At 41.7% G+C, this 273,934-nt stretch overlaps 4 protein-coding genes across 20 annotated transcripts; 1 reads left to right on the top strand and 3 right to left on the bottom strand.

Annotated features, from left to right (window-relative positions):
* The first annotated feature begins 31,051 nt into the window (after positions 1–31,051).
* Positions 31,052–183,684, top strand: Epb41 (erythrocyte membrane protein band 4.1). 17 transcript variants are annotated; one of them, XM_077109945.1, is made up of 22 exons: positions 31,059–31,213; positions 86,643–87,120; positions 90,367–90,576; positions 93,720–93,824; positions 102,252–102,294; positions 111,721–111,796; positions 114,140–114,358; positions 118,465–118,552; positions 121,494–121,646; positions 123,953–124,050; positions 124,724–124,896; positions 133,201–133,391; positions 137,319–137,375; positions 137,540–137,581; positions 138,880–138,942; positions 144,023–144,199; positions 146,322–146,372; positions 167,259–167,387; positions 175,584–175,685; positions 176,888–176,968; positions 180,016–180,120; positions 180,963–183,684. In XM_077109945.1, exons 2-21 carry the CDS (start codon positions 86,650–86,652, stop codon positions 180,112–180,114), a joined length of 2,628 nt encoding a protein of 875 aa, XP_076966060.1. In that variant the 5' UTR covers positions 31,059–31,213; positions 86,643–86,649; the 3' UTR covers positions 180,115–180,120; positions 180,963–183,684. The 17 variants fall into 17 exon arrangements, with proteins under 17 accessions (XP_076966066.1, XP_076966072.1, XP_076966071.1 ...); XM_077109946.1 differs by having other exon boundaries at positions 31,060–31,213; positions 133,198–133,391; positions 146,322–146,357; XM_076860912.2 differs by having other exon boundaries at positions 31,060–31,213; positions 133,198–133,391.
* Positions 183,137–186,371, bottom strand: Tmem200b (transmembrane protein 200B). The gene is made up of 2 exons (XM_076860921.2): positions 186,263–186,371; positions 183,137–185,761 (listed from the first exon to the last, which is right to left on the bottom strand). The coding sequence occupies exon 2, from the start codon at positions 185,739–185,741 to the stop codon at positions 184,821–184,823; it is 921 nt and encodes a 306-aa protein (XP_076717036.1). The 5' UTR covers positions 185,742–185,761; positions 186,263–186,371; the 3' UTR covers positions 183,137–184,820.
* Positions 186,372–206,091: 19,720 nt separating this feature from the next.
* Srsf4 (serine and arginine rich splicing factor 4) lies at positions 206,092–233,100 on the bottom strand. The gene is made up of 6 exons (XM_076860930.1): positions 232,817–233,100; positions 215,050–215,192; positions 214,054–214,166; positions 211,457–211,671; positions 207,833–207,922; positions 206,092–207,588 (listed from the first exon to the last, which is right to left on the bottom strand). The coding sequence occupies exons 1-6, from the start codon at positions 232,921–232,923 to the stop codon at positions 206,754–206,756; spliced, it is 1,503 nt and encodes a 500-aa protein (XP_076717045.1). The 5' UTR covers positions 232,924–233,100; the 3' UTR covers positions 206,092–206,753.
* Positions 233,101–238,833: 5,733 nt separating this feature from the next.
* Mecr (mitochondrial trans-2-enoyl-CoA reductase) lies at positions 238,834–273,126 on the bottom strand. Its single transcript, XM_076863088.1, has 10 exons — positions 272,909–273,126; positions 260,208–260,305; positions 259,661–259,792; positions 250,020–250,163; positions 246,917–247,019; positions 245,838–245,940; positions 244,663–244,736; positions 242,302–242,362; positions 242,066–242,138; positions 238,834–240,544 (listed from the first exon to the last, which is right to left on the bottom strand). Exons 1-10 carry the CDS (start codon positions 273,079–273,081, stop codon positions 240,387–240,389), a joined length of 1,119 nt encoding a protein of 372 aa, XP_076719203.1. The 5' UTR covers positions 273,082–273,126; the 3' UTR covers positions 238,834–240,386.
* Positions 273,127–273,934: the final 808 nt, after the last annotated feature.

Here is a 273,934-nt window from a genome sequence, read left to right as displayed (position 1 = left end):
CAAAAGACCTCTTGTAACCATCTCCTTGAGTTTCAGAAGGAGGGACAGCCTACACAGAAGAAGCAATTTTCAAGAGTGTGTTTTCTTACCAGTTCCTTGTATGTGACGGTCCTATTTAGTCCCTCCCAGGGACCCAACAATGAGAGAAATCCTAGAAGGGAAGAGGAGTTTCTGGTGGCCCTGGCCTGGGATTTTTGGCCTGAATATTTGAGCCATAGAGATGGAGTCCCTTGGTGGGTGTCAGTGAAAATGACACTGGGAGTCATCTTCTAGAATCTCCTCTTAGAATGAATCATAAGGTAAGAGGACAAGTGGTTTTGACTCTTTGTCCTCCATTCTCTGCTCTGTGGTGTTGGGTAGGCTTCCGTCTTCTCTGGGCCTCTGTACACTTGAAAGGCAGAGGTGGGAGTGGATAGATTCTGAGGCCTCTGCCCTTCTGAAAGAGAACTGAGGTCTCTCCCTCATGTTCCTTGATCTCAGAAAGACATCTCTTGGTAAATCCACTGGACATTTGTCCAGAGACAGAACCACGCCCGGCAGGCTGATGTTTGTGATTGTCTCTTGGGGGCTGAGGGAGGCAGGCATGTTGTCAATGAAGCTTGCTTCCCACCTGACCTTTGGCCCACTCCACGTCCCATCTTGGTATCAGGACCCAAACTTTTGATTTCCCGAATAAAGCAAGCACTGTTCTCAGTGTCCACATTTCTGCGTGCTTCTTTCCTTTACCTTCTGTGGCCCCATCGGGAGGGGGCCCCAGGCTGGCGAGGTGACAGACCTGCCTGCTCACAGTGGAGGAAGCCTGAGCTCAGGGCCTGCCTCAGGAAGATGCGGCATGGTTCCGAAGACCTGCTCTAGCCTCTCGGTGGTGCACACCTGTAATCCCAGTGGCTTGGGAGGCTGAGGCAGGAGGATCACAGGTTCAAAGCCAGCCTCAGCAATGGTGAGGCACTAAGCAACTCAGTGAGACCCCGTCTCTAAATAAAATACAAAACAGGGCTGGGGGTGTGGCTCTGTGGTCAAGTGCCCCTGAGTTCAATCTCTAGTACAAAAAAAAAAAAAAAAAAAAGACCTGGTCTAAAGGGACAGACAGCTGCCATGATGCCCGAGAGCCTGTGTCAGGCCACCCAGGCCTGGCTACTCCCCAGCCCGCCCCTACCTTCCACATGCCCCCTCCTCTTCCCTGCTCCCCATCTAGTCCCTTTCCCCCCACTCCCAGCCGACATGTCTCTGAGGCTCCCTCTAGCTCCCTCTTCCCTCTCCAGCCTCCACCTCCCTTCCCTCTCCCCTGCTCCTCAGTGACCCTGCCTTTGGCCATAGAGTCCCCGTGCATTGAGGGAATTAGAGATCTTCTCCACTCCCTTGGCGTCCTTGAATACTTGCCGTTGCTGATGGTTAGGAGGTAACTCTCCGGGGAGGAATCACTGCCTGACCCGGGTAAGCCTCCCTAGCAGCCCCCCAGGGCCTGGCCCTCCTGCCATCTGGGGCAGCTTCCCCTCAGAGACCCAGCCTTAGGGAAGGCCTGCCAGGGCTGCCCACCCAGGGCTGCCTGCCTCAAGGTGATGGGCACCACGCTTCAGTGCAGACTGTGGCAGGGGCACTGCAGGGCCACCAGGCTGCCCAGGGTGGGCTGGGTGTTGACTGTTTGTTCTCCCCCCAATTAGAAAGGAGCTCAGATCAAGAGGATGTCCTGGAGGCCTGGAAGCTCTTCCCAGAGCAGCTCCCACTAAGGCTGGGAAGGATGGTCCTGAAGATGAGTGTGAGAGTGTGAGTGTGTGTGTGTGTGTGTGTGTGTGTGTGTGTGTACAGCATATGTGAGAATATCCACTGTTCCTGCAAGTGTGCGTATAGAATGCTTTTTTAAAATTTATTCACCTTTGTGTGTTTCCTAAGGAAAACACATTCTGGGCCTCACTGTGCCCTTCTGTAAAATGGGATAAATAATTATTATAACCAGGACTCTTCTGAGACAACTGCTGTGCATGATAACTAGGGTGCAGTATTATTAATAGGGAAAACACATTCTGCCTTTAATCTTCAATAGGTCCCACTTGCCTGGAAAATCCAGATGACCTCTCAGGCCCCTTCCCAGTGGGAGATTCCAGGAATCTAATTTCAGACTTGCCTGCTTGAAACCTGAATCTCCCTGAAGGGATGAGGGGACCCACTATAGGAAGAGCACTGTCAAATCTCAGCTCAAGATGGCACTTTTCAGAAAAGTGGAGTGGGAAGGGTAGATTCCTGTCCTGTGCCAACATGATTACCCTTTGAGGTCAGCTGCCTCCAGGAAGACTTCTCTGATTGCTCCAGCTGCACCACTGGATATCTGCTTGGATCTTCTACAGTTGCTATCAGGAATCCCACCCTCACCCCCTGACCAAGACCTGCTCTTTCTCAGTAGGCTACTGAGAGCATCACCATCACCAGGCATGTGGAACCCTGCTGCTGCCGAGGGGGAAGGGAAAGATCAGTGGAAAGGAACATTGGGTTGTTTTTCTTCAGTAACATTTTTGGGGTTTCTTGGTCCCGTATTAAATTAATATGTACTATTATAGAAACTTAGAATTCTGGTAAATATGGATAAAAGAAAAAAAATTCATGTAAATTTCCTATTCTATTAACATTTGGGGAATTTCTTTGCCCCAGAGTCCCATAGATGATTCTAGAGCCCTCTGCAATAGGGCATGAACTGTGCATCTTACTGCAGGATCATGAAACTTCATTTGATGCTCCAGAGGTCCAGGACCCCAAAATTCAAGCGACTCTGCACTAGAGGGTTCCACGTGCACCATATAGTCACATGTAAACAGACCCACACCTACCTGTAGGCCATATACCCACACATCTGACTGTATTGACTGTATGCACAAACATTCCCACACCCTCCACAGCTTGGGTGTATTCTGCTCTTGTGCATAGACTGGCTGTTGACCCCTAAATGCATATATCTCACATACACGTACACATATGCTTTTTATACACTCTACTCCCACAGTGCACACGTTCACTTATACTCCTGTTGTTGGTACACATGAACATGATCAATGGGTTTGGCCTAAAGAAATTTAGGATAGGCTTACAGAGGACAGCTAATTTCTCAGACGCTGCTGCCACCTATTGGCCACATTTTGCACTAGCGTCCTTATTCCATTCCTAGTCCTTCTGTCCATCCTTTATAGTTCATCTGCCTATCACACTATCATTCTCCCTCCTCACTGAAGCAGGGCTCTGGAACTGGCTCCTGAAGGAGGGACATAAATGAGGGAGGCAAGGTGTCAAGGAGGACTCTCATTGATAACCATCCATTATCTGTCAAAAGTTCTAGTAAACATTTTAACTGAATGAATTAAAAACACTTCAAAGTGAGTCTTTTGTACTTAAGAGGCTGGGTCTCACTATGTTGCTCAGGCTGGCCTGGAATTCCTGGGCTCAAGAGATACTCCTGCATCAGCCTCTGGAGTAGCTGGGACTACCAGTGTACCTGGTATTCAAATTGAGATCTTTTTGACTTTTTTGCTGTGTTAATGATTGAACCCATTTTTGCCTCGGAGGTACATCCTCCGCCTTTTTTAAAAATTTGAGACAGTGCCAGGCGCGGTGGCCCATGCTTCTAATCCCAGTGGCTCAGAGGCTGAGGCACGATTGTGAGTTCAAGGCCAGCCTCAGCAATTTAGTGAGGCCCTAAGCAACTCAATGAGACTTCAAACTAAGAATTATTACAGAGACCAGAAGGAAGGCCAGCCTGATTTCCACTCCAGGGAATTTGGAGGCACACCCAGAGGTAGGTGAGGTCTGCCTGGGGGGATGGCTTCCTGACAAGGTCCCCCTACCCTGAGTTGCTGCCTCCCCTTCATTAATTGACTACACTTATTGTTACAGCATGCCAAGGTGTGTGCTCAAACTGAAGATACACAGTGAACAAAAAAAGATTAAAGTCCAATTCCTGTTCTCATTTCAGTGAGGGGGCTCCAGACAAGTCCCTTCCTTTTTGTCCCACTCCTAAAGGCTTTGGGGACCCCTTTGAGCTTCTATTTACCTCTCAGCTCTGCAAGCAGGGAAGGGGGGAAGGGATGTTTCAGCCCTCATCATCGGGCATGAAGGCTGAGCTTGACCTGGAGTTAAGCAGACCTGCATCTGAATCCTGCCTTAGTTCTGTGACCTTGGCCAAGTCTTTTATCCTTGCCGGGCCTGAGTTTTCTCAGTTATTGAAGCAATGAGCTGGAGATAGAGCAGTGGTTCCAACTTACAGTTCCTTAGAAGCGCTGGGAGAAACCAAGCAGGGAGCAGGAAGTGGGGAGGCCAAGCACAGACCTGCTCCCTCCACCCCCTGCGGCCTCTCTCAGAGCAGCCCTGCTTTCCTGTTTCCCACATGGGGCTTCTGTGGTTGAGTTCAATGGCCACTTGGACTAGATGAAATCTAAGTTCTTTTTAGCCCTAAAACTGTTGAGTCTCAGTTCATGTCTTAACTGACCACCAGATTGTGAGTTAGCAAAGGGCTGGGCCTGGGGCTAGGTCTAGCACAGGCCTGGCTGCCAAGGGAGGGCTGAGGATGTGTCCATCTGCCCTGACTGCACTGAGGGCTCAGCAACAACTACACTGACCGAAGGGTGGCATGCACACCCTGCATTGCCTAGGGAGACAAGGGCAGGCAGCGATGTCTTTGGTGGGCTTAAGAAGTTGGCTCTTCAAACCTCGAAAGCAAAGGAGGCTTTCACGAGTTGGAAGTGAGGATCCCTGAACAGACTACTGGAGTGAGCTGGCTCGTAGGATGTGGCCACAGGGAAGAACAAGGAGTCCGGATTCAGTTTCAGCTTGGAAACTGGGAGAAAGGCCTTCCTTGGCAGGTGGTTGGACACATGACCCCTGAACCTGCTCTTGCTTCAGAGCCCCCACATCTCCTGTGGAGCTTTCACACTTGGCTCCAACGTGCCCAGCAGGGGCCTCACATAGCACAGGCCCTAGGAAGGACCCTGGCCTTGGGTTTAAAAGGTTATGTGTTTCTGCACAGTTTGGAAAAGTGAAATATGTTTGTACCCAATTTCTTTCCCACTCTGGTGTTCCCTCCTTATCTCCTACTTTGTGTTCTCCAGCTTTGAGTGGCTACAGGCATTTTGTATTCTTAACTTTGAATTCCTTTTTTTTTTCCCTTTTTGTGGAGATTAAACCCAGGGCCTGTGCATTCGAGGGAAGCGCTCTACCAAGTGAGCTATATCCCCAGCCCAAATTCCTTTTCTTTCTTTCTTTCTTTCAGACAGTGAGAGAGAGAGAGAGAGAGAGAGAGAGAGAGAGAGAGAGAGAGAGAATTTTTTTTTAACATTTATTTTTTAGTTTTCAGCGGACACAGCATCTTTGTATGTGGTGCTGAGGATCGAACCCGGGCCGCACGCTTGCCAGGCGAGCGCGCTACCGCTTGAGCCACATCCCCAGCCCTCTTTCTTTCTTTCTTTCTTTCTTTTTTTTTTTTTTTACATGTATTGTTTAGTTACAGTTGGACACAATATCTTTAATTATTTATTTATTTTTATGTGGTGCTGAGGATCCAATCCAGGGCTTTGCTCGTGCTAGGGGAGTGCTCTACTGCTGAGCCACAACCTCAGCTCCCAAATTCCTTTTCTTAAAGAAAGTAAGCTGCTGACCTCACAGTCTTGGGTCTGCCCATTAGGTCCTGAGTTTTCCCAGCTGTGCAGGTTTTCATAGCGAAAGGATGATCTATCTATCTATATAAAAGATTATATCTAAGGTGCAGTGGCTCAGGGTAATCCCAGCAACTCAGGAGGCCGAGGCAGGAGGATCTTGGTTTTAAAACCTGACTTAGTAAGGCCCTAAGCAACTTAATGAAACCCTATCTCTAAATAAAACAAAAAGAGCTGGGGATATGGTTCAGTGGTTAAGCACCCCAGGTTCAACATTATATCTATCGATAGATTGAAATATAGTTATATATCAATCATCAAATCTATCTATAGCTATACAATCTTTTATTTGTATATAAATATTTATATGTATCTAATTATATATATATATATATATATATATATATATATATATATATTTGTAGTTGCACATAATACCTTTATTTTATTTATTTACTTTTATGTAGCGCTGAGGTTTGAACCCATGTGCTAGGCAAGCATTCTACCGCTGAGCCACAACCCCAGTCTCCTATATTTTGTTTCCCACCCTGCAGTGCTGCAGATCAAACCCAGGGTCTCACATGTGCTAGGCAAACACTCTGCCATTGAGCTACCAACCACTTAGGCACTGAGACAATGACACGGGCTTGCTGGGGGCCTCATAACATGTAGTATGGGCTAGGTTTCCGATCTAAGATGGTTACATTTGAAAGCCCACCTTTCACTACAGCCCCTGGCTGGAAGCCGACACCTGTGTGCTCCAAGTCTCCCTTTTCCTGGGCTGAGAGCTTGCTTGCACCCTTCAGCTGCTCTATAACCACGAGGTGGCAGCAGACACCACTTTTCTCTTTCCCTTGAGTTGGTCCCAAGTACTCACATCCATTCCCTCTTGCCCTCCTTGCAATTGAGTAGCTCCTCCTTCAAGTCCTAGCTTTGCTGTTTATAGGCTGTGACAGTGAGCAGGTCACTTTGCCACACATATTTAAATTTCTTCAGTCTCGTATTACTCACCCATAAGATACATATATTTCATGGGAAGAGAAGAGTGAGCCACCTATGTAAACTCATGAGCATTCGAAACCATGGCTGTTTCAACAGGGGTATCTGGAGATGGCACCTCCCCCGGGAAGGGGTTTTCCTGGCAGGATTGGCCTCAGCCCTACATTGAGCAGAGCCCTTACACATTCCATGGTGGGCACCCTCTGTGTCTATGCATGGGACCCCCATGGACTGGGGTCTTGAACTCATCTTTTTCTCCCTCTTTGTCAACTCCCACCTCTCCCTTGGAGGGACTCTGCAGCTTCCTGCCCATATTAATGCCATCTTGGGGATCAGGCTTCAAATGGACCCTCCTGGGAAGGAGTCCTAGACCCTGATCCATTGCCTGCCACCAATTCTTCCTCTCCCCTTGACCTTAGCCATGACTGACATACCCCAGCCAGAGTGTGTCTGGCTCCACCTTAAGGATTTCCTGATCATCCCCAAATCTGTCCCTCTGTGTCTTAAATTGGCATTTGAGGCCTTCTAAAATTTGATCTCCTGATTTACTCTGTGCTTCAAATATACCAGGCCATTTTCTGTTCCCAGGGCACATCTTCACTATCCTACCTCCAAGCCTCGTGAAGCTGTTCTTCCTGGAATGTCCCTCCCATTTCCATGTAGTAAATTCATCCTTCAAAATCTGGCTGGAAGGTCACCTCCTCTAATCAAGGCATCACATTGCTCTTTCTGGGCTTTGGGTGCCCATCATGCATCACAGAAGGAATGTCCATTATCTACGGAGAGCAACTCAGTTTACAAATGGCTTCACCTTCTAGTAACCTGGGTTACTAGAAGGGTTGGGAAAGGCAGCAGGACTACAGCCATTACCTCATTTGGCTGATGAGGTGACAGGCTAGGAAGACGTCATACACCCTGAAAATGGTGGAGGCAAGATTCAAACCTGCAGCTGTTTCTAGCCACATCCCCTGCCTGAGTTTTCCCTGCCTCTCCATCATGCTTTGTGGCCTGGTTGATACCCTCTTCCCACCTTGGACTAAGTAGAGTATTGGTCAATCTTTATGCTTATGAATTTTTTGAGGCAGGATCTATCCTCCTGCCTCAGCCTGGGAAAACAGGTATTTGTTTTGTCAAAGTTTAATAATGTGTTCAATAACGTTCTGTTGAAGAAACAGATGCTCCCATATGCACACACACTACACTCCCTGCCCATGCTGTCTGTCCCTTGGCCTCCTTATCACCCAACTCAAGCCTACTTGACTGTAATGGCAGTGCCCAGGCTCTGGCAGGATAAGACTCAGCTGGAGGCCCAGATTCTCTCAGGAGGGGGAGAAACAAACAGCTTCCTTCCCCCACCCCCAAGCTTATCAGTCCCCTGCAGGCCCCATCAAATGGGGTGCTCAGCCTCTGAAGGCAAGCTGCCCCTGCCTGTCACCTTCACACTCTCTATTACTTAGAACTGTGTGACTTTGTGCTCTCACTTCAGCTCTCTGAGCCTCAGACCCTATTCAGAAGATTTTTTGGCTGGAAGAATTCAATGAGATAAAATGAGAAGATGCACTTAAAATAATAGCAATGACTCAATGTGAGCTGCCTGTTCAGGAGGTCACCTCTCACAGGGAGCATTTGGGGACCAAATTGCTCTCCCGGGTCTGGCAGGGAGGTGGAGGCTAAGAGTTCCCTGGCAGGGGCAGGGGGTGCAGGGGCCTCAAGTTCAGGCTTCCCTCCCTTCACAAAGTGACTGGCAAGTCTCTTTGGTCCACAGGACTGCACAAGTCACCTTGACAGGAAATACAGGTGCCTGGACAGAGAGGCCCCAGGGGCTGGGCAGAGGCAGGTAACCTGTTCACACAGACTCACAAACATGGGCTTACCCTTACACACACAAATACACAGAGACAGGAGACACTCACACGATTACATATTCCTTGATGTCCTTAGGATGCACAAACTCAGAAACATCCCAAACACACACACACACACACACATACACACACACACACACACACACACACAGAAGCACACACACTTATCAGGCTAGGGCAGGCACTGGCGCTGCTGAGTCACCCCTGCAGGCAGCTCAGCCCAACGGAGCTGGAGCCACGTGCCTGCTCCCAACAGGCAAGGGGTGGGGCCTGCAGCCTCGCTTTAGAATAACCCTGTCTATACTATTGCTGGGTTTTCCCTGCTCCTGGGACCTTTGATTGAGTCAGGGATGGTGGTTGTAGGGGAGTCCCTGTTTGCAGAAGCCAAGCCAAAGAGTTCCCAGCCTGCTCTCTCCTGGGTGCATGAATGCATGTGGGAGCAATTAAAAAATAACACTGGATCCATTATTGAATATTTGCATATATGTTTTTACATACTTATTTAATCATTACAACAGTTTCATAGAAAGTTGGTACCATTCTTAATCCCATTTTATGCTGAAAGGGAAATGGCTTTCCCAAATGCACAAAGCTGGTGCAGAGCCGGAGCTCCACTGCCTCTAAATCCCTAGCTCTTAAGTTCAAGGCAGTGCTGTCCTACTGAGCAGCTGTGTACAAAGGCATGTGAAAGGTGTGTCAGTGCGATTTGGAACCCTGATGAGTATGCACTAGGGTTTTTATGACCAGGGACTGAAAGGATTTCAAGTAGCTCGATTTCTGGTCAAAGGATACAAAGTTTCACTGATACATTAGAGTGGCCCTCCTCTTCCAGAATGCCCCAGATCTAGGGACTCAATCCTGCCTTTCTCTGCTAGTCTATGGGCTCCTGGAAAAGCAGGGACCAGGGCCCTGAAATCTAAAACAGGACCTGACTCAGAGAAGAACTCAGCAAAGGGAAGAATAAATGGATTTATGATTTTAAATTCATTTTAGTAGTGATATAACAATAACACCGTCAATCAATGCTAACACTTTACTGGAGACTTACCCTAGCACTGTTCTCAGCACTTTACACAGATTCTTTCATTTAATTCTGGCAAAAGACCTTGAGGAAAATGCTTTTATTAACACAATTTTACAGAGGAGCAACTGGGTTTGAAGAGTTAGTAGCTTGCCCAAAGTAATGCAGCTAGTTAAGTGTCAGTGTCGGGATTGGGAGGCAAGAAACCACTTGTCCTCAGTGGGCTCAGTTTCCCTCATTTACCCAAGAAGGGATTAACTCTCCATGGCTCTCCAGTATGGAGTAGCCTATGATTTTGTGATTCTGTGATTCTTCCACAAGGAACAGGGATTATGTTTGTTCTTTGTGGGCCCAAATCCTGAAGGGCAGATTTGGCCTTAATCTGATGAAGAGCTTTTGAAGTCTCAGAATGGTTTTAAAATGAAAGTCCACCCTGTGAGGTGGTGAGCTTCCTGCTTAATGGAAGCAAACATAGATCTGAAATGAGGTGGAGGACAGGGATCTGGACCGGCAACCATAAAAGCCCATTATAGCACGAATGGGATGGACCATCAGGAGGGTGAAAGTCACCAAGGATATTGGGTAAAATGGGGCACAAGAGAAACCAGAACTCTCATTTATTGAACAACTCCCTGTGTGCCAAATCTGTGCTTGGCATATATCACTAATTCTCAGGAAAACACTTTAAGAGTTATGGCTGAGGAAACTCAGATTCAAAGAAGTAACTTGCTCAAGGTCGAAGAGGACAAAGTGGGAGAGGTGGTCCAGGTGAGCCTCGTCAAGGTCACTTCCCTAGATCTTCTATGACCAACCCCCGGTTCCAACCTAGTACCCTTAGGGACAGCACCACGTGGCAAACAGCCTCATACTTTTGCCACATGACGTCAGAGACCACACCAGCCAATCCAGGAACTCCTTGTCCTCCCCACCCCTGACCCTAGGTCTCTCAGAAGCTGCCCTAGAAGGGGCGGGGTTAGGCACTCTGGCCTACCCGCACCTGCAGCCCCCGCCCCTTCCCGGTGGCGACGCCCGTCCTCCTCTGCCCGGTCCTACCCGCCGCCCCACAGATTGGCAGTTGCCTGCACCAATTAGAGGACCTCCCGGGGCAGGGGCGGGGCCTCACGTCAGAGTTGCCCTGTCAGTGCAGGTGGAGGCCCGCGGCGGGGCAAAGTGGCAGAAACCTCTTAAAGGGCGAGGGCAGCGGAGAGTGAGAACGCGGCCCGGCCCGGCCCGGCCAGGTCCCCGCCCGGTCCAGCCCAGGTGAGCGTGGACCACCTGGGGGGGCGCAACCCCGGGACTCTGGGAGGGACAGGGAGAGGGACAGACGAACCCACCCCCAAGGGCCGGAGCCTCCCGGGAGGGGCCAGACCAGGATCCAAGGGTCCGGGGAGGGGCTAGAGGTCCGGAGTTCCAGGGTCCGAACTCGGGGTCCAAGGGGCGCACAAGGGGAGTTCGGGGTGCACAGGGGACTCGGGCGTCCGAAGAGGGGGTCCAGGAGCTCGGGTCCGGAACTACACTCATGCTGCCGGCGGTCCGGGTCCCAGGTTCGGTCTCCGCAGGCGGGTCCCTGCGGAGCCGCGCAGCCCATGGCCGCCCCGCCCGCCCCGCTTGCTCCTGCCGGGCCGCCGCAGCATTGGCCGGCGGCGGGCGGCGCAGCGGGAGGGGGCGCCGGGCCGGGAGCCCCGCGCACCGCCGGCCCTTACGTAACTGACTGAGTTTCCGGACCCAGGGACCCGCGAGCTGGGCGCCGGCTCTGCCGCCAGGCTGGCCCTGCGGTCGTCGCCTCGCCCCACGCACTCCCTGCCAGGCTAGGTCTAGAGCACTTCCCTCTGCCTCTGTCTCCCGGGCTCTCGGTGGCCCGGGTTCCTGCTCCTCTCCTCCCGCGGTTCCCCGTCTCATCGCTCATCTCTCTGGCCCAGGCTCTCCCTCTGCCCTCGGTCTTTCCCCAAGAGCTGTCTCGCCCTCACCTCCACTTTCCCGAAGGCCCCACCCTCTTGGTGTGGGAAGGGACCCCTTCAGTCCAGCAATTTGGAGGCGGGGACTTGTCCAGACAGACCCCATGCCGAACTTGTCCGCAAGCGGGAGGGGGACTGTCGCGTAGGGTTGGGTAAGATTATTCCAGGGCCCATATCTTTCCCTGGGAGGGAGTGGCTGCATGTGACCCCCTGAAAGTTCCTGCACTAGGGCGGAAGGCAGTCTCTGGGGTCCTTTTCTTCTGGAGGAGGCTTGGAGAGAGTCTGGCTGGGATTTAGGGCATTTGGGAGTCCCTTCAGCTACTGAAGGTGAGAAGGAAAGACCAGGGAAGGGCCACAGAGCCCCCGCCCCCTGCCTTCAGTGAGCTCCCACCTCCACCCCAGTTACAGACCTGGAGGACTGTGCTGGCAGGAGCCTGGGGTGGGGAGGGGACTGATGGGAGGAGGCCAAAGAGACTTTTGCATGGGGGTGGGGGTGGGGTGAGGGAGTTGGAGATAGAAGTGATAGACCATCAGGTCTAAGGAACAGGTTGGGAGGGAGGTCACTTCCTGCCATCAAAGACCTCCTGAGAGTCAGAGACAGACACCTCAGAAATAACTTCTGTACCCTGCAGCCTGTGGTTCTTGCTGCTGTCAGATGCATGTAAATAAGGTGTTATAGCAGTTGTGAGGTGGGAATTATTAACTCTGACTAGGAATGGGGGAGGGGAGAATGTAGAAGGAGGTGGAAGGTCTGGGAAGAAGGGGAACTAGAAACTACAGAGAGCCAAGAGGGAGGGAGGAAGACATCAGTATCCTGTAGGCTTTGCATGCAGCAGAACTGGGTTTGAATCCTGGCCCTGCTATATCCTTGCTGTGTGACCTTGCATGAGTCACTTCACCTTTCTGAGCCCCAGGTTCCTCTTTGTCAATAATCTGGACCTTTTGGGCATTAGCAGAATCAACTGAAGAAATAAATATGCACTTGGTCTGAGAGCAGGCCAGTGAGGCTACTTTAAGAAGATAATGGAGTGGGGAAGCCCTGAGATTTCCCTGTGTATACAGGAGAATCAGGCCAGGCCTGCCAGGGCCCAGCAACATGGAGTGCCTTGGTGTGTGGGTAGCACTCAGTGAGGCAAGGAGATTCCACACCCCATTGTCTCCCGATTGACCCATCCCTTCACCACCTAGACCAGGCTGGCCTCCCTCTGTAGGCCCCAGGTGCCAATAGAAGCTCTTAGGGCTCCCAGGCTGCCCCACCCCTTAGGCTAGTGGGGGTGGAGCCCTGGCAGCAGAGGGCTAGCACCCTCTCTGCAGAGTGGATCCTGGCCAGGAGTCAGGCTGGCTGTGCCGGGCAGGAACATCCCAGCCTGGCTGGGAAGACGCTGACACTGTGCAGGCCTGTGGAGGCCCAGAACTTTATCACCTGGAGCCAGGCCCAGTGGATTGGACCTGGGCTGCAGGGTGAGGCAGAAGCTGGGATGGGAATGAGGAGGGGAGATCCTAGGAGAACATCCTGGAAGGATGTTGGCCTACAGGGTGGGGCAGTCTGGGAGCCCTGAGAGCTTCTGTGTGGCCTACAGAGGGAGGCCAGCCTGGTCTAGGTGGTGAAGGGATGGGTCAATTGGGAGAAAACAGGGTGTGGAATCTCCTTGCCTCACTGAATGCTACCCACACAGCCGGGCATCCATGTTGCTGGGCCCTAACAGGCCCGGCCCGATTCCCCTGTATACACAGGGAAATCTCAGGGCTTCCCCACTCCATTCTTGAACACAGATATGAAACTAGAGAACTTCATTTTTGGTTATTTCTTAAGCCTCTCTAAAGTGCCTAGTGTGTGCCATATTCAGGGTTGCCAGCCACAGAGCTAACGAGGATACTCACAGAGGCTCACCATGGAAGTCATGGTAGCCTGGTATGTGTTGGGGATTTGCAGATGAGGTCTGTATGACAGTTCCCTCCCTGGTTGGGAGGGGAGGTTGTTCAGAATCTTCCCAGGGCCTAAGATTCTGATATTTATTAAAGGGAGCAGAATTCTATCCCTTTATAGTCTGTAGGTCAGGCGCTTTTCTTCCTGGGTCTCAGTTTCCCTTCTTGTGAAATGGGGAGAGAGGAGCCTGGAGTCTCTATGAGTCTTCTGGCACAGATTCTTATAGCCTCAGGACCTGGTTTGGATCTTAGTCTACCACATGCCCTTATCCCATGAGGGGGTAGGATGGAGCAAGATTGGGTTGAGTATGATGAACCACAGAGCTTATTCTTGACTTGTGCTCTCTGATAATAACCAGGACCGCTGCCTCTTAAGCAGCCTCTAAGCACTTACTGTACACAGTGTTCTGTTCTAAGACTTTCTTACACAGCATCAACTCATTTAATCCTTACAACTGCATGAGAGGAGAGCTATCATCCCTGTTTCATAGGAGTTCATGAAGGCGAGTTGACTTGACCTGTCAAACACTGGGATTTGAACTTAGGTCCAACCCCAAAGCCCAGACTTGACTAGGACGGGAGCCTCTACCTCACAGATACCAAGGTGTTTACATTGCTTAGCCCTTACCTGTGGAACTGCCTGACCCTTGCTGGAGTGAGCTCTGAGCTCTGGGGTGTTCAGGCTGGGGAGCTGGGAACAAGCTGTGCCACTTGCACTGGGTGCCCCCTGGACCCAACACAGGGGAAGAGGGGTAGAGGGCACAACCTGTAGGTCAGGGTCCACTGGAATTTTCCCCAGAGTGCCAACCCCACCCAACTACTGTTCAGGTACAAGAGCTGAGCTATGAAAGGCAACTTTGGTATGTGGTTGACTTTGGGCCTCAGTTTCCCCATCTGTAAAACTTGGATTTAAGTGAGTACAGAAATTCCTTGATCCACAGGTTAGTGGCTGAGGTAAAGAGGTAGAGGAAGGGTCAGGGTGGCGATGACTGAGTCTGGGGAGGAAGAGTTTGGATCAGGAACAGCGCGGATCCTGGGCTGGCTGTTTGACAGCTATTTTAGATGAAGGGACTGAAGTTAGAGGGATTCTAACCTCTGTGGGGCTAGTTGTACAGACACCCAAGGGAAACATCAAGGGAGAATACAAAGAACAAATTCCAGGCAGATGTGAGCTGGGATCCTGGCTTGACCACTTATGTGGGCTCGGAAATGATACCCCCAAAGGCCCACAGAGAGGAGTCCCTTGGCCTCACTGTCCTCACCTGTAAAATGGGAATAGCAATAACTGCACCTTTGTTGCACCTTGGGTTACTATGAAGGTCAAAAACAGGGCATTTGTAGAATCAGGGGAAGAGTGTGGTTTCTAGTTATTTTTTAGTACAAAATGGTAATTTGGGGTATATGTGTGTAGCAGGGGACATCTCCAAAGCCCCTCTGCTTAGATGCTTTCCTGAGGGATTATGCTAGAGAATGTCCCACCGTCTTCACTGAGCAGTGACCTTGTGCTCAGGCTTCGCCTCTCATTGTCTCATTTGGTCCTTGGAGCAACCTTGTGATGCAGGTAGTGGCCTCGCCCATGCCTACAGCCCCCTGCAGTGATGACACTTAGGAACAGCTTCCTGTGTGCCAAGCATTGTCCACAAGGTTTTTTAGTATGTGAATTCATGCAATCGTCACACCAGTGCTGTGAGGCAAATAATAATCCATCTCCATTTTACAGATGAGTAAATGAGATGTGGAGAAGTTAACAAATAAGCCCAAGGTCACAAATGGTAGAGCCATAAATGATAAGGCCAGGATTTGATCCCAGGTTCTTAAGTCTCCTTGAGGCGCTCACCACAGTTGTAATTTGGTAACTATTTATGGGATTGCCCGGTCCCTGCATTGCAGGCCTTAAGGGCAGGGATGGTGTCTGTCTTCTCCAAAATGAGTCCTTCTGTTGGCATACAGCAGGTGCTCAGTGAATATTTGTCCACAGGGATTCCGCAGCCTCTGGTGGGTGGGCTGGGCTCTGGGAGGCCTGGTGAGCTCAGGATGGATTATCAGATTATTGCTGACTGGAGGTTGTCTACCCCAGCAGAGCCCCAGCGGCAGAGGGTGGGCAGGGTTCTCTCCCCACTCAGGCCCCAGCTGACGAGGGGCCCCAGAGAGCTCATCTGTTGCTTGTGCTGTGTTTCTCACTGCTGTCTTTTACCTCCATGTGCCGTGGCGGTGATGGCTCCCCGTCCTCTCTCCGACTGGCTGCGTGACTCCAATGGCTGCTTCTGTCTGGGTGAGTACTGGTTCCATTCTAATGCATGTCTGGTGGCTCTGAGACCACTGAGAGGTGTAAGAAGCTCAGGGTGTTGGGCGGAATGTTCAGAGAAGGCACTCTGTGAAGTTAGAATCCTACCACAAACAGGGCTGAGATTTTTCCTGTTGTCTGACTTCCTGGATAGTGACTTTGGGATCATATGATACATTTAAAGGTCTTTGGGGTTTGACTGGCCTGCAATAGAGTCTTTATACTGCCACTTACCAATGGTAGCTCTTTGCTTCTCAATTTTATGTCTAAAAAATGAGCATATTAATACCTACCAGCTCTATGAGGAATGCTTTTGAATGAACGAAGATATTTGTTGAGCATCTACTATGCATTGGTCAATGTGCTTTGTGTTGCATTAGATGGTTAATTTTATGCCACACATCATAGGGGCTCAGTGAACATCTGGACTGAGTGTGGGACCAAGTACCATATAGGCATCCGCCAGTAGAGAGAGGGACCTAGGTAACTGGAGCTCCTGGGGAAGGATTGGCAGATTCTTTAGCTCTTATGAGAAGAGTTGGACAGCTGGGAGAGCCTGGGGGAAGGTGGGAGTGGGGAGGAGGAATTTTTGCCTTCCTGGTACTGACACTTTCCTAACTGTGTGACCTTGGGGGAGCCTGTGAACTTCTCTGTGCCTTGGAGACCACATCTGTGACATTCATACACAGCACTTTTACTGCATGGGTGTAGGAAGGGGCTGATGAGAAGTGCCCAGCACAGGGGCCCATTCCTCCCCAGGCTGGGGATGGAACCCAGGGTCTTGTGTATGCAGGGCAAGTGCCCTACTACTGAGCCACATCCCCAGCCCTCCCATTTGATAACTGATGGTTTCCTCTAGCCTTGGGCTTATTTGGGGAGGGGATTCAACTAAGTGAAGTATCCATTTTTTTTTCTCCTTTCTCCCATTTTAAGTTCCCACCTGGAATCCAGGTATCAGATTTTGAATGTCTCGCGGGCTGACCAGGCCCTGTGACACAGGCTGTGTTGTGCCTGTGTGACTGTGGCTGAGTGGAGGTTCCAGCTCAGCCACTTTTGTGCTGTGTGACTTGGTTCAGTCATCTACCTGCTCTGCCTAGGTGGCCTCACCTGTCCAATAGGGTTAGTGAAGGCCACTTCCCCTAGAGATTGTTCACTTAGAACAGAGGCAGTTGGCATTATTACCCATATTAGTATTTGGCTCTGGCTGAGGAGGATGCAGGGATGACCCTGGAGAGTTACGTCTGCCTAGGCCTCGGGGTCCTGAGAGGCTCCTGTCATCACACACAGCCATCTGTCGATGTTTCCTATATGCCGGGCTAGTTGTCACATGCTACTTTAGACGCACTGCCTCACATCTTCTTCCCAGTGGCCTTCTGAGCTAGGCATTTTCATCCTCACTTTATGAGTGAAGAAACTGGCGCTGGGTAAGTCACGTGAGTTACTCAGAGTCACGGTTATTGGTGGTGGTGAGGGACTCAAAACACAAGCCTGTTGACCTCAAGGCCCAAATTCTTAGTGTGAACCTCTGTTATCTCCCCCAAGGAGACAGGAGTACCTCTAAGACCTCTCTGTCCATCTCCATTGTCCAGTGCAAGGCCCTGGGAGCTGTTGCGATGTTTGTTGGGTGAAGAAATTCACACATGTGCACTCACACCACACTGATCCCCTCCCCAGCTCTGGTGCTTTAAGAGTTTTGAAGAAGGGAGACAATAGAAAAGCAGGAGAAGGCTGGACAGGAGAGTGGCTGAAAGTCAAATAATTGGTCTAACTTTCTTTTTGTTCACAGTTCTAGTGATCAAACCCAAGACCTAGTGCATGCTAGGAAAGTGTTTAGCCACTGAGCCATAGCCCCGGCCCCAAGACCTGGCTTTGAATCCTCATTGTGGGACCTAAGATAGATATGTAGACTCTAAGGGCCTCAGTTTTCTTACCTATAAATCAAGGATAATAAAAGAACCTTCCTCCATCCCAGGGTTCTTGTTAGGATTAAATAATGAGGCCCATGGTGAGTACCTAATCAATGGGACTAATGAGCATTATTCTGGGATTATAAAGATGTTCCTCTTGATGCCAGGCACAGTGGTGCATGCCTGTAAAACCAGCAGCTTGGGAGTCTGAAATAGGAGGATCTCAAGTTCAAAGCCAGCCTCAGCAATGGCGAGGCGCTGAGCAGTGAGACTCTGTCTCTAAATAAAATTCAAAATAGGGCTGGGGATGTGGCTCAGTGGTTGAGTGCCCTTAGTTCAATTCCTGATACCAAACAACAACAACATGATGTTCCTCTTGGAGCTGGGTACTGTGGGGCATGCCTATAATCCCAGAGGTTCTGGAGGCTGAGATAGGAGCATTACAAGTTCAAGGCCAGCCTTAGCAATTTAGTAAGGCTGTAAGCAATTTAGTGATATCTTTAATCAAAACAAAACAAAAAGGGCTGGGGTTGTGGCTCAGTGGTAAAGGGACCCCAAGTTCAATGCCCATAGCAATCTGGTCTGACACCTAACAGGTTCACAGGTTCTGAAAGGTATTTTTTTTTTTTTTTAATTAGAGATTGAACCCGGGTGTGTTCTACATTGAGTCACATTCCCAGCCCTTTTATACTTTTTATTTTGAGGCAGTGTCTTGCTAAGTTGCTTAGGCTGGCATCTAACTTGTGATCTTCCTGCCTTAGACTCCTGAGGAAATTCATCTGCTTTTACTCATGCCTACTTTGTGCCAAGTCTTGTGTGGGCATAGGGTCTGGAGATGATTCTGTGTATCCTTTTCCTTCCTTCCCCCTGGGGAGCTGAGAGTCTAGTTGGAAAGAAGGACAGGAACCGACTCTACCTTCGATTGATGCACTAAAGTGAGAATAGGTGTTCTTAGGCTGAGACCAGGAGAAAAGACATTCGTAGAAGAAGGAATTGTGTATGCTAAGGTCCAGAGCCAGAGCCTGCACTTGGGGGAACGCAGCTGGAGAGAGCGGCTCAGGAGAGTTAAGGGAACTTGACCCGTGGGCCATGGTGGGTGGGCATTAGATATTAAACAGGGCAGAGCAGAGACAGGGCTGCTGTCCAGGTGAGGAATCCCTGTGACTATGCTGTGGAGCAATGGAGTCGTGGGAAGGTGCGAGGCCTGTTTGGGAGGCAGAGCCAGGGTGATGTGAGAGTGGACCACAGCTAGCAGGCAGGAGAGCATCAAGGTGAGGATGGGATCCTAGGGCCAGGGGTAAATGACCCCTGGAATCTTGGGTGAGGGAAGCATCTGGAGGAGGAGCCAGAGCTGGGTTGAGGGGAAAGAGCCACTCATTTACTCCTTGTCACCTTCAATGGCCCCAGGAGCAGCTATGTCTGAGCTGGACACTGGATCCAGGGTTCCCACTCCTATCTTGGGGGCTCCCTGTGGTGACCTTGGTGGGTCTGGCAGGGATGAGAACACTTTGGGTTAGGGGCCCTCAGTGTCTGTGAGAAGCCCTGGGTTCGGGGCCTATCAACTGTGTCAATGAATGTCTGCGTCCCCTCAGAAGTCCCTCCCTCCCTCTCCCCCTCCTTTTCCTTGTCTTGTGAGTGAGGATAAGAAAACCTGTTTTGCCTGACTCAAAGATTCAGTGATAATGCACAACAAGACAGTAAACATTGGTGCGCACTAGCTGGGGCTAGGTTCCGGGACACAAAGGTGACTCAGACAGGATTCCTGCTCCTCAGGTGTGCAGTGAGCCCAGGGGAGCTGGGGGAGCTGGCGGTTGACTCTGTAGTCATGGGGGGCTGGGGCAGAGCGCTAAGATGGCACTTGAAGGATGCACATAGCTGTCTAGGCGAGAATGGTATAGAGCAGCATGCTCAGGTGGAGAAGCTTGTAGATAGGAAGAGGCAGGCAGTGGTGGGGGGCGAGGCTGACCAAGGAAGCGGGCTGCTCCATGCAGGGCTTTGGCCATTGGCTCCCCTCTCCTTCCTGCATCTCCACAGCTGCCTGCTCTGCTGCTGGAGACCCCCAGGGCCCTTCCTGCCCTGCTCCTTCCCCATCTCCCCATTCTTCCCCTTCTCACCCCTACTGCAGTCAGACCCAGTGGCTCCCACTCCCAGGAGTCAGCAACCTGGGTTCCCTGCCTGTGATCTTTAGTCACTCGCTCACCCTCTCTGCACCTCAGTTTCCCCCTCAGTAAAATGGGTACAGCAGGCCTTCCTCATGTGGAAGGGCAGAGGCTTCTCTCAGGTAATCCTTGTGAATCTCCTGGCCCAGTGTGTACGTGTAGTGTGCTCCCATAAATAGGAGTCTAATGAAATCATCAGTGTTGGGATTCCTCCATCTCCCCGGCCCCTCCCACTGCTTCCCCTGCCTCTCCTGGCAGCCTGCTCTGGTCAACAAAGGAAGGAAAAGATTAAGAAACAAGCCCAAGTCTCCAGAGGGGTCCTGGCCCACAGCCAAGCTGGCTCCCCTCCTGCCCCTTGGCCTCCTTGGCCTCAATCCTGATGCCAGGGAAACCTCCCAATTGCCTAACCTACAGGACCCTCCCCAACTGGAGGCCAAAGCCAACAACAGCCCCAAAACAGGGACAAATATTTGTAAACTATGTAACTTTATTTTTTTCCTCCCCTGGAAGTTGATAACGAGGCTCTTTCCTGGTGCTTGGGAGAAGAGTAAGTGTGGATATCCCAGATGTCTGGAGGTCCCGTGGTCAGGGCAGAACAGGGTCCCTGAACTTCCTGGCGCCTATGACAGATACTGGCTACCAAGTCTCTTTCCCACCGATGTTAGAATCTAGTTCTTTGGACCCTTTTTGCTCTGTCCCATGGATGGGGTGGTATGGGGATGTTGGCTGTCACTTAACCTGAGTCGGTTTCCTTGGCTGGGAACTGGGCTGACTTTGCTGTGAGGGTCAGCAGTCCCATAGGAAGAGCTGGTGAGTCCTCACTGTCATTGCTCCTCTAACTGCTGCTGCTTAAGAAACTCCTGCCCTATTCTTTTCCAGTCTAGGACCTCAAAGTGTTTGATATGGTTTTCTATTCAACAAATGACACCTGGTGAACCAGTTTGAAAGACAGAGGCTCAGCATTTTCCCCTTTTATCAGTTGGCCGGGACACTGTCCTCACCCAAGACAGCTTCCCTTCTGAAAGGTCTCCTCTGATTGATGCGACCGTAAGCATTTGGAGAGCAGAGGAGGAAGGTTCCTGCACCACCCAGGCCTGGGCTGAGGGGCAGAGGTGGACAGGGAGCTCCTTGGAACTGCCCGCCAGGACTAGGACAACACAAAGATTTCTGCAGAGGCCAGGAAATAGGCCTAAAAGAGAAACCCTGGCTCAGAGCCCAAAATGCAGGAGAGTGGAAGGGCACGCTGACCCTGCCAGCGCCTCCTCTGGGAGACCTTAGACAAGTCCCTGCCTCCCAGAGCTCTGTTTTCTGGCTTATAAAAGGAGGGGGAGGATGGATGTCAGAGGGTTCTACTGATACTTTAGGATTAAAAATAGGGACCTGGGCTGGGCACGGTGGTACACACCTGTAATCCTGGTGGCTCAGGAGGCTGAGGCAGAGGATTTCGAGTTCAAAGCCAGCCTCAGCAAAAGTGAGGCACTAAGCAACCCAGTGAGACCCTGTCTCTAAAAAAAATATAAGACAGGGCTGGGGATGTGGCTCAGTGGGTGAGTGCCCCTGAGTTCAATCCCCAGTACCAAAAAAAAAAAGGGACTTGGGAACCGATTTCCCAGCTTCTCCAGCTATGGGACCTCCGGCAGGTGTCTACTTTAGCAAGCTTCCGTTTCCTCACTTATAAAATGGGAAAAGTATTAGCACCTTCTCATGGGATTATTTAAGGGCTAAATTAGATGTAAGTGCTCAGCCCATAGCTGACACATTGAAATTGCAGGAGACAGTTCACTGAGGCCACATCCACTTGGTTGCATTTGTTCACTCATTCACCCAATTAATATTTAGAATTTCCATAGACAGGGCAGAGACAAAAGGAGCAGGGAGGTGGCCGAAAGCTAGAGTCAGATAGACCTGCCCATTCTAGTTGTGTGATGTGGTCATTTACTTCTCTGTGTCTCACTCGCTCATGTGAAAATGTGAGAACAGCGAGCAAAACAAAACCTCCAGAATTGTCCTATCCCTAAGGGAGTCTCAGTACACAGTGGGTGATTAATCTGTGGCTGATTCTCTACCTCCTCCCCCCACCAGCTCTTTTAATAAATACAGGTATGATCTCAGGCAAGACATTTAAATACATAGCAAACTTACACCCCGGGGCCTTTGCACTTGCTGGGGCTTTGGTCTAGAACAGTCTAATTTCTACAAGAACTTTCTTGGCTTGTCTCATCCCCTTAATTTTGTTGTTCAAATGTTACCTTCTTAGTGAGGCCCTTTTGGACCATCCTATTGAAAATTGTAACACCCTTTCTTCTCCAAACCCTGGCACTCCCTAACTGCTCTTCTGGCTTATTTTCCTCCATAGCACTTATCACTCTTTGATATACTATATTCTGTCAACTATTTGTTTATCATCCTCCCTCCCTCCCATTAGAACATAAGGTCAGTGATGGTGGTGGTGGTGGTGATTTTCATCTGTCTTATTCAGGGTTATGCCCATTGTACCTAGAACAGTGTGTATGGCAAATAGTAGGTGTTTAATAAATATTTGTAAGTGAATTAGTGAATAAACGAAGTCTCTTTCCCTCTCTGGGTTTAGTGTCGTGCTGAGTGCCTAGTAGTTTCTCAGTAAATGATTGTATGAGAGTGTATGAATTGTAAGGAGAAAGTGAGTGGTCATCATCTCTTCCAGTGGTCAGATAATACAGTGCTGGGTCAACTCTGAGGCCCTTTTGCTTCTGCTATTTTCTGCCAGGGCATCAGTTTCAGTTGGAGTGCCCAAATCTTTTGTTCCTGAGCCTGAGCTATGCAGAATTTCTAGTTGGGGCTGTTTGGCTGTTGGGCCCACAATGGTGATTATGTCATTATTGTTAATTAGCAGTTAGGCCCAGATTATTGAGTTTTTTGTTTTTCAGCAGAAATCACAGCACAGAGCTGTGTTAGCAGGTGGGGGTGGGCAGCCTGGAGCGGCTTCCTCTGGCACTCCCCACTTCCCAGCTCTGAGCGCTTAAGACCAAGACTGTGATGCTCAGAGCTCGGGGCCCTGCCTGCTGTCCCTACCTGCTGTCTTCCCAGGACAATGTCCTGCCAAATTTCTTTCCACATTTTCTGCCCTCTTTGCCTGACCTGGTCTAGTGGGGTATAGCCTACTCTCAGGGGAGCTAGGCTTAGGGTTTCTAAATGTCCATTTGACAGGGACCTTTTCTGATGCTTAGGGTTTAAGTATTATAAGTGGAGGAAAAAACACTGGGTTTAAGACTGGGAACCTGGTTTAGTCCCTGCTTTGGTGCTTACTAGATGACTTATGTGCATCAGTCCCTCTTGCTGGGCCTCAGCCCTATCATCTGTCAAACAGAGATAAGGACGCCTGCTTGGCCCCACGGGGAGAGACAGTAAAGCAGAGTGGGCAAGGATTGAGTTCTGGAGTTAGACATACCTGGCTTCCCAGCTGTACTCCTTCCTAGCAATGTGACCTTGGGTAGATGACTTTACTTCTCTGATTCCAGTTCTCAAAGCTAGAAAATGGGCTTAAAATATCAATACCTACTCTGTAGTGTCATTGTGAGATTTCATTAGAGAATGTGGGTGAAGTACTTGGGCACACAGCCAGTGCCTTGCACATCTTTGCTGGTATTATTATAGTGATCATCATGGAAATGAAGACAATCTGTAAACTGTAAAAAGACCAGTAGCAATAGGGCTAGGCAGATGTGGATTTGAATCCTAAATTGAACACTTATTAGCTGGGTGATCTTGGGCACAATTTCATTCTTCTGAGATTCTGCTTCCTCATCTGTAAAATGGGAATGATAGCCAGATCTTCCTCTGGGGGATGGTGGGGAGATATTGCATATACCATATTTGGGACAGGGGTTTTATAATCGGCAGAACCTTTTTAGACATCTGACATACTTTGATCCTTCTGGCCAACCTGTGGGACGGCCTGGATAGGCACAACCATCTCCGTTTGATGTGAGGAAATGGGAAGTCAGAGTGGGTATTATGGACTGAATATTTGTGCCACCCCCCCACCCCACCCTGCACCACCAAATTCATATGCTGAAGCCAGCCTTTGAAGTGATGGCATTTGGAGATGGAGCCTTTGGGTGGTAATCAGGGCTAGATGAGAATTTGAAGGTGGGGCCCTTGTGATGAATTAGTGCCCTTAGAAGAAGAGACACCTGAGAGCTCACTTTCTTTTTGCCATATGAGGACACAGCAGTAAGAACATGGCTTTCTACAAGCTCTGAAGTGAGTCCTCACTAGAACCTGACCATGCTGGCATCTTGGACTTCCAGTCCCTGAACTGTGAGAAAATAAATCCTGTTGTTTAAGGCACACAGATTATGATTTTTGCTGTTGTTGTTGCTAGGGATCAAACCCAAGCCCTTAGCATGCTAGGCAAGAGTTCTACCATTAGCTACGCCCTCAGCCGTGTATTATGGCAGCCTGAGCTGAGGGAGGGTAAGTGACTTGCCCAGAGTCACCAATAAATTTATGGTCCAGAGTGAAGGTTGCAACTTATTTGTAGTATTTCTTTTCATTTCTTTCTTCCTCACTAAAATGTACTTGGAAATTGAGGTCAGCTGAATAGTAGCTGGGCGGCTCAGGAACTGTCTTGCCATAGCTGTTTGGGAGGATCTTGGGGCAAATTAAACCTGGCCATGTCTGTATACCTAACCCACTCCCTACTTCCCTGTATCTCCTCCTCTGACCTGCCTCTATCAGGGGAGGGTTGGGCCAGGCTGCCTTTACCTGTTTTAGAAAGGCCTCACTTAGCAGGTGGCACCAGGCCTCTCTCTTGTTTCTTGGGAAAGCTTCTAGGACTTGAGTGCTAGGGAGAGAGAGTTAGTGGGTTAAGCTTGAGTGAGCAGGAGCCTTTACTGGGCTTTCTCCAGCTGGTGAGAGAAGGGGTTTGGGATGGGTCACAGGAGGCCGGGTCCTTGGGTCCCTCCTTGGATATCCCAGGGCTACCATCAGAAAGCCACAACAGCCTTTCCCTGGGGTTGTTGGATAGATGTTGGTATTTCCCATTCATATCATTTCTAAACTGTGTTCCTTAGTGTGATATGAAAGCAGTATGGACTAGAGGATGGTGACATCAGACAGTGATATTGGGGAATTCACCCCACATTCTAAGTTGTATAACTTCTTCAAGGGTAATTGAGGCTAAGCCAGGTATGGTGTCACACACCTGTAATCCCAGAGGCTCAGGAGGCTGAGGCTGGAGGATCACAAGTTCAAGGCCAGCCTCAACAACTTAGTGAGCCCTGAGCAACTTAGTGAGACCCTGTCTCAAAATAAAAAATAAAAATATGCTGGAGAGGGCTGGGGACATAGCTCAATTGGTAGAGTGCTTGCTTTGCATGCACAAGGCCCTGCCTGGGCTCAATCCCCAGCACCATCAAAAAAAAAAAAAAAAAAAAAAAGTGCTGGAGATATGGTTCAGTGGTTAATCATCCTTGGGTTCAATCCCTGGTACTAAAAAAAAAAAAAAAAAAGGGAGGTTGCTATGAGGCTAAATGCAAAAATGCAAATAAAACACTTAATATGTGCCTAGCGCATAGGAAATAGCTCATAAATGTAGTGTTAACTATTTTTAGATTTTCCTTTTTATTTTGTAGTCCTGGGGGATCAAGCCCAGGACCTTGTGCATGCTAGGAAAGTGCTCTCTACCATTGAGCTACATCCCAGCCACTGAGCTGCTTCTCAGTCCCAGTTGTTACTATTTTTATTAATAAATTATCTCTAAAGTCTCTTCCAGCTCAGATAGTTCTAGGTTTTAAGATTGTAGAATTTAGCTTGGCTTCCAGCTTTAAAAAGTAAATGTAGTTGTACTTGTAAAGAAGCTATGAACACTAGACTGTGCTGTGTGTCCCTGGGCAAGTGTCTTTCAGTTTCTGGATCTAATTTCCAAGCACCTTGATGATTTCTAAGGGACTCACCAGTTTTAACATTAGGTGAATCTCAGGCAACTGTCCACCAGGTCCTCTTTTACAAAGTCAACTTCCTTTCCCCTCTGCCTCTTATTTCTTGGTATGTTTCCTTAGCAACCCCAATGTATAGATTTTAATCCTATTTAGATTTTTTTTCTTTTATTGTACACAGAAAACTCTTTAAGAGAATATTTGTAAGAAAAGTGCATTCTGGCTTCTTGCTCTTGAGATAGACTGCATTCTCTCTTGACTATGTATCTACTTTCTAAATAAACCTTTGTCTATCCCTTCAAAAAAAAGGAGAGCATTCTATCAAATAAGTCAAAACATGCTGTGTGTTTTCCAATATGTAAGAAAAGGTATTGTACAAAATGTACTGCATTCGATAGTTTCTTCTGCTTTTATATCAAAAATGACCAAAACAGGCAGCACTGTGCACTTTAATTAAAAAAAAAAAAAAAAAAAGCCTGGTATGGTGGTGCATGATGTAATCCCAGGAGCTCTGGAGGCTGAGGCAGGAGGATCAAGAGTTCAAAGTTGGGCTGGGATTGTGGCTCAGTGGTAGAACGCTTGTCTAGCACGGGTGGGACCCGGAATCCTCAGCACCACATAAAAATTAAGGCATTGTGTTATGTCCATCTACACCTAAAAAAAAAAAAAAAAAAAAAGTTCAAAGTTGGCTTTGGCAACTTATCGAGGCCCTAAGCAATTCAGCAAGACCTTGTCTCTAAATCTCAAGGCTTAATGGATTGTTAGCAACTAAAAAAATATAAAAATTAATAAAATATAAAATATATATTTTATCTATATTTGTGTCTAAATAAACTATAAAAAAGGACTGGGGATGTGGCTCAGAAGTTGAATGCCTCTGGGTTCAGTCTCTGGTACCAAATAAGTAAGTAAGTAAGTAAATAAATAAATAAAACAAAACATGGCACATTCAATGCATTATAAAAAAAAAATCATGGGTATGATTCAGGTAAAAGATGTTTGTTGAGTATCATTTATAAGAGATAAAAATGGGAAACAACCTAACTATCCAACAATAAGGATAAACTAAATTATGGAACACCCACTCGATAGCATTCTTAAAAATGATGATGTAAATGTTCACAATATATCGAGAGAAGGAGGTCAGTTCCAAAACAATGTGGTTTGAATTAAAAAAAACAAAAAACAAACACATTAGGTTAGGTATGAAATTGCTGATATTGGACTATTATTAACTAGAAAATCAGCAATTTCATTTCATTTGATTTAGAAAGGAAAGTCTCTCATCAAAATACTGATTATAGTTATTTCTAATTGGTGGCTTTATGATGATTTGCATTTTTCTTTAAATATATTCTTTTTTTTGGGGGGGAGGGGGGTACAGGGACACTTTACCACTGAGCTACGTAATTATATCCCCAGACCTTTTTATTTTTTTATTTTGAGACAGGTCTCACTAAATTGCTTAAGGCCTCGATAGATTGCTGAGGCTGGCCTTGAACTTGTGATCCTCCTGCTTCAGCCTCCCAAATTGCTGGGATTACAGGCATGTGCCACTGCACCTAGCTCTCCTTAACTATATTCTTACTTAACTATATTTTCTAAAATTTCTATAACTCAGGTACTCCTAATAAAACTATCCCCAGAAAGGCATTCCACTCTATGAACAGTAATTTCCATCCTGTTAGAGCTTTTTTGATTTATCATTTGTGTTTACAAGGTCTAAATGACTGCAACTTTATGACCACAGGGAGGATGGAAAGCTACTCTTCATGTACTTTCAATACCAGGACTGCCTTTTATTCAGAAGTGACTGTTCAGAACACTTTGCTGATGGACCCAGTTTTTCAAAGCCCTCTTCATCTCTCGCTGCCCTCCACACAGACAAACGTTTTCCATGGGCCCCATCACTGGGGCTTCGGGCCAGCTGTGTCCCTAATCCGCCCATGTCCCAGATTTGGGTATGGTTCAGGCTCCAACTGTTCCCCCACCCTTTGCCCTCTTCCAATCTCATCTTGTCCAGGCCATCAGAGGCCTCATCTACCCTTCCTGTCCCTCCCCACTTAATTTCACCAGCTAATTTCACCCTTTTCCCCGCAGCTGGTGTTTGCTGTAGCTGGAGCTCAGTTTGCAGTGGGGAAGGATTAAGACCCTTTTATGCTGTCTTGGTTTTTTTTTTTTTTTTTTTTTTCTTAGTGCCCTTGACCACTCCAGGGGCTAACAGGCAGCTATCAGGGCCTGTATTCCCTAGGAAGGAACAGGAGGAGTGGTGGGGGAGGGAGTGGTGGGCTCAGCTGGCAGGCGGAATAGAGCTGGCCCCTAGAGATCTCATCCTGGGCCCTGGAGCATGGCACAGTCGTCACCCAGATGTGAGCAGGGAGCCAAGCTGTTTCTTCCCAGAAAATTAGCCTCAGAGATGGTGCTTGGGACCTTTACCTTTGATACCCAATGGCAGTCTCTGCAGGGTGAGTGAGCTGGGACTGAACGTGTGGTTTGGCAGATGGGCACAGGAGTAAGTGTGGTTTCTCTGCTTTTAGATTGGGTGGTATTTATATCCCCACTTCCTACTACGGGATGGGTCCAGCTATACTTGGAGACTTTTTTTTTTTTTTGGTGCTAGGGATATAACCCAGGGCCTCATGCATGCTAGGTAAGTGCTCTACCTTTGAGCTACATGTGCTGATGTGTATTTAATAACAAAAGTCCTTAATGTGTGGATACTATTTTACAGTTAACAAAGCCATTTCACCTCCACGTTAAGAATTAAAAGTCAGCACAGAAACGAGGACTTTGAGATTCTAAAACTTGGGCCAACTTGGTGTTGGGGCACTCTGAATCTAAGAGTGATTTATACCTGCCTTGTTTCTAGTCTTTTTCTGTTAGCCTGAGACCTCGGCTTATATTCAGAGTGATGATTATTAAATGCTACAAATTCCATGAATCCAAACAAGTATCTTTAAATATGATATGCCATTGGCTAGCACTTCAAAGCACAGAGAATACTTTCATAGCTCTGAATTTGCTTGATAATGTGGTGGTGGAATTGTGAGCTGTCTGGTGACTGATCTTCAATATTCATCCTTCATGGAACCAGATTTCCCTGTCTGATAGGTAAAGGAAGCCTCTGCAACCTGGAAGTGGTAGGACTAGAGTTCCCAAATCCAAAGCATAGTTGAACCTGAAGACTTGAAGCAGGGAATCAGAATGTTTAAGAACAGGTGCTTCACCCAAAGAACACAGAATGATCCTAGCCAAAGTCACCTAAACTTACTAAGCTCCATTTTCTTACTTATAAGATGAGGACAATTCATTCACTCATTCAACAAATATTTATTATGTGTGCACTATTCTGGGAGATGAACAAGAAGAACAAAGTCCCTATCCTCTTCTCTTGTATTCTCTTGGGTGTAGACTGCAACAATTTATATGAGAGGGACAATAAAGAGTAGAAAATCAGGTAGGGGTAAGTGCTATGATTAAAACAGGGAAAGGGGAAAAGAGTATGTGAATGGAGGCTTTTTTAGGTAGAGTGGCCAGGTGATCCTTAGGGAGTTCTTTTTTTTTTTGGTACCAGGTATTGAACTCAGGGGTACTTAACCGCTGAGACACATCCCCAGACCTTTTTTTGTATTTTATTTAGAGACAGGGTCTCACTAAGTTGCTTAGTGCCTCACCATTGCTGAGGCTGGCTTTGAACTTGTGATCCTTCTGCCTCAACCTCCCTGCTGAGATTACAGGTGTGCAGCATGGTGCCTGGCCTCAGGGAATTTTATGTTTCAAATAGATATTATGTAATATGCTCAGCTCAGAGCTGATAATTGTGCTTAACAAATATACTGTCCCCCCCACCCTCCAGTACTAGAGATCGAAACCTGGGGCTTTCTACTACGTAGCTACATCTCCAAACCCTTTTATTTTGAGACAAGTTCTTACTAAGTTGCCCAGGCTGCCCTTGAATTTGGGATCCACTGTCTTCAGCCTCCTGAGTTGCTGGGACTACAGGTGTGTGCCTGGCACAAATATACTATTATATCATCCAGTTTCACACAGTCCATATTTTAGATGCAAAATAATAAACAACACTTATTAAGATCTTACTATATGCTATGTTATAAACCCTTTACATATTTTTAATGAGTTCTTTCAAAAACTATGAGGCAGGAACTATTACTGTCTCCCTTTTATGGGGGTCAGAAACTGAAGCACAGAAAAGGCCAAACAATTAGGGAGGGCTGGAGACTTAGCACTGCACGGAGGCAGTCTGATTCCAGAGAGAGCAGAGATTGTGAAGGGGTTGTGATTAGACACCAAGAGACAGTGTAGCTGGCAGATGCAGCTCTGATGTCAGTTTGCCTGGTTTCTTATCCTGGGAGGTCTAAGCCTCTCTGATTGAATTTCCTCATTTCTAAATTGAAATACCAGAACCTATTTACCTCCTGGGTATCATGCCTAAAACAGAGCCTTCTTTCTGCTGTGGAGCTGCAGCCTGTTCAGAGACCTGCCTGGCAAGGAGTATGAAGGGTCAAGGGGCCTCTAAAACTTCTGGAGGGAAATAAATGCACACCAGGCAATTGTCAGAGAAAACCTAAACTCATTTGGAAACCAGACCTTGGAAGCTAGCTTTTTGTTGTTGTTGTTTGTTTTTTTCCTTAATGATTCTGAGGGTGCCAGGGTGAAATTAGGTGAATCTTGAATGCCCCAGAAGTGGAATCTTGGCGCGGTCTCAACATTTAGCTTCCATTTCAGCTTAGCTGCCAAGAGAGGTAGAGTGTTGTCGAATGTCTGGGTTGGAGAGGCGCCTGGAGAGGTCAAGCTAGTAGATGGGGAAACTGAGGCCCAGAGAAGCTGAGTGTCTCACCCAGGGTTACTAGGTACATTAGGGGGCAGTCCCTTGGGGTGGCCTGGCAGCGTCTGTAAGTTTAGAGTTCTGCTTTAACTGGGACCTCCGAATCTCGACCTTTAACACGGCCCTCCTCTAGGGGGAAAAGGCCTCACCTTGTTCCAGGATACTAACTGCCTCATTTCCCACGTGGGTGCTGCTGGAAGCCCGGAACACCAGACCGGGTTCGACTCGCGCGTGCGCTCAGCAGCTAGCCCCTCGCCTTTCCCCCCTTTTTTTCTTTCCCCTCCCCTCTCCTTACCGGCTTAGGGGCGGGGGGAGGCCAGAGGAGGCCGAACTCGGCTTCAGCCAATGGGCTGGCGGGCCGCGGGCCCGGCCCCCTCCTTCCCTCCCTCGTGGTCCAATAGAAGTTTACTACAATGTTGTGGCGAACCGAGGGGGAGGGGCGCGCGCGGGCGGGCGGGCTGCGGGACAGGCCGGCCTCCCCTCGCGGAGGAAAGGCGGGAGGGCGCGCGCCGGGGCTGCTCGCTCGCTCGCTCGCTCGCTCCCTCCCTCCGCCAGCGGGTTTAGTCAGCCAGTCAGCCAGCTAGCAGCCGGCGGGCCCGCGAGCCGCAGAGGACCCGAGCCTCGGACGCCGGCGCCGCCTCCTGCCATTGTTCATCGGGCTGCAGCAGCTGCAGGCGCGGGATCCCGGGCCCGGGAGCTACCGGTGAGGCGAGGCGAGACGGCTGCGGCGGCGCGCGAGTCCGGGGGCGCGGCGCTGTCCCCGAGGGGACGGTCCTGGCGGCCGCGGCGGCACCGCAGCCTCTTTGTCTTCAGCCCCCAGCAGGCCCCGGGCTGGGGGCGCGGGCTCTACCGCCGGGGGGCCTCGTCCGCACGCCCCAGCGCAGAGGGCTGGAGCCAGGACGCGGCCCGAGGAGCGCGGGGCGGGCGGGGAGCTGCTGAGGAAGGGGCAGGGGTGTGCCGGGGCGGCGTTTCAAAGTTAGGCTTGGGCTGCGTTTCTGCCCCGGGGAACTCGGTCCCCTCGGGCCTGTCAGTCATTGCACGGTGGGCCGGAGCCGTGGAAGGAAACCAGGTGCGGAGAATCGCGTGTTTCCGACGGCGAAGGTGTTGGGTGCAGCTGCGGAGCCATGGGCTGTCTCGAGAAGTCAGGCAGAATCTGAGCCTTCCCGCCACAGACACCTGCATCATTAAAAAAAAAAAAAAAAAAAAAAAAAAAAAAAAAAAAACCCTCCAAACCCTCAGGATCCAATGCTTTCCCCCCCTTCGTCTTCAGGTTCCCAGTGAGCAAAGGGTTAAATCTATTCTCTGAGCATCGTGACCTCCTTTTTCAGTTCGCGCATCTGTCGGCTTGGAAATATTTCCTCATGCTTGCTGGGCCGCTGGTACCTGTGGAGAGACTGGATCTAGGCTCGCCCTCTGAGATTCATCACCAGGCCATTATTCCTGGGGAGGTTTTGCCAAAACAGGGTCGTTTTCCCCAGGAACAGGGATTCTCTTGAGAGAGAAAGTGATCTCACGTGAAACAAATTGCTGACGGATTGGTTTCTGACCACATGATAGCGACTGTCATCCTGTTGTTTCTCTAACTGTACCCTACCATAAATGACTAGTCTATGGAGATGTCTTTTGGCATGTGTTGCTGATTAGGAGATTTTTTTCTTCCTTTTTTTTTTTTTTTTTTTTTGAGATGCTGAGCTTTTTTTAGTACTCTGGGTGATTTCACAGCTGCTATTTTGTTCCTTCTGTTTTTAGGGAAAATTGCAAGAAATGGTTATGTCTTGTGTCTTAGATATTATTGTAGTAGATTTATACTCTCTTGAGGATATACTGTACTCAGTACTGTTGCTCATTACTGTTTGTTGTATTCTCAGTCCTGGAAAAATTTTTTAGTTGGTTTGATCCTGTTAATCAAGCAGGATATGCATATCCTTTATGTAATTCCCATCCAATTTTGTTAATGTAGAATTAACCCTTTTTAAGGAGACACGTATTCTTTGTTTTCTTTTTCTGTAAATTGAAGATGGTACATTCTTTGACAGCTGTAAAATTTTTGGTTTTATAAGCTAGTTTCTTATTAATACTATCCATATATTGGACATGACAGAATATCTGGACACAGCAAGCACTCAATAAATGGCAGATAAAAAAATGGATATAAGGGGGCTGGGGATGTGGCTCAAGTGGTGTCACGCTCGCCTGGCATGTGTGCGGCCCAGGTTCGATCCTCACACCACATACAGACAAAGATGTTGTGTCTGCCAAATACTGAAAAATGAATATTAAAAAATTCTCTCTCTCTCCCAATCTCTCACTCTCTCTCACTCTTTCTTAAAAAAAAAAAAAATGGATATAATAGCTGAACATCAGATTGCTTTGGAATCTAAGTGCTAATTCAGAATGCTTTCTACCAGAAACTTACAATTAAAGTAAAGATAGGCATAATTCATATCCCCAGGGAAATAAGTACATTATATCTTTGCCACTATTAAAAATAAATTCATTGTTGGATCTAAGTTCAGCACACTAGTCTTCTGATTCTAATAAAACTTTATTCAAAACTTTATTCCCCCACCTGTATAATTGTATTTGGGTTTATAAATAAATGTTTTTAATCTTCAGAACTCACCAAAAATTCATTCAACAGGTCCCGCCTGTGCTAGGCAGGTGCTCTACCGCTGAGCCACAATCCCAGCCCAGATTGACAGGTTTAATACTTGGAAACTCTAGCTGTCTGCAAATAGACCAAGCTAATGAAAAGTTTTATTTTTTAGGTCGATCGTTGCTTGCTTTCTGTATCTGTTCTTTTTCTGCCTGTTTTAAGGGCCAATATCTTTTTAAAGTTTGTTGAGTACCCAAGTTGTATTTATAGTGTTCAAGAAGTAGATATTAGGAACAAACATGTTTTTATTATTATCTTTTTTTTTTCCCCCTGTGGTGCTTGACATTGAACCCAGGGACTCATGGATGCTGGGCAAGTATTTGACCATTGAGCTTCCTCCCCAGTCCTCAAATATAAGTTTTGAGGTATGGTTATCCTTGGTGGGACACTGGTGTGTGAAGATGATCCCAGCTACTTGGGAGCTTGAGGAAGGAGGATCACTTAAGTCCAGGAGTTTGAGGCCAGCCTGGGCAATATATCTAGATTCTGTATCAAAGGGGAAAAAAAAAAGAAAGAAAGAAGAAAGGTGATACAGTGTTTTATGTAAGAATAACAAAAAATGTTCAGATCTTTTCATATTTATGAAATGATGAAGGTACTTTCATCTTTTCTCCTTAAGAAATAGTTCTTAGCAGGGGCTGGGGTTGTGGCTCAGAGGAGGAGCACTTGCCTACCATGCGTAAGGCCCTGGGTTCGATCTTCAGCACTGCATGAAAATAAAATAAAGATATTATGTAAACCTATAACTAAAAATAAATATTAAAAAAAGAAATAGTTCTACGCAATACCTAACAAATGATTTGAAATTATTACTATTTCCTCTGAAAGAAGTGGTTGTGGCATTTTGTTGAGCTATGACCTATATATTTTTCTTGTTATTTTTGTCAGGTTTGTGCCCCACATTTGAAGTTCACCAGTGTGATATTTTCTTGTAGATAGCTTGAGTTTAACATTTTTGAAAATTACATAGCTAGCTTTCAGAGTTAAGCTCATCACAAGCATTGCCTAAAAGCCACAGGATTCTTGAATTCTCTGCAGGTACTTTGATATGCTTACCATCAGATTGTGATCTAAAGTATGTGGTCCGTAATTTTTTGATGTGATTGCTAGGGTTTGCTCATTATTTTTGAATATTCAAATATAATTTAATATTGGTGATCTGATTTCATAACTAAAATATCAATGGCTATCAAGGTCTGAGTTTGTTTTTGAAATCATGGGTAGCATACGTTTAAATCACAGTCTGTTTTCTTGTTATCTGAGAAGCAGGCCAGCGGTGACAGTGCTGCCAGGGTAATTTTCCAAGAGTCTCATCAAGTTCGTGATTGGTCAAATGCATATTCAGATGTGCATTCATCGATACCTATAAAGGACTTGTTTTTTTCCCTGATTGCTTGAGCAGAGAATCACTTTATTTTGCTTGCAGAGAATCACTTTATTTTGCTTGCGAGCTAAACAACAATAATTCTAATCTTTTTTTCTTTTGAACAACTTTGCTTTTTTCTCTGAATAAAGCCCCCAAAGGTGAAACTTTTAGAGTAGGCCTCTGTATTGATCAGTTATAGGTCTTACTTACACAGGATCCTGAATTTTGGGAAGGTATAGCTTCATTGAACTTAGCTTTTAGCTAGAGGAGAGGCAGATCCCAGATATATTTGTTACTTTCTATTGTTCATTTATATTTCTTGGTTTGTTACTAGTGGCTTACTATGTGTCTTTTTTTTATGTGAGGAGATTCATGGTGTGTTCAGTAAAATGCAGTGTAACAAATACTCTGGTGTACACACTGGGTTAGATTAGTATTTTGATTTCCTCTGCTGCTATTTAATGAATACACAGCGAGAAGGATAAAGGGAAAACTATAGCAATGAACAGTATTCAGAAATTGGAGGCATTAGAAAGGAGAACTTGGGGGCTGGGGATGTGGCTCAAGTGGTAGCGCGCTCACCTGGCATGCGTGCAGCCCGGGTTTGATCCTCAACACCACATACAAACAAAGATGTTGTGTCTGCCGAAAACTAAAAAATAAATATTAAAAAATTAAAAAAAAAAAAAGAAAGGAGAACTTGGGTATTTTATATTATGTACTGATCTCATTTAGAACTGTCACACTGTACTTCAAATATTGGTTTTAGGAAAGTTTAGTAGGAAAATCTGATTGTGATGAAAGTCTGTTATACTTATTTTTGCTAGTTATTTTTATTTAAATGAATTGTTCCCACCTTGAAGTATATGATACTCTTTGACCTTTGGAGAAAAGCAACATGCCGTGTGTGGCCAAAATAATTTTAGGAATGGCTTGAAGGGACTTTACTATCTCCTACCCCCAATCTTTATCAGCCTCCCCCAGTTACCTAAAGTAAACGTGCAATCTGAGTAGGGAAACTGACAGCTTGATGTGCAGATATTTTCTTTCTTTACAATTAGATTATAATCCCTTAAAGTCCATTCTACATAGACTTTCTGGCATTATGTTCATTTATTATTTTATTATTGCATTTATGAAGACAAGTTCTCTTTTTTCAATTATCTCTTGGTTATCTCCAATATAAATCCATATGGATTAAACTGTGATTACTTATTAAATTATTACTCTTCCCCTTCCATGGCTGAGGACTCTTGGGTCACTTCTATCCAATTAATCTAACCCCTCTTGTATTATTTTTGATTCCTAGCATGAGCTCTATTTGTAGAGATTAAGGTGGTTTCTGAGCTATGTGAAGTGGAGCTCAGGAAGGGTTTAAGTAATCTTGGCAGAGTGGGTAGGAAGGGGCAAGATTGATGGACTGGATAGGAAATATGACTATGAGTTTATATTGATAAATAAGGTGGGAAGAAGCAATAGATGCTTTTAATATTATTATCTAATTCTATATTCAATATGTATCCATAATTCTGTTATCTAATAATATCTATTAATAGGGACAGGAACATTTTTTGGAAAATAGGTGAAAATAAAATAGGATAAATATGCTTTAATAGTTAATTGTGATTTTTATTTTTTATTTTTTGTGGTGCTGTGGATTAAACTCAGGGCCTTACGTATACTAGGCAAGTGCTCTGCCACTGAGCTTCATCCCCAGCCCTAATTATGATTTATAAATGCAACCCCACTTCCTCCTCATATCTTTCATCCTCCACAAAAATCCTAGTGCAAATCCTCAATATGCCTGAATTGTAATTTACAACATAGACTGAGATTTACTTATATTAATTATATTAAAAGCTTGTATTTATGCATTATATTTTGAAAATGTCTTAATTATGCCATATAAAATATGATATAAAAGTTTCAAGTGAGAAACTCTTAGTGATATAACTACCTTAAAGCATAGGGTTATTGTTGTTTTATTTATTTATTTTTGGCAGTGCTGGCATCCATAGGGTTATTTTGAATTGGTTAAATTTAAAGTAGAACCCACAAGTGGAATAGAAATGTATATTTAAGAACATTCAGGGGACTGGGGTTGTGGCTCAGTGGTAGAGTGCTTGCCGAGCCCACATGAGGCACTGGGTTCAAACCTCAGCACCACATAAAAAAAAAAAAAAAAAAAATGAAATAAAGATATTATGTCCACCTACAACTAAAAAACAAATATTAAAAAAAAGAACATTCAGTACAATGTCAAGGATCAGTTATTGATGTACAGTTACTAGTGCTTACACAACTTCTTGAGTAATCCTCTTAGAATCATTTTAATACAATGAGATCTTAATGATTTATCTTTCAGTGTATCATTTTGTAATGAAATGGTATTTTAATTTATGTGCCAAATGTGTATTATAATTTGCCGGTTTAAAGTTCCACATATATTCAAGTGAAGAGTGTTTCACCTTGATAATACTTGGTACAGATTGTTGAAATTCACCCCTCTCCAACCCTCCATTTTTTTGGCCATATGGACACAGGCAGAACTGTCGAGAGCTCCAATGATTTAAGCCCTCAAATTTTACCTGCCAACCATTTCAGCATGCAAGAGAGACACATGGAAGATGGCTTAAAGTGAAGGCTTTTTTTTTTTTTTTGCTACCACCCACTTGCTGTCTCTTGCCCTTTTCTCTCTCTTTTTTTAATGATTCAGAGAATTGACAGGGTAACTGGCTTACTCCTTGCAGCATTCTGCCAATCTTGATAGTATTATGTAATTATATAAACCTTTTGCATGATGTCATATGATATTGTATATATGTCCTCCTACACATGTGTCTTTAGAGTAATTTCTTTCCATCTGCTATTGGACAGTGCGCTTTGTTAGGTTATTTTTGAATCTTCAGGCTTTCTGGCATCCTTAACACTTGAAATAACAATTGCTTTGGGAAGCAAGAAAATCCGCATAGTATATTAGTGGCTTTTCCAGTGGAAATGTAAATAGTGTTTTATTTTAAAAAATTATATCCTGTGTTCCAAGTAGGCAAAACATGCGTTTTAGGTTTAGGTTGTCTCCAGATAATTTTGTTAGGTAGAAAATTATCAGTTGTTGCCAAGTGGAAAAGTAAAACAGAGGTACTTGAGAGAAAGGAGGCCAAGAATAAGAAGCCTGCTTGAGAAGAGATTTCAAAGATGTCTTATTCTCTGAAGGTTTATTGGTGTCTTCTTGTGAACTCTTTTTTTTTTTTCTTTTCTTTTTTGGTACTGGGGATTAAACCCAGGGCACTTAACCACTGAGCCACAGTTGCTTAGGGCAATTAAATTGTTGAGGCTGACTTTGAATTTATGATCTTCTTGCCTCAGCCTCCTGAGATGCTGGAATTACAGGTATGTGCCACTGTGCCTGGCTTCTTAATAACTCTTGTAATGCTCATTTAAAAAAATTGTTTTGATTAGTTATACATGACAGTACATTGCATTTATGTAATTTGATATATCATACATAGATGGAATAGAATTTCTCATTTTTCTGATTGTGCATGTTGTAGAATCACATTGGTCATGAAGTCAAATATTTACAAAAGGTAATAATGTCTGTTTCATTCTATTATCCTTCCTATCCCATGTCTCATGTCTCCTCCCCTCCCTTCTCTTCACTCTCCTCTACCTAATCTAAGGTAACTCTGTTCTTCCCAGTGCTGCACCCTGCCCTTATTGTGAATTAGCATCTGCATATCAGAGAAAACATCCTGCCTTTGGTTTTTGGTGGTTGGCTTATTTCGATTAGCATGATATTCTCCAACTCCATCCATTTACTGTCAAAAGCCATAATTTCATTCTTCTTTAAAGTTGAGTAATATTCCATTGGAAAAAAAAATATATAGAGACCCCATTTTCTTTTTTATTTACTTATTTATTTTTGTACTAGGGATTGAATTTAGGGGCACTCCACCACTCAGCCACATCCCCAGCCCTATTTTGTATTTTAGAGAATATCATATTTTCTTTATATCTATTGAAGGACATCTAGGTTGGTTCCATAGTTTAGCTATTGTGAATTGAGCTGCTAAAAACATTCATGTGTCTGTGACTATCACTGTAGTATTCTGATTTTAATTTCTTTGAGTATAAATCAAGGAGTGGGATAGCTGGGTCAAATGGTGGTTCCATTCCAAGTTTATCTCCATACTGCTTTCCAGAGCAGTTGTACCAATTTGCAGTCCCACCAGCAATGACAATACTCATTTTTTATATAGCAGATTTGACATATAAAACTGGTACTCCCCAATGAGATTGTATTAGCTTCTAGAAGGCAGAGGATAAATATCATGTCTTTAATTACCCTTCATATTTCCCCAAACGCAGACATTGTTTAGTACATTTGCTACAACTGTAACTTAAGGCACACTATAGTGTTAGTGAGAATATGAACTCCAGGATAGTTAAGATTTAACACCTGGGTTCTGATACTGACTCTGCTTCAGATAATCTCTCTCTCTCTCTCTCTCTCTCTCTCTCTCTGATATTTTCTTAGAAAATAAGTTAAAGGTCTCATACGCCTTGGTATGCATCTCCTTTGAATAAAGCTATTATATTGTATAACCACAACACTATTATCATACCTAAGAAAATTAACATTTCTATAGTATCAACCAATATTCAACTAATATACAACTCATATGTATATTTCCTAGTTAGTTTTGTTTAAAATATTTGTACCTTTTTTTTTTTTTTTGCACTGGAGTTGAATGCAGGGACACTCTACCACTGTGCTAATCCCCAAATCCTTTTCATTTATGGAGACAGGGTCTCATTAAATTGTGCAGGCTGGTCTTGAACTTTCCATTCTCCTGCCTCAGCTGGGATTACAGGAATGCCCACTGAGACAGGCTGATTATATCACTTTTGTTTCCTTTAGTCTAGAACAGTACTTGTTATCTCTAATTGTCGTTAGCTTTGATGAGTCCTGGTGCCAGTTGACTTGTAGAGCGGCCTGTTTTGGATTTGTCTGTTTGTTCCCTTAGGTTTTAATCTGTTCCCCTATCTGCTTTGTTTCCTGAAAACTGGAAGTAATCTCTGTGGGTTTGATTAGACTTAAGTTAAGCACTTTTGGCCCGAGTTCTTCATAGATGATGCTATGATTTTCATTCTGCATCACATCAGGAAGTTCATGTCAGGCTTTCCTACAATTAGTGATGCTAATTTTGGTCACCTAATTAAAGTGATAACCACCAGATTTCTTTGTGGTATAGGTAGACTTTAAGTATTTGTGGTGATACTTGGACATAGTAAATATCCTGTTCCCCAATTAGTAAATATCCTATTCACCATTTCCCATTGGTTTTAGCATTCATTGATCTTTGGGGGTTACAAAAAAAAGTCAGCTCTTAAAAATTAACCTGGAAGATTTAAATTAGGGAAGAAAAGGAAGATAATAGGTACCTTTTGCTCGTATATTTCATAGGCTTTCCTCAGTTTTTGGTAAGTCTGATGTCTTGTATTATTTTTTGTTCCTAAAATTAGATTTACAGAGTTACAATTTACTTGGCAGTGGAACATAATCACAATAAGGATTATTTTAGGATTTGGTTTGTGCTTGGTTAAGGTAATTTTGGTTTTATTTTTTGGTGATACACTTTTTTATTCTCATCATTAGGTATGTATAAATAGCCTTATTTCTTAACTATGGTGCTTAATATTTCCTCTAACTTACTAAATATTTTTGAACTTTTATTAATTTCTTTAAAATAAAAGCTGATGTTTTATTAAGTGCCATCCCATCCCCTAAAGACAATACCTATGTAATTAAATGAAAAAGGTTTGTGTCAATCTACTGGGCTCGCTGTGGGTATATATGATCATAGAAGATTTACCCAATAATGCTTTTTTCTTTAAGGTACTTTTTTGATTTACCCTTGCTAATTGTTGGATCTCTAAAATGACTGTAATAAACACTGGTTAAAGAGAAATGTTTAGTAGTTCACATAATCCTGCTGGTATTTTGTAAGATTGAAAAGATTAGCATGGAGATGAATGATTGTATAACTAAAGAATATGTCAGGTAGACAAAGGGCAGGGCTTAAAAAAATATTTTTTTTTGGGTGTCTACTGTGGTGGGTAGCCTTTAAGATGGCATGAATGATCCCTGCTTCCTGGTATTCATGCCCTTGTATGATCCCCTCCCCTTGAGTTGGGTGAGACCTAGTGACTCCTTGTGAATGGAAAACAGAAAAAGTAGTGGGATGTCACTTCAAGATTAGGTTATCATAGGCTCTTACTGCTGTGTTGGCACTCTCTGGCTCTCTGCCTCGTTGTTGGGTCACTAGCTGCCATATCCTGAGAACATTTAGGCAGTGTATGGAGAGGCCCCCACAGTGAGAAACCAAGGTCTGTCAGTGAGCTTGAAAGTGGATCTCCTGAGGCCTGATATCGGCCATGTGAGCGAGCTTGGAAGCAACCTCTGTGGGCAGAGATGAGTCTTAAAATGAATGTGAACCTGATTGACAACTCAACTGCAGTTTCACAGGAAACCCTGAGCCAGAGCCATTTAGCTAAGTCATTCCTGGGTTAGTAACCCAAGGAAACTGTGAGATAATAAATGCTTGTTGTTTTAACCCATCAAGTTTTGGGGCAATTCATTGTACAGCAATAGATGACTGCTACATCTATCATTTATTCATTTAATAAACATTGGTTGTCTACTATTAATCATGTACTCTTCTAAGTAACTTGGGACATAACACTGTTATTGTAAAGTTTATATTTTAGTAAAAAAGAGAGGACAAATAATAAATACACAAGTCAAGGATAAACATAAGCCATCTTATGATTTTAGTGAGGGTCAGGGAAGCAGAGTAAGAAAGGTGGAATGGATATAGAAAATAGTGGTCAGAGATGATTTTTCTTGACCAGGTGAAATTTGAGCAGAGTCCTGAATGGAATAAGACAGTGAGCCATGCAGGTATCTGGGGACAAGATTTAGGCAGAAGGTACCACAAGCGCAAAGGTTACCATGTTTGGTGTGTTTGAGAAGCATTAAATAAGCCAGCATCATGGGTCAAAATGATCTAGAGGAGGGCCTGGACCTGTGGCTCAGTGGTAGAGTGCTCGCCTAGCACGTGCAGGGTGCTGGGTTCAATCCTCAGCACCACATAAAAAGAAAATAAAGGTATTGTGTCCAAATATACTAAAACAAAATATTAAAGGAAAAAAAAAAAAAGAAGATCTAGAGGAGCCAGACACTATGGCATGTGTCTATAATCTCAGCTACGAGGAGGCCAAGGCAAAAGGATCACAAGTTTGAGGCCAGCCTCAGCAGTTTAGCAAGAGCCTGTATGAAAATAAAAAAAATATAAAAGGCTGGTAATGTAGCTGAGTGGTAAAGCACTCCTGAGTTCAATGTCAAGTACTGAATAAAAAAGGAAAAAACAGTGATAGAGGGGAAATGGTAGGAGTTGAGTTCAGAAATGCTGTACATAGAAGGAGCATGTCATGTAGTGCCTTATTGGTTACATTAATGACTGTGCATTTTATTCTGATACAGGAATTCTTGGGAGCAGAGGAATGACATGATCATTCATTTAGCGCATATTGATTATACACAATGAGGAGGATGCTGTGGGTATATGTGATCTAGTATTAGAAATTATTTGAGTTCGGGATGGTGTTGCAAGCCTGTAATCTGAGCTATTCAGGAGGCTGAGACAAGAGGATTGCAAGTTTGAAGCCAGCCTGGATAAATCAGCAGGAGTTATCTGCCTCAAAATAAAATTAAAAAGAAAAAGAAAAAGAAAAGAAAAGGACTCCCAATGGTGGAGCCCTTGTCGTAGCATTCAAAGGCCCTATGTTTGTTTAGTCCTCAGTCCTGGGGGAAATTTTTTTTTTTTTTAATGGCTTGGGCTGTATGTAGCTCAGTGTTAGAGCACTTATCCAAGGCCCTGGGTTCTAGCCATAGTACTGGGGGAAAAAAAGATTGGTCATGTACTCAAAAACTTAGGAATAGAGGTTCTGTGTCATGGAAAAATATGCAGTTATATAACAAGCACAGAATAAAACCTGGGTTGGGATTCTGGCTCATCTACTTGGTTCCACACATTTCAGCCATTCTTGGGTGCTTATTATGTGCCAGGTAAACTAATGATGCTAGTGTTTATTGATGATTTATTATAAGCCAGGCTCTATGTTGTGTGCTTTTAGATATGATATAGGTGCTAAAGAGTTTGTGCTCTGAGGCTTGAGTGCCTAGTTTTAAATTCTGATTGTATCACTCTTTAATAACTTTGGGCTAATCAGTTTACTCATTCTATAGTATAGGGATATTTCTATATCTTTTAACATTTTATGATGATTAAAAAGTTAAATATATGAGCTGGACACGGTGGTGCAGGCTACTACATAGCTACTACAGAGGATGAGGTAGGAGGATTCAGAGTTTGAGGCCAGCCTGGGCAACTTAGACCTTGTGTAAAAATAAAAAGTCTGAGGATGTAGTTAGAGGTAGAGGAGAGCTTGCCTAAGGCCCCAGATTCAATCCCCTGCAACACACACACACACACACACACACACACACACACACACACAAATGCAGTCTTACCAGGCACAGTGGTGTACACCTCTAATCCCAGTGGCTCAAGAGGCTGAGGCAGGAGGATGCAAGTTCAAAGCTAGTCTCAGCAACTTAGCGAGGCCCTAAGAAACTCCTTGAGACCCTATCTCTAAATAAAATACAAAAATGGGCTGGGGATGTGGCTCAGTACCTGGCAGCAGATAAATATTAGTCATTTAACCTTACCACAGCTCTTTAATCTAGATATTCTTAATGCCATTTCCTATTTTAGGTAACAGGTTAAAAATTAAGTAATTTTTTAAGTTATGCAACTAGTTTTCAAAGCTTACATTCATTACCTTTGCTTACTCAATATGTCCATGAGCAAGTGGGGAATGAGTGATTTGGATCTAGGCCTTGTATCAGGACCAATGATTTCTTAATAATTGTGATCTTGTGAAAATACTTTTTTTCCCTATGCTTCTGTTTCCTTTTCTGTAATGAGGATAATACCCATATTACAGACGTACATAGTAATAACAAAACTAACCTTGCAATGTGCCTGTCACATAGAGATCCTTATGTTAGTTCTTTTTTTTTTCCTCCTTTGATAAAAATCTTTTCTTAGAGATGGGGGAGGGGGTAGAATAATCTTTAATTAAGAAGAATGATTTTTTTTACATCTTAAACTGTAACTTTTTCTACTAAAAGTAGGTATCTGTGTGTCTATGTGATTATTATTTGTAAATACATGATATAGTTATATAGAAAGCAAATGGTTTGGATTTGATTCGGACTTAATACTAATGTTTTTAAGACTTTTTGTGAGTATTCTAAAGACCCATTTCATAGTCAGCATGCCTTCATAGCTTCATTTCCGGTTTGGTAGGGCCGAGTCATGTGGTTGATGTCCCCATTGTTGCTTTTCTCATTTGCAGCAGATGTGAAAGTATACATACATACACAGTTGAAAACAGGAAGGGGTTTGAGTTGGTAGAGTGTTTTTGCAAGGAACTTCTTGTGCACAAGCCACCTGAGATCTGAAGTGCCTTTAATCTTCATGACTTTTAGCAGTTACAAAAAGATGTTATACCTTGTTGTAAATGAAAAAGCAAATGATTTTGTAGTTTAAAAAATTCATGAGTGTACTCGTAGTTTTATTTTTATGCATTTTGGAGAAGTGACTATTTTGTTCCTGTTTTTTATTAAAATGCATGACTGATAATAATGTTGTTTTTCCTTGTGGTGTAGGGGTTCAAACCCAGGGCCTTGAACATGCTTAGGCAAGTTCTGTCCCAGAGAAGAGTCTTCTCTTGATACTCCTGTAGTACACAGCTGAGGCCAGCCTGGAGCATTTCATACTTTACTGAAGAAATAGGTACTGAGTACTAGTACGCTCATATATAACATGGCTCCTCACATCAAATTCACTCCTCTTCAGTTTGTTCTCTATTTGGGTATCTCCTTTCCTTGACTTGCCATACACGTCTCTGACTTCCAGTGGCAGAAGCCACCTTTAACTCTTCTACCTGAGAGTAAATCTGGCATATCTAAACACAGAGAAAAAGGGGATTCTCATTCCTGCCAGCTTATGGTTGTATCTGAGAGAGGACCCGTTTCTTGCATGTGATGAACACCAGGTCTCAACAACACTTCAGGGAGAATGCTAGTTGCCCGCAGAGTATCTAACTGTCATTTGTAGAAGAGAAACACAAAACTTAGTGTGGAATTGAATGGACTAAAGGAGGCTTTCCTTTTTGCTATTTATCCCAGATATACTTTGATGTGTAGCTCAGCAATTTGACAAAAATAGTTCTTAATACTCTACACTGGTCAGTGGTAGAGTGCTTGCCTAGCATGTGTGAGGCACTGGGTTTGATCCTCAGCACCACATAAAAATAAATAAAATAAGTGTATTGTGTCCATCTACAACTAAAAGTGAAAAAAAAAAGGTTCTTAATAAATACCCCTTTGATTCTTTGACTCTTAACATGATTTGATACCTAATGGACTATAGTTAGTTTGTTACAGCTTTCTCTCCGAAGACTTTTGTTTGAGGAGATCCTGGTACTTAATCGGTACCAAAGTTAAGCAGGGGCTGTTGGTGATAAACATGACCTGTTGTGATCAGATGAAACGTTTGGCTCTCTGAGCCCTGTTTTGTATTTTATTTATAGACGGTCTCATTAGGTTGCTTAGCGCCTCACTGTTGCTGAGGCTGGCTTTGAACTTTCAATGTTCCTCCCTCAGCCTCCTAAGCTGCTGCACATTACAGGCATGTGACACTGTGCCTGGCCTAAGATTGATTTTGATTTCTTAAAACTTAAGGACTATACACCTATATTAAATGATCTCAGATTATCTTTTTTAATCTATTTTTTTTTTTTTGGTTGAACTGTTTTAATAGGGGTGTTCTACTACTGAGCTATAACTCTAACCCTTATTTCTTATTTTGAGAAAGGATCTCACCTAGTTGTTGAGGCTGGCCTCAAACTTATGATTCATGTTTCTCAGCTTCCTAAGTCACTGGGATTATAGGCATGTGCCACCATGTCTGGCTCAGATTATCTTCCAGGATGATAAAAAACATAGATTGAGTTAAAAATATTTGATAGGGGCAGCAAAACCAAAATATTTCCTATAAAACTGGCAGCAAGGGCTGGGATTGTGGCTCAGTGGTGGAGCACTTGCCTGGCATGTGTGAGGCACTGGGTTCGATCCTCAGCACCACATAAAAATAAATAAATAAAGGTATTGTGCCCATCTGCAACTAAAAATATTAAAACAAACAAACATGGGGCTGGGGATGTGGCTCAGTGGTACCACGCTCGCCTAGCATGCATGAGGTACTAGGTTCGATCCTCAGCACCACGTAAAAACAAAATAATGTGTCCGCCTAAAAGTAAAGATACATAAATAATAAATGTTAAAAACAAACAAAAAACCGGCAGCAAGGGACCAGAATGTCTAGTATGATCAATTTATTTCTGTAGATATGACTTATTTTGAGACTCACAGTTTTATTAATTTCTTTTAAAAATGTAATAGATTAGTATTTTTCCTGTATGAATAAACTTCTGTTGTTAGGAATGTCAATTTGGGATGTATTATATATGACATTTTGACCTATTGACATTTGGGCTGTACAGTTTTCTTAGACTCTGTTGGTTGAGGAAGTTACTTCCTGTCTCTAGCTTCTTGAGTATTTTTATCATGAAAAAATGTTGAATTTTTTCCAAATGCTTTTTTTGATGTCTATTGAAATAATCTTGTGGATTTTGTCTTTTTACTCTATTGATGTGGTGTATTGATTGATTTTCATATATTAACAATTTAAATGTTGAACTAACTTTGCATTCCTAGGATAAATTCTACTTGATCATGGTGTATAATCCTTATATGTTTATGGATTTGGTTTGCAGCCTTTTATTGAGGATTTCTGCATCTAAATTTATAAGGAATGCCATTTTGTATTCCTTTTTTGGGGAATGGAGTGGTGCTGAAGATTGAACACAGGGCCTTGCATCTGTACCACTGAGTTACATCGCAGCTTTTTGCTTTTCTTTCTTTCTTTCTTTTTCTTTTTCTTTTTCTTTTTTTTTTTTTTTAAATGTCTGTGGTTTTGGTATCTGAGTAATATAATATATAGTATAATAAGGAATTGTTATCTCCTCTTCCTCTTCCTTTTTCTTCTGAGTTTGTAAATGGTATAAATTCTTCCTTATACATTTTGTAGTTTTTTATTTAAAGTGTATTTTATCTGATATTTAGTTAATTTTTGCATGTCTTTTTTCTGTGTGTGTGTGTGCGTGCGTGCGTGCATGCACGCGCACCCGTGCTTTTGGTACTAGGGATTGAATTTAGGGGCCCTCAACCACTGAGCCACATCCCCAGCCCTTTTTTTGTATTATTATTTAGAGACAGGGTCTCAGTGAGTTGCTTAGCATCTCACTTTTGCTGAGGCTGGCTTTGAACTTGTGATCCTCCTGCGTCAGCCTCCTGAGCTATGGGATTACAGGCATGCGCCACTGTGCCAGACTCTGTCTTTTTTATTTTCAATCTATTTTAGTAGATTCTTTGACTCTAAAGTGAATTTTTTATAAACAGGAGATAGTTGGGTTTTATTTTTAATTCATTCTGGCAACATCTGCTCTTTATTTTAGGACTTTAATCTGTTTGCACTTGTTTTTCTTTTGCAGTTGTAGGAATGGAACCCAGGGCCTTATGCATGCTAGGCAGGTGTTCTACCACTGAGCTATATCCCCAGCCCAATATTATCTACATTTAATTTACATCTGCCATTTTGCTTTGTTTTCTTTGTCTTATGTCTTTCTTCTTCCTCAGTTCCTCTATTACTGCCTTCTTTTGTGTGCGAGTGCTTTTTAAAAACCTTGAGATTTCTTGAGTAATATGGGGAGGAAGAGATTTCTTGTATAATTTTGAATCAAAAGGTCCCACTCTCAGTTATCTATTGCTACACAATTAACCACCCCAAAACTTAGTGATTTAAAATAATAAGTATTTTATTCTTCATGATTCTGTGGGTCAGGATTTGGAAAAGGGCTCTGTGAAAATGGCTCATTTCTACTCCATGTGGTGTGGGCTCTGGCAGTGTGTTTGTTTTGTGTGGTGTCAAGTTACAGTGAGGAACAATCCAAGCCAGCCTGGCTTTCCTGTCTAGTGGCTTAGCTGAGATGCTTCAATCATCTGGGGGCTGTCTGGGAGGGCTGGCCTCATCTTGAGATAAATACTGGATAGGAAGAGTAGTTGGTGGTTATCTTTAAGCCAAACTACCACAGCTCTAAAAGAAATCTTACATTGGGTGAACAGTTTAAATCTTGAAATTAAACTATTTTTTCCTGTTTTGAACATTATTTTCAGAATAATTATTGGTAGGGCCATGATGAAACTAAGGCAACTAACATTAAAATACAACATGTGAAATCAGATAATAAAGTGTTTTTTGAAAATGGGGCTGTGGCTGTGGCTCACTGGTAGTGTACTTGCCTGGCATGTGTGAGGCACTGGGTTTGATTCTCAGCACCACATATAAATAAAATAAAGGTCTCTCAAAAGAAAAGAAAATGGTTGAAGTAACTTGTTTTGAGAGCTGGGCATGGTGGCCCTTGCTTGTGATCCCAGCAATTTGGGAGGTTGAGGCAGGAGGATCACAAATTTGAGGCTAGCCTCAGCAATCTAGCGAGACCTTATCTCAAAATAAAAAATAAAAGAAGGGCTTGGGATGTAGCTCAGTGATAGTGTACGCTTGGGTTCAATCACCAGCACCAAAAACAAACAGAAAAACAAAAACAGTTTTGATGTTATGTTTGGTTGGTTCAAAATTTACTACTTCTTGGAAATCAAGTCTGGAGAAACTATTATAGTTGGGTTTCAATTATGTTCAATTTTGAGGTGAGTTATTCTAAAGTAGAGAAACAAAAATATCCAGAGATTGGCTGGATGTTGTATAAACAAAATAAAATGTTTGCAACTGTATGACATATGATGTACCAGGAAATAAGTGTTAGTATAGTCCATGTGTTGCTTGATAAGAAGATGAAAGCATGACATTTACTTTTCTGACTTGGGACTTTTCATGTCTGGAGGTCTTAATCATCTATTACCCTGAGGTAATGGAAAGCACTCAGAAAAATCACAAGATAATGATTTTGGCTTTCAAAATATACTTCAGAGTATATGACAGAATAATAAATTAACATTTAGTGTAGAGTCAATAATGAGGAAGAACAAGTTTTAAGTCCAGTGAGGTATAATGGTCATAGGAGGATTTTATTTGATGAGTGTCTGTTGGAAGAACTGTTTATAGTGAATTCATGCTGAATTGCAGGAATTACCTGTCAAAAATTACCTAAGCTGTAGTGCTAATAATTAGCAGAAATAGTTTTCCTGTGAGAAAACCCATAGAAACAAATGACTTAAAATGCCATTTCCTCTGGTTTTACAAGTAATATGAAATTTTAGAAAATCTGTCGAGTTTTAGAAAAATTTCAGGCAATAAAGACAAAACTAAAAACTACCTACAATTCTATAAAAAATGATAATAGTAAAAGCATTTTTGTTATTCCTTTCTGATCTTTTATAAATTTCTCACTTGATGAAGTACAGGACTAGCAAAACAAAACAGTGTTTTTCCTATGCTTATATAGTCAGCACAGCTCTTCTGACACCAGATGTGTGGGACCATTAAATCTACCCCGCCTGCCCCGCGCCAATTTAAATAATTCTCTAGGAGATACCAGCTGGATGTCCTATAATTTAATTCTGACACTGTCTATCTGGAGGTAGCAGGCAGACCCCACAGGTTCTGGCCCTTATTTCATGATTGCCCCTTACTTCAGGTGCCAGTCCCAGGCTCCAGGTTGTGACTTATCCTTCTGACCAACTGGCTATCATTTGGAATTCCTACAAACTCCCTCTTCAGGTTCCATTAATTTGCTAGTATGGCTCACAGAACTCAGTGAAACACTTTATTAGGATTACCCAGTTATTATAAAGCATATGACAAAGAATACGGGTGAACAGTCGGATGAAGAGATGCGCAGGGCAAGTTGTTGGGCGAAGAACTTGAAGCTTCCTTGTGCTTTCTGGGATTCGCACCCTCCAGTCCAGGAACTTCTGTGCTCAGTGGTCTGGAAGCTTTCCGAATGCTCTTCCTTTTGTGTTTTATGGAGATTTCTTTACATGGGCATGATTGATCACATCATTGGCTATTGGTGATCAGCTTGGCCTTCAGCCCTTCTCCCCTCCTGGGGTGGGCCTGAAAGTTCCAACCCTCTAATCACATATTTGGTCCCCCTGACGAGGAGAGTTTTCCAGGAGCCCCAGCCATCACTTATCTCATTAGTACACAAAAATGCATTTATCACTTTGGAGATTCCAAGGGCTTTAGGAGCTGGAGCAGAGACCAAACATATATTTCTTTTTATATCTCAGTATCACACGAAGTGATGTGGAACTTTATGAATTTTATTCCCCCAACCCCTCTCACTTCAGTTCTATTGGGAAATCTTATCTGTTCTTTCAGTTTTAATAGGAATATCAGCTTAGTTTACTAGAAGTATAGGTTTCAAATCCTTTCAGTGGAATAAACAAACATAAAGTATGTTAATATGGTAAGAGCTTTTGATAAAAGCAGTTCCTTTTATTCTAAGGAGGAAAATCAGTATTTTAAAACTAATTTTAGAAACCAGGGTGGGGTATGTAGCTCAGTGGTAGAGTACTTGCCTAGCATGTGCAAGGGCCTGGGTTCAGTCCCCGATATTGCCAAAAAACCAAAACAAACAAAAAACAAAGTTAAAACACAGAATATACTTTATTTTATAAATCTTTCTGTGTAATACTGTATCATCTAAAATAGTTCTTACTAGTCATGTTATGAACTGAATTGGCTCTAATTGTGCTGTGACTGAACTTATGACCATGAAATTCTTCTTGGTAAGTGGTCAGTGGTGAAAGTCACATGCAGACACTTCTTTACCAGATATAGATGGACAATTTTTAATAAATGTTCCTGAGGAAAATTGCATCTGGCACATAATTATTCGTGTATGTGTGTGGGGGGGTCATATTTATAAAAATGGTATCTGTATTCCTTTAAGGATGTCTTTGTTACAAGTTAATTATGATAATCTATTTGGTATTTTCAGTTTAGAATTTTTCAGTTGGTGACTTTTAGGAGCTGTGTCATCAACCAGAATATTGTAAATGGGAGTGGGTGTAAGATGCTATCTTTAACACTGAACATAGTAGCATCACTCTAAAGGAGAAAAGGAGTTTCTTAACTTGAAAAGAAGAAAGGTATCACAGTCCAATCGAATGAATACATTAGTATAGATATTTAATACTCTGCTTTTCCCTGTTTTTAACTTTTGGTACTGGGGATTGAACCCAGGAGCACTTTACCACTAAGCTACATTCCCAGCTCTTTTTATTTTTTATTTTGAGATGGTTTCTAAGTTGCCCAGGTTGGCCTTGAACTTGAGGTCCTCCTCCTCAGCCTCCCAAGTAGCTAAAACTACAGGTGTGTACCACCATGCCCGCTTTTATTCTAAGTTAGAAAACAGGCTGGTTAATGTATTGATATATATTATGAGGCTAATACCAGGATATATTCTGTGTTAACAGCTGAATATATTCCAGTTAAATTATTGTCGGTTTGGCTGAGGTTCCTTTTGTAGATTTGGCAACAAAACTAGAAAATAAATTGCTTTTCAATGATATAAAATCCTGTTGGGCTTGCTGAATTACATTGACATTTAAAATTAGTCAAAATCGAGCCTCTCTCTTGCTCAGTCCATTCTGCTCTACCTTATGGAGTGCTACTTCCACCTTCACCTTCAGTAAATCTGTACTTTGCCTGTTAAAAGAAAAAAAAGATTTGCCAGCATCAGTATAGTAGTGCTGATTGACGTAGCCACAGCCTGCTGTTATATTTGTGAATCAGTCAAAATGTCCCAACTGTGACAGAGAATGGACATTGTATGATGTATAGAAAATTCATCTTTGAAGAAGATGAGTTTATGCTTTTGGGATAGATATTGTGAATGAATGTAAGAATAAAAATGGGCCCAACAGATTTGAGTTTTTATTAATTTGTAAAATTTTTTTCCTTTATTGTTTGTTGTTTTTTACTAATAGTTATACTTTTATAATGGATTTTTCATTCAAAACAGGAATCTTTTGCTATAATATTTATTCATAGCCAGTTGTATTAGGACTGGCCAAAATGTGAAAATAAACAATTTAGGGTAACTAGGCATGATGTGAAAATTGTGGTTGTTTGATATTTTAGATCCCACTTTTTTTTTTTTTTTTTTTTTTTTTTTTAGTTATAGGTGGACACAATATCTTTATTTTATTTTTAGGTGGTGCTGAGGATCAAAACCAGTGCCTCATGCATGAGAGGCGAGCACTCAACCACTAAGCCACAATCCCAGCCCCTAGACCCCACTTTTTATTTTGGACTATTGATTTCCACTGATGACAGTTTGCAATTTCTGTAATACATAAATAATTGCAACTTGATTACTTGAAGGAGCGATTCTGCTTTTCCTTTTGGTGGCAACTGCATTTTGTTTCATGCTTATCCTTCTCCCTCCCCCAATACTGAGCTTGAAATTCTGACCAATCAAAATCGTGAAAATAGCCAACTGGCTTACATCTCAAAGGATGACTTGGGGTAAACTGTCCTAGTTCATGCAACATATTTGCTATATTAAAGACATTTATGAGGGCAAATATGATATTAGCAATAATTCAGGTATTTTATATTTTTAATGTGGAATGAATCAGATGAGGTGCAGAAGTCTACAAGAGTGGCTAAAAGAAAAGCCTGTGTATACAGAGGATATGCAGAGTATGGTGGACAACAAAAAGGGACAAGGGAGAGTGCATAATCAGGAATTGGAATGGCGCAGCTGCAGACATGCAAAAAGGAAGCCAAATTAATTGGTCAGTGTAACTTTAAATACTTTGCTTAATTATTGAATCTTAAATAGGCCTCCTTAATCCCTTAAGGATGAATGGCTTTCTTTTTGTTAGATGCAACTAGGGAATTCTTCCAGTGTTTGAATGCCATTAAAAATACACTTACTGTAGATGTACCACAAAATAGATTGGTCACCTTAAGGTTTAATTTTAGGACATTTCATATTCTTGTTAATGAGATAAATTGTTTCAGTTATATTAACCCACAGAGTAAAATGTATTTTGGTTTGCTACATATTGAAGCATTTTGGTCCTCTCCAAATGGAAATGTGTTTTTCCTGTTCTCTTTAAACATTCCAGATGACTTACAAATATACTTGTGTGAATTTTCATAAGTACTATTCATACTGTAGAAATTATATTTAATATGTCTCAAATCATGTGGGAATTTTGTTCCTTCAATAAAAAAGTTTAACACATACTCAGAAAACAAATCAATAGTTCTTAGAAAGCTGCTGAGGATTGTACTGTATTTATTTGTACTCAGTGTTAAGAATGAGTTGTGGAAGCACTAAAGCCACAACTACATGAAATTCCAAGCAAGATTGGAATTTCTTGCAAGTGTGCGTGCGTGCGTGCGTGTGTGTGTGTGTGTGTGTGTGTGTGTGTGTGTGTGTTGGGGATTAAATCCAGAATCCAGGCACTTTACCACTGATCTACAATTCTAGCCCCGCCCCCCCCCCCCTTTTTTTTCATTTTTAGACAGGGTCTGAGTTGCTGAGGCTGGCCTCAAACTTCTGATCCTCCTGCTTCAATCTCCCTAGTCTCGGGGATTGTAAACTTGTGCTACTGCACCGGGCTTGGAATATTCTTTTTTAGGGATGTTAATCACTAGTATCCTGGATACTGGCACTTTGTATCTTTTCCACTACTTTTATATCATTATGTAACATTTGATACATTAAAAAATAATATATGGAAAATGAAATGTAATTTAGAAAGCATAATAATAAAAGAGGGCTGGGGTTGTAGCTTAGTGGTAGAGTGCTTGCCCAGCATGGGTAAGGCACTGGGTTTGATCCTCAGCACCACAAAAAAAATAAATAAATAAAATAAAGGTTAAATTCTTAAAAAAAAAAAAAAAGAGAAGAGTCCAAAAAAAGAACAATAAAACACTAGAAACATTACCAGTGCTTTTGAAGCTACCAGTGTTCCCTCCTAACTATTCTAGCAACTCCTATTAGAGATCATTACTGCAAAGCATTTTGTATTTTACAATTATTTAAAAAATAATTTTTGAGTCAGAAGGATCACTGGAGCCCAGGAGTTCAAGGCTAGCCAAAGTAAGACCCTATCTTAAAAACAAAAACAAACCCAAAAAACTGGGCACAGTGGCCTCTGTAGTCCCAGCATTGCTGAGGCAAGAGGATCATAAGTTCAAGGCCAGCCTCAGCAATTTAGACCCTGTCTCAAAAATCAAAAGGACTAGGGATGTAGCTCAGTAGTAAAATACCCTGGGTTCAATCCCCAGTACCCATAACAAATTACTATCTCACTGTCTATGTGCATATGTACATAATGTAACATATGTACATTTAAAAGTATATATACTCTAATAGATTCTATAAATATATTAGCTCATTTGGATTGTTTGTTTAAAATATTTTTTTAGTTGTAGATGGACACAATACCTTTATTTGCTTATTTTTATGTGGTGCCAGGGGTTGAACCCAGTGCCTCACACATGCTAGGCAAGCACTCTACCACTGATCCACAACCCTGGCCCCTGGATTGTTTTTGAGCTTTATAGCAAAGGTATACTAAAAATTCTTTGTTCTTTTCATTCTACATTTTTTTCTAAGAAATTCACTTATGTATGTAGCAATAGTGATCCACTTACTGTGGATTAATATTCCATTGTGTGACTGTTGTGTTATTAATCCGTTTTCCTGGTGATAGATACTACAATGGTGTAATAAATATTCCTGCACATGTCTTCCTGCATGTGTGTGCCTACTGGATGTGTAGGTGTAGTGTGTAAGCATTTCAAAGTTTCTTTAAGGTTGCTACTTAGAAGTAGTATTGCTGAGTCATAGAGTACATGTTCAGCCTTACAAGATAATATCAGCTAGGGTACTAAACATTAGTATTTAACTTATAATCAGAACAACCCATAAATATGAACAGTTTACTAAAGAAACTATAGTTTTAGAGATGTTATGTATCTAAGAAGCCCTATAGGTAGCAAGTGGATGAACAAGTTCAGACCCATATTTGCTTAACTTGAGGACCAGACTCTTGATTAGTAAGTTGTTTTGCCTTTCTTTTTGTGTCCATAAGTAGGCATTAGATATAGTATAATTGGGATGCTTTTTAGTGTGAATGTTTAAGTCACAGATCTATTTTAGAGAGTAAAAGCTATGTGTATATTAATAAACAAAATACTTTCTTGGTTCCATGAAGTTAGAGTTCAGTCTCCTAAATTTATGCTCTGTGAACCTTAACATATGGCTTCTATTGTGAAGGTCACAAGATGGCTGCTCACACCCAGCCAGCCATCTGTGTCCTGGGCAAGAAGACAGCAGGGGGAAGGGCGGAGGCCAAAGGGCAATGAGTTCCATTTACATCCTACTGGCTGCCTCTGTCAGAAAGGAGAGCTTTTTAGTTGGGAACATTCCACCCTTAATTATGTTAAGAGGAAAAAAAGAGGCATCTTGGATAGGCATCTCACAATTTCTGCACAATTATATCAAGGCCAGGTGAAGAAATATAACCTTCTTCAATTTTCCAAGGATGGAATCATAATTGTTGGTTTTTGATTATTGAGAAACCGTGTTTATAAACACCTATTTCTAATGCAGGGTTTTGAGTTCTATCCCCAGCGCTTCAAAACAAAGACAAAAATACCTACTTCTTCATGTAATTAATAATCAGGTTGAACCTGATATCAGTATATTAGGTTTGAACCATATGAAATTTTAATTTATTTTTACATTATCCCGATGTATGGGTGTTTAGAGGCAGGAATTGAGCAAAAAAAGATACCTCCAAATAAAGTGATTTGAGGTGTATTGGAGGGAGTGTGGCAGGAGATGAAATACAGTACACAATAGCTTAGACGCTGATCGGAAAAGACTTGAAATGACAGGAAGGCTACCAAAAGCATTTGATCTGGGCAGACTGAGGTTGTCAGGAAAAAAGACACCAAATATTTCTCAAAATCAGGAGATTAGGAGATCCTGTGCTTAAAATACCAGGAAGCGACTTGAGATTTAGTGTTGCCTATTCCTTGAAGAAACAAACAGGTGACCTTGTGTCCTTACTCCAAGGGGGAGCTGAGAAAAAGATGTCTAGTCCATATTGGAGATGCCACCCAGGATAGGGTGGGAAAAAAATAAAATTGAAGTCTGAGTTAAACTGTGTCAAATTGAATTATGTAATGAGTCCTTAGGCTTATAGCTTACTACCTAATGGGGTAAATTAAATGTTTTTCCCTCACTTTTTTTTCTTCTGTTATCAAAGTGATTCATGCTCATTGTTGTTAAGTCGGGAAAATATAGAAAAGGGGAAAAAGGAAAACATCATTACGTAGGACAATAATTGCTGTTAAATCTTGGCATTTTTTTTTTTAGCAGTATATTTTTTGGGAGGAGGTTGGGTGCTAGGGATTGAACCCAGGGCATTTTATATCCTAAGCATGCACTGTACTACACTGTGTTACACTATCCTAAGCGTGCACTACACTACACAGCACCTGCTAAGTAGTATATCTGAAAATGTATATTCATAATGATGGTATTAGGTTATCAATTTGTGTATTGTGTACATTTTGGAAGACATGTATTTCCAGACAAGGTTGCTAATCTAGTTTTTACCTTATTCCCATTTTTCTTTTTCGTAAATTTCTTATGTAAATTGAGATGGAGATAAAAATATAATATATTTTCCTAGAAACAGTGTGAGAAATTTTACCCAGGACCCCAGCTGTGGTTTCTCCATCACCTCATTTAGGAAGAAGTTGATAGAGTGGCTCAAGGGAAGAGTGAACATATGTATATACTCCAGAACTGTTTAATGGTACCTGGGGCAGCTGAGGTCATTGATATAATTATCTATGTGGGCCTAGACACTAGGATGGCAAAATACTGATTATACATTAGTTTTCTCAGAGAATTAAAAACTGTACAGCACACAGAAGAATGTACTTTAAGCAGCTCTTAAATTTCAAAGTGCAGCAATTTATTTATTTATTTAGTGGTACTGAGGATTGGGCCCAGAGGCACTCCCACTGAACTATACTCCCAGTCCCTTTTTGTTTTTAATTTTGAGACAAAGTCTCATTAAGTTGCTGAGGCAGGCCTCAAACTTAGGATCCTCTTGCCTCAGTCTCCCAAGTAGCTGGGATTACAGGCATGTAACACTGTGCCTGGCAGGAAGTACCTTATTTTAGACGTGTTTTTAAGCTCCAAAGTCTTAAATAGACTAATTTTGAATACTTTCCTGACATGTATTGTATTCCATGACAATACATGTTATTGTCATGACTCAGTTTTTCAGATAATACATGTTATTGTCATGACTTCGCCAGTCTTTTAACTTCACACAGTTTAAAACCTGTAAATAAATTTGTGATACTTTTAAACATAAATAGTTGACTGTATGCTATAATGAACCCCATGTATCTGTCATCCAGCTTAGACAATTATCAACTCGTGTTGATCTTGTTTTGTTTTTACATCTTCCTGCTTTTCTTCCTCCTGGGTTGTTATATTTTTGAAAACCTGACCCTTTTCTTTTTAAACTTTAAATTTTATTTGTTTTTTACATAGTGCTAAGGATCAAACCCAGTGCCTCACACATGCTAGGAAAGCACTCTACCACTGAGCTGCAATCCCAGCTACCTCCTGAGTTATTTTGAAGCGAATCCCAGACATCATATTGTTTTAGCTGTTATTGATTTTGCTTTATTTCTCTAAAGATAATTACTTTTAAAAAAAATAACCATAATATCAGGCTGGGGATGTAGCTGAGTGGCACAGTGCTTTCCTGGAACACAACAGTGCTTTCCTGAACTCAATCCCCAGTAAAAAACACACACACACACACACACACACACACACACACACACACACACATACACACACACAGAAAGCAAACAACAAAAATGTTACTACATCTAAAAAAAATAAATAATTATTTAGTAATTTAGTATCAAATATCTATTTGATGTTCAAATTTCCCCTTGTCTCAACTGTGATTTGTGTGTGTGTGTTGCAGCTTAAAAACATGTGTTTAAGTAAGGTACTTTGTGCCAGGCATAGTGTCACACACCTATAATCACAACTACTTGGGAGGCTGAGGCAAGAGAATCACAAGTTTGAGGCCAGCCTCTGCAATTTAATGAGACCTGTCTCAAAATTAAAATTGCTACATCCCAGGCCTTTTTTTTTTTTTTTTTTTAAAGAGAATTTTACTATTTATGTTTCAGTTTTCAGCAGACACAACATCTTTGTTTGTGGTGCTGAGGATCGAACCCAGGCCGCATGCATGCCAGGCGAGCACGCTACCACTTGAGCCACATCCCCAGCCCCATCCCAGGCCTTTTGATATTTTATTTTGAGACAGGTTCTCGTTAAGTTGCCCAGAGCAGGCCTTGAACTTTCAATCTTCCTGCCTCAGCTCCCTGAGTAGCTGTTATTACAGGTGGATACCACTGTACTTGGCTCAAATGTAATTTTTTTTTTTTGATAATTGGATTAGAATTCAAATAAGGTCTATGCATTGTAGGTGAGTGATATGTCTCTTAAGTTTCTTTTAAGTTTCAGGTATCTCTTTATCTCTTTTTTTTAATGTGTTTGTTGAAACATAGGACATTTTGTAGAATTTCTTCTCAGCCTGGATGTTTCAGATTTCAGTTCCATGATAGAGTTGAACAGGTTTCTTGGTTCTTTGTATTTCCTTTAAATTGATAACTGAATTGAGACACTGTGGACTCTTAAAATCAAAGAAAATCACATGGTGTTTTTTGCCATCTAAAGGGTTGCAGTTAATCAGCTGACTTCAGAAATCCCTGCTGCCTAGGGATGAAGAATAGACAAAATAGCCTAATTTGAGATCTCTAGCCTAGATAAATTTTGTTTCAAAAGGAAGCCTGATCCAGGAATTTACTGAATTAAATAGTTTCCCAAGGAAGATTACATTAGTGTTAATTTGATGATTAAAGGCAAAATTAAAAAATATTTTTCAACATGAAAAACATAACTTAAGTTCATTTGCATTGGTTGAATCTCATTTTCATCTTGTAGAATTCGTGAAGAATGGGTAGACACTATAGTCTAAAGCCAAGGTTCTTAAAACTTATCATCGTGCATTGAAGTCACTTGGGGGACTTGTGAAAAATAAATTGGGGGACTTTGTGATTCAGTGTCTTTAGGTATAGTCTGAAATTTGCATTTCAGTTGATGTTGATGCTACTGCTCAGGGGACTTTGAGAGTGACGAGGCTCAAGTGTAAGTTGGCATTAGAATCATGTTTGGAGCTTTAAAAAAATTCTTGAAGATGCCAGGCTGGGGCCTTTGCATCTGTATTTTTAACATTTCCACAATGACTATGATATGTGTCACCAGGTTACCAACTGCTGCTGCTGTTTATAGTTTGTTCCTCCAGTTTCCAAGAAATGCACATTCATTTTTCATTTTAAAAAGCCCAGATTTTTGGTATTGTTATAAATGAGGCAGAAGATTAGGGAGGATTTGTTGTTTTTTTATACTGTGTGATTTTTCATTGTTGTAGGAGGAAAAGTTAAAAAAAAAAAGTGCTAAATAACAAAGGGCTATTGGCACCTGTTCTGGACAATCAATATTCATGTTCTTGTTTGCTCCAAAATATAATTGCTATTTTAAGATTATTATTTTTTCCCAAAAGGAAATTGAAAATAGTTTGGTTCAAGATTGTTCCTCAAAGCAGGAAATCCCTTTGTTTAACATTAAATCCTGAATTTTCCTTTGGCCAAGGGGTGTGTGAGCCGATGTTGAGTGATGACATTTTAGTCATATTTAGAGTAGAATTTTACAGATTAGATATGCCAATTAATATGCTAAGAAATTTTAAGTTCTTGAGTTACAGTTTCTAAGGAAAGGCTTGAATTTCATATATTAGTACTTCTACTTTATACTTCACGTCTCCCAGTTTTAGAGCTTAAAAAACTTTATCAATGTGAAAAACGTGCACAAGTGTAATTCAGCATCTTCGTGTTTAAGGCTGTGTTCAGTTTAGTTCAAAAGCACAATTTTAAGTTATGCCTGTCACTGAGAACAAAAAGACAAATTAGGCACAGTTACAATTCAAGAAGTTCAGTCTCATGAAGTGATTTTCTTTTTTTAGTATATATTTTTATTTGTTCTTATTAGTTATACATATAGTAGAATGTATTTTGACATTCATATATGGAGTATAACTTTATGAAGTGATTTTAAATCATATTTGATAACCATTAATTATGTAGAGTACTTTGTAAGATAAAGCATTTTAGTGGATCTTCACATGATAGCAGTTATAATTTCAGTAACTTTTATTAATAAAATGCATGTTAAAACTATTATACATTGGTAAGCAGTAAAATTTTTTATTAATCATAATTCCTACTTGTATTTGAAAAATAGTACAGGTTGAGCATCCCTAATCCAAAAACCCCAAATCTGAAATGCTCCAAAATCTGAAACTTTTTGAGTGCTGACATGACACCACAAATGATATGTCACAATCAAAATGCTGGAGCCCTAAAAATATTGTATAAAATTACCTTCGGGCTATGTATATAAAGTATGTATGAAACATATTGTTTATATACTTGGGTTCCAGCCCCAAGATATCTCAAAGTGTGCTTAAAGATTCTAAAATCTTTAAGATTCTAAAATCTGGGGGAAAAAAAATCTGCAATCTGAAGCACTTCTGGTTTTAAGCATTTAAGATAAAGAATATTCAACCTGTATATATTGGGGCTGTTATTCAGTCTGAAGGTGGTATTGATGCACATGACTTTTTGAGTCATTCGTTATAAACTTCTCGAAGGGTCCATAGTCTACTTGCAATGAAGTAGGTTGGTTATTGTTACTAGTGCTACTCTTGCTAATGCAAGCACACAGTTCAGTCATAATGGGTATTTGTACAAGACTGAAGGCATTTTCAAAGAGCCCTAGTGAGAAAGGGCAAGTCTTATCTTCCTATTTGTATTGGACTTGTAAATTTGTAAGTTGTTGATTTTTTGCTTTACAATCTAATGATTTAATTTCTAGTTGTCTTCCATTTAACTCAATGGATGTAGACGGGAACTTAAGATTAATGACAAGTTGTGGAGAAGATGAACTAAGAAATGATGCTACATGGGAATTAGGAGACTGGACAGTGAAGGGAATGGAGGACCTGATGGGTGTGTGTGTGTGTGTGTGTGTGTGTGTTTCCCAGGGTTATTTATTTATTTTTGTGGTGCTGGAGGGCCTGGCACATGCTAGGCAAGAATTCTACTGCTAAACTGTTCCCAGCCTTGTTTGTTTTAATTACCTTCAGAAGCACTATGAATCTGACTAAAAACTATGGCTTTACAGAAAAAGCATAGCAAATTGTTATGTAGCAAACATCATAATTTTTTGGAATAACTTGAGAAAAAATTTTCTTGACAAATGTGAGTTACTAAAGGTTTGCTTTAGGACCATATTCCTAATTTGACTTAGTCTCAAATGAGTTGTTTCCTGTCTTGCAATTAGATATGTATGCAGAATGAGAAAGGGATGAATCAATCTGCAGTCAGTGTTGTGAGCCAGTTGCAGCTGCCACAGTAAAGTGCTCCTATTTAGCTATTAAAATCTTTGGAAGGCTTGCATGTGTAAAATATTCCTAATTTGTTAGGAACACACATGGCTGTGTGTGTATACATGTCATTGTGCAGTAGGCCGTTCTTTATTAGCAAAGTATAGATCCCTGTGGGGTACTAATTACAGCTTTGGCTAGCAAACTGCAGAAAGACAAATAACAAAGGCAAGGGAAAATAGATGGAGGAGAGAGGGAGAGATCTGGGCTTTGCTGTTTTACACCTCTAGCATAAATGAGACATGCTGTGAGTAAACACAGCTGTATGGAAAAATTAGTTTTGAAGAATTGAAAATAAATAACTCTCAGCTCATTCAGCAGATCTACACTGCACATCTCCAAGAAAAAGAGCTTTTTTTTTTGAAATTAGATGACTGTCACAAATTGACTTGTCTCTTGGAAACTTGCTTGACATATACTTTCACAAATAGATTTCAGGAATTTCACTGTTAGAGATTTATATGTAAAGTTTGGGGTGGTTTTTTTTTTTTTTTTTTTTTTTTTTTTTGATGGTAGTGGAATTGAACTCAGGGGCACTCTACCACTTACCTACATCCCAGCCCTATTTATTTTTTATTTTGAGTCAGGGTTTTGTTAAGTTACCCAGGCTGACCTCAAACTTGTAATCCTCTTGCCTCAACCTCCTGAGAAGCTGGTATTAAAGGTGTGTGCCATTGTGCTCATGTAAAGTTTTAATATTTACATTAGTGCAAGATAATTCACAGTAGAAATCTTCTAAAATATTATTTATTGAGCACCTACTATGCAATTCCTCTGATTAGATACTATGGAAGATACAGACATTTGCATATAGATAATCCCTGCCTTCAAGAATCTTGCAGTTTAGTAACACACATGAAATAATAGAGGACAAGATAGTATTTAGTGAAATGCTAGATAATATTGTATAAAGGTGCTCTTTAAATTACAAGGAAAGAATTCACTGCGTGTTTAGGGAAGACTGAGTTTAGGGAAGACTTCTTGGGTGAACTGCAATTTGAGTTTAGCTTTCCAATAGCAATAAGAATTCCATAGCAATTAAGACATGATGAAATATTCCCTAAGAAGGACTAGACTCAGGGACTGGGATTATAGCTCAGTGGTTGAGTGCTTACCTTGCACTTGTGAGGTACTGGGTTTGATCCTCAGCACCACATAAAAAATAAGTAAATAAAATAAATAAAGATATTGTGTCCATCTTTAAAAATATTATCTTTAAAAAAAGGAAAAAAGAAGGACTAGACTCAGAAGTTTTAGCTTTTGGCATTTTCAACAACTGCTGTTTTGATTTTCATTACAGTTGCAGTGGCACATTCTGGAAAGGCAGTAAGCACTAATATATATCGTGTGAGCTTTATGGGATGAGGGTAGGGGATATAAATATTTTTCTTTTTATTATAACTGTGGTGATAAATTTCCGCATGCCATCCTTTATTTTGGTCAGGATGGGAGAACTTGATTGGAATAAATGTCAGATGATTCCTCTTACATTAAAAAAAAGTGTGGGGGGGGGCTAGATTAGTGTGAAGAATGGGTAGTAGGAATGTGGTTGTGTATAGCATAGGTCTTGTTTGGGGATTTTTGCCTTAAAGCTTATACTGGTGTGGACAGTGTATCACAGATAAAAGCTAACATCTTTCAAATCTGATTTTGGAAGGATATAGTTCCACACTATGTAATAAAAGCCTTTCCCTTTAATAATACTATGTAGGGGAAGTTCGAGAATGTTGGAAATAGTTGGGTTTTTTTTCGGGGGTGGAGGTGGGTGGGGGGTGGGGGGGTGCTGTGGATTTACCCCAGGGGCGCTTAACCATTGAGCTGCATCCCCAACCTTTTTATTTTGAGACAGGGTTTTAATTAAGTTGCCTAAGGCCTCACTTTTTTTGCTGAGGCTGTCCTTGAACTTGGGATCTGCCTGCCTCAGTGTTTTGAGTTGGATTACAGGTGTGTGCTGCTACACCCAGCAAGAAATAGTTTTTAAATGTCTTCATGGGGATGCTCGTTGATTTTTTTTTTTCCAATGATAGATTGCTTCTAGAGAATCATTTTCCCTCCCCTATATGTAGAGACTGTCAAAATAGGGGGGAAAAAAGACTGCTTAATCTGCCTGAGAAAAACACAGATAGGATTTTTTTTTTAATATTGGGCCATTGTTTTTTTAAGAACTGGTATTTAAAAGGGGCCCATCTTGCTATTAGAAAAAAAAAAAGTAATTTCAATGAATATTTAGTTTTGTGAACTTGGCTTCCTGCCCTCAGTTCTTCATATCCTTTTCATACTCCTCTATTTTTGACCCTCTACCATTTTCTTCATTGAAGTTACTTTTCTTTTCTTTTAAAACATTTTTTTAGTTGTAGACGAACACCAGACCTTTATTTTATTTATTTATTTTTATGTAGTGCTGAAAATCAAACCCAGTGCCTCACACATGCTAGGCGAGCGCTCTACTGCTGAGCCACAACCCCAGCCCCTGATGTTACTTCTAGCAAATACCTTTCTGCACTGTTTGGATTATGTAATCATGGACATATATTACTTTTACTTTACACAAACGTCAATGGGTATTATCTGGTCAGTGGGATTGATTATAGGATTATTTTTATATTCTCTATATTGAAAAAAATTGATGCTCTTAAAAAATCCGTGTGTGGCCTTCAAGTAAAACGTATGGCATTTAGATAGTGGAATATGGCATAACTATTGAAAAATGAGCTGGATGTTTATGAAATGATGTTCAATACATCTTAAGCAAATAAAGACACTTAGGTGGGGGGATTAATTCTCACTGGAAGGGTTAGGGAAGGTTTCATGGAAGACATGGCATTTTGTCCAGGCCTTGAAGGAGAGTCGATGCCGGCATAGAGCGTGCCAAGCACAGGAACAGGAAGGTGCACGCTCATGTAGGAAGTAGCATGTAGTTCCTGGTAGAGCTGGTGGAGAAGAGACTGGACCAGTAAAGTGAAGACAAATAACAGTCACACAGGTGCAGTGAGGAAGGAGTTGGGATTTCATGCTGTATCTACTAGAGAGCCTTTAAAATTTATCTTTTAATAAATTTTTTTGAATAAGAAAGTGACATAATTAAATATTTTTCAAGTTAGATTTTTTTTTTCCATGTTGGAGATCAAACTCAGGGACTTGTACAGCGAAGCAACCACTACCACTGAACCACATCCAACCCTAAAAGCTTTCTAATTGAGTTAATAATTATATAATAATTGTACACACTTATGGGACACAGTGTGATAATTCAAACCTGCATGCAATGAGTAATGATGAAATCAAAATAACTAACATTTCTGTCTCTTTAAATATTTATCATTTATTTTTGTTGGGAACTTTCAAATTCCTTTCTTCTAATTCTTTTTTTAAATAATTTATTTATTTTTTAATATTTTTATTTTTTTTAATGTAGTGCTGAGGATCAAACCCACTGCCTCACATGTGCTCAGCAAATGATTTACCATTAAGCCACAACCCCAGCCCCTCTTCTAGTTCTTTTTAAAATATATACATTTTTGTGAGCTGTCCTCAACTATGGTTAAATCTTTGTTTTAGGAAGACAGCTTTTGTAGCGGGAGAGAGTAGAAACATTGGCAGGTTATTTGTAGTTGACTTCAATGGATTAGAACAGAAAAACTAAAAATGAAAATAAGTAGTTAGATGCAGAGGTAAAATCAATAGGATTTGGCAACAGATTTTAATTGGGACAAAAAGGAAAATAGAAGAATTTAACGTTTTGAGTTTGGGAAATGGAAGCTACACTCTTCTTGGCCTTCTTGAATGAAGTATATGGAATTGAGTCATACTTTTATTGGGCATAGTGGGTTATTATGAACCGTAATAAAGACTTTGAGCTGTGTAGGTTTTATTACTTCTATAATAAATGGTCAAGATTGCTGTAACTTTGGGTTTCTGTGTCTTTTTCTTCCTTATGTGTTATTTCTTTACTGCGTATGTGTGTCTTATAGAATAATAACCTCTTCTACTTTAAATTTATCTTAGACAAAAAAGCTGGCTAGAATAAGACATAAAATAAAGGTAAATGGATTGACTGAGGGCCAAAGAGGGCTTTCCTATATAAAGTGTTTATAGTGCTGTTTATTTGAATTCCTATGACATTTGAGGTTTTAAGATAGATGACCTTAAATGAATTAGGTGTTAAGTGTGCTTGAAGTATTCTCCATATTTAGAGAGTATCCTGGTTTATAAGCTATACTTATTAAGAATTAATAAAACTATACTTTATAGATTGACTATTTTTCCATAAACAACATATTTATAAAGTGGCTGAGTGACAGACATATTGAATAAAGGAGAAAACGACACACTAAAGCTAGAGAACACTGATTTAATGCAAGTAACCTGGCTGGGAATAAAACCACTTGGTTTATAGTCCCAGTCCTGCCAAGGTAGGACCTGACTAGCTTGTTACTTCTGCAATTGTATCCTTACTGACAGAACAGATAGCAGTTATTCTATCTCCCTCAAGAGTGAGGTAGCACTGTTGAGGAAGTCATGTCTTTCTTTACATGAGTGTGGTAATATGTAATTCATTTCTCCAGGAATGCAAATTAGCACTTGTAACTCATGCTTTTTCTCTCTCTCTCTCATACACACACACACACACACACACACACACACACACACACACACGAGAGAGAGAGAGAGAGAGAGAGAGAGAGAGAGAGAGAGAGAGAGAGAGAGGGAGGGAGGGAGGGAGGGAGGGAGGGAGAGAGGGAGAGAGAGAGGGAGAGAGAGAGGGAGAGAGGGAGAGGGATCATCCAGCAATTCCAAATGGAATTGTGCAATATGTGGTCTTTTGTGTCTGGCTTCTTTCATATAGCATAATGTTTTCAAGAGTCATTGATGTAGCGTATATCAGTACTTTTTTTCTTTATATTACTGAAAAGCATTCCCTTGTATAAGTATGCCACATTTTATTTATCCATTTGTCAGTTGATGGGCATTTGGATTACTTCTGCATTTTGTCTGTTATGAATAATGCTGCTATGAAATTTATGTACATTTTTTTGTATGTGAACATACACATTTGGAATTGCTGGATGATATAGTTAAGTTTTGAGAATGGCCATACACTGTTTTCAGTGGTGGCTGTACCTTTATTTTTCCACCAGCAGTGTATGGGGGTTCTAATCACATCCTCATCAACACTTATTTTTTTTGTTTATTTAAATTATAATCAGACTTTTTTTGTGTGTGTGTGTGTCTGGGGGGGGGGGGTACCGGGGATTGAACTCAGGGGCACCTGGCAACTGAGCCACATCCCCAGCCCTATTTTGTATTTTATTTAGAGACAGTGTCTCACTGAGTTGCTTAGCGCCTCACCATTGCTAGGCTGGTTTTGAACTCTCGATCCTCCTGCCTCAGCCTCCCGAGCTGCTTTGATTACAGGTGTGTGCTACCACACCTAGCTCCATTGTGGTTTTGAATTGCATTTTTCTAAGAACTAATGATATTAAGCTTTTTTTTTTTTTTTTCCTCCCTTTTCGGTGGATCAAATCCAGGACCTTGTACATGCTAGGTCAGTACTCTACGTGTTATTATACTCCCAGCCCTAGCATCTTTTTGTATATCTATTGGCCATTTTGTATCTTCCTTGGAAAACCATCTGCCAAATTCTTTACCCATTTTAAAACAGGGTTATTTGTCTTTTTTATTGTTGAGTTTTAAGAATTCTTTATATATTCTATAGATGAGACCTTTATCAAATTAATGATTTGAAATATTTTCTCCCATTTTGTAGATAGTCTTTTCACTGTCTTGAATATTCTTACCATCAAGTAACACAAAAGTAAAATTTCCAGGAAGTCTAATTTGTCTGTTTTACGCAGTTACTTGTGTTTTAGCTGTCAGAGCTAAAATACTATTAGCTAGTCCAAAATCATGAAGGTTTACACCTATATTTCTTCTCAGAGTTTGTAGTTTTAGCTTCTGTATTTAGGATTCGTTGTATTTGAATTAATTTTCACGTGTGATGTGAAGTAGGGGCTCAGATTTATTTCTTTTGCATGTAGATGCCTACTATTGTTTTTGTGGCAGCAGTTCTATCACTGCACATGTAGGACTTACATTGTTTTTAAATTCTAAGATGCTACCAGAAACGTGTTTGAGAGAAATGGCTATACATTTTAGCATGCTATTAACTTCTCTTCATCTTTTCTCTTTATTAATGCCAAGACTTTTAAAAATACAGGTTTTTTTTAACATAAACAATCAAAGGCAGATGATTAATCTTTATATTCTCATTAAAAGGGAAGACACCACAGATTCTGTTTTTTTTTTAATAAGGCACAATTAAATGAATTAGTACAAATAAAAGTATTTTTTTTTCCTTTGCTTAAAGTTTGAGGCATTTGTTTTTAATGGAAGACCTTGGGGGTTTTTTAGATGTCTTTGCTTTCTTAGTGTTGTGTAGTTGGTAGATGCCAGTAGTATCAGTTGAACTAAATTGGAATAGCTTTCTTTACACTTAAAACCAATTTCCATTAGAAAGAAAAGCAGCTTGGGAGGCTGAGGCAGGAGGATCCTGAATTCAAAACCAGCCTCAGCAAAGGCGAGGCCCTAAGCAATTCAGTGAGACCCTGTCTCTAAGTAAAATATAAAAAAGGTCTGGGGATGTGGCTCAGTGGTCAAGTGCCCCTGAGTTCAATCCCCAGTACCCCCCCAAAAAAATGTCCCTAGAGAATTAAGCTCGTATTCTTCCTTGAACATGCTGTTGTTAAAATTCAAATACAAATATTGTACTATGTTTGTAAATAAAATTGAGAACACCTTCTGATATTTTCTTTCTTTTTATCTGGTAATCTTGAAAGAATTCCCCACGCAAAGACACTTCACCAGGAGAATTCCAATTTTATTGCAAAAAGCTGTGTGCTTATATAGAACTAAGGGGGAGATGGTAGGGCTTAGATAAATGGCAGGTAACCCGTTCATTGGCAAGTTCTTCCAGATATCAGCTCTGGAGCTCAGGAATTAGTTCTCATTGGAGCTAACGTTCCCCACCAAGGAGATTTGAAATTTGAGAGTTCACACGGGCGGGAACTTTTCACACCACTGCAGAGAAGAAGAAGGTAGGAAGAAGAGGTCCTTAGGTGCCATGTTGGGGTTTTTTCTCTGGGGTATGACTGCCGTTTATACTTTTCCCAACAAATCTGGTATTACACATTTTTATATTACTTTGATTATGTAATCTAGCCATCCTATGTTATAGAGCTCCTAAATTTTGAAGCAGAATATTTTTAAGAGAAGGTATACTTTTGTTGATACTATAAAACTTGCTAAAAATAGAGGATAAATATAGACACAAATTCCACTTTAATGAAGCAGAATAAATTTACTAGCTAACATGGTGCAATTGTCATTTACAAATGTAATCTGTAAAAGAATCTAATTTTCCTGTCAGAATGATAGCTGACACATGCATTTTCAGTTCTAACAACCATCCTCCAAAGTACATTACTGTTTTTCAGATGAAAAGAGGTTTAGAAAAGTTAAGTAATTTACCCAAATTCCCAGTTGAGAAGATGTAGTGAGTGCTAAGATTAGAACTCAGAGTTGTCAGAATGCAAAGCCCATTGTCCCTCAGTTGAAGTCCTGATAACTTTGTTTCTGCATCTGCTGGAGCATCTATTGCTCATGGCCTGTGCTGAATTATCAGTGATTTGCTATGGGTTTCTCTTTCACCTCCAGTTGTTGTTGTTGTTGTTGTTTCTCCTCCCCCTCCTCCTCCCTCCTCCCCCTCCCCCTCCTCCTCCCTCCTCCTCCTTCCTCCTCCTCCTCCTCCTCCTCCTCCTTCCTCCTCCTCCTCCTCCTCCTCCTCCTTTTTAAATAAGGCATGATTAAATGAGTTAGCACAAATAAAGGTGTCTTTATTTTTCCTTTGCTTAAAGTTTGAGGCATTTATTTTTAATGGAGGACCTTGGGGTTTTTTAGATGTCTTTGCATTCTTAGTATTGTGTAGTTGGTAGATGTCAATAGTATCAGTTGAACTAAATTGGAATAGCTTTCTTTACACTTAAAACCAATTGCCATTAGAAAGAAAAGTTTTTAGACGTAAATCAACTTTTTAATTTTTTTTTTAATTGTAGATGGACACACTACCTCTATTTTATTTATTTATTTTTATGTGGTGCTGAGGATCGAACCCAATACCTCATACATGCGAGACAAGCGCTCTGCCACTGAGCTACAACCCCAGCCCAAGCCAACTTTTTATTAAAAAAAAGAAAATAACAAAAAAGAAAAAGAACTCATAACCAATATTTCGACTTGTCTTTTTAATATACATTTTTTTAGTTGAAGTTGAATATAATACCTTTATTTAATTAATTAATTTAATTAATTTATTTATGGTGCTGAGGATCGACCCCAGGGCCTGGCCGGTGCTAGGCAAGCAGCCTATCGCTGAGCCACACCCCAGCCCAACTTCTCCGTATTTTGAGTTCTCTGTTGACATCAATGGGGAGCAATTGACTTTTTGAGAAATGCTATGGGGTCTAGAAAACCTGATGATAGCCACAAGATGCAATCAATAAAATCTGAATTTTGTGTGTGTGTGTGTGTATGATGTTGTAATCTATTTATTTAGTTAGTTAGTTATACTGAGGTTGAACCCGGGGTACTCTACCACTGAGCTGCATCTCCAGCCCTTTTTATTTTTTGAGACAGGGTCTTGCTAAGTTGTTCAGGTTGGCTCAGACTTAAAATACTCTTGCCTCAGCCTCCTGAGTAGCTGGGGTGATAGGTGTGTGCTATTGTGTCATCTTTGTGAAACTGTAGCTTTGCATGATTAACTAAATAAAACATACAAGAATCCCTTTAAGTTACTGGTAATAATGGAGGAAAGAACAAAGAATTCATAGCTATGAGGCCTGGGTTTTGGCTCTGCCACTAATTAGCAATAACACAAACTAATTGTATTTCAATGCCTTTGAGAGGAATAGATGAGGGTGTTCTTAATAGATTGTTACAACATTTTATCTATTTTATTTTTTGTGGTGCTAGGGATCAACCCAGGCCCCCCCCACATGCAAGGCAAGTACTTTATCACTGAGCTTGCACACCCTAACCCTCAAAATTTTATTTTTGAACATTTCTGATGAGAGGGTCTGTAGCTTTAGTCAGATTGTTAGATGGTTAATGACAATAAAAAGAACCACTTGACTAGATAATTTATGAATCTGATTGAAGTTTAACATTCTGTGCTACTTCATTATAACCTTGGTTAGATCATTTCATATGTCCAAGGTTATGTTTTATGTTTAACATTGTTTTTGAAGACAGACTGACGTTTAGCACACATGAGTGCTTTTGGATATTCTTTAGACTCCTTAACAAAAAATCAGTACAATTATTCTCCACTTTAAACCTGTTTTGGGGCTGGAGGCGTATAGCTCAGTGGTAGAGTGCCTGCTTAGCGTGGACAGGGTTCTGGGTTCAATCCCAGCACCATCAAATGCATGCCTATCTTTTATCCACTTACCATTTTAGTAAGAACATGCCAGTCAATCCTGCCTGATTTCCTTTCTCTAAGGACTTACATCCAATCACTAAAGCCTGTAACCTTATCTTATGAATAGTGATTGTTAATATAAAGTATTTACGAAGTGTACCAATTAATATACTAAATGATTTACATTTCCTCATTTAATTCTTGCAAAAATACCATGAAGTAGGGACGATTTTACATATAGAGAAACTGAGGTTTAAAAAAAGTTAAAGAATCCACTGGAGATCCTAAATATTTGCTAGTAAGTGTTTTTTCCTGACTCTGAAGCTGGTACGATATAATATACTCTGGTACTATGATCCATATTGTCTTTCTTAAGTAGTTTTAAAAATCCTTTTTCTAAGCAACTTTGGTTCAAGCTGTAATGATATTTCATCAAACCTGTTTATGAGGTTTCTATTAAAAATTGTTTCTATTTCTTCTCTTCTACACCTACTCATTCAACAAACAATTCTCACCAAAAAAATTCTAATGCAGGTTTTACTATGATATTACCAGGTTTAAAATCTTTTAATGGCTCCATATTTTACAAAGGTTGAGGTATAAATTCTTGAACATTGCAAAAAGTAGCTTTCTGTAATCCACCCCAACCTGTTTTTTTTTTTTTTTTTTTTTTGGTACTGAACCCAGGGCCTGAGCACGCTTGGTACCCCAACCTATTCTTAAGCCTGTCATACCCTCATACCCTCCATTATTTTATGTCATACTGTATTTCATCACTGCAGCTATAGCTAACTGCTTTCCTCTCCTTCTCAGGTGCTCATGCTCTTCCTAGGTACTTGTCTGGGTCATCTCTCTTTCCTGCCCTCTACCTTCCTGCCTCATTCCCTCCTATGCATCCTTGAAGTGCAGGTTGTCTCTCACAGGCCTTTACTGACAGCTGGTTCAAATGCCTTTTCTTTTGTGCTATGCTTACTTTCTGAATATATTACTACACACTTGCTTGCTCTTGCCTGTCTTTTTTAATAGACTCTGTCCTTTTTGAGGACAGAAGCCACATCTTGTTTTTTTACAATCTTGACCCTCAGCATGATGCCTAGTATATTAGAATATGTTCAGTAACTGTTTATTCAGTTAGTGAATGCAATTTAAAATAGTGTTTACAATTATGGCAAAACTTTAATTTTCTTTTTCCCTCGAGGAGGAAAGAGAAAAATATTTAGTTGCTTAGTTAGGGGAAAAACCTTTATTGATATTATAATTGTCACTGGGCTCTAGTGAGAATGTTTTTACTGTTTTAACATTTTCACAGAACCTGAGTAACCTAGGAAAACATTTTATAATTTTTAGGACGTTTTCAAAACTTATTTTCTGCTGGGATTTAGTTCAGGTTGAGAATAAAGTGTTGATCTGGAGTATATCGAAAAGAAAGAGGGGAATAAATTAGATGTAGAACGAGGTAACAAGGTTTCTGGGTATCCAGTTTGGTTCACAATCTTCTGGCAGCATTGAAATACAATCTAATTTTTTCAGAGCACATATAAATGAAGAATGACCTAAAGGTTAGGTGGGAATGGCTGACCTGCCTCTTTCTGGACTGAGATTGGGAGCAGTTGACCCAGAACTGTACCCTTAGGGAATTCAGAGTATTGCCTTTTGAGGTGAGGCTCATTACTCTGATCCCTTTCCAGTGCTGCCCTTGGCTATCTAGATTACATAAGAAAGTACTTCTACATGGAACAGCATATTAATTTCCTTTTGCTGATACACAATGATTTTCAAATTGTTTTTTTCATAATTAAATTAAAAAGCATTCTCCTATGAGCTTATGTTTTTCTTTAATGAATATAAATAAGAAAAAAAATCTTTAGATGAGGGATACAAAAATTTTGTTATTGATTATTGGCCACTGTCAGTTTATTCTAAAAGAAGAAATTAGCATATCTTGATATGAAGTGTCTCAATATCTTGCATCTGTAAACAGGCATTTTGTATTCTTCTTGTGTATATCTGGATTCTGTCTTTACCCTTTATCATGTGATCCCTATGTACATTTTAATTTTTAAATTTTTTTTAGTTGTAGATGGATACAATACGTTTATTTTATTTGTTTTTATTTTTATGTGTTGCCGGGGATCGAGCCCAGTGCCTCACGCATGCTAAGCAAGTGTTCTACCACTGAGCCACAGCCCCAACACCCTATGCATATCTTTTATCATGAGGAAAGTAGTTTTGGGCCGTTGGGCATATTAAAATCAGTTTCTTTCATTTGTTCGTTTATTTATTCAATTGATATTTGGGGGACAGCATTGTAGGCACCAGGGATGAGCAAGATAGGCACACTCCTTTGCTCCAATGGAATCTATGTTCTAGTGGGGTAGGTGAACAATAAAATTAACTTTTAAAAACTATATAGTATGTCATTAAAATGCAATAAATGCTGCAGAGAGAAATATAGCAAGAAAATGAAATATAGCAATGGGGGCTCCAGTCTTATGGGTAACTATGGAAAACCTCATTGAAAAAGTGACTTTTGAGGAAAACCCAAAGGGAGGGAGACCTGTGGCTGTCAGTGGAAGAGAGAACAGCAAATACGAAGGCCCTGGTGGAGACATGCCTGATGGAACAGAGACAAGGCACACAGTGTGGCTGCAGTAGACTTTGGCTTTTGTTCTGAATGACATGAAATGTCTTTGGAGGTGTTTGGACGCGTTCAGTTTTCAGTTCAGAATTAGGTTATAAGGATGAATTCCTGCCAGGAATTTTCTTCCTTTTTTAAAAAATATTTATTTTTTAGTTGTAGTTGGACACAATACCTTTATTTGATTTATTTATTGTTTTATGTGATGCTGAGGATCGAACCCAGGGCCTTGAACATGTTTGGGAACACTCTACTGCTGAGCCACTACCCCAACCCCTGCCAGAAATTTTCTGATTTCATGTTTTAGAAAAATAAATGTTTGGCTCTGAGCACCTCATTTGAAAGAAAGATACTGGAATGGTAGGGAACTAAGTGGTAAGCCATTTCATAAAAACAGTTGAAGGATCTGGAGATATTTAACCTTAGAGAAAACCAAGTGTGAGGGCTGAGTTGGTATGGGTCATTTTCTTAGGTAAAAATAGTTAAATATTGTTAGTATTAATTTGAACCACACAAAAGTATTAAAGCTTTGACAGACTATTTATATGGAAACAGAAGTAGAGTTATTTTGGAAGTTTTAGTGGCTCAAATTAGGACCAGTGTGTATAAGTATATAGAGAGGCAGATTTGGCCTCCATGTGACGGGAAGATCTTATTCCATGAGTTACAAAGGACAGGAATGGGCTATAGTACGTGTCCCTGCCATCAGTAGTGTCTAAACAAGGGCTGTGCAGCCTTGTGGTCAGCAAGGTGTCTGAACCAATTCTGGCATGGAGTAGGAAGTTAGACTAGATGGCTTATTAAAGTCTTTTCCATCTTAAGGGTCTAGAATCTTCATTTAGTATAAAAACAAAGCTGAAAAGCTTGAAAGGATTGAGGTATTTTCAACTCAAAGATTTTGTTTTGTTTCCTTATCATGTTGCTTTTTTTTTTTTTTAAAGAGAGAGTGGGGGAGAGAGAGAGAGAATTTTTTAATATTTATTTTTTAGTTCTCGGTGGACACAACATCTTTGTTTGTTGTGTTTGGTGCTGAGGATCGAACCCAGGCTGCACGCATGCCAGGGGAGCGCACTACCGCTTGAGCCACATCCCCAGCCCAGGAATCATGTTTTTGGAGAGCCGTTTTACTCCTTCCTACCCTGTAAGCCACCCTAGAATTGCTGTAAATTGAAGATGTAATGGATATTTGGTATTTGGTTAGTCTTACTTAATTCTCTCTCATATATATATATATATAAATTTATTTAATTTTTAGTTGTAGTTGGACACAATACCTTTATTTATTTTTATGTGGTGCTGAGGATCGAACTCAGGGCCTTGCATGTGCAAGGCAAGCTCTCTACCACTGAGCCATAACCAGCCCCTCTTATTTAATTCTTTTTTTTAAATATTTTTAGTTTTAGGTGGACACAGTATCTTTATTTTGTTTTTATGTGGTGTTGAGAATCGAACCCAGTGCTGCACCCATGCTAGGCGAGCGCACTACCACTTGAGGCACATTCCCAGCCCCCTCTCTTATTTAATTCTTAAAGAGCCATTCCAGTTATTGTAGGAAAATTGTTTCCGGCTTTTTTTTTTCCCCCAGTGCTGGGGATGGAACCCAGCTCCTGGCAGGTGCTAGGCAAGCACTCTACCATTGAGTTACATCCCCAGTCCAAATTGTTATTTTAAAGACAACTAGTTTAGTTTCTATTTATAAATCATTTAAAAATTTGAACTGAGTTTTATAGTATGTGACCTTCATCTACACAATAACTTTTTTTTTTCCCCCCCTGGTGGTTGAGTTTTGGTCTGTTGTTTTCAAGTATTTCTCATGCCACATTATTCATTGTTTCCTAGAGCTGTTATTACTATACTTGTAAACTATGTTTTCTAATATTTTTTAAATGATTAGCATTTTAACTTATATCCCTTCCTAATGATAGCTGCTGGGTCACTGTGTTGGTCTGGGATTTCATGATGCTGTGCTAGAAAACAATCTGTAGGAAGAATGACATCTAAAGGCGGTAGAGAAAGCATCATCCCAAACTGAAACTATATCCATCAAACAATGACTCCCATTACCCTCTCCCCTCAGTTCCTGGTAGCCACTATTCTACATTCTATCTCCACAAATTTGGCTATTCTTGATAACTCATGTAAGGGGAATAAGTCATTTTGTGTCTGGCTTATTTCATTTAGTGTTCTGTCTTCAGGGTTCATCTAATTTGTAGCATGTATCAGAATTTCATTCTTTAAGGCTAAAGAGCTTTAAGTGAAGATTCTTTTTTGAGATGGGTCTCTCTATGTTGCCCAGACTGTCCCCAAACTCCTGGATTCAAGAGATCCTCTTTCCTCAGTCTCTTAAGTGACTAGGACTATGGGTGTGCATCTCTGGACCTACCTAAAGCTCTTTTATTTTTAAATTATTTTTGGTACCAGGGATATTTAATCACTGAGCCACATCCCTAGTCCTTTTCTTTCTTTCATTTTCTTCTTCTTCTTCTTCTTCTACTACTACTACTACTACTACTACTACTTTTTTTGTACTGGGGTATTAAACACAGGGGCACTTAACCACTGTGACACATCCCAGCCATTTTTTATTTTATATAGAGGTAGGGTCTCGCCAAGTTGCTTAGGGCTGCACTAAGTTGCTGAGGCTGGCTTTGATTTCCCGATCCTCCTGTCTCGGCCTCCCAAGTTACTGGAGCTTATATGAATGTGTCACCACATCTGGCCTAAAAGTTCTTTTTAAAGGCTGTATGTATATACTGCATTTTGCTTATCTATTCATCTTAAATGTCGTTTCATATAGTTTCTTCCTTCAGTTTTACTATCCTTCTGAAAAAGAAGTCCTTACTTTTTTGATGGATGATCTGAAGTCATGGTCTCTAGATACCTCATCATTCTTGTTATTGGATATATTGCTTTGCTCATGTCCTGCTTAAGATGCAGTGCTCTGCTGGGTATGGTAGCACACACCTGTGATCCCAGTGATTCAGGAGGCTGAAGCAGGAAAGCGACAAGTTGTATGCCAGCTTTAACGAGAACATGTCTCAAAAAAAAAGGGCCGAGGATGCAGCTCAGTGATAAAGTGCCCTGGGTTTGGTCCTTGGTACCCACCCCTAAAAAAAAAAAAAAAGAAGGCCATGCTCAGAATGTAACAATGTCTCCGTTATTTCCCACAATGTGGATACCACACTTCTATCAAGAAGATGTTATGGCTGGGGTTGTAGCTAAGCGATAGAGCAGTCACCTAGTATGTGTGAGGCCCTGGGTTCATTCCTCAGCACCACATAAAAATGAATAAGTAAAATAAAGATATTGTGTCCAACTACAACTAACAAATAAATATTAAAAGAAAAGAAGATGTTAATCAATTTAGAAAGCCTATTGTATTTTTGGCATATATGAACTTTTCTGGAAATAATGTTACCAAGTTAGGTCTTTCCCACATGTAATTTAAAAAGCTTTTAATAGCTTTTTAAATACTTTTTAATACAAAGTATTTTAAAATTCAAAGTATTTAAAAAATAGAAAAAGATAAACATTACCCAGTTTATAAAGCATTACTGATATAGTTGAGAGGCCTTATCATGCCCTCCCCCAATCTCATTTCTTATTATTGCTAGAGGACACAACTGTTCTGAAATTTGTGATTATTCATTTATTCACACTTTTACTACATATGTATCTCTAAGCAATATATATGTACATATATGGAGAATTGAAAGACATACAATATATAATAGATACATTATAATTGATATATAATATAATGGATACATTATATCATCCATTGTATATTGTATATCTTTCGATTCTATGTAAATAGCATTACATGGACTATATTCTTTGACCTGCTTTTTTTCATCAAACATGAGAGTCATCTATGTTGTGTATATGTACCTGTATATGTGTAGTTCTTACTCATTTTTGCTGCTATGGGTTTTATCTTGTGAGTTTATTGTTAATTTATTCATCCATTCTTTGGTGGACATTCACTACTACTTTTTTCCTTCATAATTGTTTTTCAATCCCAGTGTGAAAACCTACAACATTTCTTTTAAATTCTAGCTTGTTGATTTTAGTCCATTTTTCCAGCTTCAAATGATTTTGAACTAGGATTCAATCACAATTAGCTGCAAATTTGATAAAAGTCCATGTATAGTAGTGAATCTGAAATCCAGTTTACTAGTTACTTCTGAGCTTTGTAATATAATTTTTCTGGGACTGAAAATATATTTTAACTTTCAAGCTTACTTCTACTGGTTTGAACTATCTTTGGTTGTTAGAGTCCTCTTTATATTAATGGTTTGAAAGAACACAGGTTTTTCTCTCAAGGTGTAGTTTGAATTTAACCTTCCTTTCTCCCTCTCTCTTCCCTCCCTTCCTCTTCCTTCCTTTTTCCCCCTTTGCTTTCCTCCTCTACTCTGCCATTTTTATCAGGTTTTTTTTTTAAGCTCCATTGTTTTACTTAGCCTTAATCTCTTGGTCATTACTTTTGTAGGTATTTCTTTCCAATGCTACTTTTAACACTTCAATTTTATATTTATTTCTTCATACTCTCCCTGTTCTTTATGACTATCTTTAATAATTCTCATGCTTTTCTTTTTTTGGAGAACTGTGGATTTAACCCAGGGGTACTGTATCACTGAGTTACATCCCTAGCCATATTTAATTTTAAGACAGGGTCTTGCTAAGTTGCCCAGGGTGGCCTCCAACTTGTGATCCTCCTGCTTCAGCATTCTGAGTCACTGAGATTACTGGTGTGGGCCATGCCCAGCTTCCCTCATGCTTTTCTAAAATTTTCTGATTGTATTGAGAAAATTCCACTGCCAGATTCTCAAGTCTTAGCAAAGAATCGGCCACCTGTAAATCGAAGTGAAATGTAGAACTTCTCTTTCTAGAATTTCCTTTACCTAACAAGTTCTATATTGTTGTAGAATCCTTGGACATCCAATCATATCTTACTTTGCTTTATAAATGTTTTTAAAATTTATCTATAATAAGCTTATGTGTTTGACTTTTATCTCTTTTCTCCGCATAAAAACTTTGTGAAATTGTTGTTTTCTGACATGGTTCCTGATATGTTCATATTACCAACACATTGTTCTTTATCACTCAGAATTAAATCCACAATAAGGAGAACCCTTCCCTTTTGAGAGATAATTGTCATCAAGGCTAATCAATAATTTTATTAGATGCTTTTAGCAAATTAAGAATTTGAAATACTCCATTACTCAGTTTTGCCTCTGCCAATATTACATTTTCTGATAGTCCACAGTATATTTTTCATATTTAACTATGGCAGGAGATAACCAGCACTCTGTTCCACTCACCAGAATATCTACTAAAACAAGCTGCAGTCCAAAGGAAGTTTCTGATTCATACATGAACTCTAATTAGATGATATCTGATACATTAATTTCCTGTAGCTTTCTATTTAAAGTAAAATTTGTCAATATAATAAATCTTAAGAATTTCTTGAATTTAAAAATCATTTATTTATTGTGAAGTCTGGGAATTGAGCCCAGGGACTTGAACACATTCAGTGAGTGCTCTACCCCTGTGCTACATCCCAACCTGAGTTGAGAAATTTTAAAATATGTTTGGACTGATTGGCTCAAAGATAATAAAAATAAGAAAGTAAGAAAAATTTCATAGTTCTAGCTAAAACTTCTTTGGAGCTATAAATCTTCAAGCTTTGTTGATGCTTACCTTGAGATTTTTAATGCTATTACACATTATCTATGTGGTTCTCTTCCCTTTCTGTTCCTTTTTAAGGCTAAATTATTACTGTGCTTTGTATTATGTTTTACAGAGAGTTTATATTATGAATGCAATACTTTACATAAATAATATTTAAAATTTTTGGTCTCTATTTAGAAAGAGAATGGTCATTATAGTGTTGTGATTTATCTGAGGGTGATTTATCTAATAAGCTTGGCTAGTTAAAATGGGAACCTCAAAGTAATCTTATGTGGCATTTGAAGAACTAAAACACAGTTCATAAAATCCATGTATTGGAGTTATTCCAGTGTTGTGAAGCAATAGTTTTAGTATTTGGTTTTATTTTTGACACACATGGTCATTTGATTTCCTACTTATTGATAGATTAGCTAATAGAATATTAGGAGATGTAGGTTGCTATTTGTTGGCAGGCCACCCTGACAGGTGGCAGGCAAGAAATGTGAGTTAACGTTGCAAATGGACAAACAGGAAAACTATTAAAGTCAGATTAAAAAAAAAGAAGAAGAAGAAGAAAGAAAAGCCTAGTACTCAGGTATCCTGCATAGCTAACCATCCCAAGGGACTTCAGTGGCCCTTGAGGACATTAGCACTATACGGTAATTGAAGTTCAGAATGATGACTAAATCAATAAAGGTTTAATTATATTCTATAGATTTTGAAAATGCAACAAGCGTATAATCTATTTCATAAGGATTTGCATCCAGAATGGCTAAAATAACACACTTTGACATTTAAAAAGAGTAAAAATAAAGGTATGGAAAGTGAGTTTATCTCACTTCTTCCATAGTAATGCCAGTAACCATCAGGTAGTATGTTATTCTGGGAGAGACAGAATATATCTATCTAGATGTTTTCTAACTGTAAGCTTGAAATTCTACAGAAAAGTTAAAAAAAAATTGATCTTTGAAAAAGGAGATGAGTAAGTTTGTTTATTTAAAAATATCTTTGAATGAGTTGATTCAATGATATTAGTCACCATAGAGATGACTTAAATTAAAACCAAGTAGTTGAAAACAGCATGTTCATGCTGGGTGACATTCCTGATTCACTAAATATGGCAAATAAGTTTTCATAGAGAATAGTTTAAGGTCCAAATAATTTCAGGAGAGTAGAGGCAAAATTACCATTTTTATTCTGAAAACCACATTGGTGGTGTCCTATTTTTCTAGAAGTGCAAATTAATGCATGTAAATTATGTCATAAAGGAAAGACACTTTCCTGCGGTTTGGGAGGATTGGTGTTATTGGGAAACAAGCTATTTCCTGGCATGATCTTCAATTCTTAAACACCTTTTCTTCTCTGAAAGCATGTCATTCGATTCTGTCTGTTTAGAAATGTAAAAGGGCCTTTTATCCTTTATTTTTTCGCTTCATTATTCTTCTAATTCACATAGCAATTCTGAATTTATAACATAGTCTTTAAGAAAATAACCCATTTGACCAGATATAGTATAGTAGTATATGGCTATAATTACAGGTACTCAGGAGTCAGAGGCAGGAGGAATATAAGTTTGAGGCCTGGGCAACTGAGTGAGATCAAATAATAATAATAAAAAAAATCTCAAGAAAGTACTGTGGAAGTAAAAAGGGGTATAGATATTGCTCAGTGATAGAGCATTTGCTTAGCATGTACAAGACCCTGGATTATATCCAACTGTCTTTAATCATAACATTTTAATCATAATGCACACACAAACACACACAAAGTAATAAGAAGTAATTTAGAAAATAACCTATTTGTATCACTATTCTAATGTCCCTTTATTTATTTATTTTTCTTCCTTCCTATTTGTAAATCTTAGCATTGGATAGGATTTTAGAGTTCAGTTAATGTAAGGACCCACTTAATGGAAGAAATCTTTCTCTGGCATCGATGATAGATGGGCATTCAGCCTGAGTGAATACTTTTGGTGATAATAGTATGTGTTCTATGTGTTGATTTCATATATGTGGATTCCACCAACTGCACGTAGGAAATACTAGAGAAATATGCATTTGACTGAACAAGCACAAACTTTTTTCCCTTGTCATTATTCCCTAAACAATACAGCATAACAGCTATTTACGACATTTACATTGTGTTTAGTATTATAAGTAAACTAGAGGAGATTTAAACCATATAGGAGGACACATGTAGGTTTTATGCGAACACCATGCCATTTTGTACAAGGAATCTGAATATCTGTGGATTTTAATATTGGGGGAGTCCTAGATCTAGTCCCCCATGGCTCCCTAGGGATCAACTCAGTTCCCAAGTACACCATTTATTTAATCATTGGTTATCTCTAATTATTAGGATTTTTTTCTTTTTACTTTATTCAGATGAAAATTCTGTAATTTTTTGCCCTTAGGAAACACATGCAGCTCTTGAAATTTGTGAGAGCACCAATCACATTCCTTCTTCGGATTCTTTTTTACTAGGCTAAGCATCACCATATCTTTACCCTATGACACAGTCTTAAATTCCATCATTATCTTCTATTTCTTCTTTCACGGAGTCTGTTCTCTTTAGGGGAAACTGCCTAGAACTGAATGTAAGATTTACGATACAATATAAATACTGTGAACAGAGGGATTATTACTTTCCACTGTATTCTAGATGGAAAGTGAAGTCCAGGACGTCAGAGACTCTTTTGTCTTTCTCACTAGTGTAGCCTCCTGCATACTATAGCACCTAGAACATTGTAACATTCTCAAAATTTATGTTGAAGTGTCAAATGTGGTCATTATAATTCTAGAAAAGCAGCTAAAATTGTTAGCTGATTTAGAATTTTATTTCTGTTGGGGCATGTTCAATCAAGACCTTAAAATGTTTTTCTTGTAAACTGTTTTCACATTGTGTAGACTAAAATGATGGAGGTAAGTGAGGCTGGTGAGGTAGGAAGAAGTCGCGTCATTTAATTAAGGACCTGTACTTCAAATGAGAAGTGGAGACCGGCACAAACCTGATAGTGGCAGAGAAGGCGGAACATGAATAGGCTCTAAATATGTTGCGGGTAGACTCTATAGGACTAACGGATTTGGTTGGGAAGGGAAATGGAGAAGGCAAAGACAGTGTTGAGGTCTATGGTTTGAGGTCTGGATGGTATGATTGAACCATTTACTAGGATAAGAAAAACAGAAAATTAAGAGTATTTCTGAAAATGTCTTGAGAGAGTTGTGAGATGCCCATCTCTCTTCTATTTTGGTTCCATTGCTGTATGTCTTTCATTAAGCCATTTATCAGAGTGGGCCAAAAGAGGTGTATTATGAAAATGCCTTTAAGGTCAGACCTGAAACTGCTAGGGTTAATGAGAAGCATTCTAATGAGAACAAGCTAGAGAAACCAAGGGCTGCAGTAATTCGGAAGCCTTGGTTGCAAGGCTTTTCAAGTTTCTCCGCCCAGTCAGGATTGGTTTCAGCTTCCCAGGGATTCCCATTGTGAGTATTTATCGATAACCTGAATTTATCCAACTTGTATCCTATTCTCTGCTTCCACTTTATTTATTCACTTCCCTATTTAAAAACTCCAGTGGTGGGGCCGGGGCTGTAGCTCAGTGGTGGAGTGCTTGCCTCACATGTGTTAGGCACTGGTTTGGATGCTCAGCAAAATAAAGATATTGTGTGTCCATGTACAACTTAAAAAAAAAAAATCTCCAGTGGCTCTCCACCACCTTCAGGATGAAGACCAAATTATTTAAAATAATATTCACGTCCTTTCCTAAGCTGTCATTTTTGCCTGTGTCTGTTTCCCCATTCCATCTTCACATATACTCTCTGGAAAGAAAAATCTGCACATGGTTGTGGGTTTGAAATTGATGAGAACACAGTGATCTTGGCTGTATTGAAGAGGCTGTCCATAATTTCTCAACAGTAGGGGTTTAGTTAACACAGAAGCATCTCTGGGGCAGAAGCCTCTGAGACAGATACAACCCGAGAATTTACAAAGGAATTGCCACTTTATAATATATTAATAGTTTTATTAAAGTATTGCTTAGCTGTGTGAACGGAGGCAAATGTTTTAACTTCTCAGAGCCTGTTTATTTATTGGGGGGAAATGAGAATGCCATTTCCAGAATGGTTGTAAGATAACATAGTAAAACATTTAGAATAATGTGTAGCATTTAGTAGGTTCTCCATAAATGGTAGCTCCCATTTCTCCTCTTCTCTCACCTTCTCCCCCAACCTTTTTTTTTTTTTTTTTTTTTTTGTACTGGGGATTTAACCCAAGGGCACTTAACCACTGAGCCACATCCCCAGCCCTATCTTGTATTTTATTTAGAGACAGGGTCTCACTGAATTGCTTAGTGCCTCACTTTTGCTGAGGCTGGCTTTGAACTTGTGATCCTCCTGCCTCAGCTTCCCAAGCTGCTGGGATTATAGGCATGCTTCTGATTGCAATTAGTTTAGTTAGTGATAACTATTCTAACCTTACTTCCCACTACTTCCTAATTGTAACCTTATTCCAACCATTCTGAAATTCTTGCTAATTCCTGAGGAGCTAGAGTGGTCTCATTAATGCCAGTTGCCCTGCATGGAATTCCTTTTGCCCACTGCCCTTTAAGTCTCTTTCTGTTGACATCTATACTCATCTTTCAAAGCTTAATTTAAAAGCCACCATTTCAGCTTGGCTAATCACTCTAGTTTAAAGTTCTTAATTTATAGTTTTGTGTTACTTCATTGATTTCTCTCATAATTTTTTATCTGATTAAGGTACTGCCTTGTGTTTCAGTATTTACTTCTCATCTCCTTAAGAATTGTGTATTCTTTTTTGGTCTCTTTCAGACAGTCAAGGTAAATCCTTTTTTACCTGATTAGCACCCAGTAATCATTAATGGATCCTCTGTGAGCTAATTTAAAGAGTATTACCAATATCGAGTCATTAAATTTCATCCCTAAATGTTGATGGCAAGGGAAATTTTCTTAATGTTGCCAAACTAGTGTTTTTATGAAGTTTTCCACTGAAGAAGTTTTAATGGAGCATTGACTGTACTAATGTTAGACATTAAAAAAAAAAAAAAAAAAAAAAAAGAAAGAAAGAAAGTTCTCATTTGACCTTTTCAATCTCCTGGGTGTTGGGGTTCTAACATTTCTGATTTGCTTGAATATGCAGATGCGTATTATTAAAACAAGTGTATCTTTGATACCAGATGGGGTTTGGAGGATTAGGATTGAGATGAAATGGGACTCATCACTTTGTCTTCAGTGCTGTACTCATCTCTTTCTTTCTTTCATTCATTCATTCATCAAGAGGCTTCTTTCTGACATCAAGTAAATAGATATCTTCTTTTGGATTCTGTATCCAGAATGAAAAGAGTATCATTTATACAAGAAGGGCTGTTTGTAGAACCTTTATCCTGTTTTTGCTGCTTGACTTCTTTGTGTCTTCCTCTGGTTACCTCTCCTATCATTTGCAGTATGAAGAATTTGATAGTATGTGTAACTGATTTGTCAGGAGCTTTTAGTAAATGGTCCATATTTTTTTTGCAATATATTTTTATTTATTGTTGTACTGGGAGTTGAACCTGGGATTGCACTGCCACTGAGCAACACCCCTAGCCCTTTTTAAATTTGAGACAGGGTCTCACAGAGGCTGGCTTTGAACTTGAGATCCTCTTGCCTCAGTTTACAAACTAGCTGGGATTATAGGTGTTTGTCACCCCACCCAACTTTTTGTTGAATTTATATCAACATTAGAGCTAAACTAAGGTAGTTTCATTTATATGGTTTATCAGTTGAATTTATATTTTTATGTTTATTCTCTCCGCCTTCTCATTCTTACTAATAGCATTGCTACCCAAGTGTAGAAAGAACACACATACAAACTGTCCTTCAGCATTCATTTTTATTTTTTCTTTTGTACACTGAATTGTAGCATTTCTGTTGATTATTGAATTGTTTGAATTCCTGGTCATTGTTTTCTATCATTTCATATATTATATTACCTGAAATTGTTTCAGTATGTTCCAAAAGAATACTTTTGTGAGAATATGATGGGGGCAGTGAGAGTCATCACTTGAGCTACGGTGTGTGGAGACACATCACACAAAGGGTGTCACCTGAGCTAGGGCAGTAAGGATGAGAAGGGGACCAACTTTCAAAGAGCCAGGAGAAGAGCATCATAGTACAGACAACAGCAAATGTGAAGGACTTGAGGAGGGAATGAGTTAAATACAGTTCATTAATTCAGATTATCAATATCTAAGTAAAATTACTTGGTCTAAATTAAATGGAAATGTTTCATTGGCAGTATAACAACATGCTGTTGATGGGCAGGGAGTACTTTTAGATGTAACAGTGAATCATATAAGATCATTAATAGTCAAGTTCACAGCCTAGTGTTTTAAAAGTCTCCCTGTGTGTTGGTTATTATTATTAAACTAGGTGTGATAGTGCTCTTTGGCTCTTATCATAAAGCTTGATTAATAACATAGGGATTTTGAGTTCAAAAGCCTAAGAAATCAAGTTTGAAAGTTCTACAGCCTGCCTCTTCTCTTTCCCTACAAGTGAATCAATATTTGCTTTCTAAAATTTTCTTCTCTATCTTCTTTCTCTGTTTTAATAGTTTCATCTCCTACTTTCAAAAATGCTGAACTTTCAAAATCATATTAGAAATAAAAATGGCTTGCAAGAGCTTAAAATAGGATACTCCTGAAAGAGGAAATCTCTTGTGATTCACTGTGTATCTCTCATCACTATTGTCTGCTCTAATAACAATCAGAATTCTGTTTACTGGTTTGTTTTCTGTTGGTTGGTTTGTTTGTAATGGGGAGTGAACCCATGCGTGCTTTACCATTGAGCTACATCCCCAGGGGCTCACTAAGTTACTGAGGCTAGCTTCAAATTTACAATCCTCTTGCCCTCAGCCTCCCAGGTCAATGGGATTATAGGTGCACCACCACATTTGGCACGTTTGCTGTCCTCAATGGAGACGTGTATTCATCTAAGAATATAAGAAAGAAGAATAAAGACTTGGGGAACTTTTAAACTTAATCATCTCTTGGGGTATGGAGAATTTTGCAGAGGTTAATTTCTGCAAATTCTGTACCTTCATATTGATACCCTCAAGGGACAAATTGCAACAAGATCCCTTTTTTAGGAGGGATAATATGGTATTTGCTATGTGCAGTTCTGAGCATTTAACTTAATGTCTGTTGTTCACTACATGGATGCAATAGGTATTATTTTAAGCTAATTTCTTTATGTGCATATCTTTAGTGACTCAAGGCATTAACAATTTATTCAGGATGTATAGATAAAATATTTTTGTACTTCAATGGAAAGTCTCATGTTTAATGGATTGGAGTTCTGTTTGTTGGTGATTAAATACCTAAACATATGAATTCTTTAGGGCTTAAGTATTTGCCTACACTTACATGTTTTGCTTTTAAAGAACTCTTCTTTTCCATCTTCTTTTTCATAGCAACATCATGACAACAGAGAAGAGTTTAGTGGTCGAGGCTGAAAATTCTCAGCACCAACAACAAAAGGAAGAGGGCGAGGGAGCCACAAACTCGGGACAGCAGGAAGCTCAACTGGAAGAGGCTTCTCAAGCAGCAGCTGAAGGGGACAATCAGTGTGAGCAGAAGCTGAAGACATCCAATGGAGACACTCCGACTCACGAAGACCTGAACAAGAACAAGGATCGGACATCAGAAAGCAGAGGCCTCTCGCGCCTGCTCTCCTCATTTCTCAAAAGGCCCAAATCTCAGGTCTCTGAGGAAGAAGTCAAAGAGGGAGAGTCAGATAAAGAAAGAGGTGAAGGAGGTCAGAAAGAGACAGAATTTGGAACCAGTCTCGATGAAGAAATTATTTTAAAGGCCCCAATTGCTGCACCTGAACCTGAGCTCAAAACAGATCCTTCCCTGGACCTTCATTCACTAAGCAGTGCAGAAACACAGGTAAGGAGGTGTCACCCGGGGAGAGGGGGTGTAGTGGAGACAGGTTATACACTTCATTTCACTGAAAAACATTTGGTTTCATTTCTTATGAGCCAGTTAACTTTGGCAGTGGTAAGGATAAACAAGATGAAACTTTGGAGTTAGCACTCTAAAGAAATTAATGTAGTCACTGGAAACTTGATTTTTAAAAAGATACAGTCTCTAAATCAAAGAAAAGGAAATGAAAGAAAAGTATCAAGTGAGTTTGTTCAGCCCATGTATCATCTTGCTGTCATAATGGAAAAGTTCAGGATTTTAATGAGAAAATGAAAAAGAAGTTAGGTTGCTTTGAGTTCATTTTGGTGAAATTCTTAGAAATGGAATAGTTGTCACCCAATGTTGTCCTTTTATGGAACTTTTTGGAAAAACTGTATGATAGATTCAAGCCATCCAAGGGTATGAGAGATTTGAGCCATGTCTGCCTTATTCTTCAACTAGATTCTATTACTGCAGAATGTAAGACGTAGATGAGGAACTCTAGCTCTTTCTATCACTGTGTAGCATTTATTAGTATAGGGTCTGAGTCTAAAGTTTGGACTATATATATATAGTTTTATTAGAATTTTCTTAAAAGATTATATATATTTCTAGAAATAGTACTTGTATATTCAGAATGCTAAAGGGAAAATTAGGATAAGATGGTAATTGTGCATTTGCTATTAGTGAAACAAAGTTGAAAACAGGATTTACTGTATAGTGTAATCACTTTGAATATACACAATAGAATCAGACCAGGGAGTTCAAATCATAGAGAAGTGACACTTTTCATTTTATCACTTTCCTCCTTCCCACAGTGGGGACAGTGATATCCACCTCACTGGACTTTTGTGAGGTTTAAAAGAAATGAACCTGTAAAACATGAAATATAATAAGCACTCAATAAATGTTAGCTATTATAACTCAGTTTTTAAACATGGATAGTAACGGCAAAGAAACCCTATATGTATTCTCAGGTATTGCCATATAAGCATTATAAAATAAACACCTTAAAATTTAAGACAGAAAACAAAGAAACCCCACATATTATGATGTCACTACTTTAATTTTTGGAAAATTAAAAGAGTTAAATTACATTGCTTTTCAGGAAGTCTGGTACTTTCAAAGGAATTTTAATTGTTCCCTCTTCCTTTTATGAAAGGAAAAATCTTATTTTAGTTAGCATTTGAATCAGAACTTGTCTATTTTGTCGAAAGATCATAGATTTGTATTTTTTTCACATTTCTATTGCTGCATTAGAATTTATGTATGTTTGAAGAAAAATTAACAAAATAAGTTAGTAGTGTTAATAAAATCTCAAGTGGTTATTATTTAAAGGAATGAACTATTTTAGGCCTTTGGGAACTAGTATTTGCAATCAAAACCTAGTGGATCAGAACGTGTGAATAACGTGAGTTTGCATTATAGGATTATATCAGTTTTCATTCAGGATAGCTTGGATTTTTGAGAAACCAAAATATTTTTTTAATGTTTATTTATTTATTCATTCCATAAATACCTATTATAATCCTACCATGTGTGTCAGCCTTAGGGTGGATATACCTTGATAAATTAAAAACTACACTATAGCGAAGAGGTTTAAGATCATGGATTCTGGAGCCAACTGGTGTGTGACTTGTATTATCCTAGTCCAGTTACTTTGACTTCTGTGACCTCAGTTTCTCATCTGTCAAGTGGAGATAATAACAGCACCTGCCCCACAGGGTTATTATGAGGATTAAATGAATTCCTGTAAGTAATGATCTTAGGACAGTAACTGGCTCACTGTAAATATTGGTCATTATTTTCATTATAAAACAGATGGTTCCTACTCTAGTGGGTTTTGTACGCTAATGGAGGAGTCAAGTTTTAAGTATAAAATTAGAGTTTGTTTATAATAAGTGTTATGAAGGCAACAAATGGTGCTGAGGTGACAAGTACTAGAGCAGAGATAGGGCGACATGATAGCTAAAGAAGGCCTCCCTGAGGCTGCATGAGATATTGTGAAGGTTGGGTATGGGCCTTGTAGGCCACCTCCAGTATCTAATGCAGGAGCCAAGTCATTAAGTCCTTTTTTCCTAGATGTCAATCATGTATTATTTTGAAAGAAAAGAATTAGTGAGGTTTAGTTAAAATCTTTCAGCAGTTATATTATGTTGAAAGTAAAAAAAATGGCTGCCAAAATATTGTCCCATTCTCCTGTGTTATGACTTAATGATTATCCTAGGTGACCCAGATTTCAATATGTATTTTCCATCTTTGAATCTTGTTTACATTTAGCATGATTGTTCCTGGTAGGAAGGAGTTAACAGGTAGTCTTTAACCTATTATGTATATTTGTTCAATGTGCTAAAATAGGTCCCATTGGTAAAATTGAGAATATGTGGCAAGTCATATTTTATATAATTCTTTTTTGTTGTTTTAATTTTTAAAATTTTTTTTAGTTATACATGGGCACAATATCTTTATTTTGTTTATTTATTTTTATGTGGTGCTGAGGATTGAACCCAGGGTCTCACATGTGCGAGGTGAGCACTCTACCATTGAGCCACAACCCCAGCTCCTGTTTTAATTTTTTAAGTTGATTTTTAAAAAGTGACAGCAGAATGTATTACAGTTCTTATTACACATATACAGCATAATTTTTCATATTTTGTTAAAATTTAGGAACATGGGACAGAGAGGATAAAATTTTTTGTCTTTGTACTGAGGACTGAACTCAGGTGTGCTTTACCACTAAGCCACATCCCTAGCCCTTTTTAGTTTTTTGCTTTGAGACAGGGTCTTGATAAGTTGCTGAGGATCTCACTAAGTTGCTGAGGCTGACCTTGAACTTGTGATCCCCTTGCCTTGACCTCCTAATTACAGGCAAGTGCCTAGCAAGATGATGAAGTTTTGACAGACTTTAACAATATCATATAATGTCATATTCAGAAAGAATATATAACACTGAGAGCAAGGGATTGATGTCTTACAATTTACTTAAAACCATCATTTATTAATTTGATGGAATTCTATCTGAGAAATTTTGAGAATAGTGAAAGTCTGTAGATCTTTTGGGGGATCATAATATATTTTATAAAAATAATCATTTAATATTAATGTCCACATATTTGCTTTAATAGTTTTTATTTTTCACTTAGTACTTTTATTGGTAGAATTATTGCAGGTAAAACAACACACTTTGTAAAATGTCTTTATTACTTACCTCATGATGCCATGGACATGCAGCCAGCTCAGGAAGAACACAGAGAAGATCTAGATTTTGAAACTAAGGAAGGAGAAGGAATTGAAGAGTGCTCCAAAACAGAAGTAAAAGAAGATCCTGAGTCAAAAACAGAAAGAGAATTAAAAGCTTCCCAGAAATCAGTCAGACGACACAGAAACATGCACTGCAAGGTTTCTTTGTTGGATGACACAGTTTATGAATGTGTCGTGGAGGTGAGTGCCTTTTAATGTCCAGTAGCCAGAACTCTTACAAATTATTTCATGTCATTGGAATAAATGGTGCCTTTGCCTGAGACAAGGCCCACTCTAAGGATTATTTCTTTCCTTGTTTATAAAATTTGTTCTTTTTAGTTATACATGAAGGTAGAATACATTTTCACATATTATTCATACATGGAGTATAATGTCCCATTCCTGTGGTTGTGTATGATGTGGAATTACCCTGGTTGTGTATTCACATATGAACAGAGGAAAGTTATGTGTGATTCATTCCACTGTCTTTCTTATTCCTATCTCCCCTCCCTTCCCTTCATTCCTCTTTATCTAATCTGATGTACTTCTATTCTTTGCCCCACTCCACATTGAGTGTTAGCATCCGCATATCAGAGAGAACCTTTGGTTTTTTGGGATTGGCTTATTTCACTTAGCATGATAGTCTCCAGTTCCATCCATTTACAGGCAAATACCATAATATTCTTCTTTATGGCTGAGTAATATTCCATTGTGTTTATATACTATGTTTTCTTTATCCGTTCATCTGTTGAAGGGTTGGTTCCATAGCTTAGCTATTGTGAATTGACCTGCTTGTAAACATCGATGTGGCTGGGTCTGATGACTATTTCTGTGAATTGAAATGTTAATAGTGATTATCTGGAGATGAGGGTGTGAGAAGCTTATGAGTGAATCTTATTTCTCCAATTTCTTTCTCTATCTTGTTACTTAAGCATGTGTAACTTTGGCAATAAAATGTGCTCTATTTTTTGGTTTTAAAATAGATGTATTTGTTATTATAGAGTTCTTTTTGATGACTAGATTTCCCAAGATAACCTCAATTTCTGATATTAGATCCAGGTCTCCCTATGTTTGTCAAAAAAATTCTGTTTGTAACATTTCTGTTCCTCCAGACCTAAATCTTAATCTTTATCTAATGTATGTCTTTAGTGCCATGAGATAGCATATAAAAATGTAGATCAAATAAACCATTTCTTAAAATTCCCTAATATTTTATGAAAGAATAATTAATTGAATCAGTATTGAATTAAAATGTCAGAGTTATTCAGTTTCTCTTTTGCTCCTTCAGGACAAGTTAAAATACAGCATCTATTAACTAACTTTTGAAACTAGAGCAGTAATTGCCAATTATGTTATGCTTGAACTATGAGCAATTATTGTGATTGTTACTAATAGCTTTTATGAATAAAACATGCTGTTCACATTTTCTTATATCTTATGTATACAACAAATTATTTCTAAATTGAATTTTGTGCAAAAGCAAATATATCCAAATACAAACTCTAAAATATTATGCTATATTTAGTAATAGGTATTCTCTCTCTAAGTTTTGAAAAGGAAATCAAGAAAAATGTCCTTTTGCCTTTGAAGATAGCTACTGCACCAGGAAACCTAGGAGAGACCCAGAGTTTACTTTTTCTGCTTCTTGCCACTAGCTAGCGTAGAGATAGGAAAGCTATTCCACATTCATTCATTCTTATTCAGTCCAAGATCTGGATATGGGTCCTTGTATCTATAACCCTTGGGAACAGATGTGTTTCAGAATTCAGAATAGATTGAAATTTAGAAAGGTGATAAGTATGTATTCTGCATATTTCACAGATTTCTCAATACACCCAATAGGGTCTGTAGCTGTGTCCAGTGCTTAAATGTATTTCTATAGTGAAATATATGAAGATTCATCCTAAGATGGATAACTGAAGACCATAAGTAGCTTCTTTATAGCTTCGGTCAGAACTTCCTCCAAATGAACTTTAGTGCCCCCTTCGCTCCTAAAAAAAACTTTTAATTTTTAGAACTGGATTTTAAAATTAAGAATAAGGGAATTAGGGACCTGTATATGAAGAATACTCAGCTCATCTTCTGTCATTTGTAGTGAAAGCAGGAGGAAAAAGAAAAGAATGATGAGATAGAAATGGGTTAAGAATGAGGTGAATGAACATTTGTATGAATTACTAATAGTCATTTGAAATAACTCATTAAGTGGAGAATGTGTCATCTATGTGGCCTAAAAAGATTCCTAGGGCTGGCAGTGTAGCTCAGTGATAGAGCAGTTGCCCAACATTCACAAAGCCCTAGGTTCCATCCCCAATACTGATTTTAACTTTTAGAAATATTTTTATATATTTTGCAGAAGGCATTAGCATGTTCAATTTTTTTCAACAATTTCTGTGAATAGGTAGGACAGGTATAAATATTCTTATAATTTTTTAGATAAGAAAGCTGGTATTAGTTGCAATGGCTCAGGTTAGTTGAAGCTGCTTAGTTTTTTAATCGAGTCAATGAAGGAGTTAGGACGTTTTACCTCTAATTCACAGCCTCTAAGTTAGGGCCTTTCCTTCCTATAAATGGGAGCATAAGTACCAAGAACTTGGGAGTTGTTTGACGTTGAAGATAAATAAATATTAAAATGATTTGTAGCACTACCGAAAGAGCTGTTCCAACAGGTAGTGTCTGTAGGCTATCTAGAATTTTATGTTATATGTATTTCTCTTGGGACATTTGTTCTGAAAATGATGGTCTAAGGATTTCCACAGCCACAGTTAATTGTGAGCATTGACAGTTGATTCAGCTGGTTGCAGGGACTGGCACTGGCCCACGGTATGTTTCAGGAAATATTGCTTCCCAAATAAAGAATGTATGTTTATGATGGAGATGGGGGATGGGAGGTAGAGGAAAGGTAGCTTTGCATTGAAATCGCACTGTGTCCAAAGTGCGATTCTTGTGTTGCATATGTAAGCTGATGAACTGAAAGACCGTAATTTAAATCATACTGTTCTATGAGACTATGTGGCCACCTGAAATTTAATAACCAAAGATAAAAGAGGAAAGTAAAAAGTAACAGTTTATTTCATTATAAGAACAAGGTTAAGAAGAAACCTCAGCCGGGCAAGTCTCCCAGCTGCTCGGGAGGCTGAGACAGGAAGATTGTGAATCCAAAGCCAGCCTCAGCAAAAGTGAGGCACTAAGCAACTCATTGAGACCCTGTCCCTAAATAAAATACAAAATAGGGCTGGGGATGTGGCTCAGTGGTCGTGTGCCCCTGAGTTCAATTCCTGGTAGCCCCCCTGCAAAAAAAAAAAAAGAAAAAAGAAATCTCAACTAAAATATGTTGTTTATTGCAGAAACATGCTAAGGGACAAGATTTGCTTAAAAGAGTATGTGAACACCTCAATCTTTTGGAGGAAGACTACTTTGGTCTAGCCATTTGGGATAGCGTAAGCTCTAAGGTAAGGAGACTTCGAGCAGTGTAAGAAGCTGACAAATTATTTGAATTCTTTGTTGTTGTTACTGTTGTTAAGAATGTAGTTACACCTGTCTCTCTAAGTGCACTTAGTCTGTTCTGGTTTCTCAGATTTTCCTTCTATAATTACCTTCAAAGCAAATACTATTGCTAGTGTGTTCTTTAATCATTGAGAGAAAGTATCTATCATATATTTTTAAATAGTAGGGAAAGTCAAGAGGTATATGCCCTAATTTGCAAGCAAACAGATGCCAGTAACTTCATATATTATGCAATTAGTATTGTATCTGATTCATAGTAAGTTTATAATAAATATTTGTTGAATGGATGTAATTACGATACATAATTTACAAGCAATGTTATTGAAGAGAATAAACTCCTAATATTATTAAAAGAATCATGTAACAAATATGACATTTTCCCCAATCTTAAAGGAAACCAGTTGTTAACTTATGTCAAAAGGAGAAGAATGGGTGACAACACCCATTCACGGAGGAGAGAAGAAAGGTTAAAAGGCAGGCATTTACCTCAGAACGCTTGAATTTCCTGCGCCAATTAATTGAAGTTGCAAATCTTTTGCTTAAAATCAACTGATGAAAACTTAAGTCCAGTTTTTAACAAGTGGTTGCATGTGCTGTACTTGATACTGTAAATAGAGCTGTGAATAAGGAAGACATAGTCCCTGCCCTCTGGAGCTTCCAGTTCAGTATGAAGATGACATTGATTCCTGGTGTGATGACTGTTATACTAAAGGAAGTTCAGGACATCATGGAGTTATGGCCGGGGAAGTTTTCTCTGGGGAGGGGATACTCAAGCCAAAATCTAAAGGATAAAATGGGCAAGTGAAGACCTATGATCGACAGTGATGTTTGAGGAACTGAGAGCCAGCTAGGCTGGCTGAACGTTGGAGGTGAGGAATAGAGTATAGAAGAATCTAGAGAGCTGCTCAGGGGTTGGAGGAGTCCTGGAGAGCAGCTTTTATAAAATGTTGGTTCTTTTTCCAAGATGATTTCAAATTATTAAGAAAAATTGAAGCTAGGCATGGTGCTGAACTCCTGTAATTCCATTGGCTCATAGGTTAATATTGTTCCTTAAGGACTTAACCTTTACTTTGTCTCCCTAAAGGATCAAACATGCTTTTATTAAAACTATTTCTCACTAGCAAAGGAACATTGAAATTAATTTTAAAAATAAAACAATATCCCAAAACTACAGTGAAAAACTTTCTGCAGCTGTAAGCTAAAAAATTCTACCAAAAATCTGGGGAAATACTCTGAAAAATATTTATCTTACATTCGCTTAATGAGAATTTTGATGTCTAGAAATTGAATATTGTTATATTGTAGGGGGAAAAAAAGGTTCATTTGAGAATAATTAAGAATTCCATAACTTGCCCAGTGTCGCAGTCTGGCTGGGCACAAATCACGAGCCACTCACAGCTTTGTAGATTCAAACAGCAATTCTTTATTCCTGATCTCACACCGGCCGTCTACAAACACGTTCTGGGAAAATCCACGTTCTCTGCCCAATCCACACCTCCACTGGGCTTCTGTCTCCCAAATATATTCTGAATCCCGTGAGAACTCAAGAGGAACTCAGGCAGCAGGATACGCCCTATTCTAAACCGGGAACACCCTAAACTCGGATTATCCTAAACCGGGAACACCATAAACACGGATCCGCCCTGGTCCTTGAGCAAGGTCACCTTTCAGGAGTTCTTCCACTAGACAGCATGGGAGTACGTTGGCAAGGAAATTGTCATACCTACTTGGCTGATGGCTCCCAGCAGCCCAGTAAATAAAGTCACTGCTGGAAATAAATTTTCGGTGAATCATGTGTCTAGAAGCTAGCTCATCTAAGGGTTTCAGCAGAAGAAATTCTGCTGTTGAGTTTCTGGGGTCCATATTGGGATAAAATTTTTCAGTTTCATTGAAAACTTTTTACCATTATTGGTATTGTCCATACTCTGTCCTGTGGAAAGTTTTCTTTATAGCAGTTTCTTTTTTTTTTTTTTTTTTTAAAGAGAGAGTGGAGAGAGAGAGAGAGAGAGAGAGAGAGAGAGAGAGAGTGAGAGAGAATTTTTTTAATATTTATTTTTTAGTTTTTCGGCAGGCACAACATCTCCGTTTGTATGTGGCGCTGAGGATCGAACCCGGGCTGCACGCATGCCAGGCGAGCGTGCTACCTACCGCTTGAGCCACATCCCCAGCCCTTTATAGCAGTTTCTACTATCCTAGTTTTTAATAAGCAAATATTAAATTATTTTATTTTATTTATATGTTTATGTGTAAATTGTTTTTTAAAATATCGAATATAAAAGCTGAAGAGCAAAGTGCAAACCTGCCTATGTAAGGAAATATCCCTCATAAAGTATTTCTGGAAAAGGAAAGGTGATATCTCTGAATCACAATCTTGTGGGAAGCAATTCTCGCATGTGATGGGCACCTCCCTGATTGGGTGTGAGGCATTCTGGCTAAACTGTGTCAGAACTAATCCCCACCCTCTCTAGGAGCTAGAGTTCATCCGTGTGGGGGTGTGACTGACCATTGACCCTGAGACCAATCACTGACCCTGACCTTGGAATGCTGTCCCCCTCGACCTTCATTGGATGGAATTTTCCCCTGAATTTCTTGTTCCCCAATAAAAGGCCACTCCCTGGCGTGCGCTCTCTCTCTCTCTCTCCTGCTAGTCCTGAGTAAGTCTCGCTGCCCCACCGGATGGCTCGAGGCAGGAGCCAGAGGGAGGGCCGTCTCAGACCTGGTCAAAGAAAAAGGTATGGGCTGGGGATGTGGCTCAAGTGGTAGCGCGCATGGGTGCGGCCCGGGTTCGATCCTCAGCACCACATACAAAGAAAGGTGTTGTGTCCGCCGAAAATTGAAAAATAAATATTAAAAATTGTCTTTAAAAAAAAAAAGAAAAGAAAAAGGTATTTATTTTGTTGTGTATTTATTTTGATCTCACTAGTTAACTTCTATGCTTCGAACCTCTAGTATGAAGCTAGCGTGCTGTTCGGGCAGCGGACAATCTACCTTAAATTTCCCTGATAGCTATAAGAAGACCTTTCCAGGGAGATCTGTGGGCAAGTGATCCTAGGAATGAAGGGCTTATTATAGTCAGGACTTTGTCAGTCTGTGGTGTAAATCAGGTCCTTAAAGGATATCCAGCAGGACCGTGGTCAGAACCTTTCTGTTTCTTGATCCTTCTGCATAACTTTTGGTCCCTTCCCCCCAAAGCCCTTATAGAACCAAGCTACTAGGATCTCCTGCTCCAGAGTTATGAGATTTCACATTTCTACATCTTAGTGTGGGTCGGTTTTCATCCATTGTTTTGGCTGTTGTTTACATTCTTCACTAGGTTGTGATTATCTCAAGAAAATAGGTGCCCAGCACATTGCCTGCCCTAAATATGGCAGACATTCAATAAATGAATTGAAAAATTGAAACATGTTGTTACACTTTATTTTTTTTAGGTGTAGATGGACACAACACAATGCCTTTATTTTTATGTGGTGCTGAGGATTGAACCCGGGTCTGGTTGTGCTAGGCGAATGCTCTACCACTGAGCCACAATCCCAGTCCCATATTGTTACACTTTAGACTACAGCTTTGTCACTTACTAGTTGGGAGTTAGGTAAATTATTCATACCTCTCATTGATAAAATAGGAATGATCATGAGATAATCTTTATGAAAGCATGCAGAATGGCCTTGCATGTAGTAAGTGCTCAATAAAAAAAAAGGAGTTTCTCCACTTCTGCTGACAGGTGGGGTCTGTGTGCTGACAAAGGTATTGCAGCTTTTAATGGTGGGCTATGCCCTCTAGTGTTGCAGCAGACCCTAGTAGCTCACTGCCAATTTATTCTTTCTGGGTTCTTGTCTGGAATTTGAAGAGTGAAATCCATAGACCAAGAAAAGTGAAAATAAGAGTAGGATTTATTGAAGTATGAATAGAAACAAAACTCTTTTGAGAGGGGACCCAATTAGGGTTGCTGCCTGAGTGTGCTATTCTAGGGGTTTATATAGGGTAAATGCTATTGGTCCAAAATTTATGTTAATTAGGGTTTGGAAAGGTACTAACACTATTGACTAGCACTAGTACTAACACTAGATTACCGGGCTGGCTGTGAGACTTCCAGGCAATCGGGGAGCCATGTCATTCCCATTGATATTATGATAGTAGTATTATTTCACAATTAAATTACCAACAAACCAAGGCCTCCGCTTAATAATTTGTTGATCCTAATCTGGAAATGCATTCTGGAGCACCCTTCAGGTTGAATAAACTACCTAATCTTTTCTTAGGAAGGGTGTGTACTGAAGAATATTATGCTTCTTACTTAAAATTGATGGTATCTAGCCAGATTATGGGACTTCATCTTTGGAAAAAGACAAAATTATGACTAATTTAGAGATTTAATTGACTTTAATTGGTTAATTTAAAGATAAAATTGACTTTGATGAATAGTTAATGAATAGGGCAGCCCCATCCTGCAGAATAGAATGAGGGCTCCCACTGGGCAGGGAAGTGGGTTTTGTAGGGTGGGATAAGGAAACAGAACAGTGTGTGTGTGGGGGGGGAACAGTGGGCATCAGGTTACTTTTGTAAGGGTGAAAACCAAGGGGACTTTTTTTTTTTTTTTTTTAAGTGAACTCAGACTAGAATCTTGATTTCAAGAAAAACTGATCTACTTGAGGACATAACTTCTTCCTTCAGGTTTCAGTTTGATTACCTGACATTTAGCAGGAGTGACTCCATTTTGGTCTGGTCTTTGGGGGCCTATGGTACCGGAACTCATTCCAAAAAATGCCCTACATGACTTTTGTCTAACACTGTCATTCCCTATATCTATTGTCAATAAGCCAAGTTTCCAGAAAATACCCTCTCTAGAAGAATATACATATTAATGAAGTGACTAAATCTGTAAAGTATGTAGTCTTGTGAGACTATACTTAAATTTTTGGTCATTAGAAATACAGAAGGTACTAGAGCCATAAAGCCTTTTGGTCTCACCCCCTTAGTTTTGTTTTTGCTGTAGGGAACTCAGGGGCACTTTACCACTGAGCTATACCCCCAGCACCACCCCACTCCCTTTTTTTTTTAGATGATCTTGCCAAGTTCTCTAGGCTGGACTTAAACTCACAATTCTCTGCCTTAGCCTTTGGAGTAGCTTGGGTTACAGACGTGCACCACCATGCCTAACCATCCCACTAATTTTACAAATGAGAAAAATGAAGCATATAAAATCAGAATGGCTTTCGTCTTGCACAGTTTACTCTTTCAGCTCTTTGCCTGCTCCCCCATCCTAAGTGATTTTCTTTTTATTCTTTGTTCCTTGATTTTAAATTACTTTATTGTTTCTTTGTTCTTTCTTTCTTGGTTTCTACCTACAGAATTACTTCACGTGTTGGAAAAAATTCGAACTATTATAATGAGAAGAAATACTGTTATCCTCTTTTCATTTCTAATCTCTGATGTCTTCTTTTTGTATATGAAAAGGTTTATCCTTGGATATGTAGCTTCTCTCCTTTAAAAGCTTCTGAATCTGTGTTTTGTTTTCAATCTAGTACCTTGAGCTGGGCAGAAAGTTTATTAAAGTGGCTTTTTCTTCACAGGGAGTGGTTTGAACTTGCTGCTTTCCTACTTACTGCATGATAATAGGCCAGTTGCCCTACTGAGTCTGAGCAGAGAAAAGGAAAAGCCACCAGGAAGCAAACTCTGCTCTGAGAGATTTTTGTGACTATGAATCAAGTTATATGAGTTAAATAGATACTTCCATTATTTTATTTCTGCCTAAAATTATTTATGAATGAATTGAGGATTTTTCTCTTGGGGGGAAAATCACTCACATTATTTACCCTTCCTTCTAATCCTGTCTGTAAGCAAAAAACAAAGCTCTTTGAGCCAAAGGATTGAGGTTGTAACTCAGTAGTAAAATGTCCCACAGTTAATCCCCAGTAACAATAACAAACAAAAAACTTAGGTTCTTCTTATAAATAATGAAAATTTTAAATTAAGACTACATTCAATTTAATAGCATTTGTTCTTCTTTTGCCTCCCATTTTCCGTGTGGATGAATATTTAAATAGAAACCAGATTATCCAGAATTATTATTTTAAGGGACAGCTTAAGATACCTGGTAAAATATAATTCTATAACTGTCTTCTCAATATTTCATCATTTTATAAATTAAGTTCTGTCTCTTTCCTCTAACATTCTCTTCTATTTTTCTTTTCTTTCTTCTTCTTTTTTGATGAACTTAGGGACTCTTTGTTCTCTGTCCCAAGGACTTGATCTCATCCCACCATTTTGCTAAGCTGTATCAGTGCCATTTATAGAGTATTGATTATGTCATATATATGTATATATATTTGATATGTGTGTGTATAATAGTTTATTCCACAATAACTCCATGAGGAGGGTAGTTTGTACCAAGTACACATATGAAAAAATTGAGGTTCAGAAAGATTATCTTAGGTAAGGTTTACATAGCTAATAAATGGTGGAGAGGTTAAGGCAAGATTATAATTCAAGACTGATTTCCAAGCATGTTCCCTGAACCATTATACTCTGCTGGACCACAATTATCATCCTGCACAACAGCCTCTTATTTGGTCTCCCTGTCTCTAGGCATGTTTCCTCTAATTCATGCTACTCCTTTATTTTAAACCCTCTAATGGCTCCTGCTTGCCCAGAACTTGATGGAGTCCATATTCCTAGCACGGGGTAAGGTGCCTTCCCTGATCTGGCCCTTCTTTCCTTTTCAGTTTTGCATGTCTCTTTACCTCTGAGCTCAAGCTGTGGGGAACTATATATGGCAATTCAGAAATAATCATGTTCTTTTTTATACTTCAGTTACTTTCTTATTACCTTTTTTTTTTTCTTTTTTGCCTGGATACCTCCTGTTTGTCAAGACTCAGTTTAGATCCCCTAGACACTTTATCAGAGAAACACTTCCTGACTGCCTTCCAATCCATGCTGGTGCGCGTTCTCTGTGATCTCAGTGTACTCTCAGCTCTGTCATGGCACCGTCATGGTAATGGCCACACCTGGAACAAATCGATTGCTCATTGTTCATGTCTCACATTAAAATGACAGCTCCTAAAGAACAAGCACTCTTTTTTTAATCTTTTTTTTTTTTTGAAACCACAGTGCCTACTACATTGAATCATTCCTCCAATATTTGTTTGCTAAATAAAATACTGGGAGTTAAATAATTTTAGCAAAAAAAGTAACTCTTCTTGTTTACGTCAATTCTTGTTATTCTGCAGAAGGTTTTATTTTGCTTTTTTCTGGTGCTGGGGATTGAACTCAGGGTCTTCACTCATGCTAGGCAAGTACCCTATTACTAAACTACTCCCCAAGCCCTCTTTTTGTTTGTTGGTTTGGTTTTCTTTAATTGTAGATGGACAGCATGCCTTTATTTTATTTTATGTGATGCTAAAGATCGAACCCAGTGCCTCACACGTAACAGGCAGTCACTCTGACACTGTATAGTCCCAGCCTTCCCCAGCCCTTTGATACAGGATCTAAGTTGCTCAGGCTGGCCTCAAACTTGTCATCCTCCTTCCTCAGGTTGCTGAGTAGTTGAGATTACAGGTATACCATGACACCCAGCTGAATTATACCCTCAGCCAACGTACTCTTCTATTTGTATCTTCATTCTGTAAAAGTGTTTTAAATAATTCTAGAAATTTAGTGATTTTTGACTTTAAACATTTCTCAAAGGTTCCTATGAAAGATGTTAATGGTGAGGCTCTTTTCAAGTGCCATTATTTTACAGGGTCTACCATGGGCTGTGGAGCCTGTCCTGGCGATGTGTGGACCCTTGACAGGGAGAACAGTGATGGAAAGATCAGTGTGGGCAAGAGGAGTCAGGGGGAACCTAATGGCCCTATTATCCTGTGAACATTAACTGGGTATGAACCATGTACCAGGTGTTGTGCTGATGTAGAAAACTTGAACAAGACAAAGGTCAGGGTTGGAAGGGAAAATAAGATTTGGATAATGTGAATTGATTCTGGTTATAGAATCTTCTCTAGACTTGACCGAATAATATAAATAGCAAGTGTTTATTTCATACTTAATGTTTACTAAGAGATTTCCATATATTAGCTCACTTAATCTTCCTAACTCTGTGAGGTGGGTGTTACTCTAATATCTCATTTTACAAACGAGGGGATGAGGCCTGGAGATGGTTAAGTTACTCAGAATGTAGTGGAGCTTGGATTTAAGCCCAGCTTCTGAGTCTTACTTTGCTGAACATCATTATGTTTTGTAAAATCAATGCAAAGCCCGTCAGGGGAGATGCAGGCTGATGTGGAGGCACTCTTCCAAGATGGTCAGTGATCCTATTTCCGAGGACTCTGTTGTTTGTGTATTGTGGCTCTGTGTGAATGCCTTTTCTCTTTTTACAGACATGGCTGGATTCTGCCAAAGAAATCAAAAAGCAAGTTCGAGGTAAGTAGATATAGCCCTTTTTATAGTTTTCCCTTTCTTTTAGTAGGTCAGAGGATTTCCAGCCATTTCTGGCTGTGAGTCAGTCACTTTAGAATACTGACCATTGCAGATTGCTTTGAAACGACATAAAGCCTTCCCCTGGAAGGAGGAGATTTCATAATAGAAAAATGAAGCAGAGGAGGACACTGTTGAGATGTAGGTTAGATCTTGACCTTTTTTTTTTTTTTTTTTAAACAACTAGGCAAAGCTAGGGAAGATAGGAACAGGTAAGAGTAACAAGTGGAAAAGAACGAAGATGAGCCAAGAAAAAGGATATGGGAGTCAGTTCCCAAAATGGTAGTGATTAAAACTGCAGTAGCCCACTAGTGGAAGTTTGCTGCTAGATCCTGCTCCTCTTAAGTTGTTCTGGACTATTGTATTACAACTTTCTTTCTTTCTTTCCTTTCTGTTTTTTTTTTTTTTTTTTGCCAGGGATTGAACTCAAGGCCTCACACACTCTACCTCTGAGCCTCGCCCCTAGCCCTGTGTTCTAACTTTCTCCATGTTTTCTTCCCTATACAGTTTTCCCTCTTTATCTGTGGTATCACTTTCTACAGTTTCAGTTACCCACAACAAACTGTGATCTGTAAATTTTGAACAAAAAATTCCAGAAATAGATAATGTATACATTTTGAATTGCATGCCGTTTGCAGTCCTGCTCCAGTCTTGCCTGGGACATGAATCATCCTTTTGTCCAGTGTTACCATGCTGTGTCGCTATCCACCCGTTAGTTGCTTGGTTGCCATTAGGGCTATCAGGTAATCCCAGTATCACAGTGCTTGTGTCCAAGTAAGCTTTATTTTATTTGATAATGGCCATAGAGCTTAAGAGTAGTGATGCTGGCAATTTGAATACACCAAAGAGAAGCTGTAAACGCTATCCTTTATTTGAAAAGGTGAATTTTCAACTTTATGAGATATATATGTATATATATATGAAAACCATACACATAGAGATTGGTACTATTTAAGATATCAGGCGTCCACTGGGGGTTTTGAGGTGGAACATATTCCCTAGGATAAGGGACCGCTGTAGTTCTTTTCATCTCTTCCAGCAGTCTTTTCCAACTTGAAGTATAAGGGACTATGGAAGATAAACAGAATGCAGGAATAAGAATTGCTTGCCACTGGCTCTTCTGACATTGTGGCTTCACTGTCAGCTTTAAGGCCTCCGACATAGCTCATGCTACCCTGCTCAGAGTGGTGTCCCGGGATGAAGAAAAGTATATGTTAGTATTTTGTAGCCTCAGACCCAACAGGTTAACTAAGAGGTAGATACTTTTTGTTTTGTTTTGTTTTGTTCTGATTAAAGGTCAATAGCTATCCTTTGAGTTTGGTTTATTTTTGAAGAAACTTCCAGGAAATGCAGTTATTAATCATAATTTTTAACTATCACCTGAATGCAAACTTTACTTCCAGAAAATAGAAATCAAGAGAGGCTTATTTAAGACCCTATACTGTAAAGTTTCTCTGTTTCTGTAGCATAACTATTTTACAGTTCAGGGATTATCAAGACTTTTTTTGTCTATTTGATTAATTTTTTGGGGGGATGGAACCCATGGGTGCTGTACTATTGAGCTACATCCCCAACCCTTTTTGTGTTTTATCTGGAGACAGGCTTTTGTTAAGTTGCTTAGGTCCTCACTAAATTGCTGAGGCTGACCTTAAACTTGCAATCCTCCTACCTTAGCCTCCTGAGTCACTGGGATTTCAGGCCTGTGTCAGCACACCCATCCCATTCATTCATTTTATTTTATTTTTTAAAAATTTTTTAGTTATAGATGGATGCAATGTCTTTATTTTATTTTTATGTGGTGCTGAGGATTGAACCCAGTGCCTCACGTGTGGCAGGCAAGCACTCTACCTCTGAGCCACAACCCCAGCCCCCATTCATTTCTTAAAACACTTCTCTTATGATGAAATGTTTTCCTTTAGACTCCATTTATAATTGTTTTAATGTTATAAAAAGAGAGAATATGCCAGGCACGATGGCGCACGCCTGTTATCCCAGTGGCTCAGGAGGCTGAGACATGAGAATTGCGAGTTCAAAGACAACCTCAGCAACTGTGAGATGCTAAGCAACTCAGTGAGAACCTGTCTCTAAATAAAATACAAAATAGAGCCGGGGATGTGGCTCAGTGGTCAAATACCCCTGAGTTCAATACCCAGTACCCAAACCAAAAAACAGAGAAGATAATCCTTTGGACTGCCAGCTCTCCATATTTGCTTTTTATCTATAAAAGCTTGTTTTTTTTTTTGTTGTTTGTTTGTTTTGTTTGTTTTGTTTTTTTAATGCAAGTCAAAGCAAAAAGTATTCAGAATATTTGAGACATGACTAGAAAAAAAATTTCTATCTTCTTTCAGTGAATATGCTTTTAATATTCAATATTACTCAGGAATAATATTACTCATATAAGAAGATTCTTTAGGAGGAAAAGTTAACACAGTGTATACTAAGAAGAATATTTAGTAGATTCCTAAGTATTAAAAAAATCTCTTGCTAAGAAAAAGAACTTAAATGTTTGGCATTTAAAAAAAACTATAAAATATGAGCATGCAGTCTTGTGAAGATATTGTCACTATATACAATAGAGAAACAGTTGAATTAACTATGATGTTAACTATTATTAATAAATTTTAACATTTTCAAAATTAAAAAAATTATAAAATATCAAATCTTTCTACAACATGAAAAAAATTTTTTTCTAATAAAACTTTAATAATAAAAATGTAAACATCTTATTTAGCCTTCACATTTATCTATTGTGAAGATGTTTTCTTTTTTAACTTTTTCATTATACAAATAATATATACTGATGAAAAATTTAAACATTATTGGATATAGTCACAAATTGATATAATCTGTAACATTTTCTGTTAAGCATGTACAAATTTTGTGTTTCAAAAATATAAGTGTTCCCGGGCTGGGGATGTGGCTCAAGCAGTAGCACGCTCGCCTGGCCTGCACGGGGCGCTGGGTTCAATCCTCAGCACCATATAAAAGTAAAATAAAGATGTTGTGTCCACTGAAAAACTAAAAAAAAAAAAAAATATTTAAAAATTCTCTTTTTTAAAAAATATAAGTATTCCATACATAGTTTTTTAAACTATTTTTTAAGATAGATGCTATTAGTATGTGTATCAAATTGAAAGGCACAAATGAGTACAGCACAAGGTGAACCTCCCTTCTTCCCTGTCTTAGTCATGCAGTTTCCTTTCCTGGAGGCAACCATGGTAACTAATTTCTTGTCTTCCTTTTAGAGATGTTCTGAGTCTATACAGAAACACACCCATGGGTTTTTGAAATTCATCTCTGTTAAAAAAAGATTTCACAAAATAATTCTTAATCTGCACTGTGAGACTCTGTTTTTTTTTTCTTTTTTATTCCCCTTCACATTTTTAAGTGCTGATTTTTCCCCCTCACTAAATTTGTTGTACGTGGCTCATAATTCCATGGTTTAAAAAAGTACCTACTTATATATCTGGAAGTGGAATTACTAGTTTATAGGCTATGTTTATTTTCCTCATTACATGATATTGCCAAATTGTTCTCCCTTAAATTGATTCTAATAGTTCACACCCCCACCAGTATTATACAAGAGTTCTTGGTTTCCTATGTTTTCAGAAGGCAGACTTTTCTTTCCCAATTATTAACTTTTTAAAATTTTGGACATAATTTCAGAATTACAGAAATGGAAAGAATGGTATGAAGAATTCCTGGATACCCTTACACCCTTCCCCCAAATTCTTCAAATGTTAATATTTTACTACATTTGCTTTATTTTCTTTTCTATTTACTTATGCGCGTGCATGCAAGGGCACAAGTGCATGTAGGCATGCGTGTGTACACACACACACACACACACATACACATATACATACATGGCTTTTTTTCTGAACCATTTAAAAATAAGTTTGCATCCCAGCAGTGCTATCCACGAGGCCAAGATGTGGAAACAGCCCAAAAGTGCACTAACAGATAAACAAAATACAGAATATTCAAACAATGGCATATTACGAAACCACAAAAAGGAATGAAGATGAACCAACCTGTGGATGAACCTTGAAAACATTATACCAGATGAAAGCTAAGCACCACAGGGCACGCCCACGCTGGACTACTTAGGAGCCTGAAGCCAGAGGATTCTTGAGTCCAGGAATTTGAAGCCAGCCTTGGCAACAGAATGAGACTCTGTCTCAAAGAGGGGGAAAAGTGCCAGACACTAGATACAAAAGGCCACATATTGTATAATTCAGTTTAAATGAGCTATCCAAAATAGGTAGATTCACAGTGACAGAAAGCAGATTAGTTGCTGGCAGGGGTTGAGGAAAGGGTGAATAGGAATTGACTGCTTAATGGACGCAGGGTCTCCTTTGGGAATGATAACAATGTTTTAGCTAGGTAGAGGTAGTGGTTGCACAACTCTGTGAATGTTCTAAGTGCCACCCGATGTACACTTCGAAGTGGTTAACATTATGTGAATTCCACCTCAATTAAAAACAGTTGCAGTCATGATGTCCTTCCCTTCTGCCCCTAATTACTTAATTTTGTGTACCCTAAAAGCTAGGACTTTCCTTCTCCCAAACCCCCATGCTGGGTATTGAACCCAGGCTCTCACCCGTGGTAGGCAGGTGCCTAGCCCCACACCAGGAACTTTCTTACATGACCACAGTACAATTATCAAAAGCAGAAAATTAAAATTGAAACAATTTTATAACATATAAACATTATTTTTAGTCATCCCAATGATATCCTATAGAGCAAGAGAAAGTAAAACAGCATTGCCACATCTTTTTAGTTTTCTTTAATCTGGAACAATTCCTGAATCTTTAAAGTGTTTCATAACATTGGTAGTTTTGGAGTATTGACCAACTATTTCATAAGTGGTCAGTTTGAATTTGTCTAATGTTTCCACATGGTTAGATTCAGGTTATGTACTTTTGTTAAGAATGTCATTAAAATGTTGCTGGGTTAGAAGGCAGAAATTTTATTGGTGACAATTTTTAAAGCTTTTTCTAGACACTATTTTTATTCTTCACTAAATATTTTCCATAAAATATTGCTAATTATGTTTATCACGCTCTAGAAATAGTCACTAACTAAAGTTTAACTTTACTGTGTTTTAAATTCCAAGTGATCAAGTTTTTTAACATCTCTATCTATTGTATTTAATCTTAAACTTGCTTACAGGGAAACTGGACAGTTGTAACAGAAAATAATAGAAAATAGAATAATAGAAAAATAATAGAAGTTTTTATCTATTTAAGGCAGGAATCTGATGTATTCCCCAGACATCTGGTAAACACAAGTGATCCTCTGGCCTCAGCCTCCCCCAATGGGCCAGTTTACACGCACGCACCACCATGCCTGGCTGGAACCAAAAGTTTTGAGTTCCTCGCCTGATGAGTGCCATTAACAAAAGTAAAAATGTTAATATCTGGGACATTTCCATTTAGTTATGGCTATTTCTTTAAAAAAAATTTTTGTTTTAGTTGTAGTTAGACACAGTACCTTTATTTTATTTTTATGTGGTACTAAGGATCAAACCCAGTGCCCCACACATGCTAGGTGAGCGCTCTACCGCTAAGCCACAACCCCAGTCCAGTTATGGCTATTTCTAATGTAGTTAAACTTCCTTATTCTGGAGAGAAAATTCTAAATGGGCCTGACAAGGTGGTTCACACATGCAGTTTCGGCTACTTGGCTGCCTGAAGCAGGAGCATTTCGAGTTCAAGGCCAAATTGGGCAATTTAGTAAGACCCTGTCTCAAAATAAGAAAGGCTCAGAATGTAGCTCAGTGTGCAAGGTCCTGTGTTCAATTCCCAGTACTACCACATCCCACCCACTCCCCAAATAAATATAAACAGAATTATAGGCTTTTGTCAGTTTTTAAATATTCTTAATTCATTATGTTCAGTAACTTGAGGTCATTTGGATAACTGGGTTAATGAGTAGGTAAATAATTTTAATAAACTAGTGTGTATTATTTTTCTTGTATAATCCTTTTTTAAAAAATATATTTTTCCCCCAAAGCATTATCATTCCTGTATGACTTTCACAACAATGCTGTGAGGTTAATGACTTTATTTCATTTATTCAATATATATTTTTTGAGCATTCATGACATGCCAAGTGCTGTTGTAGGTACTAGGGATGAACACCAAACAAAAGAGAAAAAAAACATTCTTGCCCTTAGGAATTTGTTTTAGTGGGAGGAGACAAAAGATTATCCCTTAAAAAATTTTATAGGCATCTTGTTAGGTGTGGTGGTGCATGCCTGTAATTCCAGAAGCTTGGGAGGCTGAGGCTGGAGGATTGTGGATTCAAAACCAGCCTCAGCAATTTAGCTAAGCCCTAAGCAACTCAGCAAGACCCTGTCTCTAAATAAAATACAGAAAAGGCCTGGGGATGTGGCTTAAGTTAAGCGCTCCTGAGTCAATCCCCACCAAAAAAAATAAATAAATAAATAAAAATAAAAATATATATACACACACAAAAAAAAAATATACATACACACATACACACACACATATAGTTATAGGCATAAAAACAAGTAGTGAAAGTACATAGAACAAAATTAAAATGTCATAAAAAGAGTATGTAGTGAAAGCAGGTCTCCCTACTGTTATTCTCCCTTATCCTCTCAGATTTCCTGCCTAACAGATATCCTGCCAAGTTTCCCAACTACTATTACCAGTTTATTTTATATCCTTATAGAGATATTCTAGAAATATATAATCATACTTGTAATTATACTTTTTCTCCCCACCCCCCAAACTTGGATGGCAACTTTCAATATATACTGTTCTTTGATTTTTTTTCTCACTGAACATTATGTTGAAGATTATTCTGTATAAAGCTACTTCTTTCTTTTTAAAGGCTACCTAGTTTTCCAACATAGAGCTGACCCATAATTTGATTTACCTTCTCTTGCTAAATATATACATTTAGGTTGTTTTTAGAATTCTGCTGTTTCACAAATGTCTTATAAAGGTAGCATTTTGACTACATTCAAGTATTTATTCAGATACATTTATGGAAATGAAATTGCAAAATGAAAGGGTACATATATGTGTTGTTTTTTGATAGATATACTGAAATTGTTCTCCATAGTATTGTACCAATTTATACTCCTATCAGAAATAGGTAAAAATGCTTATTTTCTTCTACCAATCATAGGTGTTATTAAGTTTTCTATATCAGTTACTTAACACAAGGCTTAAAGAGATTAAAAAAGAATCACTTTATAAACTATTGTTTGCTTGATTTTTCTTAATGTTATTCTTACGCATATTATCATTTTTCTGTGTTAAGAAATAACTTGTTTAAAGTTCTTAAATACTGAATTTGCATATGCAAACAGTTTTTGACTACCTTTTTTTCCATATTGATTTGCTCTAGCCAAGGCCTTTCTATAGGTGGTATAGAGGACTTAAAAAAAAATATATTTGAGAAATTATGAATTAACAATGGCTAGATTGACAGGTTTTTATCATATTAGAAAGTGAAACAACAGATGGTATTAGTCTGTTGTATACTGTAAATGCTGTCCCTCCCTTTTTTTGAGAGACAGTTACTAGTTTGTTTTTCTGACCTAAGTGCCATTTAAGGTTTTTGAGATATGAAGCATTAGAAATGGGTTAATGTAAGTATTGGGACCTGAGTAGGCTTTGGTTATACTGGTCAAATGTTGAAGGAAAATATTAACTTTTCTAAGGAAATCCTATATCAAGTGTTTTAGTATGCTTAAAAGCACACATTCATTAAGACATTCAAACTATTACAAATATTGTCCTTGTTGCTATTAGCAATAAACATGGTATTTGAAGGTAAAACAGAAGTATGGTTGACACGTAGATGTTTATAGTGGGATAGTAGAACCCAGTGGTTAAAAGCATGGGATTTGGAGTAAGAAAACCCTGGATTCACTAGGTGTGTTCTTTCCTAAGCTGCTGTTTCTTCACATATAAAACAAATTAATACTAGTCCCTAACATCCTTGGGTTTCCGAGGATTAAAAAAGTTAATGTATGTAAGAGAATGACTTAGTGCCTTGCATGCAGTAAGTACTGAAACAAATGGCGAGTCCTAGGATCATAACCAAGCATTCTGATTATTGGCTGAGATCAGGCCTTTCTTTATGGGAAGCCAACACCCACAGTAGGAAAACCCCTGAAGGTCGGCATGTAGCTGGAAACATTGAAATGCATCCTCCATTTAACCTTTACTCATCCTCTGGTTTTTATTGTAGATAAAAAATAGAACATTTTTTGTTTGTTTGTTTCAGGATTTAATTTTCATAGTTTCCACGCCAATTTTTTTTTTTAAAGAGAGAGTGAGAATATTAATATTTTTTTTTTTTAGTTTTTGGTGGACACAACATCTTTGTTTGTATGTGGTGCTGAGGATCGACTGAAGATCGAACCCTGGCCGCACGCATGCCAGGCGAGCGCGCTACCGCTTGAGCCACATCCCCAGCCCTCCACGCCTATTTTAAACAGAGCTATGATTTTATTTTGTTTTGTTCAGTACTGGGATTGAACTCAGGATTGCTATGTCCAGCCCTTTTTTAAAATTTTGAGACAGGTTCTCAATTTCGTGACCCTACCTTAAGATAAAAAATGAAAAATAAGGACCCTTCCTAGGGCCCCTTCTTCCTTCTAAAATAATCTCCCAGTTTCACTCATATTTATGAGACTAATGCTTTTGTTTATTTAAGATGGTATTAACAAATACCACAAATAAATAATGCCGAAAGTGAAAAAGAATATCTGTTGGTAACCTGAATGATCTCTAAGGACACAGAGCAGTATCTAAATCACACTTTGAAAGCCGCTGCTACAGAGGTCGGGGGCTATGGCTCACTAGTAGAGCACTTACCTGGCTTGCATGAGGCTCTAGGTTTGAATTCCCAGCCCCACAAACTAAATAGATAAATAAGTAAATTGGTATAAACAAGCTGACGAGTAGGATCTTTAGTTTGATTTCCTTCATATTATTTTGCATATGTACTTCTAATCCCTTGTAAACAAAGCTATTAAGTTAGGTTAAGATGGGCTGGGGATGTGGCTCAAGTGGTAGCCAGCGCGCTTGCCTGGCATGCGTGCGGGGCCCCGGGTTCGATTCTCAGCACCACGTACAAAGATGTGTCCTCCGATAACTAAAAAATAAATATTAAAAAAAATAAAAAAAAAAAAGTTAGGTTAAGAAATTAGATCCTATAGTTCTAAATAATGTATAAGCAATTTTCTTCCTGAAAACGTTTATCTTACCATAAAGCATGAAAATGTTAAAAGATTTCAGAAAAAAAATTGTTTTCATTATTTTGAGGTACTTAAAACAATCAGAAAATTAGGCATAAACAAAATTCTTTTGTTCATTTTTGCAGGTGTCCCATGGAATTTTACTTTCAATGTAAAGTTTTATCCACCTGATCCAGCACAGTTAACAGAGGACATAACAAGGTAAATAATTAATTTATAGTTAAATTTGTAACAGTAATTGTCATAATCATTAACTCTGGAAATATTCCTACTCAGAATTGAAGAAAAGTGATAAGATGTTAAATGAGTAGCCTAAGATAGAAAGTTTCTGGCCACTTTAAGGCAGATTTGCAAATAAGGGAGCTAAAAAGCTTCAAGTTTCTGATCTGCTTTGGAAGAAACTAACAGAGGAACTAGTAGCCTTGCTTGTTATGATATTATGCCAAGCAGTGGGCAGGGCTCCTCTAAGTCACGTTACATGAATGGACTGGTGAGTGGCTTCGCTGGGTCTTTTTCTTTTTTTTTAAATTGCTTTTATTTTTTAAATACATGACAGTGGAATGCATCACAATTCTTATTACGCATATAGAACACAATTTGTCTTATCTCTGTTTGTATATAAAGTATGTTCATACCAATTCATGTCTTCCGCTGGGTCTTTTTTGTTTTCCTTCCCCTTCATACTTATCTCCCACTGTGTTCCTTCCTATAGGGATCAAAAAGAAACTAAAATCTCAGGGTTATTGTAGATTCTTTCTATCTCCCATTTAGACTATGTGATTAGGCCCATGATCCTCAGGAACTGAATTCTTCTTTGGGCCTACTTAATTTATAAAATAATCTTATATTCTTTGAAAACAACCTAATGATTTCTTTTAAGAAAATGACTTTTGTCAAGCACAATGGCATATGCCTGTAATTCCAGCCTCTCGGGAGGCTGAAGTAGGAGGATCACAAGTTTAAGGCTGGTCTCAAACTTGCGATCTTCCTACCTCAGCCTCCTGAGTTGCTAGGATTACAGGCATATGCCACCATGCCAGCAAGTTTATATCATTTTTTAAGATGACTTTGTTGTCCATTCATCTTTAGTACATTCTTTTTGTCTTTTTTTAAGTTGTAGACAAACACATGCCTTTTATTTTATTTATTTATTTTATGTGGTCCTGAGGATCAACATACTCATCATACATGCTAGGCACATGCTTTACCACTGAGCAACAACCTCAGCAACCTCGGCCCCTTTAGTACATTCTTTTTTTTTTTTTTTTAATATTTTTTAGTTGTCAGTGAACCTTTATTTTACTTATTTATATGAGGTGCTGAGAATTGAACCCAGTGCCTCACACATGCTAGGCAAGTGCTCTACCACTGAGCCACCACCCCAGACCCTTTTAGTATATTCTTAAAGCTGAGATGCCATCTCTCTCCCCGATAAAACTGTTTCTTTTTCACAGGTAATGTTTGTCTCTTAGAGTTGCTACTTAATCATCTTTCTTCATCCAGTCTTATTCTGTAAAGCAGAATATATCCCGAAAAACCTTTGCTAATTTCCTGCACTTTAAAGGAGTTTAAGATTCTTGTGACTTAATCAGTGTTTCTGTGACTTAAAAAAAAAAAATGTCAGGCATGGTCGTGCACCACACCAGTAATTCTAACTATATAATAGGCTAAGGCAGGAGGATTGTAAATTCAAGGGCAGCCTGGACTACATGGTGATACTCCATTTCAGAAAAATAAACAATCCCCCATAAATGTAGCAACTAATTGTAGATAGCAAAAATTATTGTTGATACATATATTATTCAATATTATGGTTTAAAAAAAAGGATATGTTCTAATTAATGTAGGAGTTGTCAATTTCATCATACCTTCTTGTTCTATAGAACTGTCTGAATTGGTTAACTCAATTAACATGTGGTAAGGAGGTCAGGATCACAGGTAGGACTATTACACTGATAAAAACAAGTGTCTGTATGTGATAGGGCACTCAGTTGTTTAGTTGGACTGGCTGTTTAGCTGCAGTTTGAATTACCAACAATTTAGCACACAGGGGGAATTGGTCTTATAAGGTGACTGATAGAATGTAGAAGGCTGCATGCCATGTAGCCTATCTGGGAGGGAAAACACATCAGAATGTTCATATCCTAGCAAAAATTGGTCAATATTGTGATCTTTGTTCTTGAAGGACATTATATACACATTTGTCAAAGGAAAGTGATAGAAAAGAAAGGACCTGGTTTTGGACCAAACATTTTATTACTAACATTGAGCTAGCTAAACCTCTGAAGCTGCCTCTCTATCTATATCTGGAAGTCATACTCACCTCACAAATTCTTTGAAGATTAAATAGTTTATGTATATGGTACTTCATATCCTACACTACCTAGATTGCCCACTACTTAGATGGAACAATTATTAATATGATCTCATATTTACTTAATCTCTTCTCTCTAATTTTTCTTCTCTCCCTCTCCCTATTATCCTTTTTGTCCCTCTATATTTTGTTATGACTGACATATTAACATTTTTCTCTTTTGGCTATAGATATTATTTATGTCTTCAGCTTCGACAGGACATTGTTGCAGGACGTCTGCCCTGTTCCTTTGCAACCTTAGCATTATTGGGTTCTTACACCATCCAGTCTGAGCTGGGAGACTACGATCCAGAACTCCATGGTGTGGATTATGTTAGTGATTTTCATCTGGCCCCAAATCAGACCAAGGAACTTGAAGAGAAGGTCATGGAACTGCATAAATCATACAGGTGAGTGGGTCTCCAGAGTTTATTCTGTCTGTTTGATAATAAGTTTAAACCCTTGACCTGGTATTGAATCAGTGTTTGCCTAAAAGGGAGCATGCTGCCACAGAAAGAGTTGGTGAAGAGCTAATTTCCCTCTACTGTTTGACTTTGAGCAAGTCCCTTTAAGTCCTCTGAACCTCAGTTTTCTTACTATAGTAATGGGCATTGTATTGCAGAATGAAAACTAAATGAGGTAACATAGGTAAAGCACTTAGCACAGAGCTAGATGTGTAGTAGGTACTCAATAAATGGTAGCTATTAGTCTTACAAGTGTTTTTTCTTTTTCCTTCAGATTTTAACTTATCATGCTGTAGTAGCTCCTTAGAGCAAGAGTTTTAAACTTGGAATGTATGTATGTGGATAGATTGTGGAGGGCCCATGAAACTCCTGCAGTTATCTTTAAAAGTCTTCGTTGAATTCACCAACTATTCTACTATTTATTTTTTCATGAAAATAATGTGTAACATTGGGAAGTACTGTAGCATAGTGCTCAAAAGCAAGGCCATATAGTTCATCTGAGCTAGGTTGAAATTATTTGCCTAGTGAGTATCAGGCCCTCGGTTCAATCCCTGGTATCATTAAAAAAAAATTGCAAAAAAGTGCTATTGTGAGTTTTAATATACCATAAAAGAAGAATTTTAAATTCTCAATCCTTCATTATCATTTTTCACAAAGGTTATTAATGGTAAAAGTAATGGACTTACTATTCTTTAGACATTTAATAAAAATTTTGTAATATAATTTGTAATAGTTAATACTGATAGATATAAGCACATAAAGAATAGTATTTCAGAGTCCTTAATAATTAAGAGAGTAAAGAGTTATTAATGCCAAAAAAGTTTGAGAACCACTGAGTTGGACTGTAGAGCACATAGTTAAAATCACTAGCTCTGGAGTGAGCCTGTTTTACTTTGGATTCGGATTCCATTCCTTATCAGCTTTATGACTCTTGGTAAGTTACTTAAGCCTTCTAAGCTTCAGTTTTCTCATCTGAAACCAGGATGATAATAGAAATTTTATAATTGTTTAAATCAGAAAAGTCATGAGAAGTACTCAGCACAGTGATTAGTAGACCTCTCATGTCATATATTTGCTAGGATAATAAAAATAATAATCCTTATCCCCATTTTACAAGCAATGTGCATCTGGGTTTGGAGAACCACTCACAGAACTTAATAGAATTTTAAACTCAAATAGATGGAACAGTCTCACTGGACAGGTGGATATGATCAGTTGATGTTCAGTTAGGTATATGACAAAAAGTCCTGGAATTTACTTGCTCCTTTTTGGAAATTTTTGTAGCCCTCACAAGCAGAAACACAAATGAGAAATTTAATTATGTCCAGCAACATGGTGCTTTAACCACTCCAAAGAAACTTCTGCTGAGACATAAGCACTTTACTGTGTATTGAAGCAATTACCAGCCTGCTCCTCAGACAAGGAGAAGAAGGCCTTGTAAGTGGAACCTGTAGTAGTGGCCCTTTGCCCAGACAGGGATTTTAAAGCTATAATTAACTCTTTAAATTAACACTAGCAAATCAAGCTTTAAAATTAATTGTCTTCCACTTCATTGTCCCCACTTAATTATTTGAAATCATAATACTTAATTAGGAGATGCAACAAACATTATCAAAAGACTGTCACTTAACATCAGAACTTACTGCATGACTCTCCTGACCCCACTTGCTTGAAATAAATAAATACAGGGAAACTGTGCTGAAACTTCTCTTTGTAATGAGCAAGAGCTAATCTTTTTTAAAGTGCCAGAGCACCCTGGGTAGGTACTTTAAGCTGAAGTACTCATAAGTAATAACTTGTTAGGTGGTACTGAATAACTCTGGACAATACTTTTTTTAAAGTGGGGTGGAAGGGGGTAATGGTACTGGGATCGAACGTGGGCACTTGTGCACTCTACCACTCAGCTATACCTGTTGCCATTTTTATTTTTAATTTTCAGAAAGGGTTTTGCTAAGTTGCCCAGGCTGGCCTGGAATTTGTGATCCTCCTGTCTCAGCCTTCTGAGTAGCTGGGATAGGCATGTACCACTGAACTCAGCTGGACAGTACTCAATCTGTTCCCAGCTTGTTATGATTTTCAAAGGTCTTAGGGAATCCATGTGTGAAGCAGGCCAGAATGGGGAATTCTGTCCAGACAGAATTAGGGGTGCATCTATAAGGGGAAGGGGTTACTGACAGCAATGAGAGTTGATAAAAGGAAATACAAATTATGAAAAGAGAGAAATTAAACTGAACCCTGGGGTATTGTGAATATAGGGAAGGTTTTTGTCATGATTGCTTCATTTAATGTTTAAAATTGATCTTCAACTTTAACTGATCCAAATTATTTCTCTCAATTTAATTTTATAATCCATGTAGAGATGGGATACTATACTATTAGAAAATTAAGGTTGCAAAATTTAATAATAAATAAATAGATTACAAAGCAGTTTCACAGCCATTATCTTATTTAATTCTAATAGTCACATTTATTTATCTAGCAAAATTAATGTGATTCTTACCTTATAGAGGAGATTGAGGGAGACAATGGCTCACCACCCATAAGTTCAGGAACCAGGATTCTAGCCCAAGTAGTGTGACTTGAGTCGTGACTTAAGCCTGCTGCTTCAAACCAAGTGTTTCAGCCTATTCATGATCATGCAATCCTTCAGGGTCTGTTTTCTTTATCAGCAAAATGAAAATGTTGAACTCATTACCTTCAAGTTCCTTTCCAGCTTCAAACTCCTAAAATTCACCCCATTAGTATTAATAACAACAGTAAAATATAAAACAACTGGGAGTAACCTTAACTAGAAAAGTGTATCACTTATATGGAAAAGTAATTTACAATTACAAAACTTTCCTGAGATATTTTGAATTACTTGAATATATAGACTTTTATATGGGTTAATTTTCCCATTTTTCTTCCTTTTTTTTTTTTTTCTTTTTAATCTTCAACTTTAGGTCTATTAGTAAACAGAATTAGGTAAGATGCTTTAGAGCTTGTAGAAAAAAGTTTATTTAGGGAGGCTGAGTTAGAACAAGTTTGCATCCTTCTCTCCTGTGTGTTTTCTTTTTTGGTTGTTGTTGTTCCAAGGAATCCTTTGTTCTTTTTAATGAGGGTAAAGACAGATGGGTTTGGAAGAGACTTTTCCTTGTTAAATGAAGAGACCCCTGCTGCTCTCTATAGCTTGAGGCAGTCTTATGGGAAACTGGCATTTTCTTTTCTTTTTTTTTTTTTTTGAGATGTGACTTCATTATTGTTACTAAGAAGTTACTCTTGATTGGTCTGAATTGTGCAGGGTTGGGAATGATATCTTTGTCTTCAAATATCATTGAGCACTTTCCAAAAGCAAAGAAACTTCTAGAGAAGGAAAGACAGACACAGTGAATGTTTAGACAGTGAGACTGATTGTTTTCAAACAAATCTAATTCATTATTTGCCTGGTAATGAAGACATCTTAATAACAGAAAACAGTCCCATTATCTGTGTGCTTCTATTAACCAATTTATTTTGTTTAGATCAGTGGGCAGAACACCATCTGTTACCAGAAATTTTCTTTTCATCAAACCTGGCCCCATTAAGAGTCCCAGTTAAGTAACATCAGCTGCCCTCTTGTTTAATTTCCATAATAACTCAATTCAGGGGTATAGAGGGAAAAAAAGGCAGCTAAGAGGATCTTGTAAATTGTCCCATGCCCCTTGAGGATTTAATTTGGTCATCTCCTTGGCAAGAAAATTAGTGGAAGGAATTTATGTATGGGATAGAAAAAGGATGAAGAGAGGGAGGACGGAGCTAATGATGGATGAGGTCATTTGAAGGAAATTGTAGGGAGTTTTAAATTTTTTTTCCAGTAGTTTCTTAGTGTCTTTTTGTTTTCTCAAGATATCGTTTTCTTTATGATAACATTTCTATTCTATAATAATTCACTTATGGACTATAAAATTTATTTTGTATACATATTGGTCGACATGTGTATGATTGTGTTTATATGAAGTGTCATGAAGATACAACTGTGATTACTGTAAATGTGGATACTATGACACTGAATTTTTATTTTTATTTTATCAAAGGTCCATGACTCCAGCTCAGGCTGACTTGGAATTTCTTGAGAATGCCAAAAAGTTGTCTATGTATGGTGTCGATCTGCATAAAGCAAAGGTAATGTATTTCTGGCCTTTATTAATATGCACTAGATGATGGAGGTTTGCTATGTGTAAATTGCACTTGTGTCACGTGCTACTTTTCACCAGCATTTATCTGGGCTATTTTAAAACATTCAAAATAAATAGTAATTTTTTTTGAGTTGTTGATAAACCTTTATTTTATTTATTTATATGCAGTGCTGAGAATTTAACCCAGTGCCTCACACATGCCTGGCAAGTGCGCTACCGCTCAGCCCCAGCCCCAGCCCCAAATAGTAATTCTTTTTGAATTTTAAGTATATCAGTTGAATTGCCACTTGGCAATCCACTGTCAGAATAAAGTTTTACAACTAAGCCTCTGTAAAAAATAAAAAAATACAACCTAGAGAAAAAGAAATTATATTTTCCTAAAATGAATTTACATTTGAAAATCATAGTGGCAGCAAGGTTTTTCTCACAGCCAACATCACCTAAATCACTTGAGGTGTCTACTAATATACAGATTCCAGAGCTCCTCCCAGATTTACTGACTTATTTCAGAGGACAGGCTCTAGAACCTCAAGATTTAATGAGCATTCCAAATGAATCTAATGCAAACTTGAACCTGAGAACCACTGGCCTAGGGTAATGGTTCTCAAAGTGTGGTCCCTGAGTCAGCAGCATTTAGCATCGCAGACGCATTTTTCAGGTTCCATCCCAGAAGCTGAGGTGGAGATTCTAATGTACACTGAATGCACTACAGTGGTTCGTTGAGAACCCCTAGGTTAGGGCATTGGAAACTTAAGCTTTAATCCTACTTCTGCCTAATACAGCCTAACAGAGGGATTACTTAAGGCAATTGCTTGGCTTCCCTCATCTTCAAATGGCTGGAGAGGTTGAGTATATCACGAGGGAGAGAGCTCAAAGGGATGCTCAGATGCTCCTTTGGAGGAACTTAAATAGTGTGCATGATCAGGAGACTCTAAACCATGTCTAATGAAAAACAAAGGAACAAGGATATTAATCCTACAAAAGAGAAAGTTCTGGGGAGACATAATATCTACCTTCCTGTTAATTTAAAGGAGTGGTGTGTAAAATAGATTTAACTATGGCTTTAAGATATAAGCCTAGAGATAGTAAAATGTAAACTATAGGGAAATATGTTGTCAGCTCAGTTTGACAAATTATCTAGCAGAGCTTTTCAAAGATGAGATGGGGGCTGGGGATGTGGCTCAAGTGGTAGCGCGCTCTCCTGGCATGCGTGCGGCCCGGGTTCGATTCTCAGCACCACGTACAAAGATGTTGTGTCCGCCTATAACTAAAAAATAAATATTAAAAAGTTTCTCTCTCTCTCTCTCTCTCTCTCTCTCTCTCTCTCTCTCTCTCCTCTCTCACTCTCTCTTTTAAAAAAAAAAAAAGATGAGATGAATTGGGCTACCTCAAAGAGTGATGAGCTCCCTGTCACTGAAGTTATTCCAGGATAGGCCAAATAATCACTTGGTAGGAATTAAGAAAAGAGACAGACATCTGGTCTGTGATTTGACTAGACTAATCTTTCATGATTTTCTCAACCTGAATATCTGATAGTTTCTTAAGTTCAATTACTTCTAATTTCAAATTCAGATGTTGTCCTGGGTTTTTGGGGGCTGGGTACTATAACTTCTGTGAATTTCTAAAATAGATGATAGAGATATCAGTATTTCAAATAAGGTATATTTCCAGAACTTCTCATTTCTTGCAAAAGGTTTATGTCAGTCAGCAAGGTGTGAAGAAGTCAGGCAGCAAATTCCTTTTCCAAATGTTGTAAAGCAAATTGTTTCTGTAAAGTGTGTCATTAAAAGAGAGAGAGGGCTGGGGCTGGGGCTCAGCGGTAGCGCACATGCCTGGCATGTGTGAGGCACTGGGTTTGATTCTCAGCACTGCATATACATAAATAAAATAAAAGTCTATCAACAACTAAAAAAATATTTTTTAAAAAAAAGAGATAGAGAGAGAGAGAAAGATAGTTGTACCTCCAGGCTTTAAAAACTTTAGAGGGCATCTTGAGGTAAATTTTCAGTCACATAGTCATTGAATTAAAACTATATTCAATTTCTACATCTCTGTTATGCTTGTACATAACACATGTAGGCACTAACATTTTTCTCTATACTCATTGTAGGAAAAAGAGGAGTCAAAAAGCTTTAACTCTGGCCAGGCGCAGTGGCTCACGCCTGTAATCCCAGCGGCTTGAGAGGCCGAGGCAGGAGCATCACGAGTTCGAAAGCCAGCCTCAGCAAAAGTGAGGCGCTAAGCAACTCAGTGAGACCCTGTCTCCAAATAAAATACAAAAATAGGGCTGGGAATGTGGCTCAGTGATTGAGTGCCCCTGAGTTCAATGCCCGGTACCCCTACCCGCACCCTTCAAAAGAATTTAACCCTGGGTTTTGATTATTTAGCTAAATATAGCCATCTGTAGAAATTAACTCAGATGAAATTCATTTTCCTTGAATTACATTGATTATTAATATTTAAAAATTTTTCTTTAATAAAGAGACATGAAAACATGACTTCATTTTGCCTTAATGTTCTTTCTAGCCTTAGGGATAACATTTATAATTTAATATACTTAACATCAGTTATTTTAAGAAGCTGAGATTTTCGTATGTTGAGTTTATACAGGAATAGAGTCAAATCTTAACTTGATTTTCTGGAGGGATTACCACTGTATCATTTCAAAAGAGAATTAGAATTGTGCAAACATGTCGTTAAAAGAGAGAGAGAGAGTTATATCCCCAGGTGGTACACGTAGCCCTAAACTCTGGCCTCTGGGAACTCTTATCTGTCAATGTGGATTATGATTGTCAGGTTACACTTTATTTTCCATGATTTGTTTCATAACTGTTTCTGGTTGCTGATATCTTCAGATTATCTGATAATAGTTAATGATGTGTTGAACACTTTGCTTGAGACTGAATGCTGACACTTTTCTTTTTCAGGACTTGGAGGGAGTGGATATCATCCTAGGTGTCTGCTCTAGTGGCCTTTTGGTTTACAAAGATAAGTTGAGAATTAACCGTTTTCCTTGGCCCAAAGTACTGAAGATTTCTTATAAACGCAGCAGCTTTTTCATCAAGATCCGGCCTGGAGAGGTACAGAATTCATGTTTTTTCTTCCTAAACCAAACATCTCCTCATTGCCATTTTCCATGTTATGCCATCTGAGTAGTCTCTGTCTAACTAACTAGTCGGGGGCCAATATTTCTGTTTTCTTAAATTGTTAAGTCCTGTAATCTTCTCTTCTTATTACTGGTTTTCCAGACATTCCTATTCCTGTAAGTAAATATTCCATTGCCAAAAGTAAAACCTGGATTGGTAAACTTGTTTCTTGTTTACTCCAGGTAAGAACTTCATGGGAAACTATTTATAAATTCTGTAGCTTGAGATTCTAAAATTACTTTGTGGAGTTAAATGTTTTATATCCTACCTTCTACAATTACAATTTATTTGTGTATATATACGTATGTTACTATATGTTCCAGGGTCAAGTTCTAGATTATATTTATTTACTACTAGGGATTGAACCCAGGGCCTGATGCATAAGTCCTAGATTTTTAATAGAGTTGTATGTTCAGCTTAATACTGGATCAACTTAGTTAATAATAGGTAGCCAAAATTCAGGATGTACTGATTGGTGCAGGCCAATTTTAAATTGTAAAAGAGCTATCATGGTGCAATAGCAAATTGTTTAAGTAGGAATTAAATTTTTTTTAAAAAAGTTCTAGTTCCTTCTCTTCCATTTGCTTAACCAAACACCCTGGATAAATCTAAAGCTCTTTCCTTATCATCCAAGAAGGATAATACTTCCTCAGTCCCAGTTTATTTGAACATCAAATGAGATAACAACAGTGAAAACTCAACACAGAAAAGGACCAGCCTGACATAAGGTCGCTTTTTGTATGTTTATATATCACCATCTGCTGGCGAAAAATGGCTCACTCTTTGAGCCTGGAAATTGTAGACAAGCAGCCTTAAAAATCTTGGGTAGAGATTATCATTTATTATAATTATTTATCTGTGTTATAATTATTATAATTATTTATCTGTGCCTAACACAAAGCAGCCAGTGTCTTCCCTTGAAGTTTCAAATCCAAGAGTCAGTCAACCAACAAATATTTATTGAGGCTTTCTTTGCAATTTAATGGTAAATAAGACAACATTCTTGTATCTTAATGTGGGAAAACAAAACTAAATACACACACATATTAATAAATATGATAATAGGAAGGCCTCAGTCTCTGTCAACTATGTGCTAAAAATGCAGAATTCCTATTTAAGAAAGCAATCAGGAAAAACGGGATTCTGGAAGTGAAATATAATTATTGTTGACTTAGAAGTGACATTCTGGTTTTGCCATTTAATAACTATGAGACTGAGCAAATTACTTCTCTGAACTCAGTTTCTTCAGTGTAAAAATTGATCCTGTCTAATCATAGTGTTATTGGCAGTGATAGGCACTGAAAACAAATTTCACTTTCCTTTTCTGTCTAATAAAGTATGCTTAAGGGAGAAACAGAGAAGTAAGAGACCAATAACATGTTTCTTATAGCCCTGGTAGGATATGGTTTGCTTCAGTTAGAGGTCAGAAAAAAGGAAAAAGAATAAACATTTAATAATTAGAGAATCTGGAGAATAAGCTTAAGAGTCCAATTATACAACATAATCATTATAGTTCAGTGTATTATCTTCTTGAAAATTGCTAAGAGATGACTAGCATGCATGAAACCCTGGGTTCAATACCCAGCACAAACAAAAAAATTAAAATATTGTTAATAGATTAGATTTTAAGGGTTCTCATCACAAAAAATTATGTGAGTTAATTCATATGTTGATAGCGTGATTTAGCATGTTCAATATTTGCATACTGAACACAATAAATATATACAATTTTTATTTGCCAATTCTAAAATTTAATTAATTTTTAAAAATTAATCTGATTTGAGCCAAATCTTTAGTTATTATTACTAATTATTATTGTGTAATAATATTGATTGATGGAAGAATTATTTTATATCTCATTCCCTTATCTTTGAATAATCTAACATCCCAAATACAGATAATAACTAAGGAAAAGCAATGTCTAGACAATCAAAATGTGACTTAATTATGTCTCAGAAAAATGCCCTGTGTTTGTGTGTATATGCATGCATGTGTGTTTTCTGAACAAAAATAAAATGCATGAATAATATGCATTTCTTGGCTTCCTTGCTTTGGAAAAGGACATCCTCAGGAGTGACTTTCTTCTGGTGAGTAGGAAAACATTTCAAATGATATTTTATGTCCTTAAATTGATAACATTATTTGTATTTACAATGATCTCGTTGGTGGCACCATATTTCTCTGGTGCTGTATTACTATAGTCAAATGATACTTTATGTTCCATGTTTGTGTTTCTATAGCAAGAACAATACGAAAGTACCATTGGATTCAAACTTCCCAGTTACCGAGCAGCTAAGAAATTATGGAAAGTCTGTGTAGAACATCACACATTTTTCAGGTATTGTTCTCACTTAAGTATTTTTCAAGGATAAATTATGTATGTGTGTTTCTATTTTAAGTCTGCTATTGAAATTCTCTCCTTTATATGACTGGCACTTTTGTTTAGCTTTAGTGAGATCATCTTAAGCAAGACAAAATGAATCCACTTTCCCTGCTCTGGGTTGAAAAGCGTGCCTCAACATTTCCAAAGCACCTTTCTTTGTGTGGTAGGAGGAGGAGGGAAGTGGAGAATAGGATCCTGTGTTCACTGGGTGCTCTATGATTGCCCTAACTGTAGCTAACAGTCCTGGGCTTGGCCTTTGTTACTGCCCAGTCCCTTAACAGATATGTGACCTTATACATATAACTTCCTTTGGGTGGTTCGGTTTCCTGTATCTATAAAATGATGACAATATTACAAAGATATAGTGAAAGTATTGCAGTGAAAACCATAAGGCCCTATCTATAGAGATATTATAAGATGATATTAATGAAGGCAACAACTAAATATCTGATTGCTTTGAGACGTGACATGGAACTGAAATAATGATTGCATGATTTGAAATCTCCTAATAACTATAATTATATCTTAAAATTGAGAAACATTTTTTATTCTTGATCTTATTTTTAATTGTACAGTTTCAGAATGAGATAATTTATATAATATGTGATTGTTATGATTTTTCTCTCAGACTGACATCTACAGACACCATTCCCAAAAGCAAATTTCTTGCCCTGGGATCCAAATTTCGATATAGCGGCCGGACTCAAGCTCAGACCAGGCAAGCTAGTGCTCTGATTGACAGGCCTGCCCCACACTTTGAGCGCACAGCAAGCAAACGGGCATCCCGGAGTCTCGATGGAGGTCTGTATTGAATACTAATGATTTCTTGTGATCCTAGTTCCTTAGAGATAAAGGAAGCACAGTTATCTATAAGAGAACCAAATTATCTCAGATGCGCACAAATTCTTAGTGGTGGAATGGAAGGTATCCTACTAATCGTCTAATTCAGTGGACGAATCTTAAGAAAAGGGGACTGCGGTTCAGAGAGAATAGTGACTAGATCAGGATCTCACTGCTAGGTAGTGATGGATGCGGTACCACTAGAGTGGGTGAAGGCAGGGAGGACTGAGGACCTATTTCAAATTGGGCAGTCCAATCTACATTTAGAAGGTTCCCCTGAAGAGTATCATTGGAGACCTGAATTATGAGAAGTAGCCAGCCCGCCCAAAATCTAGAGGAAGAGCATTCCACAAAAAGGAGAGGTAAGTACAAAGTGCTGCAAGTAGGAATGAGGCTGGTGTGTCTAGATCAGTGATGCCCCCACAGAATTTTTCTTGCTGGTGAAAATTCTATTAATCACCTTTCTGTCCCTGTGACAAAACACCTGACAGAGAAGCTAAGGTATATTTTGGCTCAGGTTTCAGTCCAAGGGTGGGCTGGCTCCATTACTTTGGGCCTGAGGTGAGGCAAACTGTCATGGTGGTGAGAAGGTGTGGCCTTGCTCGCCTCATGGCAGCCTGGAGCAGAGAGAAGGGAGCCTGGGAAAAAATATAGCTTTCAAAGGCATGCCCCACTGACCCACCTCCTCCAACCTAGGTCCTACCTTCTGAAGTTTCTATCACCTTCCATTAGTACCAACCAGCAGGAGACCAGAGCTTCAACACCTGGGCCTTTGGGGGACATTCCCGATATAAAGCATAACAGATATCTTCTATTTTGTGATGTCCAACGTGGCCATCAAGAACTTGAAATGTGGGGCGAAGGTTGTGGCCCAGTGGTAGAGCGCTCACCTAGCACATGTGAGGCGCTGGGTTCGATTCTCAGCACATTAAAAATAAATAAATAAATAAAATAAAGGTACTATGTCCAACTACAACTCAAAAAAAAATGTGTGTGTATATGTATATGTATATATATATCTATATATAAAATATATATGAACTTGAAATGTGACTATGCAACTGAGGAATCAAATTTTAATTAGATATAAATTTAAACAGCCACATGTGGTTAGTAGCTCTCGTATTGGAAGCACAGGTCTAGATTCTAGTAAACAAAGGGAAAAGGAATAGAAGATAAGAATAGTCAGAGAAGTAGGCATGGGCCACACACAGTAGGAGTTTCGATTTTATTTTACTTGGAGAAGGAAGCTTCCAGAGGGAGTGTTATAATTTGAAATCCTTTTTGAACAAGATTACTCAGAACTTGGGGTGAAGACTCCATGGAAGTGAGGGTAGATCCAGAAGCAGGGTGAATGCTGATGCAGGATCTAGGTGAGAAGTTGAGAGCTTGGCCCTGGTACTGGGAGCAAAGACAGAAAAGTGGTCAGGGATACATCTTGGAGGCAGGGCTGACAGAATTGCTGATTAAATGCTTGATGTGGTAAGGAAAAGAAAATTGAGTTTTATTCCTGGGCTTGATCATTTAATGGAATGGGACACACTGGTAGAGGAGCAGAGTCGGGAATGTAGAAATCCAAGATTTCTGGTTTGGAGTCACTCAGTCTTGGTGTCTTTGCCATACTCATCTAACACCATCAAGCATCTCCTTCCTTGTCAAGTAAGTCACCTTGTCCAATATTTTCTTCTAATACTTATGCTGTTTGCATTTCATATTTAGATAAACAATCTATCTGGAATCTGCTTTTAATTTCTTTAATTGCTTTGTTGCTAGCTAGGACAGCCAACGTAATGCTGAATAAAACTGTTAGTGATTAGCATTCTTGTCTCATTCTTAACCTCAGGGAGAGAGCTGCAGTATTTCATCACTGAGTATGATGTTTGCTCTAGGTTTTGAGTAGCTATACTCTATCACATAAGGAAGTTTTTTTTTTTTTTTCATTCCTAGTTTTCTAAAAGTTTTTACCATGAATTAGTATTGACTTTTACCAGATACTTTTTACTTAATTGATATAATAAAGTGTTTTTTTTTCCTTTTTATGTTATATGTGGATTGCCTTGATTGACTTTCAGTTTTTAAACCCACCAAGCATTCTTGATTTAAACTCAATTTGGGGGGCTGCTCAAGTAGTAACGCGCTCGCCTAGCATGCGTGAGGCACTGGGTTCGATCCTCAGCACCACATAAAAATAAAATAAAGATATTGTGTCCACCTAAAGCTAAAAAATAAATATTTTTTTAAAAATAAGCTCAATTTGGTCATGATGTGGTTTTTATATCATTTTAGAATTTTTACAATTGTAATCAGCTCTCCATACCTTCAGGTTCTGCATCTGTGAAATTATTTGGGAAAAAACCAAAAACAACTTTTTGTCTAAGCTGAATGTATTACAGATTTTTCCTTATTATTCCCTAAACAGTACAGTATATATTACATAATACTTACATTGTATTATGTATTTTAAATAATGTAGGGATGATTTAAAGAATATGGGGGAAATATGTATAGGTTACATGCAAATAGTAGGCCATTTTAAGGGACTTGAGCTCCTTAAATTTTTGTATCCTAGGAGAGTCCTGGAATCAATTTCATATGGATGTTAAGAGATAATAATATTTTCAAAAGAGAAATGGGCATATAATTTTCCTTTCTTATAATGTTATGACCAGGTTTTTTTATTTTTATTTTTTAGAATGCCTTTATTGTATTTGTTTTTTATTTTTTATGTGGTACTGAGGATAGAACCTATTGCCTCATGCATGCTAGGCAAAGTGCTCTGCCACTGAGCTACAGCCCTAGCCCATGATCAGGTTTTAATATCACTTTTATGCTGGCCTCATAAAATAAACTGAGGATGGATTCCCACTTTTCCTATTCTCTGGAAGAGTTTGTGTAAGATTGGCGTTATTTCTTCTTTAATATTTGGAAGAATTCACCAATGAAGCTATATAGTCCTAGTCCTTTACGTATCTTTTTAAGTATCTGAATTGCATATAAACAGAGTAGAGAAAAATTTTATAGTTCTGTTTTCTTTTTCTCTGTCTGGGAGGGTTCTTTACTGACAGATTTAGTGTCTTTATATTAGATAAGAGACTATTACAATGTTCTGGTTCTTATTTCAGTTTTGGTAAATTGTGTTTTTCTAGGGATTATCTATTCCATCTAATTTTCAAATTTATTGACACAAAGTTGAATATCTTTAATATCTATATGACCTGTAGCAGTGTTTTTGCATTCTAGATATTAGAAAGTTATGCTCCTTTTTTCTCTCCACTTCCCCCACAGTCTTGCTAGAGATTCGTTAATTTTGTTAATCTTTTCAAAGAATTAACATTAGGTTTTATTTCAGTGTGTATTTTAAGTTTAATTTATGCCAGCTCATACCTTTATTATTTGCATTACGTTTTCATTGAGCTGTTCTTTCTCTAATCTCTTGAAATACTTATCTGTTGATGTTTGTTGTTCTTACAACTTAACCTGAGAATTTAAGTGACTTGTCTAAGGTCACAAAGATAGAACTAGAAGTAGGAGCTAGGACTATTCTCCCAAACATGTGCTTTTTACTCTTTCACTATGGTGACTTTTTCTTTTAAGAAAGGAGAAAGTGGGCTGGGATTGCAGCTAAGTGGAAGAGCACTTGCCTAGCATGTGCGAGGCCCTGGGTTGGACTCTCAGGACAACATATAAAATAATCAAAATAAAGCCCATCAATGACTAAAAAATATTAAAAAGAAAGGAAGAAAGGAGAAAGTAAGTAGTTGTTAATAGTATTCATTGAGAATTCAGTATGTTATGGGCACTATTTTAAGCACTTTACATATCTTGTAAGTATCTGAACTGCATATAAACAGTAGAGAAAAAAAATTTAAATTTTTTTAGTTGTAGATTGACACAATACCTTTATTTTATTTATTTTTTATGTGGTGCTGAGGATCGAACCCAGTGCCTCATGCATGCTAGGCAAGTGCTCTACCACTGAGCAATAACCCCAACCTTACAGAAAAATTTTATAGTTCTATTTTCATAGATATTCTTTTTCTCTGAGCTATCTTCTTGGAAACTGTTTTGAAACTATTTTTCACAGCTTTTCCGAGATCTTTCTCCATCTTCCTTAAAATTTTTTTCCTATTGGGTCCACCCTCCTTTAAAAAAAGTGATATAACCCTTGATAGTAAAAACATTATATTAGGGAAACATTCAGAAGAATTACTTTATAAGGGGCCTCAATTTATGATACAAATGAGCACTCTTTCTCTTCTGTTTTGTCTGGTACTCAGAGCATCTACTTCACCAGCTGGAGAACAAAACTGGTTCAGATCCCAGTTTTAAGATAGAGTATTAAGTCATAAAGATAGCTAATAATACGACAAGGATTTTTCAGCTTGTTGCACTTTTTGCTTTTCCAACCATTTCCATGTATTCCTATTTAATATTAGCAACCCAGTGAACAAGAGATATTTAGGAACTCTTGTTTTATTCATGAGAAAACTAGAGCACCAAAAAGTTATGTAACTTACTAGGGTCACACCACCAGATAGTTCATTCTTGCCAAGTGGTACTTGCCAGGGAAGTACATTCTTTTCATCTTTGGTACTTTAGTACAAAATATATGTCCAAGCCTCTCTGTTGAATGACCAGTCTGTTTGCAGTGGACCTGAGTATCAGCTGGTTTTTTGTTTGTTGTTCAAGATCTATAGATGATTCATGTGGGCCCTCTGATAATGGAACCATTGATCCCCTGTACACCTGCTGAACCTGTATCATACTGGCAGAAATTGTGCCAGTAAGTAGCAGCTAGAAGCTTCCATTTACTCCATGTGATGGTTTTGAGTTTTACTTTTTATTGCTCTGGTATATAACCAAGTTTCTATTGTTCTCAGCCAAGAGCAATATAATAACTGAAGTTAGCGGGTCTGTAAGAGTATTGCCATCGTACTTTTTCTTTGTCTAGACCTTCAGAAATGGGAACTATTGAATATTTTAATTTAAGGGTTTTCTCGGGGTGAATGTTTTCTCTGGTAAGTGAATGCTAATTACAATGGGGAGGGGAACTTGGGATGAGTGGATAACTTTGGATGGGACAAAGGAGGAGGGGAGAGGGCAATGGGGGTAGGAAAGATGGTGGAATGAGGTGGATATCATTATCCTAGGTACATGTATAATTGCATGAATGGAGTTACTCCACTTCATGTACAACCAGAGAGGTTAAAAATTCTGCTCCATTTGTGTACAGTGAATCCAAGAGCTTTCTACACTCATATATAAACTGATTAGAACTAATAGAAATAGAAAAAAATAAAATTGGGCCTGGGATGTGGCTCAAGCCGTAGGGTGCTCGCCTGGCATGCGTGCAGCCCGGGTTTGATCCTCAGCACCACATACAAACAAAGATGTTGTGTCCGCTGAAAACTAAAAAATAAATATTAAAAAAAAAATTCTCTCTCAAAAAAAAAAAAAAGAAAGAAAAAAATAAAATTAAGGGTTTTCTGTATATGTACCAAAATTTTGTAATAGCTAACAAATTAATTAATAAAACTGAAGAGCTAAAACATCTTCTTTTTTTTTTTTTTTCCCTCTCCAGTGCTGGGGATTGAACCTAGGGCCTTACACATGCTGGGCAAGAACTTTACTGAGCTGTATCCCTAGTCTCACACCAAAACATCTCAATAAAGCTGTTTTAAAAATCACCACTATGATATTTTATCATGATCCATAGTTTGCAATCTTCTTATTGAGAAAATGAAAGAAATTTGCTTCTCTTCAGGACTCCCAGGTGATATCTTTCCTTTGAATTTCACATCAGTATGTGCATAGTTTTTGCCCAACTTACTCTTAAGACATTAACCCATGACAAGAGAAATATAAGGACAAGTATAATATTAGAAGTTATTAATATTTAGAGTTCATAAAATGTATTTGTAGCCCTTGAGTACCCCTTCCCCAACTAACCTATAGAGTTAATATCTTCCACATTTTACAAATGCTAATACTAAGGTTTGAAAAATTAGGCTTCTTGCACTAGGTCACATTACTGTGTGTGACTAACATAAGTTTGGGCTGAAGACTCATGATTTGGTCTTTGCCTTATTCCATACCTCCTTTTCACAATCAGTGCTGTTCATTGTAATGCTTCTATTTTTCCTATCTCTTAACTGTTTCCCCCTTTGTTTCTAACCCTCAGTCTTTACATTTATACCTACACTTCCACATACAGTACAGATTTCCAAGGCTAGGAATGCTAAAGACATAAATCATTTGGCTCTACAATATTAGTATTGGATTAAAACCAAATTCAAGTGGCAAAATAACACATGGTGAGAGCATGGGCTATGTTTCTGTGATGCCAAGCAGAGTTGAATTAATTCTTTGAGAGGAGGTGTGAATACACATGTATAATGATACTTTAACACAACTGCGAGCAAAATATTTTGACACATTCCCCTGTTTTGTTAGGCTTGGTCTGCCATCTGCCATTCTTGCGTTGACTGACTTAGAGTACCCGTGTGTATCAGAGACTTGCAAAAGGCCACAGTTTGTTCATTGAGTAATAAGCATTTCTTTCTTGGTGTTGTATATACGAAGTAATTGTAAATTTCAATTTATTAATTCATTCTGGTTTAAGGAAGTCCTTTTTTTCCCTTAAATTTTGCATCTTATAAAACTAAATGTGTTAAAATAGGTTATATACAGTATAGTCAGTTTAAAAAGGAAAGAAAATGTGTGATAAACATTTTAAGATTTCCATGAAAAATAAAATTTAAAAGTTTCAGTATAAGAAAGAATAATGAGGGCTGGGATTGTGGCAGAGTGCTTGCCTAACACGTATGAGGTTTGATCCTCAGCACCACATAAAAATAAGTAAATAAATAAAAGTATTGTGTCCATCTACAATTAAAAAAATTTTTTTAAAGAATAATGATATTATTAGACTATTAAATCATAGCTGGGCTCAATGGTGCATGCCTATAATTCCAGCTACTTAGGCTGAAACAAGAGAATCTCAAAATAAAATTAAATAAAGGGCTGGGGATATAGCTCAGCGGAGGTGGAACACTCACCTAAATGTGAGAGGTCCTGGGTTCAATCCCCAGTACTACAAAAGAACAAATATTAAATCATGTGAACAAATACCTTCATTCCTAGACAATGTCAGATTAGTAAGGTTTATGTAACATGCAGAGATATTTTGTTTTAATCCTTAAAAGAATGAAAATAAAAACCACAAATAGTATATGAATGACTATTTCTTTATTTCTTTTCTTTCTCTCCCTGGGGATTGAACCCAGGGGCAAATGCTCTACCACTGAGCTCCATCCCCAACCCCAAGTGATTGCTCTGAAGTAAGTTAGAGTCCAAACCAAAACAACAGAAGATCAAGCGTTTGTCATTAACTTATATTGTTTTTTCTCTCTAAAACAATCTATACGACTTTTCCCTAAATCAAGGTTTCTCAACCTTGGCCTCTATACACTACATGTCAGTACCTACTTTCTCTGCTCTCCCCAGTTGTAAAAACCTAGAATGTCTGCAAACATTGCCAGATGTTCTCTGGGGACAAAATAACCCCTGGTTGAGAGCCACTGCTCTAAATATTTTAGAGAATAGAAGCTGTAGCACACATTGATAGGACTCTGGGATGGGGTGGGACAGAATGCAAAAGGTGTTTGTTTTGTTTTTATGACTGAAGACCATACATTTTGAATCAATATTATTTTAGTCAAATGATTTATTATTAAAAGGGAAAGCATCTAGTTCAAAGAGTTGCCCTTTCAAGTATCAAAAAGTAGTAATGTCTTATCAGAAGAGCCATTTATCATTACAGGGAAACTTCACAGAAAAAATCAGACACAATATTTTTTCCTAGACACAATTTTTTTTAGGTTCCTGAAACTACCTAAAAATAAACAGAATTTTTAAAAGGCTTCATAGAGGAAATAGACTTAATCCTTTTTTTTCTCCTCCATAGACAACATTGAAGATTAACAGGTTTTCCATTTCTTTTCTTACTTTATCTTTTTCCTTTTTGAATTTAGCTTTTGTGAAACATGATGGTGAATACATTTTCAAATTTCTGGTGAGGGTATCTTCAGCTATCTTGTTGCCCTCAGAACAAGATATGATTGTTTGCCTTCTGTGCAGTAGGTCACTGGACTGTAACATTCACACACTGTGTCCTGGATGCGGAGTTATTTGGCCTGGTGTCCTTAAAGTAGTATAGTGGCTCTGGCCTCACTTGTTCTTCCCTTTTCCCCTCTCACACAGCAGCAGCTGCTGATTCAGCAGACCGAAGTCCTCGGCCCACCTCTGCACCAGCCATTGCTCAGAGTCAGGTCACTGAGGGCAACGGCCCAGAGGCATCTGCCAAAAAAACACCGAAGGAAACAGTGAAGGTTGAAGTGAAAAGAGAAGAGGAGCCACCGGAGCAAGCTGAGCCAGAGCCCACAGAAGCATGGAAGGTACGTCAATCCACATATCAAGCCAATTCACTTTCTGATTTAGAGGTCTCAGCTCCTTAACCAGGAAAGTTTTCAAAGAAACCAAGTCTTGTACAGTCGCAACCAAGTTATTACTTCCTCATTCTTTCTGAAAGATGTCATCTCCCATGAACCTATGACATATTTTCCTAAATTATGTTATAAAGACTATAAGTTATCCCAGAAGTTTTCAGGTGACCCACCCCTTGACCCAATTTAATATTACAAAATTGGGATTATAAAACGCACCAGCTTGGTTGATTGCTTTTTAAAATATTTTCCACTCACTCAAAAGGAATCTCTAACTTGCTTAGGAGTGAGCTCTGCTATTGTAATTAAAATACAATTTGATTTCCTAAGATGGATGTATGTGCAACATTTCAAAAGACTGGGTGTTACAGAAAGCACATTTATGTGATTGTTTAAATTGTAAGCAGCTAATAAGAAGGGGAACATCCATTATGTGGGAGAGGTCAGGCTGCTAGTTGCTTCGATTCTGAGTTGATTGTACCCACCATAGTCAGTGCACCAAGTTGAAAAATCAACAATTTAATTAGCAATTTTCCCAGAAGTAATAGTTACTGGGCTTTAAAAATATATACATGTTTATAAGTTTTTAAACATATTTAAGCAGTGATGGAGTTGAAGTGCTAGTTCAGGTTTCTAAAATTAAATGTGACCAACAAAAATTATGAGAAGCAGTCTCATAAGAAAAATGTCATTCATGAGAAGAATTACATTTTAGATATTGTTTAAAAATTTAAAACTAAGATTTCAGTGATTGCATATGGATTAATCCTGTTCTTTTGGAGCCAGATCAATATCTAATTTATCTATATAACAGTGGGCAATCTGGTTCTGTTTCAACTATATTAAAAAAAAACAAACAAATATGACATACAGCTTTACTGTCCTTTTGAGACTATCCTCAGTTCAGAGAGAATAAAAACTCTAGTGAAGGGTGAGTGTTGTCATTTTTGTAGCTAGCCAAATGTCCATGACATTATTGGTCATTAGGTTCTATGTAAACAATGCTTTTATAATGTTAGCCTACCTGCTCAGTTTTTAATGTTAGGGTATATCACCTGGCACTGTTCACTATGCCTCTGTTCTTATATTAACTAGAACCTGTTGGGTTGTGGGAGTGGTCAGGGGTCTCTTCCATCTGGCTAACAGTTCTCTGGCTCTCTGCTGACCTGCTGTTCTCCTTTTGTCTGTAAGAGAGACAAGTTATCTTTAAAAATAGGTTTTCTTTTTGAAGGATCAGATATCATAAAGACATAGGGAAGATCAGTGGAGCAGAAGAAGGAACAGGAATGGGGAGGAAATGTGGAAGGAATTTAACAAAATCACATTATATACATATATACTCACACACAGGGAATTTCACCCTTAGGTATATGTAGAAAGCACCAATCAAAAATAAACCAATGAAGACTGGGATTGTGGCTCAGTGGCAGAGCACTTGCCTGGCATGTGTGAGGCACTGGGTTTGAGCCTCAGTACCACATAAAAATAAATGAATAAAATAAAGGTATTATGTCAATTTACAACTAAAATAAAAAGATAAATGAGTAAAAGGAAGATAGTAGAGTAGAGGAAAGAGAAGAGGGAAAGGGAAGAGAACTGGAGGGAATGGAGACTGAAATGTAGTAAATCAAATTCTATGAATATATAAAGTGATATATATAACTCCTATGATGGTATAACTCCTATGCATAACTATAATGCTTTAATTAAAAAAAAAAAAAAAAAAAAAAAACAGGTTCCTGTTGCTCTTGGGACCTCCAGTAAAATGACAAAACACTTTAAGTGCTAAAGGCTGGGGCGAGGGGGGTCTTATTTCCACTTAATTCTATATAAATATGTGTTTTGAAATGCTCGTGTGGAATGTTGAAATGAAACTGAAAACCACTTCTAATAGTCTATTACTGCAGTACTAGCGGCAGAATCAAGGGTGAATCTGAGCTGATTTCATTTATAGCAGTTAGAAAATAATTATGGCAGTTACTTGAAGACATGTATTATATAAAGCAGCAATAATAATAAAGTAATTTTAAAATTGTGAAAATTTCATTATCTAACACTAGTTTGTTGCCAGACAGCACTAACTTTTTATCATTTCCAGTCTTTCCACAAAGTCTGTTCTGCAGTTGTGGAAGCAGTTCCTCTCCCCCATGTATATCTCTATCTCATTTAATGTTCCCCATAGGGTTATGAGTAGAACTACTGTTGCTACTTGGTCTCAATTCTTTTTCTGATGTTGCCCAGGCTAGCCTGAAACTCCTGGGCTCAGGTTGATCCTTCTGCCAGCCTCCTGAGTAGCTGGGACTACAGGTTGTCCCACTGCTCCTAGTTTTTTGACCTCAATTCTTAAACTGAAGTAGATGCTTTCAATTTCCTGCTGTTGGATTGCTGAGAACACAAAAAGATATTTAAACGAGGAATTTATGCTTTATAAAACAATTAATACTGCTATTTTGCTAAGTGTATATAATTCTATGAAAACATTATCTTCATTTTTTCAATAAGATAACTTTAAGTTCAGACAAGTGAAATAACTTGTTGACAGCCACATAGCAAGTTGTGCTGAAATTCAGAGTAGAAAGAATCCAATTGTTAATTACCCCTAGTAATTTAAAAGTGCTGTAGCTGGATGTGCTTGTGATTTGACAATGTTTCAAAGTATGGTATTCTTATGATTTTTAAATTTAGTCCTAGAGGAAGTAGCACAGTGACATTGTATTCCAAGGTAATGCTGCTTAGCATGATTAAAAAGAATATATAAAACCACAGGTTGGTGAGGTTGTGTAAAGAATTTAATGACACGGCTGGGCTCTGTGGTGCACACCCGCGATCCCAGCCATCCAGGAGGCAGGAGGATAGAAACGTTGAGGCCAACCTGGACACCTTGCAAGACCCTTTCTCAAAAATAATAAAGGATTGGCAGTGTAGCTCAGGTAGGGGGTGGTAGGTGAAGAAGAAGAAAGAAAATAATTTAATGATACAAAATGATTAACTTAACTTTTAATTAAAAATCCATTTTCTAATTTTGAAATGTTCAATGTTTTAGGCAGTTCTCACTCTATTATGTTTCTTTTTAATAATGTATCTGTGTTTATTTTTAATAAGTACTTCATTTTCTGTGTATAAAATGACTGTTACTAAAGGTATTTCAAAGCTACATAGGAGACCTTCACTATTCTTTTCACAATTGAGGATGAATCTTGCCCTTCCCCCAAACACATGAGCTATAACCCCCTAGAGAGGAGCTGGTGGAGAGCTGAGTGTTGCTGCTGAGTCCTGTGTGTGTTATTTATAAAACAACCCTGGAAGTAATTGCATGTGTCAGTTACAATTTGGATGTTTGTTTTGATGTTTTGTGGTATAATAAACTGAAGAGTGAAATTGCCTCCTTAAATATTTTGATCAACTAACAAAATCCTTCATATTACCTGTTCAGTATCATGTTATTACATGTGTTTTAACTATAAAAATTTTATTTCTATCATGTATAAAATGATATTTTTATTTGTAAATTTATTTTTTAATCATAAAAAAGGCAAAACAAAAACATGACTATAGTATCAAATGAGCCTAAGTTATTTTTAGTGAGTAGTTTTTTTTTTTAATAAATAGTACAAAAATGTTTTCTTCATTGATAGGGTGAGTACCTGCATTTTCTCTTTTGGTGATGTGGTTGATTGTCCATGTGGCCTGGTCAGCTTTACAGCTGTGGTGGTGAACTAACACGTTGCCACCACCAGGAAGACGTGCCCCTAACACCCGCCCTGAGACTGCATCATCCTGTGTCTAACCAGCTTAGCGATGCAGCTTGTTTGGAAGCAATGCTATTCATGGAAACCTACTAACCTATACTGTTTTTACCACTTTATTTCTTAAATGTAGGTGGAAAAAACCCACATCGAGGTCACAGTACCCACCTCAAATGGTGACCAAACACAGGTTTGTGCCAACAGGCCACTTGTTCCTTTTTCCCTCCACTCCCTCAGTTTTTTCTTCTCCCTCACTCCCTTTTCCTTAAAAATAAAATAGATTGACGGTTCAAACAAACTTCAATGAACCAATATTTTGTTATTTTTTTTCTTTTTTGAATTATGGCAAAACAGAAGCTTGCAGAAAAACCTGAAGATCTGATAAGAATGAGGAAGGTTAGCCATGTTCACCTTCACAAAGCTACATTGCCATTTCACTCGTGCTGACTTACAATGCATTAAAAAGACAGTGATCCATTCTTTTCATTGATTTCTCTTAATCAGAAGTTACTTTAAAAGGACAGTTATAACCCAGTGTAGTGACACACCCTGTAGTCCCCTTGGCTTGGGAGGTTGAGGCAGGAGGACCACAAGTTTGCAGGCAGCCTCAGCAACTTAGTGAAGCCCTAAACAACTTAGCGATGATACCTTGTCTCAAAGTACAAAATAAAAAGAACACACACCCACCAAAGAAATTATAATCTTATACTATTTTTTTTTTTAAGATTTTGTTGGTCCAGTGTAGTGGTGCACACCTGTAATCCCAGCTATTTACAAGGCTGAGGCAGGATTATGGTAAATTCAACCCAGCCTGGGCAATTTAGCAAGATCCTGTCTCAAAAAATAAAAAGGGGTAGGGATGTGGCTCAGTGGTAGAGTATCCCTGCGTTCAATCCCAGTATAAGGAAAAAAAAATTTGTTCAACTTAAAATATTTTTTTTCTTTTTAACAAAATGAAATAACCAGTGAGGTTATTTCATAAAACCTATCTTTTACATTCAAACTTTGTAAGAACTATGCTACAATGGCATCACATTTTTTGGAATCATTTGTGATATTTTATACATATTTATCATGAAAAGCATCATAGCAGCAGCTCCCAGAGTTGTTAATAGCTACATGTTTGACTTTTTGTGTGCCTCATTCCTCCCTGCTGCAGAGGAGATGAATCAGTTCTTACTGAATATATTGGCTGATTATAAAATGCCCTTAGATCTTTTTTTTATAAAAGATATTAGAGATCTAGATGCTACAGTATTACTAAGTATGAAATACCCCCAAAAAGCTAAACAATGTTTTAGATCATTTCTCCACTCTCTAGTACCTGAAATTTCAAAGCTTTTCAAAGTCATATATTGTTTTAGGGTAATGTTCAAACAGTTCAGTTTCAAAAATGAACATATAACAGCTTATTACCCAAGAAGCCAATGAAGCTAGGAACACTGTCTATTTAAATAACGTCATCACAGTCTCTCATCATTCATCAATAAGATCATCCATCTCCCAGCGGTAATCATGTTCTCCGTGTGTCCTTGTGGTTCTGTGACCATTTCATGTTGGCATATGCTGTGCTGCGGACATTTAATTTATGTATTTTTTTTTTTTTTTGGTTTGCCAATTTGCAGTTTTTCCTGCAAGAACAACTTTTTAATTTTTTATGCTTTTCTGTTTTTCCCCCCCTTTCATTTTCACAGAAAAAGAGAGAGAGACTAGATGGTGAAAACATTTATATCAGACATAGCAATTTAATGTTGGAGGTTTGTATGAACTTGAAGCTTATTTCAGTTGGTTGCCTGGAACTTCTGCATTCTTTACTGACCCCCTTTTCTTCATTCTGTGCTGCATTTGGTTTTGCATGCCATTGCATGAAGTGATTTTAGGTTTAAAATGCTTTTGCATGTTGGTAAACATGAAGATATGCAACCATCTCTCCTGGTTATTTTTAGTTTCCATCTTTCATGCTATCAAAAAAAAAATATATGATTGGGACTACCTCTGGTAGTCATGGTTCCATTATTTTACCCATATTTCATAAAGTTCTACATCACTGCTTAAAGTTCCTTGAATTTTCCAAGAGTATAAATTTCTATATATTCCAAGAAGCAAATTGCAGTTTTCATTTTCTGAACCAAGGCAGTGTGAAAAAGTAAGAAAAATTATCACAATTCAGAATGGACTTGAAATATTGGGAATGTAGCTCAGTGGCAGAGCACTTAGCTAGCATGAGTGAGGCTCTAGGTTCAATCTCCAGCACCGAAACAAAAAAAAAAATAATGAAGATGGGATGGGCCAGGGATGTAGGTGGAGGAGTAAAATATAAGAACGACAGAAGGGAGCCTAACATTTAATGTAGTTACTATAAGATGGTTTCATCATGAAAACAAGACTGGAAGTGTGAGATTTTTATTTTAAGATGTGAAAACAAGGGGCTAGGGTTGTGACTCAGTGGTAGAGTGCTCGCCTAGCATGCATGAAGCACTAGGTTCGATCCTCAGCACCACATGAATATAAAATATATTGTGTCCACCTAGAAAACTAAAAAATATAAATATTTTTTAAAATAAATAAATAAATAAAGATGTGAAAACAAGCATAGCTGAATTGGAAAAGGTAGGATCTGAATTGGGGATTACACAATTATTAAATTGCACTATTTAATTCCTGTCTGCTACAGGAATTATAAGGTCATTTTCCTACTATGTTTGACATTGGCCAGATTTTTACCAGACCTGTATTATTATACTTTATCTAGTTTGGGGCTCCATGTTGGATAGGAAAATGTAAAACTAATTAGGTAAAGGAAAGTTTTTGAGAAAAAAGTTAGAAAACTAGATTGTTCCATGTGGAAAAACCTGAAATCAAGTTAGTTTATACTTCAGAATAATTCTTGTATAGATGACCAGATTATTCTACAGCTCCACTCAGTGCAGAACCATAAGAGATGAGTGTGAACTCTTACATCAGGGGTATTTAACTTAACTATAAAGGAACTATAAATTATAGGAAGATGAATAAACATGATTCCTGTCTTCAGGAAGCTTATAATGTGTAAACTGGTGAGGAAAGAAACAAAAAAGTTAGTAAATAGCAATAAGTGATTATAAGTTATTGTAGAATCTGCATAGGAAATAAACAGTACCCTGTGCTAACAAAGGAACAATGGACAGGGTGGGTCTCTCTAAAGGTAATATTTTAATTGGGACCCAAAAGATGAACAAAAATGTAAATATTATTAAACTGGAAGTTTTAAGTAACTTTAAAAGATCTCTGTTTAATATATGGGATTCTAATAATTATTTAATCTCACTTTTTGCCAGTACCTGTATTTTGATATAGCACCTGCTATTTATAAGGTACTCTGATTAAAGTAATGAAAATTATGGTCAGCCTTCATTCATCATATACTGTGTGGTAGGCATAGTACCGAGTGCTTTACATACATTTGTCTCTTACAACATGAATTTTTCCAAGGACTCTTGGATATTTCAGACTTGGAAACTAGATCATTTTGTTTTAGCCCATATCTGAGACTAGACCTGAAACATTCTGTCTTCTGAGATTAGGAAGGAAAATAAATGACGGTTGCTGTCCTTTACTCAGCAATGTGACATCTCCAGACCCTAAATATATTTCCTGACTAGTCCATCTTCGGTGCTTCCTCTTAACTGGAACCTACAGTACCAATCATATATTTGTCAACTATTCCATCAGGTGTGTTATGGCTTCTGAGACTCATGAAGTCCCTGTGTGTGGTGTGCTTTTTCCCCTGGCATTTCACTGACAGCCATGAGAGGGGATTTATAAATAAGTGTGTGTTTGAAAATTAAACTACTAACTGACTTTGGAGAACATTTTATATTTAATGAAATGTTTGGTTTGATTGCTACTAAAATGATAAGATGATAGGCATCAAAAATCGTCTAACCTAAACACAGCCAAAATACTTTGACTGACCATCATTGTTTAGTTATTGTAAAAAGTGCCTCCCCACAAGGAAGGTCTCTCAAGTTATCTGTCACCTTAGCATTTTTTTTTTTTTTGTAAGCATCCCTCTTCCCCCCTTCTCCTCCCCCACCCCCACTAATGCTTTGTTCTGGCACAAATAAGGTCGAGTTCATTTTTAGATCTACCGCCTCCTCCTCCATCTCCCAGAGAGAACCTGTAGCAAATATCTATGACAGGTTCTATTTGGAACAGGTCCCTTTGAGATCTTAATTTTATACTTCTGTGCCCCCACAGGTTTTCAGCAAAGCCAGCTAAGAAGGATGGAGAATGCTTCCTCAGAAGCTCCTGGTTTTATAAAAAAATTATTTTCTCAGGTTCCAAGCCAATCAAAAGCTAGGCAAGAAGATTAACAAATCACCAGTCACTCATATTAAGAGCTAGCTCAGAGAGTTGTGATTTTACCATCGCATCTCTTGCTCATTTTTATTTTGCTCCATTCTCACGTTTAACCCCTCGAATGTGTTGAGTTTTTCTTGGCCCAAACAGATTTAATTTCCACTCAGGAGCCAGGACCCAGGGCCCAACCCTGATATTTGAGTGAGCTTGTTTAATCTTTTCTTTAGCTAGTGAACACTCTTTCCTTCCTTTCAGCTAGAGCAAAAGTGCAAACTACTGTTTCCCCTTAGTGCAACCCAGATTCACACAATAGACTCTCATTTCATCCCAGTAAGCAAGAGATCGCTCTACAGGGAAACTACGGGTTGCCTTTTTTGTGTAGTTTTTTCTTTGGCTCATCTCAAAGCAAATATACATAGGTCATTCTTGCAAAAATAAGGAACTAGAAAATGAATTTTTTGAATGAATACATCCAGAATCAAAATTGTCATGTGGGCTGGGAGTGTAGCACAGTGGTGGAGTGCTTACCTGGCATATCCGAGGCCATTTGTTCAATCCCCAGCACCACCAAAATAGTTTTCTTAGGACTGGAGATATACCACAGTGGTACAGAGCACCCCTGCATTCCAACCTCAGTACTATAAACAAACAAAAATTGTTTTCATGTGTCTCAGTGGTTCTTTTTCCTATGCTATTTTTTTCCTCTTATATTGCTTTTGAAAAAAGTTTTATTTAGTTGAAGCACATATTGCCCTTAGAAAGAACTTTTTAAAACTAATTTTTATTTAAATTAGTTTTCTTTTTTCTTTCTTTTAGAATGAAGCTGTCTCCAACAGAGCCAAAAAAAGAAAGACTAATCCCAAAATTCATACAGCATATTAGGAGATATATTTAGCATTATACTTTCCTTGGATACAGAACTGCCCTGATAAACACAGGATTTTTTACAGTCATAAAGTGATGGGCTCCAAATATTGTGATCTCAAGCTCAAACTATTGAGGTTTTTTGGACAAAGAACATTTGAGTCTTTGTCTTCAATTTATATTTACCAACCTATTTTTGGTGAAGTGTCCTTTTTGAAAGTTATCATATACTTATTTTAAATAAATCTGAATATTTCTAGCCCATGCTTTATTAACATTAGTTTTGATCATTTCTTCCTGGAATATTCCTTTAAAGAGCTTGCCTCTACCTCTAGTTGCCCAGTATCCAAATCTGCTGGAACAGTTGAATTATTTTAAATTGTCAAGGAGATATGTAAGGTATTTGACAAACTCTTATGGTCCTTTCCAATCCAGTGAAAGTTATTGGAAGAAAGTTTTTTTGTGTGTGTATGTATGGTATTAAGGATCAAACCCAGGACCTTGCACATGCCTGGCAAGTGCCCTATCACTGAGCTTATGTCCTCAGCCCTAGAATGTCTCTATTTCAAATCATACTAAGGATTGATGTGAAACTGTTAGAAACTGGAAACATAAGGGCCGGAGCTGTAGCCTAGTGGCAGAGCACTTGCCTGGCATGTGTGAGGCACTGGGTTAGATCCTTAGCACCACATAAAAAATAAGCAAAATTTTTTTTAAAAGGCATGCTATCCATCTACAACTACAAAAAATAAAAATAATAATAAAAAAGAAACTGGAAACATGATATTCTTTTTTATTTTTTATTTTTTAGATGGACACAACACAATGCCTTTATTTTTTTTATGTGGTGCTGAGGATTGAACCCGGGTCCTGCCCGTGCTAGGCAAGTGCTCTACCACTGAGCCACAATCCCAGCCCCAATATTCTTTATAATATTCATAAAGAAGAAAAACCATTATGCTCATACTCCTGAGCAATTTTTTAGAGGTAGTAACAATCGATTTTGGAAGCTTTAACTAGGAATATTAGTAATAAATTCTTATATTTAAAAAGGGCTATTCCTGTTTATCAAAAAGAAAGAACAGCTTCTTAGTAGTATAGTAGTAAAACTATCTCCATTATAAATAGGATACTATTCGATGGTAACTCACCAGGGCACAGTTGTTAGTGGGAAGTGGAATCTTTCACCTTGTCCTTCATTTAGCAGTTTATCTGTTGCTATCTCCATCCTGCCTGAGCTGAGCCTAAATCATTTCTTATCAAGCTGAGGCTAGCTGAATTGTGGGATTACCTTCTTGGGATGAGGAGCTGGAGATCTGGTTTTACATCATGTTAGGAAGAAGAGTCATAAAATGAAGGAGTGAACTCTTGGGGTTATGTAATAGCTAAAGCTGTAGGGTTGTGATGCTTCACTGCTTCTAAGAAAAGCACCTTGCTTTTAAATTAAAAAAAAAAAATCAAGCAAATATACCATGTTGTATATTTACAATTTGAATGTCATTTGTGGGTTAGTAACATCTATCCTGGATGTGGTGTGTTTTCTACCAGCGCCCAATCTCTGTTGGGTTGCCTTTGGTGTGTTTTTTTGTCCCAGTTATTTATTGTTTTGCATCTTTGTCCTTCCTGCTGTAGGATTTGGACAAAAGTCAAGAAGAGATCAAAAAACATCATGCCAGCATTAGTGAGCTGAAAAAGAATTTCATGGAGTCTGTGCCAGAACCACGGCCCAGCGAATGGGATAAACGCTTGTCTACTCATTCCCCGTTCCGGACGCTTAACATCAACGGGCAAATCCCCACAGGAGAAGGAGTGAGTACTGTGTCTACATGACTGACTGTGAGAACGAATGGAGTAAGGTTTTCATGTGTTAGTGGTCTGCATCTGAAAGTCTAGAGCTGAAATTTAGCTTTGGTGCCTCAACAGTTCATTTTAGTTTTAAAGCATTCGCAATCAGACATTTATTTTTTAAGTCATGAAGCCAACCCAGTTCAATTGTGGAAGTCATTTAGATTTACTAGTAGATGATTAGGCTCTGAGAATGATCTCTGCAGCTGCATGCTTCTGACTAGTGTGTGTTTATAAATTGACCATAAGCCAATAAAGCCTTGTGTATATTCAGAATGTACCTCCCAAGACCAGAAAGTTTACTAAATTTAGTAAAGTCAAAATTGGAAAGGGATTAGCGTTTTTTTAAAACTTTATTTGACCATTTGTACAACTTAAAAATGTCTGGAATGATTGCCCACAATTATATAATAAGCCAAGGAGGCCTTTAAGCCAGAGAATGCAAAACACCAAGTATCAATGATTGTATTTCAATTTTAGAAGAATAACTGATGATTTATTTTATCTTTACGAGTAACATCAAACTTTTAATATGCTTTATAAGATAGTGTTAATTAGAAGAAGTCAGAGATGCCGTTCAGGGGATTTTCTTTCTCTGTTATTATTGTTGTTACTTTTGAACTCCTCCACCTGAAAAAAAAAATGTATTTGTTTAATGAAAAGATCTTGCAAATTACCTTGGGCATATCTCCAAAAAAATTTTTATCTCCAGCCAGTACACATTAGGTATTTATATAATGAGTGTTGAACTATTCTTAAATTATGTGCTTTCTTCCCCGCGAACAATAGCAATTCTAGTAAGAACTGTAAATTTGTCCTAATTAAAAACTTGCAGTTCAGCAAGCTGCAGTGGTGTGAACTATAGTCTCAGCTACTTGGGCTGAGGCAAGAGAGTGCTTGAGTCCAGAAGTTTGAGGCAGGTCTTTGCAACATAGTAAGACCCTGTCTCAAAAACCAAATAAACAAACAAAAAACCCAAGAGAGAGAGAGAGAGAGAAAAGGAAAAAAAACCTGGGTTTTTCTAATTTTCAGAATTCTTGGTTTTATTGTTTAGTTTCTGGAACTGGAGAAGGAGAGAAAAGTTGATCCACAAAGGGGATACTTTTTGTATTTTTCAAAATGTGATTAAAATTGACTAACAATTCTCCAAACAGTTTTACAAGTAAGACTAGAGAATACTTGAATAATGAACAGTCAAAGTAGAGTTTCCAAGGATGATAGCACAGTGGTATTCCTACTCATTGTCCCCTCAGCTCCACTCCCTAATCTAAAGGGACATTAGTCATATTCTGAATCTAGGGCATATATCCTAAACTGGGACAATAACCCTGCTTTCTGGGTGAGACTACCCTTCTCAGTGTTAGATATTTCATTTAGATATATTCCTAATAATAAGAATCATAAATGTCCAGCAGGAATTGTGGCTTGATTTGATTGAGAGGTTCTGGCCAACTGAAGCCTAACTGATTTTGAACAATTCATTTATCTTGCTGGGCCCCCATTTATGGAGTAGGTGATCTGTAATGTCCTTGTAACTCTAAAATCTTACGAATGAGAAAATGGCTTGTTGCTATCTTACCTACTAACCCTAGCTGAAAACCAAAACTGCACATTTTCCAGAAGTTTTATTTTTGACTTTGTACAGTTCAACTACTTTGAAAAAATAATTTGGTGCTGTCTTCCATAATATTGGGTAAATTTGTATCAGTCTCCATTTCCAGAAAATATCTTAAGTCTTTTAATAGAAACCCTTTAGAAATTATCTTAGGACTGGTTTGGGAATGGCAATGTCATTCTGTGGACTTTAAAGAAGTGACTTTTTATAAAATAAATGAGGCCCATGAGAAATACTTGAATAATTTTGGCTCTATGCTTACGTGTATTTACCTCTCTAAATGAGTAATGGAATGAATAAGAATGGTATCATAACTTTTTATATTAGGATAATTCCATTTTCTGGAATATCTTACTTTTTCTTTCATAATTAGGATAGTATTTATATCTCTGGGCTTACCTCTTCCACCTTTGATAGCATGGTTGTTGCATTGCAAAGCAACTGAATTCTATATAATTTGTGTATGACCAGGTGAAGAAAACCTCTGTCCTCCCCTCGGAAAGAAAGGTTGGTGGGCCAGAGGTAAAGCTGCTGTTACAACTTATGCTTCTCAATCAGAATTTGCTCTTGTCATGGCATTAAGCAGAAAATCCCCCCAGAACTGAACAACAGCTGCTGGATAATTTTTTCTTTTGGCTATTCTAGTAAATTCACACCCACAGCCTTCGGCCTAACACATTACACTTTCACTGCTGCCGCATTCGCAGCTTTCAATTTGCTTATTTCGGCGCATGGCTGGTTGAAAAGCTGCATGAAGATATAAATATGTATTCAGAGAGAAAATGAATTTAATTATACCCTATTCTTTTTATGTTGTCTTTCTTCTCCCACTTTATTTTCTTTTAAAAATCATTATAATTTTGCATCCTTTCTTTTCCGTTTTTTCTTTTTGCTGACCAGTCCCCTAGCTACTTTCTCCCTGATACATGTCACTTAGGGGTGTGCAAAGAACCAGTGCTGAACTTCCAAACTGATCAGAGAAGGCTAGCCCAACTGAAAGAACTTAGAGCCAAGTTTTTCCTTTCATAGATAAGAACCATCTTGATTGTGGATAGCAGAGGACAAAAATTGCTAGGGAGGAAAATTCTCAATTGGACAATTGGGGCAAAGAACTTTCCTTAAAATTGTCAAAAGTGTTTGCTTACACCTTCATCATGGTCACTATTTTTTTTCGTCGTGATTCTAACTGTGCAATTGTTGAGATTTTGTGGGTTTAAATTTTTTTTTTCTTTGATTTTTTTTTAGAAGACCCTGGAGGTACATTATAAAGTTTTATACTTTGTTTTTATTTTGAAATCTTTAAAATGTATAAGACTTTTATTCCCTTGAGCAAAAGCTAATTATCATATTGAGCAATTGCAATTTTTAAAGACTATGTAAAGAGATACGAGGATCACTTTTATATTCTGCCATTTTACTTGTAATAAGAATAACTCTTCTCCTGGTAAGAAGGATGCTTTATTATTGGCATTGCTCAGTTTATTGGTGATGGACAGTACTGAAGCAATGAAAAATGGCCAAAATTCACATGTGAAAAAAAATTATATGTGAATATCCTCAAAGGAGGACTAAATAATATAAGTAAGGAAAAGTATTGATTCCTTGCATTACTAGAATTAGGCATTCTAATATTCATTTATTCAAACAATTAGAGCACTCTACTGTGTTCTAGAAACTTTGCTAGGATAAATTGCCAAAGTAAATCTCAAAGAGTGTCCAAAAGGTCTTTTCAAATCCTTTGCACATCCCCAAGTATCATTTTTGAGCACTTTCCATCTGTCATTTTGTTCATCTTTCTCTGTCTTTCTTGATCTTCTACCGTGAAAGCAGACACAGGAACGTGCTCTGTTAGTACAGGATGAAGAGAAAATTAAAAGGCAAGAGAGATCTGCTGAAAGAGCCTTACCCCAGCAAGAAAATGAAGAAATTCTTCCCAAGGTTTCTATTCCAATCCCTGAGGATCACAAGTCTCTCAAAAAGTGCCACCTCTACTCTAGTACTTTTCCATCTCCCCGTATTCCCTTCATGATGTCTTTTCTTGTGGTCCTTGCATTAGCTGTTTGGTGGTTGGTCTTTCTGTGATCGGAAAACAGGGTGCTCATCTGAAATGTCAAGACTAATACCAGTGAACTTTTGTCCTTGACTTCAAATGTTTTATCACCTATATGATGCCTCTGATAGTTCACTGTCCTAGGGAAGCTCTTGTGATCATTTTTCTGTCAATAAAATGTTACTTTGTAGAATATGTATTGTGGGATAAAAGGAGTAGCAATGGATTGATTACCCAAGCCAGTTTTTCTGAACTGAAGTTAACAAATTTAGACAAATCAGATTTAAGCACATGGCAAGTTGGTACTTTTCCCAAAAGCTTTAAGTCTTTTATCCTGCATGTTCTCACTGTTGACTGTTGCTGTGTCCTCACCAGTGTCTCACACAAACCAGGAGACTCTCTAGAAACATTTCCAGGGAACTTTCCCAGGCTCCTGTAGTCATTTGTGTGGCATGGGCTCTGTAGTTTAAGAAAAAAAAAAAAAAAAAATTGACTTGCTAACCTTTCAAAAGCCTTAAAATGATAAAGTTTTAATCTATAAATCCATAACCACTCCTTTTCTTAGAGTATCAAGCCGGTATATACAAAGGCCTTTTTCTGGAAAAGGGCTTTTGACATCTGTGGCCTTTTTATGAGTATTTCTGAGCTGTACAGGGACAGATGACTTTATCCTGCTGGTGTATAGAAAAGATCTGCAAAGGCTACATGCTGTCTTTTCATAAGCAGAGTGTTGATTTAGTTTAAAGAAAATGGTGCTGGTGTCCCCTGGCCTCTGGCCAGGGCTGAATATCTCAGATTACTCTATCTATCTTTAAATGTCCTGGAATACAGATTTATTTCAGATCTGTACATAAACAGCCCCTTCTCTGAATTAAAATACTGTGTTACTTTGTTATAGTTTAAATAATTACATTGCTATAGAAGCAATATTTAGCCATTATGATAAGCTTAACATATATTGAGAGATATATAGATATAGATATACTTTGTTCTCCTAATATACTTCGGACCTGTTTGTTCCTATACCCGTGTTGAAAATCGATTGTTTTTAATCACTGGGCTTGTGAGCTAAAGTTCTGTTGTGATAAGTTATATGTCTCCTGTTTGCATGTTAATTTATAAGGCTTCCCTGAAGTAAATACGAGCACTCTCTCCTCAGAACACAACTTGGATGCCTAACTTGTTGTTTTTTTTAACCTCAGTATTAATGAAACTTTGCATGTAGCTTGTTTTTTTTGGCACTGGAATGTACCAATATGTGTGATTTGGTTAATGTCTCAAATATTGTTTTGAACTTTGCGTTTATAGCGTTATCAAACTGGGATTATTGCACTTGGTGTAACTTCTCAGTGCTTTTCAGTTGATGAAACTTCTAAACAAGACTTTGATTTTGAAAAGCTGGCCTCTTAGACCAAAAAAAAAAAAAAAAAAGAGCAGTAAAGCCAAGAATCTTGTCCTTCAACATCCACAAGTATTATCTTACTGTCTCTAGAGACATGTGGACATAATTCTCTCTGCTATTTCTTGAAAACTGCTACTATCATAATAGTGGGAAAAGAAGCAAGGACCAGGCAAGGTTAAAAAAAAAAATTGATGTGCTTGTATATCTTTCATGTCACAAGCTATTTCTGTTTATAACAAATATTTTATAAACAAGCATATTTATTGATTCATAATAAGAAAAGAGAGCTCTCAAATCAACCTGAAATACTGCAAAGCTATTTTATAATACACAAAGTGATAATCATGAGTACCCACCTTTATTTGTGAAATAAGATATAAGTGTCTGCTTAGTGAAATAACAAATGAAACTATCGCATTGGTTATATTATTAAGTCTTTTTTAAAAAAAAGGAAATAATCTTAGAATTTTATTGATACTTTTATAACTGTTTCAGATTATATTTCCTGAAGTTCTAGTTTTCATCCTTGTACACAGCTTTTTATTAATTACTATTATAAACGTAACCCTGAATTTTGTTTCTTTTTGTATTGGAGTTATTTCAAGTCCATTAGAAGTCTAGTGTGAGCCAACAGTAATTTTCAGTTTTCTGAAGTACAAGAGTCCTCAGAGACTCTTATTGACAAAGGAAAAGCCATTTCTTCCGTAAATAGGTTAAGAATGGTTGAGAGGAGACTGGCCAAGCCCTTGTATTGGACAAAGCTGGCTAATGCAGTCTCAAAAGATAGACCCATCGTAGTTATCACAGGAAAAATATTGGACATTCCAGCTTTGTATTGCCTAAAGTTAATGCTGCCAATATTTGTAACATGAAGCTATAAATAGTGTTGGCTTCTTTCCCCCAACATCATTCCATTCTCAGTACCAGAAGCATTTCCATATAACTGTGTTGGCTTTACCCTGGTTCAGCTTCTTAATGGTGGGTAGAGATGTAAAGAACAATGTGGGGGCTGAGGCCCTGGGTTGAATCCCTGGCACTGCAAACAAACAAAATATATTTGGATTAAATTAATCAATACAGACCAATGTAAAGTTGTGGGATTTTACCTTAGTTTTGTCATTGATCATTTCCAGGGTAATTCCAAGAAGTTCATTTGACTACTTGGTGCCCAGATTTCCACCTAGTAATGTGGAGACAAACCTACCTCATGAGAATGAGTCTAGTGTTTACTTCAGCAGCACATATACTAAAATTGCAGTGATACAGAGAAGATTAGCAAAAAAGAAATAAAGAAAAGAAAAAGAATGAATCTATAGCTCTTTCCTGGAACCAGAAGCTCGAGTTTTTTAATTCTTGGTCTTTGAAGGACTGGGAAGATGGAAATTAAGAAATAAACAGGCATGCATTAACTTCTTGGAATTTTCTAATTTGGCAGAATTAGAAAATAGCTATCTTTATTTCCATCTATTCCTTTTGACATTTTACCAAGCATCTAAAACTACTAAAGTTAAAATCTCTTTCCAAAACCTGTAGTCCCAGCTGCTCAGGTGGCTGAGGCAGGAGAGGACCCTATAAGTTAACAAATTCAAGACCAACCTAAGCAACATAGTGTAATTTTAATGTCTTTCCAAATTTATCCTATTCTTAATAAACTCATCTTTATCCAAGTGATATTCCGAGTAACATGTACTTAAAAATAAAACCAACATCTATATTTTGACCTGTCTTTTAGCCACTTTCTTATATGTAGACACTTGGAATATGCAGGAGATTCTATTTCCATGGGTCAATTCTATTACTTATTTACAACTTCAGTAAAAAAAAAGAAATTTAAAGAGAGGAGATACTTACTTTGTTGATTAAAACTAGACTTGAGATTATCTGCGGAGGAGATTTTCAGTTGTCATCCTAGAACCTAGTAAGCTTCTTTCTATTAAATACTATTAAAAATATTACCCTGAAATTTCTTTGAATATAATCCAATTCACTTTATTCTATTTTCCAAAGTCATTTCTGAAATAATTCCTATGAATCAACCTATAGGACATGCTAGGCACTAGATGTTTAATGACTTTTTTCAAAGGTATTTTCAATTAAAATTTATACTTGTGCTTCAACACAGTGGTCAGATATTCACAAAAGGAAAATAGAAAAAGTAAAAACAAAATGAAACACTTTCTCATTGTTCCCTTTCCAAGGGTCTTGAGCATAGTAAAGACACATGGAACTTCTCTACGGAGTTGCTTTCCCTCATGCTCCTCTTCATAGAAATTATAAAATCCAAGACTTCTTTACAGCATTTTCTACAGCTTTGAAAAAAGACTGTTTTATCATACATAGAAATTTCACTTTTTTTCAGTACGCTCGAACTACCCCGTTACTTGTAATTTTGGTACCAGAAACTGAGACAACTCCTTATTCTCTATCGTGCATGGCATGTGGAATTACCACGTTGGCCTCCTCTGCACCATAGTCTGTAGTATCAGAAAACCTGCTTTTCTTTCTGATGCTGTTACCCCTCATGCCTTAGGATCTTCTTTTTACTGCAGCAGAATATAATACGAAAACTTTAATAATATCCTAACTAAATGTATAGAGGACAGACTGTTGAGGAAAGATACTTTAGGAGTGCTTTTCCCATCCTCTGTGGTTGATATCTTAGAAGATCACAGTGCCCTGACCTTTACCTTGGTCAGAATCCTCTTTCAGGTGAATAATAGAATTAGGCATTCCAAAGATTAAAGGAAGGGAAAGGCACAGAGTCTGAACTCTCTCTTCTGGTCCCCAAATCAATGAAGGCATTTCAGCATCTCATTTTCTTCTCTACTGTCTCCTGTCATTTTTTAAAACAGAGTCTTCAGGCTGAAGATGTAGCTGAGTGGCAGAGTGTATGCTTAGCATTCTCAATGCCCTGGGCTCCATCCCAAGCACTACCATTTAAAAAGACAGAAAGAAAACAAAAATAAAAAATCTTCCTGTGTATAGGATTCTATCTCAACAGAAAAGGAATTACAGACATGGCGCCAGGCGTGGTGGCCCATGCCTATAATCCCAGCTGCTTGGAAGACTGAGGCAGGAGGATTGCGAATTCAAAGCCAGCCTCAGCAAAAAGTGAGGAGTTAAGGAACTCAGTGAGACCTTTCTCTAAATAAAATATAAAAATAGAGCTGGGAATGTGGCTCAGTGGTCAAGTGCCCCTGAGTTCAATCCCCAGTACAAAAAAAAAGGACATGGCCACTGCCATCCATTCATTTATTCTTTGCCTACTAGCAGGGATGCAGAGGCATAGATCCCTCTCTCCCTCTCTCCCCTCCTATGTTTGGCTCTTCTCTACAATATCATTTAGAGATTTAGAGACCATTTAGAGGCTAGTCTTGCAGCCTATGCTTACATCATCCCCCAAGATAACACATTACATCTGAGTCTGTGTATAAATCACCTTTATATTACATCAAATCAGTTTTCCTCCAGCTTTTACTTATTGATCTGAGGGCAGGGATTTTAAGGAGTTTTCTGTCTTCCACATGATAGTTCTTCACATAGGTAAAGATAATTCTCATACTGGAATTAATCCCAGTTCTTGCCCTTAGGTAACTTAGTCTTCCAGATCTATCCCAGCCTTCCTCCTAGCATGTTGTCCTTCTGCTCTCTTTCTTTCTTTTTCTAGTCTTTCTTGTTTTATCAGCCCTTTCCTCTTGGCTATGTTGCCCACAGATTGCTTCCCTGCAATTTATTAAGCTTGCTTGCCCCTCTTTCCCTACCTCCCTCTCCTTCCCTCTCTTCCTTTCTCCCTCTCTTCCTTCAGAGATTTTGAAATTCCTAGTGTTCCTAGTTTTTCATAGATAAGAATAGAGGTGGAATAGTTTAATATTCTTGGAAGCTTCTTATGGCCCAGAATCCGTTGACAGTATCACTGTTAGGTTTTGAGGAAGCACACTACCAGAGCCTGCATGCTAAGGTCTGCTTTCCCTCTTTGACAGTCTGACTACCTTGAGTGCCCCCAGGTGATTGGGTTTATACTACGGTATTATGATAAGATTATGGAAACATACTTCCTGTTTAATATTCTGATTAGGATTTAGATCCCCACCAGAAAATGTGCTATTTAATATTTGAAAAGTTAACTCATCCCTTAGTTGTGTTTCCTCAAACCTATAAGATTCTTGGGGTTCAGAGGTCTGGGTATGTTCCCTTTCTTTGCCCCATCTATCACTTTTGTATCCTGGCTACCATGTTGCCTCTTATATGGCATACATTTGTAAAAACTAAATTAAATGATTGTTAACAGATAACAATGGATAAAATCTCTTGTATTGAGACATAAATTTGTGCCAAATTAATTACCACATACCATATGACTTGTCGCCAAGAATCCTATATGATCCCTGGTTTACTTAAGGATTTTTGAATCTCTGTGTGACTATTGGTAAATGTCAGTCTTTCTTGTAATTTAGTTCAATAAAAGCCCTTATCCTTTACCACAGCTACTAATCAACTATTTTCACTCTAGAATACAAGACAGCAGGCCAGGAAGGATGATGGTGCAGACCTGAAATCCCAGCAACTTGGGAAGCTGAGGCAGAAGTTTGAGGCCAACTTGGTAACTTAGGGAGAACTTCTCTCAAAGATTAAAAAAAAAAAAAATTTTAAAGTGCTGAGGATATGGCTGAGTGGTAGAGAACTCCTGGGTTCAATCCCAGTACTACACACACATATCCACATACACAAAAAGATGGATACATGTCTGTTTAAACTCATCTTGGAATGTTTTACATGATATAAAAATATCAAATGTATCAAACTATCCTGGGTTTTGTACATCATATGGATCAGAGGTTGCAAACTTTTTCTACAAAGGACCAGATAGTAAATACTTTCAAATTTGCAGGCTGTTTTACAACTACTCAGTTTTGCATTGTAGAGAGAAAGCAGCAAAAGCTACCTAATATGAATGACCATGACTATGTTCCAAAGTTTATTTATGAACACTGAAATTTGAATTGCATATAATTTTTATGTATCACTAAATATTACTCTTCCCTATCATTTAACATTGTAAAACCATTCTTAGCTCAGAGCCATCAAAAACAAAGAGAAGGTAGAATTTGGCCTGTTGGGCATAGTTTCTGACCTCTGATTCAGATCAAGAAACTAATTAATTACATTTTTTGCCTTTGTACCTTTGAAGAGCTGAAATTGTTATCATCTTTATTCACTATCAAAGTATTCTTGTCTTATTTATGATTAGAAATGGAAACCAAAAGACAAGGCTTTCATTTCTGTTTATCTGATATTAGGGTACACCTTGAGTGGAATCTAAAATTCTATAACCACCCTAAATTTACCCTCTCTTTAGCCATGTTTTAGAGATATATAATAAATATGGTAAAGACAGTGAATAATATATATATTATTCTTAGCATGTGTTTTTTTTTTTTTAACTCTTAGTGTTCTAGAACAGATATATAAATTTAAGTTTGGGTATCTGTTAGAAACATTTTTGGAAAGGTTCCTCTTTCCCAATTATCTTCAATAACGTTTTAAAAGGTTCCTCTATATCTTACTATTTAAAAAATAAAAAGATACTTCTGTGTAGGGAATTCCCCATTTCCAAGAGTCTGTTTGGGCAATAGTGATCAGTAAATCAGGAGAAAATAAAATAAGATTCTTTTGGAAGTGGCATTGTTCCCTATTTGACATGGTTATAAAATCTGAAGAGTTACCAGGATCCTTTAGCTCTGATACTCAGTTGAACAAAATATTTATCCACTAACAGTTCAACAAGGCTTTTAAACCTACAGAAATCTTCTAAAGAACTTCTCTTTTCCAACATTTTAAAAATATTTTTCTCACATTATTGTTCTGTTAATATGTAAATTTATCATGAATAAATCTTATTACAAATCAGATTCTGTTTACTACTAATCATTAGGGAAGTAGGAGCCAGTAATGCCATGCATGCATAGCCCCACTATGGAGAAAGGAGTGGGGAGGGAAACAAACAGCTGCTTCCACTGATAAGCAGGAGATGCCCGTCAGCCAAGTTTTCTAGGAAAGTTCTCTTGCTTTTTGTGTATTTTCACTCTTCTCTGTGGTCCAGTAATTGCCTTTGCTTAGTCCTAGACAGAGACAACCTCTTTGTGTGTATTCGGTTCTCTAAATATTGTTTTAAATCCGCTTGGAACTCATTTGACTTATTTATGTCAGATTCTAAAAACAATTTTCCCTAACCAATTTAACCAGTCACTACAAACGTGTAATTGTCACATCCGTTAAAAACATTTTAATGTGCTGAATTTGCCTTTTGTGGCTTTTTAAGGCGTTGTACAAATTAGTAGTTATTAACCATCCAGTATTGCCACTCTGATCAGACTGAAGATTGAGAGTGGAGTGGGTGTGGGTATGTGGGTGCAAGGAGAGCTTGTTCCTATGATGTGGAATTCACGGAAGGTGTACTGCTTTCCCTCTCACTTCACCTCAGGTAAACCTTCTCTTGCTTTCACAGCTCCAGATGTTATTGTATTTTTCAGGCCATTACTTAAAATCAACACTCCACATTTTGAAGTGGTCTGTTTTCTAGCTTCAAGTATGTACCTTGTGGCCATGTCTGAGTAATATGAAAATGTTGTAGTGTTTCTTCAAAGCCACATTCCTTCAAGGAATTTGTTGATAACGTTAGCACAGAAAGCCTTTTTCATTAATGTAGGTTTTTTCAGGAAGAGAAGACACCGTTGATATCTAAGAATAGTTTTCTGTTGCTTTTATTTCTGTGGAATAGAGATACTGTTTTCTAGATATAGTTTTCTGTTGCTTTTATTTTTGTGGAATAGAGATACTGTTTTCTAGATATTAAATTGGGGTATAATTTTTTAAATGCTTATTAAGACTTTAATCATTTTTAGAACTGGAACTTCTGTGAAAGCTTACTGACAACTTTAATTTTGTTCCACCTGAAATAACTAGAATTTTTGTGCTGGTTATAGCTCCTTTCTCTCCATCTCCATCACTGCACCCCAGCCCTTCATAGTATTATGAAATGCAACTGACCGCCAAAGATTTCTGGTCTCCTAGACATATTCAGTATAACCTTTAATATTTGCTCAAGCACTTTGACTTCTACAGATCTGTTCAGGTGTGAGAACGTTCATTTGATCTGTGGAGTCCTTGCTGGTGAGTGCAGTGTAAAGGCAAAATTTTCTATTACCTAATAGTTAAAATTTTGCACACAGGCATGTTTTTTTTAAGCTGTTTGCTTTTACATTCACCTACTCTGGGGATAATCTAATAACAGCACATTTTAGGAAATTGTAAAATCTATAGGAGCGGGGGGTATGGCTCAGTGGTGCATCAACTTGCCTAGCATGCTCAAGGCCAGATTCCATCCCCAGCACCACAAAAACAAACAAACAAAAAAACTATGTTTGAAGGATAATCATAATTAGCAAATGACATTGGCTGGCATTCATTAAAGAAAGGCTGCATTATGGAGTTATTTTCATGTAATAAACAATTTCACCAATTCTAATAAAAGCCAGTGTCTTCCTGAGTAAGCTTCTATCCAGATTCTATCCAGATATAAGCTTTATATACTGGAGAATAGCAGTGCGCCATGAAAGTGACTCTGAGCTTCATGGAGAAACTAGTGAGCACCTGTAAGGATGTATTTCTAGCTAGGGACCAGCACATACAGATATTAAAAGGGGGGGGGATCTCCAAGAGAGAGGAAATTGGAAGAGTAAAAACATATTGTATGATTCAGAATGGCACAGTAGAAGGGAAAGACAGAATTTTGAAATCATCTTTTGCTAGCCACATGGTAACTCTGTTGTTAGTTTATCCCCATCTTGATCGTTTGTGATTCTAATGTTCTTTTTGAAACTGCTAGCCGCCTGAGTTTTCCACTGAAAAGTGTACCAAAACTATGATTTATCAAGCTTTGGGGGTGGGGGGGACCGGGAATGTTTTTCTTTTCAGTAATTTTTGTTCTTTCCTCATTTGTTTCCTTTTTTGGCTGAAGAATGGGCTACTGCTGTTTGACTTGTGCTGTTTACACATAGCTTTTACAAAAGAAGCCATTACCACATCTGATTTATCTTTTATTGCAAGTGCCCATTGAAAAGCATTTGTTTTAAATGAAATGTTTCTTTTTTAACCTCCAAGTTGATGTTCCTACTGATTATTATACAACCAATGGAAATACTGATAATATTTTTTTCAAAATAGGAAAGAAATGATAAACATTTATAAATTTATAATGTCTAGAGACATTTGTTTTGTTTTTCTATACCCTTTCCATAGGCATTTAAAACCATTCTTTCCAAACTTGCCCTGTTTTGTTAAAAGAGAATAATGTAGGAACAGAGCACTCGCAATTAACTGATCTTATCAGGATTGGATTCTACATTTTTTAGCTTGCATGTTGCAGACCATCTGGGGATATTATTTAAATACATTGTTGACAATTTAAGTGACTGTAATATTTATTGTTTACTTTAGTTAAGAACCAGGAGCTGGACTCTTCTGCTGAGTTTCTTCCTTCTGTGCTTAGCAAGATAACCTCGGTTCCTGCTGGTTCTGTGGGCATTTGCAGTGCAAAGCATTTCTTACTGGGTTTGCAAAAACAAGGGTAATGTGCTCTGTGGGTGTATGTTGTCTGTGCACTCCCCCAACCCCAATTCCACTGCCACCCCAGTTCACCCCTTTTCTCTTATTAATACTTATTTTTAGCTGGACAGTTTGGCTCAGATCTGTAATTGCAGCTATTCAGGAGGCTGAAGCAGGAGGATCTCAAGTTTGAGGTCAGCCTAGGCAACTTAATGAGACCCTGTCTCAAAATTTTAAAAACATAAAGGGCTGAGGAGATAGCCTAGTAGTAGAGTTTCCTTGGGTTCAATCCCCAGGACTGCAAAAACAAAAACAAAACTTACTTGTAAAAAATCTTATTTAAAAGTCTAACAGATCCCTTCTTCCTAAAACATAGAAACACTCATCAAACTTTCATGTGCTAACTTCCCCCGAGATATTTGTGTTTCAGCAAACCGCAAAGTCATGGCCAAGATGATGGTAATACTTCAGAGTTGATCATACCATTATACAAGGCCAGCCTTAAGTTTCTTTTTATTTGACAAAATGTAAAATAGAATGAAGCGATTATGAAAATCAGTGATAGTTTTAATAGATGTGGTAGACTTGTTTACATTGTGTAAAGTGAAAATAGAGGTGAAATTTCAAATCTCAGGCTTTCTTCTTGAGGAAAATATATTGATTTCAGGAAGTGAATATGTGGGTAATAACAAAAAAAGAAAGATACACTTCTAGGCTTAGAGCAGTGAGACTATTATGCTTTAAAGGGGTTGTAGATTTTGTGACTAACTCAGAAGTTTTCTCCCCGTTTTCTTTCTTAATAAACAGTATATTTCTCACAACTAGTCATTAAAAATAGCCTATCCAGGGCTGAGCTGTGGCTCAGTGGTAGAGCACTCCCCTAGCAAGTGCGAGACCCTGGGTTCAATCCTTAGCACCACATAAAAATAAATAAAAGAAAGGTATTGTGTCCAACTATAACTAAAAAATAAATATATTTTTAAAAATAGTCTATCCAGTATCTTTCCTGAGAATCTTGACCTAGGAATACATATTAAATATCCTCATGACTATTTTAATTCTTCTATCACAATTCTTTCTTCAAGGCTCTAGCTCCCAGTGTTCTCTAAAATATACCAAGGACAAGGGCTGGGGGTGTCGCTCTATGGTAGAGTACTTTGTAGCATGCACAAGGCCTTCAGTTCCATCCCCAGCACTAACATCAAAGAAATAAAACATACACACACTGAGGACCTGGTTAAGAACCTGCTAACAAAAGCTAAAAGGAAGACCAACCTTAGTTAAATCTGCAGTCTTGGCCCACTATTTCCATGTAGGGACTAGATGTCTTTAATGCTCTGGTTCATGCATCTTTGCCAAAAGTAATACTTTAAGAAATATAAATAGGGGCTGGGAAAGCCACTCAGAGGCTCTGGGTTCAATTCTAAGTGCACACACGTGCGCGCGCGCACACACACACACACACACACACACCTACCTCTACTTGTGTGTGTGTGTGTGTGTGTGTGTGTGTGTGTGTATGTACATATATGTGATGGATGTGAAGTAAGATAGTGTTGATCCACAGTATATGTCACTAGTCTAACATTATTTAGATCAGTGTTGGGATATTTGATCATTAATATTCAAACTCTCGGTTGCTGTCACGACTTTGGCAGGATAGTGACCATTCCCAGTACTTGTCCTCACTGTTCCAGAGGCAGACATCTAATGGGAACTATACTGAGGAATTAAATCACAGAGACAACCACATTTTAAATTCACATTTTTAAGCATACCCCTGACATCTCTAAATCAGAAAATATTAGGTAAAATATAATGAGATGCAACTTCAATTTGAGCTATTTCTTTTCCACATAGATGTATTCAGACCATCATCATTGACTTTGACTTTCAAAAACCAACTTGTGGACTGGGGTTAGTGGTAGAGCACTTGGCTAGCATGTGTGAGGCTCTGGGTTCCATCATGGCTCCAAAAAGAAAAAGAGAAAGAAAAATTAAAAAAAAAAAAAAACAACTTTGGCAAATTACTAAGGTTTGATATTGTATTTATACGATTATTTTTACACTATTTAGCAGCTGACATTTCTTATCATTCTTTCTTTTAAATTCTCTTCCTTTAGGAACCTATTAAGATTTACTTTAAACTTTACTTAAAGTACAGGACATTAAGGAATTTTCTGCACTTACTTCATAAATTGTTGACCAGTCTCTTCAGGTTTTAAAGATCAATTCACTACTAAAACCAAAATACAAGAAGTTGTATAAGAAGATAATAAGAAAACACTTATTATTTTAGTATACCTTAAGGTCTTTTACATATGTACAGTGGCACACATAGTAAAATATAATTTTTCAATTAAGCAATTTTTAATATCTTTATTTTATTTATTTTTTTATGTGGTGCTGAGGATCAAACCCAGGCTAGGCAAATGCTCTACTACTGGACTACAACCCTAGCCCAGAAAAATATTTTTTAAATGCGTGAGAAATGAAACATGGCACATTATAAGAGGAGGCTTGGTCTTTAAAGTTAGCGGGTTTTGCCTCCTTCCTCCTTCGAGACATCTAATCCTGGCCCTGAGGCGGAAGTGCTTCCCTGAGGTTTCCTGCAAGCTTGGCAGTGCTGCTGCTGCTGTTCTTCATTTGGTCCTTATCTGTCTGCCCAAGATTTTGTTATATAGAAAAAGAAAAGCAGATGGACCTTTTTTCTTCCTTTTAACAGAGAATGGAGTTGTTTTTTTTTTATCACCACCCAAACGTAAAATTGATCTTCACTAAGTGAGGAACAAGTGACCAAATGGATGTGGGGAAATTACTATACAGATTCCCCTGGAACAATCTAGATGGCTCTCGCTTAAGTAGCAAATTTTTGGAAAGGTTTTCAGGATATATTTTCACTGTGATTCTTGTAGGAGAAGGTAGTCATACAAACATAACTGTGGTTCCTTTGATAGTCTCTTCAAATGAATAAATCTCTTAATCAAAAATAACCTGAAAAGCAGTTTTAATGGAAGGACAGCAAAATACCTGTTGTTAACAGTATCTGAGATCCGTACATCAAGGAAGGGGTAATTTATAACTCGTCATGGCACGTATATACACAGGGTTTGAGGAGTTTGAGACATAAATCCCTTTGAGTAAATAGAAAGCCTTTGACAAAACAGAAAATACTGAGTTATCATGCTTAGTAGAAACCATCAGCTTTTTAAATGAAATTGAGAATCTTTAGTGTCCATGTTTAATTAAACATTTGTCTAACCTGGTGTGGTGGTGTACCCCTGTAATTCCATTAGACCTGCTTTTCATATTCTTAAAACCAACTGGGTATCACTGTAGTACCTCATATAGGTAGAAGGTCTATTATTGAAGCATCTCTCTTCCTATAGATTCCCCCCATCAGTTAGGATAAGCAATGCCTAAATTAATACCTTTGAATCACATTAAGTCTCAATTTTGCCTTTCTGTCACTGTGGATGGTTCATACACAGCCATATATCAATTGGTATTCCTGGCAAGATCCCTTTAAAGTTTCCAGGCTAATTTAGTTTATGCATTTGTGAGTCTTATGCAACCAGTGGCCCTTGCTGATGGTCATAGCCAGCAGCAAAAACTCTGTCAGTTAAAATTCTTCACTGATAATCATATACCAAATTCTGGATGTCTTATGTCAGGAGGACTTTATATCTTCTTTTGGCCAGAGTTATCTTCTGTCTTTTCAGCTTTCTCCTTATATTTAAAAATATAATAGCAGCCACTAAGAACAGACTTTGTTAAGTGGACTTTGGACAATCATTATACTTCTTGAAATTAGAGTCAGATTTGATGTGTATTCTTTTGAACATAATAGGACATTTCCTTTGGTCCTATGTGAAATGTCTTCTGCTGTCTTGGTTAGAAGATGGGCTTTAGAACTAGAAGCAGACCAGAATCCAAGCCCTAGTGCCGTCACTTCCTAGCTCTAAGTGGCTTAACTTGTGCATTTCTTTGTTTTTATAAAATTGGGGAAATGACTCCTTCATAGTGAGATTGTAGAGAATTTAAATGAGAAAACATGTTAAAGTGATTAGGGCATGGTAAACATGCGTTATATTAGTTTTTCTCTTATTTTACTGACAGAAAAGATAATACACTAGACAGTGGGGTCTGGTCAAGTGAGCCACTGTTTATGTGCTTTCTAAACATGCCTTTCTAAATGTTTCAGTTATTAAATAGCAATGAGACAAAACAGAACCTGGATTTAATATACCTTTAACAAGTTTTTACTGAATATCTGATTTGTTCCAAAAATTATATAAGAAAGATATGAAGCCAAGTTAGACATAGTAAGGTTAAGGATGTTCTTATTCCCCAAAGTCCAACGGAAAAGACAGGTGATACCAGTAATGAGGGTATATTGAGAACCGAACAGGAATGGTATCTAACTACACTGTGGACACTCAGGAAAACTCCCAGAAGAACTGATACTTGAGCTAGGCATAGACTTCCAACCAGAAGGAACAATATTCACAAAATAATGGAGGCAGAAGACAGCTCGCTGTGTACTAGAAACTGCAAATAGTTTTGAGTTAATGGAGTGAAGGCTATATGTGGATATGTAGCAGTATGAAGCTAGAGGGAGAGGTAGGGGTCAGATTTTGAAGGATTTTTCCATCTTACTAAAGTGTTTGGACTTCAACCAAAGGGCAGTGAAGATCTGCTGAAGGGTTTTAAGCTGGAAACTGGGAGGTTTCAGTGCTTCATGTTAGAAATAAACACTTTAGCAACAGAATGGAGGATATATTCAAAGGTTTGAGGTGAAAAAAAAAAAAGAAGAAAAACTGTTGAGAGTTTCCATAATAATCTGGGTGAGGCATTGTAAAAGCTTGAATGGAGGTAGCAAATGTGGTAATAAAGACAGGCAGACAGATAAGGGGAATATCAGAGTAGAATAAAGATGACTTGGTTATATAATCTCCGATGGATTGAGTAAGGAAGGCGTTGAAGATGACTCTAGGGCATGGAGCACTGGATAGATGACAGTACCATTTACCAATGTAATAGAGATAAGGAAGGTAGCTGGGGTGAGAGGCGCAGGCCGTGGTTGGATGAGTTTAGTATAGGGCATACCTTCGAGGATGGTTGGTAAATCATGGGCTCTGTTGTCTAAAAGATCCAGTCAGCAGAGCCAACTGAAAAGGTGAATTTGACCATAGGTGAGAGTGCTATAAATGGTAATCCAAACCAGCTGTTAACAGTTTTCTTTTTATTTCTAATCTAGCACATATTTGGTGCTCAGTAAATATTTGTTGAGTTGAAAGTATAATGGCTACAACCTTAACCCTGATCTCTTATATATATGCTTTGGGGGAATAAAGAGATTGATCTAGTTGTAGACAACTTTGTGGCACTTGACAACTGTGGGTCAAGTGGCTCTGGCCTAAGCAATGTAATTAATTCACAAATAGCTCCTCCTCCTCCTCCTCCTCCTCCTCCTCCTCCTTCTTCTTCTACTCCTCCTCCTCCTCCTCCTCCTCCTCCTCCTCCTCCTCCTCCTCCTCCTTCTGGCACTGGGTATTGAACTCAGGAGCACTTGACCATGGAACCACATCCCCATCCCTATTTTGTATTTTATTTAGAGACAGGGTTTCACTGAGTTGCTTAGTGCCTCACAGTTGCTGAGGCTGGCTTTGAACTCATAATCCTCCTGCTTTGGCATCCCAAGCTGGTGGATTTACAAGTGTACACCACCATGCCCGCTCACAAATAGCTTCTTGATGACAGACTGTTGCTTATCATTTGAGCAGATTGGCACCAAATTGGCTCTTATTTGATTTTCCTAGGTGTTTTTCTTATTATTAGTCAGCCTTCCCAGTTGTGACAGGTTTGGAGAAGCCTTGAAGTTCCTTTCCATGTGAGTGGGGTTGGATACCCTGTTCCACAGAGCTAGGGCTAGCCTACAGCAATCCGAGAAGGCCTATTTGTTTATTATTGGCTAATCTGTTTTTGAACAACCTCAAAAGAAATGGTGAGATAAGTGCCCTAAAAGTAGTACAGCATGCTGTGTGTCACAACAAATTAAATCTTTTGTGCTCCAGGTCCTCTTATATTAGAGGTGCCCTGCTAATCATTTGGTTAAATTAAATGAATCAGTCTGATGCATTAGAATTTACAAACAAAAAAAAATGTTTTTATGTTATTGTATTTGATCTTCAGACCTCTACAAGTCCAAGTTTTATTCTCATTTTAAGTATGAGGAAATTAATATTCTATTGGTAATATACTATTGGCAAGAATGTTTTTTGTGTCTCTGATCTGCAGACAGAAACAGCCCTGTTGTCAGTTTCTCATTTCTGTTCTTCATGTTCCAAGTCGTTTCATCCTCAGTGATTATGAAAGCACCACTTACTCTGGACTCAGCTCGTGCCTGTTGAGATGCTCTTGTGTCACATGTTTCAAGAGGGTGGAGGAGTGAAGTTGGCCCAGAGTTCCTGGGCAGGGCGTCTTTTCTTGCCTTAATAGAGCACTGGTTTATATTCACCACAAGTAGGCTGGCTCACAGAGTTAGGAGTAGCAGTAATTTTTAAAAATATAATAAACACATGTAACATGGTTTGAGCACTAAAATATGTACACTGGTTCAAGCTTAGTCATTGATTCCAGGAATACTTTCTTAAAAGAGTCCCTTTCTATTATTAGGTTCCTCTGTGGCATGTAATATGGTAAAGTGACCTTACCAGAAATTAAGGCCTTAAGTGGCTTCTTTACATATGCACATTTCAAGCGAGCACGTGCAGACTGTTGCTTGCCACTGCCTTTGGCTTCACTTAGATTGTTCATTTTTCCAAAGGTTCATATTCCTGCAGATGGGAATTCCTCCTTCTCCTCCTCCACTTAGAGCACTTGATGTTTCTTTAAACCTATAGGAATAGGTGCATCTTCTGTAGTGCTATCATCTTCTCCCCGTACTTTTTTAAAACTATTTTTTTTCTGTGATGAGAAGCATTTAGCCCAGGAGGAAACTGTGTTTCCAGAATTTATCTCTCTCATAAACTGAAGTGTTTTGTCATTCATCTGTGAAGAAACACATCTCAGCTGCTGGTCATTTGTATTGTTTTCAGAGAAACATTTCACTATTTTGGATAGCACGTCTGATGTTGTGACCATGATTAGAGTGTCTGCTACCTGTGTCTCTCTCTTCCTGCCAATCTAATCTAGATTTTAGCTTCTCTGTTTGGAGTTAGCATGATGATGCCTGAATCTCGGAGATATTTTTCAACCTGATCAGCTTCTCAAGAACCTGTTATGATTGACTCATAAATTGTACTGTGTCTTGTGTATAGTAAGGAGTTAGGTATTTAGGAATGACAAAGTGACTTCTGTAAGTATTCTCCTGAAGAGAATATGTTATACAGCCAAGATCATAAGACTACAAAGTGCTAGGTACTGTATGAGGCACATGGGAATTAATTCTCAGATTAACAGTGTTACAGAAATATGACCAAAATGATTTGGAGTTGCTTAAGCTGCAGATAAATGTAGCAAATGGCAGCAGTTCTTGCTTTTGACTACCTCAGAGCCGAGATTTTTGGTTTATATTAACATTGGTGAGGCATCTTAAAAATCATTGTTGATTCTTAAAGTTCATTATGTTCCACCGCTTATTCCTAACCTTCTTGTTTTCGTATGTGTTCGTTCATTTGTAGAGTATAAATGGCATTCGCACCGAGGAGGTGGCTGTGGTGACAAAAGGGTCATCTACTAACCCTGACTCTGAATGGGAGGGCCCCAAGCAGTTGGTAGTTCCTAGTGAGAGCCAGATGACCACCCCATCGGCGTCTCCACAGAGCTTTAACCTTGGCTCCCTCTCCACAAGCAGCAAGGAGACAGAGGAGAAGGAACAGGGGGCAGCTGGCTCTCCTGATACTAAGGAGATGCCAAGAGGCCCAGGTGGGGAATGTCCAGGAGTGGAGGGACAGGCCAGTGTCTTAACACCCTCAGTAACACCAGCTTCCTGTCAGCTGCAACTTGGTGAAAAAAAGGCAGACAGTAGTGAAGAACATGTCCCACCAGGAGAGCCACTTGGAAAACAAAACGGATCATTTCTTGACTTACGTGTGGGTACCCAGTTCCCCACCCTCATTCGAAGTTTCCAGGTAGTGACTGATTGGATGACTCAGGTGTAATGACTCTCTGGGAGAGGGCCAGAATCTGTCCTATGGAGGAGGTGGTGGTGATGGTGGTGAGATAGCAGCTTCTCTTCTTTTCTTCTTCAAAATCACAAAGTAAAATTAAAGCCTTTGATTATAATAAAGAAATTAATTCAGAGGAATCAACTCTATGACTAGGTACCTTCTTCCCTGATAACTTAACAAAACTCTTGGGAATAAATTCCAGCTATTTACTTTATGAAGCTGGTGTAAGTATGTTCATCTATTAGTTGTTCAAGTAAGTAGAGGTGAAGGAAAGAGGTGAATTTTGGAGACTTCCGTGGTGAGGAACCTTCAGTGTTCTGAGACCATGTTCAAAAATTTCCAGGACTCCTCACAGGGGCAGCTGATCTTTTGATGAGATTTCAGGCCCCAATAATCGATATACTATAGCCCCACTGTGTAGCCCACCATACCCACTGACCCTACTCCTAGGGGATTCTATGATTGTAGGCACTAATTCCCTGTGCCAAGGTGGATGGTCACTTAACCCAATCACAGTCCAGTGGTAGTTTTAAGGTGACTGGGGAAGGTGAGCAGATAGACAAGAAGGTCTTTGATATTCCACTAATGTTCATTCTTCTGAAATTCTGAGATTAATCACCAGGTGGTGGTAGAACTGATTTTTTTTCTTTCCAGTTTTCCAAATTCTGCTTCTTTTCAGTGAGCCCAGTGTGAATGTCTGACATTGATTTGAGAGAAGTTAATGAATCCCAGGGTAATGCATTCCAGTGCCTCTGCTGTTTCTTGTACCATTTTGTATTTAGTGGAGGAAATGTGGCCGATTTTCTTAATTATAATGGTACAGCCACAAGGACAAATGAAAGTGATGGCTATTTGGCAAATAGTTTTATATTCAAATTCTGAAGGTCAATCTGAAGTGTTTTATAATACAAGTCATAACTGTCTGATCTTAAAGTTTTCCATTAAGCTTATGAAAGTGATTACAGTAATGCTGCTTTTTAATATCCCTCATGATGTGACACCCTGTCAGGAGGACTTTGGAATAGAGTCCAAGACTTGGGCAGAGGAAACACCTTTGGAGATTCAGCTCACCCTTTGCTTGATTCTAGCTAAAGCTTTGATCAGATCAATGTCAGAAGGTTTAGTTCTTCAAGCCTTCAGCAAGACTCTGATAACTCGGTTACTTTACTACTTCACAGCCCCCACTGGTGAAGACTCAGACTGTCACCATCTCAGATACTGCAAATGCTGTGAAAAGTGAAATCCCGACCAAAGACGTCCCCATTGTCCACACCGAGACCAAGACCATCACTTATGAGGCTGCCCAGGTAGGACACCTCATGGTGCTTCAGAACAAAGACTGGAGTAGATACGATAAATGTTCACAGGATTTCTAATCATTTTCTGCAAATAATAACAGCTTTTTTTCCTGGGCAGTTCTTTTTAGAAGGGATTACTGATCTGAGAATACCTTATTAAAAGCAAGATTGTTGTGGCTAGAGGTGTGGCTCAGTGGTAGATCGTGTGCTTGGGATGAGTGAGGCCCTAGGTTCAATCCTTAGCACCAACCAACCAACTAACAAAATTATCTTGGGTCTGACTGCTTATTTCCACCTAATTCACTTGGGAAAGTCAATCAGAGTGATGGTTAAGAATATGGGTCAGATAAACCAAGTTCAGGTCTCAGCCCCTCCATTTATCATTATTTTTTTTAATATTTATTTTTTAGTTGTAGTTGGACACGATACCTTTATTTTATTTATTTTTACGTGGTGCTGAGGATCGAACCCAGGGTGTCACATGTGCTAAGTGAGCACTCTACCGCTGAGCCACAACCCCAGCCCTCAGCATAAAATTTTTAAAAAGAGCTGGGGAGGAGCTACAGTAGTAGTTCAGTGGTAGAACACTTGCCCAGTATGTGTGATCCTCAGCACCACATAAAAGTAAGTAAAATAAAGGTTTAAAAAATATAATAACAAAAAAGTGGGGCTGGGGATGTAGGGTGGTGCTTGCCTAGCATGTGTAAGGCCCCCAGTTCAATCCCCAGTACCTAAAAAAAAAAAAGCCAGTCTTCCCAAACTTCTGTTTCTTTGGCTATAAATGGGGGATAATGTATCTACCCACTGGAAGATTTGGAGGAAGATTAGGTGAAATAAAGTCCAGAGTGTAGGATTTTAGTTTGATAAATGAGAAGTTGCTTAAAGTTCTCTGGTGGGGGTAATAAAGAAGCATAATTAAAGCAATGATCTTATAAGAGGGTTCCTAAAGCTGTGTGCTACATATGTTAAAGTTGGGGGGCTAGAGACAAAATTATAACTAGGGTGGATCTGGGAAGATGCTTATAAAGAGCTGAAGTATAACCTTAGGAGAGGAGAGGAGAGATAAATCAACCAAGATAGAGAGCCTGGCATGGCGTGCATGACGGTAATCCCAGCTGCTTGGGGGAGGCTGAGGCAGGAGGATCACAAGTTTGAGAAGCCAGCCTGGACAGTTTTCTTTCTTCTTCCTTCTTGTATTCATTCATTCATTCATTCATATATGTGTACAAATTGGGGATCCAATCTAGGGCCTCACGCATGGTATGGCCGGGCAATTTAGTGAGACCCTATTTAAACAAAAATTTTTTTAAAGGGCTCTGTGTATAACTTAATGGTAGAGAACCTGCCTAGCATGCAGGAGACTCTGGGCTCAATCCCCAATACCTCCCCCTCAAAAAAAAAAAAAAAATAAGAGAGAAAGAAAAATGAATGAGTAGGACTTGGCAATGAAGAGGACTGAGAAAAGGAAGGAATCAAAAATTAATTTAAGATTGTGTATGCTATTATGCCAGAGGATGTAGAAAATGAATTACTTACATATGGGAAGGAATCCCTTTAAACTCTCACTACCATGGAAACAACCTAAATGTCCATCAGTAGAGAGCTGGTTAAGTACATTGTGGAACATCTAATTAAGGTAATTCTATGTGGCTTCTGCATGGGAACGAGCTACGTGATAAATCTGTGAATGCTGCAGTATGGTGTGAATAACATGCTACTGTTTGTGGAAGGGAAAAGAAAAGTATATATAGCTGTGTATGGAAGAGCTATGTGTGTGGGCTTGGATAGCAGTATACTCTCTCTGAATGGATACTACAAAAAACTAAAATAAAATAACAAGAAGTGTGCTGGCCTCTGATGAATGAAAATGGAACTGTGGGACTTCTGGTCAGAAGTAGGAGGGAGACTGCCTTTTCACTTTACACCATTTTGAAGTTTTTGAAGTTTGTAGCCTATATACACCCTCCCCCCCAGAAAAAGTGATGGTTCAAACGAAATTTTTCTAAAAATTAGGGCCACACACTGCCCACAGAAGTCTATGTGGTAAGAAAGCAGTCACTTCAAAATAACCTGAGAGAGATGGGGTTGGGTGAGGGCCCCATGGCTGCCCATCCGCTGAACCCTGCTCCAGGGAGTCAGCTTGCTGAAGCTCCCAGGGAGTGGGGCCATATAAGCCCCAAGCCCAGAGCTGCATGCTGTAACTGTAGTGGCCATCTCCATGGACACAGTGTATGGCTCAGCAAGCAGCTCAACAGCACTGGATGTGTACACCGCCTCAAGGGCTGCAGCAAGGCCAAACTGCTTGCAGTATGCTTGGGCAGCATGACCAAGGTCTACAGCTTGTAAGGGTCTGGATTCCTAGCTGTGTCTTCATGGAGGACTTGGCCCAGATGTTTGGGGGACTACTTGCTCTTACCAGTATCCCCTCAGCTCTAACGTGGTTGATTTATCTATGCCTAGAAAGCTTAGGCTCATTCATCCAGGCTGTGCCCTGGAAAGCACACAGCCATCCTCGAACAGAAGTACAGGCTGCTCCCCTCACAGGGGTCCTGCCTATGAAATTTGGAAGGACCCAAGGACAGTGCTGATACCGTGACCATCTACTGGTTGTTTGCAAGGCCTCATTTGTAGAGGCCACTGGAGTCACATCACAAGCCCTACCTTTAGGCGGTGCATCTTTTCTGAACACTAGACCAGAAGCTGCTGGTTTAGTCTCATACTGTGGGGGAAGGTTATATTTGTTCTGTAGTTGCATATATCAGCCAAAAGCTGGAAAAAAAGAGATTAAGAACATTCCCAGGGTGGTCTTAATTCTGATCAGTTTCTTCTTTCCCTCCCTCTCTCTCTCTCTCTTTGAAATTGAAAAGTCAGCTGGGCACAGTGGGGCAAGCCTGTAATTCCAAGAATTTGGCAGACTGAGGCAGGAGGATCACAAATTCAAGGCCAGCCTTAGCAACCTAGGGAGGCCCTAAGCAACTTTGTGAGACTGTCTCTCTCAAAATTTTTAAAAAGGCGGGAATGTAGTTCAATGGTAAAGCATCCCTGGGTACAATCCTCAGTACCTCAAAAAAATTTTTTTAATTGAAAAATAATTTAAAAGATTTAGAATCTAATGAGAGCAATGTCTCTGGGTGGTAGCATTTTAAGTTCAAGCCAACTGGAAATGCTGGTGCAGTTTAAAAGTCAGGTGACCAAAGACAGTTCCTCAAGCTGGAACCAGATTATAGAACCACATGCCAAAAACATTCATAGGAGAAAAGAGAGCCTTTTAAACAAATGGTACTGGGAAAACTGGTTATCCATATAGAGAGAATGAAACTAGACCCTTATATTTCAACTTGCATAAAAATCGACTGAAAATGAATCAAAGACCTAAGAATTAGGCTGTGTGCTGTGGTGCATGCCTTAATCCCAGTGGCACTAGGCAGAGGCAGGAGGATCACAAATTCAAAGCTAGACCCAGCAAAATCAAGGCACCAAGAAGCTCAGTGAGACCCCGTCTCTAAATAAAATACAAAATAGGGCTGAAGATGTGGCTCAGTGGTCGAGTGCCCCTGAGTTCAATCCACGGTACCAAAAAGAAAAGAAAACGGAAAAAAAGATCTAGGAATTAGACCAGAAACTAACACTCCAGTGTGTAAGCACAGGCAATAACTTTTTCAATAGAACCCATAAAACTTGGGAAATAAAGCCAAGAGTTAATAAGTGGGTTGGCATCAAATTAAAAAGTTTTTGCACATCAGAGGAAACAATTAAGAATGTGAAGAGAGAACCTATAGAATGGGAGAAAAATCTTTGCTAGCTATTCTTCTGACAGAGGATTAATATCTAGAATATATAAAGAACTCAAAAATTTAATGCCAAAAAATCAAGTAACCCAATTAATAATGGGCAAATGAGTTAAACAAATACTTCTCAAAAAAAGAAAGAAAGAAAGAAAGAAATACAAAAGGCCAACAAATTAAATATGTTCAATATTATTAGCAATTAGGTAAATGCAAATCAAAACTACACTGCGATTTTATCTCACACCCGTCAGAATGGCAGGCATCAAGAGTTCAAGTAACAACTGCTGGAGAGGATGTGGAGAAAAGGAACACCTTGACACTATTGTTGGGATTGTAAATTAGTACAACTACTATGAGAATTTGGAGGTTCCTCAAAAAACTAGGCATGGCCACCATATGACCCTGCTATACCACTCCTCAGTATTTATCCTGAAGAATTGAAGTCATCATACTACCGTGATACATGCATACCCACGTTTATAGCAGCTCAGTTCACTATGAAACCAGCCTAGGTATCCGCAAACAGATGAATAGATAAAGAAAATGTGGTCTGTATACCCAATCAAGTTTTATTCAGTCATAAAGAAAAACGAAATTTTGTCATTTGCAGGAAAATGGATGGAACTAGAGACCATGTACTAAGTGAAATAAGTCAAACTTAGAAGGTTAAGGGATGTATGTTTTCTCTCATATGCTACAGAAGCTAGAGAGGAAAAAGGAAGAGAAAGGTAGGAAAAAGGAAGAGAAAGGTGGGAACAGGTCTCATGAAAATCAAAGGGAGATCAGTAGATGAAAGGGACCAAGGGGTAGCGGGAGGGGAGAAAGAGGGAAGTGTCTGGGAGTGACAGTGTCTAAATTATATTGTTATATTGTGTGCACGTGCAAATATGCAACAACAAATCCTGTCCTGTGTACAGTTATAATGCATCAATTTAAAAAATGGCGGGGGGGGGGGGCAGGGGATTTTAGAACCACACACCAAACATTTCCCTCCAAACCTGTGGGGCCAGTGATGTGGTTGGTTGTGATTACCTGGTGGGGATAATTATCATTTTGGTCTAATGGTGGAGATTTGCTGGGGGCATCCAAATTAAACAATTTTGGAAACAAAAATCCTTTCAGCCAGGGACTTTTTCTTATTTATTCATGAAATAAGTTATAGCTAATTGTATGTATGATGTCTTTATTTAACTGTAGTGTTTACTCAGCACCTTTTATCTTTATTCATATGTATGCCAAATGTTAAACATAATTAATGTTGGACATTTGAATTTTTTTTTAACCATAAAAAATGCTATTAGCCAGACGCAAGTGGCACATGCCTGTAATCCCAGCAGCTCACGAGGCTGAGGCAGGAGGATCTCGAGTTCAAAGCCAGCCTCAGCAAAGGCGAGGCCCCAGGCAACTCAGTAAGACCCTGTCTCTAAATAAAATACAAAACAGGGCTGGGGATGTGGCTCAGTAGTTGAGTGCCCCTGAGTTCAATCCCTAGTACCCGCCACTCCCCCAAAAGAAAAATGCAGTTTAACATATTTTTAAATGGTTTTAAAAAATAATGTAAGAAATATAAAGTGAGCAAGATGCCTGGACAAATTACACCAGCTTTGGAATTAGGGATACTTAGTTTCAACACTTACTAATTTTTTTTTGTTTGTTTGTTTAATATTTATTTTTTAGTTTTTTTGGTGAACACAACATCTTTATTTTATGTGGTGCTGAGGATCGAACACAGCGCCCCGCGCATGCCAGGCAAGCGCGCTACCACTTGAGCCACATCCCCAGCCCACTTGCTAGTTTTTTGACCTTGGGCAAATCATTTAACCTTTTTGAACCTTAGTTTTCTCTTCTGGAAATTACTTTTTATAGAGATATTGAAATAAATATCATGTTTGCTTGAGACATATATAGTAACTATTCAAAAATGGTAGTTCTTAGCATATTGCATTTTATACATTGATCCTATTTTGTTTTAGCCTTGCATAACAGTCAGCTAAGATACAAATTGCTTTTTAGGATTCATGTTAGACAGTGATGTGCAGTGGGAAAGAGTGTTGCCCATAGAGTCAGATTTCCTAGGTTTGAACCTGTTTCATCATTTCCTACCTAGTGTGTAGTCAGGTTACTAACTTGCTCTGCGCCTCAGTTTCCTTGTTTGTAAAATGTGACTAATAATTCTAGCTCACAGCACTGTTATGAAGAATAAATTAATATATGTAACATGCTTCCAAAGTGTCTGGCACATAATAATCACCAGGTATCTATTTGCTGCTGTTCTCATTTACTGTAACCATTTCTGCTGCTTTTTTTTTTATGGTCTTGCTTGACAAGTAAGCACAAGTTTCATTTTTTTTTATTTGTTCACAATCTCCACTCTTTGGAACAGGTGGTGAAATGAGATAGGGAGATGGGGTAGGTTTTTTATTTATGCCCACAGTGTGCATTTGTGGTAAAATTTACATACTTTGTCTGGCTTCTTTGAGTGTTGTGTTTCTTAGATTCATCTGTGTTACATGAATCCATAGTTCATGCTTATCTATGGCTGAATAGTACTCCATTGTATTAATATATCTCAATTTTTTTATCCTTTCATTTGGTAATGAACAAGTGGGTTAGTCCCAGCTTGGGGTAAATATGAATCAAACTGCTGTGAATATTCATGTACAAGTCTTTGTGTGGACATATCTTGGGTGAACACCTCAGAGTAGAATTCCTGGGTTATAGGGTAAGTGGGTGTCTATAAGCTGTTGTCAAAGCCACAGTATCATTTTTTTTTCTTAGTTGTAGATGGACACAATACCTTTATTTTGTTTATTTAATTTGTTTATGTAGTGCTGGGGATCAACCCAGTGCCTCATGCATGCTAGGCAAGTGCTGTACGAATGAGCCACAACCCCAGCCTCAAAGCCACAGTATCATTTTGAGAAACATTGGTTAGAGGCTCAAGAAAGGAAGAGGCCCCATGTGGGAAGAATGAAAATAGTCAGCTGTAACAGTGTCGCCTCCATTTCCACCTTCTTCAGAGAGAGAGTAGAAGAGTGGGTGGGAGGTGGGGACAGTGACAGATTTATAGAGGAGAAGCTCTGCACAAAGCTTCAGCAGTCCTTGCATGAAAATTTATATTCTTACACTAGTTTATAAAGAACTTCTAGTTCTATGATTTCTTTTGATTTTCACAACAGTGATATGGTATCTGCAGAGCACATATTACAGTATAATGTGTGAAAACTGTAAATGAGAAAACTAGGGCTCAGGAAAGGCAAACGACTTTCCCCGTCCCACAGCTACTCCAGTCTTCACACAAGAAGTCTCTTGCCTGGTCTGCATCCTAGTTCAAACACCTACTAGGTTCTACGGTAGAACCTTGGACAAACTATTTGACCTCTCTGGGTCATACATTTCTTAACTGCATAGTGAATATAATAATAGTATCTTCTCATGATGTTGAGAAGCATCATTGAGACAACAGTTGCATGATGTGCTTGACACATAGTAGAAATGCAGTAAATGTTAGTTGAATCTGAATCTGGGCTAAAGAAAATGTTATTGAACTAATTCTATACCTGGTATGACTTAGGGGTCACAGTGTCTCTCTCTTTAATTTTTATCCAGATGCCCACCTGTAGAGGAACCCAACCAAGGACTCTGTTCCTTCCTTATTCTCTTCTCCTCCATCTGTCCTCCTCAATATCTCAGGGCTTTTGGGTAAATTAAATGTGGTCCTGTTCTTAAATATAATGCCAAGTAGTGGCACACACCTGTAGTCCCAGCTATTCTGAAGGCTGAGGCAGGAGGATCATCCAAGATCAAAATTCAGAACTAGCCAGGGCAACATAGCAATACCACATCTCAAAAGAAAAATAAAGCTGACAGCCTTTAAACAAATATACTTTTTAAAAAAACTACTTACAGGGCTGGGAGTGTAGCCCAGTTAGAGGGCTTGCCTGCATATGTGAGGTCCTGGGTTCAATTCCCAGCAAAAAAAAAAAAAAAAAAAAAAAAAGTTGTGGAAGTCATTTGTGAACTATAAAATGTACCTGTGACCTATGTACAGTATGTCACTCTTGTTGAACCTGTGACTGCACTCCTGCTTCCTCTTTCTGATCCACTCCTATCCTTGACATGCTAAGAAAACCATATACATTTGACATTGTTAGAGGTGCCTTCTTCCCTGGGATTTATTCTATTTGTTAATTAAGAGTTCTCTGTAGAACTAGGATGTAGCTTAGTGGTAGGACACTTGCCTTGTCTTGAGGCCTTGGGTTCAATCTCCAGTAAAACACATACACACCACAAAAGGTCACTATAAGGGAATTTGATTATTGCATTAGAATGTACCATTGAAGAGCACAGTTGCAGCCGGCAAATATTTGCCAAGCTTCCTGAGAGGCATGATGATGAGTTGTACTTTCTTCTGCAGACTGAGGACAGCAATGGGGACTTGGACCCGGGAGTCTTGCTGACAGCCCAGACCATCACATCTGAGACCACAAGCAGTACCACCACAACTCAGATTACCAAGGTAACAGGCCAGCTAGAGCTTCCCTAGGGAATCCAGTGGCCTGTCAAGCTTGCTGTTGGCCCTGGGGAAGGAGGACCCTATTCCTATGGAACCAAATTATTCCAAGTGTTCCAGATAGAAAGACCCTGTTGCTTTCCCTGGCAGTAAATCAAGGAAGGCCCTGAGTGTATCCCAGCCCACTTGGTACTCTCACAAAGTCACATGTCGTCACTCTTTACAAATCTGTCTGTCTTTCCAGCTGTGCAGGTGCAGGTAAATTTAAAAATCAGCTTGGGCTGAGGGTATAGCTCTGTGGCAGAGTGTTTACCTACCATACTCAAGGCCCTGGGTTCCGTCCTCAGCAAACACACACACACACACACACACACACACACACACACAAAAGTCAGTTTAAAGGCAGGAATTGTTGATTTAATAGTGTGATCATATTTTATTTCTAAGCCAAAAATCAGAACTCTGGGTCTAACAAAGAATTTTTATGTCATGTCCAGGGTTAGGGTCAGGGGAGCTATAGTTTGAGAGCTGAAATATTAAACTTACTAGGATATGGTCTATAGGAAACAATAGAGACAAAACATCTAAAATTGGAACTACCCTCAGAAAATCAGAGGTTGCTATAGTACTAGAGGAAAATGCATTTTCTCATGGGTAATAAATTCAGGTTCTTGACCAAGCTCTGTCATTAATACAGATGACTGATCTCAGTTTCCTCATCTGTCATGGAAACCTACCAGCCTTCAGGAGATTATCTGAAATATCTTTTGACATCAATAACATGAAAGTAATTTTAAAATAAAAAATCCCAATTTCAAACTGTGACATTTTTATTCATAGTGTATTCTGATTTTTTTTCCTCCTAAAAGTAATCAAATGGAAATATATAGAAGAACAAAAAGAGACACTTGTTTTGTTTACTTGCTGAATTTCTCTGGTGTTTTGGAGGAAGAAAAAAGGAGATAGTAAATGGAGAACCGTGGTTTTCTGTTCAGCTTATTAAAGATCTCAATGAGCTCCAGGGTGGAGATGTGCTCATCTTAATAGGTTCTGCCAAGATTTGGGACATGTGGGTAAGAGGCTGTCCTATGCAGGAGCCAGCTGCAGGTTAAAATTTGGAGCACAGCTTTCAGAATAATCGTTGCTATTTTGTTTTTTCTTTCTTGTTACATTGCTGATCTCCTATGACCATTTTCCTTTGGTTACAGACTGTAAAAGGTGGAATATCAGAGACCCGGATTGAGAAGAGAATTGTGATCACAGGAGATGCTGATATTGACCATGACCAGGTAGGAATGCAGGGAAATTTTGAAATTGGGAGGGCAGGAAGATCAATGGACACGAGAGTGCTGTGTTCAAAGGGTATCTCTGCCAACTTCATTTCCAAAAAGCTTCACAGCCATAGATTTTGAGAAGAAGAACAGGACTGAGAAGGTAGAGGCCTGTGGGTGCAGAAGGGGAGCTAGGAGGTGCAGTGGAGGAGCTTGGGCTGTGCGTGGACCTAAGAATTGGGCTCAGATGCTGGCTCTCATTGTATTTCAGCCCTCAACTCCCCAGGCCTCTGATTCTTCACCTGTCAGCCAGGGATGATGGTGCCCTCTCTCAAGGTTGCCTGCAGATCTAGTGAGATGCTGGATGTGCAGCCTGAGAACCATGGTGGGCTCCATGTTATGAAGGAGGAATAATGTCCTAAATCTGTGCTAGATTATATTGCAACAATAGAAAGGCTTGGTCCCTGCCCCAGGGCACTGTAATAGCTGAGGAGAGAACCGGGTGAGTGAGCGCAGTGGGCAAGACACCAGAAGGCTGGGACTTGGTTTCTGTCCTAGATCTAACACTAACTTGCTGTGTAACACTGGGCAATTCACTGCACCCCTGTTTTACCTCTCCTAAAAGAGAAGAGGTTGATCCAAATAATTTCTGGGCCCCTTCCTGGTGCTAAAATTCTATGTTTTTATGTTAATTAGGTGCTAATTGTGTGCTACAAGCAATTAGCAAATAATAAGGTCAGGATTAATGTTCCCATTTCTCTTCTGGATGAAGTTAGAACAGTAAAGCTGCAGAGGAGAGGGGGTGGAAGAGACTGCATACAAATGCTTCTGGAATCATTGACAGGATTGCTAGAGCAGTAATTCTGTGGCCTTTATGCTGATATGCTGACTGCCTGAAGAAGAAGAAAAAAAGAACTGAGCTGCAGTGCTGGCAGTTCCTTCGACAGCAAGGTTGAGACTTAAAGCAGGGAAACTAAGCTCAAGGTCCCAGAAACAAGACTGCAAATCCCAGTGGAATATACACTTGTATGTAGATGGCATGAAGACCCCCAGTACTATGTATCATTATAATGCACCAATTGAAAAAAAGCCCTTCGGGAGACCTTGCAGGCCGTGTGCCCAACTCTGTGGGCCCTGCCTTCCCCAGCCTGCAGCTGGGTGATTTGAGCCTCACTGTGCTGGGTCTGTGCTGGACAGTAAGCATGAGAAAGAAGGCGATCATGGTGTGCAGGAAGACAAACCGTGCTGCATCCTGGCTCTCAACTTACCAGTGCCCTGGAGCAACTTACAGTAATTACTTCTGTGAGCTGTAGTTTGACCATCCCTGGAATAAGGATCATCACGGGTTTCTTTAGGGTCATTGAAAAAAGGGGAGCAAGCACACCTGAGAGCTCAGAGAGACGCTCCGATGAACCAATGTCAGAACAGCATTGCTTCTAGGAACTGAGGACTGTGTGGAAGGAGTACGACGTGGTCTCTGACTGGGGAGGGAGGGCTTTAGGCAAGGAAAGCAGCATGGCACAGCCTTTCAGGGAGGGGGGAGGCAGAGTCACAAGGACAGGGCTTGCGCGGGTCTGAAGTATGAGCAGATGGGTTAGAAAAGCAGAAATGGTGAGCAGGGGCCTGTGGAGGTGGCAGGTCTAAGAATGGCTTTGATGGAGCCAAGAGACCAGGAGAGAATTTTGCTCTTTTTCTCCCTGAGATGGTCCTTAGGATCTAGGGTGAGCATGAGCAGTCAGCTGGTCAGTTCTAGCCAGAGTCCCTTTTTTGTTGCTGTTGTTGTAGATGAACAGCATGCCTTTATTTTATTTTTATGTGGTACCGAGAATCGAACCCAGTGCCTCACACATGCGAGGCAAGCACTCTGTCACTGAGCTACAGCCCCAGCCCCCAGAGTCCTTTCTGATACGGGATCTGCTCAGAGGCTGGCAGCCAGGAGGGGTACTACTGCCCTCCTTTGACTTTCTCTCTTTTCAGCTTTTCTATGGTAATACAAACTCTTCCGGGTGCTTAAACAGGGTCCCCTCAGAAACTAAAAGACAAGGTGGTAAACTTAAAACTTCCCGTTGCATTACTTATTACCTATGAAACAATTAGCATTTTATTTAACCTTTAGCTTCCCATTCTATAAAACACAAATAATGATACTATCCTAATTTTCTCACTTTGAGAAGATCAAGTAAACAATAGCAGGGCCTGATAGCACACACCTATAATCTTAGTGACTCAGGAGTCTGAGGCAAGAGGACCAAAAGTTTGAGGCCAGTCTCAGCAACTTGGTGATACCCTAAACAACTTAGCAAAACCTGTCTCTAAATAAAAAGGGCTGGGAAAGCCTGGCATGGTGGTGCACGACTGTAATCCCAGCTGGTTTGGAGGCTAAAGCAGGAGGATTGTGAGTTCAAAGCCAGCCTCAGCAACTTAGTGAGGCCCTAAGCAACTTAGTGAGACCCTGTGTCAAGATCAGACATAAAAAGGGCTGGGAATGTGACTCAGAGGTAAAGCACCCCTGGGTTCAGTTCCCAGTACAAACAAAAAGATTAAATAATAATTAATGGGCTCAGGCTAGTGTTCGGTGCATCATGGGCCATCCGCTGGTCCTTTCTGTCTTCTACTTCAGCCCTGACATTTCTTCCTTTTTTTATCACACACTTCTTTCCTTTCCTGTCCTGAACTTCCTGGTTACCCTCTTGGGTGGGAGAAGGTCAGGAATTTGGGGATAGGACATTTCCTAGAGGGAAGAAGGAAGCACATTGTTAAATCCTGCAAAGGAGAAAGCTGTGTTGAACAGATTTTGTCCTGTAGATTCCCTGCTTGCTCCTCTGAGACCCACCCGGGTAGGTGTGATCACCCCTGAGGTCCCTCTCTGATGCTCTGAAGACAATTCTTGCCTTCCCTTTCTTGTCCTGTTGGTCCAGGAGCCTCCCTGGGCAGGAGAGGGTGGGAAGATGGTCATCAGCTTAGCTTATGCCGCCATGGTGCAGCCTGAGCTGGGTCAGCTCTGGCCCTTGCCGGCCTTCACAAGCCAGCCTGTTTTTTCCTGATGGGCATTGTTTCTTTTATAGGTCCTTGTACAAGCCATCAAGGAGGCAAAGGAACAGCACCCAGACATGTCTGTGACCAAGGTGGTTGTCCATCAGGAGACTGAGATCGCTGAGGACTGAGCTCAGGTAATAGGTGTTCCTGTTGGGGTTGAAGATGCCACTGTCCCAGCCTGAGAGCTCTGGCAGGAACTCTGGAACCCACTCTGGGAACCCATCACTCCAGAGGGTGTCCACACTGGGACTTGATAAAGGAAAGGCAGAGGAGATAGTGAATTATTTTACTGTAACCAAAGCAGGCTGCTGGGGCTGAGGTTGTAGCTCAGTGGTGGAGTGCTTGCCTACCATGTGTGAAGCACTGGGGTTGAGCCTCAGCACCACAGATAACTACATACATACATACATACATATATTCACACATAAATATATTGTGTCTGTCTCCAACTAAAAAAAGTATATAAAAAAAAAAAAATTCACAGTGCCAAAGCAAACTGCTGTTGTGTCCTGTCCTGAACAGTACCAGCAGTTTGGGGTAGGAAGAGGGACACCAAATTTGGATATAACCTCCCACCTCCTGATTCCTCCTGCCCCCCTGCTTCTCCACTTCAACTCACCCTCTTTTGCTCTGCTCTTTGTGGCACTGGCATCTCTGGAATCTCCAAACCCAAGCCTGGAAGGATCAGAGAACTGTCCAAAGAGCCAGATCAGGGTGTCTATAAGTGTACGGATTTGGGACAGGTGGGAAAAGACAGTGACACTCTGGGGCCAGACTCAAAAACTAGAAGCAGGAAGCTACTTTGGGGAGCCAAATAACATAGTTTACAAAGGATTTGAGAAAACTATCAATCCCAAGGAAGGATATGCCCAGTGCTCAGGTCCTGATTGTCACTTAGGGCCACAAGAACTTGGCAGTGGGACTGGGAAGCTGTCTCCTTCACAGAATTAACAATGTGCTTCTTTCCTTCCTCTAGGAACTGTCCTGCCCCCAACTCCCTACCCTTCTCCCATCCAAGAAAAACCAGCAATGATACAGAGCCAACCTGCAATAGTCAGACTTCAGACTTTCAAGATTACTTTAAACCACCAGGAAGTTTTCATTTTCTATTTGGAGTTTATACCAAAAGATTCTTCTAGCTATCACTGATCCTTTTGAAGACCTTTTTCTATATTGTGATACCAGAAATTGCTCAGCTTTTCACTCTATGGACTATTTCTAAAGAGTTTTTTACGAGGTGGTTTGTAACCCCCCCAACCTAGCCTCTCCCCATTTATTTCCAGCCCAGATACTAACAGGGTCCACAGGATTCTTCAGGAAATCCTCCAGAGACCCTGTCAGCTGTGTTGGAGGCCAAAGTCAGCTCAGTGGGACTCCCCGCTCCTGCCCTACTTTTACGCCCTCTGGATGACAGCGAAACTTCATGAACCAGCTCTTTCTCAGAGCTAAGATGCCACTTTACCAGAATGTCAGGCAGCATGACTGCCCTGATCCACAGACCCCAGAAAAATGTCCTGTCCCTCTGTTAGAGTGTTTTTGGTGAGGCAGAGACCTCCGCTGAGAATGTAGTGCTGTTCTCCCTCCCTCCTCCCTCCCTCCCGCGCGCTGTTTCGGAGCTTCTTTTGGTCAGAGACATAAGAAGTTGCTTCAGGTAGATCTGATACTGTGAATGTTTGAACATACCCGTGGCCTTCACCTCCCCAGTTGCCCCTGTACCTCAGCAGCAGCGGTGGCTCTGCCAAGCACTCCCCTAGGCTCCCGTCTCAGGAGACCAAAACTCACGGAGAAGTAGGCACCTTTGGCCAAAAGCTCTAATGGAATGTTTTCAGTGGCGGTTTGGGGAAGAAGAGTTAATGAGGTTTTTAGAATAAGGTGTTCTAGTTCTGGGAGTGCGCACTTCTTGCTGAGGAGTGGCGCTTACCTCAGTCTACTAAGGAGTGTTTCAGGTAACCAGGTCTGGGCCTTTCTTTTATTGTCACAAGGGATGTAGCTCAGAGAGGAGGCTGTGTTCTCTGACCTTCCTCCTGAGAGGCACCTGCCTGAGGACATCCTTCTGGAGCAAGGGGATTATCGGCTTCTAGGGACCATCCCTCCCACAGGACATCACATGACTGGAATAAGCCCTAGGGCTGCTCATCCCCCCTCACCACCTGAGGTCTGTCAGGTTTTGTGGGCTTGATTTTGTGGTGGGTTTTGGATTTAGGTTTTTTATTTGCCTTGGTTTTGAAAGTGAGGACTGATGTCCCCAATTCCTGGTAAGGATTTGGGGCATTTTTATTCAATAGGGCTTCTCTAATCCTCCAGCTTGCTTCCCACAACAGATCTGCCTGGAAGCTTCTTAGAATCCTAATTCTAGGCTAGAAGCGAACTTCATGAGATTAGTCAGTGAGTCACTGACAGCCATCACCGGGGCTCAAGGACACTGAGCGTGAGCACAGTCTGAAGCCAGCAGCACGTGTCCAAAGTCTCTACTAGCCGGGTGTTACTTAGACAAACTCAGCTGATCTGAACTGACTGCAAGTGTGTGCGTTTTTTTCTTTTAGTTCTCACATGAGACCACTATTGCCAACAGGCAGCTCAGGAGGGAGGGGAGAGTCGGGGGAGTTATGACAGGCTGGGGGGCAGCGGGTTGTTCTGTCTCAGGAGCAGATGTACAGGCTGTGGCATAGGGTCTGGCGTGATGAGGCTTTCTGGGGGCCCAAGCCAGGACTGTGTTGCTAAGAGTGGTGTCAGGTTTGAACCCCTGTCCCATCAAACAGACGGATAATGAGCTTACTTCCAAGTGGCCAGCTGTCCTGCTGAAGGAGCTACCAGTGCTCACGATGCTGAAACCTAGAGCTAGGCACAGTGGTAGCACCCAGGATCCCGGCTGCTTGGGAGGCTGAGGCAGGAGTTTTGTAAGTTTGTATCCAGCCTTAGCAACAGAGCAAGACCCTATCTCCAAAACAAACAAAAACTGGAGACCTGTGGGAGGAAGAGGATGGGCGAAGGGAGGGGCGCATGCATGTCTCTTCAGCATCCCCAATGTTCTGTGCTATCCAGATCAGTATGGCAGCCTTCATAGCACAGAACCTCGCATCTGGGGACCTAAGCTTTCCTCAGCTCTGCCGCCAGCTCCCTCCTCCTCTGTCAATTGAACCAGAATTACACTAACTTCCTCCCAGGCCGCTTCTCCTTCCTCCCATTCTGGCAACAGATCTTGGAGTTTGGCAATTGTTTGGATTTTTTTTTTTTTCTTTTCTTTCATTCTGCAATTGTGTGTATGTGTGTGAGAAGAAAAAAACAGACGGTCCAGGTAGAAATGGTAAAGCTTGGGGAGGAGAGTCACATTTCCAGGGTCCCAGACAGCGATTCCTAAAGTGACTCAGACACACCACAGTAACAACTCTCACTGCCATTTTATTTTTACTTCAGAACTAAAGATTTCCTTCAAACCACAGGAGAGCTCTGCCACCTACCCACAAAGCAAGGTCTGCACTCACAACCAAGGGCCCAGGAAGCCTAACTGCAGGGGACATCATTCCCCGCCCCCACTGGGGCCATCACTATATTCTGGGGGAACCTTGAGCAGCCGGGGGTGAGGAGACCACCATCTACCTTGGGAAATGGAGCCGGAGCTATGGCTTGACCAACACCCCTTGATGCTCATGGGAAACCCCTGCCCAGGAGCTCAGCCCCAGGCTGGTTGTTTTTACAAATCTCTCTCAAATGTATTATTTTGGTGACAAAAATGAAGGAGCTTTGTAAATTTTTTTAAAAAATTATGAATCATATCAAGTAGTTGTTTACATTTCTTGACAAAATAGGAACCATGGCAGCAGAATCAAATTGGCAAAATCCCTAGATTAAATAGGCAATAATTAGGTCTGCTGTTTTGGCCTTTTGTAGTAGGAGAAGTGGTTGTAGTGTTTAGATATGTATTTGGTCTTGCTTCTTGTATTGCATTTTTCAATAAACTTCAAAAAAAAAAAAAAAGCCCACTGACTCTAAGGATTGATCTACTTTTGTATTTCTCTTCTATCAGTAACTTGGGGAAAATTAAAGCTGGATGAGGGAGACCTAACCTGAAAACATTTTCTAAAGTAAGCTCCCCACATTGGCCCAAATGCAGCTTCAGTGTTGTACAAAGGGGTTTCTGAGAACTGGCAAATGCTTTTTGCCGGCTGAAGGGAGACTGCGGCACAGGCCACAATAAAAAAAATAAGAAATAAAAAGAGGAGGGCTTCTCAGACCTCTCTGGGGAGTGGTCAGACCTCAGTATGAAGACACTGGCAGTAGTTAGCCCTAGTGGGATATACCCTGCATGGCTGAAGAAAGAAAGGGTTTGAGGTGATGGGAGCTAAAGGTTCGGTCCCCATCCCAGATGGCACTGGAGGGTCTCAGCACCTTCCCATGGCCCATCTTCCCAGAAGCCCAAGCTCTAGCCCTACTCTGGAGAGGGCCTGTCTGTCCCAGCCTGCAACATCCCAACCTACCTTCCAAGTCTTAGAGGTCCTTGCCCACCACTTTGGGTTTTTTAAGACACCAGGTGCATCTCCCCATCACCTTTGGCCTGGACCTCCAGTCCCCTCAGGTACCTGTCCAGGGCTAAGGCCACATATGGAGGCTGAAGAAATTCCTGAGGCCGAGGCATGCTGGTCTCCACACTCCAATTTAAAGCACTCCTGCTGGCTCACCAAGCCTTAGTGCAGCTACCACACACAGGTAGGATGCCTTAACAGCTGCTGTGGTTGGAGGTCCATCCCAACCTGAGATGTGCCTGAAGCAGCTATGGTCTCTGGTCCTGTTATCATGGTCCTTGCTGCAGCCTCATAGCGGGTTGTCCCCCTACTCCTCAGACCCGGGCCCCCAAATTCTCTCCTCCCAATTTGGCATACCCCCCCAGACTGAGACGGTCCAGCCGTGGCCAGCTTCTGTGAGCACAGTCACGAGCAGCTGGGGTCCCAAGGAGGAGCTCCCCAAGGCCCAGATCCAGAGACTTGGAATGTTCAATGCAGGAGCCAGAGGGCTGCACTGTGATGATCACGTGGCCAGTCTGGGTTCGTGGAGCCCAGGGAGGGGCCAGCCCTGGACCCTTCAGCGGGTAACTGTTGAGGAGGGCAGGTAACCCGAGGCGAGGATTAGCAGGCTCTGAACGCAGACTCCGCACTGACGGGACGGGTGAGGTACCCCGACGCGGGGACAGGTCCCAACTTTCTGGCTCCGCGCAGCCTATGGCTAGGGGAGTCCTTGGGCCAGGGCTGGGAAGGAGAGCGCAGTCCCAGCTGGGGCCGTCGGGGGGCCGGAGGGCCTGGTCCCGTAGCACCCCCTGGCGGAGTCGTCGCGTCTCCAAGTCTCGGTTCTCATAGAGAAGCGTGTTGGCACAGATGAATACAAACAAGCCGACGCCCATGATCACTGGCCCTAGCAGCCGTAGCCGCTCGTGCGGGCCATGACCCCGGCCCGCGCCGCGACCCTCGCGTCGCAGCTCACTGACAGGGGGTGAGCTGGCATTGGCAGCCCGGGGCCCCGGGGCCCCGGCACGGTGCGGCCAGTAGCCGGCCACGGCGATGCCCATGCCCACCAGCACCACGAGCGCCCCCAGGGCCGCGAACGCCCCCGACGGCGAGCGCAGCCGCAGCCGCGCCCGCACCCGCAGAGGCTCGGGCGGAGAGCGCGGGCGCCGGCGGCGGCCCAGGCGGCGGCCCAGGCGCGAGACGCGGCCCTCGGGGCTCCTCCGCATCTCCCCGCAGTCTCCCGGGCTCCCGGCTGTCATCTCGCTGTCGTCCGGGCGCTCTGCGGAGAGAAGACAGGAGGCGGGGACTGAACCGACGGGCCTAAGTTCGGGGCTCCGGGTTCGGGGTCCAAATCCGGGATGGGAGCTCGGGCCGCCTCGCCCTGGCCGCTTGGAGATCCCTGGCGGCCACCCCCGGATTTTCCCGGGCTGCGAGGCAGGGAGCCGCCCCCGCTCGGGTTTTCCGCAGCGGAGCTCGGAGCCAGGGACGCGCGGCAGAAGCCCGAGTTGGCCCGGCCCGCGGGCGGAGAGGAGGGCGGGGGCTGCGGGCTGCTCCCTGGCGCAGGCCGGGTCGCGGGGCTCCGGCAGCCTGCGCCCTCTCTGCCTGCCCGCGGGTCCCGGGCCTCGGAAGGCAGCCGCGTCTCGGGGGTAAGTACCGCCGGGGTCGACCCCACCCCCGCACGTGGCTGCGCCGTAGTAACGGAGGGAGGGGGCGCTCAGACAGCTGGGTCCGCAGGGGTCGCTCGCGCGCTCCACCCCCCCCCCCACTGCGCTTTACATACCGCAGCGTGGGAAGGAGGGGGTGTCACCGACTCCAGCCTCTCCTTGCCCGCCCCCTCCTTCCAGACTTCCTCAGTCAGCACCGGAGCTGTAGCAGGAGAGACTTGAGATAGACTCCGGGAAAACCGCTCTGGTCAAGACCAGCCAGTCAGAGGAGGCGGCGGCGGACTTTGCCCAGGATCTCTTTCAACTCCTCCAGAAGAGGCCTCCCCCTCCCCCAGTAGCCCGGCTGGGACCTTGGCCGGAGGCAGGGGGCTGCCAGTGCTGGGCGCAGGGCCTCACCGGACAGACTCTGCTCTCGGCTCTCCCGTCGGCCCAGGCAAGGCTATTCCTAGGTTGCGGCGTTTCCGATTCGGGCTGCTCGGGATGAATCATCCCCCTTTCCCGCCGCCTGGCCTCCTTTTCAGCCTCCTCCGCCCGAGGCCTCAGTGGACCGCGTCCCAGCCAGAGCAGCAACGCCCAGAGCCCCAGGGTGCGGGCTGCACAGCTTAAACCCCTCCCAGCTACGGGAGGTGCTGGGCCTGCGACCTGAGGACCAGATCCCGGCCGGGACAGGAGCAGCAGGGCTATAGGTGATGTGGGCCCCACCGAAGGGAGGGCGCGGAACGACACGCAGCCCCCATCCAGGCCCCAAAAGAGGAGAGTTAGGACTCGCCGTCCTGGAGTGCGTCCGTACTCCCCCACTCTGATTTCTAAGCAGCTGCAGCCCTGAAGGCATAGCCAAGCCTCAGGGAGGAGGATTTGCCACCCTGCCCACGCCCCAGTCGCACCCCGAAGCCCAAAACAGGACACCATTCCTGCCTCGGGCAGCACTGCCCCACGTCCGAGGCCTAGATAGAGTCGTAGCGTCCACCGCGTCCAAAGGCTGGTTTTCATAGATGGAAACTGCGGCCTGACGGGGTCACACCGCCACACGAGGCGGGGGCTCCTCTCGGCCGACGCCGGGCTCCCTGACCCTACCCCTGGGCATGGCACACCTCTGGGCATAGCCACAGGCGCGTCCATTACCCCCGTATCCCTGGGTATGGAACCCTTTTCCCGGTCCAAGACAGCAGTGACCACCTCTTCTCAAGCTAGAGCTGGCGCCCCAACCCCAACTCCTGAAAGGCCGCTCCTGAGCCCGGGCCAGTCCCTGCCAGGAGGCGAAAGCATGCAAATCAGAGACTCATGGACACGTTCAGAGACCCCAAGACTGGTGGGCTTAGGACGACGCTGAGGACCCCATGGAGGCGGAAACTAGAGTCACCGCTGGACGATCCCCAGGCGCGGGAAGTTGTTCACACCCCCATACTCCGGGGTCCCGCCACCGCCCGCGTAGCCACTCCGGCCTGGGGGAAAGGAAGGACCAGGATCCCGCCCCTGTACCTCTCCCGAGGGAGGAGCCAAAGAAAGTTAGGGAAAGTGGGTGGCGAGCCCGTGGCTCCGGTCCTGCTCACCTGGAGCGGCCGCACCAGAGTAGGTCCGGGTCCGAGTCCGCGCGCCGCGGTTCCCGGCGCCTCCTAGATCTCCACGGAGCCCCGCCCCGGCCCCGCCCCACGCCGCTCGGCCCCGCCCCGCCGGCCCCGGAGCCCCCCGAACCGTCCGACCCGCGCGGTGCTGCAGGAAGGCGCAGTTTGGGTCTGAGGGCGGCAGGTAAGCGCTGTGTGCGCGCCTGGCGACTCCGAGGGCCCGCGCCCGACTCCCCCACCCTGGCTCCAGCTCCTGCAGCACGCAGGGACCTGGAGGGTGCCCCTACCCCACCGGAGCCTCTGCCCAGACCCTCAGCCCGGGGAGTCCACGCCCGCCCCTCCTGCCCCCAGAGCCCTCCTTTCTTCGCCCGGAGGCGGCCCGAGCCCGACCCGCGGCCCTTCCGCCGTGCGAACCTCTCTCCTTCGTCTGCCAAACAGGCACCACGTCGTCTGCCTTTCAAGGCATCGAGAGGCGACAATCAGAAGTTGGGGGCAGGGCCCACCACCCAGGGCGCAGCCTGGGCCACCCGAGCCCTCGATGGACATCAGCCACGGTGGCCGCAGCGGGGACAGCCGGGCTGGGAAGGAGAAAATCAAGCGGGGTGTCGAGGGTCCGGCCTCCGACGCGCCCACTTCTCGCCGGGAGCTGCGCTGGCCCCGCTGAGGAGGCAGTGCTGAGGGCCGCGGCCACCCGCCGACGACGCGCCGGGGCCCGGCTCCTTGCCCGCCCGCCCGGAGGAAGAACGCGGAGCGGAGCGGCGGGGGCCGGGCGGGCGGCCAGTTTCCATGATGCGCGGGGCGGGCTCCAGGAGGGGCGCTGCGGGCTGGCTTCCAGGCCCAGCGGCCCGGCCGGGCCCCTCGGGAAGAATTTCCGGCCTGGGATTGATTATAACCCGCCCCTCTCCTGGCCGCGGGACCCCCCGGCTCGCGGGGCCGAGGCGAGGGGGATGGGCAATAATGAGACCCGGCTGTGCGCCCCAGCCCGGGACACGACTCGAGGAAATGATGAGGAGGGGCCGGGTCCCCGAGCCGCTCAGCCCGGCCAGCCTCGAACCGGGCCTCTGGCTTTGTGCAGCCGACCGAAAGCATCAGCGCCCCCGAAGGCCTTTCCGAGCCCCCGGGAACCAGGCATCCTCGGGAGGGACCCGGGCCAACCCCGGACGGAGGTTCCTCCCGAGGACCGAGGGAGCACCAGCAGCCCCCAGGTGGCCACCGGGCGTGAGGCCGAATCCCGCTTCCCCGGCTTCGCCCTGCGGCTCTAAGAGCCAGGTTAGGGTCCGGTCCCTGCCTCCTGAGGACTGAGTTGCGAAGAGCTCTCTGGCTTGCTCCCAGAGGCGCGGCCTCCCTCCTGCCTCCTGCCTCCTCCCGACTCTCATCTCCTTCGCTTTCCTTTGCTCTGGGCCACCCCCAGCGACCCACTCCCCACACACTGCCTCCACCACGCCCCCACTCCTGCCTCCGCACACGCGGCCCTGTCAGGGCTCACTGCTCTTCCTAGGGACGCCAGTTCTGGGGGAAAGCCTGGACCGTCTCCCGCCCTTGCTGACTTCTCCTCTGGTGATGGCTGTACCACTTACTCCTCCACCCGCTCCTGGGGGCTCGCCCTTGGCTGGTTTCCTCTCTCCCTGGTGGTGGGAATCTTCCACCTGGGCCACAAGCCCAGCTTCACTCTCAGCAGCTAGTCACCTCTCTGGACCCTTGACCATCCCCTGTCCCACTCCTTCCCTGTCTCCCCTTCACAAAGTCCCACTGTCACCAGAGTACACTGGTACACTAGGTCACCTTAGGCTGCTGCTGTTTTGTTTAGTTTTCAATTATTATTGCTGTTTTTCCATGTACATGACAACAGAGTGTGTTCTGACATATTAGATCACTTATTCCTATTAGAATCAGGCTGCTTCTCCCCCACCCCTTCATCCAGCAGTCCGACTGCATCAAGTCTTGGAGACTGCCCTTTTCATCTGGAATCAACCTCTTATCCCTTCCCCATGGCCATGCTCCTAGTCCAGGCCACCCATCTGGTCCAGGCCATCAACCTCCTCTGCCTGGAGAAGGCATAGTCTTGCCACCTCCTAATCCCTTCTACCTTCTGCAGACAGGCACCCAGCCTCTTTCTACCCTGAATCTGACCCTGTAATTACCTACTTAAAACCCTCAGTGGCTCCCTGTGTTGTCCAGATACAGTTTAAAATTCCTTCTTGTCTCACAAACTGGCTTTGGACCTCTCACACTGCTCCCTCCTGGGTGGCTGAGCTTCTTTCTGCCTGTCCCCAGACCCTCTGTGCTCTGGCCTCCAGGCCTGGCAGGTTTCTGGCCGCCAGGAGCATCTATTTCCCTCGCTGCCACCTCCTCCTCCTTCAGAGCTATGGGCCTTCTCCTAGCCCCCAGGCCAAGCCAGCCCCTCCTTCACCCTTCATGACATGTCCTCATGTACCAGAAACTTCCCTGTGCACAGCACAGATGAACTGAAACCATCGTTTTCAATTGAGTCCATTTGTTGTCTGTGTCCCAAGTGGCCATGACAGGGTTGGTCCTGCTTATCTCTGAAGCCTGTGCCCAGCATGGTGTCTGCTCACCGCTGGCCCTCTCCCCCCTTGTTAGAGGAATGTGTGCAAGGCCTGTCTCTCTTACCCTGGGACCCTTTCCTACTCTCCACCCCTAGGGCCCTGACCCAGGAGCAGAAGGAAAGGGTTCTGCAGAAGCTCAATTTCTTCATCTTTAAAAGGACAAGGAACTATTTCCCTCCTGGTATTGTTTTGAAGGCTGAATAAGAGTACATGCTCTGTGCCTGGCGCAGACGGGTAGCAGCCAACAGCCCCTCCTTCCTATAACCATGGGGTTTCAGACACAGAGGCCAGTGCGTGGGGTTGTTCAGGGTGGCGGGGGTGGGGGGTGGGGGAAGGGGTTCCTTTCCCCAGATACAACCTTGTTTAATTCTGTTGAGAACTCTGGGAGGTCAATGTTATGCCCAGTTTTTGGATGAGAAACTGTGGCAGACAGACTTACCCACAGACCCAGCCAAACTAAGTCTCTCCCACTGTGGAGGGGCCTCCCAGGGCCTGCCTGGCTTAACCCTGTGGACGTGTCGCAGCCTCAGTACTGGGACCATGTCCCCAGGAGGCCTGGTTCACTCTCAGATCTTCCCTGGCCTCTGTGTGACCTGGACTCCCAGGAGGGCCCTCGATGAGATGTCCCCTGGAGACCAGGGCGATGAACATTTCCTCTTCCAAGCTTCTCTGTGGGATCAAGGAACCTGACAGAGTGACTCAAGGCTCCACGTCCTCTTCAGAATCCACCCTCGGGAGAAAGCCCAACAGCTGTCACCTCCTGCATGCACAACCTCACCCTGAGCCACAGAAATTCAGCAGGGCCTCAAAATTTACCTTTTCTAAGAACAATGTGCTGGCCTCATCTGGACAGCCTCTGATTTCCTCCTGCTGCCCCCGTTGATGCCGGTGTGTCCTAGGCACAACGTCCCCTTATGGCTCTTGCCCAGAGAGACCTCAGCCTCTCTGGCACAGAGGGGAGCACATGGCCTGGGTCCCCGCTTTGCCGGGACTGCTCAGTAATTCCCAGAGTGGCCTTGGAAGTGTCACACAGTTCCCTCTGCTCCTGCCTCTGTAACGTGTTCTCTGCAGGCAGGACTGGTGTCTGGATGTGATGAGGAATGTTTGGCAAATAGAATACAGGATCCCAATCCCAGTGCTCCAACACCCAGATGGGGTCAGTGTCTGATCCAGAGTGACCCAGCTAATGCATGGCAGAGCTGGGCATCAGGACCTACAATCCCAAGTCCCAGTCAACGCTCAGGTTAAGAACCCTAAATCCATCTCTTCCCATCCTGTGGGACTTCTGTGCTGGGCAGCTCTGGGCTTCTTCCCAGGTGTCTCTGTGCTGCGGGCAAGGCCACAGGGAGAGTGAGCTCCCCCTCTGCATTACTCTCTGAGCCCAGAAAAGAGAAGGAAGCAGAGCCTGGGTGAAGCTGGGACAGTCAAGGGAATGAGACCCTCGTGGGGAACAAGGCAAGGCCAGGTCCCTGCCAGTCCTTAGAGGGACAGCAGCTGGCATGTTACCATCTTACAGAGCTGTGCCCAACTACCAGCCCCTGTATATACCCTGACTTAATGCCCGTGAGGCGAGCTCTCTCCTGGGCCACTCTTGTGGAGACCAGCTTCTGTGAGTTCCAGCCTGCAGCTGACCAATGGCAGAGCCAGAGTCAGAACCAGGCTCTAAGTAGCTCTGTGACTGTGGGCAAGTCAGGTCACCTCTTCAGGCCTGTTCCCTGCTCTGCAAAACAGAGACAATGGTAATAACAATGTCACAAAAGTGCTGCAATGAGGATCCAGCCCCTCAGCCTGGAGCACAGTGAACGCGGAGCACAGCGGTGCAGTGGTTTTCTGGCCTTCAGCTGGTGCTTGCCCATCCGTTCCCTCACCTATAAAATGTGAAATGGAGGCTGATAATTTCAGCCTTTTAGCCATCTTCTCTGAGCTAGCTATTGGGGACCAGGGAGGGGCCAGTCAGGCCTCATCCAGAGGCTTTAGGGGTTGGCAGGAACAGACATGTCCACCAAAAGTTATGACAATTGGCAGCAGCAGACATGGGGAGTCATGCCCAGATAGCCCCAGGGCAGTCGATTCACCCCAGAATCTGTTTCTTCATTAAACAGCGTGCCAGTCACCTACCTTGGAGGGTCATCAAAAGCCTTGCCTGGAAGGACCCAGTAAAACTTAGCTGCTGTTATTGTTCTACTGCTGTTGACCCCGCTCCTATGTTCTAGCTCATTTCTGCATCCTGTTTCTTATTTTTGAACATTCCAATCTGCCCATCTTGAATCAGGCTTTTTCCCCTGGTTCAATTAACTGGGGAACAGAGGGAGGGGACAGGGTTAGGAAGTCCAAAGGCATAAGGACAGGCAATGTGGATTCTCTCAGAGCCTGGGAGGGATGACAGGTCTCAACAAGGAACTACAGCCTTGGGGGGAGGGCAGGTTGGACCTTGGGAACTGAGTGATCTAACAAGGGCTTGGAGTAGGACTACTGGCTGGAAAAGTGACCACGGGCACATGCCTGCCACTTATGGTCTCAGCTACAACATGCGTGTCCCTTGAGGGGCTGAGACTGGAGGGTCACTGTGAAGATTTGCCTCTCCCTCATCTATGGGTGCTCATGGATGACAGGTCACAGGAAGAAAAACCTCAACAGATAAATTATATATTTTTGATCCGGGCGCACAAGTGCTACCAGCTACTCAGGACACTGAGGCAGGAGGATTGTGAATTCAAAGCTAGCCTCAGCAATTTAGCAAGGCCCTAAGCAACTAATGGAGACTCTGTTTCAAAATAAGACAGGGGGCTGGGGACATAGCTCAGTTGGTAGAGTTCTTTCCTGGCATGCACAAGGCCTTGGGTTCAATCCCCAGCACCACCCCCCCCACACAAACACACAAGATATAGCAGTGGTTAAGTGGCATCAATAAATAAATAGGGCTGGGGGTGTGACTCAATGGTAAAGTGGCACCAATAAATAAATAAATAGGGCTTGGGGTGTGATTCAATGGTAAAGTATCCCAGGTTCAGTCCCCAGTACCAAAAAATGAAAAATAAAATACAAAGAGAGGAGAGAAAATTACATATTTTGAGAATGTCTACAAGTTTCTCTTTCCTCTGCACTTCTGTGCAGAGAGGCCTGCCTTAGGAAGGCGCAGGACTACAATCAGCCCACAGTGACAGCCCTTAACACCTAGAAGTCTGGGTTTGCTGTAGACCAGGAGATGGGAGTAATTTGTTACAGCAGCACAACCCACTGAAACCTGATTAATACACCTGCGGTGATAAGCACTGGTTAAATAATAATTAATCATGTGATTGCTTTATTTCAGGTTCAGAACAATGGGCCTGGTTGATGTTGCCACCACAGAGTTTAAAAACAGTGATCTGCAGAAGAGACAGCATGAAAGGTACTTCTCTTTCATTTACAGCTGTACGGGGTGGACAGGGAGCCCCCTCCCCTGCATTATTGTGGTTTCTCCACCATCCCTGGGGCGTGGCACCCCCCTTGTCTTTATGGTTAAAGATGCCGCGTTGTTCCCTCCCCACCCAGCACCAGCACGCATACCTTCCCTGAGAATGGGCTGGCAGTGCACACATCTAGAATGTTCATTCCCCAGTTTGTCAGACTGAGTCACGTGTCTTTTAACTGGCTCCCAGGGAGGCCGAGGTGGGGGGTGGCTCCTGGGAGACAGCTTAGGAGTCCACATTGATACCACTGGATGTGGCACCTCCATTTGGTGACAGATCACATTGCCGATGAAGCAATGAGCTCTGTGTCACTCGGGAGGAAAAGGAGAGGCTCCCCCCCACCCCCGCCCGCACCCTTCCGCGAGGGATTCAAGGTGGGGAGGCTCCAGGGCAGGCCTCAGTTCCAGCGGGCTGCCCTCTGCCTCCTGCGGAGATTACGGGGCTCTGCACCCAGCCGTGGGCGGGAGGGGCTGGGCCGGCCCGGGGATGGAGGTGCGGGGGCGCCCCCTAGCATCTGGGCCGCGCGCTTGTCCCTCGGCACCGCTATGGCTGGGCCAGCCGCCGTCCCCACAGGCTCCCCACGAAGTGACCGTGGCGCCCACCCGGAACCCAGGCCGCAGGCCTTTGGCCTCCTGTAGGAGCCCCCTTGCAAACCGCCGGGTGCCTACGACTGAAGGAGTCCCCTTGGGGAGGTGGGAGTAGAGGAGGAGGAAGACGCAAAACTTTGTGTCTGAACCAAATGGGACCCAGCTCTTCAGGGCCTGGGACGGGACTCCAGCCTGTTTTTTCTGGCCAGAGTCCCTGCTACGTGCAGTTTAACAGGATCCCTTGCGATTCCCCTAACGACCAGCGAGGGCAGTGCTACCCTCCCCCTGCGCTACAGATGGGAAAACTGAGACCCAGATACAAAATCCCTGGGCAGGTAAGCGATAGAGCTCGGTCCTAACCTAGGACTGTCTGTGTCTAAGCCCACCTTCTGGCCTTGGATTAGATGCCCCTACCCTCCACACCCCGGGGCTGCCTGGCCTGGAGTCTAGCTTGGGCATCAGCCAAGGCCGGTAGAGGTTTGCTTCTTTATCAGACAGAACACGCAGACTTTAAATTTCGTGGTGACTGTTTCACTGCTGAAAGGGGACAGGAGGCTCAGGGAGCTCCCTCATTCCTTCACCCCTGCGGGGAGGTGCAGAGGGCATCTGCATGGGTGCCTTTTTCCTAGTCGTTTTAGAGGGGGAGACCCAGGACATGGCAGGCTACGGAGGGGTTCCTCACAGGGTGCCTTCTCCCCAGTGGGAAACCCGGAGGAGGGAGATGGAAGAGGAAAGGCAGCCCAGGGGGAGGACTGGCATGGAATGGCAGGAGCAGGCAGAGCTGTCCCTCAGGAACTCCAGGCCAGCCCTGCAGGAGATGGACTTTATCTCCTGTAAGTGAAGCAGGCACAGAGCTCATTCCCTGCTTCCAGGCTCAGGGGTGAAGTGACCCCACCCCAAGTAACAGAGTATGGGAAAGTGTCAGGACTTCCAGCCAAGTCTGCCTGACTCCAAAGCCTTCTCCACTTTACAGGGGCCCAGCGAGTTTAAGTAACTTGTTCAAGGTCACACGACAAGAAGGTAGAGACTGTCACACCACTCCTAGAATTTCTTATCCTCATCTGTAAAATGTCCTTACGGGGGAACTTCCAGAACGGAGCAACTCCACTTACCGAACTTCCTCCTCTGCTCCTGGACCTGGTGAGGCACAGGCGGGATTAGATCATTTACTTGGTCTCTTTCAGATACTTTCCAGGAACTGCACGTCCCTAATCGTATTACAGCAAGAAAAGCTAGCCAAGCAGAAGAGGGGAGAGTATTCTCAGAGGGCTGGGGGTCCTTGAAGGTTTCCTTCAGAGGGACATCAGCACCTCTGATCATTAAGCAAACATGCTCCTGCCTGGAGGAGCAGCCCATGCTGCCGGGCCGCTGTTGGGTCGGGCCCAAATCTCTGGTTTGGAGGAATCACCAATAATGCCCAAGAGGTTTTTCGAACTACTTGGCTAACTCTTCTTGCCAAGAGATACTTGAGGGGGAAAATGATGAATGAAAGAGCATCGAAAGAATTACAGTTGATTTTAATGGTAGCTAACGGACAGTTGTGGATTCTTCTTCTTCTTCTTCTTCTTCTTCTTCTTCTTCTTCTTCTTCTTCTTCACATTGTAGTCACTGAAGCATGTGGTCAGGAATATATTCTGGAATGGGGATGGAATCCATCAACTCTGGTGGCTGCAAAAGGGTGCCCAGAGGGGATTGAGAAGCGGCCCTTTGGGGGCTCCACCAGTTGCTGTTGTGAAGAGCCCCAGCGTAAGCGCCTTTGTACTGCAGCACTTTCCTTTGAGTTGTCACCTCAGGATAAAGAGCCAGGAGTGGAGTACTAGGGCTCCTGCAGATCTCCCTCTGGATCCTGAGGTGACTTCCAGCCGCACCAGCAGTCTAGCAGCTCAAGTTCACAGTCAGGCCAGCTGCACTGGGTTCCTAATAGAGACCAGGTGTTAGGCAAGGCTGCAGGCTGGTTCCAATTTGCATTTCTTTAGGAATATCCCAGGGTTCTATAATCACTCTCTAAAAAACACCAACGTTGCCTGGGAAGTGTGAATTAGGATAAATATTTTATACAAAAAAGGAATTTTGATTCTTTGGAATCAGATTAAATCTCCACTTGCTTTTTGGAAGGCTGTTTTACTGTGAATTCCACACCTCCGGGAAACTGCATAAACTTGAACGTCCAGCTCCTTAAACTCATCAAACAAATGCCAGGTAGGGTCTCGACCACGCGAGGACCAGAAAGCTGCCCAGGAAGCCCCACCCACCCCCGCCCCTCTTCCCTGCACCCAAGTGTGCACTCTTCTGAGCCTAAAGCTGCAGTGTGTAAAAACAGCAACCGTTTAGTTTGGCCTGTTTTGAAGAGTTCTGTGTGTGGGGATGGAGTGTGGGCTCATTTGTTTGGCTGCTTCATATTGTGAGTTATAGAGTCTGAAGATGGCTCACTTTCAAAAAACAGTATTCAGCCTTAACTGGATCCAATTGTAGTCGTTTACACTGCAGCCCTTCCCTTTTGCCCACCCTGATTCTGAAATCAGCCAATCGCGTAGGCCGTCCGCCCGAGTCCTCCAATCAGGGCGGAGGGCCGCGCCGCCCGCGGTGGGGAACCGGGGCCGCCCGCCCACGTGCGCGTGCGGTCCGGGCTTGGGGAGCTGGGGGAGCGTCTTTCTGGCAGGAGTCGGGGTTTGCCTTGCTCACCCACCATTTTTCTTTTCTTTTTTCCCCACCCACTTTCGAGCGCGTGTTTGCTTTCCTGCGGCACCCAGTGTTTCAAACAATATTGGTGAAACTCGCCCACGTTGCTTCGCGTAGCCGTGGTAGCCGGCCCCTCCCCTCCGCAGAGCTTGGCACAGAAGCGCCGCGTGGCGGGGCCGCCCTGTGCTGGGAAGGCTTCGGTTGGTTTCCGGCTTGGGCACTAGGAATGGTGCTGTCCTGACTGTACGTGTTGTTTGACCCCCACCGGAGGCCACCCCCTCCTGGAAGGGCTCTACCAAGAGGTGCAAGTGCCAGGGTGACTCTTCTCTCTCCCCCTCCCCTTCCCCCTCCTTTCTCCCCTCCACTCCCCCCCCCCCCCCCAGTGCTGGGCATTGAATCCAGAGCCTTTCACATGCTGGACAAAGTCACTGAGTACACCCCAGCCCCCATTTTAAAAGCTGTCCTCTGTCCATCCTTCCTCCCTCCTCAGTGCTGGGGATCAAATGCAAGTCCTCACATAGGCCAGGCAAACACTCTACCACCGAGCCACATCCCCAGCCCTTTTGATTTTATTTTGAGACACCATCTTGCTAAGTTGCTGAGGCTGGCCTCAAACCTACCATCCGTCCTCCTGCCTCAGCCTCCAGCATCACTGGGTTTAGAGGTATGTACCACTGGGCCGCGTTTGGGGTGGCTTTTCTTTGACTTACCTTGCATCTTGGTGATGAAATAAGACATACTGTGTGTACCATCCTGGGATTTGATTTTGTGTAGCTGGTGTCCCTGCACCAAGCCTGAGTTAATTTATTTGGATTTTAGCATTTAAAATGAGAGACTGCAGCTTGTGAAGAAAATTGCTTCCATGTTGGTTCATCTTGGGGTCATTCTTAGAATGTGACCCCAACTTTTGCAGGTGTGTAGCAGACCTTTTGATAATTCTTCTCCCAACTTCTACTTTAGGGAGTCTGCCTTGGTGTGCTTGGGGGAGACGGTGACCCTTTTACTAAGGCTGAGGGAATTGGAGCCTGCCTCTCCAGTAGGTTGGACCCTCCTGCCCAAGGCCTGACCCCTTGCCTGCTTCCCGGCCCTCTTGAACTGCTTCCATCTGCCCATCTTCCAGGGAGAACAAAAGGAGCCCCTTCCCCAAGAACACAGTGATGACTCCGCAGGTCACTGAGCTATTACCTGCATGTCATTAAAATTCACTCCTGGGGGGCTGGGGGTGTGGCTGGGTGTAGAGCGCTTGCCTCATACACAGGAGGCCCTGAGTTCAATCCTCAGCACAACATAAAAATAAATATATAAAGTAAAGGGATTGTGTCCGCCTACAACCAAAAAAAAGTATTAAAAAAATAGGACCCTAGCCTCTGCTGCACTCGTGTTTTGGTGTGTTATGTTTATTTTACTTTTGGGGGCACTGGGGATGGAATCTAGGGGTGTCTACCAGTGAGCTATATCCCCAACCCTTTTTATTTTTATTTTGGGGTCTAAGTTGCTGAGGCCAGCCTCTAACTTGTGGTCCTCCTGCCTCAGCCTCCCAAATCACTGGGATTATGGGCGTGCCCCATTGTACCAGATTGATTAATGTTTTAAAGTGACTCTCTTTCCTTTGCCCTCATTATTGTGTGTGATGTGTGCCTAACTTTATTGTTTGATACAGGGGTTGGCAACCTTTTTGGGTAAAGATTTTAGGCTTTCAATCCCTGTTGTGGGGACTCCTCTCTGCCGCCATAGAGCGTCCCTAACAAATGAGCCTGGCCGGGGCTGTGGCACACACTGAACTGGGAACTTGATGTAATCTTTACATAGGAAACATTCTATTGATTTTTTTTCACTCATTTAAAAAAAGTTAGAACTATTCTTAGCTCAAGGGCCATAGGAAAACAGGTAGCAGGCTGGATTCAGCCCACCTGCCGTGGCTCACCGGCCCTAATTTAGTACACAGGTTGCAGAATATCAAAGTGGGATCACCGAAAGGACAGGCAGGGCAGGGGACTTTGTGAAAACTGAGGAGTCGTTAGATGGACTCCTTGCACCTTTTAAAATAAAACAATATACTTGACTTTTTTGCAGAAAAATTGAATGGGAAGGCAGAGTCCCTGCCTGTCCGCACTCTGTGCCCTGCCGGGTCCTCTTCCCGCCTCCATCTTGGTTACGGTGGTGCGTTTGTTGTCTTGGTAACTCATGTTGATGACGACATCTGGGGCTGTGACATGTGTGTCATGATGTACCACCAAAGACAGTTTCACTGCTCTCCGGCTCCCATGTTCTCTGGTCATCTCTCCCTCTCTCCCCTGGGCTCTGGTCACTGCCCATCTTTCTACAGTCTCTGTGGGTCCACAGCGGCATAGACGGGATCCTGCGGTCACTTGCCCTCAGCCAGAGCTGCTCCAAAGCAGGGCTGAGGGGCTGGGAGGCACAGCCAGTGTTGTTTGTGATGCTGGGGATGAACCCTGGACCTTGCATATGCTGGGCAGGTGCTGTGCCACCAGGCTACGTTCCCAGTCCTACAGTCAGTTGTGTGGTTTTTTTTTTTTTTTTGGGGGGGGTAGTGCCTCACCATTGCTGAGGCTGGCTTTGAACTCTCGATCCTCCTGCCTCAGCCTCCCAAGCTGCTGCTGGGATAACAGGCGTGCGACACCCAGCCTGGGCCGGCAGGTTCTAAAGCAAGAGAGGGACATGGCCAGGTTTGCGCTTTAGAATGATGGGACTGGATGAGCAGAGGTTACCGGAGCTACAACTCCCCCTCAGGCTCAGCCCACCTGAAACAGACCCGTGCCCGCCAGCTGGAAGTGTGCAGAGAAACCCCCCCAAGAGGACCTGTCCACCCTCTTGTGATCCTGTTTTCCCGCTCCCTCCCAAGGGGTTTCTCAGAGCCCCTCTTCGGTTTTCCTGGGGTCCCATCACAGACACAGCTGGTAACGGAACAACAGGCGAGGGACTTTGCTTTGGCTGTGGGCAAGGGGGACTGTGTGGGCCTCGGTGGTGGGGACTGACCGTCTCTCTGGTGCCCTCGTCTGGTCTTTTTTCAGAGCAGCATATTCTCAAAGATCAGGCGCCTACCGGGTGTGAAGGGAGAAACTGGCCTTCCACCCTGAGGTGGTGGCCGGCAGCTGAGTAGTGTTGGAGCAGGTTGGGGAACAGCCCTGATATTGGCAGAATCTTCAGCACCCCTCATTCTGCTCAAGAGTATTCCACCGCTCCCATTTCCCGTGACACACACAAAAACCAGTGCTGGGGAGGTGCATCCCACAGCAGAGCCAGACCCGGGGTTCACTTGTTTCTCCGGCCTCTCCCTTGCAGGTGAAGAGAGCCACGTCTCCCGACATGCTGAGCACGACCCATCCGAGAGCTGCTGGGACTCAGGTAAGGAGGTGAGAGACACACCTGGGTCATGGATGGATGGGACCACACTGGTGGCCCCGGGAGAAAGGTGGGGCTTGCATTGGCGCTGCGGGTGATTCATTCATTCATCTGTTCATCTGAGGACGTCTTGGTTGCTTCCAACTTTCGACAGTTGTGCATAAAGCTGCTGTTAGTATTTGAATGCATTATTGAGTACATATGTTTTCAGTTCACTCAGGTGGAGGAGATGCTGTGTGATGCTAAGAGTGTGTTTAACTTAATAAGAAACTGCCAGACTGTCTTCCAAAGCAGCTGTACCATTTTGTGTTCCCATCCTGTTTTTCCACATCTTCACCAGCATTTGGGGTGGTCAGTGTTTTGGATTTTAGCCCAAATCTAAATCCATGTATGGTGTCATCTCATTATTATTTTAATTTGCAGTTAACTAACGACACACATAATGTCGAGCTTTCCTCATATGCTTATTTGCCATCAGTTGTCTCTTCTTTAGTGTTCATTCATATTTTTGCCCATTTTTAAATTAGGATGGTCAGTTTCTTGTTGAGTTTTAGAGTTCTGCCAGGCATGGTGGTGCATGCTTGTAATCCCAGTGGCTCAGGAGGCTGAGGCAGGAGGATCGAGGATCATGAGTCAAAGCCAGCCTCAGCAGCTTATCAAGGTGCAAAGCAACTTGGTGAGACCCTGTCTCTAAATAAAATACAAAAAGGGCTGAGGATGTGTGGCTCAATGGTCAAGTGCTCCTGTGTTCAATCCCTGGTACAAAAAAAAAAGGTTTTTTTTTAATATATTTTGGATATAAATTCTTTTCAGACATGTGACTTACAAATTTTTCCCAGTTTGTGGCTTGCCTTTTTGCTCTTATCAATGTCTCTTACAAAGTAGAAATTTGTTTTAATGAAGTCTGACATCAACTTTTCTTTCATGAATTGTGTTATTGGTATTGTATCTGAGAGATTATTGCCAAACCCATTGCTGAGACTGGTCTCTAGAATCTGTCTCAAGTTCTCTAGAACTTGCCATCTCCTGCCTCAGCCTCCAAAGCAGCTGGGTGGTTCCAGGCATGCATTACTGCACCTGGGTCTTGTTTTCTTCTAATAGTTTTACAGTTTTGTGTTTTATATTTAGGTCCATGAATTTTGAGTTAAGTTTGTGAAAGGTGTAAGTTGTGCCTAGATTTGTTTTTCTACATGTCAATGTCCACGTTGTTGAAGACTTATCTTTGTCCATTGAATTGCTTTTGCTCCTTTGCCAAAGATCAGTTGGTTATTCCTGTGTGAGTTCATTTCTGAGCTTTCTGTTCTGTTCCATTGATCTATTCTTTTTTTAAAAAAAAAATATTTTATTAGTTGTTGGTGGGCCTTTATTTATTTATACATGGTGCTGAGAATCGAACCCAGTGCCTCACACGTTAGGCAAGCACTCTACCACTGAGCCACAACCCCAGCCCTCATTGATCTATTCTTTAGAAATAGGACTCTTTCTTTTTTTTTTTTTTGGCGGTAGTGGGGGTACTGACAATTGAACTCAGGGGCACTCTACCACTGAGCCACATCCCCAGCCCTATTTTGTATTTTATTTAGAGACAGGGTCTCACTGAATTGCTTAGCACCTCGCTGTTGCGCCCGCCCCCCCCCCCCCCCAGCCACTGGGATTACAGGTGTGCACCACCACGCCTGGCTAACAGAGCTCTGATTGTTACAGATTTTAGGTAAGTTTTGAGGTTGGATAGTATCAGTCCTCTGACTTCATTCTATTCCTTCAATATTGGGTTGGCAACTCTATAGATTTTTTTTTCTTTCCCTAATTTTTTTTTTTTTTTTTTTTTTTTTTTGTGGGGGGTACTGGGGATTGAACTGGGCACTCAACCTCTGGGCCACATCCCCAGCCCTTTTTTGTATTTTATTTAGAAATAGGGCCTCACTTGAGTTTCTTAGCACCTCGCCTTGCTGAGGCTGCCTCAGCCTCCAGAGCTGCTGGGATTACAGGCGTATGCCACCGTGCCTGGCCTGTCTTTCCATAAATTTTAAGATCTGTTTGCTGATAGCCACAAAATAACTTGCCAGGATTTGGATGGAGAACACATCCATTCTATAGTTCAAGTTGGAAAGAATCTTTTAACAGTAAGGAGTTTTCCTATTCATGAACATGAAAAGTCACCCTGTTTATTTAGATATTTGCTTTTTTTTTTAATCAAAGTTTTTTTTTTTAATATGGATCTTGTACATATTTCACTGGGTTTATAGATAAATTTTGGGGGTGCTAATGTGTTTTTGAGTTTAGGAATTTTAATTTCTAATTGTTAATTGCTGGCATATTAGGAAAGCAATTGACTTTTGTATGTTAACCTTATGTCCTGCAAACTTGCTGTAATATTTTATTAATTCTAGGGGGAGTGTTTTCTTTGGCATTTTCTATAAAGATGATTGATTCTGTCATCTTGTTATTTCTTCCTTTCCAATCTACATACTCTCCCCTCCTCTGTTTTTTTCTTTTTTTATTGTAGTTTGATGTTGAGTAGGAGTGGAAAGAGAGGATATCCTTACCTGATAACCTTGTTCCTAATCTTGAGTGAAAAGCATCTAGTTTCCCAATATCAAGTATATGTTAGCTGTAGTGAGAGGTTTTTTATTTTTTATTTGTTTGTGGTGCTGGGGATTGAACTCAGGCCTTTGGGTATGCAAGGGAAGCACTCTACCAATTGAGCCTATCCCCAGCCCTGTTTTTTTATTTTTAATCACGAGTGGCTGTTGGATTTTGTTTTTTGTTTGTTTGTTTTCCCCTTTGGACACAGTGTTGGGGAGAGAACCCAGGGATTTGTGCATGCTACGCCAGTGCTTTATCACAGAGCCAGCCCACATTAATTGACTTGAATGTTTAGCCAGTTTTACATGCCTGGAATAAATCTCACTTGTTCATGATGTATACCTCTTTTATATCATTGGATTGTATCTGCTGACATTTTATTCAAGATTTGTGTATGCATGTTCATCAGAGATATTCATCTGTAGTTTTTCTTTCTTGTGGTGCCTTTGCTAGTTTTGGTACCGGATAATGCCAATCTCATAGTTACTTAGGAAGAGTCCTCTGCTTCTGTTTACTGGAAGAGATTGTAAAATTGGTGTATTTCTTCCTTATCAAGGGTTTGGAAGAACCCAGTGGACCCATCTAGGTCTGGTACTGTTTGTTTATTAATTATTGCTTCATCTTATTTAACACTGACATGGGCCTGTTCAGATCATCTATTTCTTCATTGTTAATTTTGGTAAATTGTATCTATCAAAGAATTTCTCCAGCACATCTAGTATATCAAGCTTGTGGGGATACAGTTTCTCATACTCTTCCTTTATTACCCTTTCAATGTCCCTGGGATCCGTAGTGACGGCCTAACTCATTTCTGATATTAGTAATGTGTCTCCTTCCTCTCCTTTTCCTTACCAGATCAATTTTATGGATCATTTTGAAGAATCAGCTTTTGGTTTTCTCTATTGATTTCTTTTTTTCAATTTCATTAATTTTCTGCTCTTAATTTTCTTTTCTGCTTTACTTTGAATTTGTCCTTTTTGTAGTTTCTCAAAGGAAGCTTAAACTGTTCATTTTTTTTGAGTATGTGTATCCAATACTATACATTTTCCTCTACGCTCTGCTTTTGCTGCATTCCACAATTTTGTTAAGTTTTATTTTAGTTCAAAATATTTAATCTCTTGAGAATCCCCCTTTGAAAGCATGTTGTTTAATTTCCAAGTGTTCTGGAACTTTCCAGTTATCTTTGTTATTGATTTGTGGTTTAATCCCATTGCAATCTGAGGTCATCCTTTGTGTGATTTCTATTCCTTTACATTTGTTAAGGTGCATGGGGTAGAATGGTCTTGTGTATTCTGCTGTTCTATGAACTGTTTTATAAACATCAGTGAGACCCAGTTGGTTGATGGCATTATCCAGTTCAAATACATCCTTACTGATTTTCCGCCTGCTGGATCTACTGGTTTCTAATATTGGGTGACTCAAATTACCAACTAATGATGGATCTGTCTTTTTTCCCCCTTTTCCTTTGAGGCTTTGCTTTGCTGTAGGTGCACAAACACTAAGGACTTTTTTTTTTTTTTTGGTATTGGGGGTGGAACTGGAGGGGGGGTGTTTAACCACTTAACCACATCTCCAGCCCTTTTCATTTTCAGACAGGGTTGCTTAAGGGCTTGCTAAATTGCTGGGCTGACCTTGAACTTCCATCCTCCTGTTTCAGCCTCTGGAGAGAGCAGCTGGGATTACAGGCATGTGCCCCTGCCCTGGCTGCCCTTCTGTCCTTGTACTTAAATGGATTTTGTAAACAGGATAAAGCTGGGTCTTGCTTTTCAAAACCCACTCTGACAGTCTATTTATTTGTGCCATTGGCATTTAAAGTGATTTTAGTCAACCATGCTGGTGACTGTTTTCTGTCTGTGGCGCTTGTTCTTTTTTCCGCCACATGGTGAAAGGTTATGTGTGGAAAAGGCCTGTGTGGAGCTAAGCATCCAGAAAGGGTCATCTCAGGTGGACCTTTGGATTGCTTTTGGCTGCTTCCTGTTTGGGAAATTTCCTACTGTGTGTATTTTTGTGGGTATTAATGCTTATTGTTTTCCACTGAAGAAACTAAATGAGCCACTCTCTTTCTCTTTATTCTTTAGCATCCAGTACTGGGATGACCTGGGCTTGGCCAAATGGGTGTTCTTGGGTTAATGGTATTGTCCTGCAGCAATTTAGAACTTTTTATTAAAGAAAAGCAGATAGTAGAGAAATCCTGCTTGACTTTGATCTGGGTTCATTCTTTGTAAATTCAAACGACATGTCTTCCTGTAAGTATCACAAATAATGTTTTACAAAGGAGAATCAGAGAATCATAGTTTTGTCACTAGCTGTGCTACATCCCCTCTCTGAGCTTTCCTTTATAATTTAAAATGGGCTTATGTAATAAGGTACATTAAAAACACCTAGCTCATAATAGATGTTGGTGGCAAATGAACCAACCTTACGCTTTCTCCTTTCAGTTTCTCAAGGTCTTTGTTTGACTGGACTATGGGGGATGAGGAGGTGCCAAGAATTACTTAACTTTGGCCTCAAATGTTATTATTATCCTTGACTTGATTTGTTGACTAGAGGACGCTAAGGAGCCTGGGAACTACTTAAGTGGTAGAGCACTTTGCCTATCATATGTGCAAGGCCCTGGGTTCAATCCCCAGCACTGCAAAACAGTACCCCTAGGGGTTTTGTTCAGAAGTCTCTTGGCTTAGACATGAACACCTACTGGTGGTCACCAGTCAGTATCTGGCCCACAGGTTCTCAGTATTTATACGGTCCAAGCTCAAACCCACCTGTCCAGTGCCTGGAATGGTACCCAGCCTACAGAAAGCATTCTGAATGCTGACCTTACATTGGGGTGGCTGGATGGCATGCTGATCATGAAAGTGAAGATTCATAGCAAGTTCAACCAAAGCACAGAAGAAACAACTCTATCGAAGAACTCACTGGTGATGCTGATTTTCCAAATGGCTTCTTTGGAATCCGAATCCCAGAACCACAAATTCTGGGAAACTTGTTTTTATTCTGCAGAGCAAGATAAATCCTTGGGAAGTGCTGACCATGGGTTAGCCCAAGGAACAAAACAGCCACGACAAACTTTTTGTTAAGGAAGGAGAAATTGAGTCACCTCAGGAAATGCAATTGTGATTCAAGCACCATGAAATTTTGTCAAGCAAAAATAGTCTTTATTCAAATTTAATGGAAACAGGGGTCACTATACTTTGCAAGACGGGGAAAAATAAAATTAAAAAAAATTCTTTTCTTTTCTTTTCTTTTTTTTTTAATATAAAACAATATAATCACAATACCAGAATATGGAACTCTACAGTTTATTTCCTATGGGTTACTGCAGGTATCAATTTTCCTCGACTGTGCTATTCACAACTTTGTTAGGTCCAAAAATATGAAACCAAAATGGTAGGAAACTGAAGACTTAGCACTTTCACTAAATGGCATACATCAAAGGGAGTCAATTCAAGGGCAAAAATGGTTGAACTCACCATACCTACCTATGCCATCATTCCAGCCTTAAAGCCGTCCAGGTGCCGAGCTCCCTGTGGGAAAGGCCAGGCCTGAGAGCCGAGGCATTTTGGATATTCTACTGTGGGCCATGAGGAAAGGGGGTTTCAAAGATTTTTTTTTTTTTTTCAGTCGAGCAGGAAGGCCTGGCGCCAGGAGGCTTTACTGAGAGGAAGCACTTAGATTTAACAATTATAGACACACCATTAGGGGAGTTAAAAATGTACAGCAGTGACGTAGGTTCTACTTCAATCACTTGTGCTACGGCTACCAAACATGTACAAAAGACTTCTCGGGTAGTTCCAGCCGTGGTTGTAGCCAGTTAGGACCTTGAGTGGGACCGAGACCGAGACCGGGAGGGCGACCTGGAAGCAGACCTGGATCGAGACTTGGACCGAGATCGGGTTTTTGAAGCTGACTTTGATCTGGAGCGTGATTCTGATGGCGGGTTTGGTTTCGATTTGGAATTGGATCTCGACCTGGACCGGGTCTCGGGGTTGGGGACAGCAGCTTCACCCTCTCCTCTGCCTTCCCTCTGGGCAGACTCGGCCTTGGCATGTTCCCGCTCCTTTGACACGGAGCGAGAAGGCGACCTGGACTGCGAGCGGTCCTCTTCCTTCTTCTTTTTCTTGCTGCTGCTACCGCCTGACTTGCTGTCGCGCTTGCTGCTGCGCTTCCTGCTCCGCTCGCTCTTGCTGCGGCTGCGACTGCGGCTGCGGCTCTCCTCTCTGCTTCTCTTCCTGCCCTTCCTCTTGTCTTTGCTTTTGCTGCGGCTCCGGCTGCGGCTGCCCCCTTTGCTCCTGCTCCTGCTGTGGCTCCGGCTCTTGAGGAGGCTCTTCTCCTGGCTCCGGCCCTTCTCCTGGCTGCGGCTCCGGCTCCTGCGCTTCTCTTCCTCTACCCTCCGCTCCTGACTGCGGCTCCTGCTTTTGCTCTTACTTTTATGGCGGCTGGGACTCCGGCTCTTGGGTTTCCCGGTGCTGTCGCTGTTCTGGACTTTGTCTTCGGCGTGGTCTTTGCTCTTGCTGCGGCTCTTGTCGGCGCTGCGGCTGCGGCTGCGGCTCTTGTCATCCTTGCTGGGACTCCTGCTTTTCTCCTTCTTGCTGCGGCTGCGGCTCTGGCTGCGGCTGCGGCTCTTGCTCCGGGAGTGGGAGCCTGACCTGAGGAGACACGGGGTGACGTCACTCCTCATGTAATCAGGAGAGGAACAGATCCGGGGCTCTGCAGAGCTCACCCCCAATATAAGAGCTAGCTGCCCCGGCCAAGGACGGTCTTCTGGACCCCCACAATTCTAATGTGGACCTGGAAAAGCCAGGCTGAGGGGGAAGGGCCACTCAGCTAAAACCCAAGGGAGACATGGTGCAGTGCTCCCTGCTGACACCCGCGTGCTCCAGGCAGACCCACCTGGACCGGGATCGGCTCTTAGAATGACTGCTTTTGCTACTGCCACTTCGGCTTCTGCTCTTCCGTGAATGTCTGCTCCGAGAGCGAGACCTGTGGGGAGAAAAAAATTGTTCTTAAAATTGCTGATGAAGGGCTGATTTAGATTCAACCAAGACATTCTTTAAGTCATCTGGACACACTCACCCTGTGGTCTAGGCCCACAGACCCAGTCCCCTGCAAACACTGAAGCTTGTCCCACCTCTGATTGGGAGCCCACAGCTCCCCCGCCTTTGCTGGGTTCCTTATCTCCACCAACACTACTGTGATTTGCCCAGTTCCTCACTCCAGAGGCCTCAGTGATCCCTGACCCCAACCCTCACACCTTGATGTCTTGCCTCCTCCACCTTCTGCCATCTACCTGTGGCCTCTGTGTCCATCAACCTTCGCTGCTGCCATGAGGGCCTCCCATGTGCCTTTCTGCAAATGCTTCTGCCCTTCACCGGCCCCTCTCTTCCTCACTGTGACTTATTTCTACTGGGCCACATCACATCCTCAGCCCTTTTTATTTTTAAACAGGGACTTGCTAAGCTGCTGAGGCTGTCTTTGGACTTACAATCCTCCTGCCTCAGCCTCCTGACCTGCTGGGATTACAGGCATGTGCCACTGTGCTCGGCCACAGAGCACTTATAAAAAGACAGACTCTCCAAAAGCTTTAGAAAACCTTTAGCAAGTCCAGTCTGTGGACTTTCACTATTCCTACTGAATGGTGACCAGTGTTCCTTAGGGAAACGACTGATCCCAGGTACAGGGCAGGAAGCGCACAAGATGGGCCTAGAACATCTCATTGTGACAGGCAGGAAAGTGTTCAGAGCCTCCTGGGCACCATCACCTATGAAGGACTTTTGCCAAAAATGTCTTAAGTTGTATCTTACTCCAGCCTCTATAGAGCTCCCTCTCAGCTTATAGGAAGTCCAGGGAAGAAGCTCTTAGTACCACGACACCAAGAAGAAACAGATCAATCCAGAATGTGGGATAGTATTAAAAAGCTTAAAAATAAAAGGAAAGGGGCTGGGGTTGTGGCTCAGTGGCAGAGCACTTGCCTACCATCTGTGAGGCACTGGGTTCAATCAAATAAATAGACAACTTTACTTTATTTGTAAAATAAATACATATCCCCTGCAACACAAAACAAGGTCTGTTCCAGGGTGGGGAGGATTATTGGGGGAAAACTGGTAGGTCTGTTCCAGGGTAAAAAGATCTAACCCTTTGTAATACATGACTGCATTGAATCCTGGTCAGGATAACAAAACATCCATGGAGCAACTAGGGAGGCATGAATTATGACTGATGAAATTACACACTGTTCATGTTTTTAGCCAAGAACCTAGAACTGTGGTTCATCATCTTTAGAGACAAATGTATGGGGTAAAGTGCTATAATTTCTGCACTTTTTCAAATGTAAAATGTATACTGTGTATAAAAATACATATACGAGCTGAGTGTGGTGGCATATACCTGGAGGAAGCAGAGACAAGAGGATTGCCAAGTTCAATGCCAGCCTCAGCATTGGTGAGGTGCTAAGCAACTCAGTGAGATCCTGTCTCTAAAAAATTATAAAACAGGGCTAGGGACATGGCTCAGTGGTTGAATGCCCCTGAGTTCAATCCCTGGTACCAAAAAACCCTCCCAAAACATATACAAGCATGTATATGGGGGGAGGAGAGAGAAAGGAAACAAGGCAAAAATACTGTTAAAGCCAGAAGGAGGGGCATACAGGTATTTGTGAACTAGTCTTTTATGTCAGAATAAAGTTTTGCCGGAGCCATGCACAGTGGCACATGCCTATAATCCCAGCGGAGGAGGATCATGAGTTCAAAACCAGCCTTAGTAATAGCGAAGCATTAGGCAACTTGGTGAGACCCTGTTTCCAAATAAAACACAAAATAGGGCTGGGGATATGGCTCAGAGCCCCTGAGTTCAATCTCTGGCACCCCTACCCTGCAAAAAAGGTATGGGGAAATAATAAAGTGTATAAAAATCAAACAAGACATGGATGACTGGAGACACAGGAATCAACCTGAAGGATTCCACTGGCTATAGACAGAACAATCTGAGGATTAAAATATTATGATGCAAAGATGAAACATCAAACACACGTGTAAGAACTCATTCCTAATGATTCTAAGTGATTACCCTCATCAATTTTGGAAGCTGCTAAGTGACACTAACATTCTACAAGTTGGTGAAGTTAGGATGGCTCAGGATGACAATTCCTGAGCACACTGAGCCATCACTCAAAGTAGGATGTAAAAATAGATCCCATAAACTGTATGTCAGGGAGTATACACAAAGTGTTACCAACAAAGTGGTCCTGCTAAAATATGTCCTTTCTCTAATGCCTCGATATAATTTTAGCTGGGCACGGTGGTACACAACTAAGATTCTAGCCTGCTCAGGAGGCTGAGGTTGGAGAACCTCAAGTTTGAGGTGAGCCCCACAGCCCCAGCAAATTAACAAGGTTAAAAAGGACCATAGATATAGCCCAGTGGTACAACACCACTGGGTTCAATCCCCTGCACCACAAAACAAAACAAAAAAAGGATCCAACTATCCAACTATGAGTTCACAGGAAATGGCGGGCCGGTGGGGGGCGGGCACGTGGGCGGAGAGAACTCCATGGGATTAAGGGCTGTCTAGACTTGCTTTAAAACAACAGATTAGGAGTAGGTGAGGCGAGACTGGCAAAATAACAATTATTGAAGCTGGGAATGGTAGTGGGAGTCAAAGTTCATTAAATAATTTTTCTCTAATGTTTTATATATTTGAAAAATTTTCCATAAAAAAAGTTTAAAAATAACAAAATCCAAATATCATGCAAGTCTCCAGTGATACTAGACTCTTACATCCTAAACCTGGCTGTTCAGTGTGATCTGATCCCTCTCCCCACTTGTCCCAAGGCACAACCACCTGTTCATTACTCATATTAGTCTTTCTGCCCTGGGAGAAATGCTGTCCCACCCCAGGTCTTCAAGAACACCCTTACTTCTGCTAGAACAACCCCCTTCTCCCCCAACACATCTACCCACTGTCTCTAATCCATCTTTTCGGATCAGCTTCTAGAACATGTCCTTAGGGAAGCCTCAGCCAACTCTCCAGATTGGCGTGCTATATTTCCTTCAAAAAACCCGTCTCAATGGCAATTATTTGCTTAATTTCTGTCTTCTCTCCAGGGCAGAGATCAGATTTGTTTTGCTCACCACTGTCTCCCAGATGCTTAGTTCCATGCCTGGCCTGTTGGCAGAGCAACTGCTAAATACAATAGTCTTTACTCTTAAGTAGCTGTTGTAACCAAGGAACCAGGGGCCATGTATGTCCCCCAGTCACCATATGATGGGGGCCCCCAGAAGAAACGTAAAAGGCCACTGATTTCCTGCCTTAGAAAAGGGACTTTACTTATGTTTGTACTCATGATGTAAGAAGAGTTCAGGAGTTTTACAAATAAATGTTCAGGTCAAAGTACTTAGTTATTGAACCACATGTAATCATGCTGCTCAGAACCCAAAGGGGGAACATCAGTGGATCACCTGTGTGCTCATTAATGAACAGATGTGATAGCCAACACACAAAACACATTCTCAACAGTACCTTGAATGACTACGGCTCCTGGAGTAAGACCGGCGCCGTCTAGAACCTGGCTTGTCTTCAACTAATCTGATTTTTCTGCCATTGACTTCAGTTCCATCCAATTTTTCCAAAGCTCTTTTCATATCAGAATAAGATACAAATTCAATCACCCCTTCATTTTTGCGTCCCTTGTGAGCATCTGCATAGGTCACTTCTCCTGCCTGACGCATATAATCCTAAAGAAAAAATAAAATTCTTGAATATTAGGACACATTTTGCCAAAAAATTTAATGTAATCATTGTAGTGAAATTTTCTTTTAAGAAATATGAGCTTCCCACAGAATAAAGTTTATGCTTAAATATTTCCATCTAACCTCCAACTACCCATTGAGATCTAAGCACCAGGCATTAAGTAGTCGGTAGAGACAAATAAGTATGAAAATTTTCAACTGGGCATGATGGTACATGTCTATAATTCCAGCGACTCAGAAGGCTGACCCAGGAGGGTCACAAGTTTGAGGCCAACCCCAGCAACTTTAGCTTAATCAAGATCCTGTTTCACTATAAAAATAAAAAATAAAAAGGGTTGGGGATGTAGCCCAGTAGTAAAGCATCCCTAAGTTTAATCCCCAACACCAAAAACAAATAAATTAAGAGAAATTTTCTTTAACTAAAAGTTTATATATTCATAGATAATTTTATTTAACTATAATTTTCTAAGTTTTATAATGGCAAGTTCTTTGTTTACAGAAGCTCATGTTTAAGTTAGGTCTTTTACATTTCACCATATATCTATGTTTGAAAACGTACAGATATTGGCAAAATATAAGCAAATCCATAGGAATTATAAAAACTGTTACATTGTCTTTTTTTTTAAAAAAATATATTTTTTTAAATTTATTTTTTAGTTTTCGGTGGACACAACATCTTTGTTTCTATGTGGTGCTGAGGAATGAACCTGGCTGCCCGCATGCCAGGCGAGCGCGCTACCACTTGAGCCACATCCCCAGCCCCTACATGGTCTGTTTAATGAAAGTCTAAAAGGCAACAGAACTCTATTTCTTCTCTGGTTGAAAGTGGCATGACCATCCATGTCCCATCATGACCACAAGTCTCTTTCCTCATTCTCTTTCAGGACTCAATATGGTCCAATGAGAGAATATAACTAAGCTTACTGCTAGCTTTCCCTCATTTCTTTTTTCTATTTTTTTTTTTTTTTTTGGTACTAGAGATTGGACCCAAGGGTGCTTTACTATTGAGCTACTTCCCCAGTACTTTTTCTAGGATTTCCCAACTTTTGATACTTTTAGGTTATACCCAGTTCTTTGCTATTATTCATAATCCAGTCAAGAACATCTCTGTACAAGAATGTCTTTATTCAGCAGAATCATCTGCAGGAGAAGGGGTTCTGGGTAAAAGGGAGGGAGCCATCCAGATTGGGATACACCTGATGGTAAATGAGGATGCTGGTCACAGGCCAAGACTGGGGCTGCTCTGGCAAAGGGAGATATGGAGTCACTCTGGTGAAAGACCTGAAGAAAATCACTTACTTTTGAGTTATCCTGCCATATTTCCAAAGTAGTAATAGCTAACATATCAAATGCTTACCATACTGTACAGCAAGTATGTTTTAGGTAACTCAGTCCTAATTAAACCACATGAGGTATTTAATCATCACCTCCATTTTACAGATGTAGAAAATAAAATACAGAGAAGTTAAGTAAACTGCTCAAGGTCATTCAGGTAGTAATGATCTGGGGCCTGAACATAACCAGTTACAGGAGTAACTGGGATATAGGTGTGTGCACAGTTCTTGGTTAGACCTTAATTTTAAAAAATATTTTGCTGTAGATGGACAACAACTTCATTTTGTTTGTTTGTTTATTTATTTATTTGGTGCTGAGGATCACACCCAGTGCCTCACACATGTGAGGCAGGCGCTCTGCACTGAGCCACAACCCCACCCTAGACCTTAATTTTTGATACCAAAATTATTTCAAGATAAATATTCCCTAAAAATTGAATAAGCCTTATGAAAGAACATAGGTTAGATAGCCAATTTCACCTACGTAGATCCATACTGGAAACTGACATAAATTTCCATGTTATGTGTCTCCAGAAGCATTGGGGGTTCTACCCTTTCTTTTTATAAGAAATCACACTAGAATCTCTCTATAATACTGTCTACAGAGGAACATTTCACAAAACATATTTTTCTTTAGAGCAATGGTCTAATAATAGTTTGAGTGAAATTCTGATATATTCCTATGGAAGCTTTAATTGGAGAATTTCCAAATATCTACTGAAGCTTTCAAACCTGTAACACCCTTACATCTGTGTATGCCTAGGCCCTCAAAAATTTACCTGTTTCCTAATTTAATTTATAATCATCTGGGGCTGGGGATGTGGCTCAAGCGGTAGCGCGCTCGCCTGGCATGCGTGCGGCCCGGGTTCGATCCTCAGCACCACATACAAACAAAGGTGTTGTGTCCGCCAATAACTAAAAAATAAATATTAAAAACTACTCTCTCTCTCTCTCTCTCCCCCCCCTCTCTAAAAAAAAAAAAAATTATAATCATCTGCTTAATTTTACCCCAGAAAATTAGTGAGGCCCAAACCTTTAGGTCTTGCCAGCTGCATCGACTTGACAAATTCTCCACAATAAGTCTGTACTCTGTGCGGGTAGGAGGGCCATATTTATCTCGGCCACTTCTTCTATACCCATATCCACCTTTGGAAGGTTCAAATAAATAGGATTACTTCAATGGAGGAAAAGGAAAAGATGACATAGCACATACTTCTCTTAAAATATATTATTTATCCCCCAACCTCAAACAATAGCACATATACTTCAATCCTAGCCCCACCCTTAATTCTGAACTAGATTTTAAAAAAGCTATCAGTTAAATCTGAAAACTTAATTTACAAATTTGTAAGCATATATTCATTAATACTTATATTTAAAATTAACATGCATAGATTAAAAACTATTAACAATTTAGAAATAAGTAACCAAACTACTAAAACAGTTACTATTGTTACTCACAGTGATTAAAGTTTTTGAAAATATTATATATATATATATATAAAAAAAGATTTTCAGGCACCTATTTCAGTTTAATCTCATCTGTGTCTAACCCTTGGGATCCTCACCACCCAGGTCTAATGGGGAAAGGTTGCGGTCGTCACATGGCTTCCTGTTTTTGGTCAGCCAAGGGCCACAAAGGTTCAAAGAGCCACGCATGGAAAGGTAACCCAAGGTCAGCAAATGGAACAGGCAGTCATCTTAGCCTCAAAGGATTCTTTTAATTAAAACATTGAGGTCTTAGTTAAATCTATGTTAAACAATTGCATTACAGAGAAAAAAAAACACAAATATACATCATTAAACATATTTATAAAGTATTAAAACAAGAAATGTCATTAATTTAATTAAAATTAAACATTATCAAAGGTTTATTTGCAGTCTATTTAAAAAGATATACAACTTATGAAACAAATGCTTTAAACATTGATACAACTAAATAAAAGATTAATTAATTAATTACTTTAACAAATTAACATTTAATAACAAAGGCATGTCATTGATACAAATGTGCCCTTTAAATGCTTACTGCGTCCAGAACCGTAACTGCCGTCTCGCCGGGGGCCGCGGGCATGCTCAACAATTACTCGCTCACCACAAAGGTCTTTGCCATTCAGTTCATAAACAGCATCATCTGCATCACGCAGATCATCAAACTCCACAAAACCGTATCTATAAGAGAGCAAACAAAATTCTGGTTGGCATCAGTTTGACACCCAGCTTCACATTCAAGAGAAAGCAATGAGGTTCATGCTTAGCAAAGGTTAGGTGGGTTTTGCAAACTAAGGGTCAAATTTCTCTCCTCTTTAGATGAACCCACTTTGCTTTGTGCCAACAGGCACTGCAACAGGTAGGGACACTTCTCAAAGTAGACCCCTATTTTTCTAGCAGGAGGCTGGCTAAATGTACTGAGAACACTTCTTTTGTTCCCCCAAGTAGTTGGAGACAAGAGTAAAGACTTTGAAGGGATGTTTGGTAAAAGGCAACAAAATATTGAACTCCACAAGATTGAATGTTTGCTCTTCAAAACATCACATAAAAGCTCATCTTTTCTTATTTTTAAAAGCAATATCTAAGAGAACAATTAGACCTACACGCAGGCACTGTTGTAAATCACATCTGAAGTAACATAGCAGGTAAAAAAAAAAAAAAAAAAATCACAGTACCTTAATCTCAGTGAAAGAAAAAAAAAAAATCCTGTTCCTCTATCCAAACAAGTAAGTCACAATCAAGAGTCCTAGGAATTAACTGTTTTACAAATTATTTGTGGGGAAAAAAAAAATCTGGAGCTATTTACTTCCAGTGAGACTCCAAATTCATTTTAGAAATTTTAGACAGACTGAAGTTCTCTGAAATCTATATACAACCATGAAAACTTCTTTACATTGTATAGCTAGAAATTTCCCAGCAAAGAGATATGGTGGTTTAGCACATATCCAAAAGAAAACACCCCCCCACAATCCTATTAATGCCTACTACAGAGTACAATTTGTAAATTAAAGCACAAAATTTGCAAGATACTTAAAGCAAAGTTAAACACACACTAAACATTTAGTTTGGCCTAACACAACTCTGAAGTCTTGCTTTGTGACTGCTGCCTATTATTTAAAAACCAAAAAACAATCTTACTGATCCTACCTAATCACAAAGGAAAGTTACAAGACTAGGTTTGCAGGCAGACACTAACTAGTGTTCCTCTGCATATAAACATGCTGATACTAGAAACAGACTATAAGACTTGCCAGAGAGTTACCCAGCCTGCTACGGAGAAAAAAATAATTCCAGTTTCAGTTTCTCCCATATGTAATGTTGTATTGGTAACATATTAATGGAGAGAACTCAGATTACTGAAATCTTTTACTAAAGAGTTATTTTCTATTTCATATAAGAGTCTCTCATGGTGATAATGCTAGGTTACAAGGCATAGGTCATAGCTTTGGGGGGTTCTTTATGTTGAAATATCTGAGTAGAAACTTTAGGAGTCAATCTCAACTCCATTAAAAATCAAGACAGACACACCCATTTATCTAATAAGTGTTCTAGTGTTCTGCATAAAGACAATCCAGAAGACGTCTGGCCCAATTTACAGGATGTAAAATCTTTAAACATGGTTTCACGCTTCCATAGGCTGGAACTGCTGAGCAGCTTAGTAAGAATAATTTGAACATGCTGTTGTGTTTGACAAGACAAGTAAACCCTCTCCAAATCACTGACTTCCTGTGCTCAAAAGTGCTTTAGTCACTAAAAATCCATAATAGATAATATGTTATGGTTGCTTTCTCCTTTCCTAGGTAAAAAGAATCAACAGGAAAGCTACTCTATTATTTTCAAAGATAAAAAATTATAAAAGCAATTAAAAACCAAATTTAACTATGCTGGTTTACCAAAAGATATTTATAATCTCTCTAATTAGATCATAAAATGCGCCCCCCCCAAAGCCCTCCCAAGACCAGTCTTGGGGTCTGGGGTCTGCTCTGCCTGCAGTATCCACGAGCCTGACACCATGTAGCAAGGGATGAGAGAACATTCCTCACAGGCATGATGAAATGGTCTTCCTTCCCTTAAAGACACTGGGTACCACTCAATGACCAGAACAGATCTGGCCGGAGATCAGAAGAGCACTGACTCCTGAGGATTAAACAGATACATCACAGAAAAATCTAAACTGTTTTATTCCAAAGAGTTAAGTTTATAACTATTCAGGGGTCCTGGAATGCAAGACCCTAATCTCTGCAGGGCAACCCAAGCTGCAAACGCAGCTATTTTGTGGAGTCAAGTGATCCTTCCGTCAGGCCCACACAAGAATGTACATTCCCAGACCTGAATGAAGACCATCCTGCTCCAAGGCTTCAGGCAGAACTCACTCCAACCTTTCAGGGAAAGTAAGGACAATCTATTCAGTGGAGGCACAGTTATTTAAAAATAAAAATACTCTGATAGATCCATCTCTCTCCAAGCTGAGGCTGAAGCTGCAGTAAGGCTCAATTTGCCAATAAAACCTTCCTGAATTGTAGGAATAATCTGTGATGTTAGAGGAAAATAGCCCCTACAACCTTTCTGTGATATATTTTTCTAAAAAGTCCCAATAAGTGGGTCACTTATTAAAATATCCCAGTCACTTATTAAAATAGCTAACTTAAGATCCAACTTATTTCACATAAAAATCTGTGAAAAGCCACAAAATGTATGAAAAATTTTAATGTCAACGTCCAGTTCAAGGATCAAATCAGGTACTTGACTGCCACCTCTCTGCCCACTGGCCATGTTGGACAGCTTTAGAAGAGTAAAACAAAAATCCTCCCACACAACAAATGAGACCCAAGAGGGACTCCTGTTCTGAGAATAAAGCAAACACCAGATCAGTGTGTGGTTGTGTCTACTACATTACTGTTTATTTAGATCTGCTTTTCTTGAATGTACAATGAGTGGGTCCCCCAAATAAAGCAGGAAGACTACATAGTAACAATAAAATGTTACCTATCACTTATTAAATAATCTCTTACACTAGAAAATGTTACCTTATTTATTACCAATAGTACCCAAGAGCCAGGTACTATTATCCCTGTTTCACAGATGAGGAAACTAAAGCACAAAATTAAATAACTTGCATAAAAATCCCAGCAGAGCTGGCATTCAAATTCAGAGTCTGTGGTCTGATACCAGAGCTTACACACATCACCATTAAGACTAGAGCAGCAAGCACTGGTCTATGCTTTACTTCTGGTTCTTTTAGAAATCAACTCTGAACATATATTTAATCATTTCACTTCTTTGGGTCTTAGTTTATTTGTGAAATGAAAGTGCTGTACTATATATTTCTAAGGACTGTCCTAACAATATGATAGATGGAATGTTAAAATACACACTCCTTTGGATTAAGAATAGACAATTTAAGCTCTAAAATTTGACTGGACTGGACCAAGATGGTAGCACCAGAGGTATACAAAAGCAACAGATAGTCAGGATAAATCTAGTCATCATCTAAAAAATACTTAAAAATTATGGGTCTCAAGTTTAAACATTTTAACTGTCTTTGATTTAAATTTTAGTGCCTCCAAAAAACAATGCTTATCCTAGTAACTAACCTCAGAGAATCTTAAAACAAACAAAAAACCTAAATAATACTCCCTTTGTGCTTTGTAGCAAATAACATGAAACTAACCTCTTCTCTCAAAAAGTACTTTTTGAATCTTTTGTCTAAGCAGGGAGGGATATAAAATGCGTATGTGGATTACACATACTTTATTATATGTATGCATGTGTCTATATTGCACATATGCCAATCTCTGGTGGGACTTATGGACATGCCTTACAAAATAACCTGACAGGTAAGTTTAACTGCAGACATCTTTCCTCTTCTGCTCTATTAAAAATGAACAGCTTTCAATAATTCTAGCAGGAGAATGAAGAGGATATGAAGAAATGGTGAATGAATCTTAGACAAAAATAAAAAACTCTTGTACAGAAGGGATTGACATAAGCACAAACAGCCCTGTAATATGCCTGGCCTTACTCAGATGCCACGCCTTCCGATCATTCTCCCTCTTATGTGAAAGAACAGAAAGCAGGGCCTTACCACTAAATGCACAATACTCTTCAATTAAATGAAACAAAAACCAAACAACAACAAAAACATCCTTTCTTCAACATTTTCCATTGACCACCCAAACTTTCCCTTTGGGCATGTTCTATCCTGCCAAATTTAGTCAAAAGAATGAAGGGAAGAGTTACTTTCTCTTGTGACTCTCACCAAGTCTAGACAGGTACCTGATACCACAAAGCAAAGCCACAATGCCTTATGTGGGCTGTTCTAAACTCAAGTCCATTCTTATCCCTGCCCAATGCTCTACTCCACTTCATGCCACAGCTGATGTCAGGTCATCAGTCGGATCTCTGAAGGCACAACTGGAACAACATTTTCAAACTAAGGAGAATGTCACTCTACCCTGAATCATTGCCTAACAGGCCTTCTCTTATCCTAATACCTGATCCCAGTGGTTTCGGACACTACCAGGCCTGTCCTTTTCTCTATATGTTCTACTTAAGAGGATGTGGAGTTTACCTCACCCTCTCCAGAATGGCTTAGCTTCTAACCATCTTCACTAAACAGGGAGCCTAGAGAACAGTCTCATCTGAGAAATGATGAATGGGGTTTGCTCTGGAGATGGGTCATCAATGGCTGATTGGGCAAGGTGTGACTGAGGGGGTGCTTTATACCAAAACCTGCAGGGCAGTGGACATGAGGAGCGGGGAAAGCAAGCCTCCATGCGTGACCATGGTCACCCACCAACACTGCTTACCGAGGGGCATGCCTTGGATGTTCTTTCTATAAGGAAAATGTGCCCCTTTCCACGGTGGATCTCCGCTCACCTTTGTCCTAAAACTGTGCCACATGCTTTTCTTTGTATGTGGACATGACAGTCCTCAGCCAACCATCAGCAGGATGTGAGTTTTGTTTTCCCAATGTGGTGAGCCATTCCCACATTCACTCATTTCCTTGTAAGAACCGAACCTCTCCATGGCTGGTCAGGATTAGGGATGTTGCTGTAGCCAAGGAAAAATTTTCATCTGTTGAAGTTAACCCACGGGGTGGCTTGAACCCTCAATCTAGAGCCAGTAGCACTGTATTTTAAGGGCAGAGCCCTTAATCTACCCTGAAAGAAATGGCATTCAGTGAACAGGAATTGAACAGCTTTCTTTCAAAGCACTCAGTGTTGGTCCTATGATTCAGCCAACTTGGTCTCATGAGGTGAAAAAAGTTAGGACATATTGGCAGGACAGTAATAAAAACAGTAATTCTCACTGCATAAAGTGCTTGGAAACCTGTAGAACAAAGGCAGTTCTGCAACCAACTAGTGCTCAGGTGAGGCCAACTCAGAGAAAAGCTTGTAAGAATAGTATGACTGTCCCCCAATTCCAGAGGTCTGCAACATTCCAGGGAACCAGCGGTAAAGTCCTCAAAGTAGAATTAACCAGTGTCACATATACATCTTGGGAGCAATGATCATGGTTGCAATCTGACTTGCCTGGTAACAGAGGGGTGTTAACCCACAACTGGAAGCTGCTACCACATGAATAGGTTCCTGAGATCCTTTCCTATCCTGAGACAGGAAGGAGGCTGCTCTGGACTTTCTGGCCTCCCTTTCTTTAGTCTCAGAGGAGGGAGGGCCATCAAGGCCACCCGGAGAAGGTGGATGACTTACCCGTGCTCACTGAGTGGCAGAGCTGGGGTGCGACTTCAGGGCTCACCATTACCCAGTCTGGGGCTCTTTTCACGTCGGCAAACTGGCAGTTCCCGCACACCAAGAGCTCTCTGATTAGAGCTAGTGTGGATTCCTGGTCTGCAAACGGTTGGCCACAGCTCAGTCTGCACTTGATCTTTCCCCACCTTCAAAGAAGAAAACCTACCTCATGATTCCTCTCTTCCAGATCCCCTGATCATCTAGTTCACTCCCAACAACATTGCAATCACTTTTGACTATTCCTCCCTGGTCCCCACTGGATTTATTGCCAAGTTCTATAGTTTTCTCATCTTACTGGGCCTTCCGAACTGTCTCCACCTGTTTGAACAATTTACATAAATCCAGGCTACAGCTACTTTTACTTATCAACTTCTCTCTTTATTGTAGTAGGAAAAATTAATTGCTAAAGCATTCTTTTGCTTAGAGGTCTATAACGACTCCTAAGTATCTCTGTTTATGTCATTTTCTAAACTTGAAACACCTTCACTACACAAAGTGAATCATTTCAAATCTTCCTTATGCTTGAGAATTATGTCTTTCATGAAGCCTCAGAAACTTGCATAATTATTCTAGCACTTCACCTTCATATTTTACATGGCAATATTTTGTGGCTTTTCAAGCCTTGTTCTTTTTTCCTCTGTGCTTATCTTCTCATTTGAGTATGTGCTCTTCAATAAAAAAGACTAGTATCTTTTGAGTATTTAACAGAGTGGCACACAGTAAGTAATTTATTTCATTCCAATGTGAAGAATGTATTATTTTTTCGATTTTACAATGAGAAAACTGAGGCTTAGAAAGGCTGAGCACCTTGCTTATTGTCAAGAAGCTCATAGGTGGCAGGACTGATTTTGAACCCAGACTGATGACTAATACCCCAGCTCTAAAACCACAAGGTCTCAGGACCCTTTAAAGGCAATCAGCCTCTCCTTTTCTCCCAGTCCTGAGTACAACCTTTTTCGTTTAACAAATGCTGCTGTTTGATTAATGATGACCTAACTTCAGATAAGCCAGGTTGAAGTACAGTCTTCTAAGTGGGGTGAAGTCTCCAGAGGGAAGGAAAAAAAAAAAAAAAAAAAAAAAAAAAAACTGGGGGCAGGATAAAGCACCTCTAAGCTGGGGATATGTGACAACCAGGTTACTTTCACTCTTGTCTTTTGGTTCCCATTAGCCAGTGTCAGCCATCTGGTCCTTCCGAAAACATGTGTGGGTTCAGAACATAATAGACTAGAAGAATAGAGGAAAAATAAGATTATTCTGTGCAATCCCCATCCTGGAGGTCCCACATCAACCCCTAGAGTCTGGCTTTGGTTCTAAGGCTCAGCAAAAATTAGACCAGTGTAGAGGGGATAAGGGTTGGACTTAGTTGTGGTGGGTGTGAGTGGAGATCAACAATATTATATATTTTAAGATGCATTTAGTTTTGCAATAAATGGTGACTGGGACCAAAATAGTTAAATATGAATGATGGGAGAAAAAAATGGGTCAGAAATCAAAAGAATACTAGAAGGCTTACAAACTTCCAACTATGAAGATTACAACAGCAACCAGAGGATACACATCTAAGATCTGATTTAATTTTGACTAATCCCAACTATTACTAACATGACTACTCCAGCCCAGTTGGACTCTTTCCTTCTTGGGATTCCTTTGTAATAACAACTCCTATTTTTTTTCACATTTTACAATGTATCACCACTAAATGCTTTACACACATTATATCATTCAATTTTCACAACTCTGATATTTACTGTAATCTCACAGAAGAAACTGACTTGAAGCAGTTTTGTAACTTGCCAAGGCTACTTCAAACACCCCAGGAGTCTTCAAATCCAGATCTTAACCTAAAACCTATACTCTCATCATGCTCTGCTATTCCCCTATACACCAGTAGAAAGACGTGGCCCAGAAGACCAGAGTTTGAGAAACATGAGCTCTGACAGCCAGCACAGAAAATCCATTTCATCAAGTTATACGCAGTGGCCTGTAAGACAAATACCTACATGTCTAACCACAGCTTATGAGAACTTTTAAATGCCAAGGAAACACCATTTCCATATCTGATATATGTGATTACTAATGAGTTGTGAATGTTTATTCTCTAATAAACTATTAGTGGAACCAAACCTATAAGTTAACTACCACAATTTTAACACCAGTCCAGGGAAATAGAGAAATGTACCATCATTAAGAAACCTGTATCCTAGCAATGAGAACACAAATATATTAGCTGGAAAATTAAACTTACTTTCCTTCCTTTCTCATGGAGTAAACTATTTGTTGAAAAACCCCCTAATGATGAAAAATCAATCAAACTCAAGTCCATGCTGCTGAGTTCACATTGCAGATACCGGCCCATCTCTAAAGGAATAATCACATTTTGGGATACGGAAACAGAAACATTCGGTGTCCTAAGAAGTAAATAATAAAAATTGCTCCAGAATAGGAGGTGGAGGGGAATGTATATAAATTTGGGTTGAGTATTATTTTGTAACCATTCTAAGAGTCTATCTGCCAACTTATTTAAATTACCCAAAACTGTTTAAAAAATGAGTTAGGAGAGTTGGGGGATGGCTCAGTGTGAAAGCACTTGCCTAACCCTGGTTTCATCCCCACTACCATAAAAAAAAAAAAAAAAAAAGCAAACTAAAACTAAGTTTGCTGGCTATTTCACTTTTACTAGGCAGTCACCGTATTTCTATCCTACAAAATGGAACTACCCAGAAAGCAACACACTTTCGAATAGTTTGTAGATCAAACTATCATAATCATAACCCCACCCCCTCCCGGTCACAACTGAATATATTGTTTTGATGTTTTCTAAGTCAACATGGCCGCTTTCTTTAAAGAGGGGCACACAATCACATCTGTGTCCATTTTAATTTTCTGACACCAACATGAAGGATAAGTGAAATTAGAAGTTCTCACAAAAAAAGGGGCTCAACTATTCTCTAATACCACACCAAAGTTCATGAAGACAAATTAAAAATAAGTTTAAAGAACTCAAAGAGCTGGGTATGTTGTTGTAGGCCTATAATCCCAGCTTCTTGGGAGGCTGAGGCTAGAGGACAGTCAAAAGTTTTAGGCCAGCCTCAGCTATTTAATAACAAGACCCTGTCTCAAAAAAAAAAAAAAAAAAAAAAAAAAAGTTGGGGCTCAATGGTAAAAGCACCCCTGGGTTCAGTTTCTAGCACCAAAGAACTGAAGAAATGAAAATCCCATTACCAATCTAAAATATAACCCTTAGGATATAAAATAGAATCAACAAAATTGTAACTACTAACTGAAATAAAGGCTTGTGCTCGGCCATACCACTACCCAATTCCAAACCACAGCTACAAATGAAGGCAGTTCACACTTACCTCTAAAACAACACAAAGAGCAGGTTGCCAGGTGTTAAAGTCTCATAAGGTTATGCCTCTGGGACCATCTTGGATGTTCACACGTCCCTCTTAACTGTCCCTGGACTGCAGTCTGTTTCTTCTTTTTCATTCTTAGTTTTGGTTAGAGATGCCAGTCCCATGCTATTTCTTGGGGATGTCATTTCCTTGAAATTGGCCATTTCACCATTTTAATGAACTTCTCAAATTCTTTTATTAACATTAATGGGTTGAATCTCATTTCACCCACATGAAACCTATTCTCAAGTCCTGACTATCTGGCCCAGGGCCTCCTGTTGCCCCTCTTTATTACTCAAAGCTGACTTCAAAGTTCCCACCTTTTGTCTTCCTCCTCTCTCTAGTCTTGGAGTTGCTTGTGACAGTCCGTCTCCTTTCTAGCACACAGGCCTAAAGACATTGTCTTTGTGTGTGTGGGTCCTCTGGTGAAGGAATAAAAAGTCTTTAAAGTGCTTCCTCAGGTATTATCACCTGCAGTGTGGAGACTGGGAGACTTTCATCTAAGCACAGAGGAAAGTCATGCAGGGCATTTCCACAAAATATGAAAATTCAGAGCACTGACTGCTCACTTTCGAGATACTTTAAGGCCAGAAGCCCTAGGATGAGGACACAGGGAACAGTGTCAGCACTGACAAAGCTGATTGCACTTTATGGTTCTTCAAAAAGAAGCCCAAGAGAAGGATCACTAGCAGTCTCCATCCAGGGCCAATATTATAAAGAGTGCCACCAATCTCACTTGTGGCAATAACTTATTAGCTAGCTGGAAGCCTCTACAGAAAGACTATAGGCTGAACAGGCTAGGAAACCCGAACTATATTCTCATTCTTGGAGGCAAGTCCCGAAAGGACAGGACTGAACCATTTAGAGGGAAACAGCATTAGCAAGGCTCTGACTGCGGCTGCCCGTGCTATACTCAGGATGTGAATAAAAATGATCTTCAGTTCTCAGAACTGTCAACAGTTCATTATGTAACCCTGGGCCAATCACTTAATAACTCTATGCCTGTTTCCCTATTAGCGCCAACTAGGGACAACACTTGTTTGTAAAGTGCTTTGATAAAGTCAGTTGAAAAATAGTGTAATTGCACTGTAAATATTTTCTACAATTTTTAAAATTTCAGTGTTAGTTTACAAATTTATAGATACCACCCCCAATAGTATTCTCTTCTGAAGAGCTCAAAGTACAACTGGGTTACCTGGAAGCATCCAAAATACCGGGAGCCTAAACCATACATTATCATCCAGTTTTGTTCCCATCTTTTAAGAAGGAATAAATACTTCACATGGCCCCTTTATTCATACAGTATCTTGATGAGGAAGGGAGGAACAAGCTGTTAAACTGAGAAATGGGGGGTTTAAAATGATTTGATCAAATAGTTACAAATGATGTTTATTCATACCCCAAGTTGACCAGGTTTCCATGTCCAAGGAGAAGGGGTCTGGAGACTGGGAAATTTATGCTAAGAATATTTGGTCACAGTATATGGTCATGTTTTTTAGTACTGATTTTTCAGTATGACAAGAAATTCTAAATCACTCATGTCTTAGGGCAAAAAAGTAACATCTAATAAACTTGTTTATTAATTTGATCACATTTTGTAATAGTCATACTACTAATAAAGCAATGATAGAATGACTCTTAATCTGGAATCCTATTTCTCATTATTTATTACTCAAGAAAAAGTTCCTAATTAAGACACACAAGATCATTTTCACCTGCAAAGCTTCCCCCCCCCTTCTTTTTTTTTTTTTTTGAGACAGAGTCTCCATATGTTGGGCAGACTGGCGTCCAACTCCTAGGCTCAAGCAATCCTCCAAAGCAGCTGGGACTAGAGGCCCACAATACCACACCTGGCTAGAGTAGCAAAAATGTTAAATAATACTGATGCTCAATGCTGGTGAGGCAGCCATGATGTGTGCATGCTTAGACACTGCTGGCATAAATGTAACTGAAACAGCTTTTCTGAAATTTATTTGGTTATATAACTGAGAGCCTTGAATATGCTCATTTCTGCTGTAACACATGAATTTTACTCCATGCAATGTATCCTAATACATAATAAGAATGCAAAGACATATACATGTGATATCCATCATCATTATTTGTAATAGCAAGAATTAAGAGACAACCTAGGAGGAATGGTTAAGTAAATCATGATTCAGTCATACAATGGATTTTGGGCAGCTGACAAGGAATCTTAATGTAATAGAAAAAAATACATAAGATAAACTAATTATAAAAAAAGGAGGGGGATATAAAATTGCACACATGGTGAAAGAATTCTTAATGATACCTCTTTTCCAATTCATGCTTTTCACACTAAAGTAGCTACAAAACTATATTCATTTTTTTTTTAAAGAGAGAGGTGAGAGAGAGAGAGAGAGACAGAGAGAATTTTTAATATTTATTTTTTTTTAGTTTTCAGCAGACACAACATCTTTGTTTGTATGTGGTGCTGAGGATCGAACCTGGGCCGCACGCCTGCCAGGCAAGCGCGCTACTGCTTGAGCCACATCCCCAGCCCTCATTTTTGAAACAAAGTAACTTTTTAAAAAAATTTCTTGAACCTTGTTATATTTGGTAGGCTAAATGGCTAAGTCTTAAAAGCTGCAAGGTGACATCCTCATATATAATTTTAAATATTCTAATTGAAAAAAATGTTTAAAAAATTATAATACAGGGTAATGGAGAATTCAGAAAAATAGAGTTCTTAAATATGGCAGAAAAAAATAGAAATACCATTTGTCTAGAGGGTGATGGAAAGCAATGGCTAGCAAAAGACATAACAAAAACATAGATATGCTGACTCCAAAAGTCTACTTTCAGGAATATGCCCTGAGTAATCACAAATGTTACAAAGAGTTACATAAAAAACATTTATCAGTGTTATATATTCACAGAATAATGAAAAACCAAAGATACTCTAAAGATACTGCCTCCTATTTTAAGACTGGGGATTGAATGAACCCACAGGCCCTCTACCACTGAGTTATATTATTAACCCTTTAAAATTTTTTAAATTTTATTTTGAGACATGGGCTCACTAAACTGCTGAGGCTAGTCTCTAACTTGCAATTCTCCTGCCTTAGCCACCAGAGTTTCTGGGCTTGAGATAACAGGCATGCACCACTGCTTTTAATTATATATGTTAAGTAGCATTTATATGGGAATTCTACATAAACATTAGGCAGGTTGTAGGTCTGGGGCTATAGCTCAGTGGTAGAGTGCCTGCCTTGCACCTGTAAGGCTCAGGGTTCAATTCTCAGCACCACATAAAAATAAATAAAGATACTATGTCCAACTACAACTTAAGAAACAGGTTTTAGGGACTGGGTGTGAAGCTCAAACACAGAGCATTTGCTTAACATGTATGAGGTCCTGGGACCAATCCCTAGCACCTCAAAACAAAAAGGTTGTTGGAGAACATATTATTAACAACAACAACAAAAAGAGTGGAGAATGCGGGCGAAGTGGCACATGTCTATAATCCCACCAATTCGGGAGGCTGAAGCAGGAGGACTGTGAGTTCAAAGCCAGCCTCAGCAACTTAGTGAAGTACTCAGTGAGACCCTATCTCTAAAAGGGGTGGGGATGTGGCCCAGTGGTTAAATGCTCCTGGTTTCAATCCCTGGTACCAAAAAAAAAAAAAAAAAAAAAAAAAAGGAAAGAAGAAAAAAAAAAAAAAAAAAAAGAGCAGAGGCTGAGGGTGACAAGCATAAGTGTGTGTGAGTGTGTGTGTGAGATGTGTTGAGAACAAACCAAATACCCCAAATACAGAGAGGGTCAACTTTTGGTGATTTTTTTTTTTGTCTTTCTCTATATTAAAAAAATGTTAGAGGCTGGGGCTGTAGCTCAGTGGTAGAGCACTTGCCTAGCATGCACAAAGCACTGGATTCGATCCTCAACACCACATAAAAAATGAACAAAATAAAGGCATTCTGTCCATCTACAATTACAAATTTTTTTTTTTTTTAAAGTTACAATAGGGCTGGGGATGTGGCTCAAGCGGTAACACGCTCGCCTGGCATGCACGGGGTGCTGGGTTCGATCTTCAGCACCCAATGAAATAAAGATGTTGTGTCCACCGAAAACTGAAAAATAAATATTAAAAAATCCTCTCTCTTAAATAAAATATTTACAATAAGCATGTAAATTTTTAATAATCAAAAGTAAATATGTGCTGTTTTGAAATGTTAAAGTACAAATGAATAGGTTTAATTTTAACTATGTATAAACAGAGTTGTTCAAACATTCCTTTAAACAAAACTATGTTTAAAGTTTTCTAGATATTCATAAAATTTATGCATAATCAAATGCTTTACTTTTCTTAACACAGACTCAAAATGCTTGTTGTACTTGGAACATTATTCCTGAGATTTGCAGAATGGCCTATCAATGAAAAGGTGGTAGGCTCCCTGAAAGATTGGCGTTCGCTTTGCATCATTACCATAAAAATGATAAAGCATTTATTTGCCATTGGCTCAACTAACCAGAAACCCATATCATGGAACATTATTTCTTTACTCTATAAAGGAAAAAACAAACAAACAAAAAAAAAAACAAGTTCAGGAGAATGAAGTATAGGCTCTATGTCAGTTCTGTGATCAAGGACATACAGAACAGAACAATGACCCGACTCTCTGAAAGATTCTACATATTAAAAAAATAAGAAGCCAAGGTGTATTTTACTTGAAGGAATTTTAAAGGTGAAAATAAAATTTCCCAACAATACTCAGATATCAAAACCCAATCAAACAGATCACCACAAGAACTGAGAATTCTAGCTATGCATCACTTCACTGTAGTATGAAACACAGGCTGAAATTTACAGCTGAGTTTCTCTTGAGTTTTAATTAGTTAAAAAAACTGGGCATGGTGGTGCATACCTGTAATCCCAGAGGCTCAGCAAGCTGAGGCAGCAGGATTGAGAGTCCAAAGTTAGCCTCAGCAATGGCCAGGTACTAAGGAACTCAATGGGACTCTATCTCTAAATAAAATACAAAAAAGGGATGGGGATGTGTCTCAGTGCCCCTGAGTTCAATCCCCAGTATGCACCCCCCGCCAAAAAAAAAAACCTAAAAAAAAGAGAAAAAGAAAACCTCACCAATTTGTGAGTTTACTTTTTCAGCTGCTAAGCAAGTAAATAATTTTAAATGTAATAAAGCTATACTAATTAATTAAAATATGGAAAAATTAAGTTATAAAGATCTGAAACCACAAAATTCTCTGGCAAGAGAAACTACTAAAAAGTCTTCCACATTTTACAAGAAAGTGATTTATTAATAAAAAAGAAAGTCCACAAATCTACACATAATCAAAATCAGTAAAAGCATAAAGCTGAAAGGTATCAACAGGTGCTAACAGTGTTGTTTCCATGACCCACTCCTAGGATTCCCCTGGGCCTTTCCTATGGCTGTCCCTCCAGACAGGGGGCTCTTGCTGGTATAAATGCAGCAGGTAGGAATGTAGGAGATCTCAGCGGGATCTGGAATGGTCTATGCAACCCTGGGAGATCCTGTTTGTAGTCCTCAAGTGAACCATTTGTCTAGAAGTTCTTTAAAACAGAGGCAAGTTGCACCAGAGTTGCCTGGTTTCAATATAATAACAAACAACTACTACTGCATGCATACCCTCTTCTCTCCATATCAGAAGTATACAGAATCCTTTCCTGGGCACCATATCTCCTTTGGATCTCATGTGCTTCCTAGTTTGGTCAACTTTCTATCATACATGTATTTCACATCTTATTTAATTCTAAAAATTTTGTACAACCCTTTAGCCTAACCCTTTTGACATATCTAACATAAATTTGAACCCATTTGCAATTCTTCAAAGCCCTATCCATCCAAATTCTGCTTTTGAATTTTATTTACTAATAATCACAATCCAGACATGTTCCAAGATCCTTCTCAGGTTCAGGATTATAAACTTATAACATATAAATTGTGCCATCTTTTCATTTTGTACCTACTGTTTCTCTTTAGACTCCCCTGCATTTCTACCATCAAGTTCAGGCTATTCTTGCTTCAACTACATTTTAATCATTGGTTCTCTTCCCAGAAATCATTTTCCTCTGCAGTGATTCCTGAATGATGCTAGTGGTTGCCATTTGGGGATCGTCACACCTGACTTTGAATCCTTGACATGACTTCCCATTCTTTTTAAAAAAATGCTTATTTTTTAGTTATGGGTGGACAAAATATCTTTTTATTTTTTTATATTTATGTGGTGCTAAGGATCGAACCAAGTGCCTCATGCATGCTAGATAAGCGCTCTACATCTGAGCACAACAGCATCCCTGACTTCCCATTCTTTATTTCAACATGGACTTATTATTATTCTCTTTTCAATTTTTTTTTTAGTTGGACACAATAGTTTTATTTTTATGTGGTAGTGAGGAGCGAACCCAGCACCTCGAATGGAGCCATAACCCCAGCCCTCAACATTAACTTATAATGAATTTCATGCTCATCATGGATTAGCAGTGTAATTGTAAGCAGGAATAGTTACCTCAAAAAAAAAAAAAAAAAAAAAAGACTCAGGTAATTAGGGCCCTGGAAGCTTTCTGGGTTGTGCAATCCCTCCTTCTTTGAATTCCTACCCATGATTTTGAACTTTTTGTGTTAAAAATCTTAATAATTGTTTCTGGTTTATTGTTAAATTTCTAGATCCTTCACGGGTTCAATTCAAGGTAGATTATTACCAACTGCTCTTTATTGGAGTACTTCCTTATCACCAATTACAATTCATACTTTTCCCAGACACTTATTTTTCTTCATTTTAAGCCCTAAGTCAATTCATTCTTCAAAGCCCATTTCCAAAAAATCTTCTCAAGCAAACTATTCCAAGTTTTATTTAAATTTAATTTAAAGGGAGAGCAAGCATCCTTAATTCAAAGTGCACATGTCAATACCTGATTTACTCCAGAACTCTTCTGATTGTCCTCAGTTCATTTAGCAGAGTACTGGGTATCTTGGTGGGTTATCAATACACTTGGTAGATGAATCAGTTTCCCTATTAACATCATTTCCAGCTCACTATCACCTTAGTCCAAATATGCTTTGTTATTAAAACACTAACAAGCTATGATGTCTCCTAATAATTATGGACAAATCTCTTTCATTATAGAAAGAATTACTACTATAAGTCAGAGGCTTCACATTTATTATATCTGATCTTCCTTCTCCATATGAATGAGAAAACAGGTTCAGTGAAACCAATAACTTGCCCATATATATGTAAGTGGTAGAATCAATATTTGACTCAGGTCTATCTGGCTTCAAAAACCATGATTTCCCCACAAAAGTTATTCTGTCCACTTAGCTGGGCTCTGAAAAAAATTGGGAGTTTTTTTTCACATATATGTATCTCAATAATAAATCCCCCCACTTTAGCATATTTCTTCAGAACTGAAAATTCTATTGTACCAAACGAATAATATTCTAAGCCTTGTATGTTAAAGCAATAACCCGCAGCAAGGTTATTCTTCCTAGCAATAATTTTGAAGGGGCTTTTTAAAGCTACACAGTTTGAGATTATGTTAACTACCAATTTTTCCTTCCACATGCAATCTATACTAAGTTATCTTTCTTAACTCCCAAGTGTCAGTTATTATCGGGGAGTAAAGTGTAGTCATAGTAGACCTGTTGCAAAGTACTAGTGGCTTTTTAGTTTTGTTTTAAAGCCAAGGTTGAGTGGTCCAATACAGTCCCCCAGTCCTTTATGAATTTTTACATCCATGCCTTCCAAATCTACCATTTTCTAGTCCCCAGTTTTTCCTTTCTGAACAGGACTGACAAAACCATGTTTCCCCCCGACACTTGTACTCCTGCTGGCCCTGTTTTGCCAAAGCTCGTTAATAATACAAGTACAGACCATCCTGGGAGGTAGTAAATTGGCAATTTCCAAATGTGTCTCCACTTGTAACTAGTAGACGCATACACTAGCCAGGGTGGCCACTAGTCTTAATAAATTCTACAACAGCAAGACAATTTTTTGGCAAGTTGGACAAGGGAAACCACAGTATGGAAACTTTGCACGAGTCTTCAAGTTAAAGCTTTAATTTGCCCTCATACAGGGGACGGTCAGGGCTTTCAGCGCGGCAAGACGATACTTTGGAAACTGTCACTAGACTACTCAAACTGCAATCTCCCGCCCAAAAAAAGTGTGGCACATGGCAAGTCTAAAAAGAGCCTCTCTCCAGAGATCCTGTCCTCGGGAAAGACGCGTTGTGACCGCCTGGTCCATTCGGCTGGAAAGAGGTTAAAAAGGGGCAGGAAATCCTGTTTGTTTATTTCCAGCAGTCCTCAGAGCGGGAAAGGCCGGTATCCACCCGGAGACGAACCAGGTCCCAGTCCCAGGGCCTGGGCAGGGAAAAGCCGGGCCTCCTGGGCGCCCGGAGCCCCAGCCCCACCTGGCTTCCTTCTCCCGGTCCCTCTCCGGTCCTCGCCAGCGCTCCCATTATCCCTCCACCACCCCCGCCCGCGCAGGCGCAGTGGGAGCGGGCCTACCCGCGCCCCCGAGGCGCCGCGACCATGGCGGAGCCGGAGCAGGCCGGCAGCGGCTCCCGCGAGGCAAGCGCCCCTCTCCGGTCCCGCGGCCTCCCCGCCACCACCTGGGCCCCGGCCCCCGCAGTCGGCCCCTCTTCCGCCCTCCTCACCCGTTCTTCAGATCCACCTCCAGGATCTTCCCGTAGCCCTTAAAGAAGCGCTCCACATCGCGCTCCCGGGCCTGGTAGCTCAGGCGGCCGATGTATACCCGCGGCATCCCGGCAACAGCGGTGGCAGCTGGCCCCGGCCCCGGCCCCCCTTAGGCGGCGGCCCGCGAAGCGAGAGCGCGGCGACGGCGGCAACGGGCGGGCGGCGGGACGGACGCAGCCGAACCCCGGCGACGTACGCGAGCACGCAGCTCGAGAGCGCGCGTCTCCGCTTCCCCCACCCTCCCCCCAGGCGGAGGGTAACGGGAGGGAGCGCGCGTTCGCTTCCCGCCCGGCCAGCGCTGGGGGCGTGGCCTCCCCGGGGGCGCGCCGACGGGGGGCGGAGCGAAATGATCGACAGCTGACGCCGGCCGCCCGGGCTCCGGCACGTTCTCTCGCGAGCTTGCTGTGGCGCCTGCGCCACTTTCTGCAGCTGGCCGGTTCGCGCCGCCCCCGGAAGTGTGTGCACCTCCGCGCGGAGCGAAATCGCTTTTGTCCTTTGAACCGGGAGTGGTTTCGGCATCGGCGCAGTATATCGGAATTAAACGGGCTTCCAAACTTGCGTATCTGTGATCTTGTGCTCTTAATGCGCGATGTCTCTGATCCTTTTATCGTCTCTTTCAGAGGGAGATAATACTTCCTTTCAAAGTTGTCTTGAAAATTTTGTGAGACTAGACACCAAAAATGCTAAATAAACTATACCAACGTTATTTTAAAATTATTATTTCTGCAGTGCTGGGATCGAACCCAGGGCCTCTGTCATGCTAGTCAAGAGCTCTACCTTTGATTTACAACCTTAGCTTCTATAATATTTTAAGAACAGGAAGCTGTTTAAATAGAAGCAATGTGAGAAGTGGGAGTCCGCGTTGGCGTTTGACTAGGCGTGGCACGGAGCAAATCACCCGGCCAATGGAACCTGTGTTCTAACCTGTGAAGTCTTGTCGGTGGACAAGATGGGGAGCTCAAAAAATATTGGTTCCCTTCGCACCAACTCAATTTTCTTAGAACCACGAAGGCGTTTTGTTTCTCTGCTTTTTATTATTAATTTACTTACTCACTTAGTTTTTGTTACCGGGAATTGAACCCAGGCCAGGGGTGCTTAGCCATTGAGCCACATCCCCAGCCCTTATTAATTTTGAGGCAGGGACTCACTACATTGCTGAAGTTGGTCTTGAATTTGCAATCTTACCTCAGCCTCCCAGAGTTACTGGGATTACAGGCACGCGCCTCCAGGTCTGGCTTGTATATATTTCTTTAAATTGTATTTTGAAAAGATAATTCAAAATTCAAATGCTATGTAACAGAAAGTTTTCCCTTCTGTCCCCCAGATGCTATTTCCCTCCTCAAAGGCAATTTCTTAAAATGTCCTTCCAGGGGGTGGGTTTGTGGCTCAAGTGGTAGCGCGCTCGCCTGGCATGCCTTTGGCCCGGGTTGGATCCTCAGCACCACATACAAAGAAAGATGTTGTGTCTGCCAAAAACTAAAAAATTAAAAAAATAATAATAACCTTCCAGAGGTTAATTTACCAGAGCTGGGTATTACATATACAGTTCTTGGCTTAATGTAATTTGAAAATCATTCCATAAGAGTACAAAAGGAACTTCCTCGGGACTATTATTATGGCTTATAACGTTTTGTACATGGTAATTTAACCAGTCCTCTAGTGAAGGACATTGAGATGGTTTCCCATCTTTCCTCATGAGAATTGCTACAGGAGGAGCCTTGTATATTCATATATGTAAGATCTATTCCTGGAAGTAAGAATATTTGGGTCAAAGAGTGTGAGCACAAGTAGTTTGGGTAGATGTTGCTCAACGCTCCATTAAATGCCTGATTCCCATATTCTCCCCAATACCGAGTCATCAAATGTTTTACCTTTTGTCAGTCCTGATTAATGGTATCTCTGGGGGGTTCAAATGGCAACTGTTTTTAATGGAGCAAGTCTCTCTTCATGGTTAAGATGGATTTATGTTTCCCTTTGCATGTCTGTTTATATCTTTTGCTAATTTTTCTTGATTTATAGGTCACTATATACTAGGAAAATCAGCTCTTTGTCAAATGAATTGCAAATATTTTTTTCCCAGTTTGTTGTTTGACTTGTGACTTTGCCTAGAGGTTTGTTTGTTTTTGCCAGTCAAAACATTAGGTATTTTGGGGATTAAATTTATCCATCCTTTGTTTTTCTTTGGTACTGGTTTTGTATTGTATTTCAAAAGGTCTTCCTCACTCTGAAGTTTAAAAACATTATCAACAACAACAAAAAACCCTCAGTTTAATCTGTTACTTAGCTTATTTTCATATTGCAATCTTTTTTCTTTCTCAGTTCTGGGGATTGAATCTGAGGGCACTGTACCACTGAGCTATACTCCGCTCAGCCCTTTTAATTTTTAAAAATTTTGAGAGAGGGTCTTGCTAAGTTGTTGGGGCAGACCTCAAACTTGAGGTTCTCCTGTCTCAGCCTCCTGAAGGCTGGGATAATGGGTGCGCCCTGGCATGTGCCACTGTGCCCAGCCTCATGTTGCAATCTTTAAGCCATTTGGAATTTTGAAAATGTGAGGGTAATGCCTGACCTCACCCTGCAATCTTTAAACCATCTGGAATTTAGAAAATGTTAGGATCTGATTTTTTTTTTTTTTTTTTTTGTACTGGGGATTGAACCTCTGAGTTACACCCCCAGCCCTTTTTATTTTGAGACAGGTTCTCACTAAATTGCTGAGGCTGGCCTCAAATTTGTAAAAGGATCATAAGGTTTTAAAGAATAAGCACTAAACCTTGGTTGTCATATAGTCTCATCAATCTGTTGTACAGGAGGGAAAGAATCCAGAGAGAGAAAATGCGTGTCTCCCAAACCTGCTTTCTCTGGAGTTCCCTAACTCTGGAAGTGGCATATCTATCCAGCAATGAACTAAAGTTCAATCGCCACACTTGGTCTGTCTTTGGTTCTTCCTTCTAAATGTTCACAAATCTGTCTTCTCAGCATTCTCTCTTCCCAACCTACTTCAGGCCTCGACACATATCAGGGCTTCTACGCATGCTACTCTCTCTACCTGGACTATGGCTGGCTCCCTATCCAGGCCTCATATTTCCTTGTCTGCTTTAAATCAAATACCTACTGCGTTACGGTAGACCTGTGTGTTTTCTTTCACAGTCTGGAATTAGCTTATTTATTCCCTTGTTCTTTGTCTTTCTCCGTCACTAGAATGTAAGCTTGCTGGTACTAGGGGCCATGGGTTTTTTTTTGTTTGTTTTTTCTCTTTCTGTGTCCCTACCATACTTAACAGTGCCTTTCATGTGGTATGTTCAGGGCAGTTATAGTTTGGTGTGGTGTCACATGCCTACAGTCCCAGCCTTTGGACGGTTGAGGCAGGAGGATCCCTTCAGTCCAGGAGTTGAGACCAGCCTGGATAACACAGTGAAACCTTTTCTCTCAACAAATAATCCCTGCTTTTGAATGTGATGCTGAAGATTGAACCCAGAGCCTTAGGCAAGCTAAATGCAGGATTATGGACACATGGAAAGATTTCTCTTCCCTTTCAGAAGATGCCGTTGTCTCCTTCCCATCTACCTTCAGGCCAGACCTGCTGTCTTCCCAGGAATTTTCCTGCCTGCACATGTGGGCAGATGCAGTGCTGGGCTGAGCATTTCTTCCCCACCATTTCCAACAGTCATGGCTGGGCCCAGTGCCCTACCCTGGGCATGGCGCCTGCCAATAAGCACTGTGGGCATTGCCAAGCGCTTCTAGGCACAAGGACAGTGATGCTCCCACAGGAAACTTTCTTCTGGGCCTCAGTCTCCTCCTGAGGAAAGTGGGCTTATTTATCTCATCTCCAAGACAAGACATGCATCAGCACTCTGATGCTGGCTGCGGGAGCGGCTGTGTGGGGTGGATGCTTCCTGGGGAGGACTGGGAGAAGCAGGCAGGCAGCTCCAGGGCTCCAGGTGTGCCTGAGCATTGCCTTAGGAGTCAGCACCTGTTTGCCTTCAGGCTCTGGAGCCAGTTTCCACTTGCTCTTCCAGATTATTGTCTGAAGATTAGAAATGACTCTCGCACTAGTATAGAAAAGATGATCCATTTTAAGTCAGATTCCCTTCTGACATTATTTTGTCTGTTTTTTCCCCTCTGCTAGCCTCATGCTGGCAGCCATTAGTTGGTGTTTGAATTTTAGCTGTGGAGGGCTGGGGCGGGTTTACTTGTCTGAAATTCCAAAGACTGAGAACTTCTGATTTTCCATAGTGCCTGCCTCTCCAAATTGTCCCCGGACCTGCTACCACAGAGATTTCTCTATAGTACAGCTCCACTGGGAGGGCTTTTGTCGCCTACTGCCAATAAGGTCAACCTCCAGTCCCAGCTGGGAATCACCATCTTTCAGGACTCCCTTTTTCAGCTTTACATTGGTTGACTTGATTTAGTTTAAGTTAAGTCACTGAATGATACCATTCAGGATTAGGGACAGTGAAATCTCGAAAAACAGGTCCTAATGTAGGCAGTTGAGACTTGTGGAAGTCAAAGCCTCAGACTCCTTTGACTTTCTCTCTGTCCCATTCTTTTTTTTTTTTTTGAAAGAATTTTAACATTTATTTTTTTAGTATTTGGCCGACACAACATCTTTGTCTGTATGTGGTGCTGAGGATCGAACCCGGGCGGCATGCATGCCAGGCGAGTGCGCTACCGCTTGAGCCACATCTCCAGCCCCTCTGTCCCATTCTTAATGTGGTCAAAGATGGCTGTGCACCCTTCAGAAATCACATTTGTATCCCAGCTGGGAGGAAGGCAAAAGGGGAAGAAAAGGGTACAGGATGCACCTGGTAACTACATCCTAAAAAAGGTTCCTAAGAAACTGGCATCTAACATGTCTCACGAGGGCAGACCTTGTTGGCTGCAAGGGAAGCAGGGAAACCAGTGTTTACTCCAGCCTACCACGTGCCCACCTCAAAGTTCTAGGTTTTAATTTTCTCTCTTTTTTTTGGGGGGGGGGTACCAGGGATTGAAGTCAGGGGCATTCAACCACTGAGCCACATCCCCAGCCCTGTTCTGTAGTTTATTTAGAGACGGGGTCTCACTGAGTTGCTTTGTGCCTCACTGTTGCTGAGGCTGGCTTTGAACTTGCAATCCTCCTGTCAGCCTCCCAGAGCTGCTGGGATTACAGGTGTGCACCACCAGGCTTAGGCTCTAGGTTTTAATTCTAATGAAGGGGAACGGATAGGGAAAATGAAAAAAGGTCCTGAGATCAATATTCTGCCTCTGAACTTTGCTTGACAGGTTTCTTAGTAATTTTTGTTTCCCTTTCTTGAGCTCATTATAACCATTCTTTGAAGACCAGCCCGAGTGTTACACCTCCAGACCCCAAAAAGTACAACGCATAATTCCCTTCACTGTTCTCATTTCAAATGATCCTCCAGATCTCCAAGCCTGCTGTTACCAAACCCCCTTCTCCCTGTTGGCCTTTTCCTGGAGTAGTCCCAGAGCCTCCCTCACCATGCCCACGGTCTCACTGCGTTCTCTACGCCCCAACTCTATGGGTTTCCCTGCAAAACCTCATCTTAACTTTCACTCCCATAGCCTATGGACCACTGCCTCTCACTTTCAAGCTTCCCCACTTGCCCACGTTGGCCCTCTGTACGAATCTCCCATCCCACTAACCTAGCGACTGGGAATGGGGAGCTGGGGCTGATCCTGAGCCAGGTGCACAACATGGCAATACCCAGGGGCACCTGCAGGTCATTCCCAGGCTCAAGCTGAAGCTGGGTCCTTTTCTCTGGAGGACACAGGAGCTGCTCCCAAAGGTAACCTGTTTCTGCTGGGGGATGTGTGTGCACTCACATGCAACTGAACCCTGTTGGCCAGATTCCCCAATGCTCCCTCAGAGCTTCAGGGTATTCTGGCTTCAAGACCCTTTATGATCTGACCCCACTCACCTTTCCCACCCCCTTTCTCATTCCCCTCCTCCTTAGGCAGTAGCTACACTGGACTGTTAGCAACCCCCAAGTCAGAACCCCTCTGGCCTCCGAACTCTCATATGTGTTTCTGGCTTTGCTTGGTATACATTTTCCCATTTGGCCTTAAAGATTTCTGTGCTGTGGCTCAGTGGTAGAGTGCTTGCCTGGCATGTGTAAGGCACTGGGTTTGATTCTTCGCACCACATATAAATAAAGGCCCACTGACAACTAAAAACGAATAAATAAAAGATTTCTGTGCACAGGATTTCCACTGGGAATTCTTCCTTGAAACCCTTAAGCAGAGCTGGGCCCCTTCTGTGTCTCACCCCACAACCTCAACCTTATATGTAATGGTCTGTCTCTTGCACTAGGCTAAGCAACTTGAGGGCTGGCATGACATCTTTCACTGGCGCGCCTCTCTTTGGGCACACACAAGCCTCTCAATAAATGCTCCCTGAATAAGGCTCTTGAGTTAAGGGTTCAGGACAGGTGACAAGGGAGACATCCAAAGTTTGTTCTTTGCTTTGGGCAAGAGGATCATGAAACCAACACCAAAGAATCACATAAAGTCCCACTTGTCTTGCCTGAACAAACCTTACCCATGTTTCAGGGTCCTCTTGCCAATGTCTCCTCAAAGAAGCCTTGCCCTGGTCCACAGTCCCGCACATGTGCCTTCTCTAAAGCACCAGTCACTGTGGTGGCGACTGTGAGGTTGTTTCATGCAGGTTTTGAGCTGGATGGCTGTTGTGGGAACTGTTCTGTGCACTGTAGAGGTGTGTGTGTGTGTGTTGCTGAGGACTGAACCCAGGGCCTTAAGCATACCAGGCAAGTGCTCTACCAGCAAGCTACACCCCTGCCCTCCTTGTAGACTGTTGAACCTATCATGACCTCTGCCCACTAGGGGCCAGTGACAATCTCCTCTCCAAGTCATGGCAGCCAAAATGTTCCCAGACATAACCAAATGTCTCTTGGGGGTCAAGTTGCCTCTGGCTGTGAACCACTGGTATAAACTCTACTTCCCTGGTTAGAGTGAAAGCTTCCTAAGGGTTGTCCAGCCACCCAAGATCCCATGTCTGCAGTTTCTTCCGGGCTGGGATGATCTAGTTTGGCATTTACTCTTCCAGGCAACAGATCCTCCTGCCCTGGGCTGGGCTACACACTGGCCAGGAAGGGAGTCCAGTCCTCCTTTATGGAAGATTCTCCCCTGTGGGTGTGCAGGCTTAAGGGCAGACACCGTGGCTTACTGGCTGTGGCTCTTGCACTCACTCACCCAAGTTTTGCTTTCAGGTGGTCAGGAAATGATTCGCAGGGACAGGTGAGGGAGAATCAGGGAGGGGCGCTTCCTTGTGCTGCAGGTGGAGGTGCACAGTGTTGCCGCTCTGCAGAGATGACTTCTATCCTTTTTGCCTTTTTTTTTTTTTTTTTTTTTTAAGGATGTTCAGACTTTATTAGATGCCCAAGGCTGACCTCCCCATCCTCCTGGGGGAAGAGGCAGCAAGCGGAGAGCAGTCTGGGGAAGGCTGGGCCCTAACTGAAGGGCCTGAAGCCGGCCTTGTGGGTCCACTTTCCCCCCACTCACTGCCCCTCCAGCTGCAGCTCACATGGTGAGAATCTGCTTGGAAGACACGAAGGGCTCCATGGAGGCTTCCAAGGCCCGCTGGTAGTCCTGGAGTGGGACCTCTGAGCATGCAGGGGCTGTGAGCTGGCCTCGGTGGATGAGGTCACACAGAGTGAGAATCAGCCCCTGGAACTCGTCTGTGGGAAGAAGTCAGATGGGGGACAACAGCTGGGGGTTGGTGAGATGGCAGGTGGACTTCCCGTGGACGCCCTGCCTTTGCTAAGGATGGGGTGGCGGTGGATTCAGGACAGTGAGGGCCAAGACGGGGTCAGAGGACAATGGGGTGGGAGCCGAGGAGCTCCTGGGCAGGCAGAGACCCTTATGAGTGGGACGGGGCTGGCTACTGATAGGCAGGAGGGTGGGGACCATTATTTGGAGGCAGGGAAGGCAGAGGGCCCCAGAAGGGAGGCGGGAGAGCCTGCCACGCCAGCTCACGTGGAACAGATAAGCTCTGCTCTCCCTACAGCCCAGGACTCCCTCAGGATCCCTCGAGCTGAGGCCACTGTCCCCACTTCCCTGAACCTGCCTCCTGCTAAGGACCCAGTATGGTGCTGGAAGAGGTCAAGTAAGCCTTGGCCGAGGTGCTTTTCATAGACATAGCCTCATTCAACCTTCGAATCTAATCCTTTGTCCTGCTTAAAAACACTTAGTGACTCCCCAGTTGCCTTCAGGACAGAGCCTGAACTCCTTAAAAAGGCTTATAAGGCCTTTTGTAATTGGTCTGAACCTGCCTGTTCAGCTTCCCAGCCCCAGCCCAGACTGAAAGCTCCACTCCCTCAGGACCACGGTGGTGCCCCATGAGTCACACTCTCTTTTATGGGCTTTTGCTGTCTCTGCCTGAACACCCTCGGCCCAGCAGGGCGCCCTCCCTTCACTTGATAATTCCATGTCAGTCTTCCTTCTCAGCTGAGGTCACTCTGGGGTGCAGGTCCTCTGGGACAGGAAGAACAGCATGCTGTGGCTCAGGTTCTGGAGTCAGAGAGCCTATCTGCTCACATCCTGGCTGCCCCGCTCTCTAGGTGGGGGTGACTCTGGGCAAGCTCAGCCACTCTGGTTTTTTTTTTGTACCAGGAATTAAACCCAGGGGTGCCTACCTACTGAGCTACATCCTCAAACTTTTTTTTTTTTTTTCTTTTTTTAGACAGAGTCTCACTAAGTTGCTAAGCCTGGCTTTGAACCTGTAATTCTCCTGCCTCAGCCTCCTGAATCTCTGGATTATAGGTGTGTGCCTTCCTAGCCACTCTGAACCTTAGTTTCCTCCTTTGTCAAACATGGCTTACAAGATCATGATGGTGGAGCCGAGATAGAGATCCAGCAACCTGCCCCAGGTCCCACAGGTGGGCTAGGCAGGACCTAGATCCCGTGAGGATGGACACAGGACTTAAACACAGGTGTGCTGGCTCCAGTCTGCCCTCCTTACTTGGTTGTCTTCCCCACTGTCGCTGTCAGGACAAGAGCACTGTCTTATTCTACACTGTGGCCCTACAACTGACAGTTGGCTGGCTGCAGCTATGGCTAGAAGTGATTTTCCTTTATCCTGCCATGGTGTTGAGGACCCAGTCACCTCTGTAGGGCTCAGTGTAGCTGGTCTCTTCTACAGTCATGCTAGGCACTCCTGTCTCCTGTGACCCTTGGTAACAGGGCCATCACCCACTCACCTGGACTGTGATCTTTCTTCCATTGCGACAACCAAAAGCCCCGAAGTTTGAGGTCCTTAAAAATGAGCAGGCTCTGTGGACACAGGAGGGACATGCTGGGCTGGAAGGGTAAAACTTCCAGGTACCCATTAAGGGTACAGAATCCCCCCAGGGACAGGAAAATGGTCAGAGTGTGGTGCCAAGGGAACAGGCCGAGGCAACTGGGCCCATCTGCTGGCATCCTCCCCGCAGCTCACCACAGGCGCTGTGACAGGCTGCTTGGCCATCCCCCCGTAGGTCACCATGGTTCCTCCAGGCCTGAAGAGTCCAAAGAGAACAAAGAGTGGGTGCAGGCCGAGCGAGAGGCCTTCTTGAACCTGCCACAGCACTTCTACTCCTCACTTTTAAACCTTGTCCTGGGAAGGGCAAAAAAAATTGATCCCTACGCTCAACCCTGACAGAGGGAGTCAGGAGGCAAGAATCTACACCAAGAGCATGCACCACCCTCCAGATGAATGGGGTGCTCAGCGGCGCCGGGAACCCACGGATCCCACTTACCCAATGATCCCACCCACCCAGTCAGGGTTTGCATCCCGCCATCCAGCTCCAGCTCTGCTCCCACTTACAGGAAGGTGACTTTGGGACCTTGGGAGACCTTGGGAGACCTAAGGGAAATGGCCCAGACCTTGACTTTTCATGTGTAAATGCTCATTCTAAAAATCAGTGCCCCAATACTTCTACAGATAGGAGTGAATGTGGGTGGTGAAGGGGACAATGACGAATGTCCTGACCCTGTAGGAGGTGCTGCCTCAGTAGCTGCTGAGTGATACACACACTTGGCTGTATATAGGAGTGAGGTGAGTATAATTTTTAAAAGCTAATAAGCTAGGACTTGTCATGCTCGACTTGACCTTTGTTCCCCTCCTGACTCCCTGGCTCTTTTAGGAGTCTGAGGTCAAGGATGACCTGAAGCATGTTTTAGGACAACACAAGCAGACTTACAAACTACAAAATGGAAGAGCTGACTGACTATGGCCCTGAAGCTGCTAGGGAGTTTAATCATTTTCTTATATGTGTAGCATTGGGGGTTGAACCCAGGGCCTCCTGCACGTCACCCACGTGTTCTACCCAAGCTGCAGCCCCAGGCCCTAATTTGGTCTAAAGTTCCCTTCAACTGGTGTTTGCTATAGAAAGCAGTTCCTGAGGGGACTGAGCCCTCTCTCCTCTATGTCCATGCTGCACTTGGCTGATCAGAACAGCTGACTTTTACTGTCTACAATGCCAGGCACAGTTCTGAGCATGTTGCGTGTACCATCTCAGGGCATCCTCATAGTGACCCCAAGGGAACACTTGGATACGCTCATTTTGCAAATGAGAAAACTTAAATCCATTCCTCAATTGAATAATGAGTTATCTGTATATCACTTCAGTGTCCTTTAGATTACTCTTGGGAAGCAGAATGGGTTTCTATCACTCCCACTGTAGAGATGAAGGGGCTGAAGCTTGGATCATTTTTCAGGTATTGCCTAACTCTCCACAGGTCCACAGCTGGCAAGAGCAGAGTTAGGGCTGGAACCTAGCCACTCTGACTCCAATGCCTACACTTGTGACCAGAGCACAATGCTTTCTCTGGCAAAGACATGGGGGTCATAGTTTGCCTCAGAGGTTGCTAAGTTTAGGCTTAAGAGATGTTCTCCAGAGTCATGCAAACTTGGGTGACCTGGCTCTCTGCTGACTACACCTTTGGCAAGGTAATTACCTCCTCTGGGACTCATTTGCTTTAAGTGTAAAATGGAGGTGAGGGGCCTGGGGGTGTAACTTGGTTTCAGAACATGTGTCAGTACACACATGGCCTTGGGTTCAACTTCCAGCACCAAATAAGGGGGGAAAAACAGAATCAAAACACTTCAAACAGCACACACACAGAGGCAGGTGCATGTGCTCAGTGATCCTCCGCCCAGCTCTTTAGTCACGTGGCTCATCTGCCCACCTAGTCCGTGAGTTCTCCTACAGTGTCTCAGCCAACTCTGTCCCTGGTAGCTAGTGAGTGCTCAGCAGATTATTAACTAAATCAGTGTGAAGGGGACTCCTACTCTAGTTGGCAAGTCTTTTCAGGGGCTCTCCAGCTAACATTTATGTCAAAGGAAAGGACAGAATGGGCACAGATAATGCTGCCATGGTGCTTGGCTGAGGGATGAGAGAACCTTTAGGTTTCCCTTTGTACTTTTACATGTTTCAAAATGTTTTGAAATAGGTATAATGTTACTTGTAAATTAGAATCTAGTTTTAAAAGCTGATAAAAATTTTAAAAGTTACTAAGTTCAGACTAAGTGACTTTTAAGAGGCCCCAAATTTATGAATCCTTGACCATCCTGTGATGGAGAGCTTAGCAGTTGATTTCTGGAGTCCCTGGGAAACAGGTCTCTTGGTCCCATATAGGAAGAGACTGAGAAAGAAGTGCCCAGGGAGCCGGATGTCTTTGGTCCTTGTTTCCTACTCAATGTTGTGCTAACCTGGTTTTGGCTTACATTGACCATTGGGACTTGGTCACTTGATGTTCTCCCAGCCAGTGACCTAGAAGCTTGAGCAAACTAGCCCTGTAGGGTAGAGGGACTTACGCTAAATGCCGCAGCAACTCTGTGGAGCTTTTCCCGCCAACACAGTTGAGAGCAAGCCGTGGCTGGGGTGTGTTCTGGAAAACAAGGAGTCTGCCATGAGGGAGCTACCCTTTTACACGTGGGATTGAAGCTTCTACAAATACTTCCCTGACCCGTGCAGTGTCAAAAGGAGGGAGTGAAGGGAATGGGGTGGTCATGGCTTTGATCTTGCTTTTTCTGCCTGGGAGGAGCCTTTAGCAACTTCGGAACAGGCTTTACAGAGGCAGGTGCTCTGTGATCCTCCTCCCAGCTCTCAGGTCACATGGCACATATGCCCACCTAGTCTGTGAGTTCTCCCATAGTATCTCAGCCATCTCTGTACCTGGTATAGTGAGTGCTCAGCATGTGTTAACTGAATCAGTGTTCGATTCAGGACTTGGTTCAAAACATGCCTCCTCCGGGAAAGAAGAGACATGGAGCATCTGTGGTCAGTTTTGAGCGGCTTTAGCTCCCTAAGTGCTCCTTAGCTGGTACTTTAGACTCTGTTTACATGTGATGTGCTGGTCTAGAGCTCCAGAAATGTTCTCAAGGGGCATATATTCCTGAGTGGGTGCATGTGTTTGGTGTCTCCAGCTGGTTCATTTAACAGGGGTGGTGACAGGGTTTGCTCACTTACTGGGAGTTGTGGGCGAGGGCAGACGTTGTGGAAGCGCCAGGGCTCTACGTTCAGAGACCCTTGGGGCCAGCCCTGATGCACCACTTATATCTACATGATTCTGGTCAAGTCATTTATCTTTTCTGAGTGTGGGTTTCCTCATTGAAAGAGACTTAGGACTCGGGACTTACCTGAGAATTATCAGGTAAAATGGAGGCAGAAGCTTAGGAATGGTTGACTCTTTTCTCTTCCCTCTCTGTGCCTCAAGTTTCCTCAGGTCCTCTCCCAACTCTAAGATTTATATCTGCAGTACGGGCTGATGTAACTCACCATAAATGTTTAAAACAGCAAATCATACAGGATTTTCTAAACTTTCTTAGTTTCCCCTGCTTCCCTCAAGCATCTGAATACTTCATGCAAGCTGCCCCTTGGCTAAGGGAACAGGCTTTACAAGAGGCAAAAGGAGGGGTGCAGACTGGAGCAAAAGCTTTCTTTAGGAGATGGGTGTGGGATGGAGAAGCAATGCCCTTTCCCTGGGTACCTTGAACAGGTTTTTTGCTTCTGGCTTTCTTAGCTCCTCCTCTGTGATGACATGCTCGGCTCCCAGATCCTTTAGTCTGTCCATCAGTTTCTGGATGTCAGGCCTGAAAATCAAACACAATCCAAAGTCCCTCATCATACCTGCTGGCTTTCTCTCCCCAAAGCTGCCAGGACTCCTCTGCTACAGCTGTAAGAATCCATATTTCTTTTCTGGGAGGCTGGGATTGGGGTTAAGCCAGGACTCGAGCAGGGGCCAGTCACACAATTTAATACTGTGCCAGCAGCTCCTAGCCTTGTTTCCTTGCCGGCCATTCCTCCCTGGACAGAGCCAGGGCTGGGAGGTTTCTGCAGCCTCTGCCAGCTCAGGGGTGCTAGAAACCATCTGTGCCCAGAAAGAAGTGATCCCACTTCCTAAAATTTTCTACTGAAATAATAATCTCCCCCGACTTTTCCAGGGGCAATCAGGGTGTTGTGCAAACGCAAACACTCTGGCCGAGGAGTGGCCCTGGTCTCTTGGGCAAGAGTCATTTTTGTTAGCATGAATGAGGAGATGGGGAACTGGATGATGTGGTGGAAGGAAAACAAGCCTGTTGCAGACTCTTCCTGAACAAGCTGCCTTCTCTCTCTGAAACTCAGTTTCCTCATCTGTAAAAGAGAGGAGAAACCTGCTCCATCTCCTTCACAGTGGAATTTAGTGCACAAATGCAAGGGGAAGAGGGGCCCAGGGCTCGACAATTTGCAGGAAGAACAGTACAGCTCAAAACATTCCCACATGTTAACTGTGGTTGTAAACACATGGGGGTATCAGAAGTTGTTTCCAAAACTCCTAGCTGTTCAGTAACAACAACCTCCACCTCCTTCCCGTGTCTCTGCACTTCAGATTCACTCATCTTATAGCCAAGTGCCACCTGGACTTCATTTCTTGGGGCTGACTCATCAGCTTCAGCTGCCAACTGTTCCTCAGTAAAGGAGGCCAGTTAGGCTTATGCAATGGCACCCTCTGGTGGAGATATGAGCACCGGCAGGGATGCGAGAGGAAAAGGTCCAAGTCATGATCTGGAATTAGGCCTCCCCACCCACCTGTCTCGGACCACATTGATGGTCCTTAGGCCCAGGGCTGCCGCGATCTGAATGACTGCTTGCCCCACTCCACTGTTGGATGCATTCTGGATGACAGAGTCCCCTGTGGATCCAGGAAGAGACCCAAGTCAAGCCTTGCACACCTGAAAAAGATCAAGGACTCCCAGCCTGGGATCCTAGGATAGTGGAAGAGGTGAAGTGTTCAGGCCCCAAAAGGACCCAGGATCTGGCATTGAAGCCTTTGGAACTCAGATTTTGGACCTTAATGCACTGTTTCCTCGATCCTTCCCAAACTTCCGTAACATCCATTACGCCTTCCAGAGCTGGTCACTTAGTGTCCACAGAGGACATAATTTAAGGCCCAACTGGTTTTATATCCTTCATCATCCTCCCAACTTCTGTGTCCTCTGTGTCTGCTTAGATTATTTCCTTGGGTTGAAACTGCTCCCCTCCTTTTAACATCCTATGTGATCCTCAAAGATCAGCTCAAGTGTAGTTCTTCATGGAGCCCTCCTGGGTTCTCCCTGTTGTGCTTCCACACAGGCTGTGAGTGTCTCTACTGATCACATGCTGTGGCCCCAGCCCACAACCTGCAGCTTCTCAAGGGAAGGGCTATGTAGTAGTGAATAAAGGTGTGCTGCTTTGAAATAGGATTAAGAGTTTCGATGGGAAAACTTGGGCTAGGGATGTGGCTCAAGCGGTAGCGCGGTTGCCTGGCATGCATGCGGCCCGGATTTGATCCTCAGCGCCACATACAAAGAAAGATGTTGTGTCTGCCGAAAAGTAAAAAATAAATATTAAAAAATTCTCTCTCTCTCCTCAAAAAAACAAAACAAAACAAAACAACAACAACAACAAAAAAAAAACTGGCAACCCCTGAAACAGAGTCCTGCAGGCAGTTTGTGGTCAAAGCACAGGACTGGCTTTGGAACTTGCAGTGGGGGAGGCAGTCGGGCACACTAGGGAGAACATGGCTCTGGAACAGATGGAACTGGGTGAGTCCCAGTTTTACCAGTGACGAACTAGACAAGACAAGGCAAGTCATGTCCTTTTTGAACTTCAGTTTTCTCCTCAGAAAACAGGAATCCTAAGAGCACCAATCAAGGTGCCCCTGACTGGAATCAAATGCTCTGTGTCCAGGCAGGTGCTCTGTTAGCTATGAAATGCTCCCTGGTGTTTGAGAGGTATCTGGGATCTGTGCACAGTGGGAGCTAGAGACAGAGGGCTCCTGAGAGAAGGCTGTCCACACTCTGCCAGGGTCAGCATATAGGTTCTCACTCCCTAGTGTACTGTGACTCAGGGTCACAGGCAGCACTGTTTTGTTTTAGATAGATTTGAGAAGAATAAAAAATAACAGTGCATCTCACAGGGTAAGGACAAATACTGTGCTGTGGAGCTTTGGTTTCATATATATTTATAATTTTCATACATGTGTATGTACTAGATAACAATGTGAAATGTGATTCTTACTATGGGTCAAGATTCTAGGTTTGTTCAATGCTGATCTAGCCTGGGCTACAATAGCCTTGAAGCAGACAAGTGGAGAAGTGTCCAGTGGGCACGGTGGGTATCATCAAAATGTGCAGATTTGTCCACCACAGCTGCAGCCCAAATCAGGAGTGGTTTGAGGGGATGTGATGCAGGTGCCACAGTGTCTGCTATACTAGGACTCCAGCAGAGGTCCCTGGTCCCACCGCCTGACTTTTTCCATGGAAAGCTCCCAAGACTCCTCTGCTATAGCCCTGAAAAGCCACACTGCTCTCCATGAGCTAGGATCAGTGTCCCCCCAGGCCTCAGGCAGCAGCTGCCTACCCAGCTCCAAAACATTCCATCAGCACGTGGCTTCAGTGTCCTTGCTGGCATGAGAGAGGCAGCCTGGGGCATTTCTATAGTTCCTGCCAGCTCATGGATATACAGGGTGCAGGGGCAACTTGCAAAAGGCGGAGGTGTGGGGGCTGGGGGTGCAGCTCAGTGGTAGAGTGTTTGTCTAGCAAGCATGAGGCCCAGAGTTGGATCCCCACTACTGCAAACCAAACCACGGGGGATGGGAGTTGGTGGAAAACTGGCCCAGCCTCCTGTCACTTGGGGCTAATTCTAGAGTGAGCTCCATGAGGGTCTCTGCAGAGTCCTAGTGGGACTGAGTCGGGTTGCCCACAGCACTAACTGGCCTTAATGTCTTTGCCTTCCTGTGACCACTGCCCAAAAGAAGTGCCTGGTCCCACCTGGTCTAGGGCTCTGCTTTCAGGGGAACCCAGATAAAACACATGGCTTTGTTGTTTACTTGCTGAGGGACTTCTTGCAAGTAGTTCACCTCTCTAAGGAAGACTAATAAAAGCAGCTGGTACTTCTTGTCCAGCAGGCCGCTGCTGTGCTAAGTGTCATGCTACTGCAGTTCATCAACCCTCCTTATTCTACATCCTAAAGATGAAAACTCTGCTGACTTGAGCCATGAGTTCAGCTAGTGAAGGTGAAGTTGGGTTCAGACCTAGGTTGTGTGCCTGGGCCTTGAGCTTTTAACCAGTGACATTAAGCTCCCTGCACAGCTTTGAAGGCGAAACACTCCATGGGGATAATGTCTGCACACGCACCTACGGATGGAAAGTGCTGTATTAATGCTGAGCAGAATTAGTAACACTAAGTTCAGCATTTTACTGAAAACACAGAGACTGTGTCTATCTTGTCTGGCTTTGTGTCCCCAGAGCTTAGCACAGCTCAACACATTTTTGCTGAGTGACAGAATTCCATCCCAAGCTCTAGGGAATGTGACCCTGTAGCAGTTTCCAAGGTTGTACTCCTCGTGAGCTCGCAGGGTGTTTTCTAGGAACCAAGTTAACATCTTTATATATATATTTTCAGTTGTGGATGGAAAAATACCTTTATTTTTTAATTTATTTATGTGGTGCTAAGGATTGAACCCAGTGCCTCACATGTGCTAGCCCCAGCCCCAGCCCCCAAGTTAACATCTTCCTAAGTAAAAACGATAGCAGCACACTTGTTGAGGCAGGGGCCCATCATCTTCCCAGGCCTTCCACCCCCCAGTCAGGATCTGGGTGCACCCTGGTGAGGAGGCCCTGGCCTGCTTTCCCTACTTGTAAGTTCCTACCTGGCTTCAGCTGCTCAAAGTCCACCAACATCCTGTAGGCTGTGCAGGGGTTGACACCCAGGGTGGCAGCACTCTGAAGAGGGATGTCATTGGGAACTTGGATCAATGCTTTTTCACTGAACACGGCCTCGGTCTGCCAGGTTCCTGAGTCAGGGGATGAGGCCAGGTTAGTGAGGTGGATCCCTCTGCCCACCCAATCCCAGATCAGTCTTTGATCCATGGGCATCTAGGACAGTAGATTTTAAGTAATGCTTAAAGGAAAAGGAAAATCTTGAAGTCCCCTTTGAAGTCTTTGAGTCCTCATGATGATTACACAAGGTACGTTTTGTTATTCCTATTTTAAAAATGTGGTAGGGGAGGTTCAAAGAGGTTGCCTCACTGAGTTATTTAGCTGATGTCACAGCACTAGTGCCTGAGGACCCCAAGCTACTAGACTCTGAAGGCAAGATAGTAATGCAACAGTAGGGCAAGGGAAGCCAAGGAAGCCCCCTTTCCCGCCATATCCTCATTCTCCAGGGCGGGCTGCCTGGGCTGGTGTTAGGAAACAGTGTCAAGGCAGAAGTCAAGGGCTCAGATTTGGCACCTGGGATTTCTCTTTTCTTTCTTTTTTGCTTTTCTGGTTCTGGGGATTGAGCTGGGGGTGCTTTACTGTTGAGACACATTCCAGCCTTTTTTATTTTTTGAGACAAGGACTCACTAACTTGCTGAGTAGCCTGGGCTGGTCTTGAACTTGTGATCCTCTGTCTTAGCCTCCTGGGACACTGGGATTCCAGACATGCATCACATGACCTGGTGGTACTTGTTTTTTCTAGTCTGTTAGTTTGATCAAATTCCCAAGCCACTGAGTTTTGTGATTCTAGAGTGTAAATGACACTGGTAAGAACAGCCTTATTGGCTTTCCTAGGAGCTGTTGTGAAAATCAAATGAGATACAGGAGACGAAGAAACCCTGTAAACTAGAAGAAATGATCATTAACCACCAGCCCACATTCTACGTCCACACAAAGAATCATAGACTATTGGTACCGAGAAGGCCTTTGTCAAGATCAAACCCTTCCCACAATGGGAGGCACTGAGGGAGGGACCTGCCCAAAGACATGGGGGTAATCTGGGTAGAGCGTGAGCTAGACCCTGGGTGTGTGGGCTATTCCAATGGCCAAGTACATAAAACACACATGTACACACACTCACATTCACACATGCTCACAAACCTATGTTCATTTGTTCATTCAACTGATCCTTTCTTTGTATCTTTTTATTTTTTAATAAATGGGGTCTTGCTGTGTTTCCCAGGCTGGCCCTGAACTTCTGGGCTCAAGTGACCCTCCTTCCTTAGCTCTTTGAGTAAATCTGACTATACGCACTCACCACCATGCTCAGCTACATTCCTTACGTTCATTCTAGAGGAGCAGAGCAGGTGAAAAACAAACAGGCAAATACAAGAATTAAAACTTGTTATTTTTTTGGTACTGGGGATTGAACCCAGCAGCACTTAACTACTGAGCTATATCCCCAGCCCTCTTTTATGTTTTATTTTGAGATAGGGTCTCACTGAATTGGGGCCTCACTAAGTTGCTGAGACTGGCTTTGAACTTGCAATCCTCCTGCCTCAGCCTCCTGAGTCACTGGGATTACAGGTATGTGCCACAACCGGCAAAAATTATAATTTATAAAGAGACAGTAGCAGGAGAGGGATTTAGGTGGATGGCTAGGACAGAGATATTAACCACTTCAAGTACACAAAAACATTCTATGCAGAGGAAAAAGCATATGCAAAGACTCTGAGGCAAGACATATAAAAGGATGGGACTGGGCAGGCTGGGGTTGTGGCTCAGTGGTAGAGCACTTGCCTAGCATGTGTGAGGCCCTGGGTTTGAGTCTCAGCATGGCATATAGATAAATGAATAAAATAAAGGTCCATCCACATGTAAAAAAAAATTTTTTTAAAAAAAGGATGAGATGGAAGAATACACACTGGAGGGCAAAGAGTGCTGGGAGGAGTGGCTTGAGATGCTGAGAGTCATACAGACTTTCAGGACCTTGACTCATGGTAACCATGAGTTCCACTGTGAACTAGTACACACATATACATAACTGAGTATATATACAGAAGCCAGAGTTTGATGGAACAATATACACCCTTACTCTGTGCTACAGTTTGGATCTGAAAGGTCCTCCAAAGGCCCAAGTGTGGAAGACTTGATCTATAACCTGTAGCACTGTTGGGAGATGGGCCCCAGTGAAAGGAAGTCAGGTCAATGGGAGTATGACCTTGAAGGGTCTATTGGGACTGTGACCCCTTCTCTTACTCTTTAAAAAAAAATTTTTTTTAGTTGTAGATGAACACAATACCTTTATTTTATTTATTTATTTTTATGTGGTGCTGAGGATGAACCCAGTGCCTCACATGTGCTAGGCAAGTGCCCTACCACTGAGCCCCAACCCCAGCCCTCCTCTTATTTTTTATTTCCTTCCTGGCCACCACAAAGTAGATAGGCTTCCTCTGCCATGTGTTCTTGCCATGATGTTCTGTCGCCACAGCCCCAAGGCAATAAGAACAACTAACCGATCATGGACTAGAAGCCGTGAAACCAAAATACTCCTTTCCTTTTTTATCTCAGATATTTTGTCATAGATATGGAAAGCAAAGATACTATGTGTGATATACTCTGCTATTATTTTTCTATTCTGCTTAATTTTAGTAATAAGAAAAAAATTCCATTTGTAACCCACTAGATTGATTCACTAATCTGCAGTTTAAAAGCATGGGGCTCGGGAGTGGGTTTTATTTAGAGACTGGCAAGACTCTAATGAGCTTTGAGGGCCAAGGTGGTCTCATGTCTGCTCTAAAATCACTCTACTGCTGGGGGAAGAGCCCAGTGGGGAGAGGCAGTGAGGAAGCGGGTGGGTGCAGCCAGGAGGCTTTTGTGGGGGACGAGGTCTCTGATGATGGCCGCCTCAACTAAGACTGGCAGTGGGGATGAAGAAGAAAGGGTGGGCTTGAGTTCTCCTTTGGAGACATAATCAACAGGATTTGGTGAGGACTGGGCAAGGGGACAGGCAGGATGGGGTATGAAGAAGACGTAAAGAGAACAGGTCTTGGAGTCACACTCAAGCTTTGCCTCCACACATCCTCACTGTAGCACCTTAGAGAAACTGTGTGGAGACTTTCTGGCTTAGTGCCTGGTGGTCCCAATGTGGCAGGGGCCCTTGGCCTGATTTCCCAAGCCCTCAGCTAGGCCTGCTATCTAGTTCCTGGGAGTCTCTCAATGTCCTGGTACCGTGTGGCCCAGTTGTGGGAAGCAGGGGATAGCCTAGGTTTTAGTCATCTTTTGTGTTATTGTGACCAAAAGAAGCAACCAGAGCAACATAGAGGAGGAATTTTATTTTGTCTCACAGTTTCAGAGGTTCAGTCCATGGTCAGCCAACTCCATAACTCTGCGCAGAGTATCATGGTGGAAGGGCGTGGCAGAGGAAACCAGTTCAAGAAATGGCAATCAGGAAGCATAGAGTGAGCTCTGTTAATCAGGGACAAATGGTAAACCCTAAAGGCATGCCCTCAGTGGCCTGCTTCCTCCAGTCACACCCTACTAACCAGTAGTTATCTCCCAGTTAATCCATTTCAGTGGACTAATCCACTGATTAGGTCACACCTCCCATGATCTAATCAGGTCACCTCTGAACATTCCTGCATTGTCTCACACAAGAGCTTTTGAGAATACCCCATATCTAAACCATAACAACCAGGCAATTACCAATTGTGCCACAAGAGCAACAAACAACATGGGCTTTAGGGGCCAGGACTGGGGAGGAGAGGAGGAGCACGCTATTAAAGGTCATGCAGGTTCTAGAGTAGGTCTGAGAACATATGAGATGAAATTAAAGAATCCCTTTGGCATCCAAAAGATGCCTGGGCATTTTCTAGGGTTCACCCAGTCTGGTTCATAATCATCAAGCCCATTCCCCTCGGCCGTCATTGACTATACTCAGAGCTTGGTGTGAGGCCTTCCAGATGTAAAATCAAGGGTGTTTTCTTTTTCTTTTTTTGGTACCAGGGATTGAACTCAAGGGCACTCGACCACTGAGCCACATCCCCAGTCCTATTTTGTATTTTATTTAGAGACAGGGTTTCACTGAGTTGCTAAGCATCTCATGTTGCTGAGGCTGGCTTCGAACTCGCGATTCTCCTGCCTCAGCCTCCCAAGCCATGGGATTACAGAAGGAATATGCTAACTCACCTGGCTTCAAGGGTGTTTTCTAATTCCTCTTACCGCAGGACAATGGAAATTCAGCCTTTGACATGGATTTCTAGGATTTAACAGTCCCTAACTCTCTTCTCAAGAGGTCCTGGGTGAGATGGTCAGCAAGAAGGGCTTTCAAGGTTTAGAGTTGAAATCCTCAGATTCTAGAGTTGGAGATATCTACTTAAAAATGGGCTCTGCCACTTTAAATTATCACTCCACCTTTTTTGTTTTTTTGGTACTGGGAGTTGAACTGGGGCGCTTTACATTGATCTAAGCCCTAGCCCTTTTTATTTTCTATTTTGAGATAGGGTCTTGCTAAATTGCTTAAGACCTTGCTAAGTTGCTGAAGTTGGCTTTGAACTTTCAATTCTTTTGCCTCAGCCTCTATGCTGCTGGGATTACAGGTGTGTGCCACCATGGCTCACTCAACCTTTCTTGAGTTTCAGTTTTCTGATGCATAAAATGCAGAGAAGAACACTTACAGTGCCAAGGTTACATGAGAGGACATCTATACAGATTATCACTGTGCCCAGTACACAGTAGGTGTACAGTAGGTGCATAACACATGTTGGTTTCTTTAACTGATCCTGATTCCCAGGCATCAGCTCTAAGGCATACCATTCTTCAGTCCTGGGCGACTGACCCTTAAAGATCTCTAGCACCTAATATGGGGCTGAAAACTATGGCCTATGGCCCAAATATGACTTATAAATATTGTTTGTTTTTGTGGTGCTGGGGACTGAACCCAGGGCCTTGGGCATCTGAGGCAGGCACTCTACCAACTGAGCTATACTGCCAACCCCATAAATTGTTTTTATAAATAAAAGCTTTACTGGAACACTGCCATACTCACTTGTTTATGTATTATCTATGCCTGTTAAAATGGCAAGGTTGGGTAGTCACAGTAGAGATGGGATGGTCTGCAAAGAGTAAAATTATTATTATTTGACTTTTCTAAGAAAAAAAATTTGCCAGCTCCTAATCAGATGTATAGAGAAGTTCAGCATTTGCAAAGATTACTGTTTATATTCCCTCAGTTGAGTTAAGAGTCTGTTGAGGTATGTGAGGCAGCAACTATTAGCTCCATTGAATTGAACTGAATTGAATTGATTTTTTGGTACAGGGATTGAACCCAGAGGTGCCTAACCATAGAGCCACATCCCTAGACCTTTTTGTTTTATTTTAAGACAAGGTCTTGCCAAATTCTTAGGACCTTGCTAAGTTGCTGAGGCTGGTTTTGAACTCTTGATCCTCCTGCCTCAGCCTCCCAAGCTGCTGGGATTACAGATATGTGCCACATGGCTATTAGCTCCTGGCTATTAGCTCCATTTTAGAGATGAGGAAATTATGGCTCAATGTAGTTGTGACCTAAACAAGGTCATAAAATAGAGCTGGAACAAGAATGTGCATCTGAATGCCAGGCCAGTACTCCTTCTGTGCCACCTCAGGAAGGTTTTGAGTGTTTCCCAGTGAGAAAGCCAGTTGGCGAACATCCATCTGTGCTCTCCAGCCCATTCTCTGCTGCATTTGGGAAAAAGCTGGCTGTGGGCATAGCCACAGCTGGGCAGCTTAGCACTCTGAAAAATGACCGTGATCTGGTTAGACATTAGTTTTAATGAATGCTATTTTTAAAAATATTTATTTATTTATTTTTAGTTGTAGTTGGACACAATACCATTATTTTATTTATTTATCCCTATGTAGAGCTGAAGATTGAACCAGGGCTTCACATGCGCTAGGTGTGTGCTCTATCGCTGAGCCACAATCTCAGCCCATGAATGCTGTTTGTGTGTGTGTGTGTGTATGTGTGTGTTACTGGGGATTGAACCCAGCGTTGCTCTACCACTGAGCTATATCCGCAGCCCTTTCATTTTTTATTTTGAGACAGAATCTCACTAAGTTGCTCAGGCAAGCCTCCCACTCAGCTTCCCAAGTGGTTGGGATCACAGGCGTACACCACCATGACTAGCTGATTGCTACTCTTACCACTGTGTCCTAGAGTCTAGCACTCTGTAAAAGCTCACAAAGTATTTACTAAAAAACTGAGTTAACTATATTCTTCATGATTTTAAAATTCTCATCTTCTCCAACTGGCTCCTTGTCCAAAAGACTGACCTGTTCTGCAGGAAAGAATCCCTGTTGTGGCTAATCCTACCACCGTGCTTGGAGTGGAGTTACCCACACACCTGGCAGATGGTCTTTATCCTTCTCCTCTCCAAATCTGGGGTCCTCCTGAGTCCTGTTACTTTGGCTCGAGTCCTCTCCAGGCTTGTGACACTGTCTTGCTCAGACCCTCCTCACCTGAGCCCTGAACTCCCTGTCTCCACCCTCTGCCTTTCCAGACCTTTCCCTGCTCTGAACACATCATCCTGTATCCCTCTACTTGACTCCCTGTTGGGTCCTGGACTGGACGCGAGCCCTCCATGATACAGCCTCCTCAACCTCCCTGCTCCGTCTGGCTCTCTCCCGCTCCTAAGGGACCTGGGCTTGTTGCATTACCAGTGGCTCTGTCACCGCCTTGCCTCTTCTCTTCCCCTCTGTGCAGATGCGCTCCCTCCCTGGGAAGCCCCTCCTCACCTGGCCATGGCTGCACTTCTAGTTGCACTTCTAGAAGGGCTTCTAGATGAAGTTGGCGGGCCACTTCTCTGGGAGTCCTTTCCAACGCTTCTCACTAGGAAACCCCAGCCTCTGTGCACCCTATGATCGCAGCACTCACACTGCCTGAATTACAGGCTGCTTCTCCCTTTGCTGGCCTTCTGTCAGCCAAGAGAACTCTGAGGGCAGGGACTGTCTGACCCATCTTTCGTGCCCTTCACTCAGCCCTGGGGGCCAGCCCAAGGTGCTGGCATCAGTACCTACGGTGTCCTTGCAGCTGGGGGCGGGGCTCTGTCACAGCTAGGTGGGTGAAGGAGCAGGTGGAGCCATTCTTGGCAGCTTCTCAGAGCTCAGAAGAGCAAAGAGCTCAGTAGGAGATGTCTGTTCCTGCTAGTTTCCTGCCTGCCACCTTTCTCTCTCTAGAAGGGTTCCTTTCTAACCTCTGGGCCATCTACCACCAGGTCTCACCCACTGTACCACAGAGGTGGGCAAGACTCAAGGGACAATTGCAGTGGCTCCACCAATGCCCCCAAGTGACTGGCTTATGGACAGGCAAGGACCCAAGAAGGGCCATCCAGGGCTGCTCAGGGATGGAGACGGTATGCTGGTTGTGACAGCGCTGAATGTGCTCATCTGTTCCAGGATGAGGCACACTCCAGGCTGCTAGTGGCCGTCTATGAATAGTATGTATCAGAGTGGATCTGAGTCTTAGCTCTGCCTGTTACTGACTGGGTGACTTCACACAAGTTGGTTAATTCTTTCATCTACTTTGTCTCATCTGCAAAATGAGGTAGGAATAATTGATTTAATAGACAAAAAGTGCTTAAAATAATGTCTGGCTCAAAGAGAGTAGTCAATAAATATCTCTTGCTATAATTATGTCACTGTGTAAGGATGGCTCACCTGGGTACCTGTGACGAGAGAGAGCCCTGACTGTGCTGGGCTTCCTGGGTCCAGCTATGCCTGGGACTTTCAATCTCTTACACTTTTCAGCTCCACAGATCAATTAAATTCTTCTTTTTTTAAGGTAAGTATGAGTTGATCTCTGTAAGTTATAACCTAAAGGGTCTTTTGGGGGATGGTTCTGGGGATTGACCTAGGGCCATATGCATGCTAGGCAAGCCCTCTATCAGGGAGCTACACCTCCAGCCCCTGATGTATCTTCTTTTTTCATTTTTTTGTGGTGCTGGGGATTGAACCCAGAGCCTTGTGCATGCGAGGAAAGCACTCTACCAACCGAGCTACATCCCCAGCCTTGATGTGTCTTCTAAATATTCCTTTTAATTGTCCCTTCCTTTCTCCCAACCCAGAGATCTTTCAAAGAGTGGGAAAAACACGGGAGACAAGAGCCACTGGGCTCTCCCTTATTCTGCTGTTTGAGTTTGGACAAGTTTCACTTCTTAAGCTTCATCCTCATGTCCAGTAGGGACATATGCATTGCTATACTCTTGTGCCTGCTGTGAGAACCTATTTTATAATGGGTGGGCCTCAAGCCCATGGAGTGCTAAAACCAAAACAATGATTCATTTTTTCACATAAAGAAAATCCTACTCTTAGGGCTGGAGACAGAGCTCAGTTGGTAGAGTGCTTGCCTTGCATGCACAGGCCCTGGGTTCAATCCCCAGCACCACAGGAAAAAAAAAAAAAAAAGAAAGAAAGAAAATCCTACTCTTTAGGTAGCTTGTGTAGGACCTTATCCCATGTGGTCATGTCCTATTTTTTTTTTTTTGAGGGGGTACTAGGGACTAAACTCAGGGGCACTCAACCACTGAGCCACATCTCCAGCCCAATTTTGTATTTTCTTTAGAGACAGGGTCTCACTGAGTTGCTTAGTGCCTTGCTTTTGCTGAGGCTGGCTTTGAACTATCAATCCTCCTGACTCAGCCTCCTGAGCCACTGGGATTATAGGTGTGCGCCATGATGCCCGGCTCATGCCCTACATTTTATTTATTTATTTTTTTGGTATTGAGGATTGAACCAGGATGCTCTATCATGAGTCACATCCCAGTTCTTTTGTTCTTTATTTTGAGACAGGGGCCTTGTTAAGTTGCTTACAGCCTTGCTAAGTTACCCAGGCTGGCCTGGAACTTGCAATCCTCCTGTCTCAGCCTCCAGAGTTACTGGGATTGCAGGCATGCACCACTATGCCCAACCCCTTTTAACCTTCTTTCTTACTCCTGTATCCCTCTCCCATACAAATCCCCTGCTGGGGCTACACTGGATTTCCCCCCATTTCTCTCGCCTTTGTATCTTTGCTCATTTTGCTTTCTTCAAATGAAATGCTAGGCTCATCTCCACCTAACAAAACTCATTCATCAAAGGCCCATTCTAAGGAAGCCTCCTCCACAAAGCCTTTTCTAATCTTTCTTTAGTATCCTCTCTCTCAAATATACATACACATGCACACAGAAGGGCCAGAAGAACCCTCTGCTTCCTGTGAATTCTCAGCACTCCCTTCATTGAGGTTATTGGTTTACAGATTTCTTCAATTAGATTTCAGCCTCCTGGAGGGCAGGGATCACCTTATCCGTATGCTCCACTGCACCTTACAGCAGGGATTTAGGGATGTAGGATTTAGAAAATTATAGCCTCTGTCAACCTGGGTCCAAGGAGGTGAAAATGCAGGAACACTCCCTCTGGGGCAAAAGAAATGGGTCCTGCTCTCCCTGCTCAGCCCCCACCCCTCCTGAGGCAGCCACATGAACTTAGTAATTTCCACTGAGCCAATGAGATGAGTTTCTCAGTGGGGGGTGAAACAGGATCTGGAAGAACAGAATGCTTGCTGACTCCTGGGGAAACTCACCCAACCCAGCGTTTGCAGGAATCACCCAGTCTCCTGGCTTCAGTCTAGTCACATGGCAGCCCACGGCCTCTACTTGTCCCACACCTTCGTTCCCTCCAACAGCAGGCAGCTTGGGAAGGAGGCCATAGTTCCCTGAGGGAGAAGAGGGCAAAGGGTCAGCCATGTCTAGGCAGGGAGACAGCATAGACTCTGGGGCCAGTCAGACCCAAGCCTGAGCAGCCCTGCCTCTGACCAGCCTCAGCCTCCACCTGAGTGAGCCTCAGTTTCCTCATCTGTCCAGAGCCTAAGACTCTTTAGCATTCATGGTATCCTAGGGGCAAGGAAACTAGGAAAGGAGTCCAGCATGTTGCAGGGTCATCCCTCCCCACTGCAATCTTCCTGCCGCAGAGGAGGGAGATCAGAAGGCTGACACAGTCTGCAGATGGAAGCTCTGGAGAACAGCTGCTATAATCACCGGCATTTCACATCCGCACCTGAGGAGGACCGGCAATGAGGTAGCAGCTGAGTAAAAAAGCCAATTAACATAAGCCCCAGAAACCAAGGTTACCTTGGATCATATTTATGTCAGATGGATTGATAGGGGCTGCCAGCATCCTCACGTGGACGTCTGATCCTCCCACGGCCGCTAGCTCCAGGTTCTTCAGTCTAAGCACAATGCCAAGAGAGACGTTAATGTCAGCCAGGCTAGACTGGGCGTCTTCCACTCAAATCATCTCCCCAAAGTAGGTCAGGCAGCGCGTCTGAGCTGCCACGGTGCCCAGGAATTAGGTTCTCCTGGAAAAGAGCCGAGTTCCAAGGAACAGCACAGGGTGCCCCACTGAACACACCGGATAAAAACAGTGAAAGCCTCTGCTGACCTGAATTGGCTCTGTATGTCCCCAGACTTGCTCTGTCCTAAGAATTCTGGGGTGGGCTCACTAATAATATAGATTCTCAGGCCTGCGCTCTGACTCACCAAACCAGCCTCTCCAGATGAAGGGACCCCAAATAAGCAAGTCTGGGAGACCCAGGGCTTGCCCACTTGTCCTCCTACCTGTTTGTGGTTTTGTTGGCCCTAACACAATAGGGCAGAGGAGACATTCTCCTTAGCGGAAGAAGGTGGAAAATGGAGATGGACTTTCTATTTGGAAAGAACTCCCTGGTCAGTTACTGAGCCCCTGGCATCCTGTCCCTTCTAGGTGAGGATCCTGGTCTGTCAGAAAGGACCCTGGATGGATCTGGAGGTCTTTGGTATATATCCCCACCACAGGCAATATCTTCTCTGCTCTGTGCGATGGGGTAGGGTGGTTTGGGCTGGATTGCTTCCAAGAGCCTGTCCCTTTTAAGTCCGTGATAAGTCCTTTCGCTCATGTGGACCTGTGACACCACAGTACCAGCACCTCAAAACTTGGCTTAATGGTAAAACCTGCCTGAGGGCTTTAGGGGAGGCCAAGTGAGTGTTCATGTGTTACTAACAAAGTTCTTTAAAAACAAGAGTCAGTCAACGAGCTAGTACTGATAGTGTACGAAACTTGTGAGTCCCTCTTTCTCCACAATGTAAGATTTCAGGTTTGCCATGCTTTTCTGCCTAAATGTACTTATTTTATTTTTAATTTCTTTTTTTTTTTTTTAGTTGTAGAGGGACACAATATTTTTATTTATTTTTATGTGGTACTGAAGATTGAATCCAGTGCCTCACACGTGCTAGGCAAGTGCTCTACCACTGAGCCACAACCCCAGCCCCTTAATGTATTTATTAAGTAGAAATCTTATTTATTTTCACCTATGAAAGCCATATGGTACTGCCAACCAGAGGTTTGCATGAGGTCACAGCATCACCATACTAAACTGTGGTAATGCCATCTACTTCTGACAGACACCAACCTTTTCATTAACCTAGGCCTTGACCTGGGAGTAAAAGTGTGATTTTCAAGAAATGTTTTATACTAACAGTAATAATGGAGTCAGGCCATCACAAGGTATTTCTTATACACCAAGTCCTATTCTAAGGGCTTTAAACACATGGCTTATTTTAAGCTGTAATGCTTTTGTGAGAAAAGTACTATAGTCCCATGCTATCTAGTAAGGAATGAGTCATGTAGGCTACAAAGGCAATAGAAGTAACATTTCATTTGCACTATACAGGCCAAAAAAACTACACAGAATATAGAGGCTATACTGGTTGCATAGGTCACAAAGGCTAGAAAAATCATGATATAATAAGATATGGAACTGATTATGGAACTTACACAGGCTTAGGTGACTGGTTAGGGGCTCCAAAGCAGGTGTTTTTATTTATACCGCTGAACATCAGCATTCTGGTATGAGTTTAGAAATGTCCCTGACTGCCTACAAGGACCCCTGAAGATCTGGAAGCCCAAGCTGGGAATCCCTGCACTGTCCAAGTAAGGAAGATCTTGTCCCACCATGATTGAGACACAGTGGCAAGAAACCAAAATGGTCACATTCTACAGAAAATGGCTAACGAAGAGGGAGTAGATGGCCAGGGGAAGAAAAGAAAGAATAAAGTTTTTTTTTTCTTTTCTTTTTTTTTAAGGTAAGCATTAAGGACTGCAAGTACTTATATGTCAGCGGGAGAGAGGGAGTCCTTGTCACAGTAATCACTAGTGCTTACCCAATGCTTACCACTCAGGCACCCTGCTAAGTGCTACAGGCCAGCTTCCAGGCTTTGGTGCCATTGTTCTGCTTTTACAGTGGAGGAACAAAGGCACCAGAAGAGGTAAATAACTTGCTCAAGGCCACTAACAGCAGTAAGTAGCTGAACTGCTTTGAACTTGGCAGTCTGATGTTAGAGTTGCCACCTGGAAGGGGGCTGACCCCAGTCCAAGCAGAAGGCAGTGAGATAAGCCCCTCCCTGGGCTGGTGTGGGGACCGGCCCCTGCTGCACCTGCCTGATGGGGAGGATGGGCACTGTGAGCCACCGTCATGGCCTCCCCACCAGACCTCAGCCGGGTGGGGTGGGCAGCAGTGATGTTTCTCTGGGAACTTGTAAGTCTGCATCCCCCCAAAAAAATCCTGCCCGAAGCAAATGGATTTTGGACTAGCTGCCCCTTTGTATTATCCCTACTGCTTCTTTCCTGAATTTTGACAGATAATCAGACTTTTTTTCTGTAAGCTGACAAAGTCCATGTGCTCAAGCCGCTTAAAGGCATTTTTTTCCCCCTGCGCATTTTCTACACCCCCTCCCTCTGTCCAGAATTTCGTTTCCACAGCTTCTCCATGAAGTGAGAAACTCAACTCACGCTTCAAGACCCAGCTCAAATTTTACTTCCTTTTGACTTTCTTCCTGGTTCTGAAAAAAGTCACCAGCTCAGTTACACAAAAGGGGGGACTATACCATTTAAAACCTTGGTTTACTGTTTTATTTTATTTTTGGTACTGGGGATTGAACCCAGGGGTGCTTTTCCGCTGAGTTACATCCCCGGCCTTTTAAGAAAATTTGTTTTGTTTTGAGAGGGGACTTGCTAAATTGCTGAGATTGGCCAGGAACTTGCAATCCTCCTGCCTCCGCCTCCCAAATTGCTGGAATTACAGGCATGTGCTACCACGCCAGCCACTATTTTTTAATTTATAAAGTCTTTCCACACATTTTTTCCCAATTGATCAGGACATGGGTTTTCCCAAAGCTCAGGGCTAGATGTACCACAGACTTGAAAGCCATATATTATCTACACTCCCTAGGGGGCTGGGGCAGCACCCTGTGATCAACACTTCTTCAGCTAAATGTATAAATATTCACACTAAGTGAGATGAATAAAAACCATGTAAAAACTATGTTAAATCAGGTTTTGCCTCCAAATGATTTATTAAAAAAAAATGTCAGTTTTCAGAGCTTTCTGGATTTTGGAACTGCAAACAGGAGAATTCAGTGTTTTTCTACTCACCACTCTGTCTTGTGGTCAAAACCTGTGTTTCCCTGCTAGGACTGTGAGTTCACGAGAGCTGAGAACCATAGTCTTATCTCAGTGTTTATCAAGTATCTGGGATGGAACTTTTCTCTCCCATGAGAAAATATGGCACAAGAGTGTCAGTCACTTAGGGAGTCAGGGGAGGGCTGCAATAAAAGGGCCTTGCTAATTGCACTTGCTCTCCCTGATTCTAAGCCATTTAGAAACACCTCCAAGGACCAGCTCAAATAAAAATGGAGATTAGTGTTAGAAGAGTTTAGTCAAGACACATAAATCAAATGTGTACTAACACACACCTATTAAAAATCTCGATGACAAGGCTGGGCACAGTGGCACATGCCTGAAATCTCAGCTGAGAGGCTGAGGCAGGGGGATCGCAAGTTCAAGACCAGCCTTGGAAACTTACTGAGATCCTGCCTCAAAATAAAACATGAAAAGGACTGGGGATGTAGCTCAGTGGTAGAACGCCCCTGATTCAATCCCCAGTACCACCACCACATGACAAGGATGACCATGGTCAAGATGAGAATGCATCTCCATGGAGGTGCAAAGCATGGGTTTGGAGGGAAGCGGGCAGCCCTAGGTGGGCACCCCACCTGTCCAGCTGGAAAAACCTCAGCATTCCTCTGTAAGATGGGTAACACTAGAACCCAGCTCCCTGGGCTAAGTGAGTTAATGTATATACAGCATTTACTGCAGCGCTGACACAGAGTACTGAGGAGATGGCAGCAGTTACCAGCAGGAGGAAGAGCCGAGCCAGTCTGTGGAACAGTGAGATGGTTCTTCCTCTGAAGACAATCACTGAGTCACCTTTCAGACCACAACCTTTTGGGAGATTCAGGCAAATTTAATTCAACAAATATTTATTGACAGTCCCAGTGCCAGATACTGGCCCAAGAGGTCTGAGGAGGAATACTTTAAAATCTCCTGCCTGGGAACCTGCAGGCGTGAGAACCCCCGTGGGAATGCTGGGGCTCCGACAGTATAGGCTCCTAGAGGGAAGTCCACCCAGCGTGTAACCTGTGGGAGGAGGAAACAGCTAGAGAGGGTCTTTGGAAGAAGTGACACCTTAGTTGGGGCTGAAAGATAGAGTCGACTGGGTAGACTGACAACGAGGAACAAAATCCTGACTCGACAGTTGGTCAGCAGTGGGTGCGGTCTGGATCCAAGTCATGGGAATGAGAAAAGAACTCAATAACTGAAAACTCTTTAAATATGTGACGTTAATGCACCTGACCCCAGGTTGGGGGTGGGAGTGGAAAGTCTCTGATGGCTCCCAGGCTTCTGGTGAACTCTGGGATGTGAAGCTAGGGAGGAAGAAGAGTGGGTCTGGAGTGAAGTTATATTTAAATCTGAAGCAGGCAACCTGCAGTGGGGATAGCAGAGGACAGGACAGCAGGAAAATTTAGGATGACTACTAGGCTGGACGATGAAGTGATCACTCATGCTGACAGCTTGAGCTCCAGGCAACAGGCTTCCCATTTGACCTATGGGATGCTGTTTAGTCCTTCAAACTGATGATAGAAGAGGACATTGAGGCTCGGAGAAACTACATACATTGCTCAAGAGTAAATGGCAAGTCTCGCTTACCTTAAGCTAGACTGCAAAGCTCAGACTGCTGAATGCTGTCAGCACCAATGCAGTGCTGAGGAGCTCTCCTGGGAGATATTAGTGGGTATTCCTGGGATCCGGTATGTTTGGGAAATGCTGCATGCCAAGCCCCATTCTGAGTCAGACTGCATGTTAGCACCATAAAAGCTCGGAGAAGTCCTCAAATAAAGAAACCCATGTGGCTTGGTGTAATCCAGAGCTTCCCAGACTAAAGTCGGCTGTGAACACTGTTTTCACAGCCCAGCCTGCCTTCCAACAGCAGTTAGAGAAACGATGCATTGGGCTACAAATTGTTCCTGCTTTCCTTATTTGCCTTCTGGGGAGCCTATCTGCTCTGTGCCAGCTGAGATTCACGTACGTGGGAGGGAAGATGGGCAGGAGGGGCCCCGGATGGAATGAGGGTCTAATAGATGGCAAGTTGAAGCCGCAAACACAGGTGGGTGGTGGCGGGGCAGGACTGCCACATGCTGCATGCCTGGAGGGAGGTGTGTTGGTCCAGCTGCATCTCACCAGGGAGACCAGCCCCAGCACGCCCCGTGGAATGCCATCAATACCAAGACACTGCTGTTCCTGCCGACAGTCCTAACAGCGTAGTCAAGGATACCATTCTGCTGAGACAGGAAGGGAAACAGGCCTCGTCTGAATTCCAGGAGCTGGACCTCTGTGTCAATGAGAGTAATTTTTCTTTCCTGTTCTTTTTTTGAACTTACCAAAGGAAAGTGTAGCTGAGCTGTGGAGTGCAAATGAGGCACCCAAACAGCCTGGCTAGACGGTGAGCCACCTTCCTGGTACTGCTCACGTTCCTTCCCTGTGAGTGCAATGGCGCCATACAGCTCGTAGGGATGCCACGATCTTCAATGGACAGATCCCAGACGGGATAAAGTCACAATGGCTCCTTTGAGGCCGAGACTGTACACCTGTGATGCCATATGAAGTACAGGCAGACAAAAGCAGGCAGAAGAAAGAGCCTTTTGAGAGAGGGGGAAAAAAAGAGGCCGTCCCCTGGGGCCTGGCTCAGCTGTATTTGCTGGTTAAGGTGGGCACCGGCCAGTTCTGCTGAGCTCTCTTTCCCGCCTTCCACATCAATTAGCAACCACTTGTACTCGTCTTTCTTTTTTTGGTTGTTGGTAGACCTTTATTTTTATTATGCGCAGTGTTGAGAATTGAACCCAGTACCTCTCACATGCCAGGCAAGTGCACTACCACTGAGCCCCGGCCCCAGGCCCTATACGCATCTTTCTTCTCCCACTCAGTCACCTCAACCTGGTCAATATCATTTAGAGCAAGAATAGGCAGGGAGAGCGTCACTCATCAGAGACTTTCTCATCTGCTCATTTCTGAGTCAAGAACATGCGGCTCATCACAGGGCACTGGGTGAAGGAAACGGACACCTCATGTGGCTCTCCCCAGTCTGTCTGCAGTCCCCATGGTCAACAAGCTGCCACAGTGATTAAATGAAATGCCTGGTGTGTTGGGTCCCTTGTTCTGGGATTTCACTAATAATGAATAAACAGGGCGCCACTGGGCAGGTGTGAGGGACTACAGTGCCTCATGACAGCTTGTAATTTCTTGATCCTCCGAGGGAATGATGGTGGTTGTCTTGGCTGGCGGGGAGCTCAGGGAGCATGCCTTTCCCTGGGAAGAGCTCTTTTCATTTCACAGTGGTGCCAAGCACACCTGCCTACCTCTCTGGCCCTTTTTGTGGATTCCCAGCCTCCTTCCATTCAGGACTCATCTTTTGGCCGATTCTTCTTGCAGGCACCGGGGATTGAACCTTGGCCTCACATATAGGAGGCAAGCACTCTGCTACTGAGCTACTTCCCCAGCAGCCCCCTTTTATTTTCTTTTTTCGTATTGGGGATTGAACATAGGGGGCTTACCCACTGAGCCACATTCCCAGCTCTTTTATTTTTTGAGACCGTTTAAGTTGCTGAGGCTGGCTTTGAACTTGGGATCACATGCCTCAGACTCCTGAGTCACTGGGATTACAGGCATGCACCACTGTGCCCAGTCCCCTTTTCTTCTTTACTTTTTCTTTAAATATTTTTAAGAAATATTTTTTAGTTTTAGGTGGACACAATATCTTTATTTTACATTTATGTGGTGCTGAGGATCGAACCCAGTGCCTCATGCATTCCAGGCGAGCGCCCTACCACTGAGCCACAATCCAGCCCCTTTTTCTTCTTGACACCGTCTTCCTACTTGGCCTTGAATTCATGGGCTCAAGCAATCCTCCTGCCTCAGCGTTCCAAGAGACTGGAGCAACCCTGGCAGGCAGTCCAGTGCCTAATTCGCTCTCACTGGGACGGTGGTGGAACTTTTAAGAGGTAAGGCCTAGTGGGAGGTCTTCAAGCCACTGAGGGTGTGCCCCTCAAATGCACTGTGGGATCCTCGTTTTTCCCTTTCTCTTTTGCTCCCTGGCTTGAGATGAGGTGAATGGTTTTGCTGTGCTCTGGCCTATGATGCGCTGCCTTGCCACAGCCCAAAAAGCAATGGTGTCACTTGGTCCTGGACTGGAATCTCCAAAACTTTGAGCCAAAATAAATCTTTTCTTTATGAATTAATAATCTCAGGTATTTTATTATGGAGAGCTAACACAAGGCCTCACCTTTTCTTGGCAGGAAAGAGTGCTGTTTGGGGAGCATGTGCTAAAGGAGGGGTGTAGGTTTTGAGGCATACAGAAAAGGGTGGGGGGCAGCATGCATCCTGGGTTTACCAGGATGATTACCTGCTGACTTTGGCCAAACCCTTTACTTTATAGAAGAGTAACTGTAGAGAATGGAAACTAGAATGATTTCCTTGCTCTAATAATTCACGGCAGAGGTGGAAGTGGAACCTAGACCAGTGTTCTTACAGGTGGTCCCCAATGGAGTAGCCTGAATCACACTGACCTTGGGTCATCTTTGTTTGTCTGCCTCTAAAATGTGGACCCCTCCCTCCTGATCCAGGGTGGGAAAGGCCAGGACGCACACAAAAGTGCAGCAAGAGCTGCTAGCAAAGGGCAGGCAGTAGTAATAACTTGCAGCTGTGCTGAGTGACAGCACTTCTCCCAGATGCTGCAGATGGAGAGGGAAGACTTGAGCCCATTGTGCAATTTCCTGGAGGCGTGTCAACTTTCACCTCCAGAGGCAAGAATGAGGAACTTGGGGTAGGAGGAACTGGCCTGGAACACCACATCTGAAGTGCAGATGGATGGTAATGCATGCATGGTACAGGATGTGGAATCCACTGGCATGTGAATCCCGTGACCGCTGGCTAGTCCTCTGAGCTGGTCCAGCAGGTAGATCCCTCAAAGGAGTCCCTGCTGAGTGCGCAGTAGGCTCTCTATCAGTATTAGCTGATCAGACACATCATGTTTCCTCTTCTCTCTGGGATTTTGCACATGTGGATTTTTCTGCTTAGAATATTTCTGCATTTTCTCTCCTCAATAACAGCTCCCCTGCCCTCCTGTATTCAGAGAATGCATTCTCTAACCTCCCTGAGAACGTCAGGGACCCTCTTGGGGGTGTCCACCACACTCTACACATGACCCAGCAGCACTTACTGCTCTGGGCTCTGGTGGCCTTTCTTCTGGACTAGACTAGGGTTTCCTAAGAACAAAGCCCATAAATTATTTGTCTCTGCATCCTCAATGTTCGCCTTCAAAGAATAAATGCTGGCTACTAAATGAAGTTCCCACTCCCTCCATTCACGACTATGAAAAAGAGCCCTCCAAAGAGCACCAAAGCAAAATGCTATTTTTTTTTTTCAAAGTACTATAATACTGGATTAAGAATAAAATTACCGGGGCTGGGGTTGTGGCTCAGTGGTAGAGCGCTTGCCTAGCACACATGAGGCACTGGGTTTGATCCTCAGCATCACATAAAAATAAAATAAAGGTATTTGTTCACCTAAAACTAAAAAAAATATATATATAAAAATCAAGTTACCCACACAAAGTTTTGGTATTAAACACTGACATCAAGTGTAAGAAGAACCCCCCTTAGAAGACACAGTGCCCTAGAGTGAGAATGTACTTCCTGCGCTGCCTGGGCCCTACCGCCTGTTCCCTAAACTCCATGGCTATGTGGCCAAAGCTTTTCCAGCTCAGTTTTGTCTTGTACCAGCAACAGGCAGGTGTGGGCACCATGACCAAATAGTTTTACCACAGCTTCAGGATCTGAAAAGGGGAGGGGACAGAGGGCTTCTACCTTTTCTAGGGTGGGGCTGCCCTTCCTATAAAGAGCAGAAACTCAGGCCACCTGAATGACCTGTAATTTCACTTTTTTTTCTGGCCTATTTTATTCCCAATTTATCTCATTCTAAAAAAAAAAAAAATTGTCATTTCTTCAGGATTTTTTGGAGTTGGGGGATAACCAGGGATTGAACTCAGGGAGCCCTTAACCACTGAGCCACATCCCCAGCCCCTTTTGTATTTTACTTAGAAACAGGGTCTTGCTGAGTTGTTTAGGGCCTCACTAAGTTGCTGAGGCTGGCTTTGAACTCGTGATCCTCCTGCCTCAGCCTCCAGAGCTGCTGGGTTTACAGGTAAATGCCACTGCACCCAGCCCCTGAAGGATTGCAGTCTAGTTCTATGATTTTGGACAAGTGCCTTTCAATCTTCTTGAGTCTCGGTCTCCTTGTGTGTAAAATGGGGATAACAGTGACCAAACTAGATCACTGTGATTCCCCCCCAGTGCCAGAGACTGAGTCTGAGGGAGGTAGGGCTCCATGACTGAGCTGTCCCCCACCCCCATCCTATTGTGATCTTAAAATTCCTTACTATGAGAGGAGAACCTAGCCCAAGGTACACAGTAGGCATACAAAAAATGAGGACTCTCCACCATAATGCCCAGAGAATAGAAAAGTTCTAAGAGCTCTTTTGGGGGGAAAAAAAGGAGGAAAAAGGAAGACATCAGGGTTCTGGAAACTATTTTACAGGGAATTCAGATGGCAAAACAGACAAGAGCCATGGGGACCTCTGAGATTTCCACCATGCTTGTATCTCCCATGCAGGCTGACTTCATTTAGGTCAGCGGTTCAATCTTTTAAATGAAAAAGGCCCAAGCACTTATTTAGGGTCCAATTTGGGGAGAAAGGGAAAGAAACTAAGAGACAAGAGAAAAATGGCTTAGTAGAGAGAAGAGCTGGAATGTCTGAGGGTCAGCAGAATTGAAAGTAGGAACGTTGTAAGCTTGACATGAGAACAGAAAGCTTCATTTTGAGGAGTTCTGAAACCCCTCAGATCCGAGCAGACCATTCCTCATTCCCCACCCCCTGCTCCAGAGCCCTGGCCCATGGTGCCAGCATCACAAAACATACCAGTTTGGGGAATGCTGTTAGTACTCTGGACAGTTCCATGACCTTATTGGTGTAATCTGATCTAGACGTCCAGTTACTGGGATGTGTAAAAGACACCCAATTCTTTCTGTGACAGTGTGGTTATCCTAAACCTCCTAAGACATGAGTACAAAGAGAATCCCAGTCTCGGGCCTCAGTCCATACACGAAAAGAGTAAAGTTGCCTGAATCTGGGTCAGAAGGGAAAGATGCCTTTTGGGGACAGAGGAACAATTACTGCTTGCCTGACCATTTATCCACAGGGTGGTGGTTCTCAATCTTGGCTGGGTAGCAGTCACCTGGACACCTGCAAAGCTTTAAAAAACACAAGTGCTCTAGGCCATCCAACCCAGACCTACTACGTACTTCACCTGAAGAACCACAGGTGACTGAACTCTGAAGCCAAAGTTGACCACAATGCTTTGTGGAAATGTTTTGAACTTCAGGGAAATCACTAGGGTTTTACACAAGGAGACAAGAGAACTTGTCTTTTTCTTTCCGAGCAGGAGCTGTAAAAGACCGTTCAGCTTTGGCCCCCTAAGAGGAGGGACTCAGGAGGCAAGGGCACTTAGCCATTTAAAAATTCCCAGGACTTCCTCATTGTCAGAGTAGAACTCAATAAAAGGTATATTTCTTAGTGAAATTAGACTCAGATTTTAACTAACGTTATGGGAGTACTGTTTTGTGGCTAGTCCTGCCCCAGACATATAAATCCCATGAGACATCACATCCTTCTTGCCTGAGGTGCACTCCTGGAAATGGAGGAGTGCTCATGAGAGCTTCCACCCCTCTGCAGCACAGCCCTCAGGAAGACGTCCTCTCTGGTGCTATGATTTATTACCTACAATCAAAATACAAGTTGGGGTTTATTGTCTTCTTTTTTCCCCTGTGGTGCTAGGGATCAAACTCAGGCCCTCCTGCATGTTAGGCAAGTGCTCTCCCACTGAGATCCACCTCCAACCCTGATGTGTCTTCTTGCTATTCCTTTTAATTGCTCTAAAGGTAGATGCAGTGAGGTTGAGTGTATGACTTGAATTTATCTGCAGCTTTTCCTCTCTGCCTGTCAAAATATCTAGCCTGTATTTTAACCATTACAACAATTCCATGTTTGCCCATCCTTTGTTAAATAATCAAACTGTTGGGAATCTTAAGATTTGTGCACATTGCACCGCAGGGGAATATGCAGGTGGTTTTTGGTGGGGAACATTGAATTACACTGAGTTGATTAGTCCTATGAGCCATTTTTAAATACAATGAAACTGAGGCTCAGAGAAGTTCAACAACTTGTTGTTGGACACACAGAGCTAGGACAAGTCAAAGCAAAGATTTAACCCCAAATATTCTGATTCCTAGGTTTGTACTTTTGCTTTAACACCACTCCAGCAGCCTGAACAGCCCTTTTGAATGGCTAGTTTATTATGTGCAGATTTATTAATAGTTGACAACTCACATACTGTTTTTTATCAGCCACACATGCAAAACCCACTAAGATCCAATAGCATTTTATGAGGAGGACATGATCATAAAAGTAGAAGGCTCAGAGAGGTTGAATGTTTTGTCTAAAATCAAACAGCTACTAAAGGGTTGAACTTGTATTTGACTTTAGGTCTGCAGGGCTTGGAAACAGCTCTTTTTTTTTTTTTTTTTTTTTTTTTAATGAGGCCCAGATGGTGCAGTGGAGACAGAGTCAGAAGCCATGGATTCTAGTCCCTTTTATTAGCTGTATCACTTTGGACCAGTGCCTTGCCCTCTGTAAAATGGAAATAATAATCTATTATCTACTTAACTGAGACATGAAGATCCAATGGATGTAAAAGTATTCTGAAAAACCCCTCTAAAAACTGAGAGAGGAAGAACTAAGGTGCGCTAGTCAGCGAGTCTGTCACATATTGGATGTATGACATTGGTCAAGTATTTTTTTTTAAAGTCCTTTTTAATACTTATTTTTTAGTTTTCGGCAGACACAGCATCTTTGTATGTGGTGCTGAGGATAGAACCCAGGCTGCACACATTGCAGGCGAGCGCGCTACCACTTGAGCCACATCCCCAGCCCTTGGTCAAGCAATTTGACCCAATGCCTTAGTTTTCTCATCTGCAAAATGGGAGTAAATCCAGTAACTAACAATATGGTTGTGGCAATTAAACTAGAACATTCATTTAAACACAGGACTGCCCGACACGATACTCACGAATGGACGCTAGCCTTGACCATTCTGACTGTGCCTCTCTGGTCTTCAACTATCTCGAAGCATGGACTTCTTTAAAGCTATTAAAGGCGCCCTGGGCTTCAGTTTCGGTCTTACTACTCTCTGCCCGCTTCCTCGGACCCCATCTCTCCCCTCCCAATTCAAAGCCCACCTCAAACCCCTTCAGATAACCCCGTCCCCTCCGGGATTCGCGCCGTCTCTTACTCGACGACCTTGGCTGGATCTCCGTGGCTCCCATAGATCAGCGCCCGGACCCGGGAGGCTTGGGCCGATGCGGAGTAAGAGGCAGCACCACCGTGGCGGCGCTGAGGTGCTAGCACTCCAGACTGCAGCAGCGACCGGGCTCGCGCCCCCGACAGAGCAAAGCGGACCCACATGCTCCTTTCAGCCCGCACAGCACTCGGCGCACGCGGACACGTCACCTTCCCGCGACCGCGCGCCTGCGCCCCGCCCCTCGCCCCGCCCCGCCGAGCGACCACGCCCTGAAAGCCTCTTTAAAGGACCTTCTCCTCCTTCTGCCCGCCGCGCGGGGGCGCCTGGTGAGACCTCGTGGGAGCCAGAGTTGGGCAGTGCAGGAACCTGCTGGAGTTGCAGTTTTTTCTGAGCCCTCCAGGGCTGCTTTTCCAACTTGGGGAGTCTGGGACTGGCCTACTGCTGTGCCTTCAGCCTGCGCTTTGTCGTTGGATTTGGGAAAGTCATTTTCTCTCCTCGGCCTCAGTTTCCTTTTTCCACGATTTATTGAGAGCACACTGTGCCAGGCTTGTGTGTGTCCAGGCTTTTTAACGTATTATTTTTGTGTAATCCGGAAAGGAACAGAAAGGTAAAACTTACTATATTGAATGGCGATGATAAGGAAGCAGTAGTAGAAGTAGTTAGAAGACTTAGGTTCCAATCCTAGCAGTGCCACTTCCTAGTTTGCTAAAATGGAGATAATAAGCTTCATGTCATATTGTTGTGAGCATTGAATGTAACAATAGGAGAATGTTATCGTGAACACAGGAGACATCATAAAATGTTAAGTGTGTTCTGACAGATAAGGGAGGAGTCACCAGGAGTGTGCCTTTTCAAAATGCTCATAGTGTAGAGATTAAGTGGGAAACTGGAAATTCTTTGTAAAAAGGTATAGCCCTTTGACGATGCTAGGTTCTTATTTTTGGTGGAGGGAAGACATGAATGTAACTAAAACCCGAGTTGAATATTAGCACAAGCCCGAGTGCACTGCTTTAATCT

The sequence above is a fragment of the Callospermophilus lateralis genome, chromosome 7 (genome assembly GCF_048772815.1).
Source record: "Callospermophilus lateralis isolate mCalLat2 chromosome 7, mCalLat2.hap1, whole genome shotgun sequence".
Classification (NCBI taxonomy): Eukaryota; Metazoa; Chordata; class Mammalia; order Rodentia; family Sciuridae; genus Callospermophilus; species Callospermophilus lateralis.
The sequence above is the reverse complement of the archived record's forward strand: the minus strand, read 5'-3'. Positions and strand labels throughout refer to the sequence as shown.

Excerpts from the sequence above, each read along its gene's own strand:
- Epb41 (XM_076860912.2), top strand. The coding sequence starts at position 86,650 with ATGACAACAGAGAAGAGTTTAGTGGTCGAGGCTGAAAATTCTCAGCAC. Across the intron at positions 87,121-90,366 it reads TAAGCAGTGCAGAAACACAG|CCAGCTCAGGAAGAACACAG; the intron begins GTAAGGAGGTGT and ends ATGGACATGCAG. Across the intron at positions 124,051-124,723 it reads GAACATCACACATTTTTCAG|ACTGACATCTACAGACACCA; the intron begins GTATTGTTCTCA and ends TTTTTCTCTCAG.
- Tmem200b (XM_076860921.2), bottom strand. The coding sequence starts at position 185,741 with ATGACAGCCGGGAGCCCGGGAGACTGCGGGGAGATGCGGAGGAGCCCC.
- Srsf4 (XM_076860930.1), bottom strand. The coding sequence starts at position 232,923 with ATGCCGCGGGTATACATCGGCCGCCTGAGCTACCAGGCCCGGGAGCGC. Across the intron at positions 207,923-211,456 it reads AGGAGCCGTAGTCATTCAAG|GTCTCGCTCTCGGAGCAGAC; the intron begins GTACTGTTGAGA and ends TTCTCCCCACAG. Across the intron at positions 207,589-207,832 it reads AAGAGCCGATCCCGGTCCAG|GTCAGGCTCCCACTCCCGGA; the intron begins GTGGGTCTGCCT and ends GTGTCTCCTCAG.
- Mecr (XM_076863088.1), bottom strand. The coding sequence starts at position 273,081 with ATGTGGGTCCGCTTTGCTCTGTCGGGGGCGCGAGCCCGGTCGCTGCTG. Across the intron at positions 245,941-246,916 it reads ATCAATGTGGTCCGAGACAG|GCCTGACATCCAGAAACTGA; the intron begins GTGGGTGGGGAG and ends TTTGATTTTCAG. Across the intron at positions 242,139-242,301 it reads AGCCTGTCACAGCGCCTGTG|AGCCTGCTCATTTTTAAGGA; the intron begins GTGAGCTGCGGG and ends CTGTGTCCACAG.